Here is a 282,515-nt window from a genome sequence, read left to right on the forward strand (position 1 = left end):
TGACAATGCAGCAGAATCTTTGCTACCAGGTTGTAGTACACCTAAATTGATAAGAAAAAGAAAATATGTTGAATCATTTTTGCAGTATGGATTTATTTCTAATAATGATGATGATGTGGAAAAACCCTCTTGCTTAATTTGTAATGAAGTTTTGGCTGTGGAGAGCATGAAATGAGTCAAACTAAAATGACATCTTAATACCAAGCATGCAGCGTACTGCAATAAATCAAAGGAACATTTTGAACAACTTTTAAAATCTTCAAATAAAGAAAAACAATGTTTTGAGAAATTTGTTACTGTCAACAAAAAGTATTTACTTGCATCTTACAAAACTTCTTATTTAACTGCAAAAACTAAAAAGTCCTACACAATAGGAGAAGATCTCATGTTACTTGCTGCTATTAAAATGTCAGAAATAGTTCACGGGAAAAAGTATGGAGATGAAATTCATAAAATTCCTTCACTGAATGATACTGTTTCCAAAAGAATTTCTGATATTAGTAATAACCAATTCCACCAGCTTATTACCAAGCTGAAGGGCAGCCCAAAGCTTGTAATTCAGTTAGATGAAACAACTGATATGTCTAACATGGTACAGTTGTTACTTTATGTAAGATATGTTTATGAAGGAAGCATAGATGAGGAATTATTGTTCTGTTGCCTTTTGGAAGGGCTCACAAGAGGGGAAGATTCATCTTAAAGTCAATGGATTTTTCACAATGAAGGTTTATGGTGGAAAAATAGTGTTGGAGTCTGTATAGACAGTGCTGGGGCAATGATGGACAAGAATGTTGGATTTGTAGCAAAAGTTAAAGCTGGTGGCAATGAACATACCACTTTTATTCACTGCATGATCCATCGGGAGGCCCTCATAGCAAAAAAAAAAAAAAAAATCACCAGAATTAGATGTTGTGCTTAGTGATACTATCAAAATCATTAACTTCATTAAAAGCTGTGCCCTTAACAGTTGTTTGTTTTCAAACCTTTGGAAAGACATGGACTCCAATTACAAAAGCTTATTACTATATGCAGAGGTGAAGTGGCTCTCAAGAGGGTGAAGTTTAAACAGATTATTGAAATGAAAGATGAAGTTGTTATATTTTTGACTGAGCAGAAATTCAATTTTGTTATTTTTTTATAATAACTTATGGCTTTCAAAACTGTTGTTTGTCAGATATTTTTGAAAAACTCAGTGATTTAAACATGTCGATTCAAGGAAAAAATTGTAACATTTATGTTAAAAGATAAAACTGAAAGTTTTAATAAAAAGTTAATATGTGGAAGAATAGGATGGAAAATTGTTCTTTAGAAATGTTTACAACTATAGATGATTTTATAATTGGAAATAATCTTTCCACAGATTTAATCGTAAAAGTTATAATTGATCATCTGAAGTTCCTGGAGACACAGTTTCAAAAATACTGACCTTCAAATTTTGATTCTAAAAAACTAAGTTGGGTTCATAAACCATACTCAATTGAAATAAAAAATATCAATCATTTGCCATTAAAAGTTCAAGAAGAATTTGCCAAGTTATCAAGCAACACAGGTTTAAAACTTGAGTTCCCTAAAAAATCATTAAATTAATTTTAGCTTGGGATTAGGACAGAATTTCCAACAATTTCTGAAATGGCCTTAAACACACCTCTGCCATTTTGTACTATGTATTTATGCAAAGTGGCATTCTCATCATTGATGATTATAAAATCAAAATATCGATCAACTCTGAAAAACTTTGATAATGCTTTACATCCTGCAGTATCAAATATTATGCCAAGATTTAATTCTTTATGTAAAAATAAACAAGCACATCTATCTCATTAATATGCAAATTTGCTTTCATCTTTAATAAATTCTAAAATTATATGTATACCAAAGAATTGTTTTAAAATACATTTCTTTATGATTTATTATCAGTAAATGTTTGTTAGAAATGTTTGATTTGATCCGTAAATGTATTTTATTTTATATACCTATATATCATGTAAAAATTTCTCGGGCAAAAAGGGGTCATGAATGGAAGAAGCTTAAGAAGCCCTAGAGCAACGGTGTTAAACTCAAATAGAAACAGGGGTCACTAAACCATACATAAGGATCCCCATGGACCTGCAAATCGACTCAGTTTTAAACTATGATATTATATATGTTGTATTGTATTTTTATATATTTTATTAAATATTTCTCAATGACATTTTAATCTGGTTTGGGCCACACTCAGGAGTGTTCTGGACTGTATGAAGCCTGTGGACCACGTGTTTGATACCTCTGTTCTAGAGGTCCTTCCACCATTTGAATGCTTTTTGTGTTTTTATTGAAAAATCCTGCAGGCACAGGAGTAGTACGAAGGGGAGTAAGAGGAAGAAAAAAGAAAAAGAAAATTTTAAAAAGTAAAAACAAAATACACAGAACAATAACAAAACAAATTAATACCTATTCCTACCCCCCTACCCCGCCTAAAAAAAAAGAAGTTACCATAGAGAAAAAGAAAAAGGTTGGAGAACAAATGCAAGAAATATTAGACTTTTCTTACTCTCTTCAGAAGGACCAAGTCTCAGATCTCAAAGATCTGGGGTAATACCAAATATCTGCAGTTCACGGTGAGTCACATGTTGCAGGAGATGACTAGAAGCAATACCATCAGGGACACAGCACAGATGAAGAAACTTCCAATACAGTCACACACCGATTCTTCTCCTACTGTAATGATGGGTGACAATGATAAGAACATCAGGGACATAGCACAGATGATGATACTTCTGGCATAGTCAATAATTTTTCATCACATGTCAGAGTCATCAGTAGAAAGTGATTAAGAGGTCATAAGCTTCTACTACAAAACCTGTCCAGGATCTAGCTTGATAATGAGACTTTTCTCCATTACCCCTACCCCCTACCCCCTACTCAGTATTCCCTGGCACACATGCCAAAACCTCCCCCTTCCTGGAAGCCACATTAGGATTCGTTAATCAATCAGTCAATAAACCTTTATTAAGTGCCTGCAGATGGAAGACCTGAGATCAGGGGGAAGGGCTCTCCTCTTCACATGGGAGGCTCTTCATGTCGAGGGAGGTGGGTGAACAGGCTACCTGGTGGAGCAGGAGGTAGAAGTTACTGTGTGCTGGTACAGATGGAAGTCTCCTCCAGATAGCCCCTAGGAATCTGAGACTGGCTATCAGGCCTGTGTAGCATCAGATGGAAGATGTAGTCAGAGGGAGGTCATTCCTCTTCTCACCTGAGGCTGGAGATCAGGTGGGAAAAGCATAAGGAAGAAGATAGTCAATAAACATTTATTAAGTACCTACCAGTGCCAGGCACTGTGCTAAGTGCTGGGGATACGAATACCCCTTTTTGTAAATAATACAGAATTCCCTTCTTCCAAGTAAATACACATTCACTATTGTAGGTGAAGCTCTATCACCAGCATCATCTTAGTTTGGGTTCAGTATTGGGATGAAAGGAAGCACTCATAAGTCATTGAACATTTAACAAAGAATGTTTACTGTGCCCTAACATAGCAAGAATATACAACAAGGATAAAATGACACTTAGCTTCTTGAACTTTCCTTTTGTCTTCATCTGGAAATGAGTCTGTTCAGAGTGCCATCAGGATTTAGTGACTTGCAAGGTCTTAGACACTCACCAAGTCTAAGAGACTCAGACTTCACATGGCTGGGACTTTTTATGCCCCAAATGATCCAGAAGCCACGACAGGGAAACTGAGGCAAAACTGTTGTAAAGGGCAGCTTTGTCCTATCAGATATATAGCAAGGCACCTTTCAGCAATACCACCTACTTTTCCCCCCAGGTATTGTCGAAAGTGCTCCAGAGGAAAGAAAACCTGCCAGTTGAGAAGGAAGTTGTTCAGTTGTTCTATTGTGTCTGACTCTCTGTGACCCCATTTGGGTTTTCTTAGCTAAGATACTGGTTTGCCATTTCCTTCTCCAGCTCCTTTTATAAATAATGAAACTGAGGCAAACATGATTAAGTGACTTGCCTGGGATCACATAGCTACTAAGTGTCTGAGGCCAGATTTGAACTCAGGGAGATGAGTCTTCTGACTCCAGGCCTGGCACTCTATCTACTGCGCCACTTAGCTGTCCCCTTGAGAGGGACCTAAGCTATTTCTACAGGGCATACAGAGCCCTCTGACAGGGCAAGGACCTCAAGACTCATGCAACTTTGTGCTGGGCAAGAAACAAGAGGGACAACTGGAACTATGTCCAAAAGCAGTCCATTCTTATCAGGTAAATCTCTGGAGACTAAGATGCAGGAAACCACTGGAATGGAGAGCCCTTTCCTTTCCTAGAGTGGCATTAATTCATCACAAGCATGATTTCTGGGTAGTCAGACACCTGACCTGGGCAGTCAGGTGCATGATGATGGAGATATTGATTGGCAGGATCAAACTTTTTGCCCTAAGATGGGTTAAGAGGGATATGATTCCAGGTGGGGACAGGTTGAAGCCCACTTAGGAGAGTCAGCTACTCCAAAAGACCCAGTCAGAAGTTGACCTGGGCAGTAACATCAGCTAGAGAATAAGGACTCCAGGATTCAAGTGTGAGTAACTGTGAGGATAGTGGTATCTTTGACCGTAATGGGGAAGTTAAGAGAATTTGGGAGTAAAGATCAAGATCATTTTTGGACATGTTGAGTTTAAAATGTCTAAGGAAATCTGAGATGTCCAATGGGCAACTGGAGATGTAAGACTGGAAGTCAGGAGAGACATTAAGGATGGATAAATATATCTGAGAATCATCTGCTGAGAGATGATATGAGAGCTGAAGACATCACCAACAGAAATAGTTTAGAGGAAGTCTTCTTGGCCCTCTTGGGCCCAAAACAGAGGTTTTGAGAGAGGCACTCATAGTTAGTGGGCATGACCTGAATGAAGATGCAGCAAAGGAGATTGAGTAGGAGCTATCAGATAGGAAAGAAGAGATTCAGGAAAGAGTATTATAACAAAAATCTAGAAAGAAGAGAGAATCAAGATGAAGTAGATAATCAATAGCATCAGAAGCTGCAGAGGTCAAGAAGAATGAGTGAGAAAAGACCATTAAACCTGGAAATTAAGAGATCATTGATGATCATAGAGAGAGCAGTTTCAGCTGAATGATTAGGTCAAAAGCCATATTGCAGAATTAAGAAGAAATTGAAAGGAAAAGAACTGAAGGACTGATTATAGATGGCCTTTTCAAGGAGTTTAGTCACAAAAAGGAGAAGAAATATAGTATGATAGCTAACTGGTATGGTTAGATCAAATGAGGATTATCTAATGATGGGGGAGACATGGGCATGTAAGCAGTAGGGAAGCTGCCAGTAGACAGAGAGACTGAAGCTAACTGGAAGGGTATGGATGATTAGCTGGCAGTCTGTTGGAGACAGAATTGGATTGCTTATGTAGGTAAAGGCATTTGCCTTGGTAAATCTTCCTGTGGGACAGGGGCGAAGGAGATAGTGGCAGAAAGCATCTGGTGAGTTATAGGAAATGAGGAAGAGAGAAGAAGGAAACTCACAGTAAATAGCCTCAATTTTTTTCTTTAAAATATGAAGCAAGGTTCTCAGCTGAGAGTATAGGACAAGGGAGTATGTATTACGGGAAGTTTGAGGAGGGAAGAAAAGGTTTGGAAAAGCAATTATGTCGAGTGGATAGTGAGTCAATTAGGAAGGTGTAAAAACATTTGATTGCATTGTCATAGTGAGGGCCCAGCTGAGATTATTAAACACAAATCTGTCCTCGACCCAGTCAGCAACCATATTATCCACGGCAAGTTTTTAGAAAGTGTGACCACTCTTCTGATTCCATAAGTTCCATCAGCTTCTTCCACTACCACTTCATTGCTTCCTAGATGTGCAAGCTGAGAATTCCTTTGCCTATGCAGATACTCTCAAGGTTCATCTTGCAAGAAGAAACGATTGTCATGAAAACAAAACAAAACAAAAAAAACCCCCCAAAACCCAAAGGCAAGCTGAGGAATTGCCTACTTTAAGCTACTGCTTATTTTTATGGAAAATCGTTCTAGGTTACAGCAATTTAAACTTAAGAGCCTATTTCTAAATGAGACCTGTGGTCTTTTGATCAAGATTTAAAAAAAATTTTCCTTTTTAAATGCACCTGAAAACGATTTGCTGTTTCTCTTACTCTTCTTGGGATAGGCAGGGCGAGTAAGGGACTATGTACTTTTAAGCAGGGAGGGAGCCAAATAAAAACTGAGGATCCTGGGCAGAGCATCCGGGTGCTGCAGTCTGAAGACTCGACAACCCGCCCAAAATGGACATTTCATCAACTCATCCTGTGCCTTATTTCCTTCCGTCACATTGCAGTTGCAAGCTTTCTATCACCTAATTCAAACCCTTCGTTTTACAAAGAAGGAAGCCCAGGTAAACGAAGCCATTCGCCCAAGGTCACAGTTTCCAGCTCGGTACCCACGACCTCGTCCATCCTTTCCTCCCCCCAGTCCAAGTGTGGACTTGGAAACAAAAGGGGGAGCTCAGAGTCCAAGGGCGAGCAGCCTCTCGAGCGCCCGAAGCGAGACCGTCGGGGCCGCTGCCAGATGCCAGCACAGCGCTGCCCCGCCCTGTCCCTGAGGTCCCAGGCGCTAACCCGAGCGTTAGGCCCCGGCCCACTGGCCTGCCACCTCCGCCTTTTCCCACACCCACCACGCCAGTCACTACAGCAGGCAAAGCTGAAAGAGCGGAGGGCGGGTGTACAGAGGGAGGAAGAGATTCTGCGGGGGAGGGGATAAAGCCTCGCCCTGTACCACCTCCCTCTCGCGTGGCGTGGAAAAGGGAAGTACGGTAACGAACGAGCCCGGCCCAGCCAATGGAAGCGCGGCATGCAAAGCGGAAGGCCCGTGATTGGCGGCCCCCAGGAACGGCACTCTCCTCCAAAGTCCGCCCTCAAGGCTGCAGAGCCTGGCCCCGCCCCCTTTCCTTCTCAGCTCCTCCTGCTTACTCTTCCCGCAGCCCTCGCTCCTCTCTTCTAATTTGTGGCAGTGGGCGGTTTCTCCTCTTCTGTGCTCCATTTTATCTTCTCTCTGTGCTCGCCAAACGGCGTGTGGGGCTTCGCTACTCGCTCCCTTTGGGTTGTTTTTCTCCCTTTCTAGCTCTTGGCCCGCCTCCCCCTTCTTTTTTTTCCTCTCTTCCCCTTTCATCCTCTGACCCCCGCCATGAATGAGGAGTACGACGTGATCGTGCTGGGCACCGGCCTCACGGTGAGGGCTGGGAGGGGGAAGGGAGGGGAGGAGGTTGGGCCGCTGGGGGTGGGGGTGGGGGCAGGCCGTGAGCGCCCGCGGGTGGGGGGAGGGGAGGAGGCTTTGCTCTGGGAGGGCGTGAACTGCGAGGGGGAAGCGGAGGAGAGGGGCTCCGCTCTTGGGAGCGCGTGTTGTGCAGTTTGGGGCCGGTGACAGCGGCCGCCGCCCCGCCTTCTAACGCCGCCTTCCTCCAGCTTCCTGCTTTTCTTCTCTTCTCCAGCTCTCCTCCCTTCCCCTGACCGATTTTGCTGTATTGGCGAGGTCGGATCTGATACGTTGCATACATACCAATAGCTACAGTATGATTGGCGTTTGTGGGAGACAGGACTCTAGAAGGGGGCCATTTGGTTTGTGATTCTGTAGGTCCTTAACCTAGGTTGAATACACACATCTTTTCCCTTAAAATAATGTGTTGGTGGGAAAGGGTGCCTAGGACAGGTAAGATTTCCACCACTTGGGGATGAGGACGCTTGGAGGAGCTTAAGGAACCATCCCTCCATATCCTCATGGCAGCTTCCCCTGCCCCTTCCTTTTGTGAGAGGGCCCAGGAAATGGTTTAAATCAATGAAGGGAAGGAAGAGGTCTAGATTTAAATTTTCTACTTCCTTCAAAGCGTATGAGACTTGGATAATTTTTAGCTAAACAAAAATCCAGCTCTGTAGCCGGGGATTAACTTGTATCTCTTTCCCCTCTTGGTTGATGACCTCTCCAGATGGGAGGCAGAAGAGCACTTGGCCAAGGGAGGAAGAGAGGGTTTGGTTCCTTCAGTTACTAAAATTCAATCTCTTGCAGTAGTAAGCCGGCAGAGGGATTGTATGATGTAAGAAGGTATTGTGTGATAACTGTAGACGTTCGCTAATTCTAAAAAGCTTTCAGTGCAGCATCTAAACACATTTCCTTTTTTTTCCCCCTTAGAGACATAGGTCTAATGGATGCCAAATGTTGCTTTGAGTTTTTTAGTTTTAGCAAAACCTAGCTTCCCCTTTATGGGAATGCCTTTTACTTCCCAAACTTACTGCATGTTTATAGGCTAGAAATGACAAAGACTTGCTGTTAGATTTTGGGTTTTTCTTGTTTTCTTCTATTTGGTCTTTTCTCTTTCCTGCTAAGATGTGGGTTAATGGATAGTAAAAGGCACAAATAACTCCATGACAGCTTCTTCAGGGACTTGGAAGAGAAATCAATATATATATCTATGTGAGTGCTTTCTTTACTCCATAAATGGCTTTGCCTAATTTGAATGGTTTGTGTGGAGGAAGGGGACAAAAAAGTTCTTTTGTGTCCTGTCCTTAAGAGAACTCATGTTAGTTGTTTTTTCATATCAGAGTTAAACATTCTTCATATTTCAGCATTCCCATTATTGCATTTTTTTCTCAAAAGATTATGGCTCTCTTTTTAAAAACATTTTAAGTTGGATAATTGTGATCTTGTTAATGCTACATTATAAAAATACCAGTAAAAGGCTTTTTTATGACCTTGGCATATTTTATTGAATTATAATGACCTGTATACTTTTGGGTAACTTACTGAGCAAAAAAAAAAAGTACAGAAAAAGTAAATAAGTTCTCTGTGTTGCATATCATTATATGGTTTATTTTAAGTTGAATAAATTCAGTTGGCTGAATGAACCAATTAGTATTCATAAGAAAAACAGTTGGAGGACGGGGTCAAATTGATTTGAAAATTCCACCCATAAAAAAATCTTAAAATGTGTCTTTGAGCTGTATCTTGTCCTAGCATTGTTTTGTGTCATCTGACTCATCTTAAAATTTCTGAGTCTGTGTTAAGCTTTTTTTTTATGTTCAGTAAGCAACATTTGAATGTATCCTAGTCATCTGTAATCCTAGTCTAAAAGACATGCTTATACTAGTATTAATCACTTTTGATTGATATTAAAATGACAATTTTCAGCTTTCATTTGGTTGGTTAGCCTTTTACAAAATAGTTACTAAAAGTTAATATGACCTTTTTTATCTATCACTTTAATATTTATAGTGTTTTTTGGTGTTTATTTATATTCATCTATCACATTAGATCGGATAAACTAAAGCTGTAAACTGTTATCAAAGAAGCATAGCTGTCATGGGGATTGAAAAAATGGGTACCAATTATGAAATTATTTACCTGAAAATCCTTTTAATGATTTTGAATTGAATTTTGAATTTTAATGAATTTTGAATTTTAGAGATTGAGTTGAATTTCTGTGTGATATATTGGAAAGCTGAAAAAAGCAACCATGCACATAGTTGTGGTGGGTTAGATCAGGTAGCAAGAGAATAGTACTAAGTCCATCATTTTAAACTTAGTTCCTTTCATGAACCTTCATTTTTGCTGTATGGTTGTGAATTTTCAGTGTTTTTCACTTACAAGGGTAGGCAAGAGCCAGCATGGGTTCATCAAAAACCATGCCAGATTAAACTCATTTCCTTTTATTGTCAGGGTGACTAGATCAGGGGAGTGCTTTGGACGTGGAGTCAGGAGAGAATTGGTTTTGAATCCTGACTGACACTTATAAGTTGTGTCACCATCAAGCAGTTCACTGAGTTTCAGTGTTCTCCTGTGTAAACTGGAGAAATTAGACCTATAATTTTTATCTCACAGGGTTATTGTGATCCTCAAATGAGATGATGAAAATGCCTGAGATTTATACATCTTTTGTATTAAGAACCTAGAACTACAAAGATAAAATGAAATATATTGTGCCTCATTTCAAGTTTACATTTTATTGTTGTTCAGTCATTTTTATCTTTGTGGCCCCCATTTGGGGTTTTCTTGTCAAAGATACTGGGATGATTTGCCATTTCCTTCTCCGCCTCGATTTACAGATGAGCAAACTGAAGGAAACAAGGTTAAATGACTTGCCCAGGGTCACACAGCCAATAAGTATCTGAGGCCAGATTTGAACTCAGGAAATGAATATTCCAGACTGTCAACTGCTCCTCACCTAGCTGCTCCTTAATTTTATAGGGGGAGATAATAGGTACAGCACACATAAGTGTATGCGAAATAAATAGAAGTAATTTAGAGAAATGCTAGCACAGGGGTGGGGAACCTGCATCCTGGTGGGCGCTTGAGGACCTAGAGGGCCACGTGTGGGCTTGAGGCCGTAGGTTCCCCACCCTTGTGCTAGATATTAGGAGCTGGAGGAATTGAGGAAAGACTTCTCATTGAAGGTGATAATTGAGCTGAGCTCTGAAAAAAAACTGGGAATTCTAAGAACTAAAGATGAAGAGAGTGCACTCCAGGCATGGGAGAAAGCTTGTCAGTGGCACGAAAATGGATTGTCTTATTTGAAGAATATCAAGATAATGTCAGGTTTAACCAAAGTGTATTTGAAGGAGAGTAATGTATAATAAGACTAGAAAGGTAGGTTGGAGCCAGGCTGTGAAGGGCTCCAGGTTGGGAGTGTTTAGTCTGAAGAGAAGATTTAGGTGTTATATGTGTTAAAAATCTTTAAATATTTTAAAATAGCCATATAGTTAAAAGGCATTAGACGTGTTCTGCTTAGCCCTAAACACAAAAATCCTAATGATGAAAGTTATCCAAAATAGAATGAATATGTTGCCATTGTGAGAGGCAGCATGGTGAAATGGACAAAGAGCAGCACTCTTCGAAGTCAAGAAGACCTGGGTTTCTGCCTTTGACACTGAATGGCTATGTGACCCCTGGCACTTCACTAAGCCTCTCAGGGCTCTAGGCACCTCTTTTAGACTATAAGTTCAGAGAGCTTGCCAACCTGCATTGGGAGAAGAAATTTCCTCACCTAGAAGTTATCTTTACCAGTGAAATCACTGGTCCAATTCCCATCTCTATCTTTATGTTCCCACTGGAGATGTTGGAATGTTACAAAGCTGGCTTTATGATTTGGGTAGATGTTAGACTGGGTGACTTATGAGGTCCCTTGTTTGGTCATTTTTAACATTAACATATTAATAAGCCAGGTGCAGTTTCTGTTGTTTTATTAGAGTCAACCTTTGATAGTTGGCAAATTAAGTACCATAGAATGCCATTAATTTTGTTTCACCATAGCTTAGAAAGAAATTTATAGTATTGCAATTATATCACTACAGTTCCCTTTTGTTTCACTGGGGCTGTACAACAATTTAGACATTAAAAGGTACCTTAGACCATCCCATTGCATTATTGATCACGAAAAGTAACCCAATCACCTTTAAAAAAAAAAAATTCTGATGCTTTAGCAGTGGTTCAAATGAGTTGTATCTTTGTTATGTCGTAAATGTGGGTTTTGATAGCAGTAGAAAGTTGAGAAGACCTTTTGTTTTTAGAATTCCAGAGCTAGAAATAAGGAGACTTAGAAATGATGTAATCCAGCCACATTTTTCTAAATATGTGGAATAGAGGCCAAGAGAAGTTAGTGAATGGCTCAGAATCAGGACTAGAACCTAATTCTCCTGATTGTCAATGAAATGTTCTTTGCAATAAACCACTATACCATCCTACTTCCTCTTGATTAGCATATGGTCAAGTATATTTTCTTTAGGGGTCTAAATTTTATTAAAATGTGTTAAAATTATTCTGTGGGCTGTTAAAACATATATTAATTTTTGTGTTGCCTCCTAAAGATGAGAATTTGCCTTATCTACATTTTAAACAATTTGGGTAGGTCACTCTCATTCATGCAAGAAGACATGAAGTGCTAAATGACTGAAGTCATAACCTGGATACTGAAAATAATGCTATAATTTGGTTTGACTTTTTGGTATATGTTGTCATTCTGGTCAGCGGATATGTTCCAGTTATGGAAATTAAAAATGGATAGTATTTGGTAGCATCTAAACCAGGCCTGCACAACCTGCGGCCTACCAAAGGATTTCAGGCCATCCACAAAAAATGTTGAGGATATTTTCTTCTACATTTTTGGCCAGTCGCCTGAAATCCTTTGGTGGGCGGCAGGTTGTGCAGGTTTGATCTAAGCCAACGTTTTAGGAATGTTAATTTATATTTCACTTATCAGGTAGGCGTCATTAATAAAATGCTGAAACTATGCCATTAAAAAGCAAATGTTACTGATAATGGGATTGAAGATTAAATATAGGGAAAACTTATTTGGAGTAACATTTTGGTATTAATGCTCTTTTCTATGTAATATATTTCTCCTTGGATAATAGCAGATTTTAATTTTATGCCTGTTATAAAAGATAATATAATTTTCGGACTTTTTTGGGGGGGATGAGGCAATTGGGGTTAAGTGACTTGTCCAGGGTCACACAGCTGGTGTCAAGTGTCTGAGGTCAGCGGACTTTTTAATGTAGATAAATTCTATGTACTTAGGCATTATTTACATGTCATTAATGTTGAATCAATGATTTCCTTTATTCCATGGCTTAACACAAAGCTAGTTGTATAGAATTTAGAGCTAGAAGGGGTTCAGAAAATTCTTCACCTTCTAGACTTTCTACTAGCTCCTTTCACATTTATTGTAAACATCATGGTAGTAATTTATTCGGTAATTTAATGCATAAATAATAGTAATAATAATAGCTACCATTAATATGGCACTTTGAGGCTTGCAGAAAGATTTACAAATAGAAGGGATATTAGAGATCATTTAGTTTTTATATAAAGAAAGAGTCCCAAAGGTCACAATGGCAGTAAGCAGCAAAACTAGGTTTTGAATCCAGGTTCTTTGATTCTAAATCTTGCATTTTTTTTTGCTATTAGTAAGCATTGCCTTTAAAAAAAAACAAACCTCAATCCTTACTGTTCTATTATTTAAAATGTCAGTCTGCTGTGACTTTTTTTTAAAGGTCTTTGAGCCTGTGGACTCATAAGTAATTTGAATGGAGTGTGAAATACTGTATATTTTAATAGAGGCTGTGTGACACTTGAGCACTTAAAATATAAATGTGGATTTTGCCTCCAAAAATGGAGCCCTGACACATACTTGTGATATCTGGGAAGATGGCTATTTGGGCCCTTAAATTGTTCATCTTTGTATCCCATAGTGCTTTGCAAATAATGATTCACTCAATGTAGCTATATTAAGTATTTTAAAATTCATTTTGAATTAGTAATTGTTATGTTACATTTACAAAATATGATAGTACTTAATTTGTGCTCCTTCTAGCTTTAAATCATTGACACTACAGTTAACTAGAATTTCTGCTTGCATATATAATTTCAGCTGTGGATAAGTTTTCCTTTATATCTTTAAGAATATCTAGACTTCTTCCCTTAAATTTGCCACGTTCTGACATAAGTATTACAAATACCATTGCCTCTGTGGTGAAAGCAATGTCTGCTCAAATGAACCCAGTGGAACAAAAATTGGACTTGGAAGACCTGACTTAGTCATAGCTCTGTTACAGTCTAGCTGTGTGACCTTAGACAAGTCACTTTCCTTCTCTGGGACTCATTGTTTATCTTTAAAGGGGGTTAGGTTGGTCAGAGTTTCTAAGTTTCATTCTAGTTCTCATATTGCATGATTCTGTGATAGCTAGTCAAGCAGTATTAGAAATGTAGCATTCTGGCAAGATTCTCAAGGGAAATAATGGAAAAAAAAAAAAAAAGGAAGGAATGGGGCCCAGCAATAACATCACAAACTAAAGCAATAATCATCAAAGCTATTTGGTGATGGTTGTTCAGTCGTTTTAGTTGTCTGACTCTTCATGACCCCATTTAGGGTTTTCTTGGCAAAAGATACTGGAGTGGTTTGCCATTTTCTTCTCCAGCTCATTTTACAGATGAGGTAAGTGAAACAAATAGTAGGGTTAAGTGACTTGCCCACGGTCACACAGCTAGTAAGTGTCTGAGGCTGGATTTGGACTCAGATACTCATAACTCCAGACCTGGCACCCGATCTACCTAGCTGCCCCTTACTATTTGGTACTGGTTAAAAAACAGAAAGGTCAATTAGAACAGATTGGGTACTGATGTACAAGCAAAGGAATATATTAACACAGTTTAATAAACTCAAGGATCTTAGCTATTGGGGTTAGGACTTAATATTTGACAAAAGCTACTGGGAAAACTGGAAAGCAGTCTGGCAGAAATTGGGTATAAACCAACATTTTATAAGCTCCAAATGGCTACATTATCTCATAATGAAATGTCATGTCATAAAAATGCCTTTATCAGCTATGGGTAGGAGAAGAGTTTATGATGAGACAAAGAATAGAGAAGATCGCAGAAGATAAAGTGAACAATTTTTATTATATAAAATTGTTTTTGTACAAACAAAACTAATATAGTTAAAATTAGAAAGGCAACAAAAATTTAAAGTCAAGGAAGGAGGGGGAAGCTTTACTTTTATCAGGAAGTTATCCTGATAAAGGTTTGACAGCCAAAATATATGAGGAACTATTTAAAACATTTAAGAATGACAGCCATTCCTTAATGCAAGGTTTGGTAAACTATAAAGGGCCAGATAGTAAATATTTTAGGCTTGTGGGTCAAGAGGCAAAATCGATGATATTATGTAGATATTTATATAACAAAAGAGAAAACAAATTTCCACAAATTTCTGATGCGGCCTTTGCCACTCATCAAACCCCTTTCAGAGCACTGAAAGCTAGTGGGAGTAGAATCCTAGAATATCTAATATCCTAGAATAACTCACTATTCAGTACCTCAAGAAAGCAGTAGCATGATGAGCCCAGGCACTTTTTCTGGATGTTTGAAGGGCCAGGCCCTAAGATTCCAAATATAATAATACTGATTGAGTAGAGTTTTTTGTAATACTGGTCTATTAATAATAACAATGGAATTCTGTTGGGGGACATAACATTTTGCTTAATTGGGGTTCAAAGTTAATGTTCTTCAGATAATGGCAGGTCTAAATAATTGGAGAAATTGGTTGTTGGTAGGCTGAACCAATATGATGAAAATGACAATGCTGTCTAAATTAATTTACTTAATCAGTGTCATAGCAATCAAACTACAAAAAGATTCCTTTATAGAGCTAGAAAAATAGTAACAATTTATTTGGAGGAACAAATAATCAAGAATATTAAGGGAATTAATGGAAAAAAAAATGGAAAGGGAGGAAGGAAGACTGGCAGTACCAAATCCAGCCAAGAGGAGGCCAGTGTTATGCAGGGTTCAGGAATAGATACTAACTGGCAGCTCTGTTGTTCTCTATTCAGTTCTGAGTCACAGCTTGAAGGCTGACTGATAAGGGGACCTATGCCTAGAGAGTGTTCCAGTGTGAAGAGTGGTAACAGCCCTCAGCTGTATATTGAATAAGAAATAAAGTTCAGAAGCAAGCAGCAGTCTGGGGTTCTGACTATAGGAATAGAGTGGAATCCCAGTCTGAAGGCTACAATGGAATAACTTGGGCAGGAATCCCAGGGCAAAGGGGATCCTACAGTTATATCACTCTCAACCAGTAGAGCTTTCAGGCTCGCTAATAGTGGCTGAGTCTAGCAGCAGTCTACAGGAACTTCAGCTGGAGTTTAGCCCACTGGTTAAGTCCTTCTGAATGGCTGGATGAAATTGAACAAAGGTCGATTAGCTTTGTACTCAGGAAGGAAGGAAGGAACGAGCATTTGTTAAGCTCTTACTGTGTGCAGTGGATTGTGATAAATGCTGGGGATGAAAATAATCAAAGCAGTCTCTGCTTTTAAGGGGCTCATGTTCTTTTTTTGTTTTTGTTTGTTTTTTTTTGTTTGTTTGTTGCTCACACCCAAACCTAGGTCAGGAATTTACAAAGATCAGTTCAGGAGGGCAGAAATCAGCCTTTACCTTTTATCAAAAACTGCTTTTAGAGCACTGAAAGCTTGTAGGACCCAAGCCTGAGCTGTCCCTAAAATCTTAGAATAATTCAGTATCTCAAGAAACAAGCAGTATGACCAAACCCAGATAATCCTTTCAGATAATTGAAGAGCCTGGTCCTAAAATTCAGAATTCAGCAAATAGGATGGAAGAATGGGCCAAATATAAAAAGAATCCCACCAAAGCCACTATGGTGACAAGGATATTCAAGACAATCTCAGAGGAAAGTGACTCCAAAACATCCAGAAACATTGTTTCATTTCAGTCAAAATAAAAATACTGCAAGCAGCCATAAAGAATTCAAGTACCAAGGAGCCAGGACCATGCTTGATTTAGCCACCATAAAGGAGTGGAGAATTTGAAATATGGTATTACAGAAATTAAAAGATAATAGGCATATAAGCAAGAATAACTTACCTAAAAACACTTGAGTTTAGTTCTACAGGGGCAAAATGGACATTAATGAAATAGAGGACTTAACTGGAGTTAAGAAGAAAAAAAGTAAAACATGAGCAAGTAAATTATAAGGGACTAAACAAGGTTAAAATGTTTATATTTTTGGGGGCCGCTAGGTGGCGCAGTGGATAGAGCACCAGCCCTGGAATCAGGAGGACCTGAGTTCAAATGCAGCCTCAGACATTTGATACTTGCTAGCTGTGTGACCCTGGGCAAGTCACTTAACCCCATTGCCTAGCCAAAAGGAAAAAAAAGTTTCTATTTTTTAATACTGGGAGATGATATACGTGTCCCCTCAAATTCTCATCAGGGGCTATAGAGGGAGTCGTACAGAGGACCGGAGAGTGGTTCTGTTACATTTTGTTGATCATAATAAAAGAAGAATGGAAAGGGAGGGCAAGAGGAATATACTGTGGGGCTAAGGGGAGAGGAAGAATAGGGAAAATCATCTTACACAATTGGGGTACATAAGTAGAAGTCTACAAACAAGAAAGTTGGGGGAGCAGTTGATACTTGAACCTCACTCATCTAAACTGGTCAAAGGAAGGAGAAACAGTTACGTATAAAATTTTTTTACTTCACAAGGAAACAGAAGGAAGGAAAAGGGAGAAGGGGAAATAAAAGGAGGGTAGGAAATGAAGGGAGGGAGTAGTAATCTTAAGCAAATCAAATTCTTAAGGATGTACAAGAATATAGCAGCGTTGTTGTTGTTGACAAAGAGTTTTAAACTGAGGGGGGGATGGCTGAACAAATTATAACATATAAATGTGATGGAATACTATTTTGCTGTAAATAAGATGAAGGGAATGATTTTAGAGAAACCTGGGAAGACTTAATATGAATTGATATAGAGTGAGGTGAGCAAAACTGGAAAATGGTTTAATATAGTGACAACAATATTGTAGAGACAAGCAACTTTGAAAGACTTAGAAATTTGGATCACTGGAATGGCCTTGTTCCAGAGGACTCATGATGAAACATACTGCCCTGATAAAACATACTCCTGATAAAGAGATAATGGATTCAGAATGCAGATTGAGATTTATTTTTGGACACAGACAAAGCAGGAATTTATTTCACTTCACTATATATATTTGCAACTGGGGTTTTGTTTATCTTCCTCATTTGGGGGCAGTGATGGTCTGAGGGTGAGGAAGATTTTTGTTTACTGAAAAAAATTTAATTAAAAAATAGCCTTTCATTGTGGGTAAAAAAATCCTTATATTCAGGGCCACATTACTGCAGTTAGCAAATTCCTGTCACATATGCATATGAATGTTTGAATGACTTGCCTATATTTTCCTCATTACTCTTCCTGGTTTTATTCCTTAGAATACAGTTCTTTCCTTGCCATTCTATAGCTTTATCTCACAAGTTCCATTTAAAACCTTGATTCAATTAAAATGGTTCTTTGCCTCTAAACTGCCTCCATTAATTTTTTCTATGTAAAAAGTATCATCCTAATTATGAAGCATTTGTAATTGAAGGAGTGTTAGAGAGCTAGAAATTTTTGCTATTAGTACTTGCTGCACACCTTTCTACCTTTTAAAATACTTATTTTCTCCATACAGGAATGCATACTTTCTGGTATCATGTCAGTAAATGGGAAGAAGGTCCTTCACATGGATAGAAACTCCTATTATGGGGGTGAAAGTGCATCTATTACACCACTGGAAGATGTAAGTTGTAATTCATCATTCATTTTTCAGTTATCAGATCTCATTACTTATGTGTTTAGGATGATCTCTTGTTATATAATATTGATATTTACATGGAGGTTACATTTATATATCAGTTATGTACATTTATATCCTTCTTGAACATCTTTGTTCTTCTGAACAAAAGTTTAGTACTGAAATGCTTACACTCTACTAGGCTGCTGTATCATGTACTTTTTTGTTATTATTTGGCCTATGATTTCATTGTTGTAAGGAAGTCCTTGTATGGAAATTTCCTTTACCAGTGCAAAATGGCAAGCGTTCTTCAAATACTCTTCAGGTCCTGAGCAAGGTTAAATGACTCGATTGGGAGGTGTATCTTGAACATATGCTCAACCTGATTCCAAGGTTATCTGTCTACTAAACCGTGCTCTGTCTTGTCATTTATATAAGGATTTTTTAACAAACTTCTTATTTGGATTGGAATAGTAGAAATTTTGTGATCTTTGCCACCATTTGTAGCTGATTTGTTATGACACTTAATAGATTGTGGACAAGAACTGTTGGTCTGTTCTTTTGGGACACCTTTCACATAAAAATTTTGGAAACAACATGCTTAATTCAACATTAGATTTTTCTGATAGTAGAAATTTTTTGTATGTGGTCATGCTTTAGAAAATTGTATGGAATTTTGTTTAGTTTCATGTCCATGAGTTTGATAAAGCTGAACAGTACTAAAAACAAATTAAGTGAATTAGGTTTCCTTTTCTAGAATAAGAAATAATGTACTCTTCTATATTATCATAACAATTGCACTTATATTCTTGAGTATAATATTCTTGAAAACTTCAAACTATTTTGACAGCTGAACAAATTAAATCTGGCTTTCAGTTTGCTCTTATAAGCCTGCTCTTATAACTTGCTCAGGGAGAAAATGAGTTACAGATTATTTTTACTAAAAGAAAGGATGTTCCTGAAGGCAATACTGTAAATGCAGGCTGCTGGCAATATTTTTTCTTTATTTCTTTCTAAGTAGTCCTGTGTTTTTGCTACTGAAGTGACTGTCCAGTGAAATAGATTTAAATAGACACTGGAACTTTTTTTTATAATAAAGGAGATACTTTAATGGATCTGCTCTTGGGCTTTCTTATTAGATAGTCTAACCTGTGAAGGTGTTACATATGACGTAAACTTCAAGAACTGCATTTTAGTGAGACTCCAGTTACTGTATTTAGAGTAGTAGTATAAACAGTGCAGAAACTCTGATACATTTATCTTTCTTCGAATCTAACTTCACATTGAAATATGTATTGAAATTCAAAGAAAAATGTGCACTTAAATATGTATTACTTTCTTTTTAGTTATACAAGAGGTTTAATATACCAGGATCACCACCATCCTCCATGGGACGGGGAAGAGACTGGAACGTGGACCTAATCCCCAAATTCCTTATGGCCAATGGTAAGGAATATCAGAGATTTTGATTTTCTCTGTGTGTCTTACATACAGTTTAGAAGTAGGAAAAAAGGAGCCTCTGCCTGCTGCTCCCTTGGGGAGAGCTGCCCAGCATCCTGCTCCCGGGTACACCAGGGGTTGGAAAGACCACGTTAGGTAAAGAACTTGCATCAAGAACAGGAGGGACATACATTAATGTGAGCAATTTAGCAGAAGAAGGACAGTTATGTGATAGCTTTGATGAAGAATATGAATATCCCATTTTGGGTTAAGATAGAGTAGTTGATGAGTTAGAAAATAAAGTGAAAGAAGGTGGAGTTATTGTTGATTACCATGGCTCTGACTTCTTCCCTGAATGATAGTTTCATATAGTTTTTGTGCTTCAAACAGTTAATTCTGTATTATGTACAAGACTTGAGAAGAGGGGATACAGTGTAAAGAAACTGCAGGACGATATTCAGTGTGAAATTTTCCAAATTCTTTATGAAGACGTCATGGCCTTCTACAACCATGAAATAGTACACCACCTGCCCAGAAATGTACCAGAAGAACTAGAGAATCATTTAGATCAGATAATGAAAAGGATTGAACAGTGGATAAAAGATAATAATTGAACCTTGAGGGCAAAGCATTGGACCTTCAAGGTTTTCCACGTGATGGGTAAAGGTTTTCTCGATGATTTCTCCTTCCCCATGTAGTAGAAATTAAGACATCATACACCAAATTTTACTCTCCAGGCTTGTGTTGTAGAAGTAGTAGGTAAACAATATATAAGGTTGAGTTATGACTAAATTAATTTTTTTCTCCATGAGAAGACTGAAAACAAATACAATAAATAAGATATTAAGGACTTTTTAAGTTTAGGAATATTCAGCATTCTCGTTTATAAATAAGAATAAGCTAAAGAATAAATAAGTTGGAGAAAATAGTGGAAATCTTTAATATTTGACATGAAAAAGAAAATAAAGGCTAGGAAGAACTACTGATGTAAAAATAAAAGAGTCTTAAGGATTAAGCTATAAACATTACATTAAGTGTTCTTTTGGTGGTGAGTTGCTGAGGTTTTTTTTTTAAATCTTGGAAATTGGTTATAAAGTAGGATAGTCAAAAAGTAAATGGTGAGATCTTTGAGAAAATAGCATTTTTTTTTTAGTACAAGAATTCACTGAACTCTTTTGCCTATAAAATCACTGCTGATCTTAGCACTGATATTTGTCTCTATAGAAGAGTAAGCCGATCACATTTTCCGTTAAAAAAAGGGCAGTGGCAAAGTCTTCTGTGCACCTATGGAAACTGTAAATATTAATTTATTGGTTGACTAATTTCAGTCTTGCTAAGTTTCATGAAAATTCATGTGATAATGCTTTGCTGCTACATAGGTGGTGGTAATTATTAGATAAAGTTTTAAAATATATATATTAAAAAAGAAGTAGGAAAAAAGGTTCTGATGATGATTAGCACTGGAAAATGTAAGTAGCAATACAATGTTCATTCTACTTCGATCAGCAATATGTATTTAGGATCATGTTGATATTTATATAGCTTTTCCATTTATGTAGGGGTGATGTAGTCCAAAATCATAGTATTCCTTTTGCAACAGTATGTTAAGTAGCATAATGTATACAGATCATCAGGACTGAGTATTAAATTGAGAGCTTTGGGAGGACCAGAAAACAATAATATTTTCACATAATTTTCACATAATAACATTAAAGACTCATGTATAATGGCAGGCATTCATAACAGACATGATAGTGGTACTTTTGAGTTATCATAAAGGTAAATTAATGATTGTTAAAGTTTCTATCCCACATGTATTTCAGGAGAGAAAAAAGTGTATCCCTCCCTTACATAGTAATGTATTACTTGAGAACCTATAGTTATTAGTTTTAATATGGCATAATTATCAATTTGAGTTTTCACTAAGTAGAATAAGCTTGTGAATTTATGTGAAGTTATGAAAGAGAACTTAGAAATCTAAATGCTAACTTTAAAAACAATCACTTGCATAAATTTTCACTAAGTTAACTCAAGCCATTTATTTGGGATATATTTTTCCCACTATATAAATATGTAATGCAATAAATATTAATTTATTTGATCCTATGTGTGCTTAGTGTGAGAGTAAAGTGGTTAAAAAAAACTACAGGTGAGTAATGCATTTAGAAATAATGGTTATTTAAATGTAGACTGAATTACATTTAAATGTAAATTATTTAAATGGTTATTTAAAATGTAGACTGAAAGGACTGATCTACAAGTTGTACACATAGTCACTTTGGTAGAATAGATGAATTTCCTAAATTTCTGAGTAATACAGGTATGAGAAACTTAGAAAATAGATCTGGACTTGCTGAGTAATAGCAATCATGCATTAATTTGAGGAAAGAAAAAAAATGAAGAGTGCTAGAGAATTCAGAGTGCTAGATCTTGAGTCCACAAAGAAGATTTTATAATTATTGGTGTCATCCTGTTGAGGGATATGAAGCTTCTTTCTTGGAGGAAGAATCTGGGATGTGATCATTAACCTTGGACTTGTCTAACTGATGATTTTGTGTCAGGATACATGATACTGCTCCAGAAACCTGAAAGACTCTTTGGGGAGTCTGAAACTCTTAAATAGGAAACTAAAGGACTTTGTGGACTTTCAGGCACTGGTGGTGTTTTATCTGTGCTATCAATTGTACTTCTTGTTGAAAAAAAGGGATGTGTTTTTATGAACTGTGGTCAAAGATATTGTAATAATGTTGAAGGTTTTTGGGTTGGGACAAAGTGGACCCAGGAGAGTCCAGGGAAGACCAGGGAGACTTTCCTTGGAGACTTGTTGATCTTGTCAAGTGACTTTAAACTAAGAATGGAGGTGAAGAAGGAAAAATGCCCTGGCAAAAATCATTAAATCATGTATGACTTGTAAAGAAAAGTAACAGAGGAAGAAATAGCCAGATAAATAGATAAATATATAAAATATATAAATATATAAAAATAGCCAGAAAAAAATATAAGTTAAAAAAAGTATAAAAAGATAAAAATAACTGGGAAGAGAGTTTGCCTTAGTCATAGAGGTTCCTAGAGTTTTTAAATGCAAAAAAATAAAATACAGTGTTATAGGTAGAATGGAACTAATGACTTAAGGTTGGGATTTTTTAATTTAACAAATTGCTAATTAAACACAGAAAGCTTAAAGTTTAATAATAATTATGCCTTGTTCTGCTTGTAAAGTGGTTTTGATCAAAAAAGTATAATAGATACCATAGTAACTTTTTCAGAGTACATCATCTAGCAGTACATAGCACATGATAGTCATTTAATAGATGTTTGTTGACTGACTTACTCAAAGACTTATAAGGTAAAAATGGACTTTCTGCAAGTGAACAGCTATAGAAAGACATGAAGTGGGTAAGATTTTGTGCTGTTCCTTCTGTAGTAGCAACTTTATAGTATTAATCATTTTGGTAGAAAGGAGGAAATGATGTTTAATCTTTAACTTTTGGTCAAATCTCTTTATTAATCATGTACAAATAACAGTTTTAAAACTTTGATACTAATCTTTTTATAGGTCAGTTGGTTAAGATGCTGCTTTATACAGAAGTCACCCGATATCTGGACTTCAAAGTAACCGAAGGAAGCTTTGTCTACAAGGGAGGAAAAATTTACAAAGTTCCTTCCACTGAGGCAGAAGCCTTGGCATCTAGTAAGTAGTTTTATTTTAAATCTTGTTTTCTTAAGTTCCTGGAGTTGGGAGGGGGGACCTTAAGAGATAAGTCCAGCTCCCTCATCTTATAGATGAGGAAACTGAGATGCAGAGAATTTAAAGGAGCTATCAGTGTTTTAAGAATTTTATTTTGGGGGGTTAGCTAGGTGGTGAAGTGGATAGAGCACCAGCCCTGCATTCAGGAGGACCTGAGTTCAAATCTGGCCTCAGACACGTAACACTTACTAGCTGTGTGACCCTGGGCAAGTCACTTAACCCCATTGTCTAACCCCCCCCCCAAAAAATTTATTTTGGGGCAGCTAGGTGGCGCAGTGGATAGATGATTAGCCCTGAAGTCAGGAGGGCCTGAGTTCAAATCTGGCCTCAGACTAAACACTTGACTCTTACTAGTTGTGTGACCCCAGGCAAGTCACTTAACCCCAACTGCCTTAAAAAAATAATTTTATTTTGTTATTATTATATATTATTTATTTATTATGGACCAGTCATTGTGCTAAATCATGAAATACAAAGAAAGTTAAAAACAATCCCCTTTCCCCATGAGCTTATATCCTAATGAGGAAGCAACATGTAAATAGTTAGGTACAGCAGAGTAGATGGAAGATATCTAGTAAGTGGCAGAGCTCAGACTAGAGCTCAGCTTCTGATTCCAGTGTTCTTTCCATTCAGTGAGTTTCTCCACTCCCCTTTCTCTACGCGCTCACTCCCCAAAAAAGTCTTAATTTGATGGGATTTGATGGGACTTAATGGTTAGCCTTAATACAGGCCTGCACAACCTAAGACCTGTGGACTGCTTGTGGCCAACCAAACTATTTCAGGTGGACTGCGAAAAATGTAGAGGATGTGAAAGAAAATAAAGATGTAACGAGTGCTTTGTCCATCCCCTGCTTAACCCGCCTTCCACTAGCACCTATTGTGTCCGTCATGTAACTTAGCGGGTGGATTGCCACTGCACACTTTCTCCTGTTTGTCACATGACCCACAGCAACCAACCATCGTCAGTCTTTCTCTAGTCTGAGAGGAGCAAGAGTCGTATCTTTTTGCTGTGTTTTCAGTTGTTACTGCATTGAACAGGGACAAAGTGAGTTCAGTCACACCACGCGCCACTGCAGCTGATGCCCACTATGTGATGAGCGGCAACAACATGAGGGCTTCTTCCCCCTGCCTTGCTGCGCAGCAGCCCTCCAAGTTATATGGGTGTCTGGCGCTCTCTCCAAGGTCAGACACTCAGTTCAGTATTTCTTTGTATGTGAGTTAGTTGCTGTGGAGATTTTTGATTCTAACATTAAAGTTTTTGGGGTAACTTTGTAAAATGGGTGATAAAAAGAAACGAAAGAGCAAATCAGAACACAGTGTTTAATCTGGAGTGAACAAATAGATCCTTGTTTACTTACACAGGAGACAAAATATCGTGCCTTGTTTGCTGAGAAGTAATAGCTGTTCAAAGGAATACAATCTCTGTCATCATTTTGAATCAAAACCCTAACCCACACCCTTTTACCCATTTACCATTTTTCAGTGTCAGCAGTTTGTTTAAATAGGTCTGGTTGACTCAATTGCATGCCATTCTTCCAGTTTAATACTGATAATGATCTTTATCTAATACTAATAAGAAGCAAAATAAGTAAAAACATGTATATAGTGCTTTAAACTTTGCAAAGCACTTTATGTACATTATGCTATTTGATAAGGGAGGGGTAACTGTTACAATTTTATGAGTGAAGAAATGATGTCCTTGCCTTTGGCTGCAGAGTTAGGACTTGAGCTATGATCATTCTGACTCCAAGTCTAGCACTGTGGGAACTATAGCTAGCTATGCTACATAGCCGCCGAAGGCATAGAGATCTGATTGGGAATGATTCCTATATCAGTAATATGTTTTTTCCTTGTCTGTTAAATATTTTTTATGATGGTATTTGGTGTTTGCCATGTCCAATATTTTCTGACAGTTTTGAAGGAAGTATTGATATTTTGGCATGAGGCATCCGTATAGTCTACAAACCTTTGACTTCTTTCATTTCTTACTCCTGACCCATGTTTTTCAACAATTTTTGCAGTCCTTCTGTAATGCTTTTGCAATGAAGTCACTTGAATGTTAAAATATTTGTTAATTTCATTTGCAAGGCCTTACCAAGTTCTTCATACAATTTCTCTTTCTCCTTATCTTCTCCAATATTTTTAGCACTTAAGCTGCATTTATTTTCATGGTGATCTTTTTGCAATAGGTGCTGCCAGATAAAATGATCAAATATCACATTGAATGATTTTTTTCCACCCTTCAGTGTATGACAAAATCAACAGTGCTGGTTCCTTTAATTTGTTCTCCAAAGAGAATACATGAATATTCTTTCCATTTAGCTGTAGCTTCCTTTCTATTTTATAGTTTCATTTACAGAGAATGTCAGTATTTATGATTTAGATCGCCATTAGCATGTCCACTGACCAAGAGCCTTTTACTTTTCAGCCTTATAAGCTTTGTTATAAAAAAAGAAACATCAGAATTTCATAAATATGTTGATATTTATGACTATATAACTCCTGCATAATAACCAGTTACTAACAATCTGACATTTTATCATCTTAGTCTTCCTTTTAAGATTATGCATAGCTGTAAACCCCATAAATTGATTTCATATGAACTCAGTGTCATCTGTTCCTTTCAAGTAGATAATTTGCTTATCATTTAAATCAGATCAGACTATTAACTCATTTTGAGGTTCTTCTGATTTTCCTATTGAGATGCTTCTGGGTTTTTAAAAAAATTAAATAAAATTTTAATGAAAAAAAGTTAATGCTATCCTCCCCTTTTGGAGATGTCCTCTCTCTCTTATTTTTCATTCATCCTTATACTGCACAGTTCAAGTCCAGCCTCTTCCATGGGATTTGTGCACATCTAATTAAGTAAACATTATGCTTCTATTGTTTACAAGGGTAGTGAGGTAACTACAATATTGAGATATATGCAAAGTTTAGATAAGATATTGAACCTACAGCCTATTAGGGGGAATGTGTTAATACACTGTTAACTATGCTATATAAGAGCACATGTTTAAATGAATTAGAGGCACAAGGAAAAAATGTTGGATGAGTTCTAAAGGGGAGAAGAGTGTGTTGAGCTCATTGGAGCTGTAGTCCAGTGTCACCAACTCTCTTTTGGGTGTTTCAAACTAAATGTCCTGGATAAGGAAAGGAACTAGACATATACAGTCATCCCTTGACATTCGCAGTTATTTGATTATTTATTTGGTTATTAGACCATGGATAATTAAATGGGAATTTTTGGAGATTTGCAGCATACTGTGGAAAATCACAGATGATGCACATGTATAAAGAAAAAGAATTTGGTAAGTCATAAACGCATAAATACTGTATGTTAATGTTTTATCATTTACCCATATCTTATACATAATTTATTATAAACAGTTAAATTTTGTCAAAAAGTTTCAGTGCATTAAAGAACTATTGACTATACATACTGTTTAGAAATGTCTTTGCTTTATCCCTACCATCCAGACTCAGTAATTTTCTCCTGTAGTGAACTTTGTATTTTGTGCTTTTCTAAGGAGAAGGAAATCCTTGAAGCAGTTGCTGCAGCTACATGGGCTGTGAAGACTCTACATAGTGTATGAGAAATTGTGTAGAAATTGCAATTTTTTTTATGGGTGGTGTGTTGTTTTGCGTATTAAATAAATATCAGAATTATTAAAAATAAAGTTTTGGGGTGGGGGCCTAGAGTTATTTGTAGTTTTTTACATTCACTGGGGTCCTGCGCCCCTAACCTCTGTGAATGTGGAGAGATGACTGATTTTGTTACTATAGGACATTCCCAAATGAAGAAATTCCCTTTAGAAGAGAATGACAGCTTCCTAGAGAAGATCAGCCCCTTCTCTGCAACTTTTTGGCGGGGGGGGGGGGGGGGTGGGCAGTGGGGTTAAGTGACTTGCCCTGGGTCACACAGCTAGTAAGTATCAAGTGTCTGAGGTCATATTTGAACTCAGGTCCTCCTGACTCTAGGGCCAGTGCTCTATCCATTGACCCACCTAGCTGCCTCTTTTGCAACTTTTAGCATGAAGAGTTGCCTAGAGTTTTAAGTTCTTTGCCCATGGTTAATCACAGAATCGGTATGTATCACAGGCTAGATTGGAATCCAGGTTGTCCTGGCTCTTTGTCCAGCTTTCTGTCTTAAATTCAACATGTCCAAAACAAAATTTACCTCCGTTTTCCCCAAACCTACCCTTCTTTCAGACTTCCCTGATTTTGTTAAATGCACCACTGTTCTTTCAGTGTCCCAGGTTTGTAACTTTAACAGATATAATTCTCTCTTATACTACATATCTTATTATTTCTGCCTCTACATCTCCCGCATGTAGTCCTTATTCTACTTAAAGTCGCTACTTTATTTTCTCATCACCTTCTGCCTAAATTATTGCAACCGCCTCGTGATTGTTCTCCTGCTTCACATTTCTCCCCACTGTCCATCATACAGTTGCCAAAGTGACTTTAAGTGCAGATCTGACTATCTGACTCCTACTCAGTCAGCTTGGATGGTTCCCTAGTGCCTCTAGGATAAAATATTAACTCTTCTGATAAGCTTTTAAAACCATTTACAACCTGACGCTAACCTGTCTTTCCAGCCTCATTATGCATTATACCTCCCACATGGTACAGTCAAGCCAAATGGTTCTTTTCTTCATGTCTTTATATTCATTTCTGGTTTTTGAGCCTGTGAAGTGTCCATTCCCCTGTGCATGGAATGCACTCCCTCCTTCCCTCTGCTTCATAGAATCTCTTTCTTTGAAGATTCAGCTTAAGTACCACCTTCTAGATGGAGCCTTTAGTGCAGTGGAAAAAGTACTAGATTTGGAATCAGAGGACCTGAGTTCGAATTCTGGTACTGCTATCTATCCAGGTATTCTTGGGTGAGTCACTTAAACTCTCTTGGCTCCAGTTCCTCAGCCATAAAATTGAGGGTTCGGATTAGATTCATTCTAAGGTCTCTTCCTTCTCTCTATGAATGATCTTGTGATCCTTGAAACTGCTAGTTCCTTTCTCCTTAACTACCATTAACTTACTCTCTTTATCTTTATTCTGTGTATATATGTATATGTGGGTAGGTATATACATACATAAATAGAATTATAGGTTAGTAAATGTTACTTTCTCATTAGAGTGAAAACTCCTTGATTGTTTCTTTTGTTTCCTGAGTGCCTAGGATTACCTGGCACATAGGTACTTAATAGATGATGGTTGATTGATTGAGGAGATCAGTGTGGTTTGTGGTTTGTCCTTCATTCTCAAAGAGGACCATGACATCAGGAAGATGATACTATGATTTGCAAGTGAATTGGATTTAAGTGAGAGAGGGCTCTGCAAAGTCACTAGCCTCACTTTTTCCTCTGGAGCCTTTCTGGGTCCACTGGCCAGATATGGATCAGGACAACTGGAGATTGCCCCAGGGGGATCAATGAGGGCTGCATGGAAAGGGAGGCAGTATTTGGTTTGAGCTTAAAAATTGGGTAGGCAAGTCCAGAAAGTAAAACACGACTTGAAATACAGCATAATTTTGTATCAGGTAAGACAATGTGCACACATACAAGTAAGTTTCAAAATATACAAAGAGAATACAAGTTAATTTTGCAGGGAGGCACTAACAACTAAGGAAATTAGAAAAGGGACTCAGGAGGGAATATTTAGTCTGAACTTAACGATTTGAGCGATTCTTAGAGACAAAGTTGCAGAAAGAGTGCATTCTAAGTGTAGAGGACAGGCTGTGCAAAGACAAGGTAGGGATGAATTACTGTGTGGGGAAAAAATGAAGAAGACAAATTTGGTTGGAAGTGTGTGTAGGGCAGTAACAAGTCTGGAAAGGTGGGTTGCCATCTCGTCGTGAAAGACTTTAAATACTAAACAGAAGAGTTTGTATTTGATTGGTAATAGAAAGGTGTTTGAACAAAGGACATGGTCAGACTTGTTCTTTTGCAGTATCATTTGGTAACTTTGTGGAGGATAGATGGAAAAAGGGACTTTACTAATTTCAGTTGGTGAAGCAATATTTAGATCTTTTTGAATCATTGAATCCATGGGAATTGGTCAAGGGTATAGAGAGTAGAAGTGAGAGCTCGAGAGCGAGGGTTAGGTGACAGAATATGGATGAAAACCTAAGAAAGAAGACTGAGAAAAAGTGGCCAGATATGTCATAGAAGAGGCATGGAAATTCAGAGAATTGAGATAATCTCCAATGTCAAATGTAGATATGGCAAAACGAATGAAGATTAATGAAAGGCCATTGTATTTAGCAATTAAGACAATACTAGTAGCTGGAGGGAACATTTTGATTTGAGTAATGAGGTCAGAAGCCAGATTACAATATGAATGTACATGTAGTACCTAAAATGAAACCCCGTTTGTTGTAATAGACAGCTCGGCATATAAAATTAACTATTATGGAAATGATAAAGTAGGGATCATATTCAATACACTTACCTTAACTTTCATAATTAGGGATTTTTCAAATTTTCAAGAAAGCAATGGTTTGGCTAAAAATATTTGTTAGGCAACAGCTATATTTGTGACTCTTTGATAGAACACTTTATCAATTGATGCAATCTGATTTGTCTTGTAGTTATTTGCATCCTCAATTTACCTCCTCTAACAGATTGCAGACTAACTTGAGCACTGTCTTATTCATTTTTTTATCATCCCTAGGCACTATAGCACAGTGCTGTCATAGTAGATATTTAAAGATATTTTACTTGAGTTCTGCCACAACTTTGTGTTTTTCCCAGCTTGTCCCATACAGAGGTAGAACAAAATAGCAGTCAGAGGCTTAGCCACAGCTCCCCTACTATGTTATAAAGTACAAATCTACCTTTTGCTACTTAGGCATAACTCAAGTGTTAAATGTAGTCCAGTCATTAGACTAATTGTTTTTTTAAAGCTTCAGTAGCTTAAAATAACTTGCTGGATAAGAATGCTTATGTAGATGGGAAGGTCTGAAAGTGTTTGAAGTAGAGAGTAATAGTAAACAATGAATGATGTCCTGATTTTTTAACCTTTGAAATATCTTTATTTGAATTAGTGTTTGGACTAAAACCACAGTATATTTAAAAAGTTCAACCTAAAGACTATGTAGAAAGGCTTTTTTTACTTTACAGTTTTTTAAAATAAATGACTAGTAGCACTTCAAGTGAATCTAGTTTGGCTTGGGGGCGGTGAGTGTGGGGAGGGAACCTTAAGCTTCTTTTCTAATGATAATTGAGGGCATATATTACGTAAGGGGGAAAGAAGTACACCAGAATTTCAGAATGTTGACCCATGCTTGATTTCTGATCTCAATCAGGTGGTTCAACTTCCCAGTGTCCATTGCTAATAGAACACAATAGCAACAGGGTACTTGGGAGTATTTTTTTGCAAGAAATATCTTTTGTTACTCTTTTACTTGACAGTGATATTTAAAGGTGTACACTTCATACTTCACTAATTGATGGTGATTAAAGCTTACAGAGCTTTTGTAATTATATTTTAAATGAAAATTTATAATTTTGCTATAGTTGTACCACTTCAGCTTTGGGAAGGTTTATGAAATTGAGGATGTATCACCACTCTTTCCAAAGTTCTTCCTGTAGTATACCTTGAACATTGTATTGAACTTCTTATTCCCAATTATTGACTTGGTTCTTAAATTTTCCTTACTACTCAATTTTCATTATGTTTTGTGTATGTTTTTCTCCCATGTGTGAATATGTTTAGGCCTGATGGGGCTGTTTGAGAAACGTCGGTTCAGGAAATTCTTAGTATATGTTGCCAACTTTGATGAAAAAGACTCCAGAACTTTTGAGGGTGTTGATCCTAGGAAGACTACAATGCGAGATGTGTACAAGAAGTTTGATTTGGGCCAAGATGTCATAGATTTCACTGGCCATGCCCTTGCCCTTTACAGAACTGACGAGTGAGTGTTTGGTATTTTAGTGGTCTTAATTTTGAAAAATCTCAAGATTTCCCCAAAAGGTCCCTTAATTCTAAAAGTACTACAGATTAGCTCTTTCAATAAAACTTCTTCCATAACAGTTGAGATGAAATTGTAGAACCCTAATGCTCATTTAAAGCTATCCTTATTCTCTTCAAATAATAAAGACATATGAAGAGGTCTGTGCGGGGCATATCTTGTAGCGTATTTTTATTTACTGCCTAGTTTTTCATTTGAGAGGCAGCTTGGTGTCATGAGAGAGTTAGGAAAAACTTGGGTCTAAGTCCCATCTCTTAATACATAATGGCTGTGTGTCCCTGTGCAAATCAGTGCCCAAGGTGACTTCCTTGACACTTGAGTTGCGAGTCTATCATTGAAGGGAATTTCTTCACCAAGAGTTCTTATACCATTGAAATCACAGATTTGTCCCCTTTTTCCTCCCAATGTTTGGATACCTAGTCCAGATACTAAGTGTAATTTAAATATAAGTCCATGCTACCCCTGCAGCCTTCTTCATTTTATGTTTTATACTGTTGTTTAAAGATAGACTTTCTTTTTGAAGCTTTCTCTAAGTGCGCTCTTCAGGAATATATCTGTTCTCTGATGTAGGCATTTTAATGAAGCAAATGCATTATTATACCTTGAAGCGTAAATCAGACACTTAGGAACAGTACAGTTGAGAAATGAGATTAGTATTAGAAATAAATAGCTATAAGTAAAACCTTTACTAATTGTCATTACATTTTTTTCAGCTATTTAGATCAACCATGTTATGAAACCATCAACAGGATTAAACTTTATAGTGACTCTTTGGCAAGATATGGCAAGAGTCCATATCTTTATCCACTCTATGGCCTTGGAGAGCTGCCCCAAGGATTTGCAAGGTAAAAATCCATATTTCTGATGCCTGAGTATAAATGTGATCTTCTAATTAAGTTAAATTAGCTGATATTAATGTGCAGCATGGAAAACTTCATTGGATCACATCGCCATAGTCATCTCAGGAAGAGGGTATATGTTTATTTGATATCACTTGAGACATTTTTGGAATTACCATAATTTCATATGTTCCTTTCTTTTGAATATCCTTCACAATAGAAAATTTCTGTTCTTTATGAGTGAATTTGATCCTTGGGAAAAACAGAACAGTTCATAGCCAAGTTTAGTGTTAACAGGGCGAGTAATAATATTTTGGTTCAGAAAGTATGACTATAGCACAGAACTGAATTTTCTTACATGGCGTGGTCCTGAAATCAGTTCTAAAATTACTGCTACATCATTGAATTAAATATGTGGTTGCCCAAGGTAACTTCTGCAGAAGTTTAATATTCATTTGGATATTTTAAGTTCCAAAACATTTTTTAGAAGGTCCCATTACCATATGTTTATGATGACATAGAATTTGCATGTCTAATTTTGAATTACGGTGTTCAACAATGGTTTTTTTTCCCCAGAAGGTGTTTTTTCTTGAAAAAAAAAATCTTGAAATATCAGAGAAATGAAATATTTTCTGAATTTTCTGTATAAAACAGCAAAGAAGAACAAACAGTAAAGAAGGATTAAAGGACATTAGAGGCAAACAGAACTGGAAGTTGAGAGCTTTGGTTCCAGCCCTCTCTGCCATTTGCTCCTTGTGTTGTCATTTTTGACAGGTTATTTAACCTCTTGGGACCTTAGTTTTCTTCTTTGTAAAATGAGGGAGCTAGATCTTTCACTTCAAGTTGAATTCTAAAGGTCAGAAGCATTAAAGATTTTTGGTAAAGCAGAATGGGTATTACTAACAGGTCTCATGTTTACAGGAGCAATATTAATGGTCATGGTCACTTTTGGCTTTGAAATGAGTGTTATCTTGCAAAAATTCAGTCAGTAATGTTTATTTGAGTATTCACTGTGTGGAAGACACAGGTAAAGTGAAAAATAAGAGAAAATGTATATCCTACCTTTTAGGAACTTCACATCTGGTTGGAGAGACAGAAGATTAAGGAAGGTAGAAATATGATTATCTTTCTTTTAAAAAAATTCAGTACTATTTTATTTTCACTCAATGATCAGCCTTCTCACCTCCTCACTTTCCTCTCCCTCCTCCCCATTGAGAAATCAAGAAAAACAGAACTACACAAATGTGTATAGTCAAGCAAAACAAAATTTCTCATTGGTCATGTCTAAAAAAATAGGTCTCAATATCATTGTAACCTCAAAAAAAAAAAAAGCAACCCCAGAACCTTAAGTTGAACTTTGGTGACTGAATCAGACACAATATTCCTCATTTCCAGCTTTTAGACCACTTTAGTCCTTGGTAGTAATGTGCCAAAGATGATAAATATTTAGAATGAGGATTTCCCTTTACTCGTCATAAATGCTTTCTTACAGGGCCGCTCGGAATTAACTTTATGTGGTATGCATGTAAACTCTGATTATCAGATCTCCCTGGACCTAAGTTGCTGAGATAGGGGCTATTGTTTTTGGCCTGGACCTATGATAATGCATTATCTTTTCCCCTGAAACCTTCCTCTCTTTCTAGTTTTTACCCTGTTGCTGTCAAAGGTATCACCATCCTTATAGTCCCTCAGGTCTGCAAGCTTGACTTCTTTTTCTCGCTTACTGCCCATATCCAATCTGTTGCCAACTCTTGTCGTTTTTACCTTTGTTATGTTGCACAGGTATCTCCTTTCACTCCACTGACACTGCCACCACCCTGGTATAGGCGCTCATCACCTCACGCAGCGATGGCCTGCTGATAGGTCTTTCTGCCATACATCCCTCCCTACTCCAGTCTCTCCTCCATTCAGCTGTCAAAGTGATCTGATAAGTGTGACCATATCGCTCCCCTTATTCAGTCGACTCTATTAGCTCCCTATTATCTTTAGAACCAAATATTAAATCATCTGTTTGGTTTTTAAAGCCCTTCATAACTTGACTCCTTCCTACCTTTCCAGTCTTCTTATACCTTATTTTTACTAGCTGCCCTCCACACTTATAATTCTCTCCCTCCTTATCTTTGCTTCCTGATTTCCTTGGCTGTCTTCAAGTCCTACCTAAAATCCCACTTCTACAGGAAACCTTTCCAGATACCCATTTATTCCAGTGCTTTCCCAATGTTGATTATGTCCCAGTTTATCCTAAATATAGCTTGTTTGTACATAGTTCTTTTCTTGTTATCTCTCCCATTAGACTGTGAACTCCTTGAGAGCAGGGACTATATTTTGCCTTTCTTTGTATTTCCAGGGCTTAGCACTTGTATCCCTGGAACATAGTAGATACTTAATAAATGTTTATTGACTGTTGAATGATTTCATTGGTGCAGGAAGTTCCCAGTGTGGAAAATTCCTCCACCAATGAATATCAGAGATTTGTTTGTTATTCTTAGTTGCCTGGGATTTTTTTTTGTAATTAAAAAACTTAAATGTATGAAATGAAGATGTCAAAAGCCAAATTTTATTGAAATATCTTAGCAGTTGTAATTTTTAATGCTTCTTAACAATTATCCATCTTTTAAATAGTAGTTAAATGCTGTCTTACAGGGTCACTTGGAATCAGCTTAATGTGCTTGCTATACATGTAAATCTTGATTACCAAACTTCCCTGGAATCTGAGTTGAGATGAGAGCTATTGTTTTTGGCCTGGACTCAATGATAAGTCATTATCTTTCCCCCTCAAACTCTCTCTCTCTTTCTAATTTCCCTATTGTTGTCTGAGGGTACTACCCTCTGGTAGGAAGCATCACTTCCATTAAGAAACTGTAGCATAACCGAAGAAACTTGTTTTTAGAAAACACTTTAGGAAGTTGTGTTTAAAAAAAAAAACAAAGCAACTTAAACTACTTTATCTAGCCAATCTCCAAGTACAGGGGTCAGTAATCTTTGAATTATTAATTAAAAATTCTTAGCTTTTGAGATTACACAGCTTTGAGTTCTGTAAGTGGTGCTCTTGATTTTTAAAATTTTCATTTTTTATTCTGAACTTAAACACCAAAAAAGAGAATTTTCATATATGTAGAACATGAAAAAGGATTGTAAAAGAAAACAGAACCTCCAGTTTCCTAGTGCTTGCTTTAAAAAACAACAGCATAATTCCACAAATTACTTTCAAAACTATCCTGCTTATCTGGGTTTCTTTCTGTTCCCTACTTGCCATTCTTTTTTGACGTCACTGTTTTTTACTTTCTTTCCTTCTTCCCCCTTCTCCCATATTAAAAAACGAGGGGGGGGAACCTCCTCATAACACATAAGAATTGTTAAGCAAAATAAATCTATACGTCACCCATGTCCAAAAATGTGTCTCATTTTTCACTTGTCATTCACTGTAAGAAGGTATGGGTAGCATATATTATCAGTCCTCTGAATCATGCTTGGTCATGGCATCGACTAGAGTTCTTAAGACAAAATTCTTAAGACTTTGTTTTTCTTTATAATGTGGTCCTTGTATAAGTTGTTTTCTTACAAGTACACACTGCATCAGTTCATACTATCCAGGATTCTTTGAAATTCTCTTTCATCATTTCTTATGGTTCAGTAATAGTCCATTTACATTCATCTATCACAGTTTGTTGAACTATTCCCCACTTAGATTCTAGCTTTTTGCTTTTTTTGTTTTACTTATAATTCTCTCATCAGGATTAGGAAGTGGGTTTTTTGGTAACTGTTCCCTTCCCAGCATTATCTCCTCTCTTAAGCCCCCATCTCCTCTTGAGTTTGATGAATTTCTACACCAAACTCTCTTTATTCATCTTTCTTTTATCTGTTTCAGATAAGATGGGGTTCACCTGATGCCCACTGCACTCTGTCCTTCTTTCATGTTTGGGTACTCTTTTTTCCCCACAACTCAGTTAAGAAATGACAGTGTATTTCTTTTATTTTCCCTTCTCTTTCAATCCTTTTCAGACTCTCAGGACAGAAGCAGTGTATCACCAGGACCTCTCTTTTTTCTTACTTAATACCCTTAATTATCCTTTGAATATGTTATGGTTCTGAAGGAATAGTTGTTTCTTCTCTCTCTTTTAGCACTAAATCATTGTATGGAAGCAATAAATTTACCTTTCTAGATTTCTTTGAATTTTTGTGTTTGTGTTTCGTAATTCCTACTCAGTTCTGGTCTTTTCATCAAAAATATCCAAAAGTTCTCCACTAATGGTTCCTGTAGGGTTTTACTCAGGTTTTCAGGCTAAGTTATTCTTTTGCCTGTTGGAATATTGTATTCCAAAATCTCCCATTTACAATAGAAGCTTCCAGGTCTTTTATGTTCCAGACTGTGGTTCCTTGGCACTTCAGCTACTTATTTCTGGCCACAGTAGTATTTTGTCTTTGACATGGAAGCTCTGAATTTTGGTTATGTCATTCCTTGTATTCCTCCTTTTAGGAGGCAATTAATGGATTCTTTCTGTTTTTACTTTACCCTCTGGTTCTAATTGATCTGGTCAGTTTTCATTTAATGGTTTCTTGAAATACAGTATCTAGGATTTTTTTTTTTATCATGATTTGCAGGGAGTGCAGTAATCCTTAAATTATTTCTCCTTTACCTGTTTTCTAGGGCAGTTTTTGATACCAGACATCTTACCTTTTCTTGGATTTTTTTCTAATATTTCTTGCTGACTTGTAGATCCATTGATTTCTGTTTGTTCTTTTCTAGTTTTCTCGAAGTCCACTTCTTTGGTAAGGTTTATCACTTTCTCTTCTAAACTCTTCTTCCATTTTTTTTTTTTCTCTAGAGCTTTTAATTTTTTATTTCTAGCTTCATATGTTCTAGATATTCAAGTAGTCCTTGTGGGAAAAAATCCAATTTTCATTTTGCATCTCTCCTTATAGTTTTTCTCCTTTTGGGGAGCTCTCTAGATCTACAATATTTTTTTATACTGGTTGGTGTTGTCTTTGGTTTGCTCATCTCCAGCTTTAATTTTTTAGGGCTTTGTAGTAGTGCCAGGCTTGGTCCCTTGCTGGACTTTTGGTTAGAGTGGTCAGCCTTGCATGATCTTGTGTGGTTCCTCCCAATTTCTGTGTTTCTCTCCCCACCCTGATCTTTTAGATTTAGAGCACTGGATCTTCAGGGCCCTCTCTGATGTCTCAAGATCAAGTGCTAGGTGCTTTTCTGGTGTAAGTGTTGCCAGGCCTCACTGGTCACCACCTACCACTGCTTCTTGAACTCTTGAGGTCCCTTTCCTGGGTCTTCCTCTGGAGTGGGGTAGGGAATTGCAAGCTATTCATCTCTGGGCCCTTTTTGCTGACACTGGGAGGTTGCTAGCTTGTTTGCCTGAACAAGTGCCTGTGCTGGCTTTGCTAGCAGCCCCTTTTCCTATTACTCCATGGCTTCTGACTGACTTTTTGTGCAGTTCTGGGGTAGAAGATGTCACTTACTGTAGGTTTTCATTGGGTTTCTTGATAATTGTTTGGTCTAGTGTGGATTTCAGCTTTTTGCTGAGTTGATATGTGGCTGCTGTGCAATCTGCTTCTGTTCACGCAACCATTTTAGTTAAAAGTCTCTATTAACTTTGAAGTCAAAGCCTTTCAGAAAGAAGTGAGTTGATGGAAGTTTCGTTCATAAAAGCTATGGAGAGTTTTTATCAGCTCGAACAAAATTCAAAACTTTTACTGAGGTGTATTTTTTTCCTTTCATTTATAGGCTAAGTGCCATTTATGGAGGTACCTATATGTTGAACAAGCCAATTGAAGAAATCATTGTAAAAGATGGACAAGTGATTGGTGTGAAATCTGAAGGAGAGGTATGGTAGCTTTGGATTTGGGGAAGATATCTGATATGTAACAAAATTTTATTATTTGTGAGTACTTACTATTGCAGGCTACATCTGATAGCTTCCAGATTGTGCACGAAATCCATTTAACACCACTAATAATCATAATAGCTCAAATATATATAGCACTTGAACATTCTGTGTAGAAAATTGCTTATAACTATTTTGAACGAGTTAGGTACAAGCTATGGCACTTAAATAGTCAAATGATAATTAATTTAATAGTATCTTCAGTGTTGATTTCTGCTTTATGTCTCTAGAGTCATAAATTTTGTATGAACTTAATTAGTAAAGGTTCAAAGTAGTACTTTACACAAAGTATATTCTTGGCAGCAAATTAGTTTTTGTTGGGTTTAGTTCTACTTTTACTTTAGATGTGTGCTGGTGTAATAGAAAAAATATTATTTGACCAGAAGTCAGAGGATCTAGATTCCAGTCTCAGCTGTTAAGGTTGGAATACATGATCTCTGAGGTCTCTTGCAACTCCTGTGCTATGATTTTATAATTTTGTTAACGAAGTCATTTGGTTAACAGTAGTAGCTTATACTTGTTTAACATTATGACAAGGTTATATGATATGGTGCTAATCTTAGAATAATAAGTTACTGTCTAAAGTTCTATTTTTAGAGAGGTTAAATCTTTGGACCCTGATTAAAATGCAAATAAACTTGAAAGGGAAAAGCTATTATTAGACATTTGCTAAAGAGAATGAAGGGGTAGCTGGGTGGCACAGTGGATAGAGTACTGGGCTGGGAGTCAGGAAGATGAGTTAAAATCTGTCCTCAGACACTAACTAGCTATGTCACCCTGGGCAAATCACTTAACCCGGTTTGCCTCATTTTCCTCATCCGTAAAATGAGCTGGAGAAGGAAATGGCAAACCACTCTGGTATCTTTGTCATGAAAACCACAAATGGGGTCAAAAAGAGTTGGATGTGACTGAAAAATAACTGAACCACCACAGTGAAAATGAAAGATAGATTTTGATGGATTTGGGGAGAAAAGATAATTGTATTGGGCTCTGGGGCAGAGGGAAAAGAGTGGAAGAGAGAGATTGGGCAGCTGAGTTGCTGCTTGTCTTGCTTTGTAATTTTGTATAGGGATAGCATAAATATTTGACATATAAAAGAAACAGGTGTGTAGGCATAGAGATTTTTCTGTATATTTTGTCACTTGTACCAAGGTAAATCATCTCTGGAATGTTCTTTTCTCTTGTTATTTAAGCATTTGCTGTCAAGGATCATGTCCAAATAATTTCTCTTATTTCTTGGCTTAGTTGAAGTCTCATTAAGCATATTATGGAGGCTAGCCTGTCAGCTTTCAGCTAGGCTAGGAGTAATACGAAGGTTTAAGGTTTTTCTTTGTGGTGATTAAAAAGGTTTGTAATGGGAAAGGGGAATTTGTGTATAGCTGTCCCAAGCGGTGCTAGATTTGGCCACATGAGCCTTTACCCTGACTCTTCTTGAAGCTTAACCTTGATATGAATATGAAATGGCTTGAGGACAAATGTCATAGTAAATAAAATATCTTATTTTTTAAATGACCTTTTCTTTTTGCCTTTCATTCTTCTTTGTATAATGTAGCTAACTAAAACCTTTTTTTAGAATTTAAAGTTTGTAAGTGATGCTGCAGGAAATAAGAATCTGTATATTTGTTTATTGGCAACTTCTGAAATGCCATTTAAGTTACCTACTTCAGGGGTCAAAATTTTTGTTTATATAGTACGTATGATATGGAATCCACATACATACTATGGAAAGTTGTTAAACTGCTGCCAAAATAGTGCAGTGTATTGGAAAGAGCCCTAGATTATAAGTCTGAAATCAGAAGACCTGGAGTCTAGTGTCTCCCCAAACTTCCATCTCCCTCCATCCCCCCAACCAACCTTCCCACCATTCCTATTACTGTCAAGGGAATCGCCCTCATCCCTGTCACCTGCGTTTCTGTCATCCTTGACTCTTCACTTGCATTTACTCCACGGTGAATATACAGTCTGTTGTCAGATATTGTCATTTTTACCTTCACAACATTTGTTGTGTAGTTCACCTCCTCTCCATGTTCAGTCACCATTGCAGTATTGCGATAGCTTCACATTGGTTTCCTTGTCTTAAAAACTTTCCTTATCTCAGTCCTCCATCCTCCACTCAGTTGTCAGTGATTGTCCTAAAGTTCAGATCTGACCGTGTGGCACTCCTCCTACTCAGTAAACTCTAGTAAGCAACTTGTTAACTCCAAGCTCAAAGAGAAAATCCTTGTGCATTTAAATCCTGTCACAATCTGGCTCCTTTCTACATTTCCAGTCTTCTTACACATTACTCTCCTCCACTCTTAAGATACAGCTGTAGTGGTCTACTTACTGTGTCATGCCCAGTACACTATTTTTCAGCACAGTTGGCTGTTCTGCCATGTGTAGAAGGCTCTCTTTCCTCAACTCTGCTTCCCATCTTCCCTGGCTTCCTTCAAGACTCAGATCAAATTATACTTTCTTTAAGAAGCTTTTCTCAGTACTCTTTTAGTTCCAGCCATCTGAGATTACCTTCCATTTACACTGTATATATCTTGTCTGGATACAGTTATTTGCATGTTGTCTACTCCTTGAGAACAAGGACTATGTTTTTGCTTTGTTTTTGTTTTCTTTTGTATCCCCGGAACTTAGCACAAGCCCAGCGCCTACTTGGCACATGAACTGTTTTTTGCCTTTATTTCTACCTCTAGCACTTAGCCCAGTGCCTGTCACATAGTAGATATTTAATAAATGTATATTGACTTGGGATTATTATGTATTCTAATAAATCCTTGTTCACTGATTGCCCTCTGGGTTCATTTCCTCATTTGTAAAATAAAGGGATTAGACTAGATGACAACTTTTCACCTCTGACAATTCCAGTTCCAGCTAATTCCCAGTTTATTTATCTAACTTTATGCACAATTAACTTTACTTAGAAATACTATTTTTTCCAAGAGAAGTTGTCATTAGAAACACTTTTTAAAGTGTAAACTATTGCTTTACTGTGCTGAACAATATACTAAATCAGTCTTCTTTTGTTTCAGATTGCCCGTTGTAAGCAGCTCATCTGTGACCCTAGTTATGTAAAAGATAGAGTAAAAAAAGTAGGCCAGGTGATCAGAGTTATCTGTATCCTAAGCCATCCAATTAAGAACACCAATGATGCCAATTCGTGTCAGATCATCATTCCACAGAACCAGGTCAACCGGAAATCAGGTGAGTTGTAAAGACTGGAGAATGATAAAAAGGTGTTATTGTGGGGGATTTTTGTTTTGTTATGGTATATTTTAAACATGTTATAATGAAAAGAAACATAGTTTTTAACAGTTGCAAGCTTTAAAAAGTTTAAGAATTGAAATCTACAAGTTAAATTTGTAGGGAGCTTAATATAGTCATATCATTTCCAAACTAATGGGACAGAACCTTTTATGCTAGTTTTTGTCTCATTACTTAACTTGATTTTACTTATTTGTAAGAAAATTGTTGTTATTCACTAGCAGTTTTCCTTCTTACATGATAAAATCAGGGCTTGAGACAAAAAGTGGATGGCATCACATCCAGCTTAACATCGACATATATAAGTTGGAAATGTATTGATGTATAATGTGTAACATTGATGTATATAAATGGGAAAAAAAGGGAAAAAAGCAGTTAACCAGTAAGTTAATCAAGTCCCCACCTCTTCAAATTAGGGAGGGATCTCTGATTTGGGGTCCAGCTTGGTCACAATTCAACGTTCAGATTTGATTTTTGTTGCCCTTTCCATTACATTATTGTACCAATAATTATAGATGTTGATTTTTTATAATTGTTTTACTGCCTATATTTCACTCTTCATCCATTCATGTTTGTAGTCTTCATACCCACTTTTTAAAACACAGTATTATTCCATTATATTCATGTGCCGTTTATTTAGTTAGTGCCCAATTGACAGGCACCTGCTTTTTTCCAGTTCTTTGCTAGTACAAAAAGTACTATAACTGATCTATCTTTAACTGTTCGGGTGTGTATGTTTAGCCCTGGACTCAAGTTCTAATATCATTTCTACCTAAGACATTTTGGTTACTTTCTTACGAAAACTGCAAGCAATTTGTTATCCTAGAGAATTGCTTGGGGCAGTGAGGGAGCGAGTAGGTGACTTGCCCTAGGTTTTTAAAAGAAATTTAACTTGGGGTACCATTGTGTACTTTTTTTCTTTGTAAGAAATCACATGATTTTAGAGTTAGATAGGACGTCTGTTGCTTTTGTTAAGAAAAGACAGACTCACAAGAATAGTGATTTTGCCCAAGATCACACAGCTAGATATATAGGTGGGATTAGAATGTGAGCCTTGACTTGTGTTTCCTGTGCTTAAAATTTTGGCTCAGATATAATCCTAGCCAAGAAGTTTAAAATGTAAATGATGAAGAAAATACATGACTTAAAATGTATAAACACCCAACACTTTAAAAATGTAGAAAATGAGCTTTAATGATTTGTTGTAGATATCTACGTTTGCATGATTTCTTCTGCACACAATGTGGCTGCACAAGGAAAGTATATTGCCATTGTTAGTACTACTGTGGAAACCAGAGAACCTGAGAAGGAAATTAGACCAGCATTAGAGCTTTTGGAGCCAATTGAACAGAAGTAAGTGTCTTATTTATAGATTGTTTCTGTTGATTGAAAAGTAGGTCCTGGTTATTAATTCTGCCTTTCATCTTGGTTCCAGATGAGGTTGCTAAATAGACATAGAGGAAATCTAATTTCCTTGCCTTGAATTTTTACCTTCGTTAGAAAGGTACTGATTTTTCAAAGCAAAGCCTTCACTGAAGGCTTGTCACCATGTTTCCTCTTCAAATATGTTGAATGTTTCTGGTGCCAAATAATCTTGGGAGCACTGTGTTGTACATTCAACAAACATTTATCCCGTGCCTGGGATAGATACAAAGATAAAGAAAATGTGTTCCTTACCTCATGCAATTTACATTCTGACCCCATTCTCTTTCAGATTTGTTAGCATCAGTGATCTGTATATTCCAACTGATTTGGGAACAGAAAGTCAGGTTAGTATTGGGATAGGAGTTATGTAAATTTGGGTTTTCCCAGGAGGCATTTCAAAATCATTTCAGTGTCTCAACTTTATTTATTTCTCCAGATCTTCATTTCCCGCACTTATGATGCTACAACTCACTTTGAGACAACTTGTGATGATATTAAAGACATCTACAAGAGGATGACAGGGTCTGAGTTTGACTTTGAAGAAATGAAACGAAAGAAAAATGACATTTATGGGGAAGACTAATAGCAGTAATATGCTAATATCCAATTAGGAGAAATTTAAATTTGAGCTAATACAGAGTTATATCAAGAACCTAATGAACATTATATGAAATCAATATTGTATGGCCTGCTTTTGTAATCACTTCTTTGAGATTGAAGAATACTATGTCCCTAAATATTCCCTCTCTCCCCCCCTTTTAATATCATGTCTTTCTCCTGGGATGACTGTCCAGAAGTGACAGCTTGCTAACATTATGTTCAATTTCCCTGAGTGTGCGTGTGTGTGCGTGTATGTGTGTTAAGGGAAAGCACAGTTTAAACATACACTCACTGAGACAGACAAATAGAACTTGATACAGTATTTGTATCTTTTAATACTATAGCCTTTTCAATTGTATGCCTATTGGGTTCATGTTGATTCTATAAGTTCATGTGCTATTTCTCTTAAACATTAAGAAAACTTTAAATTGAACACTCCACTGTTGGGCAGCATCCCTCCAAGTCCCCATAACCTTTGGTTTTTGTCTCATGTCAAGTATTATGACAGTGCCCAAATATCATAGTCATTAGTTACGGGCATATATTTCTAACTCGGCTTTAGCTTTTGAAACCATTTACATAATTTAGGAGAGGCCTGTGTGCCTAAAAGCTCTTTTGGTGTTTTAATCTAATAAAACTGATAAAAAAAAAAGTAATAATAGCAGGCGAGATGTGAAAGTACCTTCTATCCCCCTGACTTTTTGGATGGACCAAACCACAATGCAGTATTAATTTGACAGAGCCTCCAAGTCCGTGATGGCTCTAAATGATTTCTGTACTGCAAAGTAAAGCCAAATTCTGGAAACCAGTACCCGTTTATTGGTCTATTTGCTTCCTACTGTAACTAAAAGGTTGTCATTTGACCTGCTGTTTCCTATATTAGACTTTTGCAAATAGCAGTCTCGAGAACTTACACACTAGAAATGTTTAAATTTGGAGGCAATAGAACTATTAAACTGTACCATCTACATAGGATTTCTCTTTCACGTGACTCAACATAATTTAATCACAAAATTCCTAAGCGGGCATCATTTGTCTAAAATGATAAACTAGGTTAGTTTAAGGGGAGAGTCAACAGTCTTTTATGTGTAAGTTAGTTGTTTTGGTTTGCTTCCATAAGATGTTAGAATGAATAGTTAAAGGAAGGAAGACTGACCTATGAATCTACAAATTTCATGCTATTAGCCAAATACCTTAGGTAGGGGGGGATTGGTACCAAATGGGAATGCTGGAGGGGAGAAGATTGCCAAGTACTGTGAGAAATCTGGGTAGTAAAGGCTCACTTATTTTATGTGGGCATAGCTGTAGTCAAAAGAATGTAGACTCGATGTGTCAACAATGGGTGGTAGGAAGAGTTTGACATGGAAGCTAATATTGACTCTTCCCTTTTCCAGTATTCTTCCTTCCTCTTACCTCAAGGACTATTGCTAACCCTGTTAAGTCATCAACTTCCAATTTTCTATCAAGGGATTAGTCTGCTGTTTACTGCCTGTAAGCCTCAAAGATGTAATACAGTGGTCCAAAGCCACTGTTTTATAATAAATCACTGGAGTCATGTCATGTAACAGCCACCCCAAGTTAAAGTGAAAAAGTACCTGGTAAATTCACGCACTATAGTTGTGGAACATAAATAAAAATTTCCTTCTTAGGGACAGTGGCACTCAGGTGGCCAAATAATGGGCCAAAGATCAATGTTTCAGTGCTACAAGATGTCCTTTTAATTTCTGTGGCAATGTGTTGGTTTCACATGTTCCCTGTCACTTATTAGCTGTGTAACCATGGGCAAGTCACCTCTCACAATCCTTGGAAGTAAAACAACATGAAACCTGGCAGTAGCCAGCATAGAACAGTGTGGCCAAAGAATTAGTTTGGGTTTTATTGGCCAATGGGTAGCTATATCCTAACTAGATACTTTAAAAAAACAAAACAAAACTATACACCGGACCTGTGGCACAAGACACCCAAATCTGGATCCCTTGAAAAGCTAGTATTTTAGTTTAGTGTCTTAAATTGCACAAAGCTTTTTATGGGGAATACGAGAAAATATGGAGCAATTAACACCAACATTTAAAAGAAATTCCTAATGGGGACTGTTTTTGTTTTTAAATGTATTATTAGTTATAAAATCATTCAGGGAAAAATATTTTATTTGTTTTTATTTTTTAAAAATTAGGTATAAAACCTATCCTCCAAATAGATACCACATATCTTATACAAAGTTTCTGTTTAGCTTCGAAGTGTTCAAAGACTACTATAGAAATTTTTGAAATACCATAAACATATGATTATTCCTCAGAATACTGATGTTGTAGTGAGCTATTTACAAAAACCGAACAGTTGCAAATAGGTACCATTTAGGAAAAAAAAAAATTCACGTAGTGTAGCAGTCGACTAATACATTTAGGTTATTTTTCTAGAAGATGGGTAAAGTGTATAAAAAGAATTTCAGACCATAACACGTACTACTTATGCCTTACTTACATAAACAACCATAAAAAATACTTGTTAAAATGGACTTTTACGGTGGTTCTCCAACTTGTAGACTTTCAGTAACATTTTCCTACTTTTTCATTTTAATAATGTATGCTACTAACTTTGTTAAAATGCATCCTGTTTAAAAATAATTTAAAACCCTATAATCCAAAGCTTAACAATTAAATCTACTGTGCCATTCTCAAATAAACCACATTTCAGCAGACCAGATTGTATTGAAAGGAAAATGATCCTCTAAGGATGTCTGCATTATAATGAAAAATTTATAGTGTAAGTGTGAAAAGTGGATTCATTTCTTCCTGAAGGTGTCTGGGGTTGGGGAGGGCAGAACATGAAGAGAGGGAATTATTTCATCATTGTAGTTAGTCTTGGAAGTCATCAGAGCTGGTGTTTTCATCACCTAGACAAAGATAAAATTCACAATGATTAACATAACTAAAACAAAGTGACCCAGAGCTAGGCAAATGTGTTCACTTCCAAATCAAAATAGATCATCCTGGAAATCCAGGTCAATGAAGATAACTATCATTGAGATATAAACAAGCAATCTTGGACTGGTTATGTGGTTGTGTATATACTTTTGTGTATATACTGTTCATGGTGAAAGCAACTTGTTACTGCTGGTTTCTCTAACTCCCTTTAATGACTTTTAGAAAATGTCATTGGGAGTTCATAAAAATTTACATCTACATTAAGTATATGCCAACAGAACATAAGTTCATTCTGGTAGCTCCTACCAAACTTAAAAGGTTTCAAATATAGGCTTAGTGACATAGCTAATCAACTTTCAGGGTCTGTCCATTTTCCAAGAATTAGCTAGTCAAGTCACCACCAAATCAGTTATAGGAAAATGATGCAGGCTATATTTTCTTAAGACTTAAGTCACAGAAGAGTTGCAGTATGCATTTGTGGAAAGAGTATCTACAATTAGATAACAGGTTATTCAAGAATTGAAATAGGGCTTATATGCTTATTTTCACAATCCCTATGAGACAGTAGAAGCATTTTTCTCCTGCAGATGAGGAATGAAATGCAAATTTCTCAAGATTACATGGCAATTTTAACCAGATTTCTAAGATTGTTCTGGTTTTCTTAAGATGTGTATGTATGTGTGTGTGTGTAATACTGATTTTTATATTGTATGTTTATAATGATGTTTAATCACACAAGGTAGAAAAGGCTATGACAAAATTATACTCACCAATAGGTTGCTTTAAATGGAGCTGCTTTTTGTACAATTCCAGCAAAGTTATTTATATCAGTAACAAGGATTCCATTATTTTCAAATATTTCTCTGGAGGTATTGAGTTTATCTATTTAAAAAAAAACAAACTACTAATTACTTGGTTGTCAAAAAGAACACTAATGCAAGTTCAGGTGCTATTTCCAGCCTGCTGCACCCCATCCCTGCTCCCCGCCTATCCCTCTCTCCTTCACCGGTTAGTGACTGGAAGCAGCCTTATGAATAAATAGCAGTAAACACAGGAATTCACCGGATATAAAATCCAAGAAAGAAGCAGCAGTAAAATGGCTCCATCTACAAAATCACATTGTGGGTAAACAAGCTAGGTGAAGACTGAGGCTTGGAATGAAACTCATGACAAGAGTATGGACTCTTAAAGGGTAAATCTTACTCAAAACAACAGGTTAAAAGGGGACAGTAGTGTTGTATGTTAAGATGAAAAAATCCAGGAAGCAAAGGAATTCCGGAAGCCCTGAGATATAGATCAATGAAGGCTGTCAGTGTATAATACAGATGAGAAATTTGGGAAACCACAAACCTGGCACAAAGGCATTAGTAACACAGGACTTCAATTATCAGGCCATATGCTGGAATTAACTTTTTTTTCTTTTTTTAACATTGGGGTTAACTGACTTCTTGCCTAGGGTCACACAGCTAGTAAGTGTCAAGTATCTGGTCTGAGAGTGCATTTGAACTGAGGTTCTCCTGACTCCAGGGCTCTATCCACTGCACCACCTAGCTGTCCCCTCACTTATCTTTAAAACAATTTAAGGAACTGTGATTGTAAGGTATGTAACTCTGAAGAAGAGGCAGGTTAGGTTACTAGGGGATTGAGGGAGGGGATATGTGACCACCCTCATAAGAGTTTATGATGGAGGAGAGGGAAGTGGGCAGAATCTGACAAGCATGCTGTACTTAGAAGAACAAAGGGTTCAGAGAAAGGTTAAGTAGGATTCTACAGTTTAAAATTCTCCAGGGGAAGTTTGCCCAGAGAAATGGGAAATTCTCAAGAAATAAATTCTGAAGACACTAAGAGAATTCAAATGAGGAGAAAAAAGTATAGTTGTTCAAGAAGACCAATACTCGGCAACCAACTTAGATTTTAAAAAGTATGAATACAAAAATAGCAGGTCTCTGGAGCACTATATCTCAACATCTAAGTTGGGCAATGAAAAAACTATGAAAAACAATTTTTTAAAAGCTCTGCTGGGAAGAAAAATATTCAAGGGACAGGACCACTTCCTGGTGAGGATGGGATTAAAGGATAACAGGAAGAAAGTTCAATTCTTTCCTCTGAACCGCTGAGGAAAATTATCTTCAGACCAGAAAAGGACAGAACAACAACAAAATGGCAGATGGAGTTGAGATCAATGATGTCAACTCACAAGAAAATGCCTCATGGTTAATAACTACCATTTTTGTTAATAATTTGAATTTATTCTCTTCTACAGAAGAAAAGACCTAGGAGAAGCAACAAAGCTTCAATTATATGAATAAAGCTGGTGAAATGGAAGAGAGAGATGAATAGCTTTTTTTGGCCCCTGAGTATAAAGAGTAATGGGATAGAAGATGCAAAAAATCAGATTTAAGCTTGATACAATGAAAACTTAACAATTTAATCCAAATGTGGAATAGTGTAGTGGGTTCCCCCCCTCACATTAAGTCTTCAAGCAAAGGATAGATGATCATTTGCCAGGTATGTTGTAGAATGGATTCTTTCGCCTGTATACATTGGCCTAGATGTCTATTTTCTGATAGACGTTCTTGAGAATATTTGATTCAGATTCAGACTCATGAGAAATACCACACTGAACTGCTCTAAAAATAAAGTGGCAAACTTGGCAATATAGCAGAATTTCATTGAATGTAGTGAAATAAAAGCTACCAAAGTTAAATACAGCTACTGAAGAGCCACTAGGCATACAAACTAAAAATGGCAATAACCTTATTTTTTATGCCACAGGATGTTATTTATGCCAATTAGTAATTAGTGTAAATACTATAAATATACCTGGCCCACATAAACTTACAAACACTTGCTAACTATTCTGTCATTCTAGTAATGGGATGGCGAAAGGCAGATTGTAACTAACTATTTACCTGTTAGATACACAGCAAACCTAGCATTGATGTGCAGAACTTGTAAGTTCAGTAGACATTTCAAATATTCAGATTTTGTCGATGACTTGGAATCACACTGGTGATAATGAAGCACTTCAATGATATTTGCACTTTGGTATGATTTCAATATTAAATTCTTGCCATGAGCAACTGAATCTACTCTGGAAAACAAAGTAGAAATGTTAATTACTCAATTCAGCCAAGACAGAATATGTAATATATATAGTATGTATACATTCATTTTACATATTATATTTCTAAGTATTTTTCTTATATATATATTTATATTCTAACAACATTACTAAACTGCCTCAGACATTTAAATTCCCAAATCACAATAACTACTCTTTGCTTTAAGGTTCACAAAATGATTTCCTCATAATGACCCTGTGAAGAAAGTTGTTCAGTTAGTATTTGTTGTTGTTTCAGTTGTGTCAGACCCTCTGTGACCCCATATGGGACTTTCTTTGCAAAAATACTGGAATGGGTTTGCCGTTTCCTTCTCCAGCTCATTTTTAGAGATGAGGGGACTGAGGCAAACAGGGTTAAGTGACTTGCCCAGCCTCACACAGCTAGTAAGTGTCTTGAGGCCAAATTTGAACTCAGGGCTTCTAGCCCAGTGCCCTTGGCCATCATCCTGGAAAATGATGATAACTATGTTAATATAGGCTGGCAACTACTCCTGCAAGTGTCAAAAGTTACAGTTACTGAAGAACTGGAAAGGAATGTTTTGCCATCAATGTCCTTGGTACCCCAAATGGTTCACTATCAGAAATTTAATGATTTTATTAAAGGAAATGACATTAAGGAAGAGGCACTGAAATCCGCCTACGCTGCTGCATCCTAAGGACCATGGGCCCTTTCCATCTGACCTGAAGTTGAATTTCCCATGTGTTGCCTCCCCCATTAGAGTTTGAGTTCCATGAAAACATGGACTCTTACTTTACTATTTATATCCCTGGCATTTTGCACTTACTAAATGCATTTGTTTATTCATTTATGTCTGGCCAAAGCTTCAGACTTCTCTCCAAAACCGTACAAGAGCCAAGCACAATTCCCTTCTGGATGACTAAAAAAAAAAAAAATTGGGGTGGGGAGTGCGAGGGTAGTGGTGATGATGGTTTGGCAGAAGTACTTGGTTACAGCAAAGGATTACTTGAAGAATGGAAAAATTTATCTCCCAACCAGTGACGTTTCAATTATTTTTATAATGTTAAATAATTTAATTCTAATTGTTAAGAAGACAGAAATAAGTGCTCGTTGAATTAATACTAGAGCTAGAAAGGAATATGTTTCTGTCCTTTAAGCAGGTCCACATGCAAACCATCTCTCCTATAAAATATATTCTGATTTTAATGACCTTTAAAGTACAGGGTTTGTTCTTCAGAAAGAAGCAGACACTTTCCAGCATTATTCCTATTGCTGAGGTTGTGGTAACATTCACATACCTTGGCATCTCCATTTGGGATATTCCAAGAAAAGGTAAAAGAAGCCATTAAGTGATGACTCCTCAATAAAAGTGCTTTCCCTTGATGAGTTATTAGTACAATTGAAGATTCTAGAATGGATTTTTAGTTTGTGATACAATGAAAACAAAGAGCCTTACCTTACATCCTCTTTTAGCTTTTTACTTTCTCTATAATGAAGCAACCATTTCCACCTTCCATTTGCATTTAGTTTTTCCAAGATTTTGACAATTTCCTTTAGCTGAACTGTAGAAAAGAATTTATCAATTTCAATCAAAAACAACTGCTGGGCCCCAAATCCACTTATCCCGGCTTATAAGAACATATTTCTAGGTTTGTCTGAATATCATTAACACCACCTTTGGACTTCGAGCAGTAGCTGCTAATACCATGCATGCATCCCATGCAAATGCATGTTGTATTTCAAATACGCATTTTAATCTACTGTCCTTGAACTATATATGCCTACCCCATATGACACTATGATATATAAGGGGAAGGGGGAGGCACAACAGTGTAGTAACAGGAATATTTTATTCATTAGCACCTGAAATGCTGGGGTGTTATAAAGCATAAAAAAGCAAAATGCTTGGATGCCAGATGATTCACCCTTCATGGGAGGCCTTGTCACGGCATCTATAAATATACACTATATACTTATGAGACAGACAACTACATGGGACCCAGTCTATCTTTATGGATGTTTTTAGCCTTCGTGTATTATACTTTTAAAATCTTCCAGTCCTAGGTAAGTCAACATCTTCATAGAAATACATACAATTAACAACAGACTGGGACTTAGTAGCCAGGGCAGGATATGATCATAACAGAGAAGATTTTGTCCTGGTTAACATGTTCCTCCATGAGCTATACCATAAGAAAAATATATTAAGTGTGTGAGGATCCAAACAAATTCTCTTTATTCTAACAGAATTTTAGTAACCCATGATGAGATTCCAATGTAGCAATGAATGTTGCGGTGATCCTAAAAATTGATTCCTTTGGATTGTACTACATTGGGCATCCTGAGTGCCAACTTTCAAATAAACTATCTGCCTGAGTTCCAAAGAAAGAGGAAAATAAAGGACAAACCTAGTGTTACAGCTTCTAATACTTTGTCATCAGATACCACAAAGCCTCCTGTACGAAACAGCTCCTGATAGGTGCCATCCAGGACATCTCCTGGGCTGTCAACTCCAGCAAACATGACACTGGAGAACTGCTTCAGTCTCAGCAAAGAAGGAATCTGTACAAAACAAAATGACCATCTAGTAAAGGAAAATCCATGGTATTCTGTTTACTGAAACACTTTTTTCCTGTTATCTTCTAGGCTTTCATGTGGGTCTAGAAAACCCTCCTCCGTGATATCTTAGTGGTTAGTGTTCTCTCCTTTTTCAAATCACCTCTATTTGTTGCTTATCCATATATACACGCCATGTGCCCTTGTAGAAGATAAACTCTTGGAGAAGAACAATTTCTTATTTTTTAAAAGCTTGTAATCCTAAGGACTTTGCTGAGCTGAGAATCCTCTTCATTTAAGTGAGTTTTTTAAGGGAAGTGTGCCACAATCTGGAGGTGCTTTGTGAAAAAATGAAAGCTGCAAACTAAAACTTTAAGTCATCAAAAGCAGGAAGATAGGAAATATTGAGGTTGACATAAATTAATCGTGACAAACCATCCTGATAAAAGGCATGAAATGTAATTGGCTGTGCCTTCTAGCTGCTCATTTCTATTTCTCTATCATAATCTGACACACTGGTACCACTGCCACCTACAGATTGCATGTCATAGTACGCTGATGGTAGGCCACTTGTAGAATTAGTAGTAAGCCAAGTCTCATTGAAATATAGGATGTTGACAGCAAATTCCTACTTTAAAAGGTGGTAAAGGCATTCATCATATAGTTTAGATAATTAAGAATTAAGTAAGTTTTGGCTTTTCTGATGAAAAATGAAAGGCTCATGTGGAAGAATTATGAAAAAAATATGAAGATCTTGCTAAACAGGTGAAAAAGAAACCAATGTATTCTAAAGTGAGCTATGTCCCTGAGCATTTCTCAACAAACAGATCTACTGCAAGAAGTAATTCTATAAGGCCTTGCAACATATTTTGAAAATGTATTCTCTTTCTCTGCTGCAATAGATTTCTGTATCATATATAACTGATAACACTGTCCTTTCTCTTCAATAGTATATGGCATCTTGAAATACTTAAGTCTTTATAAAAGGCCAAAAAATAAAAACAATTTACAAGAGGATACATAAATCTAACCACTTTATAATATATTCAATGTGCTTAATAAAGAAATGCATATTAAACTATTTCAAAGTACTTCATACCCACCAAACTGACAAAAATAAGCAAAAGTAACAAATAAATTATGTACACAGAAGGTGTTTCAAGTTTGATGACTCGAATTGGTGAGGTTCAGAAAAATAAGTACACTCATTCATGTACCGCTAGTCTGTGAACACTGGGGTCTACCCAGAAACAGCCTGTGGAGTATTCCAGGAACTGAAAGAGGACTGAGGTTAATATTTACCAAGGCAAGAAGGTGTCCCAGACCCATACAGAGGGACCTAACTTTATAGAGAATGAAGGAATAAGTGTCACCTGGAAGCTGAGTCACAAAATCATGGTGGACTGAAGAGGGAATCTACACTTTGGGGTGGCAGTCCAGTGTAAGGAGCAGTCCAAGGACCCTAAGCTAAATACTACATTGGAAGCAAGTTCAAAAGCAAGCAGCAACTGAGAAGATTTGTCCCCAGGAGTAGGGCAAATCTCAGTTTCACCTTCCATAACAGTATGAAGCCTGAGGAGAAATAACCAGGGCAGAAATCCAAACTAAAGGGGAACTTGTAATTGTCATTCTGAACCTGCAGAGCTTTCCAGAATGCTGAGAGTTGGGTCCAATAGCAGTCTACTGGAAATCCAACTATGAGCAAGTGCAAGGCATTGATGCTTAGATCCAAATTCAGGTCAGGAATTTGCAGAGCTCAGAGCAAGAAGGCAGTGATCAGACCTTGCTTTGGATCATAAAACTTTGAAAACCCTGAAAGCTTGAAGGTCCCCAGCCTGATCTGTCCTGGAATAACATAACACTCTACCCCAAGAAAGCAGTGAAGGAACCAAGATGATATGATCTCAACCCATGGATTTGCCTCCAGAACTGTGAAGAGACTGGCTCTAAGAGAAAGTCCAAAGTCAAGAAGTAGACTAGAGGCTCAATCCCAGAAGAGAATGATTTTAAAACATCAAAAGAAAAAAAAGAAAAAGAAAAAGGACCATAGGCACAAGTGTAACTAAAAATCCCAGGAAAGATGAAAGACTTCTTAAACACTTAAAAACCAAATGACGGCGCTGGAAGAAAACTGGGAAAAGAGAGCTAACGAAGAAAGATGTGGAAAAAGAGTTAACAGCCTAAAACAAGAGATATAAAAACCTTACCCAAGAAACAAGTTCCCTGAAAATTAGAATATATCAAAGAGAAGTTAATTATTCCATGTGACAATAAGAAATATTAAAGTCAAAAGACTGAAAATATAAAAGATGTAAGATATTTCACAGGAAAAACAAGAGACTTGGAAACAACCAACAAGAGATAATTCAAGCATCAACAAACTACCTGAAAACCAAGTCCAGAAAAGGAGGCTCAACACCAAATTTCAAGAAATCTTAAAAGAAAACTGCCCAGATCTTTTAAAACCACTGAATGTACTCGTTACCTCTCGAAAGAAAGCTCGAGACAAAACTGCCCAGGTACATTATAGCTAAAATCCAGAGCTTCCAGGTCAAAGAAAAAAGAATGCAAGCAACTGGAAAGAAAAAATTCAAATACCAAGAAGCCACAGGCAGGCTCAAATACAATTTGGTAGCCACCACCATAAAGGAGTAGAAAGATTGAAATATATTTCAGAAGGCAAAAAACACAAACTTACAGCCAAGAATAACTTACAAAGCTGAGTATAAATGGACATTTAATGAAACAGAAGTCTTCCAAGTATTCTAGATGAAAAGCCTAGAGTTGAGTAAAAACTCTGAATTATAACCCAGGAGTCAAGAAAAACGTAAAGAAGTAAACATTAGCAAGCAATAATAAGGTGTTAAACAAGAAAGAACTGTTTACAAGATGATTCACTTATCCTCTCAGAACTCTATCATCTCTATCATCATCATCATCATTATCATCAGGGGTCTTAAAGGGAATCTAATTAGAGGGCCTGGGAGTGGTTCTGTATTTTTTTCATGAATTTAAAAAAAGAATGAAAAGGGAGGAGCAGGGAAGGAATATACTAGAGAGGAAAAGGGAGAGGAAAGATGGTGAATATCATCTCACACAATTGTGGTAGGCAAGTAGAAGACTATAAACAAGGAAGTGGTGGGGTGAATGGGCAACATCTCAACCCCACTCTCACCTGAACTGGTCAAAAAAGGAAACATGGGTAGCTAGGTGGCACAGTGGATAGAACTCTGGTTTTGGAGTCAAGAGGACCTGAGTTCAAATCCAGCCTCAGACACTCAACACTTACTAGCTGAGTGACCCTGGGCAAGTCACTTAACCCCAATTGCTTTGCCAAAAAAAAAAAGAATACACATACACACTTGGGCACAGAAATACATTTCACTCAACAGGAAAGAAAAAGTGAGAGGCAGAGGGAATAAGAGGAGGAGTAGATTAAGGAAGAGATTAGGTCTAAGCACAACAAATTCTAAGAAGGGTAAAATCTTGAAGAGGGGTTTGAAAGGTTAAGAACCTGTCATTGCATGCTAGGTAAGTCAAAGAGAAAAGGGTAGGCAAGGGACTAGAAGTAAATTGCACCGAATCTGAGTTCCCTCCTCTTTCTTTCTTTTTTTTTTTTAAAAGGCAATTGGGGCTAAGTGACTTGCCCAGGGTCACACAGCTAGTAAGTGTCATGTGTTTGGTCCAAGGCCAGATTTGAACTCAGGTCCTCCTTAGCTGTAACCCTGAGCAAATTACTTAACTGTTGTTTGCCTCAGTTTCCTTATCTGCAAAATGAGGATAATAATAGCACCTATCATCCAGGGTTATTGTGAGGATCAAATAAAATAATAATTGTAAAGCACTAATGCTTGTGTTATAAATGTTAGCTATCATCATCATCATCATCATCATCATTATCATTATTATTATTTGTAAAGAGAGGACAGGAAACAGATGGAAAAGTATAAGAGAAGAAGATGTAGAAAACACAAGATTAATAATAATTCCTGCTAGTTTAATGAACTCATTCATAAAATAGAAAAAGAACTGATTAGAAGGCAGATCCAACAATATGGTATTTATGAGAAACAAATTAAAATAAGAGGCTGAGGAAAATCTATTTATGATTCAGTAAAAAAAAATTAAAAAAGGCAGGAGTAGCAATCATGATCTCAGACAAGGCAACAGCAAAAATAGGCTTAATTAAAAAAGATAAAAGGGAAACTATTTTCTTGAAAGGTACCACAGACAATATCAATATTAATTACGTACCCAATGGCATAGACTCTAAATCCTTAAAAGGAAAAGTTAAATGAGTTACAGAGAGAAATAGACAGTCAAATTATAATAGTGAGGGAACTTCAATTTATCCCTTTCAGATATACATAAATCTAAATGAAAAAATAAACAACAAAAAAAAAGGTGGAGCATCTAAACAGAATTTTAGAAAAGTTTAGTTTATGATATAACACTAGAGATTACTGAATGAGAACGTATACATATACCCACAACTATATATATGTATGTATGTATGTATGTACACACACACATCAGCTATACACAGCACCTTTATAAAACTGATTATTAGGGCATAAAAATATCACAATGCAGAAAAGCAGAAATAATATGCAGATCTTTTGTGGACCATGATGCAATAAAATTATATTCAAAGAATATGAAGAAATGATTAAAAATTGGAGACTAACATTTCTAAAGAATATGTGTGTCAAAAAACAAATTAAAGAATCAATCAACAATTTTATTAGCAATGACAACAATGAGAAAAATAACTAAGTTTTGGGGAACTAGCCAAAGCAGTTGTTAGGAGAAAATTTTTAATCTCTAAATATTTTCATTAATAAAAGAGAGAAGAAATAGATCAACAAATGAAAAAAATAAAAAACAAAAACCTCAAAAACCAACAAATTAAAAACCTCTAATTAAATCTCAACACAAAAATCCTAAAAATTAAAGAAGTAATTTAACATAATTGAAAGAAAAAAAAGCAAACTTTCCGTTGGTAAAACTAGGAGCTACTTTCTATTTTTAAAAAAAGTAAAATAGACAAAACATTAGCTAATTTGATTTATAAAAAAGAAAGAAAACCAAATAATCAAGGCCAAAAAGGAAAAAAGGTTCACAACCAATAAAGAAAAAATTACTGGCACCTATTTCACCTAATTATATATTACCATAAAACTGACACTGTAAATGAAATGGATGAATATTTACAATAATATAAATGTCTATTTTAAAAGAACAAGAAAAAGGACTTAATTCCAATATCAGAAAAAGAAATTAAAGAAGCCATAAATGAACCCCCAAAGAAAAAATCACAAGTAAATGGATTTACAGATGAATTTTACCAACCATTTAAAACTATTCCAATACTACAGAAGCTATTTGAAAAAAATTAGGAAAAGGTATTCCAAATTCCTGCTTTGATACAAATATGTTCTTAATACTTCATATTGCAACCAGGAAGTTTCAAAACAGAGAAAGAAACTATAGACATCTATCCCTAATAAATATCAATCCAAATATAAATGAAATTTTAGCAAGGAGAATATAGCACTGTATTACAAAGACTATAAACAATGATCAGAGTAATTTTATACCAGGAAAGAATATAGCAATATTTTACAAAAACTATAAACTGCGATCAGATTTTATACCAGGAATGCAGGACCCCATATTAAAGAAATAATGAGCATTAATTGATCACATTAATAACAACAAAAAAATCTTAAATGACAATCTTTTATCTAGTGAAGGGGATAATCATAAAGAGTCAGCATGTCTTAATTAAGAACAAATCATTCCAGACCAACTTTATTTACTTAAAAAAAAAAAAACAACTTATTAGGACCTATAAAATCAGTGTAATATACATACCTTCACTAGATTTTAACAAAACATTTAAAGTGGCTAAATGATAAACAGACAGTTTTGAAATTGGTTGAATGCCTCTAACTAAAGAACAGTTACTAATCATTTTGAGAACCATAATAAAAGTTTATTTTCATAAAATTTAAACAACCGCTAGAAAGGTAACTAAGTAAAATGGTAGACAGCCAGTCTTATCTTGTTTTGTGGTTAGAAGTCAGTAAGTAGGACAAAGGTTAATAAGCTCTGCTTAGAGTACACATGCTTAATAGGCTCATAAATACTAATTTCTCCACCTCCAGGTGGGGCTAAGAGGCCATTTTCTGAACACGCGATATAGGGAGGACATATCAAGGGGTAGATGTGTAATAGGTGAACCAGAAAGTTGTACACTCCGGAGTACTCAGCCAATGAGGAAACAGAGGAGGGCCTTTGCTGCTGCGATTAGAGATAAATAGTGAACTCTTGCTTTGGTACATTGTGTCCTATTCAATAGGACACCCTCAGTTGCAAACTGTATAATAAACTGGGCTTTTAACTTCATCTCTCCTGAGTCTAAATGAGTTATTTCTCACAATTTGATGTCAATTTGGAAGAAGGTTTCCAGTTGAACGTCTTAGGGGATCTGTTTGGTTCTGTTCTGTTTAGCATTTTTATCAGTGATTTAGATAAAGGCACAGGTGGCATACTTTAAAAATTTGTATTATTCAAAGCTAGAACATATAAATAATACTGGATCACAGAATCAGAATCCAAAGAGATCTTGACAAATTATAACAGCAGGCTCTATCAAATTTAGTTAAATAAGGATAAACAGAAACGTAAAGGCTTAAATTTGGTTTCAAAAAATCAAGTTGACAAAGTGGGAGAAGTATCACCTGAGTGTAGGCTGACTAAAAAATGTCTGGGGGGTTTTGGATTGCAAAGTCAATATGAATCAAGCATGTGATATGGCAGATAGGTGTGACACTTTATTCATGAGAGCTACTGGGACTTCGACCTGGATTACCAAGCCATGCTTCGCAAAACCTAACTGGAACCTACTGAAAAGTGGAATGGGCAACTATAAGAATTTTACATTCAGTTCAATGAAATGACCTAGCAGTTATGAAGGTTAGTTCAAGACTTTAATGAGTCATAAAAATTCACTACGATTTTTGATCAGCTTTTTAAAAACAGAAATTATGATGAACCACCAGGACTGTATTTTAAGTATTATGTAGAGAATTCTATCCATAGGAAACTGAAAGGGAAGGCTATATTATTAAGGAATAAGAAGACAACAATCCCATTATACTTTGCCTTAGACAGATCATATCTGAAATATTATGTTGGTCAGGGTGCCGCATTTTAGGAAGTACACTGACAAGCCGAAAAGTATCCACTTAAGAGTGAGATGATACCTAATGGCCTTCAATTTATGCCATGTGATAACTGAGAGAACTGATGTTTTTTGTCTTGGAGGAAGTAAAACTTAGTAGAACCATGACAGCTATCTTTAAATAGTTTAAAGTTTATCACATAGAAGAGCTTAAGACATATTTTAGCTGGCTCCAGAGGGTGTAACCATTATAATGGGTAGGAGATGAAAAAGACAAATTTAGACTTGTTTAAAGACAAACTTCCAAATAATAAGAGCTATCCAAAAGTGGAAGGGGCTGTTCCAGGGAAGAGTAGGTTTTTCCAACGGCGAGATGATCACATGTTGAGTATGGCAGCAAGGGAATTCCTGTTCAAATAGGCTGGCCTTTGAAGTCCCTTCCAATGCTGCAATTCTGTATCTGGTTTTGTTTTTAAAATTAAGTTTATAATAATACCAAAAGTTGGCCAACATCCTGATTATTGTGAAATCAATCAAAATTATTTGAAATCAGTATTCTGTAAGAAATATTTTCTAACTTACTTGATGCACATGTGTTGATATGTCCTCATTTTTGATGATGACTATTAGTGTGTCAGTCTCCCTATGCAATGCCTGACAGAAATGCTGGGGTTCCATTTCTTTATGGCCTTCTTTCCTCAGTAAATTCTAAAATACAGGAAAATAGCCATGTTAGGAAAAATAACACATTTTATTAAAAATAAAACAAATACAACAGTTGACAAAATTTGTCAAATTATGTTCTAGCAAAGAAAGCTTTTACTTTTTACTATAAAGTATTTCAAGTATTTCATTCAGAACAATGATGAATGATGCCATGAATAAAACAATAATCTTTGATTCAATACCTTTCTGACAAAGGCATAACAATAAAATAGTAAGCTTTTTAAAAAGAAAAATTAAAAAATTTTATAACCAAATGCATGCTGTTCCCCTTCAAAGTAGAAACTCTGGGAAAGACTATCATTGTTCAAAACATTTTAGCTTTTTTTCTGTTACTGCCTTCATAATACAATCAATTAAATAACTGGTCAATCTTCAGTTATAATGATATAAAATGATTAATGAAAACATCTAGAAGTTAATTATAGCTAAATGTGGTGAACAGGATAGGTGATTAAGCTGAGTAATATTTTTGGTCAAAAATCAATTTCACAGAAAGTACACTATAAGCTGAAGCACCAGTGGCAGAGAGAAGCCAATCAACGAGCCACAATTCATTTTGCATCTCAGAGAATTTCTCAAATACTGTAGAATTTTTATACTGTAGGATTGTAGGACATTGAGAGAGATATTCATCCTGCATTCGAGATCAATCTAAATTATCTTCATTTCTGTTTTTTAGAATAAGCATTTTCTTAATTTGGGGATGTTATAAGCTTTCCACGGAAGACTTTGATGCTTTGTTTTCAGGCTGTACTGGAAATGTCATGTTTCACCACTTGTAACTATTTTGCAAATAAAGAAGTAAATAAAATCCTATTTTGCCTAACTTCCCTTGGAAGAATAGAATAAATGTTGAATTTTTGTTGTTTCTGTTTATCACTCAAAACATAGCACTATGTTTAAGAGAAACTTTCATGTTAAAAGTATTTTCCCCTTCCAGAATAAGCTTTCTTTATTTAAATTTAGTGTTTTGCTCAGTCTTATAGTTAACTTTTCAATGTACCAAAAAACACCGAACTTTCATTTATACCATGGACTGGACAAATGCATCATGAACAGAATCATGAGTACACAAAGAGAGTCTAGAAAACTTTCCTTTATTGCTGTTATTCCTTTTTTTTTTTAAATCAAACAAGGAAATTCATTTTTGGAATGAGTTGTCTAAGGTGACATGTTTAGTTAGCAGAACAGATGAGAAATCAGAACCTCTGGGTATCCAGGCCAGTGTCCTAACTTTATGGCACCTTTATCTTCCCTACTTCTTTCAACATTCTGTACCATCAAAAATCTCTTATTCTTGATTTAATTTATTCCCCAATAAGTCTTCTTTAATATGGTAAAGTACCTCACTTAATCGATGTAACTAACCATTTTATTCATCACAGCTGTTAACATCAGACTAACTGGCTGACCTTTAAAGTATCTCCTTAATAAGTTGAAAATGTTGCAACATGTCCATTTGATCATTTTTCCTCACTTCTACAAACCACACATGAAAATCAGCCTCATTATTTTGTAGTCATACCTTCTTATAAACTGCCCTTGTGAAGTAGGAAGAAAATAATCATTATTGCCATTCCTGACAGACTTAAAAACATTGAGACCAAGCATCTAGGTTACTGATAAAAGGCAGACAGTGGAAAAAGTTGAAAGTAAGAGTCCTCCATCTTTTAGGATAGGATTCAAAAAACTAGTCATCTTAGATGACAATTCAGGTGTTTCTAATGATCACAAACAAAATATCATTAACTTTTCAAAAAATATACCAAGACAAAATTAATTCTTATGTACTTAGCGCTTTAGTGATCTGTGATTTAGTTCTAATTTACTTAACAGAAGAAAATCATTACATAGCATCTTTTAGAATTATCACATAATGTTAGGGCATGGTATAGAAACACTATAAATTATATTATTTACCAAATGTCAGAAAGATAGAGAAGTCTAGGGAAAAAATAGAGAGGTAGCTCTGCCTGTGCAAGGGGGAGAAAGAAGGAAGAGAACTCCTTGGGATAAAAATTTGGTTGTCAATAGCATATTAGATGTTACATAGAAAAATAAGTTTCTGAGGACAAAAACATCTTGTTAACTGATTGGCCAGTCTTAACAGCAATAAAGATAAACCAAATTTATAGTTATTTAAATCTACGGTTTTCCATTAATGACTGTTATTTCTTCTTTTCACATATAATTCAGGTTTATTTTAAACTAAAAAAAGATTTCTTCTACACACTGTTTAATCATGAAACCATTACTTAAGCATAATAAATATCTCCAATGTTATTCCATTGGACAAAGGGATTAAATCTCTGAGAATCTGGTATGGGACTAATATAATCCATAGTTTTTATGAATGGGAAAATTGAGACTAGAGACAAAATGGTTACCAAAAAAAAAAAAAGATTGTATGAATGTTTAATTTTTTTAAAAAACTCTGATACTCCTAATCTATTTTAAGATATCTGGTCCCTATAGGTGCCTTCAAAATTCCTGAAATTTAAAGAAAAAAAAGCTGCATTTCTTATCTTATGTCATATCCAGCCTACATTATTCTTGTGAAGAATAATCTCTGTGAAGTCTGTGCACAGACCTTTCTCTGAAAAGCCTACAGCATTCATGTCAATACCACAGTAAGGTCGTGAAAGATTCACTAAGGTGGACATGGACGACGAGTTTATTAGAGAGTCTTCAATAAAAGAGGAACTAAGAAGTTAAATCAAACCTGTAGTATTTTTCCTATGACTTAAAAAATGAAAATAAAATTCTAAACACAAGCAGATATGTTAGAACTAAAGATGGAACACAAATACCCACATGAAAATAGCTAATGAATCAATCAAGGTTCTGTTAAAGCTTCTATTTCACTGATAGTCTTTTGTTTGCATATCAGTTCCTATTCTTGCCCAATTCCACTCAAGTGGCACAATGGTAATCTTAAGATACAAAATCAAAACCAAGGGTGAAAAGAAAGGAAGTAGTCCTTCACTGAACTGGGTAAATCCTCTATGGCACATGTATGGCAAAACATTAACATACATCACACAGAATAAGAAAACAATCAAGAGGGTGGCAAACGTATTATTGAAAGGATAATCCATACAGACAAAATCATGGATTATGAAAAGTTTCAAAGCACTGGTTAAGTCTGGATCTCTGATATATGAAAAATCCAGATACAGCATTTACTTATAGCTATTAATGGATTTAACAAAGGCAGAATCTTTTAAACAGAACTGTAAACAAGACCCTGATTTAGCTAATTATTCTTTCTTTCCATATTAACTAGCTCAATACTTAGCCATGTCAAATGTGGCATAATCAATTTTAAGTACTGTTATATTTAAGTTTTTTAGATGAATCTAATACAACATCCAGAAATGAGTCTCTTAAAATAAAAATATTTACCAACTCTTATTCCTTTCCAAATCCTATACAGACAAATCTGCTCTGCTTTAGACTAATGCTTTCTAATCAAAGAGGTATATTTTGTATTCCTAACAAAGCAGTACAAAATAAAGAAATTCTTAACAAGGCTAGGATTAGTAAATTAAATGGAAAATCTGGAATGCTTTCTAGTTCTTCCTGCAGTCAAATCTTCACAAGATGGATACATCATTTGGCTACAAACACTCAAAGAAGAAATGTATTAATTACAGGTCAAAGAAAACAATATTTCCAGAATACAAGAAAAAATGAAATTCAATTTAAAAGTAATATCAAACATGAGTAATTCTCAATTAACTTTATTAATATTAGATTGTGAGTTCCTTGAAGGCAGGGAATGTCTTACGCCAAAAAAAGGCAAAAGACATTCCCGCTTTCAAGGAATTCACAATCACAGTGCAACAGAGCAACACTTCCACGTAGATTAAATAATCCAAAAGTCACCTCTATCTGGCTCTGGAACTTTTAAAGTTGTTATCTGGATAAATTAGTCAAACTGATGATGCCTGATTCTATCTATTTTCATCCCTGGTTTGGACATATCAATAATCTTCTAACAGTAATACAAATAGCAGTATCACCACAAACCACAGGTTTTAGAAGAAAAAGCCAACTGTACTACCTAAACTGAGTTATATAATTTCAAATATGTGAGTTTATACACTACCTAACAGTATGATTCAAACCAAGAATGCTGAGAATTAAATTTAAATAACCAAAGTAAAGGAAAACATAAGAAAAAGTTGATGCCTTACCCTTGTTCTGATAAAGAATGAACTATCTTCTGTTTCTACCAGGTAGAACAGGAAGGTGCTTTTACATGCTTCTTTTATAATGCTTTTTAGTTTGACGTGTAAATTGGAACACAAGTCTGTAATCATGTGTTCATAGGAAGCCATCCTTGGGAAAGCTGGTATTTTCGGCGATGTAGTCTTTTCAGAGGTAACACTCAGATCCTTAGCTTGGTAGCTCCTTTGGCTATTATTAAGCATCACCTTATTGAATTCGGCATATTCACTAAGAATGAGTGAAATGTCGTTCCGAGATTCTTTCAGCTTACTATCATATTTCAACTTATTGAGGTGGAAGGAAGTGGTTGGATCTCTCTCAGCATTTGGAATAGTTCTGCTCTGGCTACCCTTGTCTTGCCTGGAAGAGGAAAGATTATTAAAGTCGCTATATTTTTGACTTTTTTTGTGCCAGTCTGAGGTATGCTCTCTTGGTTCTGAGTGCACAACTGTTACCAGCAGAGGGCTTCTGCTCCTGGAGGCTGGATGTGTAACTGGAGTCTCAGTTACTTTTGTCAAGGGAAGGACTCCAACAGTTGTCTGACTATGTGATTCCTTTGGTAAAGGACTGGATGAAGTAGTAGAAAGTTGAGATTTCCCATTCTTTACCGTTTGTTTTAGCTTATGTGCAAACCGCAGATATTCTAGATCCAAAGTATTCTGGGTAGGATCATCAGCCACCTGCCAGGTACTTGTCCAAGAGCTGATCAAGCCACACCGATCTGTAACACAGGGATGCTGCTTCAGGTTATGTAAAGTCCTAGTGGTGTCTTTGAGCTTCTTAGTTACAGTAAAATTAGTATAAGTCCTGGGGGTGCCATTAAGATCTCGGATTTTAATGTAAAAGGGCACATACTTATCTCCTTTCTTTAATCCAGCTGAACAGCTTCTTTGCTGGGTACCTTCATCTGCTACTGGACTTTTATGAGAATAATTCCAGCTCTCAATGTCACTACTTGTTGTGATAATCCTACTAGTCATCAGAGTATCATAATTAGTTATGGTAGCTTCTTCTACTTTGTTGGGATGACTGGTTCTCAAGGGACAAGAATCTTCTAACTGCAATTGGGAGTGTTTAACATCCCCAAAACATTCTTGGTCAGATTCTCCAGAAAGAGATTCATAATAAATTTCAGTGTTCAAATTCATGTCCATATTTCTCTCAGGGGATTTCATATCTTTCTCAGTTTCAATCCCTTCTACGGCACTCTCATGTTCTATAAGCTCTCTAGAGGCTTCCCAAGAAGGTTTTTGAATGGCTAAGGCAGAATGTTCTTCCCCTGTGTTTTTGGCTATGTTTGCCACATTCTGGCATGTACCACTGCACACCAGGTTAGATTCTTTGGTGGCAAAAATGCCACTTGACTGATCTTTTGTTTCACATACTGAAACTTCTTGATGAGCCTGTGTTTTTCCTTCCCCTTTTGTGAGGCTTGACCCAAGGCTAGTTCCTTTTAAATCGATGGACTCTTCATGCAAAGTGGAAATAATTTCATCATTATTGAGAATATTAACCACTGAAATTCCAGGCTCTTGAAACCTCTCTTCATTTAGTTGTCCTGAACTACTTTTATGTGAAGCATCATCCATGGAAATACAAATATTTGGGTTCTTTGAGGGTGTATACATCTGTATAAAATCAGATCGATCAACTGAAGTTGAATTCAGAGATTTATTATGTAAATAATCACATTCACTTTGCCCATGTAAATCCTTCCTACTGTTCAAAGGGCTATTCTTGTGGTCCAGTGAATTGCTTGTCAGATCTGATTCAGCTGAAGAATGGATTTTCTCAGCTACAGATCCATTTTCTATCAACTTTCTAAGACAAAGTGGAGCTTTATGGGTGTCCGAAACAGTATGTGTTAAGTCCAAACTCTTGTTTTCCTCACTAGTTTGTTGCAAAGGATTCTCTGATCTTTCCAATTCTTGAAAAGAGGTCTTGTAGTCCTCACACGTAGCAACTGAAGTGGTCTGGTTTAATGCTGTGTCACAACACTGAAAATTTCCTGGGAAAAATCTAGCATCATTATACTTATTTTGAACCACAGGGTCTTCAGCTGCTCTTCTATGAAGGAGTAAGTGACTTTCTTTTTGTTCTGTTGTATAATCAATGAAGGGCAAAGCCATTTCAGCAGAAAGCTTTTTTGGTTTCTCCTGTGTTGTAGTATATTTTCTTCCTGGTAAAACATGACTAAAAGACGCACTATCTTCTTCTCCTGAAGATAAATCGATTGACTGAATCTGGGTGGCTTTACTAACTTCCTTAGATATTGTACTGTGGAGTTCTAACATCTGAAGGGGCATATCCTGAGACAGTGGTGTTTCTTTAGATGGCATTTGATCATCAGGAATTGAAGCTGGTGACACTGGCTCAATTAAGGCACCATCAAAGGGTGAGTTAGAGATAATATTAACTTCCTGTCCAATCTCAAGTGCACATGATTCCTTAGCAAGTACTAAAGTTACTGGGTCCACAGCATCTCTTTTACATTCTTTATTTTCTAATGGTTTCTGCAACACTGCAGTATGAAGTGAGGAATAATCAGAAGAATTAGTTTCTCTGTTCTTGGGGAAAGTTGCATTTACTGGCTCAATTATTTCTTCAGCTACAACTTGAAGTTCTACATTCTCTAATGGAACAGCCTGAATCTGCATAATTTCATCACATTGTGCTTGGTCTCGAGGACTTGTAGGTGGTGATATTGTTAGTGCTAGTTCAATATCGGAATCATCTGATAACTCTATGCTGACTGCCTCTCTGCCCAAAGATATGCAAGTTTCTTTGGTAAATGCTAAGTTAACAGATTCAAAATTCATTCTTTCACTGTTCAAGTCTCTCTCATTTGTCTCCTTTTTTAAAGAATAGTTTAATTTAGAAGCTCTTGATGGAATATAACCAGCTGAAGCAGTCTGCTTGCTTTTCAAGGGGGCAAAAGTAGGTGTTAAAACTATTTCTTCAACCTGGGATGATTCTATAACCTCTTCAGAAGATATGCTATAGAGTCCTGGAGTCTGCAGAAATGTGTCCTGAGGTAGTTTTATTTCATCAGAGGTTGCCTGATCACCAGAACTTACAACTGATGAGACTGCCTCAATTAACACTGTACTTGATGGTGATGTTGACAGTGGAATGGGAACTTCCTTCTGAAGTGAGCCAGTTTCCTTACCAAGAGTCTCTCCAGTGACAGAAGAGGTACAGAGGTATTTAGTTCCTGTTGATACAGATGCTGCCACAGATGGAATGTCTTGGAGATCCTGATTTGCAGACGAAGCACCTTGCACTTGGGCTATTTCGCGGAAAGGGATTTGTTGTCTAAGACTTTCAACAGGTGATACTTTTTTAATTGATTCTCTATCAGAGTCTGGTATTTTATCAGCTCCATTTGCAAATCCTGTTTCTATAGGTAGACAGGCATTTTTCTCAAAAGTGAAAGTAATTGGTTCCAAATTGATCATTACATATTCCAAATCACCATCTTTGTTTTCTAATGATTCCTGACTCTCTGTCATTTTGTTTCTGGAGCTGCTACGCTCTGTAATGTTCTGTAAAGTATTGGCTTTTGAGCCCAGTGCTTCATAGACAGAGTCACCTCTGTCTTCTAAAGCTCTGTTCACAGAAGTTCCACAGATCATTGTCTGATCGTTGATTCCATTTTGAGATAGTGCCCTTGAGTTGACAACTTTCTGTGTGTTTTCATTTTCATCAGCAACAGAAGGTTCTCTAGTTTGGGTACTTGCATTACTGGAAAGCACAATATTAGGTGTCTCTTTATTACTTGGTAATTCCTGTTCCACTCTTTTTCTAATTACCTGAAATGATAAAAGTTTAGAGTTTAGTATGATATGCCAAATACAAAAAGTTTTTATCTGTGTATATGTTAAACCAGTAAAACATAAGCTGCCTGCAGGCAGAGACAGCTTAATTTTTGTCTTTTTCCTAGCACTTAACACAACAGCATAAATTAGGTATTTTATAAATGTTTGCTGAAAAGTAGATGACCATTAACTGGGAAGTATCTGAAATAACTACGATTATGAATGTAATGGAATATCATTATGCAGTAATATATACATATTCACATAAGGAAACAAACACAAGGAATTCAGAGACACATAGGAGATGTCTTAATAGTGAACCAGGGTGAAATAAGCAGAACTAAAAGAACAATATAAACAATGACTACACCATACTATAAACTATGCAGATCCCTAAAAAGGAAGCCAAATTGTGAGTAATTGACAGATGAAGAATCATACCTCCCTTTTCATGAGAGAGGTGGAGGACCACTAGGGTGAAATGCTGCATTCATTGTCAGATGCAGTTATTGTACCGGAAAGTTTTGTTTAATTGTTTTCTTTGCCATGATAGAGCCTGGTAATCTTATTCATGGTTGGGAAGGAGGAGTCCAGAAATGACTTTCATGTAAAGACAAAAGATATCTAGAAAATTTATATTTAAAAATGTTTGTCACCATCTGCCTGCTTGGCTTCTCCTCACGTACCCCTGAACACAGATGGAGAAAGTTATATGACTATGCTGCCTAGGCATATTATAAATTCATGTTACCCAATTTCAACTGGTGCTCATTGCAGTTCCCTATTTCATTCTCCACAGAAGTTACTCCAAACTTCTCCTCTTCCCCCACCTTCTAAGCCAATAATCTCTTCCTTTAGTGAAAAAATTAAGGTCTTTCACCCTGAGCTCTTTCTTATTATCCCTTTCTGCCTTGATATCAGCCCCACTCCCCATATTCTCCTCCTCCTCTGATAATAATATGGCCCTTCTCTTTGCAAAGGTCAACCCTCTACATGTTCTCTCCATCCTAACTCCTTTCATCTTCTTCACCAACAGCCTGCTCAATTGCCCTTTTTCTAATCCTCAACTTCTCCCAATCTACTAGTTTCTTCCCTTCTACTTTCCAACATAGTAAATTATCTTTCACCCTTAAAAAATATGCACTAGACCCTAAGATCCCTTTAAGCTATATCATTCTCACACACACACACACACACACGGATATCTATCTATTCCTCTCCATTCTCAGCTAAACTCCTTGAAAGGAGCTGTCTACTCAGTACTTGAACTTCGTCCTATCACTCAACCCCTTAAAAGAACCTGGCTTTTAACCTCATTACTCAAGTGAAATTGCTCCCTCCAAAATTACCAAAGATCTTTCAACTGCCAAATCTGAAGAGCTTTCTTTTTTCTCGGTCTTTATCCTCCTCAACCTCTATGCTTCATCGGACACTACTGATCACTTTCTCTGGATTTTTGTGACTCTCTCCTGGTTCTCCTATCTTTCTGGCTATTCCTTCTCAGTCTCCTTTGATGGTTCATCACACATATCACAAACCCCAAACTATGTTTGGGGCCCTCTTCTCTCTTTCCAAACACTCATTTTTTAAAATTTGAATTCCAAATTCTCTCCTTCTCTTTCTAGCCCCTTCCTTACCCACTGAGAAGGGAAGAAAGATATCATTATATATGTGAAGTTACGCAAAAGATATTTCCATATTGACTCCCCCCCCCAAAAAGCAAGAAAAATAAAGTAAAAAAATTATGCTTCAGTTTGCACTTAAGAGTTCATCAGTTCTCTCTCTGGAGGAGGATAGCATTTTTTATGACGAGTCCTTCAGAATTATTGTGGATCATTGTATTAATAAGGGTAGCCAAGTATTTCAAAGTTGATCATCATTACAATATTGCTGTTACTGTGTACAATGTTCTGCTGGTTCTGCTCACTCACCTTTGCATCGGTTCATGTAAGACTTCCCAGGTTTTTCTGTACCCATCCCCTGCATCATTTTATAGCACAATAATATTCCTTCACAATCATGTATCACAACTTGTTAACCCATTTCCTAAATGACGGGGCACTGTCTTTTTTCTCTACACTCGTGTCCTTTCTGATGTCATCAGCTCTCTTGGGTTTAATTATCATCTCCATGAAGATGACTCATAGAGCTATATTATCAGCCCTACTCATCCCCCTGCCTGACGTTTAGTCCTGAATCACCATCTGCTTACTAAATATTTTAAAATGAGTGTTCTGCAGACATCTGAAACTCAACATATCCAAAACACAGAACTCATTATTGTTGGGGTATTTGTTTGTTTGACCATTTTACATTGAAATCTGAGATCTTCTCAGCGTTCCCATGACATACACTAATTTTACTACAGCTAAGAAACTCAAAGACACCACTAGGACTTTATATTACCTGAAGAGGCACCCCAGTTTCAGAGTTTGATGTGGCTTGATCAACTCCTGGACAAGTACCTATGGCAGTTTAACCTCCTCTTGTCCTTCTATTTTCTGACTTGTTACTACTATGCTCTCTCATTTTACACGTTTTATGACAATGATCCTGTACCATCTCACTTTTTAAACAGATAAACTATAAACCTTCTAAAATGCCTAAATATTTTAAAACCACTTCAGTAAATTAAGTAGATGACTAGACATCCAAATGCTCATCAGATCTGGTTTCTGCTCTGTCAAGCCTCTCCATAACCCATTTTGAACATCTGCAGAATAAGGTGTAAGTGATATGTCATAGAAGAATAAATTACTCAAAAATAACGTTAGCATTATGTTCTCCAGTCGTTTCGGTTATGTCTGACTCTTCATGATCCCATTTGGGGTTTTCTTGGCAAAGATAATGGAGTGGTTTGCCATCTCCTCCTCCAGCCCATTTTACAGATGAGGAAATTGAGACAAATAGGATTAAGTGACTTGCCCAGGATCACACAGACATAGTGTCTTGAGGCCAGATTTGAACTCAGGAAGATGAATCTTCCTAACTGTCCTATAGTATTACCCAAAACAAAATAAAAATTCCTTCATAAGCATATACCTTTTCTATTCTCCATTTCTTCTTGTTTATGACTGCCAAAGATTATGTTAAAAATTTCTTCTGATGACAGTTAATGAATGATATATACTACACTCCCCTTAATGAAGAATAGTTTTGAATCAAAAGCCACTATAAGCTTCACTTTGAAATCCAACTGCAGATTTACTTATGGTTTACTTATTTATATTCTTAGTTCCTCTAAGATAAACATCCTAGGAGAATTATAACAGAAGAGCTCTAATACACATCATTCAACATCCTTTTAGGTGCTAGAGTTATGGATTTTAAAATGGTAACTACCTGTTGCAACTTTCATATTTATGGCACGTAGGACCCTGGATCCCTGGTACTTAAGAATAGGTAGGCAGGAAAATTATTTTCCAGGTCAGAAGAATCATTCCACGTGGACCTACTGACTAGGTCTTACAAATCCAAAAATCTTTCTTTCCTTTGCAACTATTTCTTTTCTATCTCAAATGAGCAATTTTCTCAAGTACATAGTTAGGTCAAGACTTAGCTCTTCCTGCTGTCCATCAAAAGTACCTCATAAATTTTGTAGGGAACTATTCTTCACACCCAAAGCTTTACAAAAACCGTATGTTTTCGTCTTATACTTTGTTACAGAAATGGGAATATTAGCTCTTACAAACTAATCTAATGCCACCTATTAAATATCATTTATAGCAACAAAAACTACCCCCAAAATAACATCATTTGTTTTATCCAGTCCTACCTCATTATTAGAAGAACAGATAGTACTCTGGAATACTGGGGCATCCTGATGGTCCTCTCCTGCTAAAGTAGCTCTTTCTTCCAAGCCACTTGTGGATGGCTTTATGTTGGTGCAGGCTAATAATATTCCAGTGGTAGTAGAACTACTTGAAGTCCAACTGGACTCCAATGGAGAATCTATAGAATGTCGTTTCACACCCAGACATTCTTCACTGACTTCACTGAAATCCAAGGGATCCAAAGTACTATTTATAGAAACATATTTTGCTGGATTGCTATGCTCTACTACTTTTCGAGCTGAGGGCATGACTTTATTTTGATTGCTGTAAAACAAAGCTACCCACATATGAAGAATAAGCTTCACTTCTTCTACATTATCTGGTACATCAGCATTCCAGGGTCTGAAGAGATCAAAGAGAAAGAAAAAAGTCATGCTGAACCACTAAAAATAACTTTTGGTGAATGTTACAATGAGCAGAAAGTCTTCATTATTGCAGATACACCCATTTAAAAATATACAAAGTATTTTTTGGAGGGCGAAGCAATTGGGGTTAAGTGACTTGCCCAAGGCCACACAGCTAGTGTCAAGTATCTGTGGCCACATTTGAACTCAGGTCCTCTCGACTGCAGGCCAAATGCTCTATTCACTGCACCATCTAGCTGCCCCAAAAATATATGAAGTATTAAAGAAATTAAAGAAAAAACCGAGATGTTGGCTTGACAAATTATTAATATTAAAGGACTCAAGCTACTACTGTATACAAACACTGATTCCTGCAGTAGGTCTCTTTCATATGTGGAGAGCTGCCCTCACTATAGGAGGCATGCTGAATTTGGAGTCAGGAACTGAGTTAAAATTCCAGTTCTACTACTTCTACTTAAAACCATGGGCAACTGGTTTAACTTTCATGAACTTTAACTCCTCATCCTTAATTTAAATACATTTAAATACTGTAAAAGGCCAGGGTGGTGTTAGATATTTGTTATGGGTATTTCCAGCTCTAACTACTCCATTCTAATTATTGCGTCGTCAATTCAAATATACCACATCCATTTTTGTGTGTCTCTTCCCATAAGAAAAAGGAATAAAAGAAATGGAAGAAGAATCACCCTTGACAGACTCGTCACTTTCCAAACTCTCTCTAAAAAAGGTAAACTTGGCATGGGGTGCTTTTCTGATACTAAGAGATTAACAAAACTAGAACACAGAAAGACATGAAATCCAAACTCAAACATGAAGGCCTTTTAAATAGTCATACGAAGAACTAAAGAGGGAGTTTGCACGTCCTTCTTGAACAGATAAGATGTGCAGATTACCTTTGTATATGAAATCATTTTTTTATCACATCTAGCTTTATGTTTTTTAAAAAGAGATTAAAATTATTCTTAAATTACACATTGAGGGTGCTCTCCTTTCAATATTCTAGTTTAAAAAAGCAATTAAAAATCCTTATTCTTTGTAAGATCTTTTCAATTTTAATTGAAAAACACTGGTGCCCTCAAAATCTAATGGAGAGAGTTAAAAGTCCTCATTATGCCTAAACTCTTCATCTGTTAAATGATTTCTTCAGAGTCCGTGGAAGCCAGTAGCAGAATCAGGATGACCATTCCCACATCTAAAATCTGTCTTGTAAATCTGACAGTACCACACCAGTACTTATAACTATGGTTTTCCCCTTCCTCAATAGGAATCCAAAGAATATAAATAACTCCTTTGTATAAGTTTACTCTAACGGAAACATTATACCAAAATCAAGTTTCATTCATACTTACCCATGTAAAGCTCGTATTACAGTTTTCTCCAGTGGGTTATTAGTATATTTACTATCTAAGCTGAAGACATATTCTGTTTCACACTTACAAGTAACCTTAAAGGAGCCATCACAGCTAAATACTGTGTGAGAATGACAAAAATCTTCTTTTAAGTTGGAAGGTAACAATCGACTCTTAAGTTTTATGACTGGATCCAGCAAAAGCTTTTGAACAGGTGGAGTGTTATGCTGATGCCGAAATGGCATCACTTTGCCCACGGGAGTCCCTGCCTCAGGGCCTTTTGTACCATTCTTTGCAAAGGTAGGACCTTGTGTTCCACGCTGCTGAAGATGTTTCTTTGAATGTTCAGCGGTAAGTAAGGCATAAGAATGTTCTATGGCAATAAAAGAGCTATTGCTATTGCTTTCATCTGAAGATTCTAGTGTCTCTTTAGGAAGTGCTTCCTGGGCCACAGATATTTGACTATACTGAGTCAAGCTCTTTTCACTCTGGCTGTCAGGCAAATTTGTCCTTGAATCAGTTTGTTCATAAGATGGCTTGGATAGTTCAAGAGAATACAATGCACATCTTTGGTTTTTAGCCAGCCTGTGATATTCATGATCATAAGTACCATGCAAAGGATTTTCTTTACAGAACAAAATATTGTTTTGTGTCACGTCAGAGGAGGAAGACAGGTCTCTGTGAACAGACGATGAGGTGGCAGAGGTAGCAGAGCTTAGAGCTAGGTCAGCCAACATGTTTAGGGCTCGGGAGTCAAAGTGACCAATGCAGCTTTCTTGAAGACCTGACTGAACAACAGCAGTGCTTCCAGGTCGAACTGTATTCTCACTATGGTCATTTCCTTGGTCATTTGACAGAATTTTAATTGGTGGCTGGGAAGGAATCTCTCTTTTGGCTAAAGCATAAAAAAAAAAAAATAGAGACAGTATTTGATTTTCATGAAATTAAATGTGTTGTCATATAATTACCTATGAAAAATTACTTATGTTTCATTATATATTGTCCATCACCAGTCCCCCAAATCAAAGCTTTTCTAGTGGGGTAGAACCTTCCAGAGCTTGTACTGTACTTCCACACTTCTGTAGGACTTCACAGAATTTCAGTGGAATTAATGAAAAATTAGTAGTTAAATATATCTACCAAGAAAAATCTCTTATTAGCAATATTATACATTTGTATGAAATTTTTAAATATTTCATTTGTTAAACAAATTTCTAGGCATGTGAAACTAATTTTCTTAAAGTATCTCCGTTCAGTCAAATCTTTATTAATTAATTTACATTAATGGATCAAATATTAACTGACTGATTAATTCACAAATACTTATTAAGCTTTTATTATATGGTAGGCACTGAGGATGCAAAGACAAAAATGAGCCAGTCACTGATCTTAAGGACCCTACATTCTAATGAGGACACACTGTGTATGGTGTGAGTGTGTGAGTGTATCCATATATACATATACACAAATATACACACATAAATATGTGCATAAGTATATGTATATGCCAAATAAATATAAGAGAGTTTGGAAGGAAGGGACTAGTTGGAGGACTCAGGAAAGTCGTCAAGCAGAAGGAGGTACCTGAACTGAGTACTGAAGGAAGTGAGGGATTCTGAGACAAAGTTGAAGAGAGAGTACGTTAAAGACTTGGGGAATGGCCAGTGCAAAGCCTTAGAGATGAAAGATGGAGTGCCACATGTGAGGAGTAACAAGAAGGCATGTTTGGCTAAACTACAGAGTTCAAGAGGAGAAACAGTGTATAATGAAGCACCAGAATTGGTGTTGTGCTGTGAAGGGCTTTAAAAAAAAAGTTTATATTTTATCCTAGAAGTAATAGGGGAACACTGGAGTTTACCAAATAGGAAAATGACATGGTCAGACTTCTGTTTAAGGAAATCAAAACTTGGGCAGCTAAGAAGATTAAGATTAGAGTGGGAAGGGAGTACAATTTGGAGACAAGTATATTGTCTAAAAGAGAGGTGATAATTGTGTGAGTAGTGAGGACAAAGACGTTGCACAAGTAGAAATGGCAAAAGATATGGCAACTGGCTAGATATGTGGTGTTCAAGGAAACGAGGATTCCACAATAAGAGGTTATGGACCCAAGAGACTGGAAGAATAGGAGTATCCTTGAAAGAAGTAGGGAAGTTCAGAAGAAGGATGGATTTGGGTGCAAGGCAGAGTTGAAGACGATAAGTCACATTCAATACGTGTAGATTTTGAGATGTCTAAGGGATAGACAATTTGAAACATCCAAAAAGGAGCTAGTATAGCTCTAGAGAGAAACTGGGACTAGATATGTAGATTTGGGAGTCATCTCCATCGAAATAATATTAAAACCTATGGGAGCTGATGAGGTCATCAAAAGAGAGAATAGAAAAAAAGAGAAGAGGGCCCAGGACAGAGCCTTGGGGAACACCCACGATTAGGGGTGTAATGATAATCTGAATGAGAAGGAACAGTAAAAGAAGGAATCAGTAAAGAGTAACATCATGAAACTGAGAAGAGTCAACAACAATGTCAAATGCTAAAGAGAGGCCAAGAAAGATGAGAAAAAAACACCAGATTTGGTAATCAAAAGATCACTGATATACTTTGGAGAAAACAGTTTTTATTAAATGATGAAGTTGTAGGCTAGGCTGTGAAGGGCTTAAAAGTGAGAAAGAGAAGAAGCAATAAGGGTAGAAAGTTTTTTATATAATTTGAGTAAAAAAGAGAGGAGAAAGATATGGGACAATAACTTGAGGGAAATAGGACTTAGGAAAGGCTTGTTTTTTTTAAGGTTGGGAGGGACTGGAATGTGTTTGTAGGCTGAATGGGAAGAACTAGTAGATGGGGAGAGATTAAAGATTAGAAATAGAAGAGATGTATTGTGAGTGCAATATGCTGGTAATGATAGGAAGAGGATGGGATTTAGGGTACAAGTCTAGGAGTTGGCCATGACAAGGAAAAGAGTCAACTCTTATTAGACTAAAGGATGAGAGGGTAATTGATGACATAAAGGGGTTTTAAAATGAAGAGATGTAGAGAAGAGGAAGCTCACGGAGAACGGCCTATATTTTCTTAGTAAAGTATGAAATGAGCTCCTAAGTTAAGAAGGTAGAGGAAGAGAAGGTATGAGAAGTTTAAAATTAGAGAAGGTTTAGAATGGCCTTTATGGGCAATAGGATAAAAATCAATTAGGAGAGTAGTAAAAGAACTGCCTTGCTACAATTGAGGGTCCAGTTGAGGTTAGGTAACATAATTCTGTAGCAGATCTAATCAGCTTGTTTATCTAAACAGCTTCTTTGAACTCGGTTCAACAGTATGAAAAATTAGGAAACATTTCATTATTCTCTCTTTTTTAGCAATTTCATTCATTCCTATGATTTCAACTATTCCCTTTAAACTAAAAATTCTCATATCCAGAGCTCCAGCCCTGATTCATGTGTCATACTAAAACCTAAATCTCAACAGATCCAAATGCTACTTTTTATTTTTGCCTTGGAATCGGTTCTTTCTTCTGCCTCCTCTGGTGCTATCAGTGGTACCATGATTCTCGCCTATCACAGCCAGTATGTCTTCAAGTCCTCCCTATCCTACACTCTCCATATCTCTTAAATCCATTCCTTCCTTTCCATTCCCACTATGTCATCCCTGAATAGCTCCTCAAGTCCCTCAAGACCACCACCTGGAGTTTGGTGGAACCTTCTATCAGGCCTTTTAACTCCCGTTCTGTTTTGATGTAAACTAATGACATAATTACGTAGTGTAATAGAAGGTTAGATTTGAAGTAAAAAAGGCTTGAGTTTGAATTTCACCTCTGACGTTAGCTATGGGAATATGGGCAAACCTTAGTTTCCATCTATAAAAAGGGGACAACATACAAATAATGCACTGTTGTGAGATGCTGTGAGGCTTACATAAATAGTATGCTTTGCAAACCCTAATGTGTGCATCAACTATTGTTGCTATTGTTATAATAATAACTGGAATTGCTCCAAAGATGCTTTTAATGAACGTAGAAAAGATAAGCTTATATCCCAGTATATATCCCATTACCTTTATTCAGTTATAAAAGAGCAATTATTTCATCTAATTGTGCAATAGTCTGCATAATATTAAGGATAAAAGAATAATATCAAGATAGCTATTTGTCCCAAGACTGTTACTATCAGAACACCATAGAAAAAGAAGAGAAAGGGGGCAGCTAGGTGGCGCAGTGTATGGAGCACCGGCCCTGAATTCAGAAGGACCTGAGTTCACATCAGGCCTCAGACCAAACACTTGACACTTACTAGCTGTGTGACCCTGGGCAAGTCACTTAACCCCAATTGCCTAAAAACAAAAAACAAACAAAAAAAAAGAGAGAAGGAAGAGAAGAATGAGATAACTAATAATAATAATGATGTCTTCCTTCTACATGGCAACATTGTGGCATGATGGATCAGAAAGCTCGTCTCAGAGTCAAACCTGGCTATATGGCCGTAGGCAAGTCACTGAAGCTTTCAGTGCCCTAGGAAACTTCCTAAACTATGACTTGCAATGAATGTGTTGACTCGCCCCGGTGGAGGAAGTACCCCACAAGGAAATTCCTTACACTAGTGAAATAACAGGTCCTAATCTTATGTACAGATCTGTTTTTATAGATCCACCTGCTTAAAATCCCACTATGTAATGGCTTAAGTCCAGAATTCTTTCTCTGTCATTGAAGCCCTCCATGATACAGTGTTATCGATTTTCCTTTCAATATATTGTATTCTAGCCATACTCGGACTACTTGCTTAATATATGCTTTCCCACTCCCTCGACTCTGCTTTCACTGCTCCCTACGCCTATCCTGGAGTTCAGGAAGAGAACTGGGTCATGTATGTGGATTTAGGCATGAGCTGTATAGAGATGATAAGATCACCAGTGATGGGAACGGAGGAGATCAGCAAAAGAGAGAGAGGGAAAAGAGAGCCCAAGCCAGAGCTCTGAGAAACACCCATGTTTTTTGAGCAAGGGAGGAACATCAGTAGATAACAGAAGCAGACAGTCACTTAACCTCTATTAACTTCAGTTTCCTCATCTGTCAAATGGGGACAATAAGAGTACCAAGCTCATAGAGTTCCTGTGAGTATCAAATTCGATAATATATGTAAGGAGCACTACAAACTTTTAAGGGCTATACAAATAAACATTAGATGTCGATGTTATCATCAATCATTAATTCCACTTGCTACCCTGCAATTTTTATTTAGTCTGTACTATGGAACTGTAATTCATGTGGATATGAATCTTGTCTTACCAGGTTGTAGTTGCTTTCTCATTCTTGGATTTTGGTTGCTTTTTACTATATTGACTCTCTGTTTCTGTGGAGGTTTTTTCATGGCTTGGTTAACCCTTGGCACAGTTTTGATTGGAGATGTCTCTGGTTTTTTTACCTTTTTAGCATTAGTTACCACTGGCACACTTTCAGAAACAGAAGTCTCTTGGTTTTTCTGATCCAATTTTGTTGTCTGTATAAACTGTGCTGTCAGCACTTCAGCGCCTCAAAAAGAAATGACATTTTTTTTTCTTAAAGGAGGTTTCAGGTTGAAATCATCATCAGCATGGTTTTACCATTTTTTAAATGACAAAAAACTTATTTACATAGCTATATTAGTGGTTCAGAAAAATGCTAATTTAATTTTCTTTGGTTTTCTTTTTAAAAATAATCTCAATAACGATGAGCAAAACTTAAAATTTTGAGATTATCAAAGCAACTTAAAAACCTGATTTAAAGTTCTTAATGAAATTAGATATTTTAAAACTTGTTAAACTTCATTCTGCAAGCCAAATGAAGAGAAACATAAAGGTGCAACTATAAAAATGGCAAAGCACAACAATTCAGTGCAGCCTTCTAAATTAACACCAGTCTGAGACACATTAGTCTGGCACAGAACAATGGAGTAAAGAGAAGAAAAATTTAAACAAAAGTATGCTGGAATTTGTGGGGCAGCTAGGAGACACAGTGGATAGAGAACCAGCCTGGAGGTGGGAAGACTCATCTTCCTGAGTTCAAATCAGCCCAGGCAAGTCATTTAATCCTGTTTGTCTCAGTTTCCTCATCTGTAAAATGAGCAGGAGAAGGAAATGGCACACTACTCCTGTATCTTTGCCAAGAAAAACCAAAAAAAGAGGTTATGAAGAGTTGGACACTACTGAAACAACTGAACAATAACAAAAAAAATGTTGAAATTCATCTAGAAATTAAGGAAGAAAACAAGGCATTTGTAAGCACCTACTATGTGCCAGGCTCAACTTAAAAGGCAGAAAGGAAAACAATCTACATTCTGATAATCACTCAGGCTAAGAATCATAGAGAAACATTTAAGAACTCACAGAATCAATGAGAAGTGACATCAGCATGAGAAAAAACCTTTTAACTACAAAAGAATTCACTGAAATGAAGTTCTTGAGAATTCTATAATACACATACAAGAAGTGGTTGGGTATGCTGCCGGTCTCATACTTCTCTAAGAGGTTACCAGCATCTGTTCCTACAGTTCTGCGTATATATACATTCTCACTAAGTGAGAATCTCGGTGTGAAACAATCTCTGTCTATGTACATAAATATGCTCAAATAATGAATCTTCAAGATTAACAGACTTTTTGAGACACATTTTTGAAAACAAAAATGCTGTGCCCTCATCTTTATACCTCTTATATCCAAAAGTATGGTTATAACTGGGCTGTATTAATGATTTAACATCCCTGTGGCTTACATCCTTATTCCCTTCCACATAATTTGGAATCCAGTGATTCCTTTCTGTTCCCTTTGTTCCTTGAATACCATATCTCCTAACTTTCAGGCATATTTGCTGGCTGTCTCTCATGCTTCAAACTTTCCCCCTCCTCATTTCTATCTCCTGGCTGCCTTCATTTTCTTCAAATCTTAGCTAAAATTCAACCTTTTACAAGAAGCCTTTCCCAACTCAATCTTAGTGCCTTCCAAATTCTGAAATTTATCCCAATTTATCCTGTATATGTCTTGGTATACAGAGTTGTTTGCATGTTTTCTCCTCCATTAGACTCTGAGCTTCTTTAAAGTAAGGATTGTTTTTTTTTTTTGGGGCTGTTCTTTGTATCCCCAGAGCTCAGCAAGTACCAGGCATGTAGTAGATACTTAATATATGCTTCTTGACTTCTATCTATTAATATTCACTGATATTTTAAAATTACATCAAAATGGAACTTACCTCTTTTTCTTTTCTGAGGAAACTGACCTTTTGCTAGCTTAACCGTGGTTTCAATGGTAGTTACAGGTCCTGTTTTTTTGGAGAAAGGGCGGCATAAGTTCACCTTTTTATTCTGCATCACAACGGACATACTTGCTTTTCTTTTCGGCTGGATTCTCAGATTTGACGTTGGACACAACTGTAGAGTATTCTCATTAGCCTTACCTGTCCCCTCAGAGTATTTATTTTTTTCAGTTTCATTTTTCATTTGAGCCTCTGAGTCAACAAATTCAGGGTCCGGAGGCATAAAGAGAGAGAAGTCAACATCACAGACTCCATCAGAAATAGAAAAAGGTGATGGAGAATGCCCTGCTAGCAAATCCAAGGCTGTGGTTATTTCCAAAGCATAACCACTAGGATCTGAAAAGTAAGACTTCAGACGAGTTAAAGTCTTCTGAGTACACTTTTCAGAACTGTGACCCGACTTAAATTCACTGGACAGTGTGTCAAATGGGAAAAACTCTGGTTCTTCAAATGAATTTTGGGAAGACAATGAAGAATTTTTGTTCAGCTTGGCAAATTCTTGGAAATGATGCTTCACTAACACATTTGGATGGATTTCTTCCTCAGACAAAAATTTCTTTGCTTCCAGAAGAGCATAATGAAGGGTAGGCAAAATGGGTACAACTCTCACAGAAATGTCTTCTTCACATTTTGATTCTTTCCTACCTAAAAACATATATATATATATATAATATATACATACATATACACAATGTATAGTTACATTAAATCTATAATACAAAAATAATGCTTTACATTTTACATATTCTTAAAATGGTGAAAAAAATGACTGTAGTAAATTCAAAATGATAATCTAAACAGTGATAACATTATGTACATTTATACCTATTAGAGGTATCTAAATAATGGTAGAAAGGAAGGAAAATGAGTAAGTAAAAACAAACTTGCAGTGAACTCTCCATTAAATAGGGTAAGAGGGACTGGCACAGAGATAGGGACTGGAGCAGTGACTTCATTTGTATATGGAAATCCCAGTTGAGTCAAGTGTCTCTACCAATGAAGGTTAGCATTTTATCTGCACCTAATAGTCTTAAACAGCTGCCAATTATACAGTCAAATGCAGCTGACTAAAGCTGATCTTGTCCCCATTCCCAGACCCATGAATTGCCAGAAACTAACCAGACATTATCACATATAGCCTCTATTTTGCAAATGTCCTAAATTCTTCCTAATCTTTCTCTATGGACTTTCAGTAGTTATGCAAAACAACTTACCTTGCAAAACCACAGACTGTCCCAACCTTCTTGCATCTGCAGCCCCTCTCCCTCTGCTCATTTGCTGCTCCATAGAACCCCAGTTTGAACTCCTCGCCCCAACTGAAAATCATAATTTTTGCTATACTGGCTGCTTTCTCATTAATTCAAGTTGATACACCAAGTAGTAAGGTAATTTGCTCAGTCACAAAAGCTAGTATGTGTCAGGGACATGACTTAGTTTAAGATCTTCCAGACTCTAAGTCCAACTCTCTATTCCCCATCAGCACTCTGTGTTACACTGCCTCTCTAAGGGATAACTAAAACCTCTAGCCAGATATTCCCAAAGTAGGCAATAATGCCCCCAGGGGACACTACACCAGTGGGGGGGTAGGAGGCAGTAATAGCCTCGGGTGCAACTGAGAAAGGGGCAGTGGAAGTATAAAGAAAGAAGAGAAGAACATTTAAAAAAAACCGTTTGTGCATGTTTCATCTGTTGTATAACAGAGTTAAAGCTGTAGTGATTATGTTATTTTCCAAACATACATACAAAATGCCAAGTTATAACTGATCAGTAGTCAAGTTTGCCAACAGATCTTAACAAGCAAGTGTTGGCAGGTGAGCATGTTGCACACTGTTGGGAAGTCCAGCACGCATCAGCAGGAATATGTGAGAGTAATGACTTGTTTACAATACAATACTATATGGTTACATGATGCAATATTGTGTCATCAAAATTTCAATGGAGGGAAAAAAAACACAAATAAATTATTAAATTTAAGATATGTCACTTTTTTTAAATGATGCAAATTTTTAAGAAACCGTTAAAGGATTAAAGAAAGTAGATTTCGGGGGGGGGGGTGCTGAGTAATTTTTTTTAAAAAGGGAGTGATAGGCCAAATAAGTCTGCCCTAGATAATAATCACTTAAAAAAACAGAGGCAAAAAGGACTCAGAAAGACCATTTTGTTGTCCACCTCATCCTGCTCTCTTTGATAGAAGTATTAATTTAAAGGGAAACAGCCTGAAGGTAAACAAGAACATTTAAGAAGGATGAGAAGTACTGATAGTCCCTTCAAGCTCTGCAGCCTATAATCATAAGACAGGGAAATTGTGAACTAGATAATTAGCTCACAGGAATACCATATTTAGAACTGCCAATAATAATGAATTTCCATCAATCAATAAAACCCCAAGGAGGTTCAGGCCTATCAAATTCAATAACACACAAAGCTATTTAACAGAAATAAAAATTTACATGTCCACTCAGAAAAGACCAAGTAAAGATAAAAAATTCCTTAAGATAGAACATTACTGTTTTCTTAAGTGACATTAAGTACACAATATAAAATAGGAGAAACCAGATGCATAAAAAGAAAAATGTAAGTTACTTAAAAATTATTTCCTTTGTAGTTTCTTTCACCTTTCAACTCCCTCTTCCATCTCTTTTGAAAATTAATGGTACAGAACTAAGAGAAAAAACAATGCTACACTGACAGTAGCTAATAATACTTAAACAGCATTTTGCAAACAGTTAACGTTTGCCTGAAATAGGCGTGACATAGTTGTGAAAATCTGTTTGTAGCCTAATGTTATGGTATTTTCTAAGTTACTGGTGTTTCTCTAATATAGAACTAAATGAGAGAACTGAGAAAAATGGTTTCCACCTTCACACTGGTTGTCCATCATGCTTGGAGCACACTCACTTCTCATCTTACTTCTTGGAATTATTTCCTCAAAACTCAATTCAAGGGCTACCTTCTATATAAAGCTGCTATTGATGCCCTCTGTTTGCCACAGCCCTCTCCCCAAAGCTGGTATTTACTATGCATATACTATAATCTGAATATATGTGTGTGTTTTGTGCAAATTTACATAAGCATAAGTTTCCTCCTTCCCCAATAGAACGTTAAAGGCAAGGACTTAACTGTTTCATTTTGATTTTATATCCCCAATGTCTAACACAGTGGCTGACACCCAGTAGGCACTTAATAAATACTCAATTGGCTGACTAATGAATTGAACTAAGCTGGGGATATGGTTAGTCAAGAAAAAAAAATTCCTTAATTTTCCTATTTATGCCAAAAATAGGAATATTAAGATGGATATCATCAAGAACATGGAAAAAGTCTTATTATGTATAGCTGCACAGGATAATGCCATGTTCAAATTATACATACAAATTATGCATAAATAATACATTATTATATTATATATTAAGAATTATATCATATATAACTAGATATGGAGGCGTTCTAATACTTTTTGTTTTAAGAGAAAAGTTTATTTCTTTTAGGCTAAATGAAAACAATGAAATATTCAACTTCATCTCTGTAGTGAATCCTAAGCATATCCCTTAATTTTCTATACCTGTTGACAATGATGAAGGGAATAAAAACAAGGCATATAGGCTCTCAGGTTGATCACCAAAATCTGTAAAAAATGAAAGACAGAAAATGTTAAATGCTGTGGCATACTATGAAAACAAAAATATTTCTTTCAAAATAATTTCTCCTTACCTGTGTCCCACAGGAAGGCAGACGATGTAAGCAAAATAAGAAACCCTTGATCTTCTAAACATTTGATAATTGCCTATAATATATACCAAAAAGACAAAAAAAAACCACGTAAGAAAATCTATCTCTCTCCCCATACACCACACTTTAAATTGACATTTCTACTCATGAAAATGATAGTCCTAGAAAAAATTAAGTATGTATATGCAATTAATAGGAATTTTACTCCTTCTCTTGAAGTAAAAAAGTTCCAAGATTTCTTTCCTTATGGCCCTGGTAAAACTGTGTAAACATCCTTCTTTATCGCTAATTATTAAACTACCAAAGTAAAAGTGTACCATTAGTTATAGTTACTATTAGTTTTGCTTAACTGTCTTTAGGGATATATTTTCTAGGGGGACTTGTCGGGGTCTTTTGGAAAGTATTCTGTCAAAATATAACCTCTTTTTTTTTTTTTTAAAGTTGCACAGCAAGGGGCAGCTAGGTGACGCAGTAGCCAGAGCACCAGCCCTGGATTCAAGAGGACCTGAGTTCAAATTTGACCTCAGACACATAACACTTACTAGCTATGTGACCCTAGGCAAGTCACTTAACCCCATTGCCTAACCAAAAAAAAAAAAAAAGAAAAAGTTGCACAGCAGTGCTAAGAATAACTGGTTACCTGCCAAAAAGAAACTAAATGGAGATCTCTAGATTAGAGCACAGCAATTATTTACTTCTCCCTTTTTAACTATTACAAAATTTAAGGATAATTAGAACAATGACCTCGTATCTAAAATCATGCTTTACATTAGTCAAATTATGGAATGTTAATGTAGGAAAGAACCTTAGTGGTTACCTAATCTAATTTTCCATCCAGTATAACAATACCTTTAACAGTATCACTGACCTGAATGCATAGCAGTCACTTGAATACCTCCAGGGATAGAATGCTCCCTTTCTATACAACAGCCTATTCTATTATGAAGACAGCTCTATATTTTTATTAAGTTCTCTTGTTTTGAGCCCAAATCTGTATTACTCCTTAAAATTCTACCCACTGGTCCTACACTTCTACGAAGTACAGTAGTATATTCACTTAATTTGGGGTCTAGTCAATAACTATTTTAACAAGGAACAGATTAATCACATATCCACACATAATCACATTAACAAAAGCTAATAACTTCACACATGAAATAAAAACACTACACCTAAAAAAGTTAAGTGGAACACTCCACATATGCTATAGGTGTCATATGTAATGATAAAATTAAGCATTTATTTGATCTCTCATCTACCTGGACTGTTTGCCAAAATAAATACTGCCCACCAAAGAATGCAATCAAATGTTTAAACACCAATTTGTCATATTTTAAGGATAGCTAATGTAAAATATCCAAATGATAAGAAGGCCAGATGAGAAAAGGAAAAAGATCTAGCTGTAAAGGAAAGCTGGAAACAAAAAAAATCTATGGGTCTTGTTGAATAGGAAATTCTATCAAACTTTTAAACAATAATTAGTACCAATACTTTCCAAATTATTCTCAAAAAGTGAGGAAAAGCACCCTACCAAAACCTTTTATGCGACAAATATTGTCCTAGTACCTAAACCAGCTAAACACAAAAGGAAAACTATTTGAAAACTTTTAACAAAATTCTGTCAAACAGACAAAAGTGAATTATCCAAGAAAGCATTTATTATGATCAAGTGGGGTTTACAACAAGGGTTCAAGGATGGTTCAACACCAGGAAAGGAATCAATAAAATTAATTATATTAAAAACTAAAATATCTAAAACCATATGATTATCTCAATTGATGAAGAAAAAGCCTTTTACAAAGGGCAGCATTCTTTTATGCTAAAAACCAATAAAATATAGGCACAGAAGGATCTTTTTTTAATATAAAAAGCATCTATTTAAAATCAAAAGTAAGCCTCATATGCAATGGGGATGCACTAGAATGTTTTTCCAATAAATATGGGAATAAATCAAGGATGTCCATGTCCATTCTCCCTACTATTATTTAATATAGTTCTAAAAATGCTGGCAATATCAATAAGACAAGAGAAAGATATTGAAGGCATAAAGATAGGTAAAAGAGGTGATAAAACTATCTCTATAATTTACACTTTTAATGCTAGACCAATCAAATTACTAAGTGTACATTTTATAGAACTTGAACGAAATTAATTTGGAAAAACAAAAAATCTAAAACATCAAGGGAAATTATAAAAATAGGGACCACAGTGGGATAGCACTTCCAGATCTGAAACTATATTAATTATATCGCAGCTGTCATCAAAACTATCTGGTATTGATTTAAAAATAAATAGATCAATTAAATAGAGGAGATAAAGAAGAACCAGAAATAATGGAACTCAATAACCTAATGTTTCATAAATTAGAAAAGATAAATTAGCTAGGAAAAAAACTTATTTGTTAAAAACTTCTGCTAAGACTAGAAAACAACTTGGCCAAAATTAGAATCAGAGCAACACATATTTCACAACACATTCTTTTTTTCTTTTGCTTTTTTTTTGGTGAGGCAATCAGGGTTAAGTGACTTGCCCATGGTCACACAGCCAGTAAGTGTTAAGTGTCTGAGACTGGATTTGAACTCAGGTCCTCCTGACTCCAAGGCCAGAGCTATATTCACTGCGCCACCTAGCTCCCCCCTCTACAACATATTCTAAACGAATATGCAACCTTAATATTAAAAGATCATACTATGTTCTAAAATATTTATAGCAGCTCTCTTTGAAGTAGCAAAGAACTGGAAATCACAGAGATGCCAGTCAATTGGGGAATGGCTCAACAAGTTGTGGCATATGATTGTGATGGAATACTACTGCTCGATGATCTTAGAAAAACATGGACAGATGTGCAGGAAATAATGAAGAGCAAAATAAGCAGAACCAAGAGGACGTTATACACAGTAATAGCAATTTTTTTTATGAACAACTTTGAGTGACTAAGTCATTTTGACTATTATAAATACTCAAATTAACTACAAAGGACAGATGAAGACGCAATCTGCGTCCAGAGAAAGAACTGATAAGTAGAAGTATGTATAGAATGATTTTACATATATACATATTTGTGTCTAATGAAAACCATGGGGTGGGGGGAGAGAAAAAAAAGAAATTTACATGACAACTTTATTATATACTTAAAAGGAATAGCAAGTTATAGGTAATAGATCTGCAGTTTCATGTGCAATTAACTTTTTTTAAAAATTATACTATGTTATGGAAATGTTTGTTTTATTCCATAAATTAAAAGATCATACTACAAAAGTTATTAAAGAAGCAAATCATAAACCTCTCACAACTCTGAGTAGAAGTTCTATTCCTAACTAAACAAGAATAAGACACAATTATGAAAGATAGAACAGAAAACTAAGTACATGAAACTGAAACGTTTCTGCACAGACAAAAGTAAAGCATCTAGTATAAAAGAATGAAAATGGTCAAATAGGAGAAAAATCTGCATCAAAATTTTTTTGATAAGGGTTTAGTATTCAAGATACGTAAACAATAAATGTATATAAGACCAATAGTCATTTCCCAATAGATAAATATTCAAAGGTTATGAACAAAGAATTCTCAAAAGAAGAACTATGAAGTATTCACAACCACAGGAAAGAATGCTCCAAATCACTAATGAAAGAAATACAAGTCAAAACAACCCTGATGTTTCACCTCACACCCTTCTATTGGCAAATATGACAAAAAATGGCAATAGTCAATGTTGGCAGGGTTGTGGGAAAATGCCAATATATTGCTGGTGGAGCTGTAAATAATGGCATAACCATTTTGGAACATAGTTTGGAATTACACAAATAAAGTAATTAAGCTACCCATACTCTCTGAATCAGACACTTCATTACTGGGCTTAAACTCATAAAGAGTCATTGATAAGAAGAAAGTTCTCATATACTCCAAAATATTTATTTTGTTCAGTCATTTGTCAGTTGTGTCTGACTCTTCAAGACCCCATTTTTGAGGTTTTCTTGGGAAAAATACTGGAGTGGTTTGTCATTTCCTTTTCCAGCTCATTGTACAGATGAAGAGACTGAGGCAAAGTTAAATGACTTGCCCAGGGTCACACAGCTAGTAAGTGTCTGAGACCAGATTTAAACTCAGGAAGAGCAGTCTTCTGGACTCCAAGCCTGTCACTCTATCCATTGTGCAACCAAGCTTCCGACAAAATATTTATCCACGTTCTTTTATTTATTTTTTTTTAATTTTAGGCAATTGGGGTTAAGTGACTTGCCCAGGGTCACACAGCTAGTAAGAGTCAAGTGTTGGTCTGAGTCCATATTTGAACTCAGGTCCTCCTGTCTTCAGGGCCGGTGCTCTATCCACTGCGCCACCTTGCTGCTCCACGCCAAAATATTTATAGCAATACCTTTTATGACAGTAAAAAATTGGAAACAAAGTAAATGCCCACAAATTGAGGAATGGATAAACAAATTGTGGCACACGAATGTAATGGAACATTACTGTACTGTAAGAAATAATGTGTGATTATTAATACAAAAAAGAATGGAAAGATCTAAACAAATCAATAATGAAGCAGAGCCAAGAAAATAATATGTATGGTAACTATAAGAATGTAAATGGAAACCCCCCCACCAAAATCAAGTGAATGTAACAAAATTATAAAGATCAAATATGGCTAGAATGAAGAGACATGAAAGGAAATCCCTAACCCACCTTTTTGTGGAGACAGACATTGTGTTAGAGACAGCCAATGTGTTAGCCATTCCACATGTTTTTATACTTTTTATCAATCAGTTGTGCTGATTTTTTTCCCTCTTGAAAAAAAAACAGTATTTGTTATTTTGGGATGGCTGTCTGGCAGAGGGGAAGGCATACAGGGGATAACTGTGATGATGTAAGAAACAGAAGTTATGAATAAAAACTTATCCTAAAAAATTTTTTTAAGGATAGCTAAACTGTGTTTTGCTACTTGAGACTGCATATTATGGCTAGAACAAAATGACCACAATGTTTTTTAAAAAGAAGGGAATGAACCAAAACGTAATGAATAATTTAATAGAAGTATCACAATGAAAATGTGAAACTGCAAGATCTTTTTTCTATTTGATGACTTGGTCTTAGAGGTTATTTACAGCAGCAGTGACAATTTGGTTTCTAAACCAAAAATGACTTTCACTGTTTATTTCCTACATCAGAGGAAAATGAAAGTAAAAATGATTAGGCCTTTCATTGTTTGCCTTTTCAACCCTGAATACAAAAGTGAAAGTAAAATTCTTTAGACTACCAATTAAACTCCCCACACACAACCACAAAATCTTCTTAAAAAAAAAAAGCAAAGTAAAACAGAAATGTTTGCTATGTTATCAGTGAATTGAAAGTCACAGATCATAGTAGAGCTGGAAAGGACCTTAAAAATCATCTACTCCAATCCCCTATTTATACAGGTAAGGAAACTGAGGCCCAGGGAGGGTAAATGACTTACTTGCTCAATATCACATTAATAACAAAACCAGAATATGAACTCGGATCCAAATACCCTTTCTAAACAGTGGAAAAGCCTCCTTTTAACTTACACTCTAAAGGGAAATATCATTAGAATCTTTTAAATTTTAGAACTAATTTAACCATTTCTACTAACAAAAGAGGAATTTATCGTTATGGCATAGCCCAGAAAGTATTCTACCCTTTCATTGTTAATACAGGGTGTTCTAGCATAACAAATGAAGTCTAACAAAATATATACACCTTGGCTTTTCAAGGCAAATTCAATTCATTTCCTTAAGTGTTTCAATAATTATAGCTTCAACTCAACAAGATTCATAGCAAGGAATATAAAATATATAGTACCACCCGTAAACTCATGATGAAGGTTCAAGCATCAAATGATGATGCATAATTCAGACTTAAATCCAAAAGAAACACATCTGGCTTTTAACTAGTTTTCTATTAACTTTAATTTCTCTAAGAACTTAAAAGCAGTTCAGGATCCATTGGTATGTTTCCTGAAAATAATCTGAAAATTTCATTCCTATTTTGTATCCAATTACCACATGAACCCTACCAATCCTGTAAAATATCACTTATAATTTGTACAATAAATTACCTTCAGATTAAACATGTTAAAAAAAAAAGAACATTTTATTTTCCCTTGCAAGCTCTGTAATTAAGTAATACCGACAGGAGTATTTCAAAAACTCTAGGCCACAGAACCACTCCCTCCTCTTCCTCCTTTAGCTTCCATTCCCAAATAAACGCTAGCTAACATGCAAGCATTACCATCATTTGAAATTGCACACATGAAGTTCTACAACCTGATCTTTGCAAATAAGCAAGTAGTTGGGGTTTCTTGCAACTCTTTGTAGTTTAATCTGGATGTTGTAAGTTAGTCAATTTGCATCAAATGCTTTTGGGATTCACATGTCAGAGTAAATGTTCTAGGAAGGGTATCTATTCCTCTGAGAGGATTTCGGGAAAGCCTTTCTTTTCTTATATTCCTTATAAAACATCTTCTAGGGAATTTATATAGTACAAGTCTCTTCCTACAACTGGTAAGATTTAAGACCAAAAGGAGATGAGAACATTTGTCTTAAGAGTGCTCAATAAAAAATGAGGAAGAATGAAAATTCTCTAATCAGCATTGAAATGATTTATTCTACTAAGCAGATCTAGCTAAAAATGAGATGCAAAATTCTCAGTTATTTAAGAAATAACAATACTTAAGTCCATGTCCTTACCAATTCTTTAGTTTTTATGTATTCTGTTAGTTGATCTAATTTCTTCCCTTGTTTGTTCGATATTTCCACTTCGCACATGCTGAAGTATAAACCCTGGTGACAGTCTGTAAAGAGGACAAATAAGATGTGTGAAAACAGTAACATATAACAGAAACACTCTTAAAGACCTTTTCTTGCTCTGAACTTCACAAGGAAAAAAAAATTTTATAAAACAAATCAGTTCATCAATCTGCAGGCACCTGGTGATAAACTTCTCCAAATTTAGGTAGGTCAGTCCTCAGACAACAGATATATAGTACATCACGATGCCTGTGCTTGAAGCTTTTCCAGCTTGGGAGGACCTACCAGAGCTTATACTCTGTGATATAGATAACAGAGTGTCATCTCCATAAGGTAATAAAGTAGAGTAGAATTTCAGTGGAGGCTCAAGTATTTGCTTGAATGGATCTTAGATATCATGAATATGGGTAATTCCTCCAATGGTGCAAACTGTAACTCATCCACACCTCACTTTGCTAGGGGACTCCTGTGAGGTGTCACAGCATTTCAGAGGTACCTGTGCAGAATGTGGGTTCCCTGCTCTCACCAAATATCTAATCTCTTCTATACTGCTTCTTACATAAAATTTACCATTGGCAATATGCTATGGTCCAGTTGTGCTCACCATGCATTCCACTGCTCTTTGAGTGGCCCACAATTTTGATTCTTTGGAAATAGTGATATTCCATGATTCATAGCCATGAAAACTTGTCCATTAGAATACAAGTTCCTTGAAGGCTGGGACTCGCATTTTTCCTTTTGTGTCTCCAGTGCTTGGTCCCATGCCTGGCATACAGTAAGCACTTAAATGCCTACTGATTGACTGATCACTAGAACAATATTAATGTTTAAAAAATGAGGTTTTATTTCAAGGAGAAGCTTTGCGTCACTGATGTGTGAAAGTTTTCCAAATGCAATTCCATCCTACTCTCTTCTTGCTATTCAATTCTGGTCTTAGTTCACTGTTCATCTGCAACATTTTTCCAAGATTTTTCCAGGTTTGTAGACTGTCCATCCAACTACATATCCATCTGTACAATGGGCATTTTAAATCCACTTGGTTTTTCTTCTGTGGACTGTTAGGTCAAACTCTTATGTGACTGCTGATTTCATTTAGGAGGCTATGCAATATTCCAGGGCTTGGTGTAGTTAGCACAAATCATCTGTAACCCAGAGCATATGGAGAACTCGTCATCTAGAGAGAATCACTGATTTGTACCATGCACTGGACTTCCTCCATGATAGCAGCTACGATTCCTTTGATATTCAGAGTAAATGAACATAGTTCTTCATGTATCTTTCAAGGAATCTTTGTTTAACATACGTATAGAAGACAAGTCGTAGGAAAGGAAGTATTTAATGCTACCTTTTACTCTAGCAGATTAAGTGCTTTTTTGAAATAAACAAAAAATAAGCACTGTGAGATCTTATGTTATTTGCACCCTTTTAATCAGTCCTGTGACTGCAAGATGTGATGTGCTGTAGAATATCATTCATGCAAACTGCCTCATCCATTCTCAGTTTCATTAAGGATGTCCTTATATGTATATGGATTATCCTAGAAGTTTTGTAAAGAGTAGAAAATACAAATAATGATCAATGTCTCAATCACTATTTTTCATAGTATCAGTGATTGTTCCAAATCATTTGACATATCTCCTGTTGTCTGATGGGCAATTCAAGGCACAGTGCTAGGTAATAACAAAGAAAAAAAATGACACAGTCCTTGCCTTCGAGGAGTCTACACCATACTTAAGGGAAACAACATGTTCACAAATAATTAAATACAAAATAAATATAAAGTAATTACAGGGAGAGGGAGTACCAACAACTGGAGAAATTAGGAAAGGTCTCTTGTATTAGGTGGCATTTGAGCTGAGCTGTGAAGGAAGCTAGAGATTCTAAGATGAGGGGGAGTATTTCAGGTAAAAGCAACAGTACAAAAAGTGTGCAGAAAGTGCAGAACTTAAAAATATGTTGTGTAGAGGAAGGGAACAAGCATTTAAATAGCACCTACCACATGCCAGGCATTGTGCTAAGTGCTGTATACAGACAACAAATATGTCCGCTTGGCTGAAAAGCAAAATGTGCAAAAGAAAGTAATACACAATTAAACTAGAAATATAGGTTGGAGCTAGTCTATAGAGAGGGCTTTAAATGATAGAGGAGTCGGTATTTTATCTTAGAAGTAATAGACAGCCTTTGAAAATGTCATGAGTGACCATCAAACTTGTGCTTTAGGAAAATCAATTTGGCAGCTATGTGAAGAATTGCATTACAGATGGGACAGGAGATCAGTAAGGAGGTATAATGCTGCAATGAAGTGATGAGGGCCTGAACAAGGGAGGTTGTAGTACAAGTAGAGAGAATGAGATGGAAACAGGAGACGGTGTGGAAGTAGAATCAGTAAGATTCGGTAACTTATTGGATATCTCGAGATTCTATGAGGCTCTCAAAATCATGTAGACTCCAACAGAGACTTTCTCTGGTACAGTGGCTTTTCCCATCATTGCTTTCTTTAGTGATAGTTCTACTTCATCATATAGCATACTGGAAAACTATGATGTTAAGAGTTCATTTGTGGTAGTTTTACTGCCATTGGTGGAGAAAACGTTGGTATAGAAGTTGACAGATTTTCTTTCATTTTGCATCTGTTGTTTTCCCATTTTACCCTTAATTGCTCTCGTGATCATCTCATGAAAAGCTTTCTGTAAACTTATTTTTCCCTTAACTACGTCTTCATATTTCAATAGGCAATATTGTTCATAATTTACAACTATCCTTGTTGGTAATTTGCAAACAAGTTTAGATTCTACCAGGGGTAGGGAACCTGTGGCCTCCTAGGTCCTTTGGTGCAGCCCTTTGACTGAGTCCAAGTTTTACAAAACAAATCCTTTTATTAAAGGGATTTGTTCTATTCAGTTTGGATTCGATCTAAGGGCTGTACTTAAGGACCTAGAGGGCCACATGTGGCCTCCAGGTCACAGGTTCCCCACCCCTGTTCTAAACCACTATTACCCTTGGCTGTCATGTCTTTCTATTTGGCAAGATCAAGTATTTGCTATGTTCCTTTTGTTCTCTCATCAATAAGATTTCCTTAGTGATAGTTCACATTGATGACTGTTTCTTTATTCATTTCCCATTTCTTTTTTCATGTCAAGAACTTATTTAAATAGGACAAGAGCTATTTGAACTTATCTTCCCATTTTGATTCCTTCTACTTTCATATGTATTGTGATCTTTGCTATGAAAAGTTGATGGTCACTATAAAGATCACAGATTGGGAAATGATTCCCACATCAGTAACCAGTTATTTCCTGCCCCTTTTTCTTTTTTGAAGGAAGCATTCATGACATATAGGCACAAGTCTTCTGTGTAATCTACAAACCTTGCATCTTTTGCTTCTTGACCAAGTCAAATTTCCCAACATATTTGTCATCAATCTTCCCTGTCTACTTTTGCATAGATTAAATGAGTTAACGTATATAAAGTGTTTACAAACATGAGATACTGTTATTATTTGAATCTACCAGTATTTTAAATGTTTAATTTTGAGGGCTTTGAAAATTTCTTCACAAATTTCTCTACTTGTTGATCCTCTGGAGCTGATGTTGGGGCATAAGCTTCAATTATTTTCCTGAGAGTGTTTTTTAGCTTATGTTCAACATGGACATTGTGAGGTAAGATCTCATAAATTGTCCCATGCAATGATGTGTCCTATTGTCTTTGGATTTAGGATGAAAGCAACTGCCAATTCCTTATTTGTCACTTTAAAAAGAATCTAATAAGTCATTCAACCATTTAGCATTAGCATCCTTCTATCTTCTGATTTTATTTATAATTCAAATGTCAACATTGCTATGATTCAGTTTCTCCAATAGTATGCCAACTTCTAAGTTGCTGGATAAGAATCTTACTTTTATTGTAACAAAACTTAAAATGAACATTTAAAGATGACATAAAAACTGTGTGATTAACCTCTGCCTCCTTTTTCATTTTTTTCACTTTCATTACAGAAATGTGAACGGCTACAAAAGACTGGAGGTCACTTCATTTTTTTGCTTTGTGGATTTTTGTCATGGCCAAAGAATTTGTCAACTAAGGCTAGTCTACTGGTGACAAATTTCTAAACCAAAGTATGGTCCTTAGATAAGTCTTGCTGGGAATGTACTTAAAACCTGTCAAGAACAGTAGAACTTGTCAAAGTTTCCACTCCTCAGAAAAAGCCTTAAAAGAGAAGCCACTTCACTCCATGATGAGAATTAGAGTAGGATATTAAGAGCACAAAAAAATGTTAATATTTCAAATATAATGCCATGTCTTTATAATAAAAATTATTTTGTTTAGCCTGAATACGTTCTAAATCTCCAATATTTTTTAAAATAAAAAATTTATTTTTAATTTACAGCAATTCTTTTTGTGGTGGCAAAGAACTGGAAATTGAGGGGACGCCCATCAACTGGGGAATGTCTAAACAAGTACTATTGTGCTTCAAGAAATGACAAGCAAGCAGACTTCAGAAAAACCTGGAAAGACTTGTATGGACTGATGCTGAGTGAAGCAAGCAGAACCAGAACGTTGTACACAGTAACAGTCACGTTGTGAGATGACTAACTTTGACAGACTTAGCTCTTCTTAGCAATGCAAGGATCTAAAACATCTCCAAAAGTCTCACAATGGAAAATGCTATCCACAACCAGAGAAAGAACTATGGAGTTAGAGTGCAGATCGAAGCACACTATTTGCTCTTTTTTTTTCCTCTTCTATTTTGTTTTTCTTCTTTCCTGTGGTTCCTCCTACTGGTTCTAACTCTTCTTTACAACATGACTATGAAAATATGTTTAATAGGAATGTATATGTAAAGCCTATATCAGATTGTGTGCCATCTCAGGGAGGGAGGAGGGGGAATTTAGAACTCAAAATTTTATGGAAGTGAATGTTGAAAACTAAAAATAAATTAATTAAAAATATGAAAAAATATTTTTCTTTAATGGTTTTTTGCAGAATCTTTTCTTGCCGAAATTACAAATATGAATCAGAATTGGTTTCTGGAAGACAGATGATGAACACTCCCCCTCCTCTTGGTAAAAAAGTAGAGACCATAGATAGGTACTATCAGATGCAGTTCCTGTGTTTAACAGTTCTGTTGTTTTTTCTTTGTGACAAAGGAAGGTTAGATAAGTTTAATCAGGGAAATGTTTGAAGTATAAAAAATAAAGGAATCAACAAAGCTCTTTTTAAAAAATAAAATAGAACTATGGTATTAATTTACTCTGGCATCATGACTAAATAAGACAGATCTGGAATGAAAAGAATTCTTAAAAATCACTGCTCTCTGTGACAACACAAATGACCATAGAATTTCCTGTTTTGTTTTTACATACTTTTTGTTTGGTTTTGAGAAAAGACTGTTTTCCTCATAGAGAATCAGGAGTGTTTCTGAAGCAATATTACCCTTAAGGCTTCTAATTTATTCCCATTTATCTTCAGAAGTTCTGTGTTATAACCCAAGTCTCTCCAACAGGTAAGAGTGAGAGTAATCAAATTTCCTACCTTGAACGTAGTCATATTTTACTGGGCCTGCAGTGAAGACTTAACAATACAAGGTCCTGAGACAAGTTTCTATGTAAATATGCAATGAGAGTTTGGGGGACTGAATGGGAGGGAGAAAATATCGATATTATTTGAATGATACCTTTTTTTTCTAAATAACTGCTTTTTCTAAAAGCAGATTCTGGTAGCTTCTTCTTCAAGGTAGATACTTCCATAACATATTTAGCATCTAGTTGCCGGGGTCTATCAAAAGAAAACCAGTGTAATACAAATTAATTACAAATATACTTTTCAAATCTCAAATCTGAACTCACATAAAAACAAAATTCTACCATAACTACAACCCTTATAATTCAATAATCTACAGATTCAGTAACTTGAGGATTAAGAAATGTCTACTAAAGAATTTGACGTACAAATTCTTTTAAGAATATTCTGGATATTTAAGGCAGGTTCTAAGACATTATCTAAAAATATGATGAACATCTAAGTATTGCCCAAATCCTTCCCAACTACATCTTGAAAAGTTGTGGCTGATTTTTAAGCTCTTTTCCAAAAACTTTGGTTGTGACTGATAACCACTAGAAATGAGCCACAAAATAAGATACAAAGTTTTTTTTAATACTTAATTTCCCTGTCATCTTTCCAGAACAAAGGTCAATATCATCACTATGTGAACAAATTAGAGTAGTTGTTTTTATAAAGTGCTTATCTAGATTAAAATAACCCAATTTTGAAACTTTTTACTGATTTCTAATACTACAACCACCACCTACTGCTACTTCTACTACTAGCTCACTTTTATACAGTCCTTTCATTTTTGCAAAGTGCACAACTCTTTGAGGTAGGTGCTATTAATATCTCTACTTCGCAAATGAAAAAACTGAGGCTCAGCAACATTGTAACTTGTTCAGGGTCACATAGCTAGTAGGAGTCTAAGGCAAGATTTGAACACAGATTTTCCTCTTTCCATGTCCAATATTCTATCACTACCCCAGGCTGCCTTTCACTAACAGAAGGGGAAAAAAATAGAATTGTTCTGCGATGAATGAAAAGTTGGAGAGACATAGTTTCTGAGTAATAATTAGTTATTACTTATGGCTAGCAAATAATTAATAGATTGAGGTCAGTGGCCTTCTCTCATAAACCAGAGGAACCCTGGAGGCCCCAGAATGCTTAAATACCCTTGAGAAGGAGTTGTCCAGAACAGGTGGAAATCAACTCTGACTGGTGAACAATGACAGAATGAATATTATAAGAGGTGGGTTTATTCTAATGAGGGGCTGGGGGACATGAGAGACAAGTCACTCTGGGACAAAAAGACTTATCTCAAGCCAAACCTCTCCTGCCTGGGCAACCTATACAAAAGGAATCCATCTCCACCCAATCAATGAACAACGAACAATGGTGGGGTAAGAATTCCACCTAGATAAGATGGTCTCAGTGGGGTGAATTTTTTGGGCAGGATGGTAAGGCTGGACTTTGAATGAGGAAATAGAAAGGGAAAAAATCTGGATCCTCTCCCCTTCCCCCACCGTATTAATTGGTTATTAATAATCATTTCTCTCAGTTCCTTCCATTACCTTGACATTTAAACCTACACTTTCAAACAGTTGGAATATAAACTAAGAGATCAATGGGAAACCACACAAATCTACTGGAAGATTACTTCCCTCCATATGATACAGATATGATCGCAAAGTTACCATATATTGCTACTAGAGACATCACATATTGTGAATCAAACAACACATTTAGAGGATTGCAATAACCTGTTACGGTATTGTTATTCCAGGGTTTAAAATAATGCTTATGATAGAAAGAAGCTTCTTTTACACATTTCATACATGTATTGTTTTCCATCAGACATCTTTCCCCCTATCATGTTACGCCTGATGATGATCCTCATTCTTCTATGTATTATGAAGACCGTAACTTACTTTGTGGAAGGTAAGGAAGCAAGAAGTCAAATACAAGGATCTGGATAAGATTTTATCTTTATTTGTAAGGCTAAAAAAACTTTAACAATGACAATTTACATTTCTACTATAATTTTAGCATTTCAAAGTCACTTTACTTTTGTTATTTGGTTTTAACCTATAACAATTACATAAGATTGGCAGGGCAAGCATTATCTAATAGATCAAGGAATTTATATGGAGAGGTTCAAAATGATTTGCTTAATATCACAGAGCTAGTTAGTGGAAGAGCCAATACCAAAACCTGGATGGGAATTTCAAATGTCCTGATTCAGACATACCATTGTACTAATTCTCTAAAAGTCAGGCACATATCTAATATGAATATAATCCAAGTTTCAAAATGTATATTCTTCTAAGTATTATACCAGTATCAGGAGAAAATGAAAGTAAAAAACTTACAACTGGGCTGGAATCACTGCACCGTAAGGAGACCAGAGTGTTAAATCACATATCAGTTGTCCCTGAATAATTAACTGCCCTCTCCAGGGGGAGATGAGAACTGTGAGAGGGAGGAAAAAGTGGGAAAAGAAAAATTGATAAATACACTCAGAATTAATTTTTAAGAATCTAAATGAAGGGTTAATTAAATATTCCCTTACCTTCATCATCAAAGTCAATCCTATAGGAAAAGGGGAAAAAAAAAGCAAAAAAATTTTTTATAAAAACATAGGATTCAAACCAGGAAAAATAACTATTCAAAAATTACTTACATATTTTTATGAGTAAAAGTTGACATCCTGTTAGGTTCACTGTACTGAAAAGCTACAATTACGTGAGGAAGAATTTGCCTGGGTCGTTGAACAACACTGTTGCCTAAAAATTCATAGAGGTAATACTAAAAAGGAAAAAAAAATATTATAAGGTAATAATGCTGATTATGTGCACATTTTACTTGAACTTTAAGCTACTCATAAATCTACCACATTATATACAAAAATATTTATTATAGTCACATTTATTCATTGTCCATTTTAAGTGATTATACCTGACTCAGCTTAAAGGCTCGAAAGCGGCTTGTCTTGAGAGAAAGTTTGTTGATATTTGCAGCCACATGGCAATCATAGCCAAAAGATGGACCGGTATAGTTAGTTGTATAATTCTCAGGTACAGCCTTGACTTTTCCCTACAATAAACATAATAATACTAATCAGAGGCCTTCAAACAATAAACTGAAACTAACAACACAGTTTAAAAGTTTTATTAAGAATTCAATCCTACATCTGGATTAAAACAGTAAAACTGGCAAGATTAATGCATATGTATTTCAAGCTAAGATTTTAACTATAATTCAACAATGTAGTTATAACTCATTATCAAAAAATCAGTTAGCATAGAAAGCAAAGCAGTAAAATATAGGAGGTGAACTTTAAACTATGTTTTAAAAAATGTGTAAGGAGCCATGAGAGGAAAAATAAAGGCCCTAAGATCCTACATGCCAAAAAAAAAAAAGACTAGATACAAACCATGCCTATGACAAAAGACCCCAAGTGGCCTGAAATAAGTAAAGTTTCTAAAGAAACTTTAAATATTAAAATGGAAAGTTTTGGGGCAGCTAGGTGGTGCAATGGATAGAGCACTGGCCCTGGAGTCAGGAGGACCTGAGTTCAAATCTGCCCTCAGACACATAACACTTAACTAGCTGTGTGACCCTGAGCAAGTCACTTAACCCCACTGCCTAGCAAAAACAAAAAACCAAAACAAAACATAAAATGGAAACTTTAGTCTAAGTCATCATTACCAATAAGTCAAGGCACAAGAGTAACAAGACTAGGGCAAACTGCTATGAAATCAGCAAAAAACGTGAGGAAGAGCACTTAAATTACCTGCTCTTATTGAACATTAATAGGCTACTACCAAAAAAGGGCCCATTTCCAAAAGAGAATCAGTATTATGGATTTTTTTAAAATTCTGATTCTCTCATGTTCCACGTTTGAGAAAACTAGGATACGTAAGGTACTACTTTTCAAGAGAAAAAAGAGATTGCAGATTATCCTATGGTTCATGTTGCTGAATTAAAAGCAATAGTGTAATGGATATAAGAACCAACTAGATAAAAGCCAACAGAATTAATTTTTCGAGTGGCTACATCTAACCTGAACAAACAATGATTTGTGTGTAGCAAGAGACAAAGATCGACCATTTCAGTAAAATTTCATTTAAAACACAAATTTAGAAAATATTATTTAAGTTGACAAGAACAACAAAGGCAAGGGCTGTGTGTAAATCATTTTTGTATCCACTATTATAATGCCACCCCCAAGTCTGCCTTGTATATCTTAGGTGCTCAGCAACTATTTGTTGAATGAATAAAAGCGATGAATGAGCTATGAATCTCATTTCCTAAATTAATCAGTATTTTCACAGCCATTACAAAAAGAAATTCCCACAAGGTAATGACATTCTAAGGAGATTAATTATGCATTCTGTCTCTCTAGAGATATACAAATTCTTGCCTTCTTAGTAAGAGGACAATTTGATTCATACTTTTTAACAATCCTAAAGCTGAAGTGAGTAATTTATGATAGCGAATTCCATTCTCTCTAAAAATGCATTTTTGAGATCTCATCTGTCTTACTGGGGGAAACAGCATGGTGCCCATGGGACAAGGCCAGGGGACGTGGGTTTGAATATTGGCTCTGCTACCTATATGACCTTGAGCAAATCAACTAACCTCTCTAGTTTGCAAGTTCCTTGTTGGTAAAATGAAAGAGCTAGACCAGGTGACCACCAAGGTCCTACTTAAAGCTCTATATCCATGATCTATGATAAACCTAAATCCATGATAAAGCTCTATGATCCTATGCAATCACTGAGTTAACTGTAATCAATAACAGATTATAAACAAAATATCTATTTTATTATTTTAATGTTTATAAAATAGCAACCACATTTTTTTTCAACTTAGATGGCGCATCTTTCTAGTGATGATATGCAACTATGGTCTATGCTTCTACACAAAACATAGGGAAATAAATGTTAATAAATTTTTGCAATAAAATTATATAAATACATATATGCTTTACCTTAATTAGATTAAAAATGACAATGTAGCCAGATTTTCCATGATACCAGGGTCTTGGATAAAGGCAGTCTGAATATTTAGAAATATATACACCTATAAGTGTACAAAAATATACATGAATATAAGAATCTATTAACTGATTTTAAAGAGATTATCTATAAGCATAAGAAATGTAATATAGAACATTCAAAACTTAAGTTGGCCCTACTAGAACTGAAGATAGAAATTGAGAACAGAGTTTAAAACTAACTTCTAGAAACAGAAAAGAAACAGATTACCTTATATACATCTTTTACTTGTATGAGAAAATCATGACAGTTTTAGACAGTGACACTCTCTTTTCAAAAGCAACAAGAGTAGAAATGCTATTGATTAAAACAGGAACACTTTAACAGTCTATATTTAAAAACGCAGATTGAATATATTTAGGCTTGGTTTCGAGAATGACCACCATGCTTAAAAATTAAGAAAGAACTACAATCCAGTAATTGACAAAAAACCTGTTAAATCATACTAAGTACATCTCATTCATATTTAGTATATAAAATACATTTAATAAATCATCTGTGCTTCAGTATCTCCATCTGTAAATGGATAGCAATATTTGCCATAACAGTTTCTTCATTATGACTATTAACAATAGTTATTTCAGATATTTATAAATAATGTGCTAGGAAAGTTCAAAATGCTATTAACTATATTTCAATCAATCTGTAGATACCCTTTTCTGAAAAAGCTATATAAAACAATATAATATTTAACATTAGAAAATTTTCTGGAGTAAACATAAATCTGATTAGACTAATAGTCTTTGCAGACCAATTTATTTAAAACATAAAGGATGGCCAATTTCACTCACACAAATTTGTAAAGATATTACGTAAAACATGACATGAATATGGTTATGTATAATTTTCTAAAAGGAGAGAGAAAAAATAACACTTAAAACAATCTTTATACTTGTCTTCACACACTAATTCTGATACAGGATACAATTAGTAACTCAATTTGCAAAGCACACTACTACAGAATTAAACATGGCTGGTTAACAGCTTAAGCATGGCACCTCCTATTTTCAACAGGAAGGAGACATTAGAACAAAGGTGAGATTCTATGTGGTTGTTTTATCACCCAATTTTGTGGCTAGGCTTACCAAGGAAGAGGGATGAGAAAGTTAAATAACTTCACACATCTATCTAAGAATACTCAAATGTTTTAATTCTTTTTGAAAAATCACTAAACCAGAAAACATCTGGTAATCTGATTCCCAGGTTATTTCACAAGAAATATACTACCATATACTAAATTAATACTTTTATGCTCCAAAATTGAGGCAGCTAAAAACCAACTGGCAATACTACATGTATCTTTATGCAAACCTAAACCCTTTGATTCTATTTTCTTATCCCTACCCCAACATAAAGAACCAAGACATCAGAATATAGGCAGTACTAGGTACAACACAGGTATAAACAATAACATTACAAAGGAAAAATAACCATTTTCCCTCATATTTAAATTTAAGTATTACATTTTTTCCTATAAAAACCAATCCAAATTAGCCCTAGCTTCGACTCAAAGGATCTAATCAGAACCTAGAGATCTCTTAAAAACTCCATAAGCCTTTCAATTTGTTACCTTTATTTTCCCTGGCAGTCACCATATTGTCTGCTATTTTCTAATTTACTGGTGGACTCAGTTTTCTGGTCAATGCTCTCCTTAGGTCCTATAAAGTTTTGCTCTCCAAAGCAGAGAAGCATGGCCCAAACTTAATTTTAAAAGTGAAGAAATTCATTCCTATATTTAAAGTCACGATACTTATTAAATCTGTTACAGAGATAAGACTCTGTACATAGATTCCCTTTACAATTATGAATTTTATAACCTTACTATCTTAGCAAAGCACAGCAGATCAGTTAAATATACTTTAAAATCTTACCTTTTGTTGGATCACCCAAGGTAGTGACACTACTGCTGCCTACCCACAGTCCAAGTTGACACACTAGTTTAGCCTTTAAATAGAACAAAAGAGTTATAATCAATAGCTCATGCTTTTAAGGCTATAAAAGGTCTTTAAAATAATCTAATCCACTTCCATGATTTTACAGATAAGCAAAACTGTGTTCATCCACGCAGAGAATTAGTAGGGTGGGAAGAGAAGGCGAGTATCCTAATTCCCTAAGTCCCAGGTTTTCTTCACTATCAATTTTTAGAAAAGTGACAAAAATTTTGCCTTCTGTATTGAGTCACTACCAAGAGCAAGATGAAATTTTCCTAAAATTCAAACACTATGGGAAACATCATGAAAAGATAAAATTTTAAACCAACAACTCACTGCTTTTTTTTGGGGGGGGGGGGGCTAGAGTTTGAGCATGTGCCATAGAAATGTCTATATTTCCAATAGTTAAGGCCCAAAACAAATTATAGTTGGGTTCAGATCACCAAGTGAGAAAAAATCATTTATTCTACCAATTATGTATACTAATATGCAAAATATTATTAAAATTAGTACTTTAGTAAATAATTATTCATTAACTGAGAACAAGAAAATGGGAAAAAGTTTCCAGGTCTACTGGTGATACTCCCTAAGTGACCCTAAACAAGTTACCAAACTTCCCTGGGGTTCAATTTCCCCATTTGCAAAATGAGGAAGACGGTATTAAATTTTCTTTAATTTCTTTTCCAATTCTGCAAACTTATGACTTTAATGTTAACCTACCCTCCTTCCTCTTGAACCTCAGACAGAGACTTCTCTGGCAGACTGTCCCCACTATTTACTCTCTGTAATTTTCAAATACCCTCATCTACCAGCTGCTTTCCCTTGGTCAACAAACACACCCAATTCATGCCTTTTCCATTCCTAAAGAAAAGACAAACCCTCACAATCCAATTATCTCTAATAACTATCAGCCTATATCTATGCTCTCCTTCAAGCTAAAATATTTGAGAAAGCTATTAGGAGTATCCCCTTCCTCTCCTCTCATTCTCTAAACTCCCTGCAACTGAAACTTTCTCCAAAGTTACCATAACTTCTTAACTACCAAATGTAATAGATTTTTCTTAATCCTCATCCATTCAGTCTTTTATTCAGCCCCTGACAATGCCAATAAATTTGATTCACTTCCACTTATACTGCTTATATCTTGTATGTACACAGTAGTCTGCAGTTTCCTCAATTGGAATATGAGCTCCTTCAGTCAAGGATCCTGTTTTTTGCCTTTCTTTTTAACTATAGTACTTAGCACAATGGCTAGCATGTAATAAGTGCTTAATGAACGTTTACTGACTGACCAAAGCATTGTCTTTATTGTCTTTAATAATTACCAATAAGGGAATACTGCTAAAAATTATATATTTACAAAATTATAAACTTCTCTAGGCACATAACCTGAACACGGCAGTACATTTTCCTACATTTAAAACACTAACTCTAAAAGACAATATGGCAGTTTAGGTTTCCAAAGTTAGATCTTAAAGTCTAGAAAGCACATTCCATCCTGAAAAAAGCCACTTACTTTAAAAATCTCTCAAAGGTGTCAAGAGACACTATAAAATTAAATATAACATGGAAAAATGAACCAATTTCTCCTCACTGAAATGCAATAGTAATACTGAGCATCATTTCCCTTTCCCTGCCCCCACATTCCCCACTGCCTCCCAAAGCTGTAAGTTTATAAATGTATTTGAGGGCAGAAATTGAGGTTACATTCAGATTGTTTTTCTTGAAGATAATTTTTGAATAATTTATTTGCCCTGCCATTATACACAATGAAGAATCAAGAATCCTATAAGCTTTGAAGGCCAATCTAAAAGATGTGTAGAACTACATTTTGTACATGAATTTTAATTTTTAAAATTCAATAAATTACCTTACCTGATTTTCGTTGTCAAACAGAAGAAAACCACAAGTTTCACGAAGTTCCTCTGTAGTGTAGTCACTTGCTTTCTTTTGTTGATAAAAAGTTTTATACTACATAAAAGAGATTGAGCATTAAAAGCTATCAATGTGCTGTTTTGTCTGGTAAATAAATATAGAGTATTTGCCAGCCACCCTTCTCCTAAGAGACAGGACTTGAAAGACAAATAAAATTTGCTCTTTTTTCCCCTTTTTTGACTCAAAGTCAAGAAGACTGGGGTTTAAGGCTGACACACACTGGATATGTGACCTTTAATACTTTAATCTGCAGAGAAACTGCTGATCTGCATTGGTGGAAGAAATTCCTGGAAGCTTTTCTATGCCAATGGAATCATGGGTCTTGTAAAATATATGTTATTCACACACACACACACACACACACACACACACACACTTTTATAAACTACATCCCTGAGGATGATTAGTTTATATTTATTCAAACTGAAAAGCTAAAGCTCAAATGACAAAAAGTGACTAGTATATTTCTTCTAAAACTAAAAAAAAATTTCCTCACCTCCTTTAAGAAAAAGTCATTTTTCACCAAAGTCACTTCACTGTAATGAAAACCATTCTCAGATGAAGAGTCCAAGTAAGAACTATGCAGTACTGAAATTGCTCTTTGGAAATCAGAATCTGAAGTCACTGATAATTTCTGAAAAACTGTAAAATACACAAGGAAAAGTCAATTGTTATACATAACACAAAGACTGATATAAGAGACTCCAAATATCACTAAATATTAATATTTAGCCAGTTTAACTACTAAATTAGATGATTCAATTCAACAAGCTTAATATAGGCAAAGTGCAGGAAGGTACAAAGACAAATAAAATAGTCCTTGCTTTCAAGAAGCTTACATACTCCCATGAGGCAATGGCATGCACCCATATGAGTATAATGAGGTAAGAGGGAGCACTAACAACTAGAAAATTCACAGAGGAAGTGGATTCTCAACCATCCCTAGCTCAGGCTAGTCCAATGATTCAGGTTTGGGATTGGAATACCATGCAACAGTCTTGGAACACAAAACGCAACAAATACAACTTAGGAGTTAAAAAGGATAAAATTCCTAGTTGATAAAATAAAACGTCATTTTACATCTGCATTCACCACCAAAGACAACATTAAACTAGAAAGGCATCTCCATAGAGCAGTGGAAATTCCACTAAATCTCCAACTCACTTACTCCATATAGGGTAGGCTTTTTACAACTTTAGTGCTCTTGACCAATGAAGTTCTGAGGGTGTTCTTTTCTCCTTAAAGAGAAACCACTCCAGCCTACATAAAATAAATGCTGTTCTTAAGTTGAATCTTGAAGGAAGACAAGGATTCTAAGAGGTAGATGTCAGGAGAGAATGCATTCCAAGGATATGGAAGGGCTTGGGTGAATGCATGAAGGTAAAAGATAAAGCCAAGGGTTGAGAAGATAGGATTTAAGCCCAGCTGGCCTGGAATACAGAATCCATGAAGAAGTACAGTATGAAGAAAGGCTATAAAAGTAGGACTGTGAAAGGACTTAAATGCTAGGTAAAGGTGTCTATATTTTGTGATGGGGAGAACTGACGGCCTACAAGCAAAGGAATAAACACTGCCGGGCTTATGCCTTATCAGGAAGATTATTTTGGCAACTACAAAGGATGGACTAGAGAAGAGCCTGGAAAAAGGAAGGATGTTACAGTAGTATAGATAGGAGTTAATGAGAACCTGAACTAGAGTGGTGACTATGAGTGGAGAGAAGGGCATGAATGTGAGAAATGTTAAAGAGGTAAAATCAATGAGACCTAGCAATGGACTGAACAGGAAGGAGAGGAAACAAGATGAGGAAGGAGAGCACTACAACTATAAAGAATAGTCAGAGCAGGAGTCAGAGCTGAAATTCAACAGGGAGGAGGCCAGTTTGGCTGCAAAATAGGATAAGTATTGAAAAAGAGTAATATGCAATAAGTCTGAAAAAGGTAGGCTGAGCAAGATGACTGCCTAAATGCAGTCATCTCACATCAGAAAAAATGCTGCCATTTCCACCAGAATGAAATCCAATGAGAAACTACAGTAAGGAACTTCTTCAACCCCAGAACTGTACAAGAGATCAGCCTAAAGGACAAGGGCAAGAAGAAAGTGTCGCAAGCAAGGCCAGCTCTAGCACAAGATAGTGGGGCTGTAAACGGGCCAGAGAAACTTTTGCCTGCAATGCTCTGTGCCCAGAGGCAACAAAAGCCAAGGGTACTCCTAGAAAAGGGACCCTGAAGGCCCCAGTTAATGGCAGTGGTCAGTGTAGGGCAGAGTAGATATTCAGACTTCAGACTCAGATATTTCAGGCTCAAGGGATCTGAGGTACTTTTTACTGTCCTGAGATGCCAAAAAGAGCACTGAAGATCCAGCACTCTGAACCTCAGGATTCAGGAGATCCTAACTATGATATTTATACTCGAACCCAAGGAGGACAAGCAGGACAAACCACCCCACCCAAAAGCACAGGAGGGGGCAAAGCTGGGACCTGGGACAAAGTTCCAACTCAGCAACTAAAGCTGCAGAGATGAGTAATTTTTTAAAAACATTAACCAGTATGAAAATAATTGTAGCTCTAAAGGTCCCTCATAAGAAAGAGCAAACAACTCTATACTAACTACAAGTAGAGACTCAAAAGGAAAAAATGAATTTTCCACAAGGAATATATGAAGTAATAAAGTAAGAGATTTAAAAAAAAATGAGATAAAAGTTCTGGAGGAAAAGATTAGAAGAAAAATAAGTAGCTCAGATGAGAAAGTGGTAAAGTTCATCCAAGAAACAGATTCTGAAAACCAAGAGACCAAATACATCAGTGATTCCATGAAACAGCAAAAAATATTGAAACAAAACCCAAAAGATTGAAAAAAAATGAAACAAAACATCAGATACCTAGTATCAAAACCAAGTGACCTGAAAAACTAGTCAAAGAGAGAGAATTTAAGAATGTTTAAACTCTGAAATCATGCTGCTGTCATTTTTTTGTAAAAAGGCCTGACACCTTATTTCAAGAAACAGTAAGTGAAAATTGTCCATATATATTAAAAACAGAGGGCAAAATGAAGATAGAAAGAATCCACTGATCATTTCCTGAAAGGAACCTTAGAAATTAAAGTCCCAGGAATGTTACAGATAAAATTGAGCTCTGTATCAATGAAAAAATTCTGAAAGCAGACAGAAAGAAGTTCAATGAACAAGAAACCAGTCAGGATCACACAGGCTCTGGCAGCTTCAACTATAAATAAAAGGAGACTTTGTAATACAGCATTCCAAAAGTAAAAAGATATAGATTTACAACCAAGCATAACTTAACCTGCAAAACTAAGTTTTTACAGGGGAAAAAAACAGACCTTAAATGAAACAGGAGGACTTTCAACCATTTCTAAAGAAAACACCAGAACCGGCTAGTATTTTGAACTTTGAAATACAAACACAAAAGTCCAGACAATGAGAGAAAGTAAGTTTATTTGGAAGGAGCTGTATAATGATGTAGTGCTAACATCTAACATGGGGAGAAGAAACATTCTCACTCCTCTCCTCTGTACCTTCCCAGGCTCTGACTTTACTGTTTCAGACTCTTCCTTCCCAAACTCAACACTACAGTTAACCAATTCAACTCCACACAGTTTTCTGCTATCATCCCCTTATCCTATCATCATCCCGAGCCAAATCGCACCTAAATTAGTCCATTAAATCCCATCACCTGCCTTCTCTGCTCCTATTTACATTTTGCTACACAGAGCTGGAGGAAGTAACAAAGCTATGCTGAATGGGTTCACTTCAAATTTATGTTAGCTAACTTCATTTGGTATTCACTACAGCAAGGCAATCTTTTTATTCCTTCCAACTGATTCTTTATTTCACTCCCACAGAAAGTATTTCAAACCTTCTCTTCCCTCCTCAAGGCTCGAATACTCCCAGCCCCCCACTTCTTCAGTTGCAAATCTCATTTCTTACTTTACTGTCTTTCTCTTCATTATAAAACCCCTAGACTTTATCCCCTAGTCTCTTCTCCTTTTCCCTATTCTCTGATGAGGCCCTTCTCCTTGCCAAATTCAACTCTTCTACATATGCCCTTCATACCAGAATCCTCCCTTCTTCTCCAGAAGATTGCCTCCACAATCATCCCCTCTCTCTAATCTTCCCTGGTGCTGAAATATATACCCAATTCTCCCCCTTCCTTAAAAAATCTTCACAAGACCCTACCATCTCCTCAAGTAATTTTCCTACATTTCTCCATCCTTTCTCACCAAATTCCTTGGGAAAAAAAAAAACAAAAAACAAAACCTTTCACTTTCTCTCCTCTCACTCACTTTACCCACTGCAATCTGGCTCCTGACTGCAACAAAAACTACCTGCACCAAAATTATGAATGTTCTTTCTTACTTGCCAAATCTGATAGTACTTTTTTTAAGTCTTCATCCTTCACTATTTGAGCAGGAAGCTAATTGAACAGTTAAGCCTTAGTCTTCTGACCCAATTAAGTCTTAGAAAAGGATAGCTTTGCTCTCTTTAAGGAAAAACTAGTCTAGTCTAGATTACATAGAATAGATGTTGCTCTTAACAGAGTCGATCAGGAAAAAAAAAAGAATTGCAATCAGCAATGAAGACTCACTTAAGATTAGAAAATACTAATTTATAACGGGTTAACATGTGTGCCTGAATTCTCCCACTGGCATTGAGCAACACAGAACTAAGTGCAAAGGTGGTGACTGGAGGAGGTCCAGGGATGAGGATTACAAAGTGTGATAGTTCAAAGGCATCGTCTAGATGAATAGATGAACTACAGATTTTGGACCATGAAAAGAGGAAAGTAAGTCCAGAGAATAATGTAATGGATTGAAAGAACACAGAGAGATAAAGAGAACAGAGCTTATAACAAAGATGAAGAAAAAGTATAGAAAGACTGGGATAGATGTAAAATGGAAGGCTAGGAGATTATAATCAGAAAGGGGAACTTAACAGTTTGAGATCATGAAGATAACATATGGATGACAGAAAGAGAAAGTATGCCCCTAATCCTGTGGTTTATCTAAGGTCATGAAAGTTAAGACTAATGACTTAGGAGGCCAAGGTGTTTGAGGGGACATTACATGTATACTGAAATAAAAAAAGTATGAATTAAGGCAGAGGAGGAAAGGAAAACTGAACTAATTTCTAAACTCTTTAAGGATAATAGCATCCTGGAGGCAGGTATAATACAACAAGATGAATCTGGACATTAGACAGATAAAGACAACTGCAAAGAAGGAAAAAGCTGCAGAGTAATGACAGCCAAGGGAAAGTCCAGAATCCACAGTGGGCAACAAGGAGCGTCAGTAACTCCTCTTCCTGGCCCAATGTGTTGGGAAACATGGGAAAAGTATAAAAAAGCAGGGCAAAACAGTGTCTTATGTGAACAATCCGATTACTTTTTAACATAAGAAGATGGAAAGAGTATGAAACAGAGGTCTAGGATGAAAGAGAGTTTAACAGAACACACAGTTTTCAAGACACACAACAAAATAGGAGATCGGGGGGCAGCTAGGTGGCACAGTGGATAGAGCGCTGGCCGTCGATTCAGGAGGACCTGAGTTCAAATCCGGGCTCAGACACATAACACTAGCTGTGTGACCCTGGGCAACTCACTTAACCCCACTGCCTAGACAAAAAAAAATAAAAAAAAAAGAAATAGGAGATCAGAAGAAAACTGTGGAGGGACATCACTGAAGTGGATGGATAAAAGTACAGAAAGAATTATGAGGAGAAAGAATTTTCATTTGAGCAGATGACAACTCTGAATCACAGAGTTAAGGAGAACAAGATACAGGAGTTTGCTAGGCATAGAATGGAGGAACAGAACCAACTGATCAGAGCTTTCATACTCCACTCTTGGAAACCATGGAAGCTCAGTTATCAAATGGCTATAATTAGTGAATCTAGGGAGCCTCGTTATGCAAATAAAGTCCCTACGTTGTAATGAACTCATACATTCAGTGTAGGCTCTGTACCTTTGCCTCAAGATGTCAAAAATAAAGCACACCTAATAAAATATCATATACCTAGAGCAACTAACTCAAACCAATCGAATAATCATTTATTTAATGTCTACTATGTACAAGATATTTTTACTAGCTGCTGAGGATACAAAGTTGAAACAAAAACAATTCTAGCTCTCAGAGTTTATGTCTACTGGAGCATTGGGTACACCATGTAAACATAAATATACATAATAATAGGTGGGAGGGAGCATTAATAACTAAAAGAATTAAGAGAGGCTTCCTCAGAAGACAGTCCATGAGGATAGCCTTGAAGGATACTAGTACTTCTAAAAGGTGGAGGTGAGGAAGGAGTACATTTCAAACATGGTGGACAGCTTGTGTAAAGGTACAGAAAAAGGAGATGGAAGGAGATGGAATGTTGTGTTTGGGGAACAGCACATAGACCAGTTTGGTTGGGATACAGAGTGAATGAAAAACAATGTGCCTGAGAGGTAGCAGCATAATTAGTAATTTTCCTAACTGTTGTTCATGAGTGATTGTTAGTAAAACTAAAGCAAAGCAGAGGGAGGGGTAGGTTGAAAGGGAGAGGAACAACTTATTAGAGCAAGGAAGAAAATAACAGTACCACATATATACCCATAATCTTTGTGTTTCTTAGGAAAATTATGTGAAATGACAAACAGCTCATGAACTCATTAAATGGAATGTCATTATCTTAGTATTAACATTCACTTCACCTGTCTAGGCTAAGAGTTCTAAAACTTTTTTGGGGCTCCAAACTTCCTTATTACAACCATCCTTCCAGTCACCCAGGTTCAGAACTCAGGTGTCATCCTTGACATATTCTCTTGCCCCACACCCCCATATCCAATCTGTTGTCAAAGTCTGTCAATTTTTATTTTCATAACATCTCTCATAAGCACCCTCCATTCCTCTAGTCTAACACTGCCACCACCACCTCACACACCTGGACTATTACAACAGCCTGCTGGTTGGTCTCCATGCCATAAGTCTTTGCTCACTCCTGTTCACCCTCCACTCAGCTGTCAGTGATCTTAAAATGAAGGTCTGACCATGTTACCTCATCTCCCTCTACCCGCCCCCAACAACTGCAGTGGTTCCCTATCACTTCCAGGATCAAATATAAAATACTCTGTTTAATGTTAAAAGCCCTTCTTAACTGCTTCCCTCCATACCCTACATAACCTCACATACTCTGCAATCCAGTGACACTGGCCTCCTTGCTGTTCCTTGAACAAGACATTCCATCTCCTGGACTACATATATACATATATATGGGGGAGCGTAGAGAATCAGGTTTAAGTGACTTGCCCAGGATCACACAGCTAACTAAGTGTCTGAGGCCAGATTTGAACTCAGATCTTCCTGACTCTAGAGCTAGACTAGGGATAGTACCCTATCCACTATGGCACCAAGCCGTCCCTTGACTCCATGAATTTTTAATGGCTGTCCCCCATACCTGGAGTGTTCTCCCTCCCCATCTTCTCCTAAGTCTTCCCTGGTTTCCTTCAACTTCCAGATAAAGTCAAAACTTCTACACGAAGCCTTTTCCAACCCCTCCTTAATTCTAGTGTCTTTCCTCTTCTGATTATTTCCAATTTATCCTGTACATAGCTTGTTTGTAAATAGTTGTTTATATGCTGTCTCTCCCATTTGACTGTGAACTCCCTGAGAGCAAGAACTGTTCTTTGCCTTTCTTTGTATCCTCAGGATGTAGCATGGTGCCAGGCACTTAATAAACATTTATTGACTGACACACTCTTTAGTTTTTAACAAACCTTCCCATATTCCCAATTTAATACAAAATAAATTATATTATGCATATGCACATAATAAATAAAAGAGATGAATTTTTCAGGCAACTAGGTGGCAACATGGATAAAGCACTGGGCCCAGAGTCAAGAAGACCTAAGTTCAAATCTAGCCTCAGACACTTGCTAGCAGTATGACCATCCTGAGCAAGTTCCTAAATCTGTTTGCTTCAGTTTCCTCAACTGTAAAATTGAGACAATAACAGCACCTAACTCGACGGGTTGTAGTGAGAATCAAATGAGACAGTATTTGTATGGCACTTTGCATAGTTCTTGTGCCACACAGGAGGCACTATACAAATGCTTATTGATTTATTTCCTTCCTTCCCTTTCTCCTAACTTTTTAAAGAAAAATTACCCCCTTGACAAGTTTCTCATACATCCTGAAGGTATGTTTGGGTTGAGAACCCCTAATTCTAGACTCTAACCTCTCAGGGTGAGCACTGAACTAGTTCGTCTTTAAAATGAGGGGAGTGGAACTAAATGATCTCTAAAATCTATTCAAGTTCTAAAATTTTATGACTTTTTCTGTAATAGACTCTGAGCCCACTGACACTAGTATGGTATCCAAGACCATGTGGAGAATCAATAAATGTCAACTGCAAAAAGAAATTATGATCAGTTGTTTTTCAGTCATGTCTGATTCTTTGTGACCCCATTTGGGATTTCTTGGCAAAGATACTGGAGTGGTTGGCCATTTTCTTCTCCAGCTGATTTTAAAGAAAAGGAAATGAGGCAAATAGGATTAAGTGACTTGCCCAGGGTCACGCAGCTATTAAGTGTCTGAAGCCAAATCTGAACTCAGGAAGATGTCTTCCTGACTCCAAACCTAGCACCACCCAGATGACCCACAAAGAAATAGCCACTCATTTATCTGGCTTTATGTTTACAAAGTAAAAGGCGATGTTTTTTGAAGATTCAGTTGAGAGATTTCCCAAACGGACTGTAGCTTAAGCAAGTATAAAATATAACATGGGATGGGGAAATAGGTAAAATTATTACTCATTTCAATAATAGAGGCTTTGTTAACTAATCAAAATTTCTCTGAACAGCTTTCAAAGAATGCTTTCTAAGAGACTGGCAGAGTAACTATGGAGAAAATTCAGAACAAGGCATCATGGCTCTGGAAAATAATTACTATAATTTCCTATTTAGTTTGAGACACTGAATAATAATCTCTCAGATGTTTGTGAATCCACAACTGAATAGTTAATAGTTTGTGAATCCACAACTGTTTTCCATTGTCCAGGTCCTAGTCATTATATTTTGCAACACTCTTCCCTTCCATTTTCATATCTCATTACAGAAACTTGATGGGATTTGGATACTATCAGACCTAAACAACTTTCAATAGAGAGAATAAGAAAAAATAAATGCATTTTTATTCTTATGTTTTTCATTCCAGTCTAGTTACAGATGGTAAGACAGACTTGTGTTCTAAACCCTGAAGTTATTACATATCTCAGTTGTCCCACTGATGACTAAACTTAAGTACAGTTGGCTTCCCCAAAAAACTTACTTCAGTGAATCTTCTATTTGTACCTTACGTACTACTTTACTCAAAATAATAAAACTCAAAATAAAAATAACTATATAAGTATAGTTATATTCTTTGCAAAATATTTGAACATTGGTTCAGTATATTAATAGATCTGTTCAAACCTCACACAAATACATTTTCCAGTATTGTAGACAGCCTGTTCATTTGGCTTATCTTTCACATAATCCTGGATTGATCCTTTCTTATTTAACATACTCAAATATTTTCCTGTTGCCAGTCTGATATTTTCCATCTTGCTCACTCTCTAATGAAAATACTAATAAAAGAGGAATAACCTGAGGTTCATGCACTTTTAAAAATAATTCTGATAACTGTTATTTCAATATAATTGGTTTGCTTTATAACATATATTTTATTTTACATATTTAAAAATATTTTGAAAACTACAGAATATCATTAACACTGACTCAAAAATTTTATACAAAATACTATCAAATAGACTACAGTGATTTTACCCAAGAAATTATTCATTATGATCAAGCAGGATTTATAAGTGATGCAAGATGGTTCAACATTAGGAAAACAATCAATATAATTAATTAATCATATTAAAAAACAAAATATACAAAACTACACGAGCATCTCATTGCATCTGACAAGCTACAACACTCTTTTACGATAACCCTACAAAGTATAGGTATAGAAGGACCTTTTCTAATATCATAAAAAGCATCTATTTAAAACCAAAAGCAATCATCATATACAACAGGGATGAACTAAAACCTTTTAGCTCCTAAAACACACAAAAGACTTATATAAATTCAATTTCAAAGTGTCCTTTAAGGTAAAAAAACCACTCTGAGAAAGGTTTCATAGATGTCACTAGACTGAAAAAAGGGTTCATAAACAAAAAATCTCTATCGGTGCATTAGACATAGAAAAGGGAGGAAGAATTGGAAAAAACAGTATTAATTAGTCTCTGAAAAATACTCTTAAGTATTAAATAGTCTCTGAGACTATTAATTAGTCTCAGAAGTCTCCGAACATACTGTTAATATTTAAAGACTTTGATAAATATAAGGCTGAAAATGTACAACTAATCTGTTAGTACTTAAAAATATAGTTATTCTGATGTTGGGTGTGAAAAAGCCTTAAAGTGCTCTATAAATGTTATTACTACCAAGGTACTCAGAAAAACACTACCAGTCAAAGAAAAAAAAATATTTTCCCCATTTTACAGTTAAGGAAATTAAGGTAGACAGAGATTACTTGCCCAGGGTTACACAGCTAGGAAGTGTTTGACGCTGAATTTGAACTCAGGTCTTTTCTGACTCAAGACCCAGTATGCCACCTCATTGTTAGTAATAAAAGTACATAGAAAAAAAAATTGGATAGGAAACTGCTACCTAGTATTTTCATTAAATGTTTAAACTTTCAAATTCTGGTCATTTTGAGCAGTCACACAGCCAAAGACACAACTATATTCCAATAAGGAAATGTTCAAAGGCAAACAGCAACTGGGGAAGTGACTGAAAAAGTTGTTATTTTCTGAATGAATGAAAAATAAACACTATAGGTCAAAACACTAGGAATGTTATGAAATAAATTTCCCTTCAGAACTTCAATGTCTTCAAAAGGAATTGAGGGAGTTAAATAAGAAAAAAGCAGAACAGTTGGCTCTGGGAAAATGGGAGTGCAGGAGCTCTGCCTACTTGCAGCCCACAGCCCATGCAGCTCCAGTGCTCCATGGTCACCTACCACCACCTCGACTCTATACCCAGAGAAGTGTTTAGACCATATCAAACAAGAAAAATATCTATTTAACCTCAAGTTTGCTGCAAGTTTGGTTGATAAGAATGCCCAAAAATATAATAAAGAAGAAAAAGTTGAAAAGACAAAGATTAAAAAGGCCATTAAGAAGGGCAATACAGAGGTTGCATGAATATATGCTGAAAATGCAATCTGCCAGAAAAACCAAGCAATTAATTTTTGAGAATGAGTGCTCTAGGTGTGGCAGCTAGAACGGCTATGACAATGAGCAAGTGTAGTTAAGTCTATGGCTGCTACACTGAAGAGCATGCTTGAACCATAAGAAGATATCTGCCTTAATGGACAAATCTGAAGACCAGTCTGAAACATGATTAGACATTTAAAGGCAACAAAGGGAAGATGTTACAAGCAGCATTACAACACTAACAATTTCCTTCAAGAAATGGCAGGTGTGGAGCAGCTAGGTGGTACAGTGGATAGAGCTCCAGCCTTGGAGTCAGGAGGACCCGAGTTCAAATGTGGCCTCAGACACTTGACAGTTACTAGCTGTGTGACCCTGGGCAAGTCACTTAACCCCAATTGACTCACCAAAAAAACCAACCAAACAAACAAACAAAAAAAGAAATGGCAAGTGAAGCGGGCCTTGATCTCAACATGGAGCTTACAAGGGTCAGATTAGTTCTGTTGGTACAAGTTTGCTTCAACAGAACAGGATCAACTATCACAGAAACTTGCCCCTCCTTACAAAGAACTATATGGGGATGTTCACCACACTTTCTCCTGAAACCTCATGCATGATAAATGGAATATTTAAATATTCTCTATTTAATAAGATGCTTTGGGCTTGCACTTCTTTACAAATATAAATTTGAGGGAGCTTGTACTCTAACTGGATTTTTAAATTCTGAGAAGTATAAGTTAAAATGTGAAGGATGTCTTTTGCAAGTGTCTTAGGTTGGAACTAGAGTTCAACTCATTCTGGGTCAAAATTCTAGTAACAAAATACAGCATCTCTGTTTAGAATTATTGGTTAAGTTGAAACATTTTAAATTTGGTGTTCTTTTTTTTCAATCTTTGAAGAACTGAGATGATACCAAAAAAAGTAGGAATGGAATAGGGCAGGGAGATCTCTCATTTTCTCACCTAGCCCAATGACATCATTCCCCATTTTGGGATAAAGAGTATTGTGTGCATGATGGCCTTTTTTCACTCTACATTCATATTTTACACTTAAATTACCATAGGCATTTTCACACCACACTTCTATTGTGTGTGTTCTGTAAAAATCTTCATGAGATGATGCTCTTCACCCATAATCACCTGGCAAAAACTACCATACTACTTCATTTGCATGATTAAGAGATTAAGACTCATTCGAATTTGCTATTTGCAAGATCTAGTGATTGTTAACTCTCATTTGAACTTCCTTAATTGTCTCTTTGATGAAATGTTGAAATGCTAGAAGATTGTACTATTCCTATCAGGTTTTTGCCAGGCAGTATTTTGAAGTATATTAATTTACATGGAATTCTTACCATGCACATTCCCAGAGACTACTGTTGATTCATTTGGGAAAAACTCTAACCTAATGTTTTGTTTTAAACAAGAATTTCAAGAACAAAGAAATCAATGGTGCTTTCCTCAAAACTAACTGTATTAGTCTCACATCATAAAGCAGGTCCTTATTACTCACTGGGAATCTTAAAGTAGATTGGGAGATTTTAAATTTGGTCATATAAGCAACATAAACACTCATCTAATCAAATGGAATTTAAAAGAGTTTGGGGGTCTTTTGGAAAGGAATGAGTCATTAAACTTTGTTGCCCAACTGTACTTCATTCAGCCTCTTAGAACAGCTTGGTTAAAAGAATCCATTATTTGGAGATGTAGGGTAGGGTGTGTGTGTGGGGGGGGGGGTGTTAATCCCCTAGATGATTTACATGTAAAAGAATTCCAGCTAATATTTTTTGATTTGGGTTTTTAAAAAAAAAAAAGTTTTATTGTGGAAAGAATCTCACTGTTAACATGGTTATAAAGGCATTCAAAGCACCAATTATAAGATCCTTTTGCCAGACCTTTCTTAGCCAAATGTTCTCCATTTATCCAAAGTGGTTTTTTTTTTTTTTTTACTGTGAATGAGAATGTGTTTCAATGAAAAAATATATGACAAGTAAACATAGTAACAAAAAACTGTGCTGTCCACTGAGCACAACACTTCATATATACAAGTTTCTTCGTATGTGACTGTGGTGTTTCTGTTTTCATATGGACATCTTGCATTTGGTTAAATGAGTGATTAAGCGGATGGTGTTTGTTTCAACTTTAATATCCTAAGGAGCCAGAGAAGAGAATTACTATAGACCAAAATGCCTACGAAGTAAACTCTCCTTATTTTCGATTGCTGAAGTAGGTATATTTTTCTTTTAATTTGGATAAAAAGATTAAATTAAAAATCTATTAACTTACTAAAAAAAAAAAGGAAAAGAAAACCATAAGATCTGGGGGTGGGGAGTAGATCAGATTTGTTCTGTGAGTTTTTAAGAGGATAAAGAGAAGGGAGAATAAAAGGAATACACTGGCATAAAAGGGAAGAGAAAGGGTGGAAACTGCTATTTTTCATAAGGGGGATACATGGGAAAAAGAACATACAAACATGAAGGAAAAGGACTGGAGATATCAAATGAAATTCACTCATAAAATGGACAAAGAGGGGTTGAATACACACACACATACAAAACACTTGTGTTGGAAAAAATCAAATTAAACAGGAATACAAGGTGGAATGTGGGGGTGCAGTTTAGATAGGAGGGTAACACTGGAAAGGGAACTTCATGATGATGAAGATGGGGATTAAAAGAACCACAATCAAAAGCGGTACCTTAGACTGGCTTTTAGATAATTGTGGAATGACCAAACAAATTGTGGTAAAAGAATGTAATGGAATATATTATTGCGCTGTGTTAAGAGATGACAAAAGACCAGATTTCAGAGACTCCTGGGCAGTATGAATTCATAGTGAAGTGAGCAAAAATTGAACAATTTATACAAGGACAGCAACACTGGGACACTAGCCAAAAATGGTTGAGTCAGAGAAAGCAGTATATAGCCCAGCTGTCCCCTGTAACTACTTCAACAAAGATCTATTAGGAAGAATATCAGGAGTTCAAGAAGAAAACATAGTGAGTCATTTTCCCAGATCATGGAACAGGAAATAGACTTGGCCTTAGGAGAAGACCTGTAGCTAGCGGAAGGGCTGAAAAGGCATTGTTTCTGGGCAGTGAGTGGTCATGTTTCCCACAGTACCAAGGTCTACCTGTACTATGAGCTGGAACAGAAGTCGGCCTGCAACTATGCTTCTTTGATCTTAGACAATCGATCATGATCTAACATGGACATAAGAGATCTGAAGCTTAGTTATTCTTCTAGGGGATCAGACCTAACCTGAAACTGTCATAAGAGAAGGAGCAGGAATAGAACTGAGGAATAGTTGTGTGGCACAAACTCCAAAGTGAGGTTGTGTACACAGCCCCCAGACAGGACTGAGGTCTACAGCTGAATGAGTAAGCCAGGGAGCTCTAACTAAGGGGAAGCCTAAGGTTCTATTGCTCTGAACCTGAAGAATCTTCAAACAAGTAGATGGGGTCTAGGGGTGGAAGTTTGCTGGAGGCCCAACTAGGTGAATCCCAGAGTTCTGTGGCCCAGCCTCAAACCTGGGTCAGAACCTTGCAAAGTTCAGTTCAACAGGACAATGACCAGACTTCACCTTAGCTCAGACTAAAAGTTTACAAATCCCTGATCTGAGCTGCACCTAAGACCTTGAAAGACAGTACTCAACAGCTGGAAAGGAGCAGAAAGACCCTGAAAATAGAAAACAAGACCAGACAAGACCCTTGTACTCCCTCCAGAAGGAGCGAGCCAGGCTCTCTCAAAGCCCTAATTTGAGTGGCATAATAGATAGCGCACCAGCCCTGGAGTCAGGAGGACCTAAGTTCAAATTTGGTCTCAGACCAGAACCTTGGCACTTACTAGCTTTGTGACCCTGGGCAAGTCACTTAACCCCAATTGCCTTGGGCGGGGGGGAAGAAGCCCTGATTTGGGAAGTAAGGATGACTGAATGAATAAACAAAAAAAGACCTCCACAATAAATAATTATTATGGGTTCATAAACTCCCACCAAATAAACCTAGAAAAAAACAATTCCAAAATTCCAAAGACTATAAAAAGAAAGAGATCTTTAAAATGTTATCATAGGGCAGCTAGGTGGTACAGTGGATAGAGCACTGGCCCTGAAGTCAGGAGCACCTGAGTTCAAATCCAGCCTCAGACCAAACACTTGGCATTTACTAGCTCTGTGACCCTGGGTAGGTCACTTAACCCCAATTGCCTTTAAAAAAAAAATGTTATTATGAATGAAATTAGAGTCCTAGAAGAGAGAAATTGGGGGGAGGGGGGAAGAAGAGAACTTTGGAGAAAAGGCTTGAATTGAGAATTTAACAGCTTAGTGTAAAAGGTATATAAAATCTTACCCAAGTAACCCAATTTAAAAATTGGCTCAAAAAGAAGCTGATGATTCCATGAGATAGTAAGAAATGTTGAAAAAAGCTAAAATGAATTAAAAAAAAAGAATATAAGAAAATATAAGGTACCTCATATGAAAAACAACTGATCTGGGAAATAAATTGAGGACAGACCATTTAAGAATCACTGGGCTCTCCAAAAATTATTTTTTAAAAGCTTAGACACTATTTTTCAAACAATCATGGAAAAAACCTAGCAAGATCCAGAGGACTATGTGGAAATAGGAAAAAATTCACCCATTACTTCCCAAAAGAAACCCAACAAATGGAAACTCCCAGGAATAAGAAGCCACAGTCAGGATGACACAAGACTTGGCAGCTATCATAATGTAGAAGAGAACATGAAATATCTGAAGAGGCAAAAGATATTGGTTTACAATCCAAGATAACATACTCAGCAAAATTAAGTATAATCCTAGAAGAGAAAAACTGGATCTTTGATGAAACAACAGACTTTCAAGAATTCTTAATGAAAAGAACAGAACTGAGAACAATTCTTCTGAAATACAGGAGTCAAGAAAGACATAAAAAGGTAAATACAAATGAGCAATCAGAGGGAACTATATACAAGATCAAAGTGTTTACATTCTAGTAAAGGTACATGATACACAGATCCCTTTAGGACCCTAAATGTCATCAGAGGTCAAAAAGAGAGTTAAATAAGACAGAGGGCCAGCCTTGTTACCTTATGATGTTAGCAGAAGAAAAGGAAGGAAGAAGGAATACACTAGGAAAAAAAGACGCAGGAAGAGAGGGAGAATTTATTATCTTATACAATCCAAGTGCTCAAGAAAACTATACGATGAGGAAAAGGTAAGAGGGACAGGTGCGACGAGGAAAAGGTAAGAGGGACAGGTATCATTTGAACCTCATTTCCATTTCAACCTGTCTGTTAAACAAATGCACACACAAAGAGTTTGGTGCAAAAATACAGTAAAGCCAATAGGGAAACAAAAAAGAATGGGGAAAGAGAATGGGAGGAGAGTATATTCAGGGAGATAACAGTAATAACCAAAAACAAAGGCTAACCTTGGAGGGTAAAGTATCAAGAACATTTTTAAAAGAAAAAAATAAAAAGTAATAGTCTATGATTGGGTCTGGGCAAGAAAAAGAGAAAAGGGTTAATAGTGTTCATAAAGCTTAGAGCTCTGGGGCTAAGCACATTTCTCTCACCAACCTCTTCTTTTTTGTAAAGCAGATATGATAAGCAAAGAACAAAAAATGTAAAAGAACAGGATGGAGGGTAATACACAATTATTGATCATAATGGTGAACATGAATGACATGACCTCATTGCTTACCATTCCACAGGTAACACAATGGATCAAAAAAGCACAATGCAAAAACATACTTGAAACTTAAAGACTCACAAAGTTAAGTAAGTGGTAGAGCAAAATATATCATGATTTAGTTAAAGCCAAAAGAGCAGGAGGTAGCAATCATGATCTCAGACAAGGCAACAGCAAAAACTTGATTAAAACAGAGAAAAAAGGAAAACTAAATTATGCTGAAAAGTAGATAGAAAATGGATTTCAATATTTAAGCATTCAATGAATAGCATTTCATCTAAATATTTAAAGGAAGGGGAAGAGAACTGGTGGGGAGAGAAGAGTAAAATTATAAAAGTGAGGCTACTCAATGTATCTTTTTCATGTCTAGACAAATCTGACAAGAACAAAACACAAGAAAGAAGATAAATGGCTCAACAGAATTTTAGATAGATTAAATTTGATAGATCTATTGCAACTACTGAATAGAAACATAACATAGTATACATACTTCACAGCCAAAGCAGCTTTACAAAAACTGACCAGGCTTTAGAGCATAAAAACGCACAAAAAAAATGCAAAAAAGCAGAAATTTTAAACACCTTTATCAGATCATAATGTAATAGTACATTCAATAGAAAGCTATTAAAGAAATGATGACAAACTGGAAATTTAATAACTTAATCATAAAGAATTGGTAAGTCAAAGAAAAAATCATAGAAATAGAAAACAGGAATAATGAAAAAATATACAAAAAATGTGGACATGCACCTAAGAAATCCTTAGGGGAAAATTTATTCTCTAAATTCTTTCATCAAGAACACATGAATAAATGAGCATGCACTAAAAAAACTAGAAAACCACTGTGGTAGGTGAAAGATGAAATGACTGAGGAAACAAAGGTTCAAGCTTCTGAGAATAAAGATTTATTAAACAATACATGCCAAATGCATAACAAACTGGGACTAAGCTTCCTGAGCTTTGGCACTGAACCCCAAATACTGGAGACAGATTTTTATGCACTAAATTTGATTAATCAAAACAAATTAATGAAAAGAAAACAATTAAACAAGATACAAAATTAGGTAATCTGATTGCTAATTGGAAGAAAGATTAGGGGCTTTCCAAGCTAGGAAAGGAAGAGCAAACAGGTATGATTCCCTGAAATCAGAAAAGGTGTCCCCATGAGGGTCTGTATTCAACCAAAAGAACATGAAAACAATAACTGACTGGAGAGTATGAGGTCACTGTTCTGATAAGACATACGGGTTGCCTGAGATGTGTAACTGAGTAAACTCCTTGCAACAATCTTCAGATCTGACTGGATTAAGCATAACCTAGATCTTTAGTTAAGGGTCTCTTAAGTGACAGGTAGAGGTGGTCCAGTTTCCCAGTCATGCACAGCTAGGTTCAAACAATACAGTAAAGTTTTCTCAAATTCCATAATTGAATACAGTTTTCTCACATGACAGAAACTGGACTAGACCCATAATTGAACAGAAAAGGAACTGAGCTAGATCCAGAATTGTGCCACAAGATGGAGTTAGTGTGGTTCACTCACTTCCCACAATTCCCTCACTACCAATTAAAATACTACTTAAAATGCAAAAGGAGAAATTATTTAAAAAAAAATCTGAGATTAAACTGAAAAGCATAAAAGCACCGAATTAAGCAAAATTAGGAGGCAGGTATTTGTTGGGGAAAAATAGTAACCCACTAGCTAATTTGATTTTTAAAAAGAAAATCAAATTATAGATATCAAAAAAGGGGAATTCACAACAAATTGGAAGAAACAAAGGTTATCAGAAGGTATTTTGCACAACTATGTGCCAATAACATTGACAAATAAAATAGACAAATATTTACAAAAATAGAAAATAGAAAAATAGAAAATTTAAATGACTCAATCTCATAAAAAGAAATTGGCCAAACCATAAATGAACTTATAAAGAATTCACTCACCAGTGAATGCTATCAGGCATTCAAAGAACAATTCATTGCAATAAATAAATTACAAAAATTACAAAAGTAGAAGGATCTTACCAAATTCCTGCTATGATACAAATATGGTCTTGATATCTAAACTAAGGAGAGAGAAACAAACACACACACACACACACACGAAAACTAGATAGGATAAGGGACTCAAGATTCAATCCCTGAGGTGAAGGAAAGGACCTCAGAAAGGCTGATTGAAAACTTGGTCCCCCACAAATACAAAAATATTTATTGCGGTTCTTCTCATGGTGGCTAAGAATTGGAAATTCAGGGGATGCTCATCAACTGGGGAATGACTGAACAAATTGCGGTATGTGAACATGATGGAATACTATCTTTCCATAAGAAATGATGAGTAGGCAGATTTCAGAAAAACCTGGAAAGACTTGCATGAACTGAAGTTGAGCGAAATGAGCAGAACCAGGAAAACACTGTAACACAGTAATAGCAATATTGTGTGATGACCAACTTTAACAGACTTAGCTCTTGTCAGCAATGCAATGATCTAAGACAATTCCAAAAGACTCATAATGGAAAATGCTACCTACATCCAGATAAAGAACTATGGAATCTGAATGCACAGTGTTGCATACTATTTTCTTTTCTTTTTTTTTTCCAGCTTTTTCTCTCTCACAGTTTTTCCTTTTGGTTCTAATTCTTCTTTACAACATGACTGATGTGGAAATATGTTTAATATGATTGTACATGTATAGCCTATATCAGATGGCATTACGTTTTGGGGAGGGGAAGAAAATTTAAAACTCAAAATTTTATGAAGTCAACGTTGAAAACTAAAAATTAATTAATTAAAAAAAAGAAAAGAAAACTTAGTCCCCAAGAGGGGAGAACCAAAAATTATAGTACAAAGGAAAAAAATGAGAGGAGAGGAATGGATGAAAAGACAGAGGGAAAGAAAGGAGGAAGGGAGGGAATCATAGATGCCCAAGAGACAAACCAAAAAAGTGAGAATAACTCAAAAACAGCTAAATGAAAAACTTTCAAGGAAAACAAAGCTTGCCTACAAGATTAGACTTCAAAAAGAAAATGATATAAGTTCTAAAAGGAGCTTAAAATGATATTACAAATAAAATACAATGCAGCTAGGTCCTGAATACTGTGAACAATGAATTCCATGAAATGGTTGTATTATTTGAATTTGTACTACACAAAATATGGTAATTGGTTCCAACTCGACAGAAACATGAAATGAAAAAATTTTAAATAAATTTTTATCTGTTTAATAATGTAATAACAGAAAAAGGTAAGAAAAATATATTTCTGATTTATCTATTACAAATAGAGTAGGTACAGAAGGAAAATTTTAAAAATTAAAAAGTTATTGAGTACCATACCTAAAGACTAACACCGATGGCAAAAAATGTCCTTATTGTTGTTTAGATTGAACTGTCTTCTCTTTCTTTAAATCTCCATGTGTACAATGATATGTACTCCATATGTATCTCAAAGAGGTTGCACACTTCCATTCTTACATAATAAACCAAGAATAACTAGATGACTTGAGACTTTATCTAAAATCAGTAATGCTTTAAAAGTGGTACTGCTGTCCTAGAATATTTGTGAACAGCTAGGCTAAAATCATGTGCAAACCAGACCTTTCTTCCCCACATAATATTAATTTATTTTTAGTTCCAGATTCTCTCCTTTTTCCCATCCCTTTCCCCAACTTGATATTTGTGTGACAAATACAAACTCACATAAAACAAAGTACTACATTAGCCATGTTCTAGGGGGGAAAAAACGAAGAGGAAAAAAAAATTATCAATCTGGTATATCAGTTCTCTATCCAGAAGTGAATAACATTTTTCATCATCAGTCCTTTGAAACTATAGGGGGCTACTGTGTTTATCAATTACTAAGTCTTTCCCAGCTGATTATCTTTATAATATAACAACAACAATAATAACTAACATTTATAAAGCACTTTATGTGACAGACACTATGCAAAGTGTTTTGCAATTATTTAATCTGATCTTCACAACTCTGGGAGGGAAATGCTATTATTATCCCCATTTTACAGATGAGGAAACTGAGGCAAAAAAACCTATTTAAGTGACTTGCCCAGGGTCAAAAAACTGGTGTCTGAGGTCAAATTTGAACTCACATCTTCCTGATTCCAAGTCTGGCACTCTATCCACTGCACCATCTGTGTTGCTGTTAGTGTGTAAATTTTTCTCTTGCTTCTGCTCACTTCACTTTGAATCACTTCATGTGAGTCTTTCTAGGGTTTTCTGAAACCATTCCCTTCATCTTTCTTATAGCACAACAGTATCCCCTCACACATATAAGTCGTAACTTGTTCAGGAATTCCCCAATTGATGGACATATCTTCAGTTTCCAATTCTTCCAAATTTTCACCTGTTAAGTCCTGCTTTGACTGCATTCCATAAATTTTGGTATGTTGTCTCATTGTTGTCATTATCTTTCATGATAATTATTACTTCTCTATATATATTTTAATCCACTCATTCTTTAGATGTAGGTTATTTAATTTCCAATTAATTTTTATTCTATGCTTCGTAGGTCCTCTACTAAATCTAAATTTTTTTTTTTTGGTGAGGCAATCGGGACTCAGGTCCTCCTTACTCCAGGGCCAGTGCTCTATCCACCGCACCACCTAGCAGCCCCTGAATGTAATTTTTATTGCATTTAATATTTGTTGTTCTGCATGTTTGTGGGTTTTAATGCACTAATGCATGGTCAATTTTTGTGCAAGTGCCATGCATAACTGAAAAAAGACATACTTCTTTCCATTCCTACTCAATATTCTCCAAAGATCTATTATAAAATTCTTGTTACCTCCTTAACTTCTTTCTTTATTTTATGGTTAGATTTATCTAGGTCTGAGAGAGGCTAATTGAGGGCCCCACTATTATAGTTTTGCTGTCAACTTATTATAATTAATTTAATTTTTTCCTCAAGAATTTGGATCCTATGCCATTTGGTGCATATACAATGTTCAGTATTAATATTAATTTATTGCCAATGGCATCTTTTAGCAAAATATAGTTTCTCTGATTATCTCTTTTAATCAGGCATATTTTTGCTTTTCAGTGAGGTTCTGTATCCTTTTTGCTCTTCAGACAATTCTAACATTTATGGTGTTATTTTCTTCAGTATTTTTTGTACCATGTTTTACTATATTGGCAATTCTAATTTGTGGAGTTATTTTCCTCAATATTTGTGTACCATTTTGACTAAGCTGTTCAATTTCTTTTCATAATTTTCTTGCATAGCTCTCATCTCTTTACCCAATTTATCTTCTTTGTTGTTGTTGTTCAATCATTCAGTTGTTCAATCATCCAGTCACGTCCCACTCTTTTGTGACCCGTGGACATGGCAGGCCCTTCTATCCTCCACTATTTCCCAAAGTCTGTCCAAGCTCACGTTCATTCCTTCCATGACATTACCTATCCATCTCATCTCCTCGGCTGTTCCCTTCTCCTTTTGCCTTCAATTTTTCTCAACATCAGGGTCTTTTCCAGTAAGTCCTGTTTTCTCATTATGTGACCAAAGTATTTAAGCTTCAGTTTCTATATTTATCCTCCCAATGAATAGCATGAAATAATTTCTTTAAGTACTGACTGATTTGATCTCCTTGTTGTCCAAGGGATTTTCAAAAGTCTACTCCAGTACCACACTTCAAAAGCATCAATCCTTCTCTACTGCTCTTACCCGATTAAAAAATTTTTTTTTCTTTTACTCTTCTTAAGAATCACTTTAAGACTCTTCTAGGAATTCTTGATGGTCCAATCCACATTTTTCTTTGACATTTTTAAAAGTGATTGTCTTTTGTATTTGTGTCATAAGCTTTTGAGGCTTTTTCCCCCCAGTGTGTTCACTCATTTTTCCAGCCTACTAATTAATTTTTGGATTTTATGTTAGTAGTGGGCACCCTGCTAACCTATGGGGAGAATATCCAGCCTGAGCTTCCATCTTTTATGTCATTCTGATGCTTTCACAGCTCAGTCCAGAGGCTGTAAGTTTTCAGTGCTTCCAAAGTGGTCTGATCTGAGGAGTGATCTGTTCACTGCCCTCCTGGTCTGTGTTCTGCAACTCCTGACCCAGTTTGAATTGTTCGCTTGTGTGTGGCTGAATTTCTGTAGACTGCTGCTGGACTCAGTCACAGTTGGCCCACTGGCAGGTTCTGTAGGTTCCAAGCAACTGAACATTTGGTTTTGATTTCCTGCCCTGGTTCATTTCACTATAGGTTTACGTAGGTGTATGGGGGTGTTCAGAGAAGACTATATGTGTGTGAGGGTTTGCCAAATCCTTTTCAAGGCTGCTTATCAACCTCTGGAGCCTACCTTCACCCAATTCTCACCTGTGGCTCCAAAAAGCTACAGTGGCCACAACCTCATAATACTGTCTCAGCATAAGGGCTAAACCAGGTTAAACATAACCAATAGGCCTCAAACCTGTTGGTGAGCTGGGGGATGTCTACCCCAAGCATGTGGAGAACCCTGGCAGAATGGGTGGATGAGAACAATTTGTTCCAACTGCCATGAAGGCAGCTAAAGCAGGTTGTGGAACACTTAGAGCTTGGTCAGGCATTGAAGACACCAAGGTCATCCACTACATCGTGGGCCATCACCAGTCATCTTGACTTTTGTCTCAACACTAGACTTTGAGGATGCAGTAAGAGTAAGGCTGATGACTTTGTGCAACTCTGCCTCACTTAAATCCAATTTACATACAAGTCAGTAAGTGTCATCTGTGGTATCACTAGTCCTCTTCAAAACAAAAGACAAACAACAAGATTTATGTGTGGGGCTAAAAGATAAAACTGAGTCCCCATTCTGTTCTTGGGCTTAGATCCAAACAGCTGTTTCTGGAATTTGTTCTCTGTTCATTACATAGGCAGAGTCCCACTCTTCCCTGCCTTTGAACTGGGTAATGGCAACAGAGCTGTCAAACGACACCCATTCCTGTTCCAAGTGCTAGTACAGGAGTCCCCTGGGAGCTCCTTCTGCCCAAGTGTTCAGTCCCCTTACCATTTCTGGGCACTGGGCTGTTCCCTACTGCTGCTGCTTTTGCCCACTATCTCACTATATACTCTGTGATCCTGGCCAGCCCTCACATCAGTGTCTACAGACTTCACTCTCTTCCTAAGCTGCCCTCAACTGGAAAAATAACTTGATGTAACTTTTTCTTGGCTTTTGCTCTCAGAGTTTGGTGTGGTATACTTTATAGGTCATTATAGAGGAGGATAAAAGGAGCTAAAGCAAAATTGCTAATTCTCCCTCCACCATCTTCATTTTATCCCAAGAAAACCAATCTTAAAAACCAGCTTTAGTCACTCATACTTTCTTATTTGACCATCAAAGAACTGTGATCAATGATTGTAGTAGGCTCTCAGAAGCTTAAGGATTTTGAGATTGATAAGGAACGACTAGTTTTAATTTCAAATCCTCTTCTGCATTACCACCTAATACAAGTATTAAGTAATGCTTAGATACTTTAAATCCAAGATTTTTTTTTCTTTTGTAGAACTCTAAGTTTTGAAAGGCATCCTTTTCCAGAAAAAACTTGTTTCATCCACATTAAAAATCTGTTTATCAGTGTAACTGGCAAATATTTAGCTGCAGAGTCTTGCCATGGCACTAGCTGCCTTTCCAATAATTTTAATATTATGTAACTAAATTCAGTTTCATAAGAAATCTAACTAACACTTGCAGTAAGTTTCTTCACAATTTATTTCATTTCCATTTTCTTTCACAGCCTTATTAAGTAAACCCAAACTTTTTAAATGACTGTTCTACTAAGAAGAATGCATTTTTTATTATCATCGTCAATCAACATAGCTAAAAGATACTCTATTTCTATCACTGCAAACTTCTATCCATTTTAACTGTTTGCAAAACACAAAAAGCTGGTGCAACTTTGCCTTTCTCTTTTATTTCACCTGTTTGTTTTATAACATTCTGTACTGTAGATGTAGGCATTTCAATTATCTACTTTACAGTTACTATGACCATGTTCATTCTGTTCAACCAAATCTTTTTTTGAATATTATAACATTATAATATTATATATTATAATTATAATATTATAATATTATAACAAATCTTCTTTTTTAAACTAGCAGTGTTTCCTTTCTACTAGTAGTTTCTTCCTTTTGTCTATTTTGTTAAGGGTGCTTTAAAAAATTAATACAACTTTTGGTAACATGGTATAGAGTAGAGTACCATGTTGACACAAAATGATAGGCAAATACACACTGACAATATGGTAGCATGTTAAAACCCTCAACTAACTAGTGTGATCATATTAACTGAATTTTGGCTCACATTAAATGAGACCTAGTATCATTGTATAATATATACTAAATCAAATTGTACATTATTAGAACTTGCATTATCATTACCTACCTGTAGGCATAAGAATTAGAAAAGAAATGACAACTAAGAGGAAAGACTTGGAAACAGAAATAAAAACTTAAATACAAGAGGTACAACACAAATACAAGACGTCTATTACCCAAGTAACCCAAGTAATTAGAACACACTAAACAGAACTTACTGAGTCCAGAGATAACAAGAAACATTAAAAACAAAGTTAAAAAGACAAAAAAAAGAAGAAAATATAAGTATGTCATATCAAAAACAACTAACCTAGAAAACTAATGGAAAGAGAACTTAAAAATTACTGAACTAGGAGGCAGCTAGGTGGTGCAGTGGATAGAGCACCAGCCTTGCAGTCAGGAGGACCTGAATTCAAATCCAGCCTGAGACACATAACACTAGCTGTGTGACCCTGGGCAAGTCACTAAACTCCATTGCCTAGTCAAAAAAAAAAAAAAATTATTGAACTACCTGAAATTCATGACCGTAAAAAAAAAAAAAAAAGAAAAGAAAAGAAAAAGAGTCTAGATATATTTCAAGAAACCATGAAAGAAAAATACCCAGAAACATTAGGACAAGAGGACAAAATGAAAGTATTCAGAACAATGATTTTATCCTGAAACAACAAAATGAACTCTCAGGAAAGTCAATGCCAAAATCCAGGGCTTTCAGAGGAAAGAAAAAATAATATAGGCAGCCAGAAAGAAATAGTTCAAATACCCAGGAATCACAATCAGGATCACACAAGGTTTTGCAACTAGCATTAAGGAGTGGAAAGCATGGAATGAGATATTCCAAAAGACAAAAGATATACATCTACAACCAAGAATAACTTACCCAGCAAAACTGAGTATAATCCTACAAGGGAAGAAATTGACCATCAATGAAATACAAGACTTCCGGGCTTTCCTGATGAAAATAGTGGAGTTGAATAGGAACTCTGAAATACAAATATAGGAGTCAAGAGAAAAACATATAAGTAAATACAAGTGAACAATCAGATGGAACTTTTTTAAAAGGCTGAATTATTTACATTCTAACAGGGAGTAAGCGAAAATGATACAAGAGTCCTTTCAGAACTCTGACATCATGAGACAGAAGGAGTGAAATGAGACAGCAATTAGGAGTGGCTTTGTTATGTTTGAATGATATTAACAGAAGGACAGAAGGGAGCTATACTAGGGAAAAAGAGAAGAAAGAATGGGGAAATTCATTATCTCATGGAGTGCACAAGCAGAAGTATATACAAATGTGAAAGTGGTATTGGAGAACAGGTATCACCTAAAATTTACTTTCATTTGAACTAGTCAAAACAAGGGCAGAATACAAGCACATAAATATACACAGAGCTTGGTATAAAAATATATTCGACCCAATATGTATACAGAAGGGAAAAGAGGAAAGGGGTAACAAAGTAGATTTCTAGTGGGATTAGACATAAGCAAAACAAACTATGAGCTTAGCCAAGAAACATGGGAAGTACAGGTGGGGAAGGGGGTTACAAGGAAGAAAAGAATAAGAACCTACAATGAAGAAGACAACAGCAAAGAGAAGAAAAAGCATAAGAGAATAGGATGGGACCAACGTGACCAACAAGATGAAGACTAAATGCTTTCTTGGATCCTCACAACTTTGAAACCTCTCCATAATGGGAATTATACACAAGAGATAAAGCCATCTCAGTTGTCTCCATGGTCTATAACTCAAAAGAGTTATAAAACCAATAAACTAACAATATTCCCTAACATTTAACGTGCTTACTTAGTCCCCTCTCCCACTTGCATGCAACAGAACCGAAGTCAACACACAAATACCACCTCTTCCCAGTGCCCTGAAGATCCAAACAGCAGAAATCTGCTCAGGCTACAAAAGCAGCATGGAAGCACTCTGGGCAACAACAGACCTCACAGTAGTGAGGAACAGAGGGAACTAGGGCAGGATATGTTAGACCGTATGGAGATCTGCATGCAAATCAGGTCATTTCTATCCCCCAAAAAGTTACTTGGGGAAGAAATTAGGTCAGGGTAGTGTGAACTGCCCATCATGAGAAGAAGCTAAAACTGCACTGAAGTCCAACTCCCAGGCAAACCACACTCAAAGGGGAAGAGTCAGAAAGTGGGCAATAGGAACTATAAGGGTGGAAGAAAAAAAAAGAACGAAATTATCAAAGATTTCAGGAGGAACAAAATTCATTAAAGACTTTGAACATAAGCAGATAAACCAACAGAGAAGACATTAATAACAAAAGGAAATATGACCTCTATAACAAGTAAAGAGTTCAGGCATCTGTGAATAAATATTTCAAGACAGAAGAAAAAGAATTGACACTGGATAAGTGCAGAATGAGAAGAGAGCATTACCTCATGACCAGGCCTTGCTACTTCATTACTACCTTCCCCCTCCTTCTTCTCCTAAAAGTATAAAAACCTTTCCCTGTGAGATAGCTGATGGGATGTCGGGGGTGACAAGGTTGCTATCCTGTTATCTCAATTAAAAAGGCTTTATTCCTCAACACATGGCTTTGATTTATTTCAGGACTTGACACACTTCAAATCCAAACCTAACCATAAGTGAAAAAAGATGGACTTCAATAAAAAAAGATATATTCAAAGCATTCTTAGAAAGTAGGAAGATACTGCATGGTTTAAAATAGAAATAAGACTTTTGAAAGCAAAACTTATGGCCTGCACAGCAGAAGTAACCAGAAGAATGGAAAAACTTTCATTAAAATCGGTAAGCCTCAACAAAGAAATAAAAGAGAATAACTGATTGAAAATGCAAATACACAGAAATAAAAGATAATGCAGAAGAAGAGAAGCAAAAGGCAACAATATTAAAAGAAAGCATGATTTCCACACAAACAAAATTTTTTGATCTGGAAGGCAGGATTCATAGATAACTTAATGATTACAGTGCTCCTAGAGGAACACAACAAATCAAAACAACTGAATACCACAATGCAAGAAATAATACTATTGCCCAGAATTTCTGAACACAGAAAACAAAGTGCCATACAAAAGAATCCACAGGTACTTCCAGAAATATGTTCTCCCACCTCTGCTCTGAAAAATGACCTTCCTGGCTTCCTTTAAGTCTTAACTGAAATCCTAACTAACTTCTACAGGATGCCTTCTTAACTCATTTTAATTCCAACGCTTTCTTTCTTTTAATTATTTCCTATTTATCCTGTATATAGTTTGCTAGTTTGCTTTGTATATATGTGTTTGTATGTTGTCTCCTCCATTAGACTATTAGCTCCTTGGGAGCAGGGATTGACTCTTTTTGTGTCCTCAGTGCTTAGCACAATGGTATGTAGGTCCTTAATTAGTTGATCGATTGAATGACTGGTTAAATTTAACAATTCCACTGACAAATCCTGCAAATGACAAGGATAATACTTTCAAATATAAAGGAAAGAAAATTCAAATAAGGAAAAGTCAAAAAAGAAAAAAGGAAAATTGAAATTCAAGAATGGAAGACTTTTCTACACTCACCAGAAACTCTAAACAGCAAAGGAACTCAAGAGCAGCCCAAGATAACCTACCATTGACAGAAAATTGTTAATATGATGACAGAAAATTGTTAATACCAAATGTTACTTGCCATTCCCCTAATGATCCTAGCAATGTCAGAATTTCAGTAAAGTCTTTACATCTCTACTCTTAAGATAATTACTTTTGATTAGGTTGAGCTGAACTACACCTAAGTTCCCCGACCTAGAGATTTTATTTTGTAAAAGGAATCTAGCTTAAGCTGGATCTCAGCTTCTAATGTCCTTGTCCCCTTCAGTTGGGATTCATGGCATGAAGGACAAAACATCTGAATGAAGTAGTTTTCCTTTCCTGGATTGCCAAGGGCCACTGGGGTCTCATGACCAGGCCTTACTACCTTTCAACTCTCCCCCCTTAAAGTATAAAAACCTTTCCCTGTGAGATGGCTGGGAGAACATCCCCCAGGGTGGCAAGTTTGCTATCCTGTTATCTCAATTAAAGAGGCTTTATGCCTCAAGTCATGCCTTTGATTTATTTCAGGACTTGACACACTTCAAAATTCAAACCTAACCATAAATGAAAAAACATGGGACTTCAATAAAAAAGATGTATTCAAAACATTCTTAGAAAGAAAACCAGAGGGGTAGTTAGGGCGCAGTGGATAGAGCACTGGCCCTGGAGTCATGAGGACTTGAATTCAAATCTGGCCTCAGACACTTGACACTTACTGTGTGACCCTGGGCAAGTCACTTAACCCCACTGCTTAGCAAAAAAAAAAACCCCAAAACAAAAAAACAAACCAGTCATGATGAAATTGTTTGCTTCTCAAACACCTCAGACTACAGAAATACAAAGAAAGGTAAGAAAATACACAACCAAGGACAACTGTAACAAAATAACAGAGATCACTGAGAGATATATTTCTAGGTATACACAAAGTGCCATGGGTTAAAGTAGATGTCAAAGCAAGTGATAGTGGAAAAAAAGGCCTGAAACATCATGGAATAAATCTCACAACACACTACCTATGAGTAAATCAATATTTTTTGTGAGACTAAATTTTATAGAATAGGAGGGTGCATAGAAGTGGGGAAGGGAAGAAGATAAAAGGGAATGTGATTTATTCTATTAAAAAAAAAAGTCAGATGGTAACAATTGAAGGGAAAATAATTCCAACTGTTTCTCAGAAAAAAGGAGCCTATAGGAGATTGGGTGATAAAGTACCATTGATGAATGCTCCAATGGGAGAAGGGAGATATTCTATAAAGGAAAATAGGGACCTTAAAATGGGAATGATCTTCAGAAATTTGTTATTTAGAGAGAGTATTCATCCTTCAAGAGAAGAGGAATCAGAGCTCATGAGGGCATCTGACCCCTACAAGAGTAGAGGGGCATGGAATCAAGGAAGAGATTTTGGGACAAATAGAAAAAAATGATCAATGGGAGGGAAAAGGTCAATAACAAACTATATAACCACAGACATAAGACCATTCCTGCTAAAGAATAATATTCTCTTTATCACCTGAAGGAGATGATATTTCTAAGACTTTGGCACAAAAGAAAAAGGGGGTTAGAGGCAAGATCAATAAGAGAATAAGAGAAATTGTGTAGAAGAAGGAACCCCAAAAGAACCTTTAATTCCATGAGGAATATAGAGAATAAAAAAGAACCAAATAAATAGAAGGGTCAGAAAGGGAAGATAAATAATGAAAAGCATGAGGCAAACAATTTTTTTTAATTTAGAAAAAAGGCACAGAAAGTGAAAAATTTAAATCTAATGAACAAAATAAGTTAAAAAGAGAAAAGGGGATTTGTCTTGAGTAGATAAGAGGTGGGGATAGAGATAATAAAAGCAAGAAAGAAAAAGGAATTAATAAGCAGGCTTAATTAGGCGGCTACCTGGTCCCATGGACAGGGTATTGGGCCTGGAGGCAGGAAGATTTCAGTTCAAATTCAGCCTTAGATACTTACTCAGATACTTAGATAGACCGACCTCTGCCTTGGGTTCTTCAATTGTAAAATTAGGATAATAATACCTACCTCACAAGGTTGTTGTAAGGATCAAATGAGATATTTGTAAAAAGATATAGCATAATTCCTGGCACACAGTAGGTGCTTAATAAATGCTGATTCCTTTCCCTTCCTCTAAACAAAATTTCAAAACTAGGGAAAGGGGCAAAAAACAGGAGAGGATCAGTTGCAAATGAGGGGAAGAGAATCAGTGAAACTAAGATTGTCTTAAAAAAAATAACTTAAGAGACATAGTATTGTTTTTACAGAAGAAGGGGAAAGAGGGGAATATTAATTTGGGGAGGGAAACCCATTAAAGACAAATGGAGGAAAATATAAACCTGTCATAACTTTAAATTAAATAATCCAATAAAATGAAAAAGACTAACAGAACGATTAAGGAAAACCCAACAGAACGATTAAGGAAAACCCTACAAACTGTTGCTTATAAGATTTTAAAAATATTTTTAAAACAAAGAGACAGAGGAAATAAAACAAAAAGGCTAGAAAAATATTTACTATACACTGGGTAAATTTTTTTTAAAAGCAGGAGGTACAATCATGCTACCAGAACAAAAACAAACATTCAAAGCATAAAAAAGAATAAACAAGGAAACTAAATTAGGCTAAAAGGAGTTGTAGACAACAAACCAGTATCAATATGAAACTTACATGCCCCAAATGCTCCAGCAATCTAAATACATAAAGAAAACATTAACTGAATTACAAGACATACATAGTAATAACACAACAGTGGCAGAACATTTCAATGTCCTTTTTTTAAATTACAGCAGAAAGATAAACAAAGGGAAAACACAGAATTGAACAAATTGCTGGAAAAACTAGAACCAAGAGATTTATGGTTTCTTCTAAATGAGACTGAAGAAAATACACATTTTTTCAACACATGGAACTTTCAGAAAAATTGAGCATGTATTAGGGCACGCATATTGCAAACAAATGTAAAAAAGGCAGAAATAACAGATATATTCTTTACAGACTATAATGCAATAGAAATAGTAATCAGTTTAGAGTCAACAAACAAAAAACAAAGACCCAAATGGAGACTTTAACAATGAAATCCTAAATAATGGCTGAATCAAAGAACAATCATAGAAACAATAATTATGTGAATGATAATGATGAAACAACATACCAAAATTTCTGGGATGCAGCTAAAGCAGTCCTCGGGGGTAAATCATATCCCTACAAACATATCAACAAAATAGAAAAAGAGAAGATTAATGAACTGAATATATATTTTAAAAATTAGAAAGTCAACAAGTAAACCTAAAATAAGCATAAAAGACATTGAAAATTAGAGAAATACATAAAAGTAGAAAACAAAGACTATGGAAATAACAAAAATAAAAGTTGGTTCTTTGAAAGATCAATAAAATTAACAAACCTTTAGCCAATCTGATTAAAAAGGCAGAAAATCAAATCAACAAAATAGCAAAGGAACAAGATGAAATCACAATAAAACTAAAACAAATAAAAATAGTAACTAGAACCTGTTATTCACAGTTATATGCTAACAAAACAGAACACACAAAAGAAACAGAGGATTACCTTCAAAAATATAAAATACCCAAACTAAAAGAAGACCAAATAGAGATCTCAAATAACCCAATCTTAGAAAAAGAAACAGAACTAGCTGTAAAGGAACTGCCCGGGGAGGGGGGGGCCCCCCCACATAAAAAAAATCATCCTGAGGGATTCACAGGAGAATTCTATCAAACTTTTTAAAGTACTGGTAGTAGTATACATACTACACAAATAATTCTCAAAAATTAATAATTCAAGCATCATCACATTTGTTTTATGAAACAAAGTATTCCTTATACCTAAAAAACGGAAGGATAAAGCACAGAACTATAAACCAATATCATTAATGAATATTGATTTAAAATTTTTCAATAAAATCCTGTCAGACCACAATAATTCAGCTAAGAAATCATTCATTATCACCATGTTGGATTACACTAGGGATACAAAGTGCTTTAACAATAGGAAAGTAAATTAACATAATTAAACATGTTAAAAACAAAAATGTCCAAAACCATATGGTTCTTTCAATAGATTCCAGAAAAACCTGTGACAATGTACAATATTTATTTATTTATGCTAAAAAAAAAATAAACCCTACAAAGTATAAGCATAGAGGAAACTTTAATATCATAAAAACTATTTATAATTGAAAGCAAGCACCATGTGCAACAAGGATACACTAGAATCTTTTCCCAATAAACATGAGAGTAATACAAGATGCACAATCTCCATATTAAGATTTGAGGTAGTTCTGGAAATGCTAGCAATAGTAACAGAAGAAGAGAAAGAAAATAAAGGTGAAAAAACAGGTAAAAGTATACCTATGGGTGGTTTACTTGGCAAATCTTAAGAGATACTGAGACAATTAATAGCCTAAGCAAAGTTGCATGCTACAAAATAAGCCCTCAAAAATGGAATGCATTTCTATATAACAAACTCCAAGAGGCAATCAATAATAGAAATGGAAATCACATTCCAAATAACTACAAAGTATCTGAGGATGTACCAAAGTACAGAAAACACTTGTATTGATTCAATTACAAAGTGCTCTTTAAAGAAATAAAAGAGGGGCAGCTGAGTTGCACAGTGGGTAGAGCACCTCAAGTGGACCTGAGTTCAAATTAGGCCTCAGACACCTGACCTGTACTAGCTGTCTGACACTGGGTAAGTCACTTAACCCCCATTGCCTAGGGGGAAATAAAAAATAAAGAGCTTTCTTAAATAGCTGGAGGAATATTTAGTGCTCATGGTTGAGCACAGCCAAAATAATAAAAATTACAAGATCATTAAAATTAATTTATATTTTTAATACCATGCTGATCTAATTATCAAAGGAACATTTTACAGAAATTGATAAAATAATAAAATTCACTTGTAAAAATAAAAGATCTAGAATAATAAGGGAAATGATGAAAAAAGGTATGGAAGAAGAAAGAATAGTACTTCCAGACCTCTAACTAGATTATAAAGCGAAAGTCATCAAAACCATCTTCTATTGGTTAAAAAGAAGAGGTAGATACAATGGAACCCAATAAACCAGAAAACATAAATTACTTAGGAAAGTACTACCTGTTGGATTTTTTTTTAACTGTTGGGAAAACTGGAAAGCAATCTGGCAAAAATTAGCCTTAGATCAACACCTTAACACCATACTGAACAACACATTCTAAATAGATACATGACTTTAATGTTAAAGATCATACCACTTAAAAGAAAAAAAATCAGATCATATACTTCTAATGGCTTTGGATAGAGGTATATTTGTAACAAAAGAAGAGAAAGGAAATTAAAAATATGAAATAGATGGTTTTAACCACATACTGGAAGGGTTGTGGGATGATAGGTAACACTGGTGCATTGTTGTGGAATTGTGAATCAGAAAAGCATTTTGAAAAGCAATTTGGAATTATGCAAATAAAGTGACTAAATGTCTATACTCTAGAACTAGAAATTCCATTACTGGGCTTATATTATAGCCTAAGGATGCAACTGATATGAAAAAAGTTCCCATAAACACTAAAATATTTATAGCAGCATTTTTTGTGACAGCAAAGAATTGGAAACAAAGAAAATGACTGTTAAATGGGACATGATTAAATAAATTGTGGTACATGAATATAAAGGAATATATTCATATATGTTAAGAAATAATGAATGTGATGAATATTGAGAAACATGGAAAGATCTACATGAACTGGTGCAGAATGGAGTAAGCAAAGCCAGAAAAACAATTACTGCAACAATATAAACAGAAAGAAACATACAAGTCAAAAGTCAATGTTGCAAAATTAGAAATAATAAGCATGTCCTTAAAGAAGAAATAATAGAAAATATTTCCAATCTCACCCCTTTGCAGATATGGAAAGCCCACAAAGTGTACACTGAAACTCTTTTCAAATTTTTTTTGATATACTGATCAGTTATACTTATTTTTTCCTTTTTTCTTTGTCTTTAAAAATATGACTTGTTGGGGCCAGCTAGGTGGCGCAGTAAGAGCACCGGCCCTGAAGTCAGGAGGACCTGAGTTCAAATGCTGCCTCAGACTAAACACTTGACACTTACTGTGTGACCCTGGGCGAGTCACTTAACCCCAATTGCCTAAAAAACAAACAAACAAACAAAAAAAAACTTGTTACATGGTATGCCTAGTGGAAGGGGGAAAGGGGAGGATATAAGGGAACTATGGTGATATAAAAAACAAAATACATAAATAAAACTCATAAAAAAATAGAATGGAGGGAAATAAGAAATTAAGTATCATAACTGTGAATGTGGATGGAATAAACTCACTCATAAAATGGAAGAGGAAAGCTGAACAGATGAGAAACAATTGAAAAGAAACACTTGAAATATGAAGTGTTACACTGAGTTAAAATAAGGGGTTACAGCAAAATCTATTATGTATTAGCTAAACTCACAAAAGAGTAGCAATTACAGTTTCAGACAAGACAATATCCAAAAAAATTTAATTAAGAGATATAAACAGATAATTTTTTTTGTTTTTTTGCAGGAAGGTATGATAGTGGGGACCTTTGACTGAATCCAAACTTCACAGAGCAAATCCCCTTTATAAAAGAATTTGTTCTGTAAAATTTGGACTCAAAATGCCACACTTGAGGACCTAGAGGGCCACATGTGACCTCAAGGCTACAGCTTTTAGCATCTAAAAACTTAAAGGAAAAGATAAGAGTTAAAGGGATTAATAGACAGTGAAGCTATAATAGTGGGGAACATCAATATAGCTCTCTCAGAATTAGAAAAATCTAACACAAAAAAACAAAAAAAACCTAAGACGTTAAGAACTACAATAAAATTTTTACAAAGTTAGATATGAAGGTCCTCTGATGATTATTCAGTAGGAATAAAAAAAACATACATATTTCTCAACCAGTTCAAGTATACATTTTCCTCTTCCGTCTAGGCCCTTCCTTCCTTAGCCTATCTTGGATTTAACATAGCCAATCCTCATCCTTGAATTACTCCCACCATTTGGTGCCTTCAATTCTACTCACTTGAGAGAAAATAACAAAACTGTGCATATTGGGTTCACTACAATTTGTTACATAATCTCAAATGGAACCTCAATGAGGTAAGGCAATGCTTTGACATTTCCCTAATTAACTATCCTACTTACTACACTGGCTTTTCCAAATCTTTTTATCCCTCTTCAAACCTCCCATAGCTCCCCCTTCACTTACCCTCCTAGCTAAGAACTTTGTCTCTTATTTGACTGAAAAAACTGAAGCCATTCAAAAAGAACTCTCTCCTCTCCCCTCCTCTGATATAATCCAGATGCCTTCTGCTACTATCTCTTCCTTCACTCCTGTCTCATGTGAAGAGATGGCTCAAGAAACCTGTATAAATGATCCATTCCATTCTATCTTCTCAGTAGATTGCCCCCACTATCCTATCTGCAATCTGTTTACTACTTCCCTACTGCTGAGAAACATGCCCATGTCTCTCCAACTTCAGAAAACCCTCACATCTATCCCCATTAGCTACTGTCCCACATCTCTTCTCCCTTTTGTGACTAAATTCCTTGAAAAGGCTGTCTACAATCCACTCCTCTGCTTTTTAACCTCTCATTCTCTTCCAAACCCTCTCCAGTTTGTCTTTAGAACTCACCACTCAACCAAAACTGTTTTCTACAAAGATACCATGATCTCTTAACTGCCAAATATATGGCCTTTTCTTAATGCATATCTTTCTTGACCCCTCTTGTAGTCTTCCATGCTGTCTGTCACCCTCTTATCAGTTTCCATGACATACTCTACCCTAGTTTTCCTCCTATCTGACTTCTGTTTCCTTTGCTGAACCATTATTCAGGTCATGCTGGCTAACTTCAGCAACCCTCAAAAGTTCTGTCCTGGGCCATTTTCTTTTCCTTCTATATTACATTATTTCAATTGGTGATCTCATCAGCTCCCAATGATTCAATTACCTCTATGCTGATGATTTTAAAATCTATTTCTCCAGTCCCTAACCTCCTGTTTCCTACTGCCTATGGGATATTTTGACTGGATGTCAGATTATCTTCAAGTGAGCATGTCCAAAATTGAACCCATTGTACTTCTCCCAAACATTCTCTCATCTTGTGAACTTTCCTTTTACTACCTGAGGGTCTAGTAATCCAGGTTGACAACATAGGTGCCATCTTCAACTCATCATTCTCTTCTACACTCTCCTATATCCAATCTGTTGCCAAGTCCTGTCAATTTTACCCTCAAAAGCTTCTTTATATAAGGTACAAAAAGAGACATACATTTTTACGCTCATTTTTTAAAAAATCAGGAGGTGGGGCAAAAAGGGGAAAAGAAACACTGTTGGGAAAAAAAAGACCATTGAAACTTTTTTTAATGCACAGAAGAGAAGAAAAGGAAATCCAGGTAAGTGTAATAATTTGAAAGTACTACGCAGAAATTATTATACACTTTATTAAAAATTAGCATCAATGGAGATCATAGCCTCATAAACAATTTTCTTTTGGGTTTTTCATATTTAAAAGGTGATTTTTTGCTGTTTAAGCTCAAAATTTTTTAAAATATTTTTTTAAAAGAGAATATAGGTCATTTAAACATCTTCTGGGAGACTGAGTGCCTAAGGAACAGCTCTTATTTTGATTCACAATTACCTTTATTCTTGCCCTTGCTAGAAACTTTATCTTATTGAGTAAATTGCTTCTCCACTATAAAAAATGACATTCTATTTTTCAAGAGTAAAAAATGAAGACAAAAAAAAAAAAAAGAAAAAGAAAATCCTTTGTACATATCTCCTTCTCTCCAGACACTGCCACCACCCTGGTATAGGACCTCATCACCTCACATCTGAATTACTGCCACTGTCATGTGGTCTCCTTGCCTCAAGTTTTTCCCAACTATAGTCCTTTTAACGGATTAGCTGTTAAATGGATCTTCCTAAAGGACAGGTCTGATCATTTATTCAACAAACTCCAATGTCTCCTTATTATCTCCAGATCAAGGATAAAATTCTCTGTCTGGCATTCAAAGCCATTTATAATCCTGGCTCCCTCCTAACTTTCCGGTCTTCTTACATCTTACTCATCCCTGCACCTCCACCCTACCCCAGAATATTCTTTGATCCAATGACACTGGGCTCTTTGCTGTGCCTCAAACAAGACACCCCATATCCTAACTCTAAGCATTTTCACTGACTGTCCTCCACGTCTGCAATGTTGTTCCTGTTCATTTCCACTTCCTTGCTTCCTTCAAGTTCAAGCTAAAATCTCTTGTTCTAGAAAAAGCACTTCCTATTCTCCCATTCATGCTAGTCCTTTCTCTCTCAATCAAACAATAAATATTTATTAAGCATCTAACACGTGCCAGGCACTATGCTAAGCACTGGGGATACAAAAAGAGGCAAAACACATTCCATGACCTCAAGAAGTTTACTATCTAATGGGGAAAACAACATGCAACAAAGTAAGCTATATACAGGATAAATAGAAATTAACAGAGGGAGAGCACTGGAATTAAGATTGGGTTGGAGAAGGTTTCATGTAAAAGATGAGATTTTAGTTGGAAATTAAAGAAAGCCAAGAGGCAAAGAGGGAAAGCATTCCAGGCATGGAGGGGGCAGTCAGAGAAAATGCTAGAAGCTAAGAAATCAAGTGTCTTGTTTGATGAAGAGCAAGGAGGTCAGTATCAGTGGACTGAATAATACATGGAGGAGGTATGAGGAATAAGAAACGTGGAAAGGTGTGTGTGTTGAACAACAAACAGAGGATTTTGTCTTTGATCCTGGAGGTAATAGAGAGCCACTGGAGTTTACTGATTATGAGGATGATGTGATCAGACCTGTGTTTTAGCAAAATCACTTTGGTGGCTGAATCTTCATTAGCGGACTGGAGTAGAGAGACACTTGAGGCAGGCAAACCCACCTAACAACAACAGTTCAGTCATGAGGTGATGAGGGCCTGCCCTAGAATGATGGCAGTGTCAGGAGAGAAGAGGGAAAATTTGAGAGAGGCAAAGGTGAAATCTACAGGTCCTGGCAACAGACTGGATGGGGGGAGGGGTAAGAGGAATTGAAGAGGATGAGACCTCGACTTGTGACCTTGAGGAACTGGGAGGATGGTGTTGCCCTCCACAGCAGTGATGTCAAATTCAAATAGAAAAGGATCTCTGCTGGACTTATATTGATTTAGAAAAAAACAAATTACATTATTTATATTATATTTTTATTTATTTTGCTAAACATTTCCCAATTACATTTTAATCTGGGTGTAGCAGCAATCTTCTGACACCTCTACTCTACAGTAATAAGGAAGGGGGCAGAGGAAGATTTGGGAGAAAGATGAATTCTGTTTCCATCCTGCTGAGTTAAAGATGTTTACTGAATATCTGGTTCAAGATGCACCTGGAGATGAAAGATTGGAGGTCAGGAAAGAAGTTAAGATAAGTAGATCTGAAAATCAGAAACACAAAGAGTAGCAAAGAGATAATTAAATTCAGGGGAACTGATGAAATCCTCAAGTATAGAGGAAAAAGAGAAGGGAGCCTAAGACACAGCCTTGGGGAAAACCTATAATTAGAGGGCATGTTCTAGGTTTAAGAAGTTTAAGGAGCACTGAAGGGGTGTGGAAAAAGTTTAAGAAGCCCTATTCTAGAACATGATCCAGGAAAGGAGACAGAGAAGGAATGGTCAGATGAGCAGGAGGAGAACCAGGAGAGAGTGGTGTCCCAAAAACCTATAGAGAAGAAAGTATCAAGGAGAGAGTGATTAACAGTATCAAGGACTACAGAGAGATCAAGGAAAAAAAAATTGAGAAAAGGTCATTGAATTTGGCAATTTACGGTGCAGTGGTAATAGATCCTGATCTAATGTAGCTCTAAAATTCTCTTAAGTTTCAACAGAAGTGCAAATGTATCCATGAAGGTCACAGAATGATAATATGTGCAGAGTATGTTTCTGCCAAATATAAACTATTTATATGTCCTAGATTACTCCGCTAAAAATTCATTGGTATAATTATTTTTAAACAGTGTAGACTGTTTTACCTATTTCCTCATATTTAACATTTTACTGATATTTTAAAAAATATCTTGTTCTTTAAAATATCAAAAAATTTTAAATATCATGATTCTTTCCCAGTTCCTCTCTCCATAGAGCCCTCTTTTATAACAAATAATTAAGCAAAACAAACCAATACAATGATGATGCCTGACAATCTATATCTCACTTCAGACCTGTAATTCACCATCTGTCTACCTTACATCTCCTCATATCTAAAGTATGATATGGTTTGTCATCAGTATTCTGGACTGTTTGATGCACTAATCTGAGTTTTGATGTCTTAAGAGTTTTTTTCTTCATACTACATGGTAATGGTATAATACTGTTCTCCTGGTTTTGTACACATTTTGCTTCATACAAGTCACTCCCAATTGGTATGGGTAGCTTTCCACAATTCAGTGGGCCTCCCAGGGGCTGTTTCTTTATCCAGAGTTAAAGGGCATTCTGAGATCCCTTCCAATTACAATTCAATGACTCCTAATAATCCTCTTTCTCTGAATTCTTTATTTTATTTTTAGTTTCTTAGGGCAAAGTAATACTCCATTATATTCACATCAGAATTTGTTCAGTCATTCTCAGCTGATGAGGATACTCTTTGTTTCTAGTTTCTTGCTATTTCTAGAGATAGACAGATATGGGATCTTTTCTTCTGTCTTTGACTCTACCCTTAACCCTTCTCACTTAGGTGCAAATAGCCATCAAGTGGCACTGCTGGGTCAAGAAGGTATGAATAGTTTAGTCACTTTCTCAACATAGTTCTAAAAGTGTTTTCCAGAATGGTTCCACCAATTCACAATTTCAACAGTATATCGGTATGCCTCTCCTCCCACAACCCCTCCAGTGTTGATTATTTACATCTTTTATCATCTCTGCCAACTTGATTTGTGTGAAGGAAACCCAAGCTGTTTTCATATGCATTTCTGTTACTATTTTATAGCACTTTTCCATATGATCATTGATCATTTGAAAGTCACATGAGAATTGCTTGAGCCCCCCCCACCCCATATTCTTCTTGTCTTACATATCTCCCATGTCATGTCATAACTCCCTATATATACCTTGAATACCTTGATCAAGCATTTATCAGAGATATCTGATAAAAAAATTTTTCCCATAGTTCTCTTCTTACATTGAATTTGTTCATGAATAAGTTTTTTTAGCTTTATACAGAAAAATGTTCTATTTTTGTCTTTTGTGACCTCAATCCCACATCTGGTTAGGAAGTTTTCCTCAAAACAGAGATCTAAAAAGTCCTTCCTTCCATTCTCCTCTAGTTTTTATATGACATAGTAGCCATTTATATAAAGTTCACTTATACATTTGGATCTTATTTCAGTACAGACAGTTCTTGCTTTACATAAGTGGACCATTCTGTAGACCATAAACAGTTTTTACATAATGTATGTGGGAAAGGAGGTCCATGGAGGTAAGAGGCCAGCACGTGGTTCAAGGATACCTGGGGGCCTGGGCGAGAGATGCAAGAAACATGTGGGGGCCAGAGCCTGCCACACTGGGGCCTGGCAATAACCATACAGAAAAACACAGGGTGTGAGGATGGCAGGAGAAGACATGGGGGCTGGACAAAGGAGAGGGTGGATGACTCCCGGGGGGAAGAAAGGGTTGGGGACTAGACATGTGGGAGTAGCAGGGCAAAGATCTCTTCTCTTGGCTGCAGCTGTGGTGGTCTCTCCCCACTTCCTTTCCGCTGCTTTCATTTGGAAGGGTTATTTTTAGGGGGTTTTTTTGGGGGGGAGGGAAGGAACAGAGAGAAGATAGTACCGTATAGTAAAGTTAACTTGGCTGTTTTTTGGAAAGCAGATTTCTTTCACAATACTTTACATGAACTCAAATTTGTATAATGCAAATTCACACAAGGCAAGAGCTGTCTAGGTGTTTAAAGTATTTGTGCCTTGTTGTTTCACTCTGTCCAATTCTTCAAGACATTTGGGGTTTTCGTGGCACAGATACTAGAAGGTTTGCCATTTCCTTCTCCAGCCCACTTACAGATGAGAAAACTGAGGCTAAAAGGGATAAGTGACTTGCCCAAGGGTCACGTAGCTAATGTCTAAGTCTGGATTTGAACTCAGGTCTTCCTAACTCCAGGCCCTCCACTCTATTCACTGTGCCACCTAGCAATATTTTAAGCTGTCTAAGCCTAATTTCTGCCAATTGTTCTGGTTTTCTCAACAATTCTTATTTTAAACAGAAGTTCTGGGGCAGCTGGATGACACAGAACACCTCCCTTGAAGTCAAGATGACCTGAGTTCAAATCCAACTTCACACATTTACTAGCTGTGAGACCCTGGGCAAGTCACTTAACCCTAATCCCCCTCCCCTCAATAAATAAATAAATAGATAAATAAATAAATGGTTCTTCTCCCAAGGTTTGTGTTATTACCCTTTTCAAACCTTAGGTTATAATGTAAAATTGGTTTGCTCATCTAGTATGTTCCAGTGATCCACTTTTCTATTTCTTTAAGCCAGTACCAAATAGTTTAAATCACTGTTTTACAACATGATCTGAAATCTGATATAGCTAGGCCTCCTTCCTTTTTCAATTTGTATCCCCAACACTTAGTACATAATGTACCTTGTGCATTGCAGTTAATATTTAATATGTGTTGAATTAATAACATAATATGCAATTTAGACAATTCCAACCAGACCTATTTAAGCAAGCCACAGGGAAAATGGAAAAAAATAGGCACTGACACAGATTATCATCATTTTGTAAATTCAACCTCTGTGAAGCAACACAGCAGAAAGTGCCTACATTCTCCTCCAAAGGCAATATGGATTTAGAATATAAAGTGCCCTATAAAGTCTTAAAAAGGAGAATGACAAGGTTATAATTAGTCTATCTTCATAAAACAGTGAAAAAAAGTGGAGATAAAAAAGTTTAAAGCTTGGTAAGGGACACAATCAAACCATATCATTTTAACATTTAAGGATGAAACTGAAACCTGGGCAAACACGTGGGGAAAAGAAAATCAATGAAAGATCAATTCCCAGTGGATAGAGCACCGGCCCTGAAGTCTGGAGGCCCTTAGTTCCAATCTGGCCTCAGACCAAATGCTTGACACTTACTGGCTGTGTGACCTTGGTCAAGTCACTTAACCCCAACTGCCTTAAAAAAAAAGAGAGATCAATTCCCAATGAATAAAAGAAGAGATGACACAAAAACTTGAAAAAAACCTTTGTAGCATATTTCTCCAATAAAGGTCTCATATCCAAGATATAAAAGATATGGATTAAACCATATAAGACTAAAAACCATTTTCCAATAGATAAATGGTCAAAGCATTTAACAGTTTTCAAGGGAAGAAACCCATGCTATCAACACATGGAAAAATGTTCCAAATAAGTAATAATTAGTAAACTAGAAATTAAAGCAACTCTGAGGTTCTACATCCATCAGATTGGCAAAAATACCAAATGTTGGCAAGGATATGATTTTTAAAAAGAGGTACACTGATGCAGTTTGTGGAACTATGATTTAGTATAGACATTCTGAAAAGCAATTTGGATTTATGCTTCCCAAAGTCATTAAACCAAGCTTACTCTATAACTCAGGGATATGAGCTACATACTCCAAAGAGATCAAAAGAAAAAGAAAAAGAACCTCTATTTATGCAAGTATTTATAGCAGCTCTTTTAGTAAAAGCTAAAAACTGGAAATTAAGGGGGTACTTGTCTACTGGGAAGTAGCTTAAAAAATATGGTATGAATACAACAGAACATTCTTTCACCATAAGAAATGAAGAAACAGACAATTTCAAGGAAATTAGGAAGACCTGATGCAGAATGAAGTGAGCCAAAACAATTTATACAATCACTACAAAATTATAAAGAAAAGCTGAAAAACTGATTAATTAAATGACAAACCAAGATTCCAGATGATCAAAAATGAAGCATGGTACCCAGCCCTTCTGCTAGTGGTGACAGATTTAATTATGCAGAATAAGACAAACATTTTTTGGATATCGCCCATGTGGAAATTTGTTTTATATGACTACGCATATTTGTTATGAGATTTTTCTGTTCCTTTTCTTTCTTTTTTTTTTTTTTACTGAACTCATTATCTTTTTTCCTTAAACCCATTGAATTTTCTTATTTTGTTGAGGGTACCACCACCCTCCCAGTCACCCAAAATCACAATCTAGGCCTCAAAGACTCCTCAATCCTTCTCACCCCCAAAAGAAAGGAATAGCAATAACTTCATTCTGCAATCTCCTGAGTATATCAAAGACATAAAAGGGAAAATAATGATATGCAGTTGGATGGTAATGGTTTGTATGTAGAGAATTTTTTAACTCTTTCAAGACTCAGCTAAAGGACTACCTTCTACATGAAGCTTTTCCTGATATTTCAACCTCTGCCCTAACTACTTGGTACTTAACTGCCTAGTACATAGTTTACATTTATTCTACTTATATTTACATATGTATTTATGTCAATTAGCATTAAGTACTTAGTTAAGTACTTAGAATGATTACAAAGAGTCAGGATCCAAAGTTTAGGGAATACAAAGACAAACCCTGCCCTCAAGGAACTTACATTCTAATGAATTACACATAAATTGCATGTAATTACACATAAAAGGAAACTGAAAAGTGGATGGCATAAAGATAAATATCCCAGTAGGGGCGGGGTTGAAGGAATTCACTGTGCAGCCTGGAATGTGACATGGCTGAATAAGGTGCCCTCCTAAAATGGAGGTTCTGGGAGGAGCCATCCAATCAGGGAGAGAGGCTACAGAGGCAAGGAAAATCTGGGGCATAGTAGAAAAACAAAAGGAAGCTTGGAAATAATATGAGTATATTTGTCTCCCAAATGGACTATAAACTACACACAGCAGTCCCTAACTCTGCGGTCTGTTTCCTATATACCTAGCACAGTACCAGGAACATAACAGATGCTTAATAAATACGTGGTGATTGAAACAGATTTAACATCAGTGAAGCAATCCCAATCAAAGGGCCATGCTATAATCTCTGGATCTAAACAAGTACTGGGATAGTTCTATCCTCTTTTGTCTTCCATAGATTGAGCCAGAACTCTGTGGGTGTTAAGTGTAAGTACTGGGGCAGGTGGGGGGGGGGGGGGGGGGGGGGGTGAGGTTGTTGAGGACAGAGAACAAGATTCCTGCCTTAACATCTCAATCTCCAGCTTGTCTAACCTCAGACTGTGTCAGTGAACCTGACCATGGAAATGGGGAGAGAGAGGCAAAGGGAGTGCAGAGAGAGAAAAGCAATGCAAGGATAACCCCTGATCCCATTAAAGTTGTCCCAGGTATGACTTTGAGGGAGTGAAAGAGACAAGAGCATAGGCACTAGTACTCTAGACTCAGCTACCCTATCCAAAACCAAAATATCCACTTAAGGGCCTTAGACTAAGATTGCTTGAGGGGAACAAGGCTAAAAAGCTATTAAGAGCTAGGTTTATTAGCTGACCTGCCCTAGCCTAGGCTAAGGAATTAGGGGGAGCTCAGTAAATTGCTACTCCTAACCTCAGATCCTGCACAGAAGGACATGAGTGACAATAATTCCAGCAATTGTATACCAAAGATAAATTCCAAAGTTACGAAGAGGACTTTAATCAACTATCAGAAAATAACAAGCTATAGTCATAATAAACAGAAGAAAACTCCTAATAAAATGAAGAAATACTATGGGATTACAAGAATTCCTAGACATAATTCCAAAAGAAGAAAACAATTCTACAAGAATTACAAATAGGAACCCGACCCCCCCCCCAAAAAAAGAATTTGCTATAAGCTCTCCAAGAGTGATAGGAAGAAATGAAAGAGAAATATTAACAAGAGATAAAAGAATGAAATTAAGACCTCTCTAGGAAGACTTAGAACTTGTAAAGACTCAGAAGTTGAAAAATCTTACCCAAATGAAGGAAACCCTGAAAAAAAATGGTGTTAATAAAACACCGAAGTTTAATCACACAAGAAATATTAGAACAAAGTCAAAGGAATGAAAAATTTAGTTACATGAAGTGAATTATTTCCTATATTTTTTATTCATTGAGCCCCCTATGATAAAACTATGACAAAACAAAAAAACCTAGATAATACATTTTGATAATTAATAAAAAGGACTGAAATCAAGAGGGTAAGGTGAAAATAGATGGGCTCTTTAAGTCACTATCTGGAAAAAAAAAATTCAGAAATTTTATCACCAAATTCCAGATCTTTCAGATGAAAGAGAAAATATTGTAGCCAAGAAAAAGATCAAGTACCCAAGAACCACTTTCAGAATCACATAAGGAAAGGAAAACTTAGAATACTACATCAAAATGCAAAATAAACAAAAAATAACATCCTGCCAAAGTGATTATAATCCTATAGGATAAAAAGATCACCCTTTAATATAATCAACCACTTACAAGCCATCTGTTGAGAAAACAAGAGCTAGGGATAATTTTTGAGATAACAAGAGCTGGGGAGAATTTTTGAAACAAAATGAAAAAAATAAGAGAAACTAAAAAGGTAAACAAGTTTGAGCAACTTAAATGAACTAAATGATCAAATGCTTAAAATCTAACTAAGGAGAAAACAATTGCCCCTTCAGAGTCCATCTTATCTTTATGGTTAAAACATGGAAAGAAATTTGGAGCCTAAGTATGTGTCTATGTTTTAAAGAAAGGGGAGGGAGAGAAAAAAATACTAAATACTATAGAAGGAATGAAGCAAGAAGAAATTATTATTTCTCATAATTTGGGTACAACAGGGAAAATTATACAAACATGAAAAGCAGGCATCTCATGAACCTGAGGCAATCAAGGAAAGGTTGAGGGAAAAAAAACAGTAATGCCCAGAAATACAAAAAACAAAGAGTTAAAGCAAGGACAGGGAAAGGAAAGAGAGAGATTTTAAAATAGAGGCTTGAGTTAGGGGAGGGAATAATCACAAAGGTCTTGATTTGTTGAATATGTTACAGTGAATATTATACCCTATATGGGTTGGACAAGATGGCATTTGAGGTCTGTTTCAATCCTTAAATTCTGTAATTCTATGAAAATAAGTCAACTTAAAAGAATTAAAACTAATTAAGACTTAAAAGAATAGAGACAATAGGGAAGACTTAGTGATCTGGATCTGAACTAGGTTAAGCGGGGAAGAGATGAGTGAGATCAGACAATTCCAACTATATATATTGTTCATCTTGATACCAATCCTTTTCTTTCTCCTTGTGAAGAGAAGGATGAGAACAAAAATATAAAACATTGTAATAGAATAAGATGGAAGAAAAAGTAACCTATCAAACCAAAAATTTGAATGACATTCATTCATATAGAAGGTAAGAGAATGAATAAGAATAAAAAAAACAAACTCCTGTACAATTTATTTACGAGAAACATACCTCAAACATAAAGATTCAATACACTGAGTTAAAAATGAGAGGATTGAATAGACCATGGATTCCTATCTTGGGGTGAGTACATACATACATACATCCATACACACACACACACACACACACACACACACACACACACACACACAGGAGGTATGAGAAGACAATCAAGATGGTGAGAGAACATTTGGCAAATAACTATGTCACCTCACTGATAAAATCAAACACATAAATAATCACTACAGGAAGGATTCCTTTTTTGAAAAGAATATGTGGGTTAATTGGAAAACAGTTTGGCAGAAATTATGTTTAGATGAACATCTTATATAGCATAGCACAATAAGCTCAAAATAAGTACATGTGCAAACAACCTGAATATAAAAGGCTGCACCATTAAAAAAATTTTAGAAGAGAATAAGATCATGTATCTTTCACAACTGTGGCTGAGAAGAGAATTTTTAAACAAACAAGAAACATCATAAAAGATGAAATAGACAACTACTTAAAATTGTTAAAACTTTTGCAGCAATAAAACAGACAGAATTAGAAAACTTATGGTAGTGTGAGAAAAAGTATTTACATCAATTATGAGAAAAGGGATATCCAAAATACTTTTAAAAGCAACTGATGGATATATATAACATGGTCATTTCTCAATATACAAGTAGTCAAAGGATATGATAAACAGTTTTCACTCTCTCAAAATGCAAATTATGAAAGATATTCTAAATCTCTAATAGTAAATGCAAATTAAAACAACTCAGGTTTTACTTCATACCGTGCAAATTAGCAAAGATGAAACAAGATGGGAACAGTATGTGTTAAAGGGGGCTGTAAAGAAATGCATATTGATTCACTATTACTGGAACAGTGAAACAGTCTGATCATTCTGGATTTCAGTTTTGAATATATACAATAAAAATGACTAAATTTAAACCTTCCAATTGAGGAATCCCACTACAGGGTAATACACTCCAACAAAATTAAAGACAGAAACAATATTCATAGTTAACACTCTTTGTGGGAGCAAAGTACTGAAAAAGAAATGGCTGCCATCAACTGTGGATTAGCTGAGAAAATAATGGCATGTGAATGAAATGTAATATGACTGTGCAGTAAGAAATGATGAATATAGGGAATTCAGAAAAACATGAGAAGATCTGAATGAACTGATGCAGAGCAAAACAAGCAGAACTAAGAGGACCAGATACACAACACTGACTACAACAATGTCAATGAAAAGTTCAGCAATATAAATTAAAAGGAAGTCAAACTCTGAGTAAAGGAAAAACCAATGATGGTCCCAGAGAACAGATAACAAAACATACCTCTCTTCCCTCTTGGCAGAGAAGTGGGGGACTACTAGAACAGTGTATTGTATAGATTGTCAGATGTAGTCACAGTATTGGATGTTTTTGCATAATTGTTCTTTCTTTTTCACAAGGGAGAGTTCAATCTGGAGGAGGGAGTTGAAATAACTCTGATGTAAAGACAAAAGGCATCAATAAAATGCATTTTTAATTAAAATAAAATGAAAGATTTAATGAAGTGAATTGTCAAGTATGTGTCCAATACTTGACAATATTTGCTGGAACAATATTTGTTCAAAACACAGAATGTAAAGTAGGATGGGTACTAGAGATTTGATTGTCGATACCCACCTCCCTTAATCTGAAAATTATCAAGTTTACCAGGCTCAAATACATGCATAATGCAAATTATCAAAACATTAATTTTAATTAATAAATAGCTAGCATTTATACAGTACTTTAAAGTCAGCAAAGTACTGTACGTGTTATCTCATTTGATAAATGCATTATTATAATAAATTATTACTTACATTTATATAGCAAATCTTAAAATTTTGACTCACAACAACCCTCATAATACAAATATTGCTATCTCCATTTACAGATAAGGAAACTGAGGTTAGGAGAGCTAAGTGACTTGCTCAGGAATACATAACCAAATAAAAGCCTGAGTCAACTGGTCTCCTAAACCCAAATCCTAGTGGGCCTAAAGTCACAGTTTAGGCAAATCCTATGTAAAGTATGCCTGTACTAAGATGACACTGCAGAGTAAGGGGACTGGAAAGAAGGGAAGAAGTAAAGGGGAAAAGGGAGAGGAATGAACTGCCTCTGTAAGTTTACCACAGAAAACTTACCAAAAAAATGTTTTTACATACCAAAAAGATGGTACAGTCAATGTGGAAAATCTATGAAATATCCACATATACATATTATTTGTATTAACAAAGAACTCTTTCCTTCTAATCCTCCTTTAAAAAATGTTTCTTAAGAAATAAAATGAAGCTCTGTCCCAGGATCTCCAGATAAAAAACAGTAAATTGCCAATTCCAAAAAGAATATTTGTTCTACATAAACTACCAAAAATCAAAATAAAATACATAAGTTTAAGCTTAATTATAAGAATGTTCACTAAATATTTCTTGCAATACTTGGAGGATGCAGAGTATCCTGAATTGCAGACAGCTCATCCTCAAAGTCTCCCTCATTGACTGATGAAATGATTAAAAGGAAGCTCACTCTCTCACACACTTGTCCAGGAGGGCAAGGATGTGTTTATCTGACTTTTCTAACTCCTTGCCTTACTCCCCAAGTGCTTAATGGCAGCTAGGCCACACACCTCGTGCTAGGGCTTGGAGTTGGTTAGACCTGAGTTCCAATTCAGATTCAGACCTTTACTAGATAAATTGCCCTAGGCAAAGTCATTTAACCTCTGTCAGAATCAGTTTCCAAACCTGTAAAACGAGGGTATCCTCAACTGTAAAATAGCACCTACCTCACAGGGTTGTTGTGGGGTTCAAATTAGTCAATATTTAATAATGCATGTTGCTTTCCTTTTGTTCCCTAATGTGCTGGCTGAATTAAATCGAATTCATATAATAATAGGCAAATTTTGTCATTCTGCCTAACCTTGTCATCTGACACTGTTACTGACCTTTTTTTCTCTGTAACCTTCGAAAACAATCCAAATAATCAAGTTATACAGGTGTAAGCACAAGTCTCATCCCGTAACTTGTGAAAGGCCAAAAAAGCTTCAGATTCAGAATGGGTTACAATCAGAAGTTCAACGCTCATCCTAAGATTACAGATTTAAAAGTGAAGGGAATGTTAGAGGCCATTTAATCCAAACTCAATTTACAGATGAGAAAACTGAGGGCCAAAGAGGTTACAGGACTTGCCCAAGGTCATACAAGAACGCAGGACTCGAGCCCAGCTCCTGGAATAACAAAACCTTCGTTTTGTTTTGTTCTTGCAAATGAACCACGTTTTCCCTCCGCAACAATCCAATCACAAAGACACCAAACAAAGCCACTCCTCTTAAAAGGGTCTGGCAGGTTGAACTAAGCAGTACAAAGTAACACAAAGGGCAAAGCCAGTCCTGAGTTTTTCTTTTAATCCATAAAACCCCCAACTACATACGAGAAAAGACCCCATCCAGCGTCAGCAGGTTGATTTTTCCTCAATTCAGCCTCTTCGCCCCTGCCCTCAAGCAGTGCGGTTACTTGGAACCTTTCCTCCACCTGACATAAGGTGCACATCAGCGGGACCCCCAACTGCTCGGGTTCTCACCTGTCTCAGGTGCTGTTACTGCCACTGCCGACGTCTCCATAGTCTCCAGGTCATTGTTCATTTCCTCTCCCGAGCAGTTAGGGTTCATTACTTCCTTCCTAACATGCGCACGCCGTCTCTCGTGGCTCAAGTATGAGGTTTCTTTCTCTCCACTAGATGATGTGTTTCATTTCCACAGATACCACGAGGGGCTCTGGGCGGCTCTCCTGCGTCTTCTTCGAGTCTCTGCTTTTGTTTCTAAGGCTTCATGGGCCTCCCTGCCCAAACGCGTCTCCCCTCCGCGCGAGGCCGAGCCCCCAGCTGCCCTGCCTCCTCTCTCGTCCTCTGTCCAAGGGCGCACGGGAGCGGAAGGTGGGGGTGGGGCGGCGAGGAGGGAGAGGAGCTGGAAGAGTTTCAGCACCTGGGCTGAGTCGTGGCTGCCGCGCGATCCGAGCAGTCAGGGGGGCTGAGGATCCCAAAAAGGAGTCGATAAGAAATCGACCCAAAGATTGGGGGTAGAAGGTGGCGAAGAAATGGTTCTGGAAGAGTCTCCGTTCTCGAGAGGGAGAAAGAAGGCAAACCCTTTCTTCTACCTAGCCAAAGGAAACATGTCGACCGCCTTTGGGAGGGCTGGCTTGGGCGCCACTGAGCCAACCGGAAGTGAAACCTTCGCGACCGGGTGCAAGAAAAAAAGGAAAGTGAAAACTGAACTATGGCGTCACGCGTGGGCGGGCAACCCAGAGCAACGGCGCGCTCCCCGACGCAGGGCGGGGCTCCCGCGGCGTCCTTGGGCCGCCAAACCGACCCTGCGCCGCTGGGATCGCTCTGCCCGCGGCCGATTTCCCCCCTGGCAGTTCGGGCCAGGCGTGGCCTCGAGGCTCGGCCCTTGGTAGTGGGAGGAGGAAGAGGGAAAGGAGAGACAATGGGAAGGGAGGCGGAAGCGGAAGTGCAACTCTCGGAAAAGGAAGGCCAGGATTGGAAGAGTTGCCAGGAAACCAAGCCCCAAAAAAGCATCTTTGTAGGGGGACATCTTACTGCCACCTCGGCCGGCTCGGGGCTAGCAGAACCCATTTTGGCTGCGTTGGGGTGTAGTATCTCACAGTTTCCTTATAAAGTATCAAGAAGTGTGTGTGTCAAGTAAAAAGTCTGGCCCCAACACAGGGTGGGTCGCCGTGGGGGACACAAAAGAAGCCAACCTCAAGGTGCCTCCTCTTTATTTGGTTATGGGGTTTTGAGCATGTAATCTTTTCATCACATACATGCATACATACGTGATTTTTTGAGCGTATAAAGGAAGCATTCTAAGCCCATCGTAGAATTACAGAATTAAAAGAGACCTTGCCCATTTTCAAGTCTGAACCCTTCATTTTAGAGATGAAAAAACTAGAACAAGCAGAAGAAAATTCAAATGGAGACACGCAGAAAAAGAGGAAGTGCTGGTATTAATCAACAAGTATTTGTTATGAACTTGCTGTGTGCCAGGCACTAGACTAGGCTCCGGGAGTATAAGTTGTTTAATTGCATCCAACACTTCATAACCCTATTTGGGATTTTCTTGCCAAAGATACTGGAGTGGTTTGCCATTTTCCTCATCAGTTCATTTTACAGATAAAGAAACTGAGGTAGACAGTTAAGTGATTTGCCCAGGATCACACAACCAGTAAGTGTCTTGAGGCCTTATTTGAACTCAGGGAAATGAGTCTTTCTGACTCCAGGCCCCCCACTGTGTTCACTGCCCCATATACAGAATTAATATGCACAGAATAAATATAAAATAAATTGAGGGTTAGCTAAATACTGATAGAGAGGATACTATAAGTGGTGATTAAGAAAGAATTAATGTAAAAGGTAGGTTTTGATCTGAATCTTACAGCAAGTGAGGGATTCTGTGAGATGGAGGTTAGGAGTACATTTCAGGCATGAGAGTTGGGAAGTATCCAGTGCCTAGAAAGAAATGGAGTGGAAAGGGAGTGCTGTGTTTGAGGAAGAGAAAGAAGGTCAATTTGTTTTGTGCATATTTTGGAATTTACTAATTTGTGACCTGAAAGAGACCTTTCTTGATTCTCCCAGTTGTTACTTCTTCCTCCCACCCTAACCCCCAATTATTTTTATTTATTTTGTACGTATTTTGGAATTTACTAATTTCTGAAAAGAAGGTCAATTTGACTGGACCATACAGTGTAGGAATGGGAGTAATGTATAAATAAGGCTGGAAAGATAGAATGAACCAGTTTGTGAAGAGCTTTAAAAGTCACATGGACTTTATAGTTGATTCTAGAGTCAATAGGGAACCACTGGAGTTTTTTGAGTAGTGGAGTGACATGGTCAGATCTATAGTTAAGAACAATCTCCTTGTTGTCTGTGTGGAGGATGGATTGGAGTAATGAGAGACTAGGTCAGGAAGACCATTTAGAAGGCCTTTGCAGTATTGTCCAGTCAAGAGGTGATTAAGACCTGAACTGATAGCGGCTGTGTGAGCAGTGAGAAGGGATCAGATGTAAGAGATGTTGTGGAGGTAGACTGCAAGAATAAGGGGGTAATAGGAACCATCATCGTCAAAAAATATTTATTAAATGCTTACTATATGCCAGTTACTGTGTAACTGACTGAGGCTTTAAAGAAAAGAAGCCTTACTCAGAGAGCCTACATTCTTAAAGGGGGAGACAACATGAAAACAACCAAGTACATATAAGAAGGGAAAGGAAATAAGAATTTATACGATACCTACTATGTGCCAGGCACTGTGCTAACTGCTTTTTATAAATATTGTCTCGTTTGATCCTCATAACCAACAGGAACTATTATTGTCATTTTATAAGTGAGGAGACAAACAGAGGCAAAGTGCTTTGCCCAGGATCATAGAGCTAGTAAGTGTGTCTGTCTGGATTTGAACTTGAGGCTGACTCCAGTCTCAGACCTCTATTCACTGAGCTACCAGTTGCCTCTACAAAATATAGATATAGATACGTATGTGCATTATGTATATGTGTACATATACATAGTGTAATTGGAAGATAATCTCAGAAAGAAGGCACTAGGAAGGAGGAGTGGAGAAGGATCAGGAAAGGTCACTTGCAGAAGGTAGGATTTGAGAATTTAAAAGAACATGTGGGGTCCTCCTTTCAGGGACTTAAGACCCAGTGAGAGAAATTATTATTTTCTATTATATTAATAACCAATTATTAAATTAGGATTAAGGCTTTTTCTCTTTCCTCATTGTGGGATCAGTCCCGGTAAGACAGTCAGTCATTGGAGATAAATGAGGTTTCCCAAATCCTCAGGGAACGTAAGCCTTGATCTTGGATGGGAACCCACCCAAGTAGGAGACCTTACTTCCGTTTAGAGTGTAAACTGAATCTAATCTAGGTGAATTCCAGCCCTAAAGCATTAAGCCCATGTCCTGGCACCCCTTCATTGGAGTTTGGGGTAACCTAGCTCATGAAGGAGAAACCCAGCCAGAGTGGTCTGGGTAGAGACAGATTCTTTTGTCCAGATTACTGGAGGTAGCTGAGTCTCATGATCAAACATCATTCTCAGCAGGAGGAGCTGAAGGCTATCAGCCTACCTCCTCATTAATTGTTCACCAGTCAGGGTTGACTTTAACCTGTCAGGGGCATCCCCTTTTCTAAAAGTATATTAAGGCATTCAATATCTCCATTAAGTATCTTTGGTTACTGAGAAAAGCCACTGACCATCAATTTATTGATTATAAGCTAGCCATTACCCAGAAATTCTGTCTTTTGAGTTTTTCATTCATCTCACTGGGGAGCTAGATGGTACAGTGGACAGAATGTTGGACTTGAAATCAAGAAAACCTGGGTTGAAATCTAGTCTCAGACACTTAGTAGATGTGTGACCCAGTACAAGTCACTCCATCTCTATCTGCCACAGTATACTCACCTGTAAAATGGGAATAATAATGCTACATACCTACTAAGGCTGCTGTGAGGATAAAATGAGATAAAATTTGTAAAGCATTTTGCAAACCTTGTGGTATGATCCAAATGCTGGCTATTCTTATTATTATTATTATTACTCTCAAGTGAAAAACCAAACCATCCTTAATGAAATTCTAGGGTATCAGTCCTGGGTGGAAAATAGATCCAATGGATACCTGCAAGTGTGGAGGGACTCACAATTATCCTGGATAAAGCCATTAGGTATTATTGTGGTAGGAATTACAGAGATGGGTAGATTTTAGGGGAACAGTTCCCCACGTGTAACATGGAGTACTTAGGGATATGGAATAAGAGGGGGAAAAGGACGCAGGAATAGTTCATATGGTGAGCCCTTCTTTCTTCCTTTGTCCTGTACAACTGTAGTGTAAAGGAAATTTATGACTTCAGATAATATGGATCTCTCTTTTTTTTTTCGTTAATTTATCTTGGGCTGTCTTAGAAAGCTGTCATAGCAACTGTATTTAGAGTTCCTGGAAAGTGGCTATTGCTCAGCCACACTTTCTATTGGAATAGAGAGGGAGGGATGCCTTAGAGGCATCTCCTGGTCTTATATAGACTTAGTCCTCTCTCCCAAACCTCTATTGCTTCACATAATATCAAAACACAAAATAAAGTTAATGGCCACTAATACAATTTTTTCAATATTTTGTTTTTTCAGTTACATGTAAAATAATTTTTAACTTTCATTTCTTTAAAATTTTGAGTTCCAAATTTTCTCCTTCCCTCCTCCATCTCTCCCCTCCCTAAGATGGCAAGCAATTTGATATAGATTATACTTGTGCAATCAGGCAAATCATATTTCCATATTGGTCATGTTATGAAAGAAAACATAAACCTTCTCCCAAAAAAACCATGAAAAAAATAAAGTGAAAAAAGTATGCTTCAATCTATATTCAGACTCCATCAGTTCTTTCTCTGGAGGGGGTTAGCATTTTTCACCTTGAGTCCATTGAAATTGGCTTGGATCATTGTATTGCTGAGAAGAGCGAAGTCATTCACAGGTGATCATCATTATAACATTGCTGTCACTGTTTGCAGTATACTTCTAGTTCTAAGTTCACTTTACTTTGCATCAGTTCGTATAAGCCTTTCCAGGTTTTTCTGCAAGCATCCTATTTATCATTTTTTATAGCACAATAGAATTCCATTACAGTCATATACCACAACTTGTTAAGCCATTCCCCATTGATAGGCATCCCCTTAATTTTCAATTCTTTGCCACCACAAAAAGAGCTGCAATAAATATTTTTGTACAAATAGATAGTTTTCCTTTTTGTTTTGATCTCTTTGGGTACATTCCTAGTAGTGGTATTGCTGGGTCAGAGGATATGCATAGATTTATAGCTATTTGGGCATAGTTCCAAATTGATCTTCAGAATGTTTGAAATCAGTCTACAATTCCACCAACAATGCATTAGTGTCCCAATTTTCCCACATCCCCTCCAAAATTTATCACTTTCCTTTTCTGTCGTATTAGTCAATCAGGTAGGTATGAGATGGTATCTCAGAGTTGTTTGAATTTGTATTTCTCTAATCAATAGTGATTCAGAGTGTTTTTTCATATGAATATAGATAGCTTTGATTTGTCAGAAAACTTTGCCTGTTCATATCCTTTGACCACTTATCAATTGGAGAATGATTTGTATTCTTATAATTTTGACTCAGTTCTCTGTATATTTGAGAAATGAGGCCTTTATCAGAGTAACTTGCTGTAAACATTTTTTCTCCAGTTCTCTTTTGCCAAGTCTTATTAATTCTAGCCAGGGATGTGCTCGAACAGGACTGCACAACATATGGCCCCTGGGCTACTTACAGCCCACCAAAGGATTTCAGGAGCCCATGAAAAATGTAGGATTGCCACTATGCATGGTCCTATTTGTCTGACCCTCAGCAACCAACTGTCACCAATCTGTCTCTAGTCTAACCTATCTGCAGCCCGAAGAAGTTTAACCTACTTTAATTTTGGCCTCTACCTACTGCCAAGTTGTGCAGGTCTGTACTGCAGCCAGCTGTAACTGGCTTGTGAGAGAGCCTTCTAATCTTGGCTGCATTGGTTTTGTTTGTGCAAAACCTTTTAAATTTGATATAATCAAAATCATCCATTTTACATCTTATAATGTTCTCTATCTCTTGTTTGGTCATAAATTCTTCTGTTATCTGTAGATGTGATAACATTTTATATAACACTAAAATAAACAATGGCAAAGGAAGAGACAGAAATTTCAGGCGCAAAGAAGGGATCACTGTGGGTATGTGATGACTGAACCTAAAAGTCTGCTATATGAATTAGGGCTTATCTCTCTTAACTCCTCATAAAGAGGTAAAGCAAAAACCCCGGAGGAGCAGGGCAAGTGATAGCTCAGTCATGAGATGATAACTGAAAGTACTTCTTTTGAATGTTTGTCACATGATGGCAATTTAAAACCTAATAGAAAAGTCAAAGAAATATGATAAATGTTTCAAATAGTTATGAACCTAAATCTAATTAATGTCTTCTTTCTGGAACTTCCCTGCTACTCTCTTAATTTAGAGGCATTCAACATCGCAAACTTTTTCAAATGCTCCATGAATACTTGCAAGCTAATGTGATGCGTTGAACAGATTATTGTCCCAGTCATACAAATTATTATGTGTCTGAGATGAGTGAGAGGGACTTGTCTTTAAAGAAATTTTCATTTAATCTTTTCCCTGCCTTTGGGGGGCTAGAATAATGGTATACTAGATAGGTATCTATAAAAATCCCTCTGGTGTCTCTCAAGCCACCAGCTTATGAAAACTCCAGTGATTAGAAAAGAGAATCTCCTCTCTGTGTATGCGAGGATGAGCTGAGCCTAGCTCTGGTGCTGCTTTTAATTCTCTAAGCATAGTACACACAATGATATATTAGAGAAGCCAGTTTCTTTTGAGACTCTTTAGTTATTGTAGAAAGTAAACAGACTTGTTAAAGAAATGAAGATTGGAGTACATAGAGATTCCTCAATCGAGTCAGAGCAAAGTATGATGGGTATGATAGGAGTTTGACCATTGTAGTGTCCTTGCCAAACAAGGACAGCTACATTTCTAACATCACTCTGGATTTCCTCTCATTTTCCAGCTATAATCCTTTCCCAGTTTCTCACACCTTATATTGTAACTACAGTAGCAGATGCAATGCTGAGCAACCCCAAGCAGTTCATACCATTCTCTATCTTCCCCTCTGCTTCTAGTCTCCTTGTGGTTAAAGTTACTTGCTATAGTGAGTATATTATTAAAATTGAAGTTGCTTGGGCATGGAGGCAGTGACAAGGACAATTGGCAGCACCCCTTGTTTCACGTACGGGGAGGATGCTATCTCTCTCTTCTGTTGCTACAGTGGCACATCCCTCTTTAGACTTATACATAGCTCACCTCTTTTGAGATTTCTGATTTTTCCCTTCTTTGGAAAGGGTTGGAGAGAAAGAGACAGTGTCTTTCCTAGGGGCATAGATCCTAATGGTCTTTGGATCGAATATACTGAAAATTTCCGTGCCATCTTGTAGGAGTCCCAGCTACACTCTAGCTCTTTGAGTTAACAGAACCTCCACACCAAAGAAATATTTCTCACACCACACTTTGGCCTTCTGGTTGTTGGTTGGGTAGGCCTGTGCCAAGTTGTGTTGATTCTACGACTAGATCCAGCTCTGACTTGTGAGAGATTGTCACATTTTCATTGTGAGCATTTACACCTCAGAATCTCAACTGGCTACAAATCAGAATTTCTTTTTAATTGTCTAGAATTAAGAAAGTGTTAATATTGCAAATTAAACTTAAAAGCATGTGAATACTTTTTTCCCCCAGATTCCAAGCACACTTCTGTATTACTCTTTAGACATTGCTTGAATTCAGTAGGAAGGCAGTAAAAGGCTCAGGGAATGAAGTCATCGCCAGACTGGAGTCTTGGTAACTAATGGCTTTATTATTTCTAATAATAATAATAACAGGCATTTATATAGTGCTTTAAGGTTTGCAAAATGCTTTGCATCCATTATCTCATTTGATCCTTACAGAACCCATGATTTTATTTTTCCAACATTTCTTATATACAGCCTCTTCTCTCCACTGACACTGTCACCCCCATTGTGGTGACGTAGGCCCTCAACACCTCATGACTGAACTATTTCAATATCTTCTGGTTCGTCTTCCTTCCTCAAGTCTCTGCCCACTCCCATCTGTTCTCCCTCAGCTATCAAAATGATCTTCCCAGATTACAAGTGTGACCTAGTCACACCACCCCACACCTTGATTCAATAAATTCCAGTGTTTCCCTATTACTTCCAAGATTAAATGTAAAATCCTGTTTGCCTTTTAAAGCCCTCCATAGCCCAGCCTCTTTTATGTTTCTGGTCTTCTTATACTTTACTCCCCTATACAAATTCTATGATCCAGTGACCCTGATCTCCTTGTATTTCCTTAAACAAGGCACTCTATACCCCAATTCAGTGAATTTTCACCAGTTATCCCTCATGCCTGGAATTCTTTTACTCCTTATCTCTACCTCCTGGCTTCTCTCACTTCCTTCAAGTCTCAGCTAAAATTCTGCCTTCTATAAAAAGGCTTCTCCAATTCCCCTTAATGCTAGTCCCTTCTTTCTGAGATCACGCAACAATTTATTGTGTATATATATTGTTTGTATGTTGTCTTCTCCAGTAAATTGTGATCAGGAACTCCTTTTGTCTTTCTTTGTATCCCCAGTAGTTAGTGCAGAGCCTGGCATGTAAAAGGCACTCAATAAAGGCTTATTGACTTGACTTAAAATATAAAAAGTCCAGGGGAAAGTGGGCTCGATCTTAGAAAGCCCATGTAGCAAACTTGGAAACTGACAATTAGCTCCTGATTGCTAATTTTCTCCCCTTTGTGATTTACTCTAGAAGTTTCCCTTAGGCTTGGTATGATGTATTTACTGGTCTCCTTGTGGAGCCCTAAATCTACCTTCCCACATTGCATCCAAACTGTTCTCTGCTTCTTTTTTGTTTGTTTGTTTTGTTTTTTTAGGCAGTTGGGGTTAAGTGACTTGCCCAGGGTCACACAGCTACTAAGTATCAAGTGGTTGGTCTAAGGCCGGATTTGAACTCAGGTTCTCCTGACTTCAGGGCCAGTGCTGTATCCACTGCACCACCTAGCTGCCCCTGTTCTCTGCTTCTGATATAGACTTTGCCAACCGCTATTGTTATTCTGAGGATCTATGCAAAGATGAAGGTGGGGAGATGGGAATTTTAAAATGCTCCAAAAGCTTCAAAGCTTGCAAAGAGAAGTTCCCCTTTTACCTCCATCAATCTCCCTTAAGTTCCTCCTTAGGAATTTTGTTGGAATGCTTTCTCCTGGATCACAGGCACTTACAGTCTTTTGGGCCCAAAGTGACTTAATGTTTTATAGATGACCAACTGTGCAGGTTCAACTTTCATCTCCAGCTGTGCCATTTGCTGCCTAATCTCCAACCTTCAGTGGAAGAAATGTAGTGAAACAAAGTCAATCATCTGACCCTCTGATCATGTGCCTTCCATCTCATAGCACTTGCCTCCAGCCCAATCTCCAGCCTCCCTTGGGAAGATGAGCGACGCCTTCCACTCAATGGATGTTTTTACATTTAGTCATACTCTACACATTCTCCAACTCTCACTACCTGTAGGCAGCAGAGTGGACAATGTCCTGGGCCTCTCAGCAGCAGAGTAGGCAGTGATGTGACTCACAGTGGATGAGGCACTGGCACGAGCAGCAAAGCAGGCAGGCCCAGCTTAACCTTTTGGTCGCTATAATCTGGAATATTTGTTTAAAAAATCATATTTAATTTTTTTCAATCAAGAAAAATCTGCCTTCTCTTCTCTTTCTTCAACCTCTGCTCCAGTTAAGAATAAAGAAAAAAAACCACCCTGTTACAAACATGTGTAGCTAAGTAAAACAAATTTTCACATTGGCCATGTCCAAAAAGACCATATGTATATGTGTGTGTGTGTGTGTAGAAACGTATATATATGTATATGCATATATATGTATGTATACACACATACATATATATTTATGTCTCATCCTGTGCTCCGAGTCCCTTAATTCTGTATCAGGAGATGGTTAGCATATTTCATCATTAATCCTCTGGAATTATGGTTGCTGATTACATTAATTGGAGTTCGTAATTCTTTCAAAATCATTTGTCTTTACCACATTGTTGTCATGGCATAAATTGTTTTCCTGGTTCTGTCCACTTAATAAAAGTGAAAGAAAATTTTATTATATTAACTGATTCTTCCCAAGAATCAGTTAATATAAGTTTTCTGAGGTTTCTCTAAAACCCTCCCCTTCATCATTTCTTACAGCACAATAGTATTCCAGCATATTTACATACTATAACTTGTTCAACCATTCCCCCTCTCAGATTCCCATTCTTTGCCACTTCAAAAAAAAACTATAAATATTTTTGTATATCCTTAGAATTTGTTTTGCTTAGGACTAATCCCTCTCAATCTACCTTCCCTCTAATTCTCCCTTCTCTCTTCTCCCCTTCTCTTCCTATTTCCCTGTTGAATGAGATTCATTTTTTGTGCCCAACTCGGTGTGTGTCTATGTGTTGTTTTCTCCTTTGACTAGTTCAGATGAGAGTGAGGTTCAAGTGTCATCCATTCCCTCATCCCCTCCTCCTTGTTTATGTAGATGTCTCCTCGTGCACCCTATTTATGTAAAATAATTTTCCTTAATCTTCTTTTCCCTCTCTCACTCACCAACTATATTTCTCTTTTTCTCCTTTTTCATTTTTTAAAAGATCATCAAGATATAACAGAGACACTCCTAGGTCTTCTGTCTAATTAGACTCCCTCTCTGACCCCTGATGAAATCATACAGTTCAGCACCAGGTCTCTCCCCAGCATCCACATACCTCTCTGTCTGTCTCCTTATGATAACCTGGCCTGGAAAAGGGAGTCACTATGACTTTTTTCTTGAGTTTCCCCATTAGGATTTGGTCTGGTGTGAATCTTATCTGTTTGGAGGAGTTTATGGGAGAGGTACTCACTGCTCTGCTTCTGGTTCTGCCTACAGGCAGAACCTAGAATTGATGAAGACTCTTCACATTCCTGCTGGTAAAATTTCTTGCTGGGAAGAGCTTGGAGAAGCAGCGGATGGAGTTGTTGGGAAGTACCTTGCTTTCTGGCTATGGGGGCAGGTGAAACTATGTACTCAACCCTCATAGAGGAAGGATGACAATCCCACAGAGGCTTGTAAAGGGGAAAATATTTTGGTCATGATGAGAATATCAGGTCTGCATTTTACAAATATTAGCTCATTTTATCCTGCTGTCACAAATGAAAAACCCTGAGAGGCAGAGTTTCTGGGTAATTAATAATAAAGTTATTAATTAGGCGAGCTGATAATAAAAAAATTGATAATCAGTGTTTTCTCTTGGAAAACCAAAGGTGAAAGAGATATGGAGAGGCTTAAAGCCTTAAATACTTTTGTATTTGCCCCTGGCAAATGAAAATCAACCCTGACTGGTGAACATTTAATGAGGAGGTGTCTGGGAATCTACAGCTCCTCCTGCTGAGAATGTGACTTGATCATGAGACTTAACCACTTCAGCAATCTGGACAGGAAAATCCATCTCCATCCACAGTACTCTGGTTGTTTTTCTGCTTTATGAGCTGGGTCACCCTAAATTCTAATTGAGGGGTACAAGGACAGGGGATGCTCTCCTTGGGGCAAGAATTCACCCAGACTAGATTCTGTTTACAATTTTCCCTATCTTAGTTGGGTGGGATCTGGCCCAAGATTGAAGGACGTGTTCGCTGAGGGTTAGGGGTAATCTCAGTCGGCCATGTCCTTAAGAGGCTGACCCTCCGCAAGAGCTGGACCTCAATGAAGAAACAGGAGGAAAAAACTGGATCCTAATTTAATAACTGGTCATTAATATAATAGAAAAATAATTTCTCTCATTCACAACAACTTTGGGAGGTAAGGACAAATTATTATCCTCATTTTACAGTGACTTGGTCATTCCAAATAACCTTGTATTTCTGGTCTTGTTTTCCTCCATATTCTGTTACTTCTTCAGGGGACTATTACATTACTTGTCATTTTTGCTCTTTCTGTTTTTCTTTATCCTTTATTTATCTCTCCCATTAAGCTCTGAGCTCCTTGAGAACAAGGACTAGCTTTTATCTTTCTTTGTGTCCCCAGCACTTAACCCAGTCCCGGCACACAGTAGGTATTTAATAAATAAATGGCTGACTGACTACATTTCTCCTCCAGTGCTGCCTATGCCAATCTTCTTGCATTCAAACTCAGGATTGTCCAGTCCCATTTAAGTGGTGGAATGTCCTTTAGGAAATCTTCAAGACTTTACCAAAAAGGGTTATGTGTCATTAGAGATACATCTAGCCCATGACAACTGGGTTAGTTTTTCTGTAAAAGAAATTGAAATTGTCCTTGAGATTTAATTGTTTCAAAGCTTGAAAGATTGATGTAGCTTTCTGGTATTTATTGAAAGAATCAGATGTTTTGCAAATTTCTTGTTTCATTCTAATTCTGAAGTTGAATCTCCAAACCAGGTTGAATCTCTCTTAGAGAGATGGAGATATTTGTTTCTCTGTATCACTGGTCAATGGATTGTATTTATTGAAGAAGAAAGAAGCAAAAACAAAACAAAACAAAACAAACAACAACAACAAATGTTGTTTGTGGTCATTCTTGCTATTGGGGGTAGGGAAAAGAAAGAAATCTCTCCTTTTTTTGCCCCTTTACGGAAGCCTAAGTGAGAAGAAGTATTGAAAGAGTCCCAAAAGAGAAAATTAGCATGGTTCTTCCTTGTTCGAAATAGAGCTCCTTGGACTCCCTCAGCAGGGTTAGGAAGTTAGCCCAGGCAAGCTGCCGTAGCCTATTGCTTTCCCAGTTGCAATGCCAAGCGGAATCTCGCTCTTAACAACAAAACTAAATCTGGAGTGCAGAACTATGATCCTGCTCCTCCCATCAGAGCTAGGATTGGTCCAACTCATCTGAGTTACACTCTTCCTGAACAGCCCATCCCATGTCATGTTAACTCCTCCCAGTTCATGCGTCCCATGTTAAAAAATGGCAGTTATATCCTCCCTTGGGATATATCAGTTAATATTCAATAAGCTTATTAAAGAAGCGCAGTGGCCGCAGTGGAGAAAAGCCTTTGACCTGTCCTTGACCCCAACGTGTTGCAACCCGTTTAGCCTCCAGGGCTCTTTCTTAAGAAACTAGCTGTTTGCATAATGTTTGGGGCACTTTCTGATTGGGTGACGGACTATCCACAAGATCTTGGAATTCCCTTGTTCTGCTGTGGAAGCCTAACTTCTAAATCTTTCCCACATTCCTCATTCTCTCTCTCTCTCTCTCTCTCTCTCTCTCTCTTTTTACATATATTTTTAAATTTGTCATCCTGAAATGTATCATGTTGTTGTTGTTAAGTTGTTCAAGTCATGTTTAACTCTTTGTGACCCGGTTGGGGTTTTTTTTTTTTTGGCAAAAATACTGGAGTGATTTGCCATTTCCTTCTCCAGTTCATTTTATAGATGAGGAACTGAGACTAACATAGTTAAGTGACTTGCCCAGGGTCACACATCTAGTAAGTGTCAGTGGCCAGATTTGAACTCTGGAATATGAGTCTTTCTGATTTCAGACTTGGCACTCTGTCCACTGCATCACCTTGCTGCCCATAATTATATCATATTAGATATTAAACATACTTTTGAGAAACAATATTTTTTTCTAGCCTTGAGCATAGCTCATTTTTTTTAAGAAAAAGACTTTTTTTTTCAATTAGTAAGTATTTTAAAAAGCTCATCTGTTCTTCCCACTACCTACCACCATTGAGCAAAGTGAAAAATAAGAGCTGCCAAAACATAGCTACATAGTTCAGCAAAGTAAATTCTCACATAATCAGTGTCCAAAATTGTTACCTTCTGCATTTTAAATTAATTATCTCTGTCAAGAAGTGAGTGACTTATTTTCATTCTTTTGGATTCATGGTTTGTCATTGTGTTGTTCAGAGTTCTAAAGTCTTTCAAAGTTTTCTCTATAATATTGCTATCATTACATATGTTGCTATATCTGTGCTTATTTTAACCTGCATCAATAAAGAAAGGTCTTCCAAGTTTACTCTTAAATGATCCATTTTTGTCATTTTTTATGGCACAGTAATATATCATTTGCATTCATATACCACAATTTATTTAGCCATTTCCCAATAGGATGACATTTGTTGTTTCCAATTTTTGGTTAACACACACACACACACATGCATGCGCACACACACAAAACAACCAGCTATAAATATCTTTGTAGATCCTTTCATATATTCTTTGATTTCTTTTGGAGTCAGGGAAATCAGTCTGGATAGGGGAAGGCTACAATCCTAATGATACTATAGGTGGGACAAAATTTGATAGTTTTCTGGGCATAGTTCCAAGAATGACTGGACCAATTCATACTACTCCAACAGTGCACTAATATACCTGTTTTCTCACATCCTTTCCAATATTTGTCATTTTCCTCTTTTGTCATCTTCTCTAGTCTGAACAGTATGAGATGGAATCTCAGAGTTGTCTTAATTTGAATTTCTCTGTTAGTGATTTAGAGTGTTTTTTCAAATGATTGTTCATAGCCTGTATTTCTTCCTTTGAAAGCTAGCTGTTCATATCCTTGAGTAATTTATCTTTGGGAGAATGGTCTTAGTATTATACATTTGAATAAATTCCTTATATATCTCAAGTGTAGGACTTTTATCAGAAAAACTTAGTTGTTGTCACCATTGAAATTAAGGTAAACTGGAACACAAAGTTCAGAAAATATTCAATTTATTGGCAAGGCTATTATAAAAAAGATCTCTTGACTCCTCAGTCAGCCAAAAGGCCAAAAGGTAGGGCCTACTAGCCTTCATACAGTTTGGGCAACAAAGAACAGGAAATATAAAACGATATGATTGGCTACAAATTCTGAAGCATCATAAATGACGGAAAACACTATGATTGGATGGAGGTCTGGAATGAAGGGCTAGCAACAAATCCTCCTGTCTTGGTGCTAGCACTGTTGGAAAGCACCAGGTCACAAGAAGCCATTATTGGCTAGTGGCACAGCTGGCAGTCACAAATAACCATAGTTGGTGAGTGTCTGATAAACCAGTAGTGGATTCTTCTCAGCCAAAAGGGGCTAACTAAAAATAGAGCTCAAAAAGATGAAACTGAATGATAAGGGAAGTATCTCTAGTTGTCACTCAGGGACACCCTTACCCAAATTAGTTTAAGATATATCAGACTTTCAAAGGGTCCTATATTTGACCTGAAATGGGACTTTTCACATAATACTAATTATTTTTTAAGAAGCTCTATCACTGGTGTTTATTGTCTTTGTGTCTGTCTTGCTTTTAGAAAATTGTACTTATGGAGTTAAGAAGGGAAAAACCTCACCAGCAAATGCTTCTATGTTTCTCTCTGTGTCTTGTAAATTAACTTTTTTCCTGGAAAAAAGAATGTGAACCTTTCTGATGAGTTCTCTAAGTCTTCAGAAAGACAGTTTCCCTTTCTCTCTGTATTTCTAAGCTCTAGACAAGTTTTGGGAGTGCAGACAGAAAGATAAGAATAAAGAAAATCTTTTCCCTCAGACAATATTCCCTCAGACAGTCCTATCAGACAGACATTGTAAACTAATTAGTAGCTGAATTTGTGTTTACAATGTAAGTTCTATACTGTGAATTTCCAAATAGTGCTTTTTATAAATGCTGAACTATTCTAGTGAGTTTTGGGTTAACATTCTTTAGAATTTGTTTTCAGGAACTTAAGACCATAACTGTGAATGTTACATGGATCTTTTATCACTCTTCCCTTAGAAAGTGACAGATTTGTGTTTTAGTTCAAGGGGAAGGTTTCAGAGAAAAGGGAACTGAAGGTAGTTTGAAAGTGGTAGGAAAGGGGCAGCTAAGTGGTACAGTGGATAGAGCACTGGTCCTGGAGTCAGGAGGTCCTAAGTTCAAATTTGGCCTCAGACACATAACACTCATTAGCTGTGTGACGGGCTAAGTCACTTAACCCCAATTGCCTCACTTAAATAAAAAAAAAGAAAGTAGTAGAAAAGAAGAAAAATAGGTTGCGGTCTGAAACTGCCTATTATTAACTCTTTTCTGGTTTCCAAAAAAGAGCAAAGTTTGTGTAAATCAGGAACAACTGAAAAATAAATAAGTTTTATTAGAAGGCTACATCTAATTAGATACTTGGGAGCTTTACAAATTAAAGTTTAATACAAATAAAATTGGAAATTAATTTTTAAATTGATGTGTTTTGCAATTAGAAATTTAGCTGTAAATTATATTACACCACCTGATTTGGGTATGGATGTTAATTGGAGTAGATTTTGAATGTGGGAGTAAGAACAACGGTAGGGAAAATCTGAAAATCTCTACCTCGATTTCCTGGCTGGGTCGGGAGTGGGGGGGAGGGTTTATACCTCTGATTGCTAGTCAACGTCACAGAACCATAGATTAAAGGAGGGGAAGTCATTTTAAGCTAAAATCCAAAACCAGTTAACCATTTAAATTTTAAGAACCATCTTGCTTCTTGCCCATGAAAAGAGAAGCTTATTTAAAGGAGCAGCTTGAATGTGAGTAAAATTTAATTTGGAAAAATGCTTTGTGTTACTTCTGTGAATGATATAATAGAACTGAATTGTTATTTGAATAGACCAGGCATATGTAGGTTGTTAACTTGGGCTGGAAGAACTTAGCGCCCTCCCACCCCATCTCCTGAGCCTCAATAGAAGAGAAAAACCACAGCAGTCTTCCTGTTTTATGTTCTGTATTACAGACCTGTTAGCCCTCTGGGTGCTACCACTTCTGTTACCCCTTCTGACTGCATCCAATTTAAGGGGAAAAAAAATAAACTTGCGAGGTGGCATTATAAATGTATTAGAAATTGGATAAGACTATGAATTTATAAGCTCTTTAGAACCCCAAAGGCAACCACATTGCAATTAACCAGGGTCATATAGAAAATTTTTTTGTGCAAAATTGTAAAGGAGAAATTCAGTGGAGTGAAGATATGTTTTATGGATAGTCTATATATATATGTATATACATATATATGTAGTTTCTCTCTCTCTACATATGTATAGATAGATAGAGATATGAAAGAGAGGAAGTAGATTAGAATATAAAAGGAAAACAAGAAAGATCTAGTTTTGCAGGGCTTTAATAAAAATCCACTGGAGAAATATATGTAATATGTGTGTATGCCTCCCTTTCCATTTATATATTTATATATTATATAATCATTATATAATATTATTGTATTATATGCTATATATTATATTATTATGAATTATTTATATTTATTTGTATATATATAAATGGGGGTAGAGACACAGAGAGAGAGAGAGAAATTTTGAGGTTTGAAAGTAAAAGGGGTTTGGAGTTTTGTGAAGAGAGGTTTTAGGGAGGTTTTTGATCTTGAGATAAGAAGGGTATGAGGAATGTTATATAATTATTCTTTATGATATGGAAACTATAGTAATATATTTGCACTATGGAATTATTTGGAGATACTAAATTATTTGAAGATATTAAAATTCTGTCCTTGAAGGACCATTAGAAAATTGTATTTTAGTTGTTATGTGAGGAATATAAAATTCTCAAAGACTCTAAAGAGGGAGATAAGAATACACATAGAATACAGTATGCAATATCTTAAGAGATGTGTATTCGTTAGTCTGGAGATTTGCAGTGAGGGCCATCTCTAGTCGTCCCGATCTATATCTTGCCATTGGACCCAGATAGCTCCAGAGGAAAAAGTGAGACTGGTGATTTTGCACAGCTCTCCCTCACTTAAATCCAATTCATTTGCAAATCATGGCATCATCTTCTGGATGTCATGGTCCTCTCCAAGAATGAAGGACAAACAACACTAACAACAAGATTTGCAGTAATTAGCCAGTGTTTTTGGTTTTTTTGACTGAATGATCATATATTCACTATCTATGTAAATTATAGAATGTAATTATTTTCTTGATTACTAATGATTTTTTTTTACACCAGAATGAGTTTAAACTGCAGAAGAAGAAAAAGAAAAGGTTATTGAGTGATTTTGTGTGTGTGTGATGGTGTTGTTATTGTTGAGTTGCTTTCAGTAATGTCCAATTCTTTGTGACCCTGTTTTGCCATTTTTTGGCAAAGATAATTAAGTGGTTTGCCGTTTACTTCTCCAATTCATTTTATAGATGAGAAAACTAATGCAAACAAGGTTAAGTGACTTGCCCAGGGTTACATAGCTAGTAAGTGACTGAGGCCAGATTTGAACTCAGGTCTTCTGGACTCCAAGCCTGGCACTCTATCCACTATTCCACCTAGCTGCCTGATTATTTTTTTGTAGGGCCTGGCAAATTTTTATTGCTAACTTATTGCTAACATATAATATGAGAGTAATAATAACTGTATTCAGCTCTAAGCTATGATTAGTGAAACTTTGCTACTTGAGGTGAAATCTCAGGACTGTAATCTGATATTATTCTGAATTTTGAATTCAGGTATAATTATCTAAATGATCATTCAGTCAGTAATCTGCCATTCAAGGGAAATGCCACAATCTGATCAAAGGGAATATCATCTGAGAATTGCTGCAGGTGGATATCTGTGTCTGGGAAAGGTTGAGAAAATGACCTGGGCTTAGACTAGGGTAGGATCTTCTTGAGTCAATTTCCCCATTATATTATTTCCTTTCCAAACAGGAATGTTTTCCACCTGATTCATCTTGAGCCTGGCTGTAATACCCTGTGGATAAGGTGGAACTTTGCTACATGATTAGCTGTTCTGAATAGTAAATACAACTACTACCTGAAATCAAGCAGAGCTAAGAATGCTTTATCCTATTACACCTATGTTGAGTCATTTTGTGCCCTTAGGCTTAGGCCTGGAGGACCAGTTTTGATGCTGTTATAACCATGTCCATGCTCCTTCATTTCATAGCAAATCTCTCTAATCAGGGCAGGTAAAGCTATATATATATATATATATTTTAACATAATGAACCTTGTTGCAAAACTCCAGCATTTCTGCATTGCTATAATAGCATCCAAGTATGAAAGATCTTACTATTTTCAATATGAATTTGTAGGCAATTAAGTAACTCTGTTCTTGAGGTTTTTACCCTCTTGCTAATTCTTATAGAAGATGAAGTCCTTGAAATATCTCAGGATGAGATGAGAATAATTAGACAAAGATGAAGAAGTTTATAGGACAAAGATAATAATTAATTAGTCATGTTAAGATCAGAAATATTTTCTGTTTGTTTATAAGGGAAAGAATTTCCATGTAATCAGTTGTCTTAGAGGAAAGTAACTTATGAACTATCTTACATTACCTCAAAGGGAAATTCAAGTGTACTTAGGCTTATTATTTTATTTGGAATTAACACCTATATGTAGAGCATATCCTGAAGTGTAAGCAATTTATGTCTAGACAGCTTGTTTGAGATGTACACTGCTTTCTGTATATAATCTGAGATTAAGTACTTAGTATCTTTACACATTGAATCCCAAGTCTTTTGTTGTCTGTTACAACTAAAGCTAAACTAGCATCTTTTATGCAAAGTCTATTTGTGTAGCCAATGACCCTAGGGATAAAAATCATCTACTTACATAGAGTGCTGATACCTATGTTTTCATGTTTAGGATTAGATTAAAGTATTTTATCTTCCTAAGGGGGCAATCAGCTGGAGTGGGAAATTTTGAGAAAGCAACAAAAATAACATGGGATATACATACATATGTAATGGGATATACAGGCCTTGAGCATGTTCTAATACTAAGTTCTAAAAATTGGGTTCAGGATATAGTTAATTGTATTGTCCACCCTTTGTACAAGCCAGGCATTTTCTGTTTGTTTTTTTTTTCTTTAAAAAAAGTTTTAGAGTTCTGACTTCTGTGGTACTTTAAAATGTTTAGTTTTTTATTTCTCAGTTATTTGAATTTCATACATACATGCGTGCATATATATGTATATATATGTACACACATATATACATAACAATTTACTAACTTACATCATAGGACAACTGTAAATTTTTAATTTTAGTTTTACTGAAGTTTTTCCCTTTATGAGGCTTGAATTTAAAATAAAGAATGAAATAAATGAATGCCAGTCTTAAAAGGTTAAATGATAATGGAGTTGATACCAATATATAAAAGCACTCTTAACTTTAGCTTACATGTCTGTTTTGATATATAGTAAATCTTTAACCAGAAGGGCACATTTTACAAGTCAGATATTCATAGATTCTTTTTTGAGATTCTTCCTTTAGCCTCTATATCAGGTACAGAGTTTAGGTAAAGATAGAGATAGCAGAAGGTATGTAAAAATGAAATTATCTGAAGTTTCAAGGAAACTATGAGTTCCTAATTTGATGTTTTTCTTATAGCTCTGTTGTTAATAGTATTAGAACCATAAGGTTTGAGCTAGTTTTCACCACATGAACTACTTATTGGAAAAGCAGAATTTAAGAGGTTGTATTCAATTGTATTGAGCCTTGTTACTGGCAGATTTTTTTTTAGCAGAATTACCTAAGAATCTCTACAAGTGATTTGAAAGCAGAGAAGTAAATCTACTGAAGAGAAGACCCCTTCAGAGCTGCCCTGAGAATGAGATCTATTCCAGAATGTTCAAAGATGTTTCCAAGGACCAGAAAGCCACATAGGATATATGGGATCTAAGATGAAATATGTTGATTAAATGGACGTTGGGAGTAGGTTGCTAAGCTACAAGGAGACTTGATGTTAGTTAATATTAATGATCATTATTGTATTACTTTGGGTTTTGTTTGCTGAGTTTTCTTGGTTACTTGGTGATATATAAATCTCCCCTCTAAAATTAGTCTGTGATTTTAGATATTCTTACTATGGTTTGTGCTATGATTAATCAATCTTGTTCTTATATTAACTAGTCAGGGGAAACTGACAAACCTACATAGGATTCAGCAAATTATAGCAGAGATACAACTACTCATTCCAGGTGACCCCTGATGGAATCCCTCTTCTTGGTTTGTTTGGCTGCAGAGAAACAGCCTATTAGCAACCCTTGGTAAATGGACCCTTATTGCCCTTTGTCTTATTATTATTTTTAGACTTTGCATTAGGTGCTGTGTTAAAGCCTATTCTGAAAAGGCACCAGAAAAAAGAACCTAATGTTAGTGTGCACTACTAATAATGACCATGTTAAAAATTTTTCTAGAATTAGCTTATAGATGAGTGATCCATGGGAGACAGATCTTCTATTGATCAAAGGGGGGGTTGGGAAAATCAAGTATTGATTTAGTATTTTACATTTGATTCCATTCTGTAATTGATTCTATTCTGTAACTACCTGAGCCATATTACTTTGTCTCTGAGTTAAGTTTAGAAGTTCATGAATCCAGAAGTTCAGTTTCCCTCTGAGTTAGTTTATTTTTTATTTAAAAAACTTTTTGAAAATCGTATTTTATTTTTTTCTAATTACATGTAAAGATGGTTTTCAACATTCATTTTTTTTTGTTTCACAAAATTATTCTTTTATTCCTTGGGGAAAACTGTTTACTTAAAAAAAAAACTTTAAGAGCTTTAAAATTATTATTACTTTTGACTTTATCTTAATGATGAGAAAAAAAACTCTATTCCAATTATTCTAAAAATAATCTCTCTAGTTGGTATCATCTCAACACACCCTTAGCATTTACCATTTTAAATTCTAAATGGTGAGTTGCAATTTGGGGGATTTTTTATTTAATCATTTCCTAAATGTTTGTGGAAGAAGGCTCGGAGTTGTTTCCAAGCATCGATTTGGGCCATGGAGTGGGCACTAACTTCTCCTCCCCGGATCACAAATTTGCCCACCAAAGTGTGAAAGGAAACCAGGCACACCGGGAAATATAGGGGCTCAATATAGTGTCCTGTTGCAGGGTAACAGATAATCTTGGGTTTTTAATTCCCATGGGCTTGTAACAATTTGGCAGCTTTGTTGGTACAGAATTCACTTTTCCAGTTGTGGTCATCCAAACCAACGAGAAACAGGAAGCAACTCTCAGCCTTCTCAACTGGAATTAAGCTTCTTCGGTTGGATTCCTCCAAAGGGTTGTTGAGAGCATCAACGATGTCTGCAAACCCATCTTTAGTCATCTTGATACGTTTTGGGTCACTACCCAGTGGGGGAATGGTCATACCCTTATAGTGTAGCATAGACCCTACATTTGCCATGGAACCATTGAGGGTGACAGTAGATGTGATGTCCTTCAAATGGGAGGCCATGGAGAGGCACAGATCACCCCCTTTAGAAAATCCAAGCAGCCTAACTGCTGGACCCTTTACCTGGGAGTGGTTTTTCAGGTACTGGACAGCCTCTTCAAAGTATTCCAAATGAAGTTCCTTCATGTCTTTGGGGAGGTCCTCAAAGGCATAGTATGCTAGGGCCAGCACAGCAAAACCATGTCCAGCCAACAGACTAGCTCTGTATTCAAACAGGCCACCTCCAGTTCCAAAGATGTCAGTGATTCCAGGGAAGGGCCCTGAGCTGATATGGTTTAGGGGTTCAGGGGTGCTGGACCCCAAAATCACAACATGCGGGTCCTGCCTGAAAGAATTCGACCCAAGCCTTCTTTCAGCCAAAGACAAGGCTTTTTTATTAGAACATACATAATATTGGGCAGACTCTTAAGGAATCTGAACATTAGTAAGCTATTGGCTAGATTTTAAGAATCTGAGCAGTGGCTAGATTATAAGAATCCCAGCTTCAACATTCATTTTTTAATAAGATTTTGAGTTCCAAAATTTTCTCTCCCCTTCCTTCCCTTTCACCCTGTTCAAGACAGCAAGCAATCTGATGTACATTTTAAACATGTAGTCATGTTAAACATATTTCCACTTTAGTCATGCTGTGAAAGAAGAAAGAGAACAAAAGGGAAAAACCATGAAAAAACCCCCCAAAAGTGAAAATAGTATGCTTTGATCTTCATTCAGACTCCATAGTTCTTTCTCTGGATGTGGATAGCATTTTCCATCATGAGAATTATCTTGGATCATTATATTGTTGAAAAGAGCCAAGTCTATCATAGTTGATCATGTGGCAATTAAATTTATATAACCTACAATAAGAGAGACTGAGGCAGAGCTCTGAGTCAATGGCACTTTATTAAAGGGTCCATGGTCACCTCTAATGAAGTGGACCTCAGATCTTCCTCATGATCTTAGATGCCTCCTTATTCCAGGGCCCTATTTTTATAGGGTTAGATATTTAAACATTTAAGAAGAGCTATACCAAATACAGAGTAATTCCATTGGTTGACATATGATGTATAGGCTAAAATAAGCAAAACAATACATCAGCAGGGTCATAGGTTGGGCAAAGTGGGAAATATCTCTGCTGACTAGGTGGTCACAAGATGGATGGGCTTCTCCTTAGGTTAAGCAGGAGCTATACATGTGTTCCAAGAACATATGGGGAGGTGGGGGACTTTCCATACCATGAGAGCAAAACAGGATGGAGATATCTTTGTCAGGATTCTTATGGTTGTACAAGTGAGCTCCACAGCTGGTAAACAAGTAATGAACATTATATTAAAGTTTGAGGACTGTTATAGGGCCCCTCTATTAGAAACTATATTCCAATGTGACCTATACAAAGTATGGTTTAATACATTGCTTATTCTTGCCCAAATATGCAAAAGAAGCATGGCAAAATACAGAATCTCATTGATTGATAGACCTTGCTCTTGAGGGCCAAAAATGACATATTAGAAGAGTGGTCACAGATTGGGTGACACATAGGGCATCTCCACTGACTAAGTGGTCATAAGATGGTTGCCTGCTCGTAATGGATGAGAGAGAATGGTCCAGAGGCACAAAAATAAAATTGGGGGACTTTTCATATAGTTGTAATCTCTACCACACTGTGCTTGGTCACTATGACAAGGAAAAACAATGGTAGAGGGCCTCTAGTTAATTTCCTATGATTAAGCAAATGATCTTTCAATCTGTAGTTCACAGCCCTGGGACCTGATATACAGAACTTCTAATCACTACCCCTATGAAATTACATCAAATTGATTGGTACTGATTGGAACAGAGTAGGGATCCTCAATGAATCAACTTTCTCATCATTACATAATGTTTCTGTTACTGTGTACAATGTTCTCCTGGTTCTGTCTGAATTAGTTTAAAATTCAGTTGTCCTATAAATCATCTTAACTCAAAAAAATGTTATCTCTATAAAGCCTTGCATACCCATGTACAATTAAAGGAAATCTGTTGTCTCACAAACAAGGCTTGTAAGATGCAGGTGGATGCCAGGTACTCTGTTGTCTCTGCAACACTGCCTGTCCTTCAAGAAAGTCTAGCTGTGACACTAACCTAGCCATGCAGGTGGACATTGCCAATGAACTTTCCCTAGCAACAAGATGGAAGGAGGGGTTGTTGCTAGCCCTACATTCACGACTAGCATCTAACCATTTTGTTTTCCATCCTCTGTGATACTTAAGACTTGTTACCAATCATGTTTTTTTATACTTCCTGTACTTTTTTCTCCTGTACTTCCCAAAAACTATATGAAGGCTAGTAGACCCTATCTCGTGGTCTTTTGGCTTACTGAAGAGTCTAGAGACCCCTTTTATTAGTAATTGCCAGCCTTACCAGTAAATTGAATATGCTTAGAGTTTTGTGCCTGTTTGCCTTAATTCCGATCATGACATTATAAAGATTTTCCCCTAGTTATCTGTTTCTCCTTTCATTTTACTGCATTAGATTTATTTATACAAAACCTTTTAAATTTTATATAATCAAAATTGTCCACTTTATCTTGTGTATTCTTTTGTATCACCTGTTTAGTCATCCATTCTTCTACTTTCCATAAATCTGAAAGATAATTTCTTCCTTGCTCTTCTGTTTATTATGTGACCTTCTATAGTTAGGTAATACATCCATTTGGAACTTATTTTGGTGTTGATCTAAATATAATTTCTGCAGATAACTGTCTAGTTGTCTATTCAGTTTTTCATCAGAAATGCTTGAAAATTCTTTATTCCATTTCCCCCCATAGGTTAAACACTTAGGTTTGCCGGACAGGTTATCCTTAGTTGTAAACCTTTATCTCTTGTCTTTTGAAATATCATATTATGAGCTCTCCTCTCCTTTCCTTTGTAGGAGAAGTTTCTAGGTCTTATGTAGTTTTCTTGTGGTGCTTCAGTATTTGAAATTCTTCCTTTTGGCTGCTTATAGAATTTTTTTCTTTGACCTAGAAGCTCTAGATTTTGGCCATGATGCTCCTGGGAGTTCTCATTTTAGGGTTTCTTTCAGGATGTGACAAATAGATTCATTCTATTTTTACTTTGCTTTCTGATTCTAAGAGTCCTGGGCAATTTTCAATTATAATTTCCTGAAATATGGTGTCCATCCTTTTTTTTCTGATCATAATTCTTCATTTATTTTTCCTTGACCTGTTTTTTTAGGTTACTTTTTGAAATTTTATTTCTTATAACTCATTCTGTTTTCTTTTTTAATCTTTTGGTTTTGTTTTGCTATATCTTATTGTCTTATTAAATTGTTTTTTGCCTGACTAATTCTAATTTTCAAGCCATTAATTTCTTTTTTCCTTCCCCCCACTTAATAGTATTTTATTTTTTCCAGTTACATGTAAAGATAGTTTTCAACATTCATTTTTTTATAAAATTTTGAATTCCAAATTTTTCTCCCTCCTTCCCATCCATCCCCCCTCCCAAGACAGCAGGCAATCTGATGTAGGTGATACAATCATGTTAAACTTATTTCCACATTAGTCATGTTGTGAAAAAAAAAAGCATTCATTTCTTGAGTGAAGTTTTCTGCTCTCTGCTCTAAGATGTCAATTTTCCTAGCTAGTCTTTCCTCTTAGTATTTACATTTTGTATTTCTTGTTTTTATTTCCTCTAGATACTCCTGAAGTTTCTGTTGGCAGGCCTTTTTTCCCCTTACACCTTTATCTGGACTTGTGGAGTCATTAAAACCAAGATATTTCCTTAAGGTATTCAGAGTTTTATTTGGTTTGTTCATTAGAAAGGGTCTGAACTTTAGTTAAGCTCCACAGCTAAATGATGTGTTCAGGCTCTGCCTGGTCCTGGTTCTTTAGATAGCCAAACTAGGTTCTTCATTCAAGAGACTTCAGGGCTGCTCCAGTACTGGATCCTTCCTGAGGGCTTCCTCTTATTATAGGTCTTTGAGACATCTACCTGTGTTGGGCTTGGCCTGGGGTCCTTCCCCTGGCCTTGGAGGCTCTTCTTATATTGTTCCCCTCTCCCATTTTGTCCCGAGCCTTACTTCCAAACCTGAGCTCTGGTCAGTAATGCCATCTGAACTCTGGCTAGATTGACCCAAGGCTGCTTACTCGGCTAGACTTGGGCAAGATGACAGGGCTGTTGGGACTGGGAGGGCCTCCGTCTCTATTTGACTTAAGTTGGGAATGCCTCCATTAACTGACTTCCCTTGCTCCACCTCCAGTTCCCCACTCTGCTTTGTCTCACCGAGCTCAGGCAGCCTCCTATGGGTTTGGGGAAAGCTTGGGCTAGACTCTAGTGCTATTTGGCTTATGCCTAAAGTGTGGCAGTGGACCTGCCTTGAATGCCCCAAAGTCTCTCCATCTGGCAGCCACAAGCCTCAGGGAAGGCTGAGTCAGCATTGGATTTTGCTAATTTCAGGCAGGGAGGGCTAGAACTTCCTGGAAGGCTCCAGTGCTCCCCTGTACTCATTTCTTACCCTTAACCTGCCTGGGCTTATATAGACAGGGATCTCTATAGGATTTCTGGGTTACTCTGTATTCCTGGGTGATAGACTCTAGAGATCATTTCTATTTCTAAGTAGAACGCTAAGCTTCAATGGAGTGTTTTGGGGGAAACTGGGATCCTTTGAGTCATAGTACTCAGCCATTTCCCCACAATCCCCTCATTTCCTCTTATAGTATGCTATGTGGGCAAGTCTTCCTGACTCTTTGTTCAATCATGTTTGATGCAGCCTTCATCCCAGTGACCAATCAGGAGTTTCTGAATCTTCTCAACAAAGCTTATGTTCTTTAGCAGTGAATGAGAGTACATTTTCCACAGAAAGGGTCTAAAACACATGCCCAGATCCAAGGGAGGTTCCCTAGTCCATCATGTCATGGGATTCCCCTGATTGTTCCCATTACAGGGAGAATTTAAAATTGTAGTATCTTAGAGGTTTTTTTTAAAAAATTGTAACCTTGAATTTGAGAAGACCCTCCCCCCCACCAGGTAGGGAAATTAAGTTGCTGAAGGCTAAGAATAATGATATATGTCCATTTCCATCGGTTCCAAATTAATGGGGGGGGGGGAGAAAAAAATAAAGAAATTAATGCCTGAAAATTAGAATTAGGCAAAAAACAATTCAGTAAGACGAGATATAGCATAATAAAACCAAAAGATTAAAATTTTTCTTTGCGTGTAGGAACTACTTTTTATCTGGTTTTTTTTTCACTCCCCTGCACTTAGTACATTGCTTGGTACATAGTGGATGCTTAAGAAATACTTGTTGACCGACATGACTGACTGGTTGGATTAAGAACCCACAGATGGCTGTAGAGAATAGAATCAAGTAGAATACATTGATGTTAGTGAGCTGTAGAGGTATTGCTTTCTCTATTATTAGAAGGATAGAGATGGTAAGAAATAGTAGAAAAGGCTAGGGGTGCTGAGAATGTGTGAGGAATGAAGTAAGTGAACTAAGATCATTTGTGTCAGGTAGATACAAACTTTTGGGTGAAGTAGGAGGCTAGGTAATATGCTGTAAGTTTAACTGGTATGGTAAAGTTGGTGATAAGATCATAAATTTAGAACTGGAGGGGACCTTGGAGGTCAACTTGTCCCTCCCTCTTATTTTATAGAGGAGAAGCTGATGCCTAGGGAGGTCAAGTGATTTGCCCAAAATATTAAGTAGCAGAGTGGAGATTCAAATCTATATCCTCTCAGCCCAACTGCATCATTCTCAAAACATTTGGAGTAGTGTCTGTAGGTGATGAGATAAGGCATCAGTAAAAGTAGAAAAGAAGGTAGCACTAAGGGTTCTTCTAAGATTATATACCATGAATTTGCTAGTTGTAAAATTACCTATATTTTATGCTTCTCCAGGGATGCTCAGCATCTCTGGAGTAGGAATATTGAGAGGAAGGAATAAATGAAACAGGTATTTGTTGAGCATCTTACTATGATTCAGTCACTATACTAAATTCTCAACTATTATTTCATTTGAGTCTTACAACAACTCTGAGAGGTAGGTGCTATTATCACCCCATTTTACAACAGAGAAAACTGAGGCAGACAGAGGTTAAATGACTTGTCCAGGGTCACAAAGCTAGAAAAATATCTGAATCCAGATTTGAACTCATGTCTTCCTGGCTACAAACCCAGCACTTTATCCACTGTACCACTTAGCTACCTCTGAAATTGGATGGCAGGGCATGGAGGTACCCAGGGAAGATAATTTGTATGTCAGAAATGATAGAGTTTGGGGAAAGGTTTGGCCAGGGATTCTATAATAGCTAGAGGAAACTTAAACTTATAAATCAAAGGTTCAAGGCTGTATAAGGAGGCAAAAAATCTAAGGTGGGGAAGATATACTGGAAGAGTATGGATGGGTTAAGGGACTGAAAGTCATGATAAGAACAGAAAGTAGGTTTACTATAAGCAAGGAAATGGGAGCTGAGAGTTTGTCAGTGGCCCCCTCATCTAGTATTATTATTTTGTTTTTATTAATAACAATGGTAATAACATTTATATTGTACTTTAAGACATGTTAGTGATTATTTTAATTATGATAGCTAGTTTTAGGGGTCACAAAGTGTTCAATTTAATATTTGATGTGACCCTCACTACAACCTTATAAAGTATGTGCTATTATCACCATGATTCCCATTTTAGATGAAGAACCTGGGCTGTATAGCTATTAAATGTCTGAGTCAGGATTCAAACTCAAGTCTTCCTGGTACATGTTTACTGCTCTATATTCTGTGCCACTACCTGCCAAAAACCTGTTTTCAAAGTCCTTTTCCCACAATAAACCTCTAGTGTACATAGGTAAATCATTGTCTCCATTTTACATTTGGAGTTACTGTCTGTGTCTTCTTGAAGCTCAGATGTTTCCTTTATTAATTTGGATTCTAGGGCATTTGAAACATATAAGTTTATCACTGATGTTAGTGTGTTTTCTATCGTTTCATTCAGGCTATCTTAAAAAGCCTGGATTTCCTGTGCTATAGCCATCATAGAGTACCTTTCTAAAGTGACTGCTTTCTTATTCTGATCCTTTGCCAAACTAGTAACTTCCAGCTCATTGGCCTAGCCTTTGGTCCCAAGGTCATAGGACCATACTCAGTTTAATGCAGTAGGTGGAAGAAATCAATGTAAGCACCATGGACAGAGCTAGCTACTCTTTAAAAAAATTTCTTTTTAGGGAATGTAAAAACATTTAGTGATGTAAAATGTAAAAACATCAAGTGAATAATAAAAAAACAAACAAACTAGGAGTTGCCATCATGGTCTCACACAAAGCACAACATTCAAATATAGAGTGTGTAAACAAGGAAATTATATTTTCCTAAAAGGAACAATAGAAAACAAACCAACATCAGTAATAAACTCATTACGTTCAAATGCCCTAGCAACAACACACTAAAGTCAATGTCCTTTACTTGAATACATTCTCTATAACCTTATGTAGGTCCTTAGTCCAACCAGTCAGTCAAGTCAGTCAACAAGCATTTATTAAACATCTACCATGTACCAAGCAATGTGCTAAGTACAGGGGAGTTTAAAAAAAAAAAAAGGTAAGAAATAGTCTCTTTTCTCAAAGAGTTCACAGTCTAATGGGGGAGACAACATGAAAAAAAAAGAAACAACTACTATGTACACATCATATATATACATATATACATGTACATATAAAAATAAATTAAAGATAATCAACAGGGGTAAGACTCTAGCATTGAGGGGGATCAGGAAAGCGCTCTAGTAGAAGGTGGGATTTTAGCTGGGACTTGAAGAAAGCCAGGAAAGCCAGAATTTGATAATGAGGAAAGAATTCCAAGCATAAGGGATGGCCAGTGAAAATGCATGGTGTTAGGAGACAGAGAATCTTGTGTGAGGAACAGCAAGGAGGCCATTGTCACTGGATTATAGTGTATCTGGGGAAGAGTGAGTTGTAAAAAGACTGGAAAAGTAGGAGGGAATTTTTCTCCCACATCTGTAAAATCTCTTTTACAATTGTCTCCTTTCCAGTTTGCTTAAAAAATGCCTCCTTTCTCTACTTCTACAGTAACAAATATGTTCTATACTCACATCTTTTCTCCCTTTTTATTTGGAAAGTTTGAAAAACAAGTATAGATACCTTATACCTCCACTTTTCTATATCTAGTCTCTCCTCAACACCTCACTTCCAACTAGGTTTCTATTTCCATCACTTTATTAACACTTTCCACTCAAAAGTCCTAATCACCAAATTCAATTACTTTTTTTTCACTTCTCATCAGAACATGTAAGTATACAGTGCATAATCTGCTGTTGAGCTCAGGAAGGCCTGGGGAACTCTCTTTTTCACACTGTCTGCTATTAAGGAATGTTAAGGGGTCCCATGAACTTGTCTCTTCGATTTGCCATATTTTCCAAAAGCACTAGCATGCAGGAGGCCCTGAATGTGTCAAGGATGAAGCCCCCTACCTCTGACATAATGTGTTGTTTGTATCCCAGGCTGGACTGCCTCTGTGTCCTTGGGAGTCAAGATAGGCACCACTCAGTCTGCACTAGGCTGAGAAACTGCTTGTGCAACTGGGACCCTTGTAGATAAGCAGACCACCATATCTTCATGGTCAGCAGTTCCCCAGGGGAAAGAATGTTGCTTTTGCCATCACTTTGATCCTCTCCTTGGGATTTTTTTTCTTTTCCCATTTTTACTGGACCTTTTCCCCTACCATGCCATGCCCCTTTAGGTACAGATTTTTGTTTCCTCCTTCCTTTGTTATATTGTTATAAATAGGGAGAGGAATCAGGCTATTTTTCTCAAACTCTCTGGATCTTTATGCCCTACTCTGGAACCCTGAGGAGAGTACTTAAAACGTAAAGTTTGACTCATGTACAAGTTCTCCCTAAGGAGGAAAGAGCAGAAAAGTATTATGATATGATTCAGGTATAGTAAAGTTATTTCCTTCACACACAAAAAAATGCTTAATACAAGAGATTCAAGAGCACACATTTACAAAGTTTAAAACAAGCAGTAATAACTCATAAACTACTATTAGGTTGGAACTTACAGTAAAATATGGAGGAATTTGGGGGTACTGCTGAAACAGCATTTCACATTTCACTTCCATTCTGAATTGTTTCTGAACTCTGAAATAGTCTGTCTTCTGACAAGTAGAGCCAGGACTCATGGCTTCTCCTCCTGTCCATGATCATCTTCTTGAGGAAGTGCATAGTTGAATGACTCTCCTCCTGCTGCTGGTCAGTTCCAACTAAGGGATCCACGAGCTCTAGATTTCTTGAACTCATGATAGTTATGTCCATCTCTGGATCACTGTTTCAACACCAATGTTCAGGGAAGGAACACAAAACAGAAGCAGTCACAGGCCCCCAAGCTGAGGTTTGCCTAAGCTAAACACATACCTTAGTTATTATATATGCTCACAACCACCATGTTGCTAGGATGGGGGAAGGCTACTCAACCCTCATGGGAAGATCTATTTGCCACATGTTCCAGAATTCCTTTTCTCCCAGCTCTACCAGTAAATCTGGGGAGTTGGCCATATGTTCATCGTGTGTTAATAAGACACCATATATATTAATGGATCAACATCACAGCTGATCTTCTCTGCCCCATATCTCTAGCAATAAATAATCCAACTTTCAAAACTTTTTCTGTGCTTTAAGTACACTTTTGTACAATAAGAGGAAGAACAAAATTAATTCCAAATAAAAAGGAGAAGAAAAAGGGGAAAATAATGTGGACTAAAACAATTCTCATATTAGATACTCCACTCAAGGGAAAAGAGATAAACTGACTAATTTATACTACAAATGATTCTTTTAAAATTTAAAAAAATTTTTAATCTTTTAATAATTAATCAATTTATTTTTAGTTTTCAACATTCACTTCCATAAGATTTTGAGTTTTAAATTTTCTCCTCATTCTTCTCCTCCCCCCTCCCCAAGACAGTATGTAATCTGATAGAGGTTCTACTTATACATTCATATTAAGCATATTTTCACATTAGTCATGATGTAAAGAATTAGAACTAATGGGAGGAACCATGGGAAAGGAGAAACAAAACAACAAAAGAAAAGGAGAGCAGATTGTATGCTTAAATTCACATTCAGACTCCATAGTTCTTTCTCTGGATGTGGATAGTATTTTCTGTCATGAGTCTTTTGGAATTGTGTTGGATCCTTGCATTGCTGAGAAGAGCTATATCTATCAAAGTCAGTCATTGCACAATGTGGCTGTTACGGTGCATAATGTTCTCCTGTTTCTGCTCACTTCACTCAGCATCAGTTCATATAAGTCTTTCCATGTTTTTCTGAAGTCTGCCTGCTCATCATTTCTTTTTTTTTTTTGTTTGTTTTGTTTTATTTTCACATTGGTCATGTTGTAAGTAAGAATGAGAACCAATAGGAGGAACCACCAGGAAGAGGAAACAAAACACAACAGAAGAAAAAAAATAGCAAATAGTATGCTTCAATCTGCATTCAAACTCCATAATTCTTTCTTTGGATATGGATAGCATTTTCCATTGTGAGTTTTTTGGAGTTGTCTTGGATCATTGCATTGCTGAGAAGAGCTAAGTCTATCAAAGTCAGTCATCGCACAACATGGCTGTTACTATGTACAATGTTCTCCTGGTTCTGCTCACTTCACTCAGCATCAGTCCATACAAGTCTTTCCAGGTTTTTCTGAAGTCAGCCTGTTCATCATTTCTTATAGCACAATAGTATTCCATTACATTCATATACCACAACTTGTTCAGCCATTCCCCAATTGATTTGCATCCCCTCAATTTCTAATTCTTTGACACCACAGAAAGAGCTGCTATAAATATTTTTGTCCATGTGGGTCCTTTTCCCATTTTTATGATCTCTTTGGGATACAGACCTAGAAGTAGTATTGCTGGGTCAAAGGGTATGCACAATTTTATAGCCCTTTGGACATAGTTCCAAATTGCTCTCCAGAATGGTAGGATCAGTTCACAACTCCACCAACAATGCATTAATGTTCCAATTTTCCCACATCTTCTCCAACATTTATCATTTACCTGTTTTGTCATGTTGGCCAATCTGATAGGTGTGATGTGGTACCTCAGAGTTGTTTTGATTTGCATATTTCTCTGATCAATAGTGATTTAGAGCATTTTTTCATATGACTATAGATAGTTTTAATTTCTTCATCTAAAAACTGCCTGTTCATATCCTTTGACCATTTATCAATTGGAGAATGACTTGTATTCTTATAAATTTGATTTAGTTCTCTATATATTTTAGAAATGAGGTCTTTATCAGAGATACTGGCTGTAAAAATTGTTTCTTAGCTTTCTGCTTCCCTTCTAATCTTGGTTGCACTGACTTTGTGCAAAAACTTTTCAATTTAATGTAATTAAAGTCATCCATTTTGCATTTCATAATGTTCTCTCTCTTGTTTGGTCATAAATTCTTTCCTTTTCCATAGATCTGATAGGTAAACTATTCTTTGCTCTCCTAGTTTGCTTATAGTATCAGTCTTTACATCTAAATCATGCACCCATTTTGACTTTATCTTGGTATAGGGTGTAAGATGTTGGTTTATGTCTAGTTTCTGCCGTACTATTTTCTACAAACAATTCTTTTGATGAGATCAATTAATACTGGTCAGTCTCCTATGTCTATAAGATAAAAATGGGTACTATACTGCTTCTGATTTCATTGTTATGTTCATCAGATGGCTATATTACTACCCTCCTCATCTTCTTTGTAGATTGGTTAAATTTTAGATTTAATATTAAGCTCAAATGGCAACTTTTTCCAAATTTAAATTGTAGAGCAAGTGCTAGCCAGTATTGGTAAAAGTTCCTCATCAGGAGCTCCCTATACTGATGAAGTCACAGGTCAGATGTAAAAAAAAAAAAAGTATTTCTGTTTGGAATTTTTTCCCTTAAAAGAATATAAGCTGCTTGAGGGCAAAGACTACCTATTTTTGCCTCTCTGTCACCAATAACTAGCACAGTGTGTATACATGAAAATGGTTCTGTATAAATCTAAATGGATAAGGGGTCCAAATATAAGGTGGCACTTATCTTGTAAGTTTTTCTGAAGTTAAACCTTTTGGGCATTGCCAGCTATTTCTCTCAAAGGCTTATTTACATGATACTTTTGTTTTCCTGTATGGACTAATTTAGAAACAAAGCATCCTTGTTAAGCTGCTAGAAATGTTGGTAAGATAATGCATTTTAAAACTCTCCATCTCTAATATAGTGTCTTAAGGTTTACAAAGCATTTCCTTTCAAAATGTTAAATGGATTAGAAATAGTATCTATGACCATGAAAGCAAGTCATCTAGTCTGGCCCTTGGTCTACGAATTTCCAGTTTTCTCCATTTGCTAATGCCCAACATCCCCTTCCATATACCTCCAAATTACTTTGGAACTACCTTGTAAATACACACACATATATGTACATGCACATATACATATATACATATGTGACACACATATATACATCTACACACATGTGTATGTAGATATATGTATGTATTATTTAAGAAGCAGAGTAGTAGTAGATAGAGCAAGCTGCCCCAGGGGTCAGGAAAACTAGAGTCTAAGTCTCACCTCCAACATGTGATCCCAAACAAGAGCAGCACCTGCTTAGCATTAGTAGAGGGTATAGGAAATTCCTAATCAGAAGTTCCCTATACTTAGGAATTCAAGGGTCAAGTAAAAAAAAAATGTATGTGTTTTCTCCCCAGTAGAATGTAAGCTCCTTGAGAACCCAGACAGCTTGTTTTTGGCTTTTTGTTTTTCCTGTGTGTGCCTAATAATTGCCTGTTAAATGAATGAATGAAAGAACATGAATTTGCTCTCCAATATCCCTGACACGATCATCTAATTTACCAATCTATCATTTGGAGAACTGCTTCTCAAAGCATTTTTAAATTTTTCATTCATTTTTCAGACAACTTTAACTCTTAGGAAGTTTTTACTTAAATTGAACTTACTCATGAATTTAGTTAGTAATGCCCTCTGGAGCCCCATAGAGTAAATAAAACATCTCCATTGACAGCCCTTCAAATATTTGAAGACAGCTGTTGTATCTCCTCTAAGCCTTTTCTTCTTAGGGCTAAATCCAGTTCTTTAAACTTTTCCTCATAGGGCAGGTATTAAAACTGGGTAGCCTCCTATGTCTGTGAGATAAGAACAGATCTTTACACAGGACCATGGTTATTTTGCTAATGAATTCTAGTTTGTTAATGTTCCTTCTAAAATGCAGTGCCTCGAACTATTATTTCCTTTGTGAGGAGAGGTCTAAGAAACTGGGATAATTTACAGCAACTCATTGCAATGTAAGTAATAAATAAATTGAGTACTATATTAAAGAAGTCAACTTCCTCCTTCACTAAAAATTTCAGGAGCTTTCAAAATGCTATAAAAATTTAAATATAAATATGTGTGTGTATATATATATATATATATATTTAAATATATATTACATAAATAAAATGTTCGCATTTTTCCTTCAATGCAAACCCCGCCCCAACCTTTCTTAGCCAAATTATGCATTAATGGATGACAGTTATAGATACACATTCTCTGATAGTCCCTTTTTTTATTTCAACCAGCAAAACACCAAAATTCGACATTCAGACCCAACCACTAGGAGGCAGTGGCTCATTCAGGTTTGCAGCTTCTACCAAACTAGAGTTAAAATGGAAGGGAGCACGTCCAGCGTGGGAAAACTACAAATCCCAGCGGGCACAGGGAGTGACCTTTCCCCGAGATGCCCCCTCCCCCCCGCCTCAGAGCTGGGCTATAGGCACGCGATCGGCCCCACCGCATTGCCGGCGCGCGTCCCCGGCGCCGTCCTCCGCGCGTCCCCCTCCCATCCTGCTCAGGTGCCGGGCTGCCTGGAAGGGAAAGCTGTCAAGGTAGGACACCCGGTGAACAAGATGGAGCTGCGGAATGCGGACGGCTCCTTGGGAGAAATTGGTGAGTGCGTGGGCGGCATAAAAAGAGAAGCTGAATGGGGAAGCCGGGTGAGCCCTCCGCGGGCTGCCAGAGCCGAGCTCGCGCGGGCTCTTTCACCTGTGTGGCGACGTGGAAGTCTGATCTCCTTGGGTCAAAACTTTCCTTTCCAATCGTCATCCGAAGGAATTGTGGTCCCCACTGAGCTGTCAGCGTCTTTGCATGTTGGTGACAGCAGCATATCTGAACTCCAGATGCTAGGGGGCGGGGCGGGAGGGAAGATGTGGGTGGAGTGGGGTTTGTCAAGTGAGGGATAATTAGAGGATGCTCGAAAATGCGCTTGTTATTCCATACACTACAAGCCAAGGTATAGTCCTGAAATACAGTTTCTCAGCCTCAGTTTTCTCATCTGTAAAATAGAGTTAACAGCATTTATCTCACAGTGTTGTTATGAGGATCTAAAGAATTAATATTTGTAAAGCGATTCGCAAACCTTAAAGCACTGTATCAATGCTAGTTATTATTTTGATTCCTCCTGTAAATGTAAGCGCCTTAAGGTAGGGTTACACTTAAATTCTTGTTGAAATGAATTACATTATTTCACAATATTGAATATCTTTTGCCATATGAAAGAATATTTGTTGGATCTCCAAATAATCATAGAACAGTCGCCTCTTCGGAGAAAGGGATATTCAAGGAGGAAGCATGGTGTAATAGGAGAACTGAGAGTCAGAAGACCTGGGTATGGATCTTGTTAATACAGCTGGACCAAGTGTCACTCACCTAACTTCTTAAGACCAGCCTCCTAGTCTGTAAAATTGAAATAATACTTGCATTATTTAACTCAGAGGGCTCTTCTGGGGAAAGGCTTTATAAACCTTAACAATATATAAATGTGATTTACTATTTAATAAGCACCTGCTTATGTTTAATACTCAGCCAAACAAGTTAACATTGTAATCTCTCTTGAGAAAGTATTTTTATGCAAGTACAAATGAATAAGTATTGAATGAATGAGTATTTAAAATATATAATTAAAAAAAGATTAAATGTTTATTTTCACATTCAGTCATATTTTTATTACTTTCACCTTTTCTCACCAAAGGAATGGATGAGAATTTTCTGAACTCATGAAGTTTAATGTTCAAGGTTCAATTTATTCTTCTTGAGAGTTTCATGCTTTGCCATTGGTACTTCTGGATGCACCTCCTTCTTCCCCTCCAAACTCTGCAGCACTTAACTGAAACACTTAAACTCCAGCAGATAGTTATATTGATAACTATATTTAACTCAGAAAAAAAATAGTGCTGAACAATGTTTTTATGCACAGTAGGGATGAATAAACAATATATGGGCAATTCAGAGTAATACTTCTGGTGTAATAGGAATCATTGCCAAGTCAACAAGCACTTAGTAAGTCAACAGGCTTTATAAATAAATGTCTGTCATGTGCCAGGCACTGCCCTAAGCCCTAGGAATACAAAGAAAGTCAAAAACCAATCCCTACTCGTAGTATAATAGAGGAGACAACATGCAGACATCTATGTACAAGACAAGATATATTTTGGTTAAATTGGAGATAATGTCAGGGGGACGGCCCTGTGATTAAGTTGGATTGGGAAAAGCTTTTTGCAGAAGTTGAGACATTAGTTGAGACCTGAAGGAAGAAGCCAGGATTCCTGAAGCCGAGAGATGGAGTATCTTTGTTCAAAAAATAGACAAAAGGCCAGTGTCACTGGATCATAGAGTCTGTGGAGGGTTGTAAGGTGTAAGAAGACTGGAAAGGTAGGATGGGGCCAGGTTATGAAAGCTTTAAAAACTAAATAGAATGGGGTTGATACAAAGCCACTGAAGTTTATTATTTGGGAGATGAAATGGTCAGACCTATGCTTTAGGTAGATCACTTTGACAACTGGGTGGAGGATAGACTGGATTGGGGAGAGTCTTAAGTCAGGGAGACCTACTAGCAGTCTCTAGCAATAGTCCAAGTGTAAGGTGATGAAGACCTGCATCAGGGTGGTGACAGTGTTAGAGGAGAAAATGAGATGTATTACAAGAGATATTGGGAAGATAGATTTGGTAGGGCTTGGCAATTGATTGGATATGGAAGGTCAGAGAGAGTGAAGATGACTCCTAGGTTGTAAGCATGGATGACTGGGAGGATGGTGATAGTCTTGACAATGATATGGAAGTTAGGAAGAGTGGAGGGTTTGGAGAGAAAAGTTAATTAGTTCAGTTTTGAACAGGTTGAGGAATATTCATTTATGATACTAAATCTTCAGATTGTGTGGGATGTAGTAGTCCCCTTCTTTTAAATTGTTTTGAGTGCTTCATATATCTCTATTGCATCTTGTGACCAGTTTAGGAATATTTCCAATCCCTATAGTCCATGATAATAAAGATAAAACAATGATATTCCTATAGTCTAGCCTTGTCAACAAATGCTAGAAATTTAACCAGCCCTCTGGGCCACATGGAGTTAAATGAGATAAAAGTTCTTTTCTTGGTCCTTTGATGTATCAGGGATCACACTGATTTGGATCCTCTCTCTACCAGTGCATATTACAAACCCACAGATGACTTCTTAGCCTATGGCATTCTGGTCTCATTTCCATAAATCATATCTATGCAGCCTGATGGAGGTCTTCATTTAGGTTCCATAGACATGTTTTTTTTTAAAAAAAAATATTTAGTCCTATGTATTTTATTCTATGCATTTAAAATGTTATTCTATCTAGGCATGGTGGTTCCTATATGTAATCCACTCCTCTGAAGGTGGATCACTTGCTCAGTTCTCAACTACACAAGGCTAAAAGATGATTGGATGTATCTGCACTAAGTCTGGCACCAACATAATAGCCAGCATTTATATAGCCCTTTAAGGTTTGTTCAGTACTTTATAAATATTATTTCATTCTCATAACCACCATGAGAGGTAGGTATAATTATTATCTCCATTTTTTCAGATTAGAAAACTGAGGCAAATAGAGGTTAAGTGAGTTGCCTAGGGTCATTTATCTAGTAAGCGTCTGGGAGCAAGAATTCAGGTTTTGCTGACTCTAGTACCATCATTCTATCCACCATGCCACCTAGCCGTTTCTGTGAGTTAAGGGCCACCAGTCAGTTGGTTAGTCAATAAACATTTGTCAAATGCCTACTGTGTGCCAGGCTACCTACGGAAGTGAGCCAGCCCAGGTCAGAAATGGAGGCTTCCTTGCTGACCAGCAATAGGATTGGATTTATGAGTGGCTGTTGTGGTTCTGGGCTTAGATGAGATAGAGAGACCAAGTCTTTGAAAAACAAAAGGATTCCCCCATTAGAAGGGGAACATAGATTTTACCAGTCCATCAAAGGGATGTATAACACAAAAAAGGTTGAGAACACCTGTTCTTCAACATTTCTAGACATTCTGATGGATCTATGATCCCACCTAACACAAATTATTACTTATTTATGATGAGTGATTATTTATAAGATTGGGAGGTCAGTCATCCTTGAAGCAGAAAAGAAAAGATCAAGCACCAAACCTTTACTTGTAATCTATTATGTTTTTTAGAAGCATTGTTTATTCTGAACTTAAACACCAAAAATAATATTTCCATATACAAAGCAGAACTCCAAAAGAGGATTCTTTATGAAATTGTGACTTTTCATATCATACTTGTTACTTTAATATATGTGTATATTACACATATATATTTTATAAAATAAATTCTACACATAGCTTTCAAAATTGTCCTCTTTGTCAGTACTTCTTTCTGAACTTCCTTTTGTTCTCTTGCTTTGCATTTTAAACCATGTTATGGTGGTCTTCTTTTTTGGCATCAATCTCCCTCTGACTTAACCCTCCCTCCCATTAAAAACTTAGAGAAAGAAAGAGAAAGAACAAACTCTTGGAATGAATTAGTATAGTCAAGCAAAAGGAATCCGAAAAAAAATGTATGTCTCTGTATCTTGTGTCCATCACTTCTTTGTCATGAGGTAGGTAACATGCTTCATGAAAAGTATTCTAGTTGATCGTTGTTGTTAAGTCTTTCAAAATTGCTTTTCATTACAATGTTGATGTTCTTGTCAAAATTGTTCTCCTGGTTTTTCTTACTTCATGCTGTATAAATTCGTACTACCCAGGAGTCTCTGAAATTGTCTCTTTTAAAATTTTTTGTGGTGCAATGTAAGGTACTCTCATAGATTCTAGTTCTTTACTTTTCTTTTCCCCCTCTCTTTTAATCAGGATCAGAGAGTTTGTTTGCTTGTGATTGTTACTATTTCCTTCCTGTTTTTATCCTTCCCTCCTCCCTTGTTTCTCTGATGAGTCTGATGTATTTCTCCACCAAATTCTTTCTGTGTGTGTTCAACCCTTTTTTGTACCTTTTCGATGAGAATGAGATTTCTCAATGTGCACCTACCCCTTTCTCCGTGTTTGTATATTCTCAAGCACTCCAATTATGAGAAAAAACAGGTTCCATACCCTTTTTCCTTGATTACATTAGTATATTTCTCTTAACTTTCCCTTCTTTTCCCCCCTCTCCAGACCTTCAGAATAAATAAATGCAATAACAAACCACAATTCCAGAGGACCAAAGATGAAGTGTGCTCCCTGCTTCTGACAGAGAAGTGATGGACTAAGGATGCAAGACAAGACATACATTTTTGGTCTTGGTCAATGTGGGAATTTGCTTTGTTTGATTACGCATATTTATTATTATAAGGGCTTATTTTATTGTATTTTTGTACAGTTCAGGGAGGTAGGAGGAAGGAAAAAAATGCTTGTTAAATGAAAAGAAAAAGACACTCAAGTTTTGAAGGTAGACACCATCATATAGCTTCTTCAGTTGCTCAAACAAATGTATCTTTTCTGGATTTCTTTGGACTCTTATTTTTGTATTTCAGAGTTCATAACCAGCCCTGGTCTTTTCATCAGAAATGCTTGCAAGTTCTCTATTCCATTAATGGTCCATTTTTCTCCCCTTAGGATTATACTTAGCTTTGAAAAGTAAATTATCTCTGGTTGTTAACCCATTTCTTTTGCCTGTTGGAATATTGCATTCCAAGATCTTTTGATTTTAGTAGAAACTGCCACATCTTTCTGGCTGCTCAAAGTGGTTTTTTTTTGTTTTTGTTTTTGTTTTTTTTGATGTGGGAGCTCTGGCTATTGTATGTGGCATTTCTGGGACTTTTCCTATTGAGATTCCTTTCCAGACATAATTGGTAGATCCTTTGTCTCTTCACTTTGCCCTCTGGTTCTAATAGACCTGGGCAGTTTTCCTTAAGGTTTTTTTTTAAATATACTGTCCAGATTTAAAAAAAAATAATGGTTTTCAGAGGGTCCAGTGATTCTTAAATTATCCTGTTTTCCAGGTCAAATTTTTTTATATTATGTTTTTATGTTTCAGATGTCACACATTTTTTTCTATTTTCAATCTTTTGATTTTGTGTAAATTGGATTCAAGTGAGGTGGAGTTGCACAAAGTTGTCAGCCTCACTTTCTTTTCCAGAGTCATCAAAGTCCAATGCCAAGACAAAAGTCAAGATGACTGATGATGGCCCGGAATGCAATGGATGACATTAGCATCTTCGATGTCAGACCCAGCTCTCAGCGCTCTACAGCGCCTGCTTCAGCTGCCTTCCTGGCCATTGGAACAAATTGTTCTCATGCTCTCATTACTACAGGGGAAGTCTTCACATACTTGGGGTAGATGTCACCCTAACTCACCAACAGGTTTGAGCCCGTCAGCCTGGTTTAGCCTGTCTGCTGAGATGATTATACTAGGGTGTGGCTGCTGTGCATGTGACAGCTTCTTGGAGTCACAGGTGAGAGTTGAGTGCCAGGTGGACACCAAAGGTGCTAATCCTCCCTGCAAGCCCCATGATACCCCTGGTATATTGTAGGCACTTAATAAATGTTAGTTAACTGATTAACCAACTCAAGGGCATAATGGAGTCAGGACCCTACAGACTTGAAACATGCCTCAAAGCTGGCTGAGTCACCACATCCTCTCTGCTAGACAAGATGGTGATGGTGGTGGTGTTCCCTATGTGTTATCTGTGCTTGGTTGTGTTAGTTTTTTGTGCCATGGCTAAGCTTTTTATTAACTGTTAACCTATAAATGTCTCTTTTGTTCTAGTATTGCACTTAGATCAGCACGAGTCAGGCCTAGCCAGGGAAAAATAACAAACCCACTTGATCCAAGTGGGTTTGGTTGTATGATTTTCTTCAGCTCTGTTGAGCAGCACTTGAGTAAGAGTAAGACAAGAGGTCGTTAGTGAGAATGATCCAGGGTTGGGGTTTCAAGGGATTCAGGAGTAGAGAACAGTGTAATTAACTATATGGTTTATATTAGGAAGGGAGAAAAGTGAAACTAGATTGAAGTTTAAGCAGAATAAGGGTAGTTTGACCATTCTTACAAGAGCTAATGCAATTGATTTCTGTAAAATCTTATAATTTCTGGGAAATTCTGTAATTCTATCAATAAGCTTTCAAAGATACTTTATTTACTTATTGCTTATAATGAACAAGCTATTATATAGAGGAACAAGATATATTTTCAGGTTGTTTCTATTATATCCTTATAATATCATTTGAATGCTCATTTCAGAACCATATCCAAGTATAGTAAACTCAGTTTATTATTACACTCCCTGAAAGAAGAGAGATAATGTGGAGGGATATTTTTACCGTTTCTCAGACTTTGAGGAAGGAATAGTCACTTCCAGCCTGGAGATTCTGGGAAGGCTTTCTGGAAGAATGGATCCATGAATGATGAGAAAGGTTTCAATAGGTATAAATGTGGAAGGAGGATGTTCCAGGCATGGTAGGACATCCTTCAGGAATGTATGGAGAATTATAGAATTAAGATTAAGGAAATTAATTTGATTGAGAATGATTAATTCATTTGACTGGAATGTAAAGTATTTGAAAAGGGAGTAATAATGAGAAATATGGCTGTTGGAACTAGCAACTAGTAACTTGGAGAGTGTTACATTGTTAAAATGTTTTAGTGTTTTCCATTTTGCTTACCTCCCTTGTATCAGTTTATCTAAGTCTTTTCATGCTTCTCTGTATTCATCATGTTTGTCTTTTCTTACATCATAGTAATGTTCCATTATATTCATGTGCCACGGTTTGTTTAGCCATTTTTCACTTGATGACCATTTACTTTACTTCTAATTCTTTGTTACCCTGAAAAGTTCATTTATAAATATTTTGGCATAAATGGAGCCTTTCTTTTTGTCATTGACTTTCTTGGGGAGGGGTCTACATTTTGCATGTATTTTGCTTTTATGTGTACATATTGTCTCCCTGCCTGTTTGAGAATGTAAGCTTCTTGATGACAGATAGTATTTCCTTTTTTGTTTTCTGTTTCCAGCACCCAGCAATGTCTGGCACACAATGGATGCCTAATAAATGCTAGTTATCCCATTTCTACTTTTAAACCTTTACATTCTCTGTTTCTATGCTGGTTACTTCCTTAAAAAAACAACAACAACAGTACATAAGGCATTTTGCAAAACAGATATTGTGGGGAAGTACATGTAGTATATCGTAGTAGACATGGCCTTAGAAATAAAAAATAAATCCTGCCTCTGTTTCTAAGGACACAATTTTCTTATCTCTAAAATGAGAGCAAACATAATTATTGTATGAAAAATAGAAGAGATGTGGTTGTGTGTGGAGAAAAGAGTGTTTTGAGCTTCAGAGAAATTGTGTGGCAGTATTTAAGGGCTCCCTTTTTCTTCCTAGGTTTCTGGGTGGATAGGACACCTGTTCATGAAGCCGCCCAACAGGGCGAAACCTTGCAGCTACAGCAACTGATTGAGAATGGTGCTTGTGTCAACCTGGCCACTGTGGACTCCATCACACCTCTGCACGAGGCAAGCCTTCAGGGTCAGACACAATGTGTGAAACTTCTGCTGGCTGCTGGAGCCCAGGTTGGTCATCTTTGTATGGAGTCATTTTTATAGGGAAGGGTGAATCTGCTGTTTAGAGGTTCATTCTGGGCTACACAACCTATTCCTGAGGAAGGAGGAGCTTTTGATACTAGCTCTTTTTTGAATCTTTAGTTTCCTTCAATGTTCAACTCATGTACTACCTTCTGTGTCGTCTTTTCTGATCACCTTTGTGGGTAGCTTAGTTGAAGTGAAGGAATAGTTATGAGAATTGAAGAGGTTGATGAACTAGGAGACAGAGATGTTTAAGGAGATATTTAAGGGTTTGGAGTAGAAGAGTTTTGTACTGACTTTTTTGAGAAAGGAGACAGTATAATCAAGGACAAACTAACCACATTTCCTTTTTTGACAGTGTTACTAATAGATAAATAAAAGAGGGGAATGCTGTGGATATAGCTTATTTAGATTTTAGCAAAACTTTTGATAAAGTATTCTTGTGGAGAAGATAGAGAGATATGGATTAGATGACAATACAGTCAAATTAATTGGAACCGGTTGTATGGTTAGACTTGAAGTAGTTGTTAATGTCTCAGTGTCAGCATGGCAGGAGGTCTCTGTTAGAGTACCTGAGTGCTCCATGTTTGACCCTGTATTGTTTTAACATTTTTATTAGTTACTTGGATAAAGACATAGATGGTATACTCCTCTCATTTGTAGATGACACAAAGTTCAGAAGGGTAGCTAACATAATGGATGTCACAGCCCAAACAATCTTGACAGACTAAAGCAATGAGCCTGATGTTACCAGGTGATTTTCCATAGAGATAAATTTAAAGTTGCTTGCACTTGGGTACAAAAAATCCAATTTCACAAGTGCAAAATGGGAGAACTATATAAATAGAAATTACTTGTTCTGAAAAATGTGAGTCAGCAGTGTGATATGGCAATAAAAAAAATGAAATGAAATCTTGAGCTGCATTAAGAGGGGACATAGCTTCCAGAAATAGGGAGGTGATAGTCTCCCTGTACTTTGCCTCATCAGACCTCATCTGAAGTATCATTGTCAGTTCTGGAAACCACACTTTAAGAAGAATAGTGCATAAGCTGAAGAGTATGCAGAAGAGGACATCTAGATATGGTGAACAGTCTTGAGTCTGTGTCATGTGAAAATTGGTAGAAGGAACTGGGCATGTTTAACATGGAGAAAAGAAGACTCCTAGAGATAGTTTTCTTTTAACTATCTTTTAACTTTTAGCTGTTTTTAACTATTTGAAGAGCTGTTTAATGAAAGAGGGATTAGATTTGTTTTGTTTAGTCCCAGAGGGCCAAACCAGTAGCAGTGGGTAGAAGTTACAAAGGGGCAAATTTAGGCTTGATGTCAGGAAAAATTTCCCAACAATTCGAGCTGTCTAAAAGTGGAATGGCCTGCTGTGAGAGGCATTAGGTTTACCTTCTTTGGAGGTTTTCAAGTAGAGGCTGGATAGTCACTTGTTCTGTATACATAATGGGGATTCTTTTTTGTGTATTGGTTGGATTAAATGGCCATTGAGTTATTTCCAACTCTCAAATTCTGTGAATTAACCTGGTAGATTAATAGCAAATTAGTGATTTAACAACCTCAGAGGACACTCAGGTTTCTGAGTGATGGTGATAGAGGGAGCATTTTGGAGTAACAATGAAGAACAAGGAATGTGCTCAGCCTTTTTCTTGGCCTAATTTGTCTGGGCATGAAAAAATAAGTACCCCATACTAAAGAGGATGGCCAGGGAAGTATGAGGATATGGAGAAGATAAAGGATAAAGGGGAGTTTGTTTAAAAGAGCTTCCAGAAGGCAAAGTAGATGGGGAAGGCAGAGGAAGGGACTAAAGGAGACTGAGCTGGTTGGAGGTATACAAGGAATGGTAGCAGTTGAAGGAGGTTTTTACTTTAGTAAACACTAGATCACAGAGATTGAGCGACTGAAAATGGGAATTTGCTAGTCAAAGGAGGAAGAAAGTGTTAAGGTACTGACTCACCAAGGTCATGTAAGTCAAAAGACAGTGTTAGCATAGGGTCAGTGTATTCTTTTGCTGGACTGAGGAGATGGAAATGGGAAATTTGGGTTGAGTATCAAGTTAAGTAACTATCTTGGGTCCTTAGAGCCAAGATTGATCTCACTAATGCTGAGGTGACTGTAGCTATGTTCTGGGCAGGAGTGTTTTCACTGGTTGGATGTGAGCTAGTAGGGAGGGGACTGGTAACAGGGCCTCACTCACACTGCTGTTGAGCAAACTTGTGAGCCAGGACATGTATCTGTATAGACTCCTTTCCTCTATATTCCTTCTATTTTACTTTGAAGAGAGAAAAACCCAAATCCAGTAACAGCAACAAATTCTATTCATTGAGTGTTTCTAGCATGTGAAAGGAGTGATGGTGGAAGCTGTATGCCACAGTACTCTCCCCTTGGGGCCAATACTGCTCATGCTAAATAACCCTTTTGACTTCATTAGGGAAATGGAAAAATGTCCTCACAGATAGGTAAAGATGACTCTAGCCTAGAATAATACATTTGAAGAGGGTGGAGTGGGGTGGATCCAGGGAACTGGGAGCTATCAGAGCTTTATTCATCAGTGTAGGTGAGGAGCTCTGAGACATTGTTGCTAGCCCATGGTCATGTAGCTAGTATGTATAAAAGGCAGAACTTGAACCCCACAGTAGAGTTGTGACTACAAGGTAGTTTCTTGCCTTCTGGTATTTTAAAGCTCATAGAGTTATGACCAATATTTTCAAAGGGACTGCACTTGGGATTCCTGGGTACCAGAAGGTGGGATAATATAGCAATAAAAAGAGAAAAGTTAGCTGCCGTCTTTCCCATACCTTTTCAAAACTAGCAAATTCTATCAGGAAGTTTGGTTTTTGTTTGAGTGGAAGATGTGTAACTTGGCAAAAAGTCCATGTAAAGTTGGCCAATTTTTCATGCTATTTTTTCCTGACCTCTTCAAATCTGATTTATCAAAGCATCAGAGGTGGCTCATTATGATGAGAAAGGACAAGAGCTCCTCATTTCCTGGTTCTTTGCTCCGTTGGTTGGGAAGCTAAATTCATTTCTATATTCTTTTCCACCCAAACTCAAAGGTGTGCTGGAGCCAGCTCAAACTGGAACCAATTATCACATTTCCAATGTGAGCATTTACATTAGAAATTAGCAAATGCTTGCAGATTAGATCTTGATTTATTGTTTTATTGATTGTCTCAGAGGTTCCCAAACTTATTTGGCCTACTGCCCCGTTTTAAAAAAATTATTCTCCTAGGAATGTTGTAGCCAAATTCCAGAATTCCCAGGTCAAGGAGAAGACATTGCAAGCAGCCAGAAGGAAACAATTCAAGTACTGTGGAAACACAATGAGGATAACACAAGATTTAGCAGCTTCTACATTAAGGGTCCAGAGGGCATGGAGTATGATATTCCGGAGGGCAAAGGAGTTAGGACTACAACCTACAATCACCTACCCAGCAAAACTGAGTATAATCCTTCAGGGTAAAAAAAATGATCATTCAATGAAATAGGGGACTTTCAAGCATTCCTGTGGAAAAGAACAGAGCTGAATAGAAAATTTGACCCTCAAATACAAGACTCAAGTGAAACATGGAAGAAGTAAACAGGAAAGAGAAATCATAAGAGACTTACTAAGGTTGAACTGTTTACATTCCTGTAGGGAAAGATATTTGTAACTCATGAGTCCTTTGTCAGTATTAGGGTAGTGGGAGGGAAAAAAATTGTATGTATGTATAGATAGATAGAGGGCACAGGGTGAGTTGAAGATGAAGGGGTGATATCTGGAAAATAAAATTAAGGGGTAAGAGAGGATTATATTGGAGAAGGAGAAAGGGAGAAGTAGAATGACATAAAATATCTCACATGAAACAGACAAGAAAAGACTTTTACAGTGGAGGGGAAATGGTGGAAGGTGAGAGGGAATGAGTGAATCTTTTTCTCATAGGATTTGGCTTAAGGAGGGAATAACATACACAATTGGGTGTGGAAATCTATCTTACCCTATAGGAAAATAAGGGGGGAAGGGGACAAGAGAGCAGGGGGTTGATAGAGGGGAGGGCAGATTGGGGGAGGGGATAATCAAAAGCAAACACTTCTGAGGAGGGACAGGGTCAAAAGAGAGAATAGAATAAATGGGGGATAGGATAGGATGAAGGGAAATATACTTAGTTTTTCACAATAGGACTACTATGGAATTGTTTGGCATGACTACACATCTATAACCTGTATCAAGATGCTTGCCTTTTCAATGAGGGTGGGTAGGGAGGGAGGAAGGGAGAAAATGTGTAACACAAAGTTTTAAAAACACATGTTAAAAATTTAAAAAATTTAAAATTAAAAAAAAAATTACTCAGCACCCCCCAATCTAGTTTCTTTAACCCTTTAATGATTTGTTTTTGAAATTTGTGTCATTTCAAATCCATACTATATATATATTTTTTTTAAATAACACATCTTAAATTTAATAATTTTTTGTAAATTTTTCCCTGCATTGAGATTTTGGCAGACTTGATCATTGATTGGTTATAACTTGCATTTTATGTGTTTATTTGAAAAATAATGTAATTACTGTAATTTAACTCTGTTACACAACAGATGAAATATGTATGGATGGTTTTTCAAAATTTTCTTATCTTCTTTCCTTATGCTTCCACTGCCCCCTTCTTTTTATTCAACACCCCAATTGCACCTGAGGCTACTACCACCCACCTGGATTATTCTAGTGTCCCCCCCTCCCAGGTGCGGTATCACCCACTTTGGGAACCTATGGTAGAAAGTGATGAAAGCAATGTTAATAGTACAGGTTAAATTTTAAAGTGGGTCGTGTGTACAATTTTTTTTATCTTGGAAAGCTGCTTACACTCCTAAACCTAATATTTCCTTGACCCTCACTGTGCTCCTTAGGTCTTTAATTTGATCAAAGAACAAAGCTGGATTTACATTTCTGTTAAAAACAGAACTTTAAGCAGAGCATATTTTAGTGAAACACGTAACCCAACTTATAGTCAGAAGTTTAAATCTAGACTTACTTAGTCATTCATTTGTGTGACTGTGGGCAAGTCACTTAATTCATTCCAGCAAGCATTTACTAAGTACTTGATATGTGCTAAGTTCTGTATTAAGAATATAAAAACAAAAATGAAAGTCTATGCCCTTAAGGAGTTTATAGTCTACTTAACCTTTCTGACCCTCAGTTTTCTCATCTATAAAATGGTGATATTAGGGCACTGCCTTTTTCATAAGGTTGTTGTGAAGAAAGTTATATAAACTGTAAAATATCACATTAATATTGGCATTATTATTTATTATTATCTTAGCAGCCTCTGCTGGACAAACTTCACATAGGTTTCGTCACTTATGATATATGTTAAAGTACTTCGTAATCATAAAGTACTATATAAATGAATTTACAAAATAAGTACCTTTAGAACTTTTTCTGTAAGAGAGATTGTTGAGTATAGTGAGATGAGTATTGCCAAGATATGTTTTCCATCATGTGGTGTGTGTGTGTATGTGTGCTTTTTTTTCCCTTTTGAGGTGGATGCCCGGAACGTTGATGGCAGTACCCCACTTTGTGATGCCTGTGCCTCAGGCAGCATTGAATGTGTGAAGCTACTGCTTTCTCATGGGGCAAAAGTCAACCCACCACTGTATACTGCATCCCCACTACATGAAGCCTGCATGAGTGGTGAGTAGTCTTCTGTAGAGCCTCACTGGCCTAGTTTTCTGTTGTATTCTTCTTCTTCTTCTTCTTCTTCTTCTTCTTTTTTTTTTTTTTTTTTGGCTAGGCAGTGGGGTTAAGTGACTTGGCCAGGGTCACATAGCTAGTAAGTGTTATGTGTATGAAGCCAGATTTGAACTGAGGTCCTCCTGACTCCAGGGCCGGTGCTCTATCCACGGTACCACCTAGCTGCCCCATGTATTCTTCTTGTTTGAGGCTCCCTGTCAATCTCAACAAACATTTATTAAGGGCTTATTATGTGCCAAGCATTGTGCTAAGAATTAGATACAAAAAGAGGCAAAAGACAGTCCCTGCGCTCAAGGGGCAAAATGCAAGGAACTATATACAAAGCACGCTATATACAGGATATAGAAGAAATAATTAACAAATGGAAGGCACTAAAATTGAGAGAGGTTAGAGAAGGTTTCCTACAGAAGATGAGATTTAATTGGGACTTTGAAAAGTCAGAGAAGGCAGTAAGCAGATTTGAGGATACACAGCATTCCAGCCAGAGAAAATGGCTAGAGCTGAGAGATAGAGGGTCTTGTTCATTGAACAGTCAGGAGGCCACTGTCAGAGAATCAAAGAATATGGGTCAGGGAATAATGTATAAAAAGACTGGAAAGGTAGGAGGGGGCTGGGTTATGAAGGGCTTTGAATGCCAAATGGTAAAATCATTTTAGTGGCTGAACAGATAATGAATAAGAGTGGGGAGAGAATTGAGGCAGGCAGACCTACTAGCAGGCAATTGCAATAATCCAGGTGTGAGGTGATGAGGGCCTACACTAGAGTGATGGCAGTGTCAGAAGAGAAGAGGGGCATATTAGGTTGCAAAGGTGAAATTGACAGGCCTTAGCAACAGATATGGATCTATGGGAGATTAGGGACAGTAAGAAGCCCAGGATGACTCCTAGGCTGTGAGTCTGAGGGACTAGGAGGATGGTATTGTCACATTTAGTAATAGGGAAGGAAAATTTAGGGGGAAAGAAAATGAGCTCTGTTTCGGACATAGTGAGTTTAAGATACCTGTTGGACATCTAGTTCAAGATGTCTAAAAGGCAGTTGGAGGTGCAACATTGGAGGTCAGCAGAGATTGGGGCAGGATAAGTAGGTCTGAGAATTATCAGCATATAATTGTAATTAAATCAATTTGAGCTGATAAGATCACCAAGGGAAATAAGATGGGAGAAGAGAAAAAGGCCCAGGACAGAACCCTTAGGAACACCTACATTTAGGAGGTGTGATCTGAAGGAGTATCTAGCAAAGGAAACAGAGAAGGAGCGTTTAGATAAGTAGGAGAACTAGGAGAGAGCGGTATTCCGAAAGCCTAGAGAGAAGAGAGTATCAAAAAGGAGAGAGTGATTAGCATTGTCAAAAGTTGCAGATTGGTCAAGGAGAATGAAGACTGAGAAAAGGCCATTAGATGTGACAACTAAGAGATCATTAATAACTCTGGAGAGAGTTGTTTCAATGGAATGATAAGGGCAGAAGCTGAATTATAAGGGATGAGCAAGACAGTGAAAGAAAAGAAAGTGGAGGCACCTTTTTGAGTTTAGCTACAAAGGGCTGAAGAGATATGGGACAATAGTGGGGGTAGAAGGATTAAGTGAGGGAAGACACAGACATGCTTGTAGGTAGTAGGGAATGAGTCTAATGAGAGGGAGAGACTGAAAATAAGTGAAAGAGTGGGGATGACAAAGGAGGCAATCTGTTGGAGGAGATGGGATGGAATGGGATTGCTAGAACAAGTAGAGGGATTAGCCTTGGGAAAAAGTAACACCACTTCATCATTTGAAACAGAAGTGAAGGAGGAAAGAATAGCAGAAGGCACCTGCATTATAGGAGATAAGGATGAGGCAAGAAGAGAGAGCTCATAGAGTGGCCTCAATTGTTTCTGTAAAATATGAGACAAACTTCTCAGCTGAGAGAGTAGGGGAAGGGGAAGCCATTAGGAGGTTTGAAGACAGATGAAAAGGCTGGAAGAGCTGCTGTGGAGAGTGAGATAGGAAATTGATAAGAGAGGTATAGTAGGATTGCCTAGCATCAGTGAGAGCCCAGTTGAGATTGTGTAATGGACTGAGTCAGAATGATTGTATGATTTTCTTCATCATTGTTCAGCAGCATGTGTAGGAACAAAGGCAGCAAAAGGTGGAAGTGATCCAAAACTTAGGCTTGGCTGAGTGTAATCAGCAATATGATAAAGGGGGTAGGGATTCAAGAGAGGAGGACACTGTAGAGTTGAATTGGTTCAGCAAAGGATCAAGAGAGGTAAGAGAGGAGAGAGTGTCTAGTGTAGGGGAGATGGCCTAGGAGAGACTTGAGGGGTCAAGGGATTGGAGATAACGGTGAAGATGAAGAGTATGACTATGTAACGGAGGGCAAAGGAAGAAGTGAAATGCTGATAGGTTATGGTTGGGTAAGGGGATTTTGGAATTCTTGAACATAGAGGTAGTACATTTGCTGTAGATGGCAAGATCAAGGTATGACCATCTTTCTCTGTAGCTGAAGTAGGAGTGGAGGAATAGCTCATGGAAGTGAGTAGCTTAAGGAACTGAGTGGTTAGGGTTTGTGAGAGAGAGTCAGTATGTTGAAGCCCCCTACTATGAGGGCAGGAGTTGGGGAGGAGAGAAAAATTTTGAGCCAGGTACTAAACTCATTTCAGAAGGAAGGAGAATGACTTGGGGGTCTGTAGACAGTAGCTACCAGGATTTTGATTGGGTAATAGAGATGAAAATCATGAACCTCAAAGGAGGAGAGATGGAGGCAGGGAGAGAACCTGGAAGTAGCAATGGGGAGCAAGAGTATTCCAACTCCTGTGCTTCAACCAGTGAGTCAAGGAGAATGAGTGCAGCCAGGAAGGCTGTGTTGTCAGGGGGGAGGCCAGCTTTCAGTAAGAACTGAAGAAGGTGGAAGGAGTGGGTGAGAAAAAGGTTTAAATTGAAGGGATGTCTGTTACCTAGGGAACAGCCATTCCAGAGGGCACTTTGGAAGGGCTGGGGGGAATTAGGTTGAAACTTTGGGGTAGAAAGGCTGAGAAGTATGGCAATGAGGAATCAGATGGTAGGGGGTAGGGGATGGGGAATGAGGCTTGGATGATGATCTACAGTAGTTCAGAGTCTGTGGGAAAAGCTTCAGCCTGCTTCTCAGTGGTTTGACAGGTTCCCATATTTTTGCTCTTATAAAGTTTCATTTTTCTGTCTGAGATTAAGATGAAAGCAAAGTACTTAATAAAGTTGCTCATGCTAGATAAGATGTGATACTTACTAACAGATAGTAGGATTAGATGGATTGGAAACTGGTTAAATGATTGGACTAGTGATTCAAGATCAGCTTGAAGGGAGATCTCTAATGTCTTGCCTCAGGAAGCTGTCCTTGGTTATGTGGTGGTCAAAAAATGTTTAAAATTACTCAGATGAAGGCATGGATAGAATGCTTATCAAACTTTCAGGTGACCAGAAATTTAGAATGACAACTAATGTTGAATTAAAAAATCAACATTCAAAAATATCTCAAAGAGGGCCTAGGTAAATAAGGTGAAATTTAATAGAGATAAATGTGAAGTACTACATTTTGATTCCAAAAATTAACTTCAAAAGTATAAGACAGGAAATGCATGACTAGAGAGCACAAAGAAAATGTTTGGCGTTTAGTTGACTGCAGATTCAACATGTCAGTGTTTCAATATAGCAGTAAGGAAAGTTAATGTTAATAGATTACAGTTAAAAAAAAGAAAAGCAAAATATCCAGACCACATCTGGAGTATTAAGTTTGAGGCACCACATTTTAGGATCTGGAACACAAAATGGGTAAGGGCCTTTAAGGTTAAGTTATATGAAACTAATTTGAAGGGACTGGGGATATTTATACTGGAGAAGGGAAAACGGGTGGGGAGGGCAGGAACATGACAGTTGTCCTCAAGTATTTTGAGGACTGTCACATGGAAGTAGGATTAGACTTGTTCAAAGGAGAAAACTAGGTACAACGTGTAGAAGTTTCAGGGAAGCATATTTAGGCTCAAAGCAAGGGAAAAAGGTCTTGAGATCTGTTTCTGCTCTTAGCTTCCCTTCCCCCACCTATGATATTATTATCATGGTCTCTGTCTCATAGGGGCAGAAATACATGATTTAATTGTAGATGTTGCCTCCCAAAAAGACACTTTTGATCTCCAGGAGGGGTATTTTATGTTATAATGTTTTTTTTTAGCTTGAGTTCAAAGTATTTGGCAGGTAATAGGTAGGGATCAATCAACAAACATTTATCAGCCACCTACTGTTGCTAGAAGCAAAGTCACATAAGGTAAGATACCTGCCTTCACGGAAAGTATAGTTTAGTTGGGGAAGATAAGACACAGGCACATAAAATGATACAGGGCAGAATACAGGGCTAGATATAAGTACCAAATAAGAGGTAAAAACAGCAAAAGGGAAAGATTACTCCTTATGGTCTGGGATGGTTGGTAAAAGCTTCATGGAAAAGGTGGGCCTTGAAGAATGGGTCAGATTTAGGTAGGCACAGAGAATTCCAGATGGAGGAAAGGAATGGTGGGAAGGAATCAAAGGACCTGGTTTTGACTCCCATCTCTACTAACTCTGTGACTCTGAGCAAGTCACTTAACCTCTGCAGGCCTCTGTTTCCTCCTCTGTAAAATAATGAGGTGGTTCAATTCAGTGATCTCTGAGGTTCCTTCCAGCGCTGTCTTTATAATATAGTGGACAAAGACAGAGGTAGAGATGTGCATAAAATTTTATGTTTATGGAACAGTGATTAAGCCAATCTTGATTAAACAGAGAGATACGTGTTAAGAAAATAGTGGAAGATAAGGTGGAAAGGTAGCTGGAAATCATATTACAAAGGAACATAAATTCTGATTTGTGAAGGACGAGATGGATAGTTTTAGACATGTTGAGTTTTCTATTGAAACTGCTATCTCAAAAGTCACCAGTGTTAGCATGTTGGATTTGGATTCAAAGGCTCTGGGTTCAAATTTTTACTCTACTACTTACTATCAAACCTTGAGCAAGTTATTTAACCTCTGTGGGTCCCAATTCCTTCATCTTTAAAAAAAAATGAAGGGGTTGGAATAGATGAAGTCCCTTTCATCTCTAAATCAATGATCTTATCAAGGAACCTCCCAGTTTCTGAGTTCAGTTGCCCATCCTCTCTGAACTCTGCAGCTTTTGATGCTGTTAATCCCAGTCTTTCTGGATTATTTTTTCTCCCTTGGCTTTCATAACATTTCACCCTCCTGATTCTCTTCCTGTTTTCTTTTATCTTTTTAATTGTCTGCTCTTTATTGTTCTATCTCCATTTTCCAGGTTGTGTTCTTGACCTCTTCTCATATAGTCTCTGTCTACATTCCTTCATTTGGTGAAATTAATCCACTCCCTTGGCATTCACTTCTATTCAGACGATTCCTAAATACGTATCTCTATTCTTGATCTCTCCTTTGATACAGATTCACATTTCAACTACCTACTAGACATCTTCCCCTGGATGTTCTGCTGGCATCTTAAGCTCAACATGCCTTAAACTGAAATTATTGTCCATTCTCTGAAAACTCTTCCTTTTCTTGGCTTCCTTATTTCTGTCAGCAGTATCACCATTCTTTTAGTCACCCATTCTCTTAATTTGAAAATCATCTTTGCCTTTTCTCTCTTGTTGATTCTGTTGCTTTTGTATTGCTAGCATCCCTCCTCTCCTCTCCTATCTCCCACTCCCTGCGCCTTTTATTCTTACTGCCTCTATACTAGTAGGCAGTCTTTACCTTTTCCTGAAGGTTTTGTGGTAGCTGCCTTAGCAGATTCACTGTCTTATTGCCCCACTGCTCAAAAACCTTTCCTATTGCCTACCAAATAAAGTCTAAACTCATTAGATTGACATTGAAGGCTTTCCATAATCTGACTCCAGTTTCCCTTTCTTTATTTCATAGCACCCATACTTAATTATTCTATAATCCAGACAACTGGAATACATATCCCATGCTTTCCTATCTGGCTGTCTTTGCTCATACTGCTCCCCATTCTTGGAACATCATCTTTTCCACACTAACCTTAATATCTCTGCCTCTTGAAATCTTACTCATGTGTTCAAGGTCCATCCCAGATGCCCACTCTTCCATGAAGCCTTTCCTAACCTTTTGTAGTGGGAACTGATCTTTGCCTCATAAATTCTCTTGGCATACTTTTAGGTACTTTTTAATGTAAATCTTTCATGTACTTATATCTTATTTGGCATTATAGTTACTTGTGTGTATGCCATATCTTTTACTGTACATTGTTAGCTTCATGTTATATGTATTTAGTTTTGCATCTCTAATAACTAGCATAGTACCTTGCATATTGAAGGTGTGTAATATGTTTGCTGAATGATGATGACAAGACATCAAGGTAGAAAAGTCCATCAGGCTTTTAGAGGTGTAGAACTGAAGCCTAGAAGAAAAGTCAGGGCTGAAGATGAAAGAATTATCCTAATAGTTAAAGCCAAGATAGATAGTGAAAGAAATCTCTGAAACTGAGGGTATATATAGAGAAGAGAGGGTCTAGGACTGAATGTTGGAACAGATTCATTTAGGACAGTAGAGGAAAAAAGAACCAGTGAAAGAAACAGAAAAGAAGGAAAGAGAGCCAAAATAATATTAGTGGAAGATTGGTAGAAGGTTCTTCCACACGATTTTGGGGATGCCAGTACTAAAATAACTACAGGACTGCTAGTTTCTACAATATTTCCTGAGGTAAGAGGGAGACATTGGGGCAAGGGATAGTGAGCATCATCTTTTCCAGTCAGGACTCCTCTAGGAGTAATAGAATAGGAATTGTCTATTCCCAACTAGAGAGGAAATTCTCTATATAGTTTCTCTCATTCTAGCTCTCATATAGGCATGACTGAATAGTCTGTCCTATGCCTTTGGTCTAGTAACTATTAATTGCTTCCTTAGAATCACATGGTAAATGTAAACTGCTTACAAGGTTAGGACAGAGTTGTGGTTTTGTCTTTTTAACCAGAACTTGGGATCCACTTTCAGTTATATTTATTATTTTACAATAAAGAGAGTGGTCTACATTTATTAACTTTCATGCTTCCTTTTTAATTTATTTAAAGGAAGTTCTGAATGTGTGCGACTTCTCATTGATGTTGGGGCTAATCTAGAAGCCCATGACTGCCATTTTGGTACTCCATTGCACGTTGCCTGTGCAAGGGAGCATCTGGATTGTGTGAAAGTGCTGCTTAATGCAGGTAAGTGGTTCTTTTTTTTTTCTTTTTTGCAAGACAGTTAGGGTTAAGTGACTTGTGCAAGGTCACATAGCTAGTGTTAAATGTCTGGTCTGAGACCAGACTGGAACTCAGGTCATCCTGAATCCAGGACCAGTGCTCTATACACTGCACCACCTAGCTGCCCCGAGGTAAGTGGTTCTTAACCAATGCAGTGTTGTTTGACACATGACACATGGGACCTGAACACAACCCCTGCCCACTGGGGCTGATTCCTAAATTGGGTAGAGAAAAGACTTTATCATGAGACAGACAAATCAAATTTAGGGATGTGAATCACAGTGAAGAAGGCACAGCTTCAAGACTCTATAGAATTCTATTAATTTATATGATTATCAAGCATCCTTAAAAGGTTCAGAATGGACAGTTTTCCAAGATAGAAAACAATGAATAAATAGAAAGTTGAGGAGATTTGTAGCATAATCAGAGTTTAAGCTACCAAGAGATTTCCCTCATTAACTTTCCATAATATCTAGAATCATTCTTTCTAGGAAAAGGCTTCCATGTTTTATCTTAGCTTAATTAAATAATTTATGAAAGAAAAGTTAAATTTTATCATTTTAGCTATTTTGATTGTCTTGGAGTCAGTCAAATGGAACTGTCAAGAAATAGAAAAGGTAAGGTTTCTTACCTCACCAACCTTCTAAACAAGATGGATTATCAGTTGTTGAGAGCTTTTCTATTTGTGCTCCTATTTTGCTTTAGTATGTTTCTTTCAACTCTTATAAGAAATGCTCATACTAGTTTTTTTTTTTAAAGTAGCTACTAGGGTAAAATTATTTAATTATGTATTTATGTAAACATGGGGAAATATCAATTCTGTTGAGCTTTTGAAATCAACTTTTCTTTTATTTTGTGACTAAGGTGAAGGGAGGGATTCCTGACTTACTTTTCACTTCTAAGCACAGGCCAGATCAAAACAAATCAAACACCTTGATAAATTTCAAAAAGAGCTTCCACAGACCTAGGATATTAAGTGACAGGAGAATATGACTCTTTGGAAGCAACAGAGTTTTTAGGGTTATTACTGCATGTCTGTTGAGAGTTGTTGGACTCTGGTGGTGTGTTGGGGGCAGTCAGGTGGTGCAGTGGATAGATAACCAGGCCTGGAGTGAGGAAGACTCAACTTTGTGAATTCAAATCTAGCCTCAGACACTAGCTTTGTGACCCTGGGCAAGTCACTTAACTCTGTTTGCCTCAGTTCCTCATCTATAAAATAAGCTGGAGAGGGAAATGATACTGTGGTATCTTTGCAAAAAAAAAAAAACCAAAACCCTCAAATGAGGTCACAAAGAGTTGGACATGACTGAACAACAACAAAAAGGTGTCGTGTTAGGACCTAAAAGGGCCCATATCTCCCAACAAATTTCTAAAAAGGAATCAGAAGAAATAATAAAGAAAACCAAAGAAAAACAGCTATAAGCTCCTTCAAAGAAAAATAACTATAAACTCCTTCTCTGCCATACAGAGGCTCTGCGTGAAGAAAAACCATGGTAGGTAGAAGGCAAAGTGTACAGATGGGCTCAGATCCATAGCAAGAGACAGGGTTAGACCACACCCCAGGCAACAGGATGCTCAAGTAGCCCTGCTTTGGCCACAGTAGGAGCAAGGGCCAGATCAATGTCCAGTGCAGGCCTAGGTAGCCTTTGCCTGAGCCACCACAGCATGGTGGTTGTTCTTCATGCTTGAAGAGGACCAAATTGACATCACTATGTCAGGGTCAAGGAACAGTGTGTCTGACTGTGTCTGATTAACATGAACTTAGAAGGTGCTACCACACGTCAGGCACAAATAACCCATATGAACATTTGGAATGGAGACTCTTAATTTGCATGTCACTTTTCTTTTGAGCTACTACACTTCTGTTTTGTTCATGGAACACAGTGCTTTGATGTGGGTACACCATCTCACAATTGTTTCTCACAATTGATTCTAGAGTTCTTCAGAGAAACCTTGAGAGAGTTCTTGTATCACTGAACGCCTAGTGAGTTCTCGGTAAAATAGTCTTTTAGGCAAACTGTATTTGGCCCACCAATCAGAGTAATGCTCTTTGCAGTAGAATTTGAATGCTTGGCAGTTTAGCTGGAGAAGGGACCTCAGTGTCTGGTATCTTCTCCTGCCAGGTGATATTCAGAATCTTCCTAAGACAATTCAAATGGAAGCCATTCAATTTCCTGGCGCGGCACTGGTATATTGTTCAGGTTTTATAGGCATACAACAATGAGCACAATGGCTCTGTATACCTCCAGTTTGGTAGGCAGCTTAATACCTCTTCTCTTCCATACTTTCCTTTAAAGCCTCTCAAACACTGAGCTAGCTGTGGCATTACATGTGTCAAACTCATCATCTATGTATGTATATTCCTGAAAAGTATACTGCAAAGGTAAGTGAACTTATCCACAGCATTCAAAATTTTTCCATTTGCTGTAACATATGGTTCCACATATAGATGGTATGGTGCTGGTTGGTGAAGAATCTCTGTTTTCTTGGTGTTAACTGTCAGGCCAAAATTAGCACAAGCAGCAGAGAATTGATCCATACTCTGTTGCATCTTAGCCTCAGAGGCTGCATTGAGTGCATAATCATCTGCGAACAAAAAGTTGAGCACCAGCTCTCCCTCCACTTTTGTCTTGGCTTGTAGCCTTTTCAAGTTAAATAATTTACTGTTAGTGTAGTAGCTTACCTTGATGCCATTTTCATCCTCATTGAAAGCATCTGACAAGATTGCTGAAAACATCATGCTAAAAAGCATGAGAGTAAGCACACGATCCTGCTTCACTCCATTGGTGACTGGGAATGCACAAGAGAACCCACATGCAAACTGTCATGGAACTGGCGTACAATACTGATGAACTTCTCCAGGCAACCAAATTTTGCCATGATCTTCCACAATCCCTCACAACTGATCAGTCGTGGTCAGATGGAAACATTGGGTACAGACTTCTTTTCTGCTCCTGGTTATTTCTCCTGGAGTTGTTGGGTAGTAAACACCATATCAACCGTTCTTTGGTCCTTTCTGAAGTCACAGTGGCTCTTGGGTAGGTGCCCATCTTTCAACTGAAGGAGTAGCCTGAGAAGCACTCTGGCAAGAATGCTTCCAGCAGTGACCAAGAGAGATGACCCCCCCCTCCCACCCATTCCTTTATAGAGGACAATTGAGACATCCTTGAATTCCTATGGGATAACCTCTTCTTGCCATATAACCAGAAAGATTCAGTCAACTTTGGTATGAGCAGTAGACCCCCTGCTTTGTAAATCTCAGTTGGAATAGAATCAGCACCAGGCACCACACAAGAGGAGCCTAATGGCATTCCAAACCTCTTCTTCAGTTGGAAGTTCTGCTAGAGAGGGGTTTACTTTAACTTAAGGTGAGCAATTAGTGACTTCAGCATTGGTCGATGATGGTCTGTTGAGAAGGCTCTGAAAGTGTTCAGCCCATCTCTGCAGGATCATTTTCTTATCACTAATCAATGTGGTTCCATCATGGCTGAGTATTTGAGATGCATCATAGGTCTTTGGCCCATAAATAGCCTTCAGGACATCAGAAAAACACTTTGGATTGTTATTATCAGCAGAAAACTGAATTTTATCTTCCATCTTACTGAGTCAAGAATCCTATATCTCTCTAAGCTTTGCTTGTACTTTACTTTTAATGGAGTTAAACACTGCCTTCTTAGATAGATGAACTATCCTCCTGGTAAAACCTTGTGAAGTTCTCATTTTTCATTTAGCAGCTTCTAAATTTCCCCATCATTTTCATCAAACTAGTCTTAATATTTGTGGGTTTTCTGGTCAGGTGAGTAAATGCAGTGCTGTACACCAAATCTCTGAAAGCTGCCCACTCCTTTTCTGCTCCACTGTTGGCTCGACTTTCCCTCTAAGTTAGCAACAAACTGTTCACCCGCAGATAAGTGATCTAATCCGTTGACATTAAGTCTTCTGATGAGAAGTCTTACTTTGGGGCCAGAGCTTTTGTTGAATTCAAATGTTTATCTTGGACAGGATAAATCTATGATCAGTCCTGCATTCTGCACCACGCATCACTTTTGTCACTCTCACATCCTGTATATCACTTCTTCTTATAGTGACATAGACTATTAAATGCCAATGTTTCCTGTGAGGGTGTATCCACAAAGTTTTGTTGCATTTAGGTAAATGGAAGACAGTGTTGGTGATGAGGCCACAAATCTTTCATAGTAAGTGAACATTATTGTTGCTGTTTCCACCTCCATTCCTCCTAAATCACCTAGAATTACAAGCTTGTCCTCTTTTGGCACACTGATGATGAGGGTCTCCAGGTCTTCATGAATTTTTTCTTTGACCCCATCAGGGTTCATCATGGAGGGAGCATACATGTTGATGATGGTTGCATGGCACTTTCCTGCAAGTGGCAATCACGTTGTCATGAGTCTGTCATACAGTTCTTTTGAGAGGCATACAAGCTTGTTGATTAGATTAGTTTTAATTGTGAAACTTATGCCAACTTCATGGCACTCCCCATCACTGCAGCCATTCCACAAAAATGCGTATCCAGCTCAGACTTCAATAAGCTGGCCTTCATTTGCCAGCCTTGTTTCACTCAGGGCTTCTATTTGGATGAGATACGTGCTGAAACAAGAGCTGTTCATCTTTCAGGTCTACCAGATTTTGTGTTGTCCATAAGTGTGCACACATTCCATGTACCAATGGTAAGTGGAATCATTTTTGCAAAAGTTTTTGTAGATTTTTTTGTGTTTTGACCACAGGGTGGGATCCCTGCCTGCCATGGTTAGCAGGCCAGGGTTGGGTGGAGCAGACAGTTTTTAGGGCACTTTTTCTAGCCCTTACCTCATGCCAGGAGGTGAGCAATGTGGTCTTTTAAAAAGGCTGCTCAATAGAGCACCAGCCCTGGAGTCAGGAGGACTCCAGGAGACACACAATACTTCCTACCTGTGTGACTCTGGGCAGATCACTTAACCCCAGTTGCCTCCCTTAAATAAACAAACAAACAAACAAACAAACAAACAAATAAATAAATAAATAAGCAGAAATAAATGAAAAGGCTGCTCAGACACTCAGGGGCTGCTGAATCCCACTGCTGCTTCAGTCCAGTGAGAAAATGACCTACCTGTGGCAGGGTTGTGACTACAGCTCCCAGAGTATCTGCACCTGCTGTTTTGTCATTTGCCTGTTGCCACAGGACTTTGAGGTAGGTAAAAATGGTAAAATGGTATGGGTGATGTCTTTTGACTCATACATAAATTGAATTTACGTGAGGCAAAGCTGCACAAAATCATCAGCCTCACTCTGTCTTCCAGAGTCATTGGATCCAGCGGCAAGACAAAAAATCAAGAAAACTGGTGATGGCCCAAGATGCAGTGGATGACCTTGGCATCTTTGATGCCTGACCAAGCTCTAAGCACTCCACAGGGCCTGCTTTAACTGCCTTCATGGCCATTGGAACAAACTGTTCTCATCCACCCATTCCACCAGGGGAAGTCTTCACATGCTTGCTTGAGGCAGACACCCCCCCAACTCACTGGCAGGTTTGAGACCCCTCAACCTGGTTTAACCTATCTGTTGAAACAGTTTAACAGGGTGTGGCCACTGTACATGCTACAGCTTCTTGGAGCCACAGGTGAGAGTTGGGTGGCAGGTGGACACCAAGGGTAGAAAGCAGCCCTGAATCTTTCCTGAACACCTGTACAACTTACCACCAGAGCACACCAAAGGACAAAACCCCAACCCAGAAACTAAATCTGGAAATATGAGTAAACAGACTAAGACACCAAACAAAATAAAGAAATGTTAGGGATTTAGAGAAGCTCAAGAAACATACCCTGAAAAAGAATTAACTTCACAGTAACTCCAAATGGAGCCTCAGAGAAAAGAATGTTCTGGCCACAAGGACTACAAGAGTACCTGGAGGAAATGAAGCAAGAGATACAAAGTAGAATGTTAAAAGAAACAAAACCTAGAGAGAAAAGAATGACAAGGAGATTTAATGGTTTACGACAGAAGGTGGTAAACCTCCCCCAGGAATTTGACCCCCAGAAAATTAGAATGAGCCAAAGAGAAATCAGTGACTCCATGACACAATAAGAAATATTAAAACAAAAAACAAAATATAAAACAGAAGAAAATAGAAGACAAATACTGTCAAACATAACTGATTTGGGAAACAGATTAAAGAAGGTCAATCTAAGAAACATCAGACTACCTGAAAATCATGGGGGGAAAAGCCTTGATATCCTAATATAAGAAATAATAAATGAAAGATGCCTAGATCTATTAGAACTAAAGGGAAAAATGAAAATAAGAAGAATCCGCTACTGAAAACTCCCAGTAACATCATAGCCCAAATCCAGAGCTTCCAGATCAAAGGAAAAAATACCACAAGCAGCCAAATATAAAGAGTTAAAGTATCAGTGAGCCAGTAAGGATCACATAAAACTTGGCAGGTGCCATTTTAAAGAAGAGGAGAGTTTGGAATATACTATTCCAAATGTAATGGTATTGGAATATGCTATTATAAATGACAAAAGAGAAAGAAAGACTTTTAAGAATTGCCTATGTAGCAAAACTGAGTATAAAAATGGAAAAAAATGGACCTCTAATGAAATAGAGGGAGGTGGGGGAAGGGAAGATAGTGATACAATTGCCACTAAAAAAAAAAAAGGAAGAAAGAAAAGGGGTTTACTGAAGCATTTTTTAAAAATGCAAAGACTACAAAAGGAAGGCCAGAACGAAACACAGACATGCAGGATAGTTTTGAAAGTTACATGTTGAATTTAATATACACTTAAAACTAAAAGTAAGCTCTTTATTAAAGCTATTCACAGTTTAATTTATAATCCTCTTTTTCAGTCCTGTTTTGTATATGGAAATGTCTGTTTTTATTTGGTATTTGTTAAGTTCAGAAAAAAAATAAAATTTGGGAAAATAATATTGATCACCATCAGTAGACCTAACTAGAATAAATAAAATTCTTATTTGCTGTTTTATAACCTGAATATAGGATGGAGCTATTTCTCACTAACTAATGGAACCTATTTAGAATGAACCACAACATGTATTATAATATAGTACACACTGAAGTTGTCTCCCTCTCTACAAACAAAATTGAAGGTCTTAAGTCAAAGAGGTGTTTTGGTGCTAGTGACTGAGAGCCAAACTGATACATAAATTGTACTTGGTAACTGTTCTCAACTGCCCTTTCTTTTCAAAGGAAAGGGGCAGGGAGAGATAAGAGTTGAATTTTTACTGGTTATGTGGTTTTTCATGGCCTGACAAAGTATATAAATACTTAATTGTGTTTTGAGTTTTTGGAAGGAGTTGAACAGAGGCTAATTAAGAAAATGTCCCTCCTACCCTTTTAGCGTAATTTCAGTGAACTTTTCTTTCAATTTTCTCCCATTAATTTATTCACCTCACTCCCCATAGGTTAAGATTCTAGGTGTCTTGAAATTAGAAAATCAACAGATATGACTTCACATAAAAGAGTAACCAGGTAGTAGTAACCAAGGTTTATCCCTTTAACATCTGCATGATCATATGCAGCTTGGCTCCTGCTTGATTCAGAAAGGCAAAGCTAGGACCAATGGGTAGAAGTTTCAGAAAAGCAGATTTCATTTCACTGAGAAAAATCTTCCTAATTAATGATAAGAGCTATCCTAAAATGGAATTAACTGCTTTAGTAGGTTATAAATTCCTCATTCCTCAAGGTATTTAAGCAAAAAAAATTATGAATGACCACCTGTTGCAGATATTGTAAAGGGAATTCATAGAGAAAATGTTTATCAAAGGTACTTACCATTGTTGTGGAGAATTTCCTTTAGAGAATCCAAATGGAAAATGAATTCCTTATAGATGGGGAAGTCTTCAAGGTCTTTAGATTTGCAAGTGACATTGTGTTGATTTAATGAAATCCCAGAATACTACAATGCTTTTTCAATCCTATTTTCAGCCACTCAAAAGAGATCAGCTTTTTATTGACAGTGAGATCAGATTTTTTTGAAATCTTTTGTTTTTACATTGCCTAGATTTTTTCCTTTATCTCTCCCCTTCCTGTTCATAGGAGGGGGAGTCATATGACAAAGACTTTTTCAAAAAATAAAAAGAGGAAGAGAAGAAAAAAATTTAGCAAAACTAATCAATATATTGAGAGGAAAAAATTGTATTTTGTTCAGTGCTCCTCACATGTGGATCTGGGAGATGTCTTCTTGTCTTTGGTGCTAAACTTGTTCTTTATAGTTGTGCAGATTTCACTTTTGACTGTTTTGTTGTTCTTTCCATTTACACTGTTGTCACTGTGCACATTGTTTTCCTGATTCTGCTTGCTTTACTTTGCATCAGTTCATGGAAGTCTTTTCATGCTTCTCAAGATTCATCACATTTGTCTTTTCTTACAGAACAATAATATATTCCATTACATTCATTATAGTACAGTTTGTTTTGTTATTCCCCAATATACAGGCCAGGTTCTTTGCTATTACAGAAAAATGCTGCTATAAATATTTTGGCATAGATGTGCCTTTCTTTTTGCCAATTATATCCTTGGGGTATATGCCTAGCAGTGCAATCTCTGGGTCAAAGGGTATAGACATTTTAGAAGGATATACATATTATATTGTTCTCTCTTAACTCTGTGATAGTGCCTCTGGTACCTATCTTTTCTTTCTCCTTGTATTTCCAGGAGCCAATGTGAATGCAGCAAAATTGCACGAGACAGCTCTTCACCATGCAGCCAAAGTAAAGAATGTAGACCTGATTGAAATGCTAGTTCAGTTTGGAGGCAACATCTATGCCCGGGACAATCGAGGAAAGAAGCCTTCTGATTATACTTGGAGCAGTAGTGCCTCTGCTAAATGCTTTGAGTACTATGAAAGTAAGCTCAGCTTTCAGTTCTTTGGGGGGAATATTACCATATGTTTTGCTAACCAGGACCTGGATCTATTTACTCATCAAGAATTTCTAATCTTTCATTTAATAATTATCTAAGTAGCCACAGTTAAATATTCATTCACAAGTCATACTACTCCGTTTTTTATACAATTGATCAATTAACAAGTATTTAGCTCCTGTTATGTTCCAGGTGCTGTGCACATAATAGGATACATTGAGGATACAAAAATTATAAATGAAACAATTCCTGTTTGCAAGAAACTTTGATTCTAACCTGTTAATCCATATATGCACAAGAAGACTATAATATGCACATAGTTTTCAAGCTGTGGTCATGGGGTCTGTGTTGACATACTCTGAAGTGTCATCCATAGTCTGCCTTTTCAAGATGATTGTCCAAGGTCAAAAGGTTCAGGCTGACCTTAAACACAGTGTAGCTAACTGTCCTCTAAGAGATTAATCTTTTAACTTTAGTCTCATTAGCCCTATACTCTAGCACAATAGTCTCCAATGTTTTTTATTGTCTACCTCATCAGTAAAGAAAAAATTTTGTGTACTACCCCAATATATCTATCCTTTTTTATTTAAACATTATATACATGTGCATGGTTTTAAGTTCAGTTTATTTTGATACTTGGGTTTTAATTTGCTGTCATTCCTGAAAAGGATCTTTCCCAAAGATACATCATTCCAAATATGGTGGTTGTACTTACTAAATCTTTTTTTTTTAATTTTAATTTTAATTTTTTTTTGGTGAGGCAATTGGGGTTAAGTGACTTGCCCAGAGTCACATAACTAGTAAGTGTGTCTGAGGCCACATTTGAACTCAGGTCCTCCTGACTCCAAGGCCAGAGCTCTATCCACTGTGCCACCTAGCTGCCCCTTTACTAAATCTTAATACTCATTTTTAGCCCCATCATTTTAGCCCTATCAATTCATCTAGTAAATTTCTATTACCCCTAATGTCAGTGATTCTTGCAAACTAATCTGAAAGTGTTGCACTTATATATTTTTAACAAATGAATTAAAAACTATTTGAAATATTTTTAAACAAGTTAGAAAATTGTTCCCAGATTTTTAAAATATGCAAATATTAGAGTTTTAATAGGTGACATGCATAGCTTTCAGCAATAAAAATCATTTGGTGATGGAAAACATTTCTAAACATCCATTTTCTCTCCCCTTCTCTGAACTAGATAAATCTAACCACAAAATAAACAAGAAAGAAGTTAAGGAGGTGAATAGAATATTAGAAAAGTTAGGTATGATAGACCTCTGGAGAAAATTGAATGGGGATAGAAAGGAATATACTTTTTTCTCAGCAGTACATGGCATGTACACAAACATTCATTTTCAAAGTGCACTTTCCATAGGAAGAATTTCTTTCAAAAAGTAGTTATTGAGGGGGCAGCTAGGTGGCGCAGTGGATAGAGCACTGGCCCTGAAGTCAGGAGGAACCGAGTTCAAATGTGACCTCAGACTAAACACTTGACACTTGTGTGACTCTGGGCAAGTCACTTAACCCCAATTGCCTAAAAAAAAAAATAGTTATTTTTCTACTCGTTGTAAAACATCATCTTTGTTTGATATCAAACTATTTAGGAAACTAAAACAAGTATACAACACCAGAAGCCATTTCCCACTGGATAGTCAAAGGGTTTGAACAAACAGTTCTCAAAAGAACTGTATACTATTAACAACCATATGAAACACTGCTGCAAATTACTAATAATAAAAAATGCAATTCAAAACAACTCTGAAGTTTCACTCCATACCCAACAATCTGAGAAAGATAATAAAATATGGCAGTAGTTTGCTGGTGGATGCTAAGACAGTGACTAAAATACCCATAACTTTTGATTCAGACATCCTATAGCTGGGCAGGAGGTATATCTCAAGGAGGTCAAAGATAAAAAGATGGGTCCTATATATACCAAAATATTTAAATTTAATATTACTTCCCTATAAGAAATGATGAATATGAAGAATTCAGAAACATGGGAAGACTTAAATGAACTAATGCAAAGTAAAGTAAGCAGAACTAGAAAAACAGTATTCATAATGACCATAGCAACATAAATTAAAAGAGCAATAATAGAAACTAAATGCTATGTAATTATAATGACCAAACTGCCCTGGAAGAGATACTACTGCTGCTGCTGCAGCTCTACTACCTAGCATTTATGTAGCACTTTAAGGTTTGCAAAGAGATTTACATATATTATCTCATTTTATCCTCACAACCCTGAAAATTAGGTGCAAAACAATCTTCATTTTACGAAACTGAGGCAGACTGAGATTAAGTGATTTGCCCAGGGTCACACTGCTAGTAAATAAAGTCAAATTTGAACTCAGGTCTTCCTGACTCTAGATCCAATGAATTATTCCTGGTCTTTCTTCCTTGACTCCCTGCCATTTATTTACAAGTCTGGTGGGGGCACATGTCCATCTTTATACTTCCCAAAGCATATAGACATGAGAATTCACCTCCTTCCTTTGCAGAGGTAGGTAACTATAGATGTGGTACATTGAGAAGTTTAGGATGGCACTGAGCTTGTGGACCTAGGTGACTGGGTAGTGCCCTTAGCAGAAATAGGGAAGTTTGAAAGAGAAAGGGTCTTTTGGGAAAGAGAATTGAGATCTTTAATGCAAATTGCAACCCATGTATGCCTGTTCATTCTGAGCAATTCACACAGTCTTCCCAAAAAGGAAGTAGTGGTGCAAAGCTTTTACTCAGACTATCTCACAGCCACCAGAGGGGTGCCTCTTTAGTCAGGAAGTATTCTGGGGGTGGGAGACCCCCATTCCTATCTCTTCCCTTCCCCTCCTCTCTCAGGTGTGGGTTTTCTGGGGGAGGAAGGGAATTTTTCAAATAGTGACTGTTGGGGGTGCCTTAGGCACGATTAGTTTATAACCCCCCAGAAGGGCTGACACCTGGTGCAGAAATTGAGAGGTTGGAGCTTTCATAGAGTGGGGAGAGAACAGAGTTGTGGAGTTTTGGGTCACAAAAGGTGAAAGCCATCTTTTTCCCCAGATTGTGTGGTTGCTTGGTGAATCCCCACTTTGGAGATCACTGCCCTAGGAAATGAGTTAATTATTCATAGACTAATCCTGCCTTATCTGATAGGTCAGTTAGAATACCATGAATCCCAGGGTAAAATCCCAGTTCCTGTTCTTTTTTCCTTGACTCCCTGTTATTTATTTACAAGCCGGTGAGGGTACTTGTTTATCTTTGTACTTCCCACAGAAAATAGTAAGTGTTCAATAACTATTTGCTGAATGAATTGAGAGCTTTTTGCTTCTAATTGAGTTTTGAAAGACACAAGTGTAAAGCTTTAGAATTTTGATATCTATGATCTTTAGAGGTCCAGTCACCTCAATGTTTGTTGCTTCTTAAACTTTACTCATATATGTCCTTGTCTTCTACTTTTTTCCAGAGACACCTCTGACCTTGTCACAACTTTGCAGAGTGAGCTTAAGGAAGGCAACTGGTGTCAGAGGGCTTGAGAAAATTGCCAAGTTGAATATTCCTCCAAGGCTAATCAATTACCTTTCATACAACTAAGACAAAGAAATGGAAGACAGAAGTGGTCTTGGGATTTCATTCTGTGTTGATATAATTATTCTTCCTGACATCTGGCAGAGAAAAATGACTTTTGTGTCTATAGTGGTATTAATAACATATACAGAACATTTCTACTTGTCCCTCTAGTCTATCAGAGAAATTATATCAAGTGTAATAAGAAAGCACTAACTCTTAGCTCTTTATAGTAGATATGCTTCTGGGATATAGTGCATACTGGAATTTGTACTTTAATTCTGTCACTGTCACAGCCACCAAATTAGTGAGTGGAAAAGAAGTTACTATAGTCTGGGCTTCCTTTATTTGATGAACTTCCACAGAGTGTAACTCAGAGCAGAGAGGGAAATGGGAGTTGTAGATTTCTCTGTGGAGATTTCTGAGCCTCCCTCTCTTTCCCATACCTGGTTGAAGCTCATGTTGATGTTTGGTACTCTTATACAACTGATTCCATTTCATACTTCTTTAGGATTTATGTTTACAGATAAAGGTAGGTTGTAGTTCAAATGCCTTGAGAAAACTTAAGGGCAGTCCCTTTAGATCACAGACATCAGGACTCTGAAATAACGCTCTATAAATATCCTTTCGTATGCATACCCTGTTTTGCATAGTAGCAGGGTACAGAAAAGCCCACTGAGGCTAAAGGGATTTCTGTTTCTCAGGATGCTTTTTGTGGCTCTGAGTTGTGGAGAGTGACGACTGCAGCCTGGTAATGATGGTTGTATTGACTGGAAGGAGTTCAGTCCACTGCTAGTTTATTTCAAGACTGAAGGCCTGGTGAAAAACAGCATGCTCTTTCCACTGCCTTTATAATGACTGAAGATTTAGCTTTTTTTCAAAGTGGTTCCCTACCTCACAGGTAAAGTTAAAGCCTCATTTAGATAGTCTTAAAAGACTAGTTAATTCACTGTTATAGGAATTATAATAAAAAGTAAATGCCTTGTTTGTGTTCAGCCCCTTTCAATTCTAACTGAAAACTCTTCTTAAGCAATTAAGTCTAATAACATTTGCACATAATAAAATGTCTACTACCTTCTTCAACCCTCCTTCACCCCCAAATCTAGACTTCAGTAAAAGCTGTCAGTCAATAAAGGAACAATCTTGTATTCTATAGTCTTTTTCTTCTAATGAACCCAACAGGATTCCAGGGATAATTCTCAGGACATTCCTTTGAAGTAGAGAACAGCAGCTGTCATCTTCCTTATTTTTTGGAAAGAATGCAAACTATGAAATAAGATCTTTAAAAGATCCCAGCGTTTTTGCCTCTTTTCTATGCTTATTTCTCTGCTACTATAATGCAAACTCTCAGTACCAGTGTTAGTTAACCACATAGAGCGAGAGAAAGCACAGTTGACTGGGAATCAGAGACCTGATTCTGTCACTAACTAGTGGTGTAACTTGGAAAAATCACTCTACCTCTCTGGGCCTTGTTTTCCCCATCTCTAAAATGGGTATAATACTCTTCTACATAGGGTTGGTATTGTATAGTACTGGATATAAAAGTGTTGTAAAAAGTATAAAATGTATTACTAGAACAAAGTATTCACATTACTAATGCAGTAACACTGCTGCATTTGATCTAGTTAACAACTTATATTCCCTTTGCATTACTATTGTATGTATATAATCTCATTTAGTTTTCATAATAGCCCCATGGGGTATATAGTGCAAAGATTATGCCCACTTTATTTTTTTTTAAGGCAATTGGGGTTAAGTGACTTGCCCAGGGTCACACAGCTAGTAAGTATCAAGTGTTTGGTCTGAGGCCAGATTTGAACTCAGGTCCTCCTGATTTCAGGGCCAGTGCTCTATCCACTGCGCCACCTAGCTGCCCCTAATGCCCACTTTATAAAGGAGAACTTTAGGATCAGGGAAGTTGTTAGTCTCAGGTCATTAGTATGTGACAGTAACATTAATTTTCTTCTTTGGGTTCCTCTCTTTCTGACATGGGACTATTACCATCAATTTCATGAGTGGCATATTGTGAAATGTCAGCCTGCTTATAAAGTAACATGTAGCACTAACAGGCACAACTATAGAATCTCAGAGATGGAAAGGACCTCATAGGCCACAGGTCTAGGCTAACCCATACCTGAATAAGAATCCTCTCTGAATAAAAGGATATGTACTTTTGAGCCAGTTTTTTTTAATAGCATAATTACAACCCCAATGTCCTCACCAAAACAACAACAACAAAACACAATAGCATAATTACAAACTGCTATCCAGAATGATTGAACCAATTAATAGTTCCATTAACAATATATTTGTTTGACTTTCCATGCTCCTTCCAATACTGCATCTGGTATTTTCTTGAAGATGTCAAATGAAGGGGATCACACCACCTCCCCAGTGAAAAGCACTTTCTACCTTTGGATAAAACTGATTGTTAGGAAGTTTCTTTATATATCCAGCATAACAGTTTGTCTTTTCACTTTCACTCTACTGCTTCTAAATCTACCCACCTGGGCCAAGAAGTCAATTATCTTTCAAATTACAGCACTTCATGCGTCCTTGACAACATCCCATATCTCCTTTAAGTCACAGAAACACAGAATTTGAAAGTAGAAAGGGACCTCAGAGAATATCTAATCTAGCCCATATACAAAAGGACTCCCCAATTTGACATACCAAAAAATGATCTTCTAGCATCTACTTGAAGATTGCCAAGGGAAGGGAATCCACACCTTTTCTAGGCAGGCCATTTCACTTTGGGACAGCTATAATAGTGAAATTTTTCCTAACATTAAGCCTAAATTTGCCCCTCTGCAACTTCTCCCACCGTTCCAGGTTTGGCCCTCCGAAGCCAAATGGAACAAATCAGATTCCTTCTCTACATGACAGCCCTACAAACAAATCATCTTGTCTTCAGGCTAAACATGCTCAATTCCTTCAACCAATTTTCATATGACAGACTCAAGGCCCTTCACCATCCTGGCTGCCGTCTTCTGCAAACTCTCCAACCTGTACGATGCCTTTCTTAAACTGTTTCCTAGAAATGACCACAATACTTCAGATGAGAAGTATATAGCACAGTTCAGAAGATTGTCACCCCCTTATTCCTGGGATCTATGTGCCCTCAGTACATTGTAAGATTAGCTTTTTTGGCATCTACATCACACTACTCATTCATATTGAGCTTGCAGTCCACTAAAGCCCCCAAATCTTTTTCAGAATAACTGCTATCTATATATGACTCTCTCATCTTATACCTGTGAAGTTGATTTTTTGTATCTATGTTTAAGACTTTAAATTTATCTCTATTGAAATTAATATATTATTAATTCACCTCAATGGTTTAGCCTGTCAAGATCCGTTTGGATCAATTCTGTTATCTCCTGTTAGCTATCCCTTTAATCTTTGTGTCATCTGTTTACTGCCTATGCTTTTATCCAAGTGATTGATAAAAATGTTAAACAGCACAGGGCAAGCTTACGTCCACTAGAGACTTCCTGCCATATTGACATTCAGGCATTAACAACTCCTCTTCGGCAAGCTGAATATCCCTGGTTCTTTTAACACGATATGAACTCTAGACACATCATCATCCTGGTTACCCTTGTCTAGCCATTTTCCAGGTTATCAATGCCTTTCCTAAAATGTGGTGCTCAGAACTGAACATGATACGCCAAGTGTGGTCTGATCATGGCATGGTGATCATGGCATAGCATCTCATTCTTTTCCCCACCAGAATTCCCAAACGAACTCCAGAAGTCTTTTCTACCTTTGCCTCTCCAACACAGAACTATTGTAGTTCTGATTGCTTTGTCTTAATGCATCCTGAGATTGCATTAGCTTTCTTGGCTGCCATGTCATGCTGTTGCTTCATATTGAGCAAAAAACCAAAACAAAACAAAAGTATTTTAGCTGGTTATCTTATGTTCTTGGGCATAAACAGGATTCTACTTAGAAATGCACTAGGGTGATCAAACCTGTCAGCTCTGTGTAAATAATGAAGCCAACTTTTCCTCAGTTGATAAAGTCTTGTATTTTTTTCTGAATGTGATAAAGATCTCTTTGGCTATTGTGATTTTAAAATGAGAAAATGGGTTAAAAATACTTCTTACAGACTCAAAAAATGGCAGATATACAAAGGATCGTGTAATTCAATCACCTCATTTTAGAGATGAAGTAACAAGGCCCAAAAGAAGAGTGACTTTTCTTTAATTAAATTAGCACTAAAAATTTGTGAGGTATGTGGCTTAGCTCTTAAACTAACCACACCACTCGGTGATAGTGTCATTTAGTTAAATTCAATAAACATTAAGTGTCTGCACTGTGCTAGGCTTTTATTAAATTTCCCTTTTAGGTTATGGTTTACTCTCTGCCTCATGGGGTATCCACTTTCCTTGATATTTTTGAAAGTTTTAAGGTGTGTGTGGGGGGACTATAATCTTCATGCTTAACTCAAAACATTCCTAATTTGGAATCAGCTTTAAGGAAGAAAATTGTTTTTTATTAAAGGAAGTGGGAAACAGCTGCTGTTTCCCTCGTTTCTGTAGAGCAAACGGTAAATGCAGCATCATTTCTGTCTTTTGACTGCCCTCTGCAGGTAGAAAGTAGACTGGTCAGATTCTAACCATAGCATCTTTTTCTTTTCTCTGCCTACATTTCCTATGAATTCTAGAAGAATTTCTCTCTTTACTCTCCAAAGCTCTGTTGAAAAAAGAATCAAAATTTTATATCATGATGATCTACTGGCAAAAAAGTATCACCTATCCAACCCGAGATCCAAAGGCATTCAGCCTGAACAGGGCTTTGGCGTTTGGGGGAAGAGGGGAAAGGAATAAGCATTTGTATACCACCTATGATGTGCCATGCACTGTGCTAAGGACTTTGAAAATATATTTAATCCTCACGACAGTTCGAGGGAGGTGCTGTTATTGCCATTTTACAGTTGAGTAAGCTGAGGCAAACAGATTTGCCCAGAGCCACACAGCTAGTAAGTGTTTGAGGCTACATTTGAACTTAGGTCTTGACTCAGGTCCAGGGCTGTATCTATTCTACTACTTTGGGACAAAAATATTTTTTTCCTCATCTACTGAAGCCACATCAATCACTTTTAAGAAACCTGATTTCCTTCATTTTTAAATGAGAGGTGAGGTGGCATAGTGTATAGAAAGCTGACCTCTGAATTTAAACACCAGGGTTTAAGTCTCACTTCTGACTTTTACTGGTTATTATGTCCATGGGCAAATCATTGACTTTTCTCAGTACCCCTAAGCAACTCTAAGACTGTAAGTTGTAGAGAAGGTGCTGATGTATATTGGTAGAAGAAGTTTTTCATCTGGAGATCCTTATACCTATGAAATATAGGTCTGGTAAAAAAAAAATCAAGGTAACATAATCTTCCAAGGTCAGTTTAGTGTCCCTTGGTGTTCTCTAAATCCTTCACCCTTGGTCTGGAAAGCATTTTCAGAATCTGAGGACTTTGCTTTTTAGCAAAAGCTAATTAGTGCTGACCCCAATTGTTAAGGTTGTCAAGAGACTAGGCCATTTAATCTAAAGCAGTTTGGAAAGAAATGTGTCTGCATTTGGTCCAAACATAACAAAAAGTCTTCAAAGAGCATCGTATCTCAAAACAAAATAGGAAGAAAAAAAGATATTAGCATGTCCCTTTTTCTTTTTAGCATTTTCCTCAAATACGCTATTCTTTTCTTTTCAATTATTTACTTTAGAATAAGAGAGGGGATTTTTCTGTTATTAAACCTAGCATTCTGTCAAGATGAGCAGTGTCATTATATAAATCAGGGATCTCCAACCTGGGGTATACATGTACCCGGGGGATTAAAGAAGGTATGTTTTAGGTTCAAAAAAGAAAAGTGCAGCTGCTCCTTAGTATTAACTCAAACTTAATCTACAAAATCCATTCCAGTTTATCAACCAGAGGGCTGAGATTATAGGAATATTAGGCCATTTTGTGAAGGAGAAGACAAAGAGGAAGAAGGGATGACTTGATTTAAAAAAAAAATAAAAATAAGGGCTCCCCAACATATTCCCTAGATGTATTGTGGGTTGGGTACCCCTGCTTACACAATGCCTATCGTATTTTAAAGGAAAAATATAATGGAAAGATGTGTTATCTCTTTCCTCTTGGTAGAAAAGGGATAGACTAAATGTCAAATAATACCAGGTATGTATTTTGCTCAGCTGTACTTCTTTGTTGTGGAGGGACAGTTCTAAATGTGTGAGTTGGTGAGTGGAGAGAGTCCTTGGGACAACTAGCAATGTAAAAAAAATTTAAAACATTTAATTAAAAAGAATTTTTAAAAATTTAAAAAATTTAAAATTTTTTAAAAACAGAATTAAATTTATCAACCCTCCCCCTCCAAAAAAAAGAAAGAAAAAAAAAAAGGAAGGCCTAGAGGAGGCAGAAAGACTTGTTTGGGGACTGCTGCAATAATCCAAGGAAATGTTAAGGAGGACCTCTTAGGAGTATCATGGTGCAAATACAGAGAATGATGCAGAAGATATTGCAGAGATAGAGTTAGCAGTGCTTGGTAATTGGATGAGAGAAGAAGAAAGTCAAAATTTTGTACATGGGAGAATGAGTGAATGGTGTTGCCACTGACAAATCCTGAAGTCTAGGAGGAACAGTAAATTTAGAGGGAAAGGTAGTACATAGTAAGATGTTGAATTTGAGGTATCAGCAGCATATTGAGATTCATCCCCTTTACATTATCTATCTTTCTAATTTAAATAGCAATCCAGTCACCTCTCAGGTTTCTCCCCATGGTTTTCACTCTCCCTTGGCAATCTTATATATCTATACAAAACATTATATATATCATTATATAGAATATTAAAACATTGTATGCATATCTGGTCCTCTCCCAAGTTTCTCCCATGGCTCTTTGCACACTTTCCCTTGGCAATTTTATTCACTCCTAATGTTTCAAAAAGTATCTCCATCAAAATGATACATACATGGATACACACATATACAATATTTATATATAGATATATATACACTTTGAGATTATGTATTTACAATATTTTGAAATGCTACATTTACAATAATTTACAATACACATTTTAAGATCATAATTTTGATATATACACGTTTTGAAATTTTATACACAATTTTTAGATAAGTTGGGGAGTCATTTTGATGGAGATCATTTTTGAAACATTGGGAGTGAATAAAATTGCTAAGGCAAAGTGAAAATGGTCATGGAAAGAAACCTGGGAGAGGTACTGGGAAGAGAAAACAGGGCCAAGAAAGCTGGAAAAAACGAAATGTGGCATTAAGGTTCAGAGCTAAAAGGGACTTCAACAGCGACATACAGATGCCGGATATTATTTATTATTATCGTCGCCATTTAGTTATTTTACACATAAAATGACGAAATTAAACCAGAAGGGTCGAGTCAGGATTCTGGCCCCGTGACGCACAAGCCAACGCCCTTTCCATAGCGTCGGACAATCCCCGTCAGGAAGCCACGACGTAAGTTTGGTTCAAACGTTACGTGCTGCAGAGGACTACGAGGACGACGATTGGGGGAGAAAAAGAAAAAAAAAGGCTATCCGGCTCTTTTCTTTCCTCACGGGTCCAACAGGAACCCGCGAGAGTGCCTTAGAATCTCGTGTCCTTTCCCCGAGGCGTGCCCTTCCCTTTCCCTCTTCCTCTGCTCCCTCCTCCTTCCGGTCCTTTCCCCCGCCCTCTCTTCTTCGCTCTCCCCTTCCGCTGTTTCCATTCGTCGAGGGTCGTGACGCCATCACCCAGCGCCGTTAGTGCCCCAAGCCGCGGGCGCAGGAGGAGCTGCGTAGCCGTCGCAGTCACTGTCGTAGTTGCCGTAGCTGTTTCCTCCGTTCGTCGGGAATCATGGCGACTTCTCTGTGGAAAGGGCTGGTGGGGCTGGGCCTCTTCGCGCTGGCCCACGCTGCCTTCTCTGCTGCGCAACATCGTTCCTATATGCGCCTAACAGAAAAGGAAGATGAAGATCTGCCCATCGATATCGTCCTCCAAACGCTGATGGCCTTTGCAGTTACCTGTTATGGTATAGTCCATCTTGCAGGGGAGTTTAAAGACATGGATGCTACTTCAGAACTGAAAAATAAGACACTTGACACGTTAAGGAACCATCCATCTTTTTATGTGTTTAATCATCGCGGTAGAGTATTGTTCCGATCCTCAGATACGGTGTATTCTTCCAACCAAGATGCTTTGTTGTCGAGATCTACAGTGAAGTTACGAAAACTTGAACCTCTGCGTCGTTAAGATTATTCATGTTACAATAACCCGGAAAACGGAGACATAATATTGGAGTTTGGGGTATAAACCAGTTTTTAAAATATCTACATCAGACTTTATACTATAAATATAACCAAGGACTTTGTTTGTACACTGTTAATGAAATGGCTGAATTGTGACTTGGCAATGCAGTATGTAAGTTATTGCGACAGTTATGCTGTGAAACGTGACTGACCTTTCATACTTTAAACACTGTTTCAGTTGATTTTTTTTCAGTTAGAAAAAACTCATTTTTAAAAGTCAGACACTTGAAAAATTTCATCGAAGAACAATGGAGTGTTTTGTAGCAATTTATTTCCTTTGGTTTGCTTACACGACAATTTTAAGGATTTTTTTTGTGTATGTGTGGAAATACTGTGTGGACTACTGAATTTTGCATCAGAAGGGTGGAAAAAGCTGTTGGTCTTCAGTTTTTGGGGTTAAATGTACTGTAACTGCTTAACAGCAATGGCCCTTTGAGACCAAAATGGTGGCTCTTAGGGGTTTTTTTTCCTGACCCTTCAAAAGTGGTTACACTTAAAGTTTCTTTCAGTTTTATCAGTGACTTTCTTCTCCCTACTCTCACCTCCAAGCTGCACCTCCATCAATTGAAGATAACTGTCATGTTATTCTCTAACCTCTCTGGAACTTTATTGAAATATGCTATTTTACTGGGCACTTTTGTGGCAGAGATTATTTGCCCTAACAGAAATTTATCTAACAAGTGCAACTTGCTTAAAGGTACTTGTGTTGCTTTCTTTCTCTGTAAAAATTTTCAGTAATTGTTTATGTAATATGTGTAGTAGCGGAGGATAAATCCTTAAAGATACCATCATTTAGTTAAACTTCCATTTTCATAGTTCAGCTAATCAATTTTCCCCTGTTCTTAATTTTAAACATTAAAATATATTATTAGTTTGTAATTTACTAAGCCAATGGGTTGAAACAGTAGTCAGACTCACTGTATGAAGAGTTCCTCTCAAAATTTTTAAAAAGAATTGGGACAAGTTAGTTCCAGGGATTTTGAACTGATATTTGTACTTAAATGATATTTAAAATGAAATCTAATAATATTGCACAACTTACGATTTATAGTAGACTGATTTTTTATCTTCATTTTACATATTTGAAGATGAAGGTGAATTTAACTTGATTTCTATTTTATGTCATAAAGTAATTGTTCTCTTTTCTAAAAAGAGTTGTTAAATCTTTAAGTCTTAAGTCGTTAAGAAGTTTTGCACAGGCCTCTTTACCACAATATTTTTTTCACTGTGTCTTCTGGGTCCAAATGAAATTAATAGGTGGAAAGTTTACTTCCTTGTAGGACAGGGTCTTTTACTTGATGCTTGACAGACTATTTCTTTAGATTTAAAAGTGACATCAGCAATAAAATTGTAGCTTCTCAAATGAGAGACAATGTTGAAAAGCTTTCTGCAGGCTCAACACTGACTTTGCTTTTCTGATATGAATCAAACCAGCTGGAACTCAGCTATAATGCTAATGAAATGAGTTTAAATCTAAACCATGTGGCTGAAATGTGGTAATCAAATCAAACAATGTGGAAGACAGGTTTTTCAGACTGGGTACTGGAATGCTGCTTTTTGTGAATAGGAGAGTCACTACTTTCTTTCCTTTACCTTGGGTCTCAAAGATGCCAGTTTTTGCTTTAATTCTATGTATAGTGAGAAATGAGTAAGAAATAACATCAAGGGACCCATTATTGCAGTGAAAAATGAGTGATTGTCAGTAGTTTTAATAGTGGTTCTGATGTTTAAATGAGATTATTCCAATTATTTTGAATAGTTTCTTTTGCCACCCAAGTGATACCCTACTTCTTAATGCATTTTTGGCATTCTGTGTAATGGGTGCTTATGCCCACTTATATTTACTAAAGGTTTTAGGAAAGTGCTTGTCACAGGCAAAGTTGGACTTAAAGCCATGCAATATGCTAATTTGGGGCCTGGTTTAAACTTCTAAATAGTTTTGTATTCAATCAACAATCATTTATTAAATGCCTACTATGTACCAGGCAAAGTTGAGATACAAATATAAAGAATGAAATCTTTTCACAAGGAACTTAAATTTTATCAGGGGAGACAAAACTTAGAAATATAAGCATATACAGAATAAATACAAGGTAGTGAGGGAGGGCACCAACAGTTGGAGGGAATGAGAAAAAGCTTTTTGTAGAAGGTGGTGCTTGAGTTAAATCCTGAATGAAGTAAGGGATTCTATGAGTGGAAGTGAGGAAAGAGTACATTTTAGGTGTAGGAGAGATCCTATGCTAAGTCATGGAGATTAGAGATGAAGTGTATGGGAAGAAGCAAGAAGGCCAATTTGAGTAGACCATACATAGAATGTTGGAAGAGTAGTAATGTATAATGAGAGTATATTTGAGTCCAAGTTATAAAAGATTTTAAAAGCCAAACAAGAGGTTTTTAAAATTTTGATTTTATTTTCAGTTCCAAATTCTCTCCCTCTCACTGTGACCTCCCCTATCCATTTGAGAAAGTAAGAAAAACAAAACCAATTAGAAATATGTATAGTCAAGCAAAACAAATTCCCACATTAACCATGTCAAAAAAAAGCATATAATGCCTTCAAACTCTCCGTATCCACCACTTTTCTTTCTGCAAGTGAGTGTTTCATCATGAGTCCTCTGAAACTGTGATTGGTTCCATTGTGTTTATCAGTCTAAATCTTTCAAAGTTGTTTTTCTTTGTAAACAATTATATTTGATTCTAGTATCAGTAGGGAGCCACTGAAGTTTATTGGGCAGGGAAATTATAGGGTCAGACATGCTTTAGGAAAATCGCTTTGACGGCTAGAAAGGGGTGAAGCTTGAGGCAGGGACATCTAGTAGGCAAGAAGTGATGAGGGCCTGAACTAGTGAGAAGGGAATAGATGTGAGGGATGTGGAGGGAGAAATGGAAAAATTTGATGAATGATTGAATATATAGGATGAACAAGTGAGGGTGATGCTAAAGTGATGAGTCTTGATCACTAGAACGATGTCAGGTACCCTCCATAGAAATAAGGAAGTACAAAATGAGGTTTGGTGGAAAAACAATTAATTCTGTTTTGGACATACTGAGTTTGAGATGCCCATGGGACATCTGGTTTGAAAAACTACTAGGTGTTGGTTATGCATGGAATTGTCAATCAGGAAAGAGATGGGCTGGATATATATTTGGAGTCATCTGTCAATGGGAGTTCACTGAGAGTGTATTTAAAAGAAGAGAGCCCAGGATGGGGCCTTGATGTATACCTATCTACCCACAGAGCCCATATCATGGCCTGTAACTGTAGGCATGGGTGAATGATGATGAGCGAAGGGGTCTAAGGAGAACCAAGAGACAAACAGTGTCATGAAAGGAGGTTGAGGATAGTCAACAGGGTTAGAACCTACAGAAAGATGAGGATTAAGAAAAGGTCATTAGGTTTGGCAATAAAGAGAGTATTCCTAACTTGGAAATAATAAGGTCAGAAGCAGAAATTGAAAAGGTTTGAGAAGAGACTAAGAAGAAGTAAAGGCAAGAGGCATTAATGGCTTTTTCTAGAAATTTGGCTAAGAAAGGGAAAAGAGGATCCTATAGAAAATTGGATTTAGAGCTGGAAGAGGACTTTATTCCAGTCCAGCTTTCTCATTTTACAGATTAAGAAACTGAGGTACAGAGAAGTTAAGTGACTTGCTCAGGGTCACACAGCTTTTAAGTATCTGGGGCAGGATTTGAACAGGTCTTCTTGACCCAAAGTCCAGAGGTCTAGTCTTCATTCCATACTTCCTCTATAACAGCTTGAAGGGATGGCAGGACCTAGGCAAGGGTGAGATAGGCAGTAGGGAAGAAAACAGTAGATAGAGAGAGCTTGAAAATTAGACAGGAGGAGAAAGGGAAGGGAAGAAACATTTATGCAGTGCCCACTGTGTGCCAGACAGTTTTTATAAATATTGTCTCATTTGATTCTCATAACAACCCTGGGAGGTAGGTGCTATTCCCATTTTACAGTTAAGAAAACTGAGGCAAACAGTTTAAGTAACTTGCCCAGAGTCACACAGCTAGTAAGTGTCTGAGCCACATTTACTTAAGTCTTCTTGATTTCAGGCCCAGCATGCTGCACACTGCTGTTTGCTGAAGAAGGTAGGAGGAAATAGATCAATGGCATATATAGAAGAATTGGCCTTGTCAAAGAGAAGGGCCACTTCTTCCTCAGAGGCTGGAGTAAAGGATCAAAGAATGAGGGATAAGGGATTTTGAGATGATAAGAAAAATAGCCTGAGGGCCCTGGTTGGGGAAACAAGTGCTTTGGCATGCGCTGTAGACCCTATATAAGTCTGTGAAAGCTTGAGAAGGATTGGCCTTCCCAGGAAAGAGTTGCAGAGGCATACATGGTACATATATGCCTTCATGGACAGCCAGCTTTCAGTTTAAATAAGAGAGTTGGAGGTAGTTTTAGAACATAGAGGGGATTATTAAATATAAAGATACTCAGTTCCCTCTTTGAGCCTTTTCAAAGGATTCTTCAACATTCTTTTGTAGGCTCCTAGACTTAGAGGGACCTAAAGTCATCCCTTCTAATCCTTCCTTTACTGATGAGAAACTGAGGCCTGGTGAGGCGTCCTACAGCTCAGAAGTGTTAAATGGTAAGAGCAGGGCTTCCACTTCACTATACCATGCTGGTCATCATTGACACGAGTTTGAGAGGCAGTGTGGTACAGTGGAAAAATCATTTACTTAGGAGTTAGAAGACCTAGGTTCAAATCCCATTTCTGACATAACTGGATGATTTTAGGCAAGTCATTTAAGTTACCTGGACATCAATTTCCTCATCTATAGAGGACTGGGTTATATGGACCTTTAAGATCCCTGCCATCTCTAAATATATGAGTCTTGATGTGAGATTTTGAATCAATACCTTAAGTAGTATTGTGCCTCTTCTTCCCACTTCTCCCTTTCCTAAGGTTTGATTCCTAGATCAAAGGCAAGATAGGAAACAACATTGTATATTGTGCCATTAGATGCAGCATGATTTTTTGCGGGGGGGAGGTCCTCAAACTGAGGTCTTAACTCACTAGTTCCTTCTTCATGTTTTAAAACTACCATCAGTCTTAATTGCATCAGAAAATCTGATGAGAACTGCTATTTATAGCTCTCTAGAATTTGTTCCCCTAGCTCTCATTATAGTAGCTAAGCAGGGCCTGTTCTGTGACCTTTCAGCTCCATCATTTTTGGTCACTTCACCTCCAAATGACTGGCCAAGGCTTGGAAAGGCCTGTTCTGTTTTCCTGAACTCTCAGCTGCCCTTTTTGTTTTGTTCAGTTGTGTCCAACTCTTTGTGAGCCCATTTTGGTTTTCTTGGCAGAGATACTGGAGTGGTTTGCCTTTTCCTTCTCCAGCTTATTTTATAGATGAGGAACTGAGGCAGACAGGGTTTGCCCAGGGTCACACAGCTAGGAAGTGTCTAAGGTTGGATTTGAACTCTCAAAGATGAGTCTTCCTGACTTCAAGCCCAGCAACTCTATCCACTGCACCACCTGGCTGCCTGAAGCTCTTCTCTGCCTAGGTCTTAAAGTTGTCTTCTCTCTCTCTCTCCATTTTAAAGCTTTAATATTTTCTTCCCTCTGTCTTGGAAGTCTGCATGTTCTTACTGCATCTAAAAACTTCTCCTATTCTCTTCTTGCCTGTACATCTCATCCCCTAAAGCAGATTCTCTAAGTCAGCTCTGCCAGTCAGTCCATCCCTTAGTGGAATAGTTTCTTTTTATGTATACCATGTAGCCTTTGGCCAATTTTCCTAATTATCCCAGATACTTCTGGGTCTCCTTACTTTGTGGCTACTTCCCCAAGACTAACTTGCTTTCTGTCATCATGTAACTCTGCTCCTAGGTGGATCCATCCATAATTTCCCATTGTTGGACCAAGTTAGACTGATACATATTCAAAGACCATTAGAAGTTGGATACCTTTGCTTAGTCATAGCTAGGGATAGAATTGCTCCTCCGAGTCACAATGCACTTGCCCAACTTGAGCTTTCTATTCAGGCAAGGGTGTGTATTTGTGAATTTCAAAAAACTATGTGTTATGTTAATTTCAAATAAAAATTCATGGATGTATCAACATATTCAGATACCCACTTCTCCTGTACCTCAAACACTGAGCAGTGCACTTTTACTAAGTTATACATTTTACTACACCTCCAGATCTGTGTGGGTGTAGATAATAATAGCTAATATTCATATAACACTTTGGGTTTGCAAAGTGCTTTATGCAACAACATTGGAAGTGTGGGTATTATTATTATCCCTATTTTACAGATGAAAAAAACTGAGGCTGACAGAGGATATGACTTGACTTTGGTCAAGTAGTAAATAACTGAGGCAGGATTTGAAATGAGGTCTTCTTCAGATCCACCACTGTCTAGCATGACATGAATGCTAAGGTGTGCATGGGATGGATGGCTTGATAATAAGAAATGAAAGTGGCCAAAAGCATATAGACTAGTCACAATTGTCACACCTATCAGTAGTTCACAAACTTTTTTGGGGGCGGGGGTGGGGGTGGTGGTGGTGGTGAGGCAATTGGGGTTAAGTGGCTTGCCCAGAGTCGCACAGCTAATAAATGTTATGTGTCCGAGGCTGGATTTGAACTCCTCCTGACTCCAGGGCTGGTGCTCTATCCCCTGTGCCACCTAGCTGCTCCACATGAACAATTTTTCAAGAGAAGAGTCTTAAGGTTCTTGACATGGTGGATATTAATTAACCTCATGAGAAATCCCTGAAAATGACAGCTGTTTCAAGTCATTTTAGAATCAGCTGCCTGTGAGCAGTCAAATCATTGACTTGTTAGAGCAAAACTAATAGTAAATGATAAATTAGAAGAGAAGATAAAAATGAGAAGATGTTTGTGATTGCAACAGTTCCATTCTGAATATATTTTTAAAACCTGTTGCTAAAAATAGGAAGAAGAAAAAAGTGAAGAAATTAACATTATTTCAAAGATGCATGTAACTTAGCAAAATGATTGTTACAGTAGGTTGGTCAAGAGAACCCAGAAACTACATTATGTGGCAAATATTTAATCTCCTTGTCAAACACAAATATATGGCAGCTAAGATTTAGAGTACAAAAATACAAGTACTATCTAGACTCATTTGTAAAACGTTACAGGGAAAAGAAAAATAAGCGTATAGAGAGCTTAGCATGAGATTTAATTTATACTGAGAACATTTATAGATGAAATCAGAATGACAACAACCACATAAAATGAAACATATCGGTGTTTATATGGTGGTGTTTTCATCAGTGACAATAGTAGAATTATTACCTTTGATCTGAACACTTCATTACCTGGTATACTGTGCAAGAACATGACAGTGGTGCTTAAGAAAAATGGAGAATGACTGGATCTGATGAAGTACATGCAAGAAGAAAATGTGGGAGGTACTACAATTTTAAAGACACTTAGGGATATATTTTCAAGATATCTCAGAGAGGAAGATTGCAAAAAAGCAAAAATAGAGTGGGTTTACCCTTTTTGTCCAAAACAAGCTTCCAAAATGATAACACTACCAATCTGTATTCTTACTTTCTCATCTCTATAAAGTCTTTGAGTGTGACCTGTGCAAATAATGAGTTTTTTTTGATGAAAACATGAACAAGGAACATACGGACTTTTGAAAATTATTTTTATTATAGCAGATCACAACTTTCTACAATGTAGTAGAGCTGTGTACTGCCTTTTTTTTTTTTTGGTTGATTTAAAAAAGCTTAAAATATTTGAATTAGCAAAACAATACAGCCATAAAGGTTCTTTTTAAACCTGGTGTATTCCATACATGTATTAAAATTATTTTAATGTTAGCTTTTTATAGTGCTCCACAGAGTATAGTGAGGCATAAAACAAAGAGACATACTCACTTAGAGATGCACTTTGGTATATTGACTAGAAGACTAGTCTTGGAGTCAGGATGACTTCAGTTCTAGTCTTACTAGCTGTGTGATGGTGGGATCAGTCACTTAACCTCAGCCCTTAGTAGCCCTCTAAGCCAATAAATTACAAAGCAGTTGCTGACCTGCATCACTGAAGGATGTTTACAAATTATGAGTTCTCTACCAATTAAATCATAGAACTAGATCAAAAAACTTTTTTTTTTTAATGTGCCCACACAAGTGTTTATCAAATGTTATGGAGGATGTCCAGTTCAGAGTAGAAATAGAATAAAGATTCCCTATTGATGTCAAGGTTCTCTAAACACCCCCATTTCCAGATGAAGACCCAGAACAGTACAAAGTATCCTCAGTGAAATTTATAATAATTTGAAAAATATTCTAAATATCTATACTAGCAAAACAAGCAGATGAAAAGCACACATAAGCGTGATGGGGACCTTTGTGTAGATGGCAGGAATACTTGGAAAAGACTGCTAGTTCCATCGCTCCCTTTTTAGTGTAGTGCCTCCTTGAGGCTTATGAAAATTTCAATGCAATTTGTATGACCTGGGTGTTGGCTGTTAGAGCATGATGGGGGTTGAAAAAAATATACTTATCCTACCCCATCTAGGAATGAAGGCTGGGGGACCTTTGTTGGGGAGAGGGTGTGAGTGAAGAAAGATAAAGGCCTAGAGAGTTACCTGTGATCCTTTTCCTCATCAGCCTGGTGTGAGGATTTAAGGTTTGACTAACAAGAAGTTGAAAATGTGTTGATTAGGCCTTGAATGCTGTTGGTATAGGTAATCTCACAAAAGAGTAACATTATTTCCTTTCTCCCTCCACTCACTAGAATAAGCAGCTGAAGCAGAAAATGACAGCCCCAACAGACCACAGATGGCAGCAGCAGCTTGGCAGTGAAGAAGGCACTGTTCCATATGACAGCTGTGCAAAAGGGATGGAGCAGCTGCTGATGTAGAATGAATGGCAGCAGCATGGTGGACTCTGGGAGCACACTAAGGAGACCTTGAGATATGGAACTGAGAAGCAGAAGCACAGCTATGTGTTGGAAGACAGAACTAGGAGATGTGTTCTAGCTATAATGCAACCTTTCTCATTTTGGAGTTCCATTTGTATTCCCTTCCCTACCAGAGTGGAAATCTGAGATAGTGTACCTTTGTGTGTATGAAGGGTGGGGCTGAGATTGATTCTACTACTTCATTTTCCCTTATTTTCTTTGCTTTTCTTTTCCAATTAAATGCTTTGCTATTTAGTTTAATGTTCCTGTCTGGTCTGTTGGTAGAGAATATATTTGTGGAATTTTTTTCTCAAGATCCTTATAAGTATGGGTTTATAGATTATATTGGATTGAACTAAAGATACTGCAGGGATCCAGTGAAGTTTTTTTTTTTCCTTGATTTTTTGAAGACTAAGCTAACTGATGTGTACATTTGTACATTAGTAGACATGCAACAATAAATTACATTGCTTAAGTTGTTTATGCTGGAAGCATTAAGGATTTATTTTTTCTTTCAATGTCTAAGTTATAATTTGGCAGCATTTTTTGTTGTAGGTTGAGGTCTATCAGCAATGCAGGCACCTTAATTTAAGGAACCAGTGTATAATTGTGTTCAAGTACATTACATGAGGTGTTGAACTGTCATTGCTTACTCTACTGAAGTGATGATGCCACCGTGACTATCCACCTATTGGAAAGCTTGTTCTTGGTGGAGACACTTGACCCTCATTCATGATGTTTGATTTGGGGGGTACCCAAGAACTTTGGTGATGAGGATATTGGAAAAAAAAACTTTACACTGTGTTTGTTATGAACTCTTATGGGGGAAGAGGTGGAAAGTACTGGACAAAATATACAAGAAAGAAGATAGCATAGTTATTGTACTTTGTGAATTACCTGGATCTGTGGTGCATTTCCAGATCCCCAAGAAGACTACGTAGACAAAGGGGAACTTGGAAATCAGTTATTAAACCCTTCGCTGCTGACTAAGAGTTGATGACTTTTCTTAAAGCTCTCATGAGAGAAGGATGGATTGAGGCTCCTGTGAAAGTCTGCTAAGGAGAGGGACTCTTACCATCTACTGGTGCCCTAGGGCCATTAATCTTCTCTTTGGGCAGTGATTCACCATCAAAATGAACATTAGTTAAGAAAGTAGGACAGGTTGTCTTTCAAGTAGTTCAACTAAGTGGAGTCCAAAGAAGCCGTTCTGATTACTTGGAGAGGAAACCTTTAATACTTACCTAGAATGCACTTTGAAATTATACAAGGATAACAGGAGATTGATACAGAAAAATGTAGGTGATTATTAGCCTCTGGTGATCCACTCACTATTGTATTTGAATTGAAGATGTAATGCCCTAAGCTACTTGATGTTTGTGGACACTACATAGCCAATATGATAGTGGTAAAAGGCCTCTGACTTTTTGGTTAGGTTGAAGAAGCTGCTACAGAGGTTCATGGTCCAGTGTTTAGTGCTTGTCGGAGCACATGGACCATATTCAGCTAACTTTAACTTATGCCTTAAGGAATACCTTCCCCTATAAGATTACCTTCTGTCTACTCTGTAGATACCTTGTATGTACTTAATTATATACATGTTGTGTCTCCCGTTAGAATGTAAGCTCCTTGAAGGCAGAGACTTTTTATTTTTTCTTTGTATCCCTAGTTACTTAGTACAGTTCCTGACACATAGTAATAGCTTAATAAATGCTTGTTGATTGATTAATTAATTAAGTGCTCCAGGGTACATCATGTTCTTACTGTTCCTGAAAATGCATGAGCATCAGAAATACTCCCCACCCTCAGCTACTCAGAACTGATTCATTCAATTTGGGAAGTAAAGAAAGAGCATATGAACCAAGAGAGGTATCTGAGAAAACAAAAAGTGGCCCTTTAGGACTCCAGGCAAGTGGGCCATTAATACCAAAGTGCAAGTTGACCTCCAGATGCAGTATGAACCTCACTTGCTGTTTACTGAACCACTGTTTAATAATTCTTTTTAGAGGACAAGGATGTTTGATTTTAGAGGTTAATGTAGCCCAGTTCAGGAACAGCAGCAGAACGCAGTGAAAAGAAGCAGAATTGTGTTTTGCTACTGCTGTGGAGAAAATGAGTGCGCATATGCTGTGGATATAAGAGAGTGCACCATGAATCTTCTAGAAACTAAGACTGGACCAGCATTTGGAAATTGAGACAGTATCAGAAGTAGAGACCGGTGAAAAGAAAGGTGTGGATATTAGAGAGGGATGTTAGAGATGTTGTGGAGGAAAAGTCAATAAAACTTGGCAACTGATTTATTGTGGGGGAGGAAAGGATGAGGGAGAGGAATAAGTCCTGGATGAGGGCCTTCTGTTAAGATGGCCACATGAAAGATCATAGCCAGCCTAATTCCCTTAAAAAACTTTTCAACAAATATTTAAAAGGTCACTGGACAAAAAAAATGACCAATAAAACTAAAGGGAAATTCCAATAAGCTCTTCTATCCAGTCCAGGACCACACAAGATTCTGAGTGGGGCTTTTCCAGGGGTGTGTGGAGCCAGTCCAAACTCTGGTAAACTGGCTTGAAGCCAGTTGCATGACTAGGGCCAGTGTGAGCTGCAGAGGGAGAATGGAGTTAGCCCTTGGTAGGTCAGCATATGGGGAAAGGGTTCTGGACAACAAGTGTACCTGGTATCTCTTAGAGATCTGAAGCCAGCACTGTTGTCAAAGATGAAATGAAATTCCTCTTTAAAAAACCAATATTTTCTAGGCATCTTACCTTCTCTGACAGCCTCTCTTTCCCAGTGGGCAATAAGGAGAAGCTTCTCAATTATGGCTCTCCCATTGTACAAGTTGAGGTGATAGAGAAGAAGTTGAGGTCATAAATGCAAGTAGCTATGGAAAGAGGATGAATGATGTCAAAGTGTTTCAGAATGACATGGATACAGGCCAATAACATAATTGGGCATAAGAGAAGGAGCTTAGTTAGCTATTAGTACAGAATTTATATGTCCTCTTTGGACTTTCAATCTATTAACCATCCTGTTGGATAGGGTGGTTATTTCACAGGTGCCTATCTAGGTACTGGAGCTGTGATATTTTATAAGTATTTTAAAAAATGAATAGAAACCTATTTTCTCTCCCTCCCCTCCCAACCCCATAGGAAAAAGAAAAAAAAAGTCCTAAGAAATGCACATAGTTAAGCAGAACAAATTTCATCGTTGTCTGTGTCCAAAAAAATGTGTCTCATTCTGTACTCTTGAGTGTTATCACCTTTCTGTTGGGAGGTAGCTAGCGTACTTCATCATTAGACCCTCTGGAAGTATAGATGTTTGTTGCATTCATCGATCAGAGCTCTTATGACTTTCCAGAGTTGTTTGTTTTTTTCCAGTGTTCTTGCTATTGTATATTGTTTTCTTGATTCTACTAATTTCATTCTTCATCAGTTTATATGTCTTCAAAATTGTTCATTTTTACAATATTGGTGTTATAGTATAAATTATTCTTCTATTTCTGCATACTTCACTCTGCATCAGTTCATACAAGTTTTTCCATTTCTTTTTGAAATCACATATTTCCTCATTTCTTTTAGTAGTTTATTCCATGATATTCTTATGGCACAATTTGTTCAGCCATTCCCCAGTTGGTGGGCCTCCCTTTAGTTTCCAGTTTCACAACTACAAAAAGACCTGCTATAAATATTTTTGTACAGATGAGATCTCTTCCTCTTTCTTTGATCTCTTTGGGGTATAGGTCAATAGTGATACAGCTGAGTCAAAGGGCAAGCGTTGTTTAACTTTCTGTATATGATTCCGAATTGCTTTTCAGAAAGATTTGACCTGTTCACAATTCTATCAGTAGTGCATCAGCGTAACTATTTTCCTGAGTCCCTCCAACATTTTTTCCAGTCATTTTATTGTTATTTTTTGGTTGTCTTTGCCAATCTGATGTGCAGTTCCATATGTATAAGGAACTACGCTGAGTAAATTCCCTCAATCAATGCAAGTAGGTACCTGCTCTGCAACTTACAGTCTTAGGAAGCTATCCAAAATACAGAGAGTTGATTTGACTGACATCACACAGTATGTATCAGAGGCAGGACTTGAGCCCAAGTCTTCCTAGTTCCAAAGCTATTATCTACCAGGCCATCCTGTCTCACTAACAATCCCATTAAACTTTGAAAATTATTGTTTAGTTTAAATACTGAGGTGGTGCCATACCAATTTTGTCCCCAAGACATTTTATAGGAATGATAGAATTTTATAGAAATGCACACATGAATGGATAAAGAAATTAATCTGCCAATGGCATTTTTGGTTAAGTACTGGGAATAGCTCAGGATGGAAAGTCTTAAAGGCCTATTTCAGGCCATACGCAAAAGGGCCAAGGAAGGAACAGAGCTTCCAGGCTCTGATTCTCTTCCCAGGACCAAGCAAGGGGATGGCAGCAGAAAGTTATCCTTTAGGTTCCTGTTGCCTTCCCTTAGGGGCAAATCAAAGACCCAAGGAGGGTTGAGCCCAAAGGCTCTGCTTCCTCAGCAACAGAGAGAACAGAGACAGCTCCCAGTGGGTGTTAGCCAAGTAAAGGTATAGCATCCAAGTATTCTATAAAGGTACAGAATCCAAAGGGTTCTCCCAGAGACTTGAGGCCAGTTCCATCTCTGACATCTGTTTGGCACCTGTCAGAGTAATAGGAGATGTTTATTATGTAAGAAGAGAAAGACACAGGCCAAGATCAGCACCGACATTGGGCCATCAGGAAACAGAAAAGTTAGTTCAGGGTTAGTTCAGCTATCCCTTCCATAAATAGTGACAGCAGCATTCAAACTGAATAAGTGATGGGATCAGTCAGGGCCTCCCCACCTACTTCCAGAGTTCATAAGAGGGTAAACCCTGGCCCTGGGAAAAAAAGTATTTGGGAAAGAAGAAATAAATGGAAGCCCAAGAGATAAATATGGAAAAAATAACTCCATAATAATTACAAGTGGAACCTCAGGTAAAAAATGCCTAAGTGACAAGGACACCAAGAATATGTGGAAGAAACCAAATGATATAAAAATGAAATGGTAGCTCATGATGAAAATTGTAGAAGGAAAATATATGGAAGTAGAAAACGACCCAAATAGTGGACTCCCTGATAAATAGCATTGAACAAACAGAATTCAATGATTTTACAAGACAAGAAATATTAGAACCAAGTCCAAAGACTGAAACAATAGAAAAATATGTAAGGTATCCACTATTTAAAAAGAAAAAAACAAAAACAACTGATCTGGTAAAAAGTCAAGGAAAGATTAAGAATCCTCAAACTCCCTGAAAACCTTAACCAAACAAAAAACTCTGCATATCATATTTCAAGACATCAAAAAAGAAAACTGTCTAGGTCTATTAGGACAAGAAGGTGAAAATGGAATCCACTCATCATCTCAAAAGAATTCCTTTATCACCTGCTGAAGGACTCCACAGCCTGAAAATACCAAGGGATATTTATAGCCAAAATCCTGATCTTCCAAAATCCTCAGTTCAAAAAAAATAAATAAATAAAATAACACAAGTAGCCAGAAAGAAAGAGTTCAAGCAACAAGGAGCCACAGTCAGGAAACACAGCTCAGTACTAATTCCCTCCAAAGTCACTAGATTGTGCACATCCTTTGATAAAGCAATAACATAAGCATCCACCTTAAAGAAGTCAAAAAGGGGAAGATCCATATGTACAAAAATCTTTATAGCAGCAGTTTTTGTTTTGACCAAGAACTGGAAACAAAGTGGGTGCTCTTCAATGAGGGAATGATTGAAGAAACTTTGTTATATAAATGTAATGGAATATTCATGTGCTAAATGACTGAAGGGACAGATTCAGAGCAACTTAGGAAGACTTACATGAACTGATGCATATCAAAGTGAATAAAACCAGGAGAACAATTTATACAAGTTAAATTTTAAAATGTATTAAGCACTTTTGTGATGTAAATGCTAAGTGTGTAGCTTAGCTGTGTATGCTAAGTGAAGGGAATACAAATACAAGCAGAAAGATAGTTCCTGGCCCCAAGGAGCAGTCCAATAGAAGACAATACAGAAAAAGAAGCTGGAAAGAGGGGTGGAAGAAGTCAGTAGTGCAGCCTGGAGAGGAATAAAGACATGGATGGACTGGGCATCTTCCTTAAAATGGAGGTTCTCAAAGGAACCAGCTAATCCAAGTGAGGGGGTAAAGAGAAAAGGATACTTTCAGTGTGTGAAGTCCAGTTCTGGGGTGAGCTTCTGGGGTGGAGAGGTTTCTGTGGCATTGTAGAGAAAATCCAGGAGGAGAGTCAGGAGTACAGCCTGGAGATGAAGGCAATAACTATCATCGTTAAGGAAAACAACTTTGAAAGACTTAAGGATTCTGATCAATGCAGTAATTAGTCATGACTCCAGAACACTGATAATGTTTTGAAAGCAAGATGGTATACTGTAGATGCAGAATGAGACACATAATTTTGGAAGTGTGCATTTGTGTTGTTCAACTACTTAATATGTAAAGTTGTTTTTTGCTTGACTACTCATTTTGGGAAGGGAAGGCTTTTGTTTTTTAGGTAGGAGTTGTGGGAGGGAATGAGCAAGAAGAGGAAGGGAAGTGATAAAGTGATTATGATGCCAGAAAAAATAAAAGTATCTACAAAATATGTGAAAAATACATAGAAGAAAGAAGAAAGAAGAAAGAAGCTCGGAAGTGTTTACAAACAAACACGACAATATTGACACTACCGTGCCAAATTAAAATTTTTACTTTTAAAATTATATATAATAGACATTTACAATTTCATCTGTAAGTCTCTTCTTTCTTTGTGTATGGAAGTATAACTCGGTGCTGATGTTTGTCAAATTCATAATTTTTTTTTAAGAGTCCAGGGAAAGGTGTAATAGGAGAAGGGAGACAGTGTCTCTGAATTAATGGAATCAAGGGACTAGTGAGCACAAAGTTGCAGGTTATATAGACTAGTTCTTTTGGCCCTTTACCTTCTAGGGTCCCTCAAGTCTTTGCCTCAAAGATTACCTTCTATTTACACTATGAGTGCCAGGCCTAGGATGCATACACACATACAGAAGGATCTGGGGTGGGGGCTGGGGAGTGCATAGTGAGGTGTCAGCAAGAACTGAATTCAAATCTAGCCTCAGACATTTACTAGCTGTGTGACCCTGGGCAAGTCACTTAACCCTATTTGTCTCAGTGTCCTTATCTGTGAAAAGAACTAGAGAAGAAAATAGCAAACCACTCTAGTGTCTTTGCCAAGAAAACCCTAAATGGAGTTATGAAAAGTCAGTCATGACTGAAACTACTCAATAACAACAACAACATATATAATACATGTATATGTGTATATGTGTGTGTATGTATATGCACACATATATGTATGTATGTAAAATATCCCCCATTGGAATGTGAACTCCTTGAAGGCAGAGGCCATGTTTTTGCCTTTTTTTTTTTTTAAAGACTTAACAGTGCCTGACACATTGTAAGTGTTTAAGAAAAACTCAGGGGCACCTAAGTGGCATAGTAGATAGAGCTCCGGCCTTGGAGTCAGGAGGAGCTGAGTTCAAATCCGACCTCAGACACTTGACATTTGCTAGCTGTGTGACCCTAGGCAAGTCACTTACCCCTACTGCCTAGCCAAAAAAAAAAAACCAAAATAAGAAAAACTTGTTGATTTATTGTAGCCAGACCACTCCAAAGCAGTTGTGGTTGCAACATCAGCATTTATTGATAAATCATAAGTGTATATTAATTGCTTACTATTAAGGATTTACTATGTACAAGACACTGTCATGGGCTGGAGATAAGAAAGATCAAAAACATGCTATGGTCTCTGCTCTCAAGGAACTTACATTCTATTGGATTTAAGTTTGAGTTTCTGACAAACTTTGCAAAAGGAGGAACATTTAGGCATCATTTTGTTACCCACTGGTAAATGTGCTAGAGGAGGGGAAGACAGGAGAGAGAATCCACAGGTAGCTATCAATCTTGGGGCTTCCCCCCTACTGCAGAAGCACCAATCTTAAGAGGGAACTGGCTCAGTCTTCTCTGGTATTGTGAGAATTACAACAATTATATGGGTGGCTTCCTTCCTATTCCTCATACATCATACACATCATATCCTAACCCGTGTTGTGAGGAGAGGTAGTGATCCTATTAGATTAGATTAGATAGACTGTGATCCAATAATACTTAATCAAGTGTATCCCAGCCACAGGGGAACTCTTCAGGTGATGAGAGAGGACAAAACTAGAGGAAAACCATATTTGATATGAAACCTCAGGTATTGGAAGCCATGGTAATCAACTTGACCATCTACAAACTCAGAAGTAGGACCACTGGAATCAGTCAAGCCCTGTGCTAAGTGCTGAGGATACAAATACAATTAAAAACAAAGATAGTTCCTGCCCTTAAGGAGCTTACAGTATAAAAGACAATACACAATGAGAAGCTAAAAAGTGGAGGTATGTGGGAAGAATTGATGGCCATAACCAAATAAGTTCAAAAGCTGTATAGCTGGTAAAAATGGGGAGAAAATTCTGCTGAGCTCCTTCTTGATACAGAGGCCCCAAAGCCCATGGCCTTGCCCTCCAGTGAGAGGGTCCAGAAAAGGGCAGAAGGTACTGATGAGTTGTGACTGCTAGGCAGATTCAGTTTTGCCTAATGAGTTTCTTGGGGAAGGAAGGTGTGGTGGAGAGATCCAAAGAAATCCAAAAGCAGTGTGAGAATGATAGTTAGCTCTCCACAAGCTCTGGAGGCTTAGTGTAAGGACCAGTACTATTCAGCTGGAGTTCAGACTTACTTATGAAGCATGGGTGAAAACAAGAAAACAAATCTTAGCACAGTGTCTGGCATATAGCAGGCATTTAATAAATGTTTATTGACTGACAGACTGGTTACTAATATAGCCAGATGAAACTTATTGATGAATTATTTACAATATGTTTTGTAAGCTACTGAAGTTTTAATACATATGGGGCTGGTAGGCATTATTAGGCATATACTTCTGATATATCCTTCTCTGACTTGTACTTTTGCTATAAGTATCTATACGTAAGGTTGTTGTATACAATTCTGTTATGTATGATATATGAATGTGTCCTGTGAATGTCATGCTTGCTTTATAGTGAACCTCGGTTAACTGTGTGGCCATGGAAATGCTAATGTCTAGTACATCCTGGCTTCTCTCAAGTGATTTTTCAGGGACTTAAAGTTTTTCACTGAGGGGAGGATATAAGGGGTGCCCCAGTGAGATTCCAACAAATAGTGAAGATCTCCAGGGGCTAAAGGACATAAGCATTGAAGGGTTAAGGGAAAGTTATCCACATGCAAAATAGACATCCCCCAAGCTGGAGAGACAATAAATTTTGCCATAGGGCACAGACTTTATACATATTTTGGTCTCTTGCCACTTATCTACATATGATTTCCAAAGGAATATGAGAGATGGAACTGTTGGAGTGCTTTACTGAAGCCGAAAGGATTGTCAAATAAGAGAGGTTAGAACCCTCCTATTTCTTGCTAGGAGGTGACAAAAAAAATCTCAGAGCTGAGTAAAAGGCAAGAGTCTTCTGCCATCCTAGGCTCTTAGCCCCAGATCTTCTAGGTCATCGCCCTAGATGAAAAAGCATTATAGCATTACAACTAAGTCCCTGAAGACAGTGCAGTGCTACTCAGCCAAGCCAGTGACTTAAGGTGGAAATAGAATGCAGCTGCTCATCAAATTGTGAACCCTTGGAGTCTATCAGATTAACTCATCTGGCAGAGATGCCGTGCCCTGAGGAGACTCCAATGGCCAAACAACCTTTCTAGCCCTGCCTTGGCCTGAAGCCCAACAGCAGAGCAATCTGCCTGTCACTGTCTATCAGCAGATAATGGCCTCTACAATCCCACCCAGCAGCCCATTGTCTAGTTAAAGCATGGACTTCCTGATACTGTTGGGCAACTACTCCCCAGTGGTGAATCAGCCTTCCCAGCCTGGTCCAGTAGCAGCCTAGTTCAGTGAGGAGATAACATAGCTGCCAAGTGATCTCAAGCAGCAGACTGTCCTGCCAAGCTGTGACACCCTATTCCACAAGGAACAAGCAGAGTTGAGCAATTTGTTCATCACTGATATCATACCTTACAATGAACGTCATCTTGATCTGATGAGAGGTCCTGTAATTCCAGGGTTATGAGTAGCCTTGGCCATCTGTACTCTCTATGCCCATGGTGTACTACCATTATATGTAAAATTTTTCATTTTTCTTCTTTGTGAAATATATATATATGAGATGAAATATATATATATGCATATACACACACATATATTTGTTGGAAAGTGTATCCTTGGTGTTGTGGGAAATACTTTATCATTATTGTTTCTGCTATGCCATTTGAGTAAATGCCTTTCTTAAAGAACTGAGTCAACTGGCAGATTGGTAAGAGGAAGCATACTGGTGGTAGGGGCTCATGAGCTAGCATTAAGAAGTTAGCCAACAATAGGATTACCTCTGGAATCTTGAAAGTAATAGCAGTTACCCCTCTGTGGACTTAATCTGCCAGTACCATTAAGAGTTGGGTTGGTGAACCTAGAATGGTGTATTACATAAGCAAAAACACTTTTCCTTCTGATTAGTTGACTGAGCTCACATTTTTATTTGTTCTTTATCTTTTTCTGTTCTTTTTCATTTAGATCTCATTTATAAAACCCTGTTGCCCGTTAGAAATGCTAATTTGTGTATATGTGTTATTTAAGGTTTACAGATAGAGGAGAGAAAACATTACTTAGATCAGGGAGAAATGATATGGGGGGTTGGGCTATTAGAACAAAGTAGGAGAATAGTACAAGCCTGATACAGAAATACTTTTTTTTTTCCTCAGGCAATTGAGGTAAGTGACTTACCTAGAGTACAACTAGTAAGTGTTACGTGTCTGAGGTCATATTTGAACTCAGGTCCTCCTGGTGCTCTATGCACTGACACAGAAATTTGTGAATTTGCATTCAGTTTTTGACTAAGGATCACCATTTTTAGTGGGCTAAGTTTGAAAGGTAAAGTATTCCTCTGAGGAAAAAGGCAGCTGAAATAAAGTCAAGCCTACATAAGAGAGGGAGTTAGGAAGAAGCTGGTAGGAAATTTCTTTCTCTCTCCTTATCTTCCCATCCTCCCTCTACCTTACTGGTATCTCAGCCTGCTTTACTTCTGAGGATGACCCATTAGGGAATTTTGAACTTGCTGATCCCTGTGGTCTCCCAGCTTTAAATTCTGTGATTCGTGATCTCTTTGGATCTCTTCTTCTTCATCTATTAGATGTAGAAATTGGGTAATAAATAAACGCTGGCTATTATTACTAACTATTACTATAACCCTTGAGATCCCTCTCAGTCCCTAATCTAACATTATATTTATTTCATTAGTCAATGGCTCTTCTAATGTGGGGGAAATCTAGCAGTGGGCAAGAATCAGACTATTATTGGTGGACGTAGCTCGTTAAGCATTCAAGCTGCATTTCTTGGGAAGCAGTTTAAATATTTAGCCACTTGGGGGCAAACGTGAACCAGTTTGGTGGTGTACTTCTCTGGGGTCTGACGGGAACTTAAGAATTTATCTCTCAGCTGACTAATATATGACTTCCCCTTGTGGGTCTAACTGAAAGAGGCTTGATGGTGGTCTTGCCGAGCTCCTTAGCCAAGTTACTCTAAGTCCTGGGTAGTGCTTATATGGATAGCCCCATTCTCTCCACTGTATTGACAACCGGCACACTTTTCCAGCCTGTGTGATAATGAAGGGATTTTATATCTGTGAGAAAGAGACACATTTTGCCATCTGGATCTAGAGCTTCCTTCAGTTTTGCTACCTTATCTTTAGTCAAACAGCTTTGTTAGTATGATCCCCTGTACTATGCCCCTCTTTAATTTGGTTGGCTTGTTGGCATCTTAGTTTATTGGAACTTATAGTAGTCCTAGTGAGCTTGAAAACAGAGTTACACGTTTTTTTTCCTGTTTGTCAATCGAGAGTCATGTCTCCCTTTCTATACACAGCTTGCAGATTTACTGGACTTCCGGAAACAACCCAAACCATCTGGGGCAGAAATGGAGTTATATTCCTTCCCTGAGTCAAAATTTTTTTTAATAATCCCTTGCATTGAACTCCTTGCCCTAGAGACTGCCCATGTAAATTATACCTTTCATGTGATTGCATGTTTACTACATGTTAATTACTGCATGTTTGAATATGCTTATTTATTATTTTGCTATTACATTTTGATTATATTCTATTATGTTCACTCTACAGCAATATATGTCTGTTAATTATTTCACTTATTCTTTATTTGTATGTATGCTAGTGCTTCCTATCATGCTGTAAATATTTAAAAACCTATTGATTGTGTTATTGTTAGCACTAGCTAATTCTGCTTTGTTAGGCATAAATTGCTTTACTATCTATCATTATTTATAGTTTTGTAGGAATATACATGTACTCTTGAATTTTGAATGTCACTATGTCCTGCATGTAATTTAGGCAAGTTGTCACTGAAGTACTATCAGGTAATATCTTATATGGTGCCATTTCAACTGTATCCATTATTAACACACATTTGTTTTCTATTGTTTTCAATGATACAATAGGTAAGTTGTCTGGGATATGAGGAAAAACATCTTTGTTTTAAAGTGCTTATGTTTGTTTTCCTGTTGTCTACCTACCCAAGCTGATTTTTGCAAGGAATTGTAAAAAAAAAATACTTTTGGCTCAGGGAAGGAATATAACTCCATTTCTGCCCTTGGTGGGTTGGGTTATTGTCGGAAGTCCAGTAAATCTGCACGCTGTGTATAGAAAGGGAGACATGACTCATGATTGGCTAACTGACCTCTGAACCTGTGGTCTTGTATATAGCATGCGTAGAGGATGTCTGACTAGAGGAGAAAGAAGACAGAAGGACTTTGAGAGAGAGGGCACAAATATTTGAATAGGGTAATAGGAACCCTTGGAGCTGTAGACATGTAGGAAAAGCCAACCCCTTAGTATCTCCCTTGATTTCTAACACCTGCATCTTTGAGCCTAAGTACAGATTTCCCTGGTTCTTGTATTGGATGAGTCCAAGGTTTTATCTTATTATCTAGTCAAAGAGACCCTTTATTGTGTGTACAACCATCCATACTAATCTGTGTAACTTCCCCAATTTCTGCTTTACTGTTTGCTCTGACCAATATGATTACTTGCTATCTGTGACTGTCTTTTGTTTGTAACCAGCATTTTATGGGAAGGAGTTAAGTTGGCTGAAAATTAGCAGTTACCTCCCTTTTAGAACAAACAGGGGAAGTGACTTTTATACTGAACCCCTACAAGTACATTGAACCCCTAGATTAGAAATATCTAATGTGTTGTAGATAGATATACTTTTAGTCCAACACCCCCCCTGGAGATAGCAGAGTGAAGGAATAGTCACTTAGTCATGTATATCCTGGATCCTACCTTTCGCCTCTCTTGTTAGGGCTATTAGCAATTAAATCATGATACCATGATAAATCATTCTCCAGAAAGATGAAAATCACTGTCTTCCCAGACTCAGGGTGATTCTACCTGGATCATTTCTATCTAAATAAATATATGCATGCCACACAAAGGCCAGATGTACTCTATTAGATGGTTATTTAAATAATAATAACAATAATGTTAGAAATAATAATGAAATACAAAGCCCAGCATTGCCTCAAGGCAACAATGATCAGTCAGCAAATATTTATTAAATACATGCTATGTGCTAGGCACTATGCTGAGTGCTAGTGATACATAGAAAGGCAAAAACCAATTCCTGCTCTCAAGGAGCTCAGTCTGATGGGGGAGAAAACATGTAAATAGCATATGTAAAATTGAAAAAAAAATATATATATATAAGATAAATTGGAAATAATATCAGAGAGAAATCACCAAGGTTAAGGTGCATTGGGAAAATCTTACAAAAGATAAGATTTTAACTGAGACTTGAAGGAAGCTAGGGAAGCCATAAGGCAAAGATGAGGACAGAGATAGGTTACAGGGATGGGGAGACAGTGAGTGAAAATGCTGGGAGTTGGGAGATAGTATCTTGTGTGAGAAACAGTAAGGAAGAAAATGTCAGTAAATCAAAAAGTATTTTGAATGAAATAAGATAGGAAAGATAGGAAAGAGCCAGGTCATAAAGGATTTTTACAGTCAAAAAGAAGATTTTATACTTGATCCCGGAGGTAATAGGGAGCCACTGGAATTTGTTCTTTAGGAAGATCAGTTTGATAGCTGAGTGGTGAATGGACTGGAGTGGGGGGAGACTTGAGACAAGGAGATCAAGCAGTAGGCTGTTGCAATAGTCCAGGCTTGAGTTAATGAGACCTTGCAATTACAGTGTTGGGAGTGTCAGAGGAGAGAAGGAGTATGCAAGAGCTATTGCAAAGGTAGAATTGATAGGATGTGGCAACTAATTGGATATAGAGGGTAAGAGAGTGTGAGGAGTCAAGGACGACAACTAGGTTGCAAGCCATGGTGAATGAGAGGATAATAATAATAACAATAACAACAACAATAATAATTGCCAACATTAACATTATTGTTGAGTCATTTGCAGTTGTGTTTGACTCTTTGTGACCCCATTTAGAGTTTCCTTGGCAAAGATACTGGAGTGGTTTGCTATTTCCTTCTCCAGCTCATTTTACAGTTGAGGAAATTCCCAGAGTCACACAGCTAGTAAGTGTCTGAAACTAGATTTAAACTCAGATTTTCCTGACTGCAAGTGCAGTGTTCTATCCACTGTGCCAACAGGGAAGTTGAGAAAAGGAAAGGGTTTGTGGGGAAAGGTAATGAGATCAGATTGGGACATATTGCATTTAAGATATCGGTAGGGGCAGCTAGGTGACACAGTGGATAGAGCACCAGCCATGAAGTCAGGAGGACCTGAATTCAAATCTGGCCTCAGACCAAACACTTGACGCTTACTAGCTGTGTGACCCTGGACAAGTCACAATCCCAATTGCCTTAAAAAAAAAAAGATATCTGTGAGATATCCAGTTTGAGATGGCCATTAGGCAACTGGAGATGTGAAACTGAAGGTCAGAAAAGCAGTTAGCACTGAACAAATAGATCTGAGAGTCTATCATTTGCAGAAATGATAATTGAATCCATGGGAGCTATGATATCAACAAGCAAAATAGTAGAGAGGGTAAGAGAAGAGAGCCTAGAACAGCCTAGAACAACCTTGGGCAAGATATCTATGATTAGCTAGTCAGACCTGAATATAGTAAAGAAGACTGAGAAGGAGCAGTCAGATTTAAAAAGAGCCAAGAGAGTGCAATGTCACAAAAACCTAGAAAAGTTTTAGGAAAGTTATCACTTCCTCACCTAAAAAGACAAGAGTTTTGATAGACATTATTATAGTACATGATATAACTGTAAAGCAAAAACAAGCAGATACCACTTTTACTGACTAATAGTAAAGACTAATAATAAGCACATGGCTTAATATTTATTGAATATAACTGAAATGGACACGATTTCAAAAGGCCCTCCATGCTTGACATCTGTATGAAGTTAATCATTGATATGTTGACACAGAATTCTTTAAAAAAAAAAAAAGTCTGAGTCATGTTGATTTGTTTGTATAAATAGGTTTATGATGGCAATGTAGAGACTGTCTTTTGCCTCTTTTTGTATCCCCAGCACATAGCACTGTGCCTGGAACAGAGTAGGTGACTAATGTTTCTTGAATTGAATTGAAGTTATTGCCACCATACAGACAAGTTACTGTTAAGGAGTCTGGTGATCAATGTAGCTTATATAAGAAAATGTTAACCTAAAAAAAAAAAAGAAAATGTTAGAAACTATGTAATACATTGAGACAGGCTATAAAGACTTATGAATATATGACCTGGTAGCTAGAATTGTACATTAGAAACTAGCTATCTTTCATGGACTCATGAGAAGCAAATTCTCATATTAAGTATACAGGCCTCAAAAACTTGGAGAATTCAACTAATAACTTGTACAAGAACTGAACCATTACCACAGACTGAATTGTTGCCCACAGCTGCCTAAATAAAACATTGATCCATTAAAAACTTAAGAACAATATTTTAAATAAATGTCACCGTACAAAATACTCATAAAATAGGGTCTGGTACAAGTTCTGGGTTCCTCAGATGGAGTTTCCACATGGATGACATTAGGAAGAAGATTTTCTTTACACAGAGGACACTAGGGAGCTGCTTCTGGGAGAATCATAATGATGTGTAAGTGAAGTGCCATAGAGAGACAAATTGTGGGGCATGCATGGACATTCCATAATTGGTTCTGGTTGACTAACCATGCGTTGAAGAGAAGCTCTTTGATTGGCTGCAAAAGCCTTCAAAGAGGCCTGTTAGGTACAGCTTTTTCTTTTTGCCTCAGTACTCTTAAGGGAGCTCAGTGACCAGTAAAAGGAATGGAGTCTATGACCTTACAATTTTGAAAGATCCAGAGAGTTCCTTGGTATCCTGGCCTCCTAGAAATTTGGTTTTTGCAACAAACCCAGCATTAATGCCCTGAGGAACAAGGAATGACATTGAGAATGACCGTCAGGACCTCATTGGTAACTGAGAAGCAGGTTCATCTAGCATTCGATGCTGCCCTGGAACATGATCTTGTTAAGATCAATGTTATGAAGGAACTGAGCTAAGCTATGTACCTAATCCTCCCCTCTCCTAGCCCTTTCCTAAAGCAGTACGGGGGTGGGGAGGGGGGAGGTAATGCCCCTGAGACGTTAGCAGAAATTTATGTTTGTTCTTGCTATGTCTTTAAAGTAAATATCCCTTTGTAAAAGGAACAGTTAAATGGTTAAATGGAATTGGGGTGCTCTAGTCACTGGTCTCCTAAAAAGTGAGGGAATATTGCCAATGGGGTCTTGAGCTAATGGCATTAGACAAGAGAAATACTTCTGTCTCCTCAGGGTATCCCAGAAACCTGAGGGGGAAATGCAGCACACATATTATACTCATAATTTATAAGCTACATGGAACAAAAAGCTTTCATAATATAGAGACCTAGAAGAGATCCAAATTATGTGGGAACAGGATGAAGTACACATAATCCCTGCTGTCCTGTCTGTCTCTGGAGCTGTACCAAGTATGCTTTCAGTAAGTTTGTAGAATGAGTTTATAATCTATTCTTTTATTCAACTATAAAAAGCAGTTAATTTATGTAACTGTGTAGTAGCCCATAGAATGTTAAAAATAAAAGAATAATAGCAGGATAGCAACTTGTCCCAAGATCATTTATATCTGAACTATTTAAAAAAAAGATGAAAAGAACAAAATGAAAATAAAAACAATAGAAAGGAAGCATGGAAATAGAAAAGAGGTAAGCCTTAGATTAAGGAAGACCTGGGTTCAAGTTGTTAGGTTAAAAATTAGCATTACGGGGCAGCTAGGTGATGCAGTGGATAGAGCACTGGCCCTGAAGTCAGGAGGACCTGAGTTCAAATCCGGCCTTAGACCAACCACTTGACACTTACTAGTTGTGTGACCCTGGGCAAGTCACTTAACCCCAATTGCCTAAAAAAGAAATTAAAAAAATTTTTTTTTAAAATGAAGTCGAGTGACTCCATTTTACTTTTATCCATCATTTTGTGAAGCTAAGGTTCAAATCCATATAAGTCACCCGATTTAGGTTTCACAAGAGTACTCCCCTTCCCCACTGTCACTTGATTTAAAGAATGTTACGAGAATACCCCTCTCCCTCTCACCTCAGTGTCTCCTGACCCCCCCCCCCACCAATGAGAAACCAGATGTCTCAATCCCTATAATCTTGTGTTTCTTTTTTTTTTTTTTCTACTCCCTCCAAATTGTATATTAACTGTTAGATCAAGCTTCTGGTACTTGGCTGGTACTTGAGAGTCTTGGACCTGGTTTATTTTGTAACTGCTTGCATTACCAAATAAATCACTGCCTGTGTGTAATTACTGGGGTTCTTTATACCACCATAACAAAGTTCTGCCTTAGACACAAGCTAGCTGTGTGACTATAGGCAAGTCATTTAATCTTTCAGTGTTCTAGGCAAGTCTAAAACAATTTTCTGGTAATTTCTACACCATAACTTCCCCACACTGATGGAGAAGTTGTGTCTTGACTAAAAGAATGTGAGCATTTGTATTATTTTATTTTAAGTTTTTGCAAAGCAAAAGTGAGATAGTTATTGTTATTATGTCAATGAAACAGTCAATAAATCTCTGAGGAAAGATTCCAACTCAGGCTTTTCTTACTCCAAATCCAGTGCTCTGTCCAATAAGCCATGCTGTTTTGGCACTAATCATAACATAAAATTTCAAAATGTTGAACGTTCATATCAATGTTAATAATAGCATTTTATTTCTGGATAGTTTTATAATTTATAATTTTTTTCCAAGCATATTATTTCAAGGCACAGAAATAGGACTAAGCCTGGCTTGGTTTTGGGACAGTGAGCAGACCAGCCTGCTGACTGAAGGGTACATGTTGAGGATTCATGGGAAATCAGGCTATAAAAACCAACCTAGGAATGATTTCATTAAGGAACTGGGAAACCAAGCCAACCCTTAGAACTCAATGCCTAAGGCTTAGAAGGTACTTTGTATTTATGGTCTCATCTAATCCTCATAGTAACTCTGTGAGGAAGGAGAAAAAACTGGAAGGGACCTTAGAAATGATCTTGTGCAGGTTCCACTTTTTACAGATAAGGAAATTGAGACCCAAAAAAAGTTAAATTCGTAGGATTTAGAGTTGGATGGCACCTAAGAGGTTATCTAGTGACTCGTCTAAGGCCACACAAATAATAAGTAACAGAGATGAGATTTGAACAAATGTTCTTCCCTGGTTCTATATCCAGTACACGACAACAAATCACCTCTCAAGTAAATATCATTTATAGATGAAGAAACAGAATCTTTGGTTAAGACACTGAACCAAGGCCACACAGACTGTGTGGTAGAGCTTGGACTACAGCCCAAATCTTTTGAGACAAACCTTTTTGCATGATACTGTGCTACCCCTTCACAGACCACATCTTTTACTTTAACTATCATTAATTGTTGGAACATTAATGCATTGTTGGTGGAGTTATGAACTGATCCAACCTTCTGAAGAGCAATTTGAAACTATGCTCAAAGGACTATAAAACTATGCATATCCTTTGATCCAACAATACCACTACTAGGTCTGTATCCCAAAGAGATCATAAAAAAAGGAAAAGGATCTATTTGTACAAAAATATTTATAGCAGCTCTTTTTGTGGCTGCAAAGAATTGGAAATTGAGAGGATACCCATCAATTGAGGAATGGCTGAGCAAGTTGTGGTATATGATTGTGGTGGAAGAAGTGATGAGCACACAGATTTCAGAAAAACCTGGAAAGGCTTACATGAATTGATGCTGAGGGAAGTGAGCAGAACCAGGAGAACATTGTACACAGCAACAGTAACAATGTGCAATGATTAGCTCTGATAGACTTAGCTCTTCTCAGCAATACAAGGATCTAAGACAATTCCAAAAGACTCATGATGGGAAAATGCCAACCACATCGAGAGAAAGAACTATGGAGTCTGTATGCAGATTGAAGCATACTATTTTCGCTTTTGGTTTTTGTTTTTTCTTTCTCATGGTTTTTTCCCTTTTATTTGGATTCTTCTTTCATAACATGACTAATGTGGAAATATATTTAATAGGATTGTACATGTAAAACCTGTATCAGATTGCTTTCTGTCTTGGGGAGGAAGGAAAGGAGGGATAAAAATTTGGAACTCAAATATTACAGAAATTAATGTTGAAAACTATCTTTACCTGTAATTGGGAAAAAAATACTATTAAGGAGAAAAAAAAGAAAGGAAAATAATAAGTAGGAAATATTCTCATGCAAACAGGGATGCACGGGTAAATGTTTGATAATAGAATCTCTGGAAAAAATATGCACAACAGATTATTAAATTTAATTTGCATCATTAAAAAAAACTATCATTAATTGTGATGATTTGGAACTACCCCTCCCTCCCATCCTCTTCCCCCTTTTGTTTCTCTGTAGTATAGCAGTAGTTCTCAGGGAGTTCTCTTTAAAATTGATATAAACTGATACAAAGTAAAGTAAGTAGAACCAAATACACACACACACACACACACACACACACACACACACACACACACTAACTACAATGTAAATGGAAAGAACAACTGAACACTTTGTAAATATAATGACTAAGTTTGAGCCTGAAGAAGAGTTGAAAAAATGCTGCTCCTTCCCTTTGCAGAAGTGGAGAACTATGGGCATAGCATATTACGTATATTGTTAGATATGGTTAATGTTTTAGTTGGTTTTGTCAACTTTTTTTCCTTTCTTTTTGAATCTTTGCTGCAAAGGATAGTTTGCTGAGGAGGGGAAAGGCAAAGGAAATGAAGGCTATGTAAAAACCAAAGATATCAATAAAAATAAGATTAGAAAAAGAAAATATTCATTAAGACATGAAACATCAGATATCCTTGCTTCATCTAAATTTTTTCATAATATTTTATGTCGAAATACAGCTTGGAAAATGAACTGATTTTCTGAACAGCCCTCATCTAATGCCAGCACCTAAATGTATGATCAGAATTTCCAAGGATGTAGAGAAAAGCTGGATGTTAGAACACACAGGTCCTGTTCCTGGGATTATCATTGGCTTACTGTGATTTACAGGCAGCACATTTCAGCTCTCTGTCCCTCATTGCTCTCTGAAAAATGCTAGTCATAATCCTACTCCATTGGCTTCTTCAAGGAGCTCAGAAAGCTGTTTATCCATCCATCCATTAAAAAATTGTTTATTAAGCACATACTAGGCACTAGGAATACAAACACAGATATAACAGAGACTCTTTCAATGACCTTAAATTTAAAGGGGAGAATGATGTACCCAAATAACTATGATGGAAGAATGTGATACACATAGAGTATTGATTTGGAAATACCTATTAAAGGGGCCTATCTCTTCCCTGCTTAAGAACAAGTACGGATATTGTCTTACTGTTTCCTAACTGCAACAAGGACATTTTAAATTGCCTGTTGCACTGGAATTTCATGAATTCGGGACAATTTCATGAATAACGGGACAATCCCCACCCCTCAGGCCTCTGCTTCCCACTTGTCTTGAAATGTAAGGCCAATTCTCTAAGCTCTTCAGGACCAGTGGGGAGGATATCCTTCCTCCCTTTGCTTGTGAGCACATATTCTTCAAATCAAGACTTTTTCTAAAATTCAAGCAGCAAGACATTGACTAAAGAGTCATCCACAAAGAGAGGCACCAGTGGAAAGAAAACAGCCCAATTGACATTGATAAAGCTATACTCAGTGGAGACGAAATATAAAATAGCTAGAGAGTAATCTTTTACAAAAGTTCCTGACAAGTGTGCTTCAATTGATTATAATTATCCTCTGCTTCTTTATTGCTTAGCAATTCCCTTCCCATAGAAGAATAAATTTCCTGTTCCATGCCTGAGTCTAGTTGTACTCTGGGTATCTTTTGTGCTTCCTCCTGCTGAGGAGGATAACTTAGACTAAAGCCCCAAACAGAATTGTGCCTCAGGAACCTGAGGTAGGAGTGGAATGAGCCCAGTTCCCCTATTGAGAAGACAGACAGCCCTAGAGCCATGAAGCTGGAATAGGTTGAGGACAGGGATTATTGAAAGGTCTTCAGTCTAAGGGCCTTGGCTACCTGCTGTGCTAGGAGAGTAGAGGAAAGATCCAGGCAAAATGCTATCAGAAATTTGAGGAGAGTATATTCATATTAGGCTGGGAGGATCAGGAAAAACATCTTATAGGAGGTGGTACCTGAGTTGGGCCTCAAATGAAGAGAGAGGCTTCAATACGCAGATAGTGGTTAAAGGTTGGGGGGAAGAACGGTGCAGAGAAGTACATTCTAAGCTTAGAAAACTCCATGGGTAAAGGCATATAGAGATGTCAGGATGAGATTTAGGTAGGTCATTGAAGGTCACTGAAATCAATGTCTTTGGGTGTCTCTCTGATATCTCTTTACCTGACCCCTTGGAACCATGGGGTTGGGAGTGACCCAAGAGAAGATAATTTGTTTTTACTTTGTCCTGAAAGAAGGAGAGAGTGGCAAGAAATAAGCAAGGGCATGAAGATTTGTACAGAACTTCTCCTGTGGGATAAGTTTGAAATAAAACAAAACAATGAGAGACAGGCTAGAGGGTTGAGGGGGGACTAGTGTTTGTGCAACCAGAGAGCAAAGGAGCCAACCAATTCCTCACTCCTCAGCAATCAAGACAGCCTAAAGCTGATATTAAGAGATTGAATACCAGACTGGTATTTCTCTGTTCCTCTCTTCTTACCACCCCCCTTTCTGGGAAGTTGATCTTTCTTTAGAATTTGTTTACACTTAAATTATGATTGTTCAGTAAGAGTTTATGATTTGTATGTTTCATTATTGTGAGTGGGAAACATGGGAGTGAGGGGGCAATGTTGCACAGGGTACATGAAACAAGAGAAGGAAACAAAATAGACTCTGAGAAATATCAGGATCAAACCAGACAGGAGCTCCAAAGCAAAAATAGGAGAATCTTGTTGGGTTTATTCCCAAAGTGGGATAAGAGTGTCAAGTTGGTCTTTATCTTAGAGAAAAGCCTGAGCAAGCATGTTTAAATGGTGGAAGGAGGTACTTGGTACTTGGTAAGTTTCCTTGAGGAAATTTCCCTCAAGGAAGTAACCTAGAACAGTTTTACTTTCCTATAGTTCTTTCCCAGCAGCTTCAAAGAGTGAAGGCATTGACTAAGGGAAGGTCTTGGGATGATTGTAAGGAGCAATTTAGAAAAAGGGGCTCTATCCACATTAGAGACATCCAAGAGGGAATAACTAGCTTTCCTTCTAATCCAAACAACTCCAACCCCAGCACAAGGGAAAGAAAACATTCAGTTTGGCAGGAACCTAGAAGTGTTGAAAAGATAGGGTGGAGCCTGATTATGGAAAGCCTCAAATACCAGAATCATTGAATAACAAATTCAGTAAGGCACTGGGATGGGCACTGAAGAATTTTGAAAAAAGGAATGATTTGAACAGAGCTTTGGGTTAGGATGATTCCACAGGTCTCAAGGATGACCTGGAGAGAAGAGACTCCTGGCATAAAGATAAGATAAAGATATTACAATAGTCTAGAGAAAAAAAATGAGGATCTTAACCAGGTTGGTTGTAGTGGAAACTGAAAGGAGTGGACAGATGTAAGAGATATTGTAAGTGCTTAATCAACAGTTTTCATTTATTTATTCATATATTTAAAGTTGGGAAGGACCTTAAAGGCCACCCAGTTCAACACCTTCATTTTATAAATAAGGAAACTGAGGCCTAATGAGGAAAATTATTAAATTATCATTTGATAATCAGTAGTCTTCTATAACCCATCTGATTCCCCATTTTGTCAAACCCTATTTATTTCTCAGTCTAACTCAAGACAGTTTCTCCCACTATGAACTAAAGGCATGGTTGAATAATTTAATCACTCCTGGCCCCAGCGCATTTGCTAGCTAACCTTTTTAAAGTGGGACCCTTGCTTTGTTTATCTGTAAACAAAGAACCATCTCCATTGGGGATGGCTTTCCTAACTTTGACTCTCCTTGTCACAAAGTTAGGGGTGATTTGGTTTCCAAGGAGAAGGCTAAGGGTGAGGGCGGGGTTCCTGATTGGGGTGGTTCTGATTTTCTGGCCAAGATTATTAAGGCAGTTGAAACCCATAAAGCAATTAGCATTCCTTAATTGTCAGAGAAGAGCAAGATCAGTCACATCTGAAGGACAACCCACTTTTCCCCATCCTAAGGTTTTTCAACTACACTGACCCTCCACAACTTCTTCCCTTTTGGTTTTCAAAAGGGTCTTTTTAGTGCTATCGGGTCACTGATCCAATTGAAGGTGTGGGGGCTGGGACCTGGAGATAGTATGACTCACTGTATTAACTGCTATATGCCAGTTCATAGCAGAGATAGCATTCACACTATCCGTACGACATTAAGGGGATCTGGTGGGATTGGAAGAGAGGCCCATACAAGACGGATTACTTAAGGGGAGTGCCAAAAAATGAAGACAAGTATGTGACCTTTATCACTCTAATTTCTCCTCATTGTTATTGAGGCACTAAGACTTAACATAGTAATGATGAGGTCTAGAGGTTAGGGGTCCTGGAACACCAAGATCAGACGCGTGGGTCCTGCCCAAAAGAATTACACCCAAGCATTCTTTCAGCCAAAAACAAGGTTTATTGAAGATTCACCATATTAGCTAGACTCTTAAGGAATCTGAGCATCTGTGAGCTATTGGCTAGATTGTAAAAATCTGAGCAGGGGCTAGATTTTAGGAATCTGAGCATCTTAATGGAGACAAGATGGACTTTATATACAGAAAGACTATGGGAGGGATCTAGGAGTGGCCAAGTAGTCTATGAGGTAATAGAACTCCAGGTGTAGCCAAGGGAGAATGGAGCCTAGATAGGATTAAAGGTGGGAAATGACCTGGGGACTAGGCTAGGTTAAGGGTAACAGATTGGGCACAGCCACAATGAAAGGCCAGTTGATGGGATTATAGCTTCAGAGGAATGCCAGAGATATTGCCATGTGGGAAAGTCCAGGGTTTTTCCTTTTTGGGGTCTAGAGCCCATCTTCATCAGTAAGACTTTATCCACCTACTACAAACAGGTGTAGAATTTGGAATACAAAACTGTAGCCCTTCAGTAGGAGAGGAAGCATTTTCTTCCTATCACTCTCATGTACTGAAGGCAGAGGGGCCAGATAATGGACATGTTTACTGTCCAGGCTTTCCAGTACTTTCCTCCCGCCCCAGATTTCCTAATTTTTCCTCTTGCAGCACTCACAGGCTGTGGTTGTTGAAGAAGTCACAGTTGAGAATTTGCTGCCACTGGAAGAGAACTTTGTTACATCTTTGGAAATAGGGAGGAGCTGGGGACTCTTGAGTCATTGCCCTGACCTTTTGCCCAGGTCTCCTGAGCATGCTGCAGCCTCTTCTGTGGGATATGACCTTTAATCAGGGACTATACCTTAAAGGAACTCATAAAAATAAAATAGAAATATCAGCAGAAGGAAGATGAGGGGAGCCACATCCAGTGGTCTGTAGAAGGCTCAACTTCCATTAGTTAGCTCTAAGTGACTCATGAGAGCTGATTGTTAAATTTTCAGTATTAGCCTTTATACCTTGGAAATTAGCGAAAGCCACAAATAAGGTCTTGGTTTATTGTTTTGTTGATTGCCTAGACTTAAGAAACTAGTGGGGAAAATGTTAATAATAAATATTAAACTTGAAGGTGTTGTGGTCTAGGGGTGCCAAGAATCCTGAAATGACAAGGTAAAGGATGCAGGTCTGTCTTGAAAGAATTCAACCACTCAAGCTTTCTTTCAGTCAGAGACAAGGTTTATTGTATTGCCAATAGAAGTAGGTGGGATTTTAGGAATCTTTGAATTTGGTAGGGACAAGGCTGATGTTTTTATGGGGAAAAAGATTGTGGGAAGATTTGGATAGGATTAAGGAGTGGTGAATAGCCTGGGGTGGTCCAGAGGTAACAGAAAATGAAGGGTTGGGGGGAGGGTACAATGAAAGGACAGTTGAAAGCATTATTGGGATGGGTGATACCTGAGGCGTCAGGGATCTGGGCTGTGTGGGAAAAGTCCAGGGGTTTTTCCTTTTTGAGGTCCAGATCCCAAAGACATGGTCTTTTCCTTTTAGGGATTCAGATTCCATCCCCATCAAAGGTGTGTTACATGTACATGCTTTGGGGGGAGAGCAAATTGTTAGGCATTTACCAGCAAACCTGAAACTCTTACCTCTTGCCTAAACTCACCATATTCCCATTCATAATTTGATTCTCAGATTTCTCCAACCAGTGAACTGAGCTTTTGCAAACAGCTTTTACATTAAGAAATGTTGGGGACCAGAATGTGTTACCTTTCTGAACCCTGATGAATTGGAGTTGATTAATATAAGCCATGCTCTCTTTCTTCCTTCCCCCAACTACTCTTCCCCACCCCTTCCCTTCTTCCACCCTGGAACATAAGTTAAAAACAAGTGGAAAGAGAAAAATAAAATTAAAGAGATGACCAGTAATGCCACTTTGGGCCATGGAAAAATATATCATACCCATGTTCTTGTTTTTCCCAGGACCTGAAAAACAACATTGCCTATTTAAGGAAATTGGCTATTGCTAGGGACATTTCAGAAATAATTTCTGTTTCTTTAGTTTGGGATATTTTTAGCAGTTTGTATTTCAGTGCAGGTTTCTGATGACCATCAAAGGTGTGTGGGTAGCCAATTAGTTCTATCCCATTGGCCAAAGATGTGTTAGAGCAGGGGGACCAGTATTGGGGCTTGGAATGTCTCCTCCACTCCACAGTCCCATCTTGTTCTCAAGATGTCTGCAGGACTGGGGCTTCAGGGCAAAGAGGATTATCTTGCTGAAAAACAAGGCTCTGCACTTTGTTTCTCTGTTAAGTTTTCCCTGAAAGACCCCAAATCATATGACACCTTGCTTAACATTATACACACAGACATAAGCAGACATAAACACACATAAACAGACACATACAGTCTTTGGCTTTGCGCTGAGGTAAGTAGTGACATTTCTAGAAGTACAAAGGGATTGTGGAATCCAAAACTGTCACCCATTGGACCAAGACTCATTCTGGAATTCTGGCAGCTTTTGAATGATGACCTCATACCCCTTCTACTTTACTTGGTAAGAAGCCCTTTGATCTCTAGGTCTTAAGGCAATTATTTTTAACCTGGGAATCCAGCTTATGGCATTCCCATTCGTGCACACAAAAGGAGGAGCCTCACAATGGAGCTGAACTTTCATGGTGGAAGAACTTTGTCTCTAAACTTTGATAGCTCATTTCTGGTTATTTGTGGGAAATGACTCTCTCTTTCCTCCCACCTACCCCCCAACTATTCCTTCAATTTGTCCAGCTAATAGCTTGAAAAGCCAAACAATCCATTTCACAGCAGTGTTCTCTTTCTGGTTGAGACTGGGCTTGTGGCAGGGTTTTAGGCAGTTTGGACTTTAGTTCAGAAATGAAACTCCATAGAGACAGCTGCCACTCTTGCTGTCAATATTGCGATGGGTCCCATTGTGGCACAACTGCTCTCCTCAGGTACCATCTCCACTTGAGCCTAACATTGTGGATGCTAGTATAGTGTAGATTTCTAATGACCCCAGTATATCTCTATACATTTCTGGGCCTCAATTCTCTTATTTGTGTAATACTTGCTACCTTGGCCCCTACTGTCAGAAGGCCAGGTATGCTATGTTTTGCTCCTTTTCCAGGGTTGTTCAGTACCCTTAATGGAATTTGGGGTGTCTAGGCTCTCTGCCATTGGATCCAGCCCCCACTGATGGTATTATCTCAAGTATAGGAGTGGACACTATATTGCATTTAACTCAAAATAGTTTTACAAAGGAATATTTACTTAAATAGGTATAATCACAAATACACAAACTTATTCCCCAACATGTGGGGCTTAATCCTAACCTGAATCTCCTTGGATCATTTCAGTCTCTGGGGAGTGGAAGGGTTTATAGTTTAGTTTAGTTACTACATAGTACAATCCCAAGTTCCAAGTCCAAAGCCTTCTTTGGGCTCAAGTCCTAGGCACCCTGGTTTCTAAAGGCTTCCCTTCAGGGATGACTGCAGCATCTCACCTGGAACCCTGCTTTGAGGTTGGCATAGCCTGAACTCTGGATCTGGTAGGGGTTATCACCCTCACCTGAAACTGAGAAGGAAAAGTAAAACAGAACAAATAGGGATTTCTCTCTCCCCCCATTTCTCAGAGCTGGAGTAATAGGAGAGGCATCCCCTCCTCTCAGTTCAGTTCATGGTGCCCTCACTTTGGGTGAATTGTGCTTAGCACAGTCCCTGGCACATAGTAGATGCTTACTAAATATTGATTGATTGATTGAACTGTGTGTGATCTTCACCCTCTGGACATAGCAGGAAAGAGTACACAGAAAAGAAAGACTGCCCCAGTATGGCAGTTTTAAAGATGCAACCTATTCTGGCTATGCAGCCAAATGAAGGAGACTATGACTGATAAAGGAGCACAGGGGAGCAGCATGCCTCCATGTTAGGTTATCTTGGTTTGCTCTGGGAACTCCATTATAATTCCTATGCCCTCATGTCACATGCTGTTAAGAATGTTATATGGAGGTTGTAGAAGTGCCCAGCTCTCCCACAAATACCTCAGCAAAAGAAAACCAAAGAGTAATATAAATAAATTACTCTCTCTAGTCAAGAATGGAAAAAGGAGAGCCAGACCTAGCAGAGGGTGGGAGAGAGTTCCCCAGGGAAGTCAAAACAAGCCACAACAAACTCACTTGAAACATGTGAGGGCTGAAAAACAAGCTGCATCAGGGAAAATAGGAGTAAGCAAAAAACCCCAAAACATCAAACACAACAAAGAAATGCTATGGATCAAGAGAATCAAAAATGGTGATCTCTGATGACAATGAAATACTTACATTCCAGTGAGGGGAGAAGACATTAGTGTTCTTCCAGAATCCCTACTGTCTTCAAGGATCTCAGATAGAGTTAAGAAACAGAAAAACAGGGATTGGGTGTGGTTTTGTTCTGTTTCCTTGGTTGTAAGAGAATGTCAACCTAAATTCAAGAGAAGACAGCCAATAAAGCAAAATTAAGGTGTTGAATCGGGCCATTGAGTTTCAGCATGGGGTGCCACACAGCAAATGCTGGAGTACCCCAGGAGGGGACTGGGAACACGGTTATAGGATACGAAGGCAGAGGAAGGAGGGGTTTTACAACTCTCAGAAAGGCCAAACCACAAGTTCGAGGCGGTAGGGACATCCCATAGTTTTACAAAGTAAGTTGTAATAAGAAGCGAAAGTCAATAGAGAAAGCTTGGGAATCCTGGGAGGGGAGAGTTAGGGACATTTACAAAATAATCAGAAACTGGGAGTGACAATGTCTGGTCAGTTTCAGTGCATTCTTTGGTCTGGGATGGAAGACAAGGTCCATTTTGGTCAACTCTTAATTGACTTTGTTCTTCATGAAGAAAGCCAAGAATAGGAGAATGAAATATACTAGAGAAGAAGTGAGAAAAAAGGAGAAACTTTCTCTTTCATATATTTGGAATGTGCATAAAAAAGAGTACATATAGAAAAGGAAGAAGGGGTGAGGGAGGGATCATCTTATGGTTTTCACTCTTGTCTGATTCAGACACAGAAGGATTGAACACATAGAATTTTGTGTAAAAGTACATGAGGCTCAACAAGGAAACAATCAGAGAAAGGAAACAGGAAGACTTAAGAGGGAGGACAGATTCAGGGAGGGAACAGTCACAGACAAAATAAATGTCAAGTCTGGAGGGTAGATCGTAAAGGAGTGATGAAAAAGAGAGAAAGTATAAGAACTAGGAATCAGGATCTTGGCTTGGTTAAGAGCAAGGGAAGAGGAAGAAGAACAGAGTATTTCAGTTATAAAATACTGGTGTTGATCAGATTCCTTCTTTTTCCCCCTCCATTCTTCTTTGCTAAGAGGATGTAGGAGGGAGAAGAGAGAAAAAAATAGGAGAGTATATAATGGAGGAAAACATACTTAACATTCATAACTATGAATAGGAATGGGAAGAACTTGTTCATAAAATGGTGGAGGGTAAAACACGCTTGAATCTTAAGGACTCAGAGTTAAAATGAGGAACTGGAGCAGAATCTAATATGCTTCAAAGGAATTTTTTAAAGCAGGGTAGCAATCATGATCTCAGATAAGTAATGGTAAAAATAGATATGTTAAAAGAGATAAGCAGGATAACTACATGGAATTTACATTTAAAGGTATCTTATGAACCAAATGGCAGAGTATTTAGCTACTTAAAAGTAAAGCTAACTGAATTACAAAGAAAAATTGATGGCAAAACTGTAATAGTGTCTAATTCAGAACTAGACAAACCTAAGAAAAATATAAATAGGATAAAAGTTAAAGACCTGAATGAAATTTTCAAAAAGTTTGCTAGAATATATCTCTGGCATTTATAGAATAAGAATAGAAAAGAATATACCTACTTCACAGATGTGCATTGCACCTTTACAAAAACTGATCACGTGTTAGGCAATTACAACCTCTTAAATAAAAGATAGCAAAACTTTGGGGATGTAGCCAAAATAGTCTTGAATATAAAAATTTATATCTCTAAAAATGTTGGGGAGAGAGAGAGAGATGAGTGAAAATCCTGAGACAGAGTTTCTGGGTAATTAAAAATCAATTTATTAATAAGGTTATCTAGCAATCAATAAATTGGTCAGTGGTTTCTCTTGGTAACCAAACACTCCCAAGGGAGACCCTGAAATGCCTTATCCCTTCTGAAAGGGAATTCCCTTGACAAGTGAAAATCAACCCCACTTTTAATAAGGAGGTGGGCCAAAAGTCTTCAGCTCCTCCTGCTGAGAAGTACTTCATCATGAGACTTGGCAGCTTCAAGGCATCTGGGCAAAGGGAAGCCCCCTCTATCCTGACCATGAGCTGGGTCATCCTAAACCCTAATGGAGGAGATCAAGGACAGGGATTCCTTTCCCCATGCTAAGGGTTCATCCAGACTGGATTCTGTTTATACTCTAAACAGAAATTAGGTCTCCTCATTGGGTAGAGTCCTGCCCAAAACTTACAATCATGTTCCTTGAGGGCTAGGAATAATCTCATTAATCAATGATGCCCTTCAAAGACTGACTGACCTTAACAGGAGTTGGACCTGGCAGGATTGCCATGCCAAGACCACCCCTTTCTTTTCACTCCCCTCTTCTTACTATTCTTAGGAGACACCCTGTTTTCCAGAGCAAAGGGCCAGCAAGCAAGCTGTGCCCTGAGCTTGGTATAACAACAATCCTTTGCGCTTACCCTCTGGATGAGCTCTACTGCAATAAAATCACAGAAATGTTTCACACCAGCCCCAGGTGGTCCCTGAGCTCAGACAAGCACCTGAAGGAGCCACGTCCCAGTTGTGAAGTGCTGCTATGAATCAAACTTTCCTCGTTATGTTTCCTCGTTGACACAGCTACAGCTCACTGTTTGTTTCTTTGTCTAGCCACTGCTATATATATTAAAGCTCAGACTCCCTACTGTGGGTCTCCTCGGTACCCTGGGAGGCCTGTCTAGTTTCTCTCCTCCAACAGAATAAAGAAGACTTTGTTTATAACCTCTGTGAGCTCTTTGGTTATTTATTTTCAGAGTTTGGCAAGCCTTTACAGAAAATAGAAGGAAAAAAACTTGGAAATGTAACTTTTCCATAGGAGAAGGGGCAAACCATCCCTACAAATTGTCAACCAACTGTCACACATAGGGTAGGCAAGCCAGCTTAGCTGAAGTAGCAAGGCACCCCAAGGGAGAGACAGGAAGTAGTGTATCAAATCATCCCTACAAGCTTGGCCACTATCTATCTTCAGGCCACGATGGGGACAGCTCAGGACTCTGAACCCAAGAGCACTCTCAGTGGAGAGTGCTATAGCCACACCTACTGAAGACCCAGATAGGAAAGTTATTGCCACCAAAGGCCTTGGCACTGTCAAATGGTTCAACATCAGAAATGGGTATGATTTTATCAGTGGAAATGACATTAAAGAAGAGGCATTGCTATACTCAACCGACCATGGGACCTTTCCATCTGACTTGCAGCTGAAACCTTCCATGGATGTTGTCTCTCTTTTTAGAACATGAATTCCTTGAGAGCAGGGACTGTCTTAATTTACTACTTGTTTCCCCAGCAGTTAGCAAGTTTAGCACAGTGCCTTTGCAGATAGCAAGTGCCTAATGAATACTTTTGTAACTCTTGATTCAAAAGGCCAATTGTATGGGACTCTCTCCTCCTGGTGGAGATTGATTACTTAGTCTGCATGTGTGAGGGTTGGGCAGAGTTGGTGAGAGCTGGTAGGAAAAGAAATCTGGGTTCTACATGTTGACTCCTTCCTGAAGTCTTTCTCCCTTCATGGACCTGAAGAAAGGTTGGAATTGTGTGTCTTCTCTCTCAATGCTGGAAGCCGGAAGATCCCAGATCCCTCTTCTCTCCAGTTTTTATGAGCCCCATCTCCTCACACAGCCATGAGGCATCAAGTAATCCCGTACAGTTGACCCTTTGAGCTAAATCTATGAGGAGACAGTTTGTGGTCTTGAAGCCAAGTGTCACATTAATCATTCCTTCAACAATCAAAAATCCCCAATGAAGTAAATGTAGAAATTCTGAAAAATCAAGTAGATTAATAAAATTATAAATAAAACTCCAATGTACTGACAAATAAAACTAGGAGCTATTTTAAAAAGTAATAAAGCCATCAGTAAATCAGTCTTTGAGAAAGCCCAATTGCTATTTTTAAAAATAAAAAAGAAAATTCACAAGAAATAAAGAGAAAATAATGGTAATCATTAGAAACTATTTTACCCAATTATATGCCAACAAAGCCAACAATCCAATAGTCCTCTTTGAGAATGAAGGACAAACAACAACAAATGAAACTGATGAATATTTACAAAAATATAAAATATTAAAATAAGAAATTAAAAAAATTAAAAAACCCAATCTTAGAAAAATAAATTAAACAATTCATAAATGGCTTCTTCCTAGTCACCCAGACTCTACACCCTGTCCCCTCCGCCTCCTCCCATCCAATTGGTTATCAGATTTTGTCAACTCTGGTTATAAATATCCTGTATAATCATCTCTTCTTTATATCCGTTTGGCACTAACACCACCATGGTATAGATCCTCATCACCTCATGCTTGGACTATTGCAACAAATACTGGTTGAACTCCCTGTCTCAAGTCTCTACTTACTTAGCTCTCAAAGTGATCTTTCTAAAGCATAGGTCTGACTATGTTGTCTTCATTCAATTAACTCCAGAGGCTCCCTATTACTTCCAGGATCAAATATAAAATTCTCTTCTTGTGAAACTCTTAATAACCTGGCCTCTTTTTATCTTTCCAGTCTTCTTACCCTTTACTTTCCCCCACGTATGCCATGATCTAGTGATTTTTTTTTCTTTATTGTTCCTCACGTAAGACACTCCCATATCCTGACTCCTGGCATTTTCACTAACTGTCCTCCATACCTGAAACTATCTTCCTCTTCATCTTTTCCTCCTGGCTTCCCTAGCTTCTTTCAGTCTCAGCTAATATTCCCCATTCCTTATCCCCCTTTCCTTATCCCTCTTAATTCTAGGGCCTTCCCTCTGAGATTATTTCCCATTTATCCTGTATATATCTTGTTTATAAATAAATATTTTCGTGTTGTCTCCCTCATTACAATACAAACTTGAGAGCAGGGATTGATTTTGCCTTTCTTTATATTATCAGGACTTTGCTCAGTGCTGGATACATATAGTAGGTGCTCAATAAAGGCTTATTAACTTGACTAAAAGACAAATTAAATAGTTGAAGATTTGACAATGCTAATGTAATCAAGATTACAATGCTACCTGAATTAATTTATTTATTCAGTGTCAAACTACCAAAATATTACTTTATAGAACTAGAAAAATTATAAATTAATCTTGCGGTCAAAAGGTTAATAATCTCAAGGGAAATAAAAGTAGGAAAGAAGAGAACCTGGCAATACCAGATCTCATATTTCATTATAAAGCAGCAATCATAAAAATTATTTTGTTCTGGTTAAAAAATAGAAATGTTGATCAGTGAAATAGATTAGGTACAGAAGATCTAGAAGCAAATGGACTAGTAGCATAGAATTTGAGAAACCCAAGGATCTCAACTACTGGGATTAGGAGTTACCACTAAAAATAGCTGGGTAAATTGCAAAGTAGTCTGGCAAAATTTTAGCTTTAGAACAACATCTCAAACTACATACCACAATACATTTCAAATAGACATAGGTCCTAGATGTAAAAAGTAACATCAGAAACAAATTAGAGGAGCACAGAAGGACAGGGGAAAAGTTTTTGATTCTGTCTAGAAAGTTACAGGAGGTAAAATTCACAATTTTGATACCTAAAATGGAAAACTTGCACAAACAAGATTAAGGCAGTTAAAATTTTAAGGGAAAAGTTAACTGGGAAAATATTTTAAGTGAACTTCTCTGATAAAGGTCTGATATCCAAGTTATATATGGAACTGATTTAAAAATAGAATGAGTTATTTCCCCAATAGCCAAAGGTTATGAAAAACAAAAGAAAAAAAAGCAAGCTGTTGCCAACTATATGAAAAGATACCCCAAATCACTAATAATAAAATGCAAATTAAAACAACTTTGAGATACCACCATACATATATCAGATTGGAAAAGATGATCCCAAAAAGGAAATTGACAACTTGTGGAAGGGTTGTAAGAAGTCAGGCACACTAATACGTTCTTGATTGAGTCCAGCTATTTTAGAAAGCGATTTAGAACTACATAAAAAAATCAACAAGTTGTTTATACTTTTTGATGTGGTGATTCCTCCATTAAGATTATACCCTGAAGAGCTTTTTTTTTTTTTTTAAAGAGGAAAAGGACCCACATGTGCAAAATTATTTATACTGGCACTTTTTTTGTCATATCAAAGAACTGGAAATTTTAATCCATTAATTTGAGAATGGCTGGCAAATTATGGCATATGAAAATTATGGAATATAAATATTATTGCACCATAAGAAAAAAATGAAAGGGATGGATTTAGAGAAATCTGGGAATATTTTCTGTGTGAAGTAAGCATAACTGGGAAAGCAAAGTCTACAATAACTACAACACTATAAAAAACCAACTGAAAATCTTAGGAATTCTGATCAATGCAATGCACAACCACATTGGTCTAAAAGACCAATGAGGAATCATATTTCCTATCTCTTCATCAAGAAGTCAATGGACCAGAAGGGCAAAATGGAATGTGTAGAATTTTTATGTAGTTCATGTGTGGATCACTTTTGCTTGATTCTACTTATTTGTTACAAGGAAGGGCATTTGTGCTGTGTGTGAGGAGTTTTGTGGGGAGATGAGGTTAGTAATAGTGATATCAAACAAATGAGAAAAAATGGAAAACAATGAGACGATTATTAAATATACATAAGTTCAGAAAGACAAAGACAAGCATGGAAGCATTTGAATTATAGGGTTTTAATTATTATATGCTTTAAAAATCCAAGCAGCATATAATAATGATTCATGGATTCATATACAGTTCTTTTTTTCCCCCTGTCTGTCGAACTCATGTTTTTGAAAATCTTCAATAAAATAAAATTTATAAAAGCAACAACAAAAGAAGTTCACTCCTCTCCATACAAAGCTTGAAAAAGAATACCCTTTGAAAACTCCCAGACATATTGCTTTCATCCATGGTCAGATGGGACTGAAGGCATGGAAATATTTTGTTTGTTTGCCTCATGCAAGGGGGGAGTATGACTTTCAGCCATACTATGGTGTATTTCAGCAAAGTCGAAGAACTCTTCGCAGGAGGAAAGAAAAATTCTCATACATTTTTTAGGATTGTTTTCTTCTCCTATAGTCCAACCTTGTTCTTCTTGGTCTGAGCTCACCTGGAAAGAAAAATGCATCTAGAAGTTGCTGCATAATAAATGAATTTTGTGTATTTCCCCTCCACATTCATCTATGATCTCATTATAAATATATTCTTATTTAGTGGAAGCCCTGGGATTGACTTCTTGTGAGCAGGGGTTACTTGTTTCTACATTGTCTAGGACCTACCAAAATATTTCACTTATAGTAGATGATTAATAAATATTAGTTGGATAAATTAGTCACAAAACTTCAGAATTGAACAAAACAATTTCTGCCCTCAAAGGGTTCACATTCAATCAAGGCAGACAATATACATGTACAAATATGTAATGCCCTTCTAGACTATTCCCTCAACTTTAATTTATACTCACAGTTTGGGTTTCTAGAGGGCAGCTATTATCTTGGGTCCTAAGGAGTAATCTGTGGGTGACTATTCCTAAAATAAAGTTAATAAGGTTTCATCTGTGTGTTTTCCACTGACAGTGAGCCAATAGATGAATTGGCTCATAGCAAAGACATTTACTAAGATAACTTATTAAAAACATAGCTATAATATACCCCTTCTGTAAACATGGAGTGTACTCTCCCACAAATCATACAGCATCTGTCCAAACTTAGAGTACAATGGTAGAGTGAAGCTTATATGTAGGGAATTCCCTGTTCTTCTTATTTCATATGGCATTAGTTTATATAAAATTTCTGAGGATACTATGAATCTATTCCTTTCATAATTTCTTTAATAATTTTATTATTTATTTACTTTTTAACATTCTTTTCTTTTTAAATTTTGGGTTCCAAATTCTTTCCCTCCTCCCATCTCCTCCCACACCCACTGAGAAGGCAAGCAATATATCAATTATACATGTGAAATCATGTAAAACATATTTCCATATTAGTCATTTAAAAAAAGAAAAATAAAGTAAGAAAATTATTCTTCAATTTGTGTTCAGAATTCTCTCTCTCTCTCTGAGGTAGATATCATTTTTTCATCATGGAATCCTTTGGAATTGTCTTGGATCATTGTATTGATCAGAGTAGCCAAGTTTTTCACAATTGATCGTCATTACAACATTGCTGTTATGGTGCACAATGATGTCCCAGTTCTCATTTCACTTTGCATCAGTTCATATAGGTCTTGCTATGTTTTTCTGAAACTATTCCCCTCATCATTTCCCACAGCACAATAATACTCCTTCACAATACCACGACTTGTTCAGCCATTCTCCAATTGATGGGCATCCCCTCCATTTCCACTTCTTTGGCACCACAAGAAGAGCTGCTATAATTATTTTCATAAATGTCTGTATATACATATATATCTGTTTCCTTTTCCTTTAATCTTTTTGGAATACAGACCTAATAGTGGTATTGCTGGGCCAAAGGATACGCACAATTTTAAAGCCCTTTGGGCATAGTTCTTAATTGTTTTCCAGAGGAGTTGGACCAATTCATAACTCCACCAATAGTTCATTATTGTACCTATTTTCCCCTCATCTCCTCCAGCATTTGTCATTTCTGATAGGTATGAGGTGATACCTCAGAGTTATTTTAATTTGCCTTCCTAATCAATAGTGATTTAGACTGAGAATATTTTTTTTTTACATAACTATGGATAGCTTTGATTTCTTCTTCTGAAAACTGCCTGTTCATATGCTTTGACCATTTGTCAATTGGGAAATGACTCTTATTTTTATAAATTTGGCTCAGTTCTATACTCAGTACACATTTGAGAAATGAAATCTTTGTTGGAGAAACTTCCTATAAAATTTTTTAAAATATTACTAAATTGTCTACAGTACCTTTTAGCGAAATGTAGTTTTCCTGATTGGGCAGCTAGGTGGCACAGTGGATAGAGTGCTGGACGTGAAGTCAGGAGCACTTCATCTTCCTGAGTTAAAATCTGGTCTCAGATATTTACTAGCTATGTCACCTTGGGCAAGTCACTTAACACTGTTTTCCTCAGTTTCCTCAATTGTAAAATTAACTGGAGAAGGAAATGGCAAACCCTCCAGTATCTTTGCCAAGAAAACCCCAAATGGGGTCACAAAGAGTCAGACATGACTGAAAGACAATAGTTCCCTGAATATCTCTTCTAATTAGGTCTGTTTTTGCTTTTACTTTGTCTGAGATCATGTTTGCTATCCTGGTCTTTTTTTACTTCAGTTGAAGCACATTAGATTCTACTCCAGCCATTTATTTTAATTCTGGGTGTATCTTTCTGTTTCAAGTATGTCTCTTGTAAACAACATATTTTTGGATTCTGATTTCTAAAGCATTCTGCTATCTGTTTCTGTTTTATAGGTGAACTCATCCCATTCATATTTACAGTTATGATTACTAATGTGTATTTCCTTTCATCCCATTATCTTCCTCTCTCTCTTTTTATCCTCACCTTTCTCAAAAGTCTATTTTACTTCTAACCACTGCCTCCTTTAATTTGTCTTTTGTCTTATCATCCGCTCTTTCTCTTATCTCCTTCCCCTTTTATTTCCTTATTGGTTAAGTTACGTTTCTATACACAACTGAGTGTGTATATAAATTCTTCCCTCTTTAAGTCAATGCGGATGAGAGCATTGCCTGCCACTTCCCTCCATTTCCCCCTCCATTGTAAAAGCTCTTCCTAGGATGCCTCTTTCAAGTGAGAAAAATTTCCCCATTCTACCTCTCCCTTTCCCCTTGTCACAGTGCATCCCTCTTTCTCCTCCCTCCATTTTTTTGTTTTTTGGAGATCATTCCAACATAATTGACTCACATCCATGCCCTCTGTCTATATAAACTCCTTTCAATGACCCTAAGTGATAAAATGCTTAGGAGTTACATACATAATGTTCCCATATAGGAATGTAAATAGTTTAACTTTATTAAGTCCCTTATGCTTACTGTTTCATGTTGGTCTTTTTATGCTTCTCTTGAGTCTTTGGTTTGAATGTCAGATTTTCTATTCAGCTCAAGTCTTTTCATCAGGAATGCTTGAAAGTCATCTTTTTCATTAAATATCTCCACTCAGTTTTGTTGGGTGGGTGATTCTTGGTTGTAATCTGAGCTTCTTTGCCTTCTGGAATATTGTATTCCAAGCCCTCCTTTCCTTTAATATGGAAGCTGCTAAATCTTGTGTGATCCTGACTCTGGCTCTATGAATTGTTTTTTTTCTGGCTACTTGAAATATTTTCCATCTGACCTTGGAGCTCTGGAATTTGGCTATAACATTCCTGGGAGGTTTCATTTTGGGTTCTCTTTCAAGGAGGTGATTGGTTCATTCTTCAATTTCTATTTTACCCTCTGGATCTAAGCTATCAGGGTGATTTTTCTTGATAATTTCTTGAACGTCTAGGCTCTTTCTTTGATCATGACCTTCAGGTAGTTCAATAATTCTTGAATTATCTGTTGTTGTGTTGTTTCAGTTGTGTCTGACTTGCCCAGGATCACACAGCTAAAATGTCAGTAAATGTCTGAGGCATTTGAACTCAGGAAGGTGAGTCTTCCTGACTCCAGGCCCAATGTTCTCTCTGCTAAGCCACCTAGCTGACCCTTAAATGATTTCTTCTTGATCTATTTTCCAGGTCAGTTATTTTTCCAATGAGATATTTCATTTTTTCTTTTATTTTTTCATACTTCTGGTTTTGTTTTATTGTTTCTTGATGTCTCATGGAATCATTAGCTTCTACTTGCCCAATTCTAATTTTTAAGGAATTATTTCCTTTAGTGAGATTTTGTACTTCTTTTTCCATTTGGCCAATTCTGCTTTTTAAGGAGTTCTTTTCTTCAGTGAATTTTTGTACCTCTTTTTCCATTTGACTTATTCTGCTTTTTTTTCTTATCCTGCTTTTTAGGGAGTTCTTTTCTTCAGTGAATTTTTTTGTGCCTCTTTTACCATTAGGCCAATTCTGTTTTCTAAGGTGTTATTTTCTTCAGAATTGTGTGTGTGTGTGTGTGTGTGTGTGTGTGT

The 282,515-nt window shown here is 37.0% G+C and overlaps 4 protein-coding genes, 1 long non-coding RNA gene and 1 pseudogene across 8 annotated transcripts in view; 3 read left to right on the forward strand and 3 right to left on the reverse strand.

Moving 5' to 3' along the window:
- Window positions 1–3,362, reverse strand: part of LOC114040796 — a 3,398-nt gene extending 36 nt beyond the window's left edge. The window contains exons 1-3 of the long non-coding RNA XR_003568834.1: window positions 3,087–3,362; window positions 2,531–2,697; window positions 1–41 (exon numbers count right to left, since the gene is read on the reverse strand). The exon at window positions 1–41 is cut by the window's left edge and continues 36 nt beyond it. This is a non-coding gene — a long non-coding RNA (uncharacterized LOC114040796). The remainder of the gene's footprint in view (window positions 42–2,530; window positions 2,698–3,086) is intronic.
- A 3,562-nt stretch (window positions 3,363–6,924) lies between these two features.
- Window positions 6,925–44,247, forward strand: GDI2 (GDP dissociation inhibitor 2). The gene is made up of 11 exons (XM_027858932.1): window positions 6,925–7,211; window positions 18,011–18,118; window positions 19,459–19,558; window positions 23,109–23,243; window positions 31,014–31,212; window positions 31,983–32,114; window positions 37,843–37,942; window positions 41,023–41,194; window positions 42,463–42,607; window positions 42,969–43,023; window positions 43,116–44,247. Exons 1-11 carry the CDS (start codon window positions 7,167–7,169, stop codon window positions 43,260–43,262), a joined length of 1,338 nt encoding a protein of 445 aa, XP_027714733.1. The 5' UTR covers window positions 6,925–7,166; the 3' UTR covers window positions 43,263–44,247.
- Window positions 44,248–45,967: 1,720 nt separating this feature from the next.
- Window positions 45,968–156,726, reverse strand: TASOR2 (transcription activation suppressor family member 2). 3 transcript variants are annotated; one of them, XM_027858929.1, is made up of 23 exons: window positions 106,082–106,216; window positions 105,526–105,621; window positions 103,591–103,663; window positions 101,653–101,744; window positions 99,615–99,752; window positions 99,340–99,464; window positions 99,229–99,248; window positions 99,029–99,128; window positions 96,790–96,890; window positions 91,056–91,159; window positions 84,337–84,409; window positions 84,188–84,250; window positions 80,563–81,270; window positions 78,628–78,870; window positions 73,356–74,250; window positions 71,584–71,983; window positions 63,957–67,802; window positions 59,614–59,739; window positions 51,695–51,848; window positions 50,743–50,848; window positions 49,116–49,297; window positions 46,974–47,085; window positions 45,968–46,172 (listed from the first exon to the last, which is right to left on the reverse strand). In XM_027858929.1, the coding sequence occupies exons 6-23, from the start codon at window positions 99,363–99,365 to the stop codon at window positions 46,169–46,171; spliced, it is 7,263 nt and encodes a 2,420-aa protein (XP_027714730.1). In that variant the 5' UTR covers window positions 99,366–99,464; window positions 99,615–99,752; window positions 101,653–101,744; window positions 103,591–103,663; window positions 105,526–105,621; window positions 106,082–106,216; the 3' UTR covers window positions 45,968–46,168. The 3 variants fall into 3 exon arrangements, with proteins under 3 accessions (XP_027714730.1, XP_027714731.1, XP_027714732.1); XM_027858931.1 differs by lacking the exon at window positions 45,968–46,172 and adding an exon at window positions 156,408–156,726 and having other exon boundaries at window positions 46,970–47,085; window positions 106,082–106,227; XM_027858930.1 differs by lacking the exons at window positions 96,790–96,890; window positions 99,029–99,128; window positions 99,229–99,248; ... (4 more) ...; window positions 105,526–105,621; window positions 106,082–106,216 and adding an exon at window positions 91,720–91,806.
- A 21,376-nt stretch (window positions 156,727–178,102) lies between these two features.
- Window positions 178,103–183,087, reverse strand: LOC114040787 (annotated as a pseudogene).
- A 9,346-nt stretch (window positions 183,088–192,433) lies between these two features.
- ASB13 (ankyrin repeat and SOCS box containing 13) lies at window positions 192,434–227,024 on the forward strand. The gene is made up of 6 exons (XM_027858927.1): window positions 192,434–192,566; window positions 200,284–200,471; window positions 206,002–206,152; window positions 213,284–213,418; window positions 222,129–222,320; window positions 225,775–227,024. Exons 1-6 carry the CDS (start codon window positions 192,527–192,529, stop codon window positions 225,900–225,902), a joined length of 834 nt encoding a protein of 277 aa, XP_027714728.1. The 5' UTR covers window positions 192,434–192,526; the 3' UTR covers window positions 225,903–227,024.
- Window positions 227,025–233,680: 6,656 nt separating this feature from the next.
- MMGT1 (membrane magnesium transporter 1) lies at window positions 233,681–243,572 on the forward strand. Of its 2 annotated transcripts, none has more exons than XM_027858978.1 (2): window positions 233,681–234,306; window positions 242,927–243,572. In XM_027858978.1, exon 1 carries the CDS (start codon window positions 233,743–233,745, stop codon window positions 234,136–234,138), a length of 396 nt encoding a protein of 131 aa, XP_027714779.1. In that variant the 5' UTR covers window positions 233,681–233,742; the 3' UTR covers window positions 234,139–234,306; window positions 242,927–243,572. The 2 variants fall into 2 exon arrangements, with proteins under 2 accessions (XP_027714779.1, XP_027714778.1); XM_027858977.1 differs by having other exon boundaries at window positions 233,681–234,891; window positions 242,927–243,352.
- Window positions 243,573–282,515: the final 38,943 nt, after the last annotated feature.

This window comes from Vombatus ursinus, unplaced genomic scaffold (genome assembly GCF_900497805.2).
Source record: "Vombatus ursinus unplaced genomic scaffold, bare-nosed wombat genome assembly UNPS02013950.1, whole genome shotgun sequence".
Taxonomy (NCBI): Eukaryota; Metazoa; Chordata; class Mammalia; order Diprotodontia; family Vombatidae; genus Vombatus; species Vombatus ursinus.

Bases quoted from the DNA above. Each gene is read 5' to 3' on its own strand.
- TASOR2 (XM_027858931.1), bottom strand. From the start codon at position 156,495: ATGAACCCTAACTGCTCGGGAGAGGAAATGAACAATGACCTGGAGACT. The intron at 84,251-84,336 runs GTAAGGAGAAAT...CATTTTTTACAG, and splicing joins TGCCTTCCTGTGGGACACAG to ATTTTGGTGATCAACCTGAG. The intron at 81,271-84,187 runs GTATAGAAAATT...ATATGTTTTTAG, and splicing joins CCCTTCATCATTGTCAACAG to GTAGGAAAGAATCAAAATGT.
- MMGT1 (XM_027858978.1), top strand. From the start codon at position 233,743: ATGGCGACTTCTCTGTGGAAAGGGCTGGTGGGGCTGGGCCTCTTCGCG.
- GDI2 (XM_027858932.1), top strand. From the start codon at position 7,167: ATGAATGAGGAGTACGACGTGATCGTGCTGGGCACCGGCCTCACG. The intron at 37,943-41,022 runs GTATGGTAGCTT...CTTTTGTTTCAG, and splicing joins GTGTGAAATCTGAAGGAGAG to ATTGCCCGTTGTAAGCAGCT. The intron at 43,024-43,115 runs GTTAGTATTGGG...TTATTTCTCCAG, and splicing joins ATTTGGGAACAGAAAGTCAG to ATCTTCATTTCCCGCACTTA.
- ASB13 (XM_027858927.1), top strand. From the start codon at position 192,527: ATGGAGCTGCGGAATGCGGACGGCTCCTTGGGAGAAATTG. The intron at 192,567-200,283 runs GTGAGTGCGTGG...TTTTCTTCCTAG, and splicing joins CGGCTCCTTGGGAGAAATTG to GTTTCTGGGTGGATAGGACA. The intron at 213,419-222,128 runs GTAAGTGGTTCT...TTGTATTTCCAG, and splicing joins GAAAGTGCTGCTTAATGCAG to GAGCCAATGTGAATGCAGCA.